At 42.6% G+C, this 288,358-nt stretch overlaps 2 protein-coding genes and 1 long non-coding RNA gene across 5 annotated transcripts; 1 reads left to right on the forward strand and 2 right to left on the reverse strand.

Annotated features, from left to right (window-relative positions):
• Positions 1-5,099: 5,099 nt before the first annotated feature.
• On the forward strand, positions 5,100-173,110 carry LOC101968734 (uncharacterized). Of its 3 annotated transcripts, none has more exons than XM_040284555.2 (4): positions 5,100-5,355; positions 31,485-31,538; positions 86,549-86,790; positions 172,666-173,110. In XM_040284555.2, exons 3-4 carry the CDS (start codon positions 86,573-86,575, stop codon positions 173,048-173,050), a joined length of 603 nt encoding a protein of 200 aa, XP_040140489.1. In that variant the 5' UTR covers positions 5,100-5,355; positions 31,485-31,538; positions 86,549-86,572; the 3' UTR covers positions 173,051-173,110. The 3 variants fall into 3 exon arrangements, with proteins under 3 accessions (XP_040140489.1, XP_040140488.1, XP_005327501.1); XM_040284554.2 differs by lacking the exon at positions 31,485-31,538 and adding an exon at positions 39,799-39,857; XM_005327444.5 differs by lacking the exon at positions 31,485-31,538 and having other exon boundaries at positions 5,101-5,355.
• A 5,956-nt stretch (positions 173,111-179,066) lies between these two features.
• Positions 179,067-192,998, reverse strand: Rcn1 (reticulocalbin 1). The gene is made up of 6 exons (XM_078046286.1): positions 192,450-192,998; positions 187,134-187,327; positions 186,019-186,197; positions 184,248-184,308; positions 181,096-181,295; positions 179,067-180,214 (listed from the first exon to the last, which is right to left on the reverse strand). The coding sequence occupies exons 1-6, from the start codon at positions 192,701-192,703 to the stop codon at positions 180,107-180,109; spliced, it is 996 nt and encodes a 331-aa protein (XP_077902412.1). The 5' UTR covers positions 192,704-192,998; the 3' UTR covers positions 179,067-180,106.
• Positions 192,999-272,972: 79,974 nt separating this feature from the next.
• LOC120889600 (uncharacterized) lies at positions 272,973-274,226 on the reverse strand. The gene is made up of 3 exons (XR_005733583.2): positions 273,932-274,226; positions 273,582-273,655; positions 272,973-273,042 (listed from the first exon to the last, which is right to left on the reverse strand). It is a non-coding gene; the product is annotated as an uncharacterized LOC120889600 (long non-coding RNA).
• Positions 274,227-288,358: the final 14,132 nt, after the last annotated feature.

Here is a 288,358-nt window from a genome sequence, read left to right on the forward strand (position 1 = left end):
GTTTTCTTTCTCTAAAAATTAGTTTTGATTTTTTTACCAAATGTATACATCCCCATAGGGTTTCAAGAGTCAAATAGTTCTACAGGGTTTATCACAGCAAATAGCTGTTTGAGAGCCGCCTACTCAATTTCCTGCTTCTTGGAGGCAACTGCTTTTTAAGTCTGGTTAGTTTTGGTATTTAACATATACGTCTAAGCCACTTCTTGGTTTTCCTCTTAGGTTTTATGTACTAATTTCCCTTAAGGGACATAACATTTCAGTGTTGTCTTCACCTGTTCCCCCCAGTACTTACTGCTCATACCTTATTTTTTTAAAATTATAAATTTGGATCAATATTTAGTGCCCACATTAATATGACTAGATATATATAATTCACTGTCAAGCCATGTGGGATCAAACATTACTGTTACTATCACAACTCTAATACTTCTCAGGAATGATAATCTCATATTTTCTTTATTTGCTTAGGTTTCTGTGTAATTATTAACTCAACCTCAGGTTCTCTTCCAGTTGGTTACATATCCTCTCAATGCCCAATGGTAGAAATGAAGGAATTTATTACTCTCACTTAACATGAAATGTGAAGGCAGACTATTTCAGTTGGTTTAATGGCTCAGTGATATTGTGTTTTCTATCAATTTCCTGTTTTTGAAGACATAGCTCCCTGACACTCCTGATCTGCTTCTGTCTAGAGAGGATTGTTCTCTGATGGTGCTACATGGCTTCTGTCCTGGGCTCCTTTCACTACTATCCTGAAGGTTATTTTGCTTTGTTCTTGAGTTGAGTTTCTTGCTTGCTGAATCCCAAGGTTACTCTTTCTTGATTCCCTTTATCATTTTGGTGGAGTTCCTTCTCCTGTGGTAGCTTCTTTTCCCCTTTGGTTAAATATACATGGCACAAATTTTACCATTTTACTCACTGATAAGTGTGCATTTCAGTGACATTGTACATTCAACATTATTCTGCAAAAGTCACCAATATTCTTTTTGAAAACCTTTTCATCATCCCCAATGGAAACTCCCTGCCCATTACAGCACGATTCTCCATTCTACGTGTCTTGGTAACCATTATTCTTCTGTCTCTATATATTTAACTATTCTGGGTACATCATATAAGTGGAAACAAAGAATTTGTCCATTCTCTAGTGCCTTTTTAAGAAAGGGTGTATGAGAAGTACACTTGGAACAGGGGACCGACCGAGACCCTCCGCAGATGCCTGAAACCATGGGTGGTACTGAACCCTATATATGCAATACAATATTTTTTCTTATATGTCCTGCAATGTTGCCACATAGTACCAGAGTTAATCTGTCCTTCATGTTTTTTGACCTACTCATCCTTTGTATCACTGCTCTTGCAATTTGGGCCATTATAAGTAAAATACATGTTACTTGAACACAAGCACTGTGATATTGCAGCAGTTGACCCAATAACCAAGATGGCTACTAGGTGACTAACTGGAGGATTGCAGATGGACACGCTGGAGAAAGGGATGATTCGCTTTCCAGGTAGGACAGAGCAGTATGTGATGAGATCTCATCAAGCTATTTGGGGTGGTAGACAATTTAAAACTTATGAATAGTTTGTTTCTGGAATTTTCCACAAAATAATTTCAAACCCTGGTTGATCATGGGCAGCTGAAACCATGGAAAGCAAAACCACCGATAGGGGGCTACTGTATAGTTTTTGAAACATGCATATCTAAAAATACTCTATTTACCTTCTCACTTATGAATAACTTGCCTACGTACATAATTCTGAGTTGGGTGTATTTTAGTTTTGAAGGTGCTCGTTCAGTATGATGTCCCAGTAGGGATCCTGGATCTGCAGCTTCATTGCCTGGTTCAAAGCTCAGCTCTGCCATTTGCTATGTGTGTTGTATTGGGCAAGATGCTTTGCCCCTTTGGAACTCAAGATTTGTCTTCTGTGAAATGCAGATTAATAGTAGTACCTATTTCACTGGTTGTTGTGTAAACGAGTTATAAGGCACTTAAAACAGTGCATGGCACATAGTTCAAGGCTTCCCTAAGTCTTAGCTCTATCACTTTCCAACTTCTAGTGCTGCTGTGTCCCTTCCTGTCCCTTCCCTTTTTTTCTTTTGGAGTAGCTGAGATTTACAGGTATATACTACCATGCCCCACTGTGTCCTTTATTTTCGTATATTTTTGTCTACATGTTTTATCCTTAGGATTTTGCCATATACTTAATGCCCAAGAGCTCTGCCTTGTTCTCATTTACTTAAAAACAAACAAACAAACAAACAAACAAAAAACAATAGCCTGTTCTTGGGTGTCTATCTTCTATCTTTGAGAATTCCAATGGGGGAAAAACAAGTCAAAAATTTGTTTTTCTTTTCCTTCATATCCTTGTTCCCTCCATATTGCTTTTTTTTCTGTTTACTTTTACATCCATCTTTAATAATAGAATCTTTCTTCTAACATCTGGCCATTCTTGGCTAGATGGGGCAGAAAAAGAAAAAAAGCTGATTGGAAGCACCGTGTACATGGATAGGGCTTGTCAATTATAGGTTTTGGCACAGGGTGACAGGAGCCCCTCACGTCTATACCTTTGTCTTTTCTCTTTGGCAGTCAGATTCACCAGAGAAGAATCTTGCAATCTCTTCTCTGGAGATGTGTGTCAGGATGTCAGCCTGCTGGAGAAGAGGGCTTGGGCAGCATGTAAATTGTCATTTAACCCTCCTGGTTTTAATGCACTTACTTCTCCTGAGACTAAACCTGGAGTGTTTTTCTGGGGTGAGGAAGTCACTCAGCTATAATGATTAATGCGGCCTTAATAGTCATCCTGCTGTAGCTATTTCTAGTTCTGCTGTGCAAATTGAGGTTCTTTCCAGTGGAACTATCAACAGTGGAGGAGAATAATAATAATAATAATAATAATAATAATAATAATAATAATTCTCCTCCTCCTCCTCCTCCTTCTTCTTTCTCTTCTATTTTTAACAAAAAAGGAGCTTTTGTCCATATTCCACATTACATTTTCCCCTTTATTCGTTGAATACATTTTTCCATGTTAATAAAAAATAGTCTCTGGCCAGAAGTGGTGGCCTATGCCTGTAATTCCAGTGACTTCAGAGGCTGAGGCAGGAGGATGGCAAGTTCAAAGCCGGTCTCAGGAATTTAGCAAGGCCCTAAGCAACTTCCAGACACTGGCTCAAAAGTTTTAAAAAGGACTGGGCATGTAGCTCAGTGGTTAAGTATCCCTGGGTTCAATCTCCCCTATCAAAAAGAAAGTAAGAAAAAAGTCTCTGAAATATAGTATCCCTATTTCAATATAAATGTTATAATTTATTGGACCAACTTTTTACAACTGGATAAATTTGGGTTATTTCCAAATTCTTTATAAGCAACAGTGCATTGAACATCTTTGTTGCAAAATTTCTGTTTACATCTTTATTTCCTCAACTACAATTCACAGTTACTTTGTGTGTGTGTGTGTGTGTGTGTGTGTGTGTGTGTGTGTGTGTGTGTGATGCTGGAGATTGAACCCAGGGCCTTAGTACATGCAAGACAAGCACTCTGCCAACTGAGCTATATCCCAAGCCCCCAATTCAGTGCTGTTACTAATGATACTTGTGACAGCTCACTAATCCTGTGAGATGCTCTATGAAATAAAATTTCTGCAAACATACTTTTGGGAGTCCTGTGATTCTGTGTGGTTTTGGAAATCATTTTAAAAACTCCACATATTCTTCTGTGGTGCAGTTCAGTTTGGAAGCCACCATGTACAGACTCAGCTTGCATTTTACCCAAGGAAAGCTGTGCTGATCAAGGCCTGAGGGAAGTAGTGGAAGAAAAATCCACAGGGCAGGGGATGTCTGGCTCAGTGACAAATAGCCCAAGATTAATAGAAAGCACACAGCATAATCCACTGAATTTACAATCATGATGTGCTTAGAGTATTATACAGTAGGAAGAAATGTTTTGGCATAATGTCTTTTAAAAAATTCACAATACTTTGAAATAAGGCACATTTGTTTGGAAACCAAACTTCTTAGCGCACTTTTTTTTTTTTTAAAAGACTGTCCTTACAGTACTGAGTTTTGAGGGAAGGCTCCAGATGGAAAAACAAGCACCATTTCAGCAAAGTCAAATAAAGGGCCAAGTCTAATAATTCTGAAACTTATTATAGTGACATCTCACAAGGCAAGCTTGTTAAAACGCGAATTTCTGGGTCTCAATCTGCTTAGTCTAACTTCTCTGCTATAGTCCAGGCCTTAAATTCTAAATCTATACCAAGGACTCCCCAGAAATCTGATGTCAGAGGCCCTGGACCACAACTTGGGAAATTAGTTCAGAGGGTGTTTTGCTAAAAATTACTACCAAGATTCCTTGAATTCACTGGTAATTTCTCTAGAATTCCCTGGTTACCTGTCCGTGGGTAGCAGGGTTAAGGCTGAAAGGTCTTTTTGTTGGTGGTTTGTTTTGTTTTGTGAGACAAGGTCTCCCTAAGTTTCCAGGCTGTCTTCAAACTTGCAATTCTCCTGCCTCAGCCTCCCCAGTGGCTGGGATTCCAAGCAGGAGCCACAACCTCTGGCCTGAGAACAGCTTTTAATTATCAAGCAGGGCACCAAGCCCAGAAGATGGGCTCTGTGACCCACAAACTTCTGGGACATCCTTTCTGGTCTCTTTCCTTGGGGTAAATTTCATGTAACCCTTTTAGAAAGCAGGGGCTGTCAGGCTGAAGGCTATGAAAAGCCTGGGGATGGGCTTTTAAAATCTGTAATTAGGGAAAATGGGAAAACAGGCTGGCTCTGCTCTTTGGCTCAAGGAACAGGAACCGGACACTTAGCATTTAGAAGCATATTTTTGTGGGATCCCGGTTCCTCTGTGAGCCCTGATGCCCTAACTTTCTGCCCCCTAACACTCCTCCTTCTGATGCCCTTTTCCCTACTTTGACTAATTCTGGAGTCCAATTAAAGACACAAATACTCAAATCTTTGACCCAAACACATAGGCAGAGCCCTCAACCTAGAGAGTTCGGGTTCAGCCCATGGGGGTGTGGGGTGGGGGGAGTGCTCTTTCAGCTGTCATGAATTCAGGGGGCGCCATCCTTGCTGCAAAATAGTCCAACTACCTCCCACTTCTGCCCCCTTCAGGCCACCGGTTGCAGAGAGGAGTGCTGCTCTCCGGGATCAAAGGTCGCGGATAACGAAGCTCCCAGGGCTCTGAGCCAGGCGCCCCCGCCCAGCTCCCGAGATCCGAGTTGGGGGCGCGCGACGGACGGGGAGCCTCGGCAGCGCGGAGCGCGGGGCTGCCAGGAACGCCATGTCACTCGCGACCTGACCCTACCGGCCCGCCCTGTCCCCGGAGGCGCGAGCGACTTGGGCCGCTGAGGGTAAGCGCTGCCGGGCCCCCAGGCTTTCTGGAACCCGGCACCAGCCCGCGGGGCGATGGCCAGAAATCGGGGCTCCTACCGGGACCCCACGTGCCTGGGGCGCAGGCTGCAGTGTCAGAGCCGCCAGGTTTCAAGTTCAGATGGCGGCGACCTTGCGGCTTCCCCAGCCCTCCCCACTTTCGGATCTGGAAAGAGTGGTCTTGGGGCGGAGGTGGTGGTGGTGGGAGGTCGCGCAGTGTGCGTGGACACCGCTCCTGCATGACAGAGGGCGGAAGTGTCCCTTGTCCCCATTCTCGCTTGGTGCCCTTTTAGGCCTTACACAGCCTGGGCCTGGGCAGCTGCCCACTTTCTCCTTTGCCTCTAGAAAACACACCGGAAGGGGGAGCTTTGGGTCAACAGGAGGTTTTTCTGTCCCGAGAAAGGCCCGCCTTCCGTGCACCTGGTTTTAATAAGAGCCTGGGGAGAAATATGGCCAGGGGCCTGAAGGATCCCCAAGAACTTGTGTCCATAGAGAGAAAGAAGGTGCACGTGGGCCGTACGTGCGCAGACGCATTCCCTGTACAAAGGCTTGTAAAGCCTCGTGCACTTTTCAAGTTTAATTGTAGCCTGGAGAGGATGTAGGTTGTAGTGATGTTAGAAATGGGATATAAATAGCAGTTAAAAACACATTTATTAAAATCGGGGACAAGGAGACTGCACAGTTGTGCACAATGTATTCTTTTCTTCCCAGTTTTAATCACACACACACAAAAAGGAATATAGAAAAACAACTGCGGCTCCTTCCTATACTCCCACCTCCTTAATCCATGGGCACACATATTTTTACATAGTTGCAATTAGAAGTACACCACATTCTCATTCTGGAACAAGGGAGGTAAATTACACCCCACAGGGGAAGTGTTCATTAGTTCTAAGGAAAAGATCTCAATACATGAACTGGAAGTTTAAGATTGTATCAGGCTTTCAACCTATATTATAAAAGTTTAAAGGATAAAAGACATGAAAGGCTTTCTAAAAAGACCCTTATGAGACATGTAAATATATATTCACGCACACTCTTATTGCATCTTTGTTTAAAGCCAAGGGGAAATTTCTTTCCAATGTAGCCCTTTGATCTTTACAATCTTAAAAAAAAAAAATTACTCTTACTCTACCTTGTACTAGAATTTTGAGGACATGAAGTTTTCATGAAAACTTTTTTAAACCCTTAATCAGCGTTTAAGCTGAGATCTCAGGGTCTTGTGCTTCTGTTCCCTTTTGTCTAGAATGCTTTTCCCTTGCCTTTGAATTGCTTCCTCCTCCATATTCAGATCTCAGCTCAAATGTCAACTTCCCTGACATCTATGCAATTACATTGTTTTATTTTCTTCAAAGCACCAGCTGTGATTGGAGATAACCTTGGTTTAATTATTGCCATTGTCCCATCCCCTCGAAAACATAAGCTCCAGGAGAATAGGGGTCTTGCTGTTTTTCTTGCTATTGTTTTCTAGAACCATACCAGCTCTTCCACACTGCCAGTGTCTACCAGGACTAGCATTTCAGTAAACACTAAAATAATAATAATAAAGTTCACAAAATCAAATGTGACCCTTGAGGAACCATCTTTAGTTCCCCCATGCCCCACCTCCTGCCTTTTCCCAGAGTGCCTTGGGCATGAGATTGCTCTCTGATCTGGTGGCCCATCTTAGAGTCCTACCCACAGCGTCCAGGCCAGTTCCAGGAATTAGGCCGTAGAGACAGTTGGAGCGCAGGCAATATCTGTTGGATGGGGATTGTGAACTAGAAAGCAACTGGGACTGTCCCTTGGGGACTGGACTGCTGGCCACACAAACCCTCTGACCCTTTAGCACCCTCTAGGGCTTGGCTGCCTGTGTGAAGTTCTAAGGTTTGTGCATTGTGGGAGCTGCTTGAGAAAGATGCTCTGTTTATGTTGGCCTCCAAGGACAGGGAATAATTATGGGAGTGACAGGCTGCTCAAGTCGAGGGCTTTCCACCAGACTGCTCTCTGGACTGCTTGCAGGCAAGGCCATGGATTCCCGTGGACTCCTGTGTGGTTCCTTAGAGCCATGTCTCAGAGGAAGCCTCGGTGAGGAAGAGCCTGGGGTGGAGACAGAAAAGTTTTGAATTTTCCTGTGGTTCCTTGGGAGTTGATGGTTGTTGAGGACCTCAGAACAATACTGGAGTGAAGTGTCCTGTTTGTCTTTCTTCAAGGCCACACAGGGCTAGTTCTCAAAGGCTCCATGGTCAGAGTCTGCATGGATGGTAGTGAATGAATGTTCTCTCCTATGCATTATAGACAGCATTTTGGTAGAATGGAGATCACTGAGTCAATCACTTATGCCACCAATCTTGTTCTTCTACCTTATCAGGGAAGCACTATTATCACTTCCAATTCACAGATGAAGAAACTGAGGCTGGATAACTTGCTGAAGATCTGTGCTGTCAAATAGTGGAGCCAGGATTCAAATCAGAACCTGTGTTTTTAATTTCTACTAATGGCATTTCTTAGGTATCACTGGTATAACTTGTTGTATTTGAGCTTAAAATAAATGAGCCATGCATGTTGGCACATGTCTGTAATTCCAGCAGCTTGGGAGGCTGAGCAGGAAGATCATGAGTTCAAAGCCAGCCTCAGCAAAAGCAAGGCACTAAGCAACTCAGTGAGACCCTGTCTCCAAATAAAATACAAAATAGGGCTGGAGATATGATTCAGTGGTCAAGTACCCCTGAGTTCCATCCCTGGTACCTGCTCTGAAATTCATTGCCTTGCCAATGTACAACATAAAATGCATACTTCTGATGTTTCTCTGTGAATTAGGATTTTTCTCTGTTGTATGAAACCATGTCAGAAATAATAAATTTACAATATAAGAGTGGCTGCAAATTCCACTCCCAACCCTCTACTTTATATTTTATATTTATCAAAACAGCCTACTATTCTCAGTAGTTCACTTAATAATAAGAAATACTATACAGTTTAATTTAAAATAAATGTATATAAAATGAGGTGCCACCTATGTGTACATGTTAAAATCTGTGTATAAGACAAAAATCATTAGTAAAAAGGATCTGGGGTGCAAGAAAGAGAAAATTGACTATCACTGTCATGAGAATATCATTGAAGTTTGGGCATTTGATGGTGTATACACAAGGCTAAATGTTATTTCTTAATTCAACAGATATGTATGGAATGATTCTTATTTATAAAGCATTGTGTTAAATCCTCACATAAACTACAGAGACAAGGCAGGTTGATATTCAAGGCTATAATACTTTCGTGACATTAATAAACAACCAACTGTATTGAAACCCTTGACACTAATCAAAGCTGATTTTATGAAGAATCATGTGATTCCTGAGGAATTAAAAAAAAAAAAGCTCAATCATTTTATGAATTAGCATTTGAGTTTGGTGCGTGGTGCATACCTGTAATACCAGTGGCTCAGGAGGCTGAGGCAGGAGAATCATGAGTTCAAATCCAGCCTCAGCAACTTAGTAAGGCCCTAAGCAACCCAATGTGAGCCTGTTTCTAAATAAGATTTTAAAAAGGGCTGAATTCACAGTCTTGCTAACTGGCAAAATGCGTTGAGAGAGGGAGAAACAACAACAACAACAAAACAACAACAAAACTCTTAAGATTTCAAGATTGGGTGGTACTGAAAAGAATTGACAGCAAGGGCTTGGATTGTGGCTCAGTGGTAGAGCATTGCCTAGCATGAGTGAGGCAACGGGTTCAATCCTCAGCACCACATAAAAATAAAATAAAATGAAAATAAAGATATTCTGTCTATCTACAACTAAAAAAATATTAAAAAAAAATAGACAAACAAGGGGCTGGGGTTGTGGCTCAGTGGTAGAGCATTTGCCTAGCATGTGTGAGTCACTGGGTTCAATCCTTAGCACCACATAAAAATGGGTAAAATGAACGATATTGTGTCTATCTACAACTGAAAAATAGAAAAACAGTCTTTTTTAAAAAAACATAGACATCAAGAAGCAGAGGAGCTAGGCACATGCCAACAGAAAAATAGATACATACCAACAAAAAAAGTTGGCACATACCAACTTCACACCACTGGATGTGAAGCTGAGAAAGTTGGGATTCCGGTTTCTGTGCTGCAGGACTTTTCTGAGCCTTTGGAGAGAATGCACTTCCCAGGTGACTGTAGAAGCCCTAGTTCATTCCTCCGCAGGCATTTCTCAGTTCTGACTTTGGAAATGTATCCACAGACCAAGTCTACAAGTAAAGAGAAAGCGGAGTCCTTTGCATCTGCAGGTTGTCATCTTAAGCAACATCAGTTCTACACTGTAGTCCAGAAAGACGTGCTAGGAAGACCTAAGCCAAGGACACTTAGTTTGGGACCAGATTAGTTTGCCTCTGTCCATGTCTTCCAGCAGCTGCTCTAGGCCCCATTTCATGGTGCCTTGGATTGATGGGGCTTATCAAGGTTGAAAGGAATATGAGTGAGAATTGCGTACTTGGGTCTGCAGGGTGGAGTGTGACCGAGACTTGTTTCTACCTGAGGATACTGTGCGCCTCTTTCCAAGGCCCGGAAGAGGTGGAGGTCCTGTTTCTGTTGCTGGAGCTCCATTGCTGCTCTTGTTTGGATGCTGTTTCCTTTAGATCCTGGTCCTTCTGTTAGGAAACACCATGTATATTACTTAACTCTAGATCATCCAAATGGACTCATCTCTGGGACTATGCAAGCTCTCCACGTGACACTTAATGACATGATTTCACTTACATTAATGCCTGCTCTTATCAGAAAGGCATCCTTGTGATCTTTGATAAACACCTGGCAAAAATACATAAAACTTGCCATTTAAGCCATTTTTAGGTGTGTGCACAGTGACATTGAGTATGATTATGTTGATGTGTCCCCATCACCAGATCCAACTCCAGGACTCCTTTCGTTTTGCAAAACTGACATTCCAGACCAGTTAAACAGTAAGTCCCCTTCACCTTCTCCCTCTGGTTCCTGTCAACCACCATTCTTTCTCTGTATGAATCTGACTAGCCTAGATATCTCATATAAGTAGAATCATACAATATGTTTCCTGTTGTGCCTGGCTTATTTCACTTAGCACAGTGTCTTCAAGATTCGCCATATTGTAACGTGTCAGAATTTTCTTCCTTTCAAAGGCTGAATCATATTCCATTGTATGGATATACCACAGGTTGTTTACCCATTCTTCTCTCCATGGACACTTGGGTTGCTTCTACCTCCCTGAGATCTCAAGTTCATTAAGTAGCCTTTCTTGGAGCTTCCTTTACACAAGTTGGAGAGTCCTTTTGGATTTGTTTCAATGACATTTGAATTGATAGTAGAAAATCACCATTTTGCTAAATCAGTGTGTAATTGGGCCCGTCAGACTTCAGAGGAAAAAAAAAAAAAAACAAATTACAAAACCCAACAAACCCCAACCTTTCTAATTCCAGTTTTAAGTGGACTGAGTAGCAGTAGTTGTGTACTTGATTGGGAGTCTTGTGGGAGGAGAAATCCCTTTCAATTATAGAAGGGGAAAGGGCTGTCTTAAGGGTTTGCAGTTCAGTGTTGGGGCCCTCCATGCTTCCTAGGTCTTGGCAGGGTCTCTCAGGTTTGGGTCCAGAGGTGGAAAATCAGCAGGTTGGTTGGGATACCAATCCTGGATTCCACAAAGAAGGAATTTGGCTATTTCTCAGGAACATGCTAGGTTGGGGGCTGCTACTGGTTCTTTGTTTGGAGTTGGAAAGAACAGATTAAAGGGGGTTTTAGGGGAACAGAAGGAGGTGTGAAAACCATCAAGAGTCCTTATCTCAGCCCACTTCCCATCCATCCTTCTTTTCTTTGAAAGAATAATTTGGTTCATGGAGAGCAACATAGTTTTGACTGAGCTAGTAGATGTGAAATAATTTCAAGGCTAGCTGAAAAGTAGCCAGTTGATAAATTTTATTTCCCTTTTTCCAGCCTTACAGGGCACAAGCTTTATCATTTGAATCCACATGTTCCCAAACTGTGCATGGAGGCACCTCGGGGCATTGCAGTAGTCACAGGAGTGCTATGAGATATTTAAAAATTTTGGGAAAAGACAGCTATATTTGACGTCTTCATATGGGTTACCCCATGAGTTACTAGCTTGAGTTAGTTCATAGTGTCCCCGTTGGGATGATGTGCTACATTCATTTTCATGGTGTTGTATCTTTGTGAAGCTGGTTTTTCAGGGGTTGCCATGATAAAAGTTGAGTACCTCATGAAAATCAACATGGAACAGGAAATGAGGGGAGCAGGTTACAAACTGATTCCACCGTGCCCAATAAGTGCATATATTCCGTTAAATAATTGCGATTTGTGATTAGTTAGGAGTGGAATAAAATATATGTTAAAAACTTATATTTAATTTTTCAAGTGGTTACTGGATTTTGAGGACACAAAGACTTTTTGTTTTTCAAATTCAGTACTTAACAAATGGAACTGTTAGATGTTTCTTTTACTCACTCCATGGGTACCAAAAAATTATTGAGACACTGAAAACATTGTGTACCAAGAGAGTTTGGGAACCTCTACTTTAATCTGTCAGAAAATACCCAAAATATTGTATTTACTTTTAAATACATCAGACATGGGATTGGGGATGAGATGCAAAAAAGAATCAAGTAGATACTCAGGGATTTTTAAAAAAGTAAGTAGCTTTATTTTTCTGATTATACAGTTAATATTTTTTGGTTATATAAAATACAGAAAGATACAAAATTGAAGGAAAATAATCCATATTCCACACCCAAGAGATAACATATGCCATTCCCAAGAGATAACAATGGATAACATTTTTGTGCACTTTTTTCTATGATAATTTAAGAATAGATATTTTAGCAAAATTGAACCATGTATCTTATTTTACTACTTCAAAAGTCACTATTTTAGAGCCATATTTTCATGTTAATGTGAATACATTTGTGATCATATATAATGCGTACATATTTACTTTAAACAAGTTTACAGATACACTTTCCAGGGCCAGAAGCCTCTCAGATCTGAATCCTTTATTGCTAATTGCAGGCTGATTACAGTAAGAGTAGCTCAACTGTGCCCTCTTGTGGTTTGATGCAGAACTTAATGTTTTCCTTTAATTATTTGTGTAGGCCTTGTACCCTTGACATGGAGAATATAAAGGTGAATGATATAAGAGGTTTTCTAGGAGATCATTATATATAAGGGAAGATGAAACATATAATCAAATAACTTTGAAATAAAATAGGAAGTAATCAGTGTCACAAGACAGCTACAGTTAAAATCCCATAGGCACAGAGCTTATCCCTGAAGATTAAAGACTTAAATGACACATGGCAGTGGCAGCCATGAGGATAGCAGACAACGTTTGTTGCTGATGATCAGCAACTGCTCTTTGCATTTTTCATGGATTTTCTCTCAGCTAGGCCTTTAAGTATAAGTAGGTTTGGACCTAGAGGGCTGATGAAGAGATAGAATGGAGGGGGTGGTTCTCCAGGTAGAAAACTGTCTACAAGGGCAAAAGTATGGGAATCTGTACAGAAAAGAGTGGACCTTGCTTAGGTGAAATGCAAAGTGACACCAAAAGTTAGGCTTGGCCTTAAATCTCAGGCTAAACAGTGTGAACTTAAGGACCAATGATTCTAGCTTTTTGATGGGAAGTAATTTGATTGGAGCTGGATGTTTAGAAGACTAACTGTTTAGCAGCATGAAAGAAGAGAGCCTCAGGGTAGAGAGACCAGACTATTGCAATGGTCCCAGCAGGATATAATGCAGTTATGAGTAGGGGCATAAGATATGGGCAGGTTATGGACTTGGTTAGGAAGCCAGCCAGCAATGACAGGATCTCTTTCTTGATTTTCTTAGTTTTATTGTTCTTGTCAAGTCACAGTGACATTTGGTGTACTTTGAATGGAGGTCTGTATACCTAACAGGCTTGTTTTATGTGAGCTGAAGAGAGGATTTCTTCAATGTTCATATGCTGCTTCCCCCACTTCCAAGAAAATAATTATTTTAAGAACACTGGCTAGACCTCACTGTTCAGCCAATGATCTTGTCATTTTGCAAAAGACCAGGTCCTATGGTAGGGCACACTAATCCCATCTGTTCTCTTAAATTTGCAGTGGTGACATGCTATTTGGAGAGTGGTGTCACAATATGTTTTCTTTACGTTTTTCTAATGAATATACAACCAAAAGGACTTTGCTGAACAGGAGCAAACAGAATTTGGACTAGGCCTGAAGAACTGATTCCAAGGGTGGGAGATAACTGGCACTTGCCTGATTAAGGAAGTTGCAGCATGCTGTTTTGTGGTTATTTAAAAAGATGACACAGCTCATTGAGATGAGTGGAATGTAGTGTGCCTTCCAAAATAATGAATTTTAAAACCTGATTTATAAATGCTTCTAAAAGAAATCCTGCCTTTAATGTAGTAAGTACGGAGAGCAATGATTGTCAAAGCAAGGTCTGCTGTTCATCAACATCTTCTTGATGGGCACAAGCCTATTCCGAGAATGGTTAGGTGCTATTTTATAATAAAAAGCTAAGTACATAAACTTGCATTTGTCTCTAATCAAGCTAGTAATAATGGCATTTTCTTCCCAGTTCTTTGTGATCTCTGGCTTTACCTTGCCCATGTGGGTGTGTCCACATTTGAGGGCCACTGATGTAAAGAGAAGTGATTTAATGAGATTTCTTTGTATATTTCTTGGTAACTAGTAAACTTCTCTCTATTTTATGGGTCCTCTTAAATATTGTTCTTGGAGAAACTGCGTTGAATTATAATGCATTTTAAAGATAATTAAGCTGAATGGATAAAGCTATGTCAGGTATTTCTAGGGCATGTAGGACCTGGAATTCAAGAGAATTTGTATGGCTTTTTTTTTTTTTCCTTTCTCTGAATGTTAGAGAATATGGCTTCTGCTCATGGGTGAAGAGGTGTGACTGAATATAACACATCATGTAAGTTCCTGAGTTTGTGGATCACTAATTAACATGCTTGAGTTATTTCAGGCTTTACTGGAATCATAATTCAAAACTGATTTGTCATTAGTATATAGCAGTATCATATTTCAAACTCTATCAGATCAGAGTTATGTACTTTATCACTTTTTAACCGTTTAAATTGCATTCCTGTTAATAGGATCTATGTTTTAACATCAACAGGCGGATGGTTGGATTGCATGGTTCACGTCTAGTTGAGTTTTCATGGCTAATTAAGCACATATGTACTAAACTAACCCCTCTACTTAGAAGAGAAGGATTTTACTAAATACGAGCAGATTTTTATAACAGGCAGCTTATTTTCATCTGCTTAAGTAGTTTTTAAAAACATGAGCCATTTTTCAGTACAACTGTATCTTAATGTGTTAACTTTTTTTTTTTAATACAGATTTCTTTCACTGGCTTAATGGGAATTCACAGAAATCATAGCCTTTTAATTAAAGCCAATATGTTTCAGTGCCAAATATTCTGAAGAATTCCAATGAACCAAAAAAGAACACATTTCTGAGTTGGAAGTGTGCATATGGGACCCTTCAGGAAGCCTGACAGAAATGCCTGATGGAAGGATTTGAAGCAGGAAAAAGATTAATAAAAAGAACTTCAATGTGGTTTTCAGAATAGCTTAAATGATGTGGGTAGTGAAATAATTTTCTACACCAAAGGATGGTTTGACTGAAAAATTGAGGCTGCTGCAGACTTTTGATGTAAAAGTCTAAATCTGACTTCAGTTCACTTTGAAATAATACAGAGAGTCCATGATAGCCATCTTTTTTGAACATAAAACTAGCACAAGCGACTATTTTCAAAACCATTACAAGTGATCTGATAAGCAAACTTTGGAAAACAAGGGAACAGAATATTGAAATCGAAAGGATCCTCGAAAAATCTAAGAAAGTCACAGATTCATTTGGTAACAGTTTGGTTAAAGAGAAAGAACCTGGCATGAGGAATTGGCCCACACTCAACTCATCTCAGCACTAGGCAAGTCAGTCAACCTTGACACATTTCTTTTTCTCAGTCTTAAATAGTGGTTATATGTACCTTCACCCACTTAGGAGGTGGTTGTGAAAATCCAAATGAGCCATTGTGTACAGAAGTTTCTTGAAAAGTAACGTAAAAACATTGTGAATTTCTGTGGTTTTTTAAATAATGACCAGGGACCATTCACAATTGTCCCCCTCAAGTATTTAGCCCCTAAAGAAAGGTTACATGGACAGCAATGAATGTCTGATTGAATGAATGAATAGTTCCTTTTGCTCTAGATTATTTTTCTCCTTCAGAGACTTGGACCAAAAATAAAAATAAACATGTGGTTTGGGATTCTTTAGAGTTTTACACAGGTGTACTGTTCTGGTACCCATCCAAGCTTTGACCATGTGTATAAATACAATATATTTTAATAGACATCCTAGTTTTTATATAATACAGGATGTTTGGTGGGATTTTTTCCTCTCTTGATATTGGATTTGACCACTACAGTCTTGGTTGTAAATGCAACATTTGAAGAAAGCCAATAACGGTTAAAGCTCCTCTCTGTCCTTACCACTGATCCACCCCTCTCGTTTTGGGCTCAGACTCTTCTCATCCTACAGGTTATTTACAAAAGCATAGGACAACTTGAACAGGAAAGAGGGGAGCGTCCTCTTGGCTGTTGCCTTTTAGGGGAACAGTGTTCATGTTTTTCTCCTTTCTCAGATGGAATGAGTTTGGGTGTGTATGCGGGGTGATTCTCCCGATAAATTGAATGAAGGGAGGACTACTCCTTGCTTGCAAGGAAGGAAAACTGGGTTTTTGGTTTCTCTGCTCTACATCGGCTTGGTCAATGGGCATGCAAATCTGTCCCTTGGCCTACTAGAACAGAGAAGAGAACTGGAGAGGGATGGCAGGGTACAGAGAGGGGCCCAGCACCTCTACCTTTCTGGTCCCCACATGTGCAGGCTGATGTGGAAAGGGTGCTGGAGTGTACCATGTCAGGACTGTGCAGTTCTGCTGGCTTTGAGTTCTAACTAGTTTTCCCACCCAGGAGGGTGGCCCACCGAGTAAGGATGTGTCCCAAAGAGTTGCACTTCCAGCTCCAGCCTGCTCTGCAGGGGAGGAAGGTGATGAGACTTAAACATTTGAGTTGAGATTGGTACGTGTTGAACTAATTTGCAATGAGTGATGGAAGTCACCTGAGATACACTCGTGAGTCTGGAAGGGATATTTGACAACTTATAGTTGAGAGTAGTGATTAGAGGATTCAGACACAGAAAATAAAACAAAGCCCTAACTGTTTCAAGTTTGTATGGCACTGAGCAGAGACTCTTCCATTATTATGCAGATTAAAATCGGTGCACATGTGGTTTGATCCCAGGTTACTTTACATAGAATCCAGATTCTGAGCAGAATCTGGGCTAGTAGATTTCAAATGCTCTTCTAGGAAGTCAAGGGTGGGGTGGCTGCCCATAGAGTTTGCTCAGGACCCCAAGGGAGGGAGAAGAATGGGGTTTAGGTGGTGGGCTTATGGAGGAAGGTAGAGGTGCTGAGAAGGTGGGACTTCTCTCTCTTGCTTTAGCCAGAAAAAAGTTAGCTTTTATTTTCTTTTACACATCAGTCGTCACTGTAAGACGTGTGGCAGGGACATCCTCCAAAGACATTTCCCTTATTTCTGAGACCAGTAAACTGAAGTTCAGACTTGGGAAGTGACAAGCCACAGGACCCTGAGTGGCAGGTTCAGGATCGAGATCATTCAAGCAGCCTATTAAAATGGAAGGGTTGAGTTATCCTCATGAATCCAAGAGGCCTTTATTGAGCATCTTCTACATAGAGTCATGCAGGGTTCCCCCCCCCCTTCTCTTCTTCCTGAAAAGATTGATGAAGTTATTGCATCCATTTGGTGCCTCGACTGCCGGAAAAATAACAGCCAGCAGGGGCCTTCTTGGGTTACCTCGGTAAGAGATCTCTGCAAGTCAAACACTATTAACTTTAATGTGGCAGCTTTGATGGTGGGGAAGAGACAGCTGACACCATATTTCCTTAACAATAAACCACTCTGACAGATGAAAACAAACAGGCTCAAGATAACATATAGCATTTCGGAGAAGAGGGCCAATAATGAGCACAGACGGATGTGAGAGGCTTTCCTTGAAAGCCGTGTGCCTCCATCTGCTGTGGAGACTTCTGAAAGGCAAGGCTCTTGCAGAGACCACTGCCTGGCTTATTATGTGGACAGCCTGGGAGGAGCTCTCAAATGAACCCAGGACTCCTGTGGGCCTTTCTGAAGGCCCTCTTGAACTCCACTTTAGTCATCAGACTTGAGTGTTGGTGGTTGTCTATCCAGTTCTAGAAACCTGGGCAATAGGCCCCTCCGTCTTTACTGCCACAGGGTGACCTGGCCTGCTGAGGTCATCTGCATGGGCTGAGCTCCTCAGATTCCAGAAATGATCCTGTGAGCAGTGGCTGCTGCACAGGGGGCTGCCAGGACTCATTCCATCTTGGCAGATACTAATCCAGTACTTGGCCTAAAACAAAGAAAACAATGCCACCAATCAGGGTTAGACCAGGTTTGGTGCTAATACCTGTTGGAGGTGACAAAGAGGGAGATGGTGTATAATTTGGAGCTCTGAAGGGATATGATCATCAGTCCTTAAACTCAGATTTCCGTTAGACTACGATGAGTGACAGATCGTTCTAAGAATTGTTTATCTCGGTGCCCTCCCAAGCCATGTCACTTAGGGAACACCTGTGTTATATCCTTTCACTGGGGCTTTGAAAGGATCACTATAATTGTACTTTTTAACTTTTACATTGTTTTCTACACATATTTTCTCTTTTGAATGTCACGACCTCCCTGTTGAGGTGGTTTTTCTTAGTCTGACTGGGTTGCCTGGGGCCATGTAAGTAGAAAACATCAGAACGAGGGATGGAGGGATTTCAAGGTTCATTCTACTCTGAGGAGAAGCTCTGAGGGGTGTGTGTATGTGTGTGTGTGTGTGTGAGCGCACATGCTTGTGCACACATGTGTATGGGCTGGTGGTGGGGTAGACAGTGTCTATAAAGCAGAAGAGCCCACCCTGAATTACTCATAGAAACCTACTGGTAATCCCAGAGCCCTAGTTTAGCCTTCAGTGAGATAATACATTGCCCACGCACCTCTTTCATAAGGGTAATGTTTTTTATTTATATTATTCTAGGCATTTATGCAAATTCTTAATTTTATACTTACTCTTGATACTAATGTTAGAGGTACTCGTATTACCCCTAGGCTATAAAGGAGGAAATTGAAGCTGAGAGACAGTAATGTTCCCAAGGTCACACAGCTGGTAACTGCCTGTCCCTGAGTCTGTGCAAGTCCCTCTGTGCCACTCCATGCTTTTATGTTTGTTTGTTTGTTTGTTTTTTAGGTATCACCGTCATACAACAATTGGTATATTTTAAAGTATTCAATATTATGTTCTGACAACCTGCAAATCACATATGCCCATGAAATCATTACTATAATCAAGAAAATGAACACACTCATCCACCCACAAAAGATTCTTCATGACACTTTGAAATTCCAATCTCCTGCCCTTCTCCATCTTCTTTTCAATTCCTCACATGCTGGGGTTTTGTTCTGAGCTTGTGGTCAGAGGTGAACAATGGGAAGGAGAGAGGCCCTGATTAGACTAATCTGGACTTTAATAAAAATAGTAACTGACCATACATGCCAGCTTCTATGCTAATGTTTGTCCACATGATCTCATTCACCTTGACAGTGACACCGCCAGGTGAGGGAGGGGTTCTGACCCCGGCCCCATAACTGACCTATTGTATGGATTAGGAAGAGCAATTTAACTTCTCGAGGCTTCAGTTTCCTTGTCTGCAACAGATGAAAATAGTGAATCCTTTACGAAGATGTCTCGAAGATGAACGAGGTCATGCTACCAGGCTGTTGGCATAGTGCCTGGTGTGTAGGGAGGACTCCTGGAAAATGGCTGTATTTATTATGATGAGGTGGGCATTATTATTACCTTCATTTCCCAGGAGAGGCAGCTGAGACCAAGAGAGGTTATAGGTCCCATGGCCAAGACCACGTTGTAAATGGAAAAACTGGACTCCCGTCTCCTGCCCTTCACTGCGCTCTATCCCTTGATCCTTGGTTCTTAGCTTTGATGGAGAAATCCTCCCTATTTTCGTGAGTTGGCCATGAAAAGAAATTGAATGTTAAAAGCTCAGGACACCTCTCTTTCCCCTGCAGTGTAGAGATAACTTAAACTGGGAGAGAAGCAGTTTCCATTGATGACAGAATGCAGATTCAGGATGCTCAGAACCAGCAGGAACCTTCAGGAAGAAAAGTATGAAGCTCTCTCTGAAGGGCAAGCATTCTGATAGGGGTGTGGAAGGCTTGCTTTAGAAGCAGCTCTTGTGAAACAGATCTGGGGGTTTAAGATTAGGATGAACCAGCTATGCTACGTGGCATAGCTGCTTAAGAGGCAGATGTGATCCGAGACATACTTTTGAATCATGATGGCTCTGGGATCCCCAAGGGAATTTAGGGATTTTGTAGTCTGCTTTGTTATTTGACAGTTGAAGAAGCTAAGCATCTTTTTATGAGGTCACAAGATGAGTTTGGAGTCATTGCGAGGTGACAGGCAGAATGGACTTGCTTGCTGGAGACCACAAGCCTTTTTTGATCCCGGCCTTTGGAGGGAAATCAGGCTATCTCAGGAGACAGTGGGCTCTTCTCCCTGGAGGTTTGCAGATAAGAGACTGACTGAAAAACACAGATAGTCCCAGACTTTACAACTTTATGATGGTGAGACGTTGACGTGCACATTCAGTTTTAGAAACTGTCTTTCAGGTTTTGAGTTTGTATTTTTCGAGGGCTACTGATTGGTGGTAAGATCTCTATCATGATGCTGGGTGGTGGCAGTGAGCTGAAGCTCCTAAGGAGCTGCACAATCACGAGGGTGAAGGAGTGACACTCTACAGCGTGCTGTATGGTAATAAATCACACGAGATCTTCAACACTTTATCATAAAATACACTTTGTGTTAGATGTTTTGTCCAGCTGTAGGCTCATGTAGGTGTTCTGAGCACATTCACGGTAGGCCTGGCTAAACTGGGACATTCCGTAGATCAATCCTATTCTTACCTTTCAGCAGGTTCAGGAAACCAAGACTTAGAGAAGTTCAGCAGAGGCCTCCCCCAGGAAAGTTTTAATGATACCTGGCCTAGAATTCTAAGTTTCAAGTTTGAAAGAAACGAGGAAATTCCTACTGTCCCTTCCCACACCCTTGGCTGAGGTCAGATTTCTCTGCCACAGACACCCTGGAAGACTTGGGTGCATGAGGACCCTTACAGCCACAGATGATGATGACTCGTAATTAGCTGTAGCCCTTGTACTCGGGTGCCCAGGCTGGGGGCAGGGACAGTGAAAGGGCTCAGGGCCTCAAGAACATATTCCCTTATCTTCCAGCATGAGAACGCCTCTGAGAGACCAGGTGATTGTTCTTTGGGAGCCATAGACTATGGCAGCCCAGGACTGAGTCTGCGTGGCCCACGCTGGTTTCTCCTGGCCCCTTTTCTTCCCAGCATCACAGCAGCCCTAAAGATGCTGCTTCCAACTCTGACTCTGGCTGCCCATCCCCATTCTCAGGGCTCCAGCCCAACAGCTCAGTGAGAGTTGTAAATGAAGCCTGAAAAAGAGGCTACTTAGGCAGAGCTGATGCTCCTGATTTCCTCTTTTTTCACCCAACATTTGTGCAGCCAGATGAAACCCTATTAGGTGAGTACCTCGGGCATGCAGGTGGGAGGCACTGGGGGAACGCAGCCTCTGTCCTGAGTGGAGAGTATCATGCTTACGCCCGGGGGAAGCCCTGCCCTGGTCTATTCTCCAGGCAGGGAGGTGCTGGGGCAGGTTAGGTGTCTCAGAGCCTCACTCTGTATTGTCCCCTTCATGGAGCACTGCTTCTGGGCTGCCCTTTATCAGGTGGCAATTGTCCCTGGATGCCATAGCCTGGCTTCTTTCTTTGAAAAGGAGTACAGAGCTCTTCAGAGCCTGGACTGTTTTGCTTTATGTGGACTCAGGCACAAGGGACACAGACAGTCACAGGCTGCCTAGAATTTCCATGGCAGCCTTTATTGTGATTGCTCCCGGTAATGACCAGGAAGCTGGGCTGATTTAGCTGTTATTAATTTCAAAATGTCAAAACTCTCTGCCCTCTAGTGGTTTTTTGAGAAATATTCACAACATTATCTGGAGAGGGAATAAGAAGAAAAAAAAATAGAAAGAAAGAAGCCAACTTTTAATTACAAACTGGATTCAGGTTTAAACAGAATGATCAAAGGGCAGGGTGACTGGAGAGAGCAGAGTCCCTTCTGCTTCTGTGGCCTCTTCCTGGCCATGGATAAGCTTGGGCACAGTCCAAACCAATTTTGACTATTTAAAAAAAAAAAAAAGCACATCCCTTAAAACAAAACTCATTTTGGATTCCTTGTTCTTGCTCAAGACAGTGCCTCTAAAGTCCTTTGACTTGTCACCGAAGTGTGTTCACATGACTGAGTGATAACACGGTGGCTTACATCAAACTTCCTATTTTCCTTAGAAAGCATCCCTTTGGCATTGACATTTTTCACCCCATAACAAGAATTCTATTTTTGAGAAGAAAATGCCCTCAGAATGTTGAGTTGAAAACGCCTCTCGTAGCCTACCCACCTTAATATTTGACTTTTCCTATTACTTCAAAGTGAAGACAGATCTTAATTTAATATGGTGGGTTGAACTGCGTGTTCCCTTCCTCAAGTTTTTAACTTTACCCTTAAGTTGACTCTTGCCTACTCGGTGACCTTGCACCCTAATTTTTCCGTTTACTTCCTGTACTGCATTTGAAGTGCCTATAAATCACATCTCAGGTCAACCCTCTCTTGAACATGAATAATATTTGTATTCTCGCTGTGCAACACGATTTTACAACAATGCCAATTTATTTTCTTTTTTTGGCAGTCTAGGCTTTCATTCTTTTTTCTTTTCTCCTTCAAAGCCCTATATATTTCAAGTCTTTCTTTTAGCTTTGGTGGTGAGTGCTGTTTAAAGCACTGACTTTTCGCTTCCAGAGGTGCATCTGGAAAACGTCACACGTGAGGTTCTAGGTGGGCTGACCTGATTTGATGTGGGTTCAAGGCAGAATTGGGCCCAGTCAGTGGCTGTGGTGTGGAGGCAGAAGTAGAAGAAGCTATTGCAGGGACCGAGACCCTGGTGAACGGATTCTCACCTGGTACTTGGGTTGGGCACTTGGTGCAGGCTTCACTGCCCCTCCCGCTCCACGTAGGACCCTCCTTTAATTAAAATCACATACTTTGATGATCTTGTAATCATTGATTTGTTTCCAGAAGCTATCAGGTTGCATGAGTCAGCGAAGCAGAAACAAGATCTACTGACCTTGTGAGGGAGGGAAATTCAGCATTGGGCCCGGGGAGGGTAAAAGCAGATAGAATTTTTATTTCAATATTGTCTTCTAAGAGCTTAGCTGATAAACCCTGGGCTAGTTCCCATGGTACCATTCCTTTCCCTTGTGAAAAATCATTCAACTATTGCTTGTGCCCATTATTCATTTTTGTCCTTATGAGTTCTAAGTATGTTGGGTGTTCTTTGTTGAAGCACTTAGAATTCTAAATTTATTTGTGCCCTTCCATGGGGAAAAATTCATCCTGCACCTGCCCAGGCAGTCAGCAGAACTGACAAATTTATGGGGCCCAAGAACTTCAGAGTATCATACCTCTGGTGAAATGGTGAGGGTGCGGCTCAGTTTGTCTATGGCTAGACGGAACAGAATGACTGAGAGTCTGACTTGCAGTCAGATGGCTTCCTTACCTGACTGCAGGCAAGTTGCTTACCCTTTCTAAGCCTCGTTTTTTTTTGTTCTTTCTTTTTTCAACTTGAAAATGGAAATAGCAGTGATATAAAATGAAGATTCATAGAGGTGATGCATGGAAGGTTCTTAGCACATTGTGTTCGGTGAATGCTAGTGATAAATATGAGGATGGAGGATCCTTTGTAGAGCATTGGTCATATAAACTTGGACTGTAGGGTCAGAATGGTCTGAGTTGGGACCCTTATGTCTTCTTAGTTCAATGGTTGTGGAAACCTCACACACCCACCCGAGCTCCACCTCAGGGTTGCTATAGGCTTGTGTAAAGTACAGGTTGCTCCTGGCATGACATGTGAGGCTCCTCAACAAAAACTAGCTCCTTGCCCCTTCCCCAGCTCCCCAGACTGATGGGTCTTGGCTGCACTTGACCTTTCAGCCCTAAATTTACTTGATATAAGTTAGATGAAAAGAAAGGGAGACCCCTTAGTTGGATACCCTCCCTTTAAGTTAAAAGCAACCATTCAACCCTTCCTTTCAAACACCAAAACCCCAGAAGCCTTTGGCTCCATAATATAAAATAACAAGTTAATTGAAACAAATATTGCTGTTTTATTAAATCAATACGTGTGTTGTTACAAAATAATGAATAGAAAGTTCTCCTAATCTTTCCTCTATAGAACAAAGTGCCCTGATAGGGAAGCTGTGCCCAGCGCCATGAAGAACTTTCGGGACGCCCAGTGCTTTGGATGTCAGTGAGATGGTTGGAAAGATGTCATTGCTGCCTACTATCCCTGTGTCCTAGTATCATGCTCGGCACCTGGTGTACCTCTGGGCAGAATTTTTTTTTTGCTTAAATGCCCAGGAGGACTTTTCTCTTTTGTTAATAAAGAATTAAACTGTCAATAGTGTTTTCTGGAGGTTGGAGAGGAGAGAGCAGGGGCTTCATGGAAAGGGAATGACACAGAACAGCTCTCTGCTCAGCTCCGAGGCGAGGGCTTGGCTACTCCACAGGCAGGTCCGTGAGAAACAGCGACACCCGCTCTTGGTGTGAGCAGTCTGATTTCTGCTTACATACACAGACTTGATTTATAATGGAAGTCCGGACAGCATCTGAGTCTAATTACCTGGGTATATGAAAGTTCAGGAGATCTCAACTAAGTTAGCAATTCAGGGATGCGCTTTACCAGAAGCAGATGGAAAAAATAAAACACTTTAGTTTATGACTATTTTTCTATTCGGGGGAAGGAGAAAGAACAAAAAGAGTTGCCAAATTGATCCTTGTCAAGCACTAATTAAATATTATTCATGATTAATTTTGATGTTGATGTATTCAGTGTTTTAACAGTGTCATAAATATCTGAAAGAATGAAATAACTCATTTTGTGTAGCTATAATAAATCATGCATACCGCAGTCCCCACGTGTCTGTCTGAGCCAGCCCCTTGTTATTTTTTTTTTTTAATATGTATGCTTGTTAGTGACTCTTCTGGAATGTTATTAAGGGATGTGAAGGAACAATATCCTAATCCTGCTTTGCAGTTGCCATTGCATCTGATTAAAAACAAATACATTAAAAATTATGAGATAATTTAAGAATTAGAGATGGATACTGAAGTATTAACAGATGAAGTGACATAGCATCTGGGACCTGCCTTTAAAAGCATCTGGGTTGGCTTGAAGAAAGGTTGAAAATCTTGAAATAAGACTAGCCATGAATAGGTAATTCTTTTTTTGGGGGGTGTGGGTACTGGGGATTGAATTCAGGGGCACTTGTCAACTGAGCCACATCCCCAGACCTATTTCGTATTTGATTTAGAGACAGGGTCCTGCTGAGTTGCTTAGTGCCTTGCTAAGTTGCTGAGGCTGGCTTTGAACCTGCTATCCTCTTGACTTGGCCTTCAAAGCTGTTGGGATTACAGACATTTCTTTGAGAAATAAAGAGTTCAAGTTTATTCCTTAAGAAAAATTGTGGTAATTAATTTTCATTGTAAGCATATATGCAAGATATGAATCTTGAGTCAGAAAATGTAGTTGATGCAGTTTGTGATTGACTAATGTCAGTGCTGAAAATGACAATAGTGGCTTTTACTTAATTGAATATCAACAGTATGTCAATTACTATACTAGATGCTTTACATACTTATTTAATACTTAAGGGCTGGGATGTAGCTCAGTGGTAGAGTGCTTGCCTAGTGTAAGCAAGGCCCTGGTTTGATCCCTAGCAACACACACAGAAACACAAACAAGATTGCTCTGCAGGTTAAATATTTTCATCCTTATTTTATAGATAAGGGAACTGAAGCTGAAGAAGGTTAAATTACTTGTTAAAGGCCACATACCCAATGGCAAAAACAAGGTGTCTGAAGTTACAAAGCTCATCCTCATTGTTTCCCTCTAATTTAAAAAGAGATTGCATTTAGTGGGACAGTGGATTAGAACCGTTCATTCAAATAATTTGAGCAGGAAGAAGACTAAGAGATGCTGTAGTCTGAAGATGGCAAATAGGTGACATGTCCGCTTCTGCTCCTACCCCCATTGTGGCAGACATTGCTAGTCCATTGTGGCATTTGTCAGTGCTGGCTCAGAATCCTGTTCAACACAGTACCTGAGACACTGGTAGCTCAGAGTTGACTTTCATATAGAAACCAAATTCATCCTTTCTCATCTGCCTTACCCCCTTCACAAATAAGAAAACACTCCCAGAAGAGTCAGAACTTACTCAGGGTCTCACAGCTAGTAGGGGACAAAGTACTTATTGTAGGTCCAGGGTTTTTCCACTACAAGTAGATAACACTCCTTCCAAGTTAAACCTTCTCTGATTTTTTCTTATATGTGTTAATACATACAAACTGCTTAGAACAGGGCCAGGTGCATAACAGATACTGGATTAATATTGGCTATTAAAATACTGAAAATACCAACAGAGTCCTAGGTGACAAACAGCTGCAGTCTCATGCCCTAAGGCCTTCTGTAACATAGGCTGCTCAGCCTTGGGTCCCCCGTCACTGCTCCTCAGGAATGTGCATGGAAGGCACCGCTCTGTCCAGCCTAGATGGATGATGTCAAGCAGCCGACCCTAGCATCTCCTTTTGTGTGGCGCCAGCAGTACCCCGCCAACCTCACCTTGCCCGGGGTTGGCAGACCCATAAACCACTCAACCAACTCACTGTGTTCCTGCAACAGCACAGTATCCAGATTGGGGCTTCTCTTGTGATCTCAGGTCTCCCTCTCCTTTTCTGAAGCGTTTTGAATTCTTGGACAATTTTGACCAACGTTACTTCACCATTCACAGAAGAATTTTCATACCCACAGAGAATGTGCCATCCCCAAAGCCTTTATTCTTTGGTGGTTTTGTGGGTTGGTTCTGCCTTTCCTGGGGGATCCAGGAATGAAGCGGTTATTACGAGTGGATTTTTTTTTTCTTAACCTGTGAATTAAGCAGCTAATAGAAGCCCATGTAATTTGTGTGACAAGTGACAGCTTGTGTGAAAATAACTTACCCGTATCCTGTTACACATTTGCATCCATTATGCTGGGTAAAGCTGTATGTCACTGGCAGACCATTAAGATGTAGTCACCAGTGTTTTCCTAGGTGAAAGGGTAATTATTTTTGCTGTTTGCTTGTAATTTATTAATAGTCAGTGAAGAACATTAGGGTAAAGGATTATTTCAAACAAAGTCACAGATCAAATGTGTGGAAGGCATAGTGATCTAGCAGCTGATAAGAAAGACTGTTAGTGTAAGGATAAGTTTTAGTTTGAGATCTGCATGTGCTACGCCTGATGGGCTTTTCAGATAAAAATCAGTGCATTATGCATGTACTGAATAGAAAAGGGGGAGAATACCAGTCAATTGTTTCACTCTAGAGAGAATCAAATATGCTCTGGAATAAAATCCCACTTTCCTATCATGTTGTATGCCCACTAGTAGCACACACGGTGATTTTTAAGTGTCAAGTGCATGTTCTAAAAAGTATGTATTCATTTTAGGGAAAGAATATAAAAACATACCAAGCCCATGATTTCTTGGACTATTACTTATTTTGATTAGGTTGACAAAGTAGACATTTTTGTTTTAAAAAAGCAAGTTAAGGAAAAGTGAGTTAAAGGAAAAAGTAAATAATGGTAAAGGTAATATTCAGATATGTCCAAAAAGGACAAAGTGTTATGCACACGGAGGATGTTTAGAGAACATTGATCTAGAAACTAGTTCCCTTGGAACCTTAAGATTATCCTTGCTAAAACCCAAGCATGGCAATACACGCCTGTAATCCCAGCAACTCGGGAGGCGGATTTCAAATCTGAGGCCAGTCTCAGCAATTTAGTGAAGTCCTAACTGAAAAAAAAAAAAAAAGAAAGATTATCCTCGATAACTAGAGGTGACCCCATGTCTGGACATAATGTATCTTATGACAAAACCATCTGGAGCTCTTAGGACATTCCACCTTTTCTTTATACTTTCAGCACAATATTATTCTTCAATTTGTGAAGCCCCAAACAAAACAAAACATTGAATGCAAGTCAAAGCAGGCATTGGGAGGAATTTACTGGATTTTTTTTCTGGGTGTGAGATGAAAGATTACAGTCTTGAGTGAGTTTGCAGATGAGCCAAGATCTCGGCTGAACTCTGTCCCAGCTTCATCTGGTCTCTGGTATAAACTCATTTTCCCCTGGACCTCAGTTTCCACATATGTAAAGTTAGATTGAGATGATCCCCACCATTTGCCTTGCAGCCCTGAATTTTGGACTCGTCCGAATTCTGGAAGAATTGTACACATTTCTGGAAGATTGTACACATTTCTGAGTCTCCTAAGAAGGTTACTAACACCATAAACTGAGCTGATCTCTTATAACGGGCTAAATGGCTTCTTTAAAGGAGACAAAGCTTATTTAGGATATAAATTTGGATGTGTTTATTAAAGCAAAACCAAGCGCTGCTTCTTTTCTTTCATATCAGGATCTTTTTTTGAAAAAGTACTGTCCTTAATCCAGCTCAGGAAGAGGGTCAAAGATGATTCCACAAGGAAGGAGAACCCCAAAGCTGATTCTTAGAAAAAGGGAGGCAGTTATCCAGAGAAATGGGAAGGGCGATTCAATCAGCAAGAGTAGTTTGAAGTAAGACCTGGATACACAAAAGAACGTGCTTCATTTAGGGCAATGCAAGCACTTGCTGACTCAGCAAATAGTCATTGTCTTGCCTACCTGTCCCAGACCCTGTGACCATCAGGCTGCAGTGCAAGGTGGGGGTAAGAGGAGGGGGCTGGGTGAGTGGCACTGGGTCCTGAAAGGCTTCCGAGGCCCTGCTGAAGTTTGGACTTCCAACAAGCTACTGTCAACTGTAAAGAGGCAAGAAAGCTTTGAGGTCAGGAGAATTGTGGGAAAAACAGAGGCTTTGGGGTGTGCTTGCCCTTGTTCAAAGGCATCAGCTTCTTGATCTCTAATAGCTCAGTAGACTTCAGGGGTTTTTCCCTTGAGAGTGTCTTTCTGAATCTGGTGACTGGAAGGGCATCTAAGGTCTGTAATTATAAACACTCTTGTCCCCTAGGCCCTGGAAATGGGGAGTGGTGGGTGTCTGACTGTACCTATTTCTGTTGCGACCTCTCATGCTGATTTGCAGTTGGACTGGGTGAAAGCCGACTCCTCCCTTTGAGCTTTTCTCCTTGGAGGAGGAAGCAGCTATCTCAGAAGATATTTCCATACACTGGAAAGCATAGGCATGTTTCCTCTTGCAATTTTTTTTTCCCCCGCAGACTGTGTAAGGTATCATTCTAGAGACAAGCTGCTTGTTCTTTCTGATTATTTCAGACACAACCAGCCTGTTCCTTTCCATCGAGCAGATCTGGATAAGCCATTGCCAACTCCATGAAAGTGCAACATTGGAGCGAGTGACATAGTGATGAGCCAGGAAGCCAGAGGTGGGCACAGGCTTTCTCGAAAGAGTTAGATAACATTATGGAGAGAAGATAAGGAGAATCTGAGAACATAGTATCTTGCAATGGTTCATGCAGCTATTTAAAACTGCAGTTAAAAAAAAAAAAAAGAGCTCCTGCCACTACCTACTAAATACTCTGAAACATGAAGGGTCTGTCTGCATTTAAAGAGTCTTTGCATTTAAAGAGTTAAAAATAAAGGAAGACTTTCTGGTGGACTTGTTTGCCAAGTTCAACTCTAGCCCTGTTGCTGACTAGCTGTTGCCCTTTGCAAGTGGCTGAATGTTTGTCCCTGCCTTTCCTCCTATGTAAATGGAGTAATAATATACCTTCTTGAAAGGATTTCAGGGAAGAGCAAATTTGATGAACTTGGCAAAGCTCTTAGTAAGTGGGCAATGAGCACTAGTAGTTGATATTATCCAAAGGACGGGTTTGAGGGCATTTCCATCCAGTCAGCCCTAAACACTGTAGTAAGGATAACAATTTACATGCATAGAATTCAGCAGAGTTTACATTTTATATAAGTGTGTTCTCGGCTAGGAGAATTAGAGCCCTTAGCTGATTTGGCCAAATTCTTGGAGTGAATAAGGGCTAGAACTGGCACACAGGTGCCAATCTTTTGATTGAAACCTGGTTCTTTGTACTGAATCATGGAGTCTTACACCAAGAATGTCTTTGAGAGACATTTTCATATAAACTCTACTCTTTTTCTCCAAGTGAACCATTCTTATTTCTATGAATCCAAAAGTTACCATCCACCTGTGTCCTAACATGAGCCTGCTGGGACACATCTGACTTCCTAGATCTGGGGTTTAGACAGGCTGGGAATTGTTGGTAGGCCCTTTAGTAGGGTTCATTACTGACAATATCTGGGACAGTCCGGAAAATGTAAAATTTAATGTATCATTTCAGTTGAGCTCAGAGGACAGCTCCTTGCTGTGTTGCAAAGGTGGTTAACATTAGCCTGGAAAGTGAGTGTGAGTAAATCTTTGCTGGAGCAGCAAAAGCTATAGCAGTGTCTCTGCATAATTAACAGTAGGGGTAGGGGCTTGTGACTGTTATAACCGTCACCTCTCGCCAGGCATGGTGGTGCCCGCCTGTAATCCCAGAAGCAAGCTCGGGAGGCTGAGGCAGAAAGATCACAAATACAAAGCCAGCCTCAGCAATTTAGCGAGGCCCTAAGCAAGACCCTGTCTCAAAATAAAAAGTAAAAAGGGGCTGGTGATGTGGCTCAGTGGTTAAGCATCCCTGAGTTTAAGCCCTCATATCTCTCCCTTACAAAAAATAAATAATCATCTCTCTCAGAAGGCTTCTATTCAAGTCCATATCCTTTAGCATAGTCATTTGTTAGATCACCTATGGGATATGGTTACCTATACATGGCAAATTCTAGTCTTATGGCCTGCAGTTTCCTTCTTGTGAGAATGGGCCTTCAATTCCATGTTTGAGTCATGGCTTAAATGCCACTCCTTATTACCTGCAAAGATTGATTTTACTGCACCCAAAGATCTCAGGTGGAAGCTGTTCTTGCACAATGTCATGTGATGTAGTGGTAAGGGGACTTTCTTGAGTTCTAATCTTGAGCAAGTGACTTTATCTCTGTGGTGACATTTCCTCTTATCTGTGATGAGGGAGTTGAAGTCAGTAATATTTTAAGGGTTCTTAAGCATTTAAATTCTACGCTACATAAGCAGTAATTTAGGAATAAATTAGAAGACTCAAGAGGAACACCAGACTAAAATTGAGACATGGAGACATGAATGTATTTATCCTTTTAAAAATTAGTTTCAGGGCAATAGTGAGATTCATAAAAACACAATTTAAAGCAGTTGCTGTGTATACTCTGTGCATGAAAGCAATAAGGTTTTTTATCATTGGAAAGTGTGTTTTATTCTTATTTTCTTCAAAAATTATTTTCAGGTGGGTAGTCATCCAGGCCAGAAGTTCCTACTCTTGGTTTGTGGTCAAAATCTGAGGGAGACATTTGAAAAGTACAGGATTTCTGGGCACCTCCCAGACCTTTTGGATCAGAATAGCAGGGTTGTAGGCCCAACAATCTCCATTAAAGACCAAGAAGATAGTCAGACTCCCTGGGCGAGTCCCAGGCTGGAAAATCCCTGCTTAGTCAGCCCGAGTTGTGTGATTTCGATGGATTCAGTTTCTGATGGCTGGCTGTGTCTTTCTCATTCCAGAATTTTCCTAGTGCCTGAGGTGAGCCATGGGGGGATAATCTGCATTATCATTCATTGACTGTTAACTGTTGGGTGTGTGTGACCTGCAGCCCAGGGCTCTTGTAAGGCCTGGCATTTCCAGTTTGTGAAGGGTGAGTGTTTGGCTGCATGGTGGCCTCTAGTCTGACTTTGTCATCCTGTACCCCTAGGGATTCTGCCCTCTCACATGTGCTTCCTGACAAAGCCACATCTTCCTCCTACAGGTAAGAACTCCCTTTTTAGTCAGAGTGCTTTCTTTCTTTCATTTTAGCTATATTTGAGATATGACTCACAAACCATGTAATTCATCCTCTTAAAGTGCACAATCATTGTTTTTTTGGTGTGGGGGGGCTTGGATACCAAAGATTGAACTCAGGGGCACTCAACCACTGAGCCACATCCCCAGCTCTATTTTTATTTTATTTAGAGACAGGGTCTCACTGAATTGCTTAGCTCTTCACTGTTGCTGAGGCTGGCTTTGAACTTGAGATCCTCCTACCTCAGCCTCTTGAGCCGCTAGGATTATAGGTGTGTGCCACTGTGCCCAGCAACAATCAATGGTTTTTAGTATATCCACAAACATGTGCATATTTCATGACCCCCAAAGAAATCGTATACCCTTTAGCTAACATTTGCTCCATCTCCTCATTCTCCTAGCAGTAGGCAACCACAGATCTTCTTTCTATCATTATAAATTTGCCTCTTCTAGGCGTTTCCTGTAATTGGAATTATATAACGATTATATAACGTGTCATCATTTGGACTGCTTCTGTCCCTCAGCATAATGTCGCCAAGGTTCCTCCATGTTGTAGCACCTTTCTATGCTTCACTCCCTTTTTCTTTCTTTTCCCTTTTTTATCACTTTTCTAAAACAACTGTTTTTATGGAAGATTATATTCATATTTTTTGTTTTATTGATTTTATTTTTTAAATACATGACAGCAGAATGCATTACAATTCTTATTACAGATATAGAGTACAGTTTTTCATATCTTTGTATATAGAGTATGTTCATGCCAATTCATGCCTTTTACATGTACTTTGTTTTTTTGTGCATTGCCAATTCTTTTTTTTAATATTTATTTTTAAGTTTTAGGTGGACACAATATCTTTATTTTACATTTATGTGGTGCTGAGGATCGAACCCAGCGCCTTGTTCATACTGGGCAAGCACTCCACCACTGAGTCACAACCCCAGCCCCTGTATTGCAATTCTTATTACACATATATACCACAGTTTTTCATATCTCTGTTTATATATCAAGTATGTTGACACCCAATTCGAGTCTTTATACATGTACTTTGGATAATGATGTCCATCACATTCCACCACTCTTACTGATCCCCTGCCCCCTCCTTTTCCCTCCCACCCCTCTGCTCTATCTAGAATTCATCTAATCCTATTCTCTTTTAATGATGAGTAAAATTCTATGGTGTATATATGTCACATTTTTTTTCTTACATTCATCCACTGAAGAGCATCTAGGTTGGCTCCACAGTTTAGCTATTGTGAATTGTGGCTGCTGTAAACATTGATGTGGCTGTGTCCCTGTAGTATGCTGTTTTTAAGTCCTCTCGGTATAGTCTGAGGAGAGGGATAGCTGGGTCAAATGGTGGTTCCATTCCCAGATTTCTAAGGAATCTCCATATTGCTTTCCATATTGGCTGTACCAATTTGCAGTCCCACCAGAAATGTATGAGTGTACCTTTTCCCCACATCCTCTCCAACACTTATTGTTGTTTGTCTTCATAATAGCTGCCATTTTGACTGGAGTGCTTCACTCCTTTTTAAGGTCAAATATTATTCCACTGTATGGATAGCCCACATTTTATTTATCTGCTAATGGGCATTTGGGTTGTTTTCAATTTTTGACTATTCTGAGTAATGCTGCCATGAACAGTTATGTATGGATTTTTGTGTAGCTATGTTTTAATGTTTTCTTGGTACACACCTAGGAGTGGAATTGGGGTCGACCATATGGTAATATTTTGTCTTACCTCTGAAAAACTCCTAGACAGTTTTCCAAAATGGCTGCACCATTTTAAATTCCCACCAATAGTATCAGAGGGTGCTATTTTTCCCATGTTGTTGTGAACACTTGTTAATTACTTCTTTTTTTAAAAAAAAAATTATTCCCACACTATTGGGTATGGAATCATAGGTATGGCATCTCATTTCATTCTTATGGAATGCTTTCTGCCATTTGAAAATTTGTTATTCCGCAATATATAATTTAATTTATTTAATCCCCAAGGAATATCTTTTCAAAATGAAGTTAAAATCTTTAATTTTTAATTGTAGAAAGACTAGAAAATGCAGATAATCAAAAATTTAGACACTCCAAACCATCTGTACTATCTCTACCCAGGAAAAATCAGTGTTACTCTGTGGAGTATCTCTTTTTAGTATCCTTTCCATAGAAACTCACTTCTTAATGGAGAATTTTTTTAGACCCAGTGATGGAACCAACTATGGAATTATGAAGAAGTTACTCCCTTCTTTCCATCTGAGATAAGACCAGGGATGAACCTCTTGATCATCCTTGCTAAGATTCTGATCTGGGTGGTGGACGAAAGAAATGCTCATCTCTCTGACTCCAGCAGTCCAATGAAAACGTCTTTTAGCCAAGTAGTTCTTAGTTGTCACTGAAAGAAGATCCTTGATGCCACTTAAACATCGAGAGTGTCCTTAGGGAAGTCCTTGGGGTAGCCTGGTTCCCTCACATCCTGAACCTAAGAAACTTTTGACATGGTGCTGTGAGGAGCATTTTTATTTGAAAACATTGGCCACCTTAGATTTATGGATGAAGAAAAGGATAATGCGTGTTGCAACACCATCTTTAATAGTTGACCCAACATTTTTGCATTTATTTTTAAAAAGCAATCTTTTCCTAACATCTAGTGGCTTAAAGGTTGAACGGCAACTTATTTTCATAATAATGTGGATCATCTCTTAAATTCGTGGTGTAAGTCACTGATTTGCCTCTTAGAGTAGATGGTCTCCTTATAACAGTGGGATTCTGAACTGGTAGCCCTGTTCTGCAGGGCTATTTTTTTTCTCCAATAGTTAAAACAAAATATTATAGAACACTTATTATATGCTGGTCCTTTTACATAGATTATTTCATTTAATCCTCACAGCAATCTTTCAAGGTATGATTTATCTTTGTGCCTGCTTTACAGATTGAATAATAGGGAAGTTGACAACCGGTCTGTGCTTTGGATGCACCAGTCTGGCCGTAGAGTCTTTCCTGCTAGCATTCTAGAAAATAGTACTTTTTAAAAACTGTTAATTCAACAAATCGGGAAACAAATACAATTATAAAGACAAATATTTGCTTATGGGGACTGCCTGTATTTGGGGACATGTGTCAGTTTGAACACTTCTGCTCGCTGTTAGATGTCCCACACTGGCCCTCTTCTGTCCTTCTGCCCCTACCATTTGTGAAAGAGGTTTAAATAAGCCTTCCCTGTGGTGAGCCGTGTCAGCGGACTGTGGTTGCCATTACAAGATGGCGCTGATAAGCGCCGTGGCCTGTGATAAACAACTCCTTATTTTGGGAGAGATGGCACGTAGCTATAAAACACCCTATGAGAAAGGTCCACGTGGCAGTTGTGCATTGGGGCTTGATGTGCTTTATCAAGGCTGGGGCGCTCGGGTGAAAGAGTAGGAGTAGTAGCAGTAGAAGTAGAAGTAGTAGAAGAAGTAGTAGTAGTAGTAGTAGTAGAAAGAAGCTTCCAGAGACACATAAGTAAAGGCCTGAATAAACTGCTGAAAGAAGAATCCTGTGTCGTGTCCTCCTTGCTGGCGAGGGGTCGCGGCACTTCCCTGCAGAGGGGGCTATTTTTTCTCCTTTTTAAAAATTAGCCAAAATTGGCCTTTTGGTTTATTAAGCATTTCCCTGTGAATATGCTTGGAAAGTGAGAGGGAAGCTAAGGTGTATCCATTCTCTTTTCTCAATCTCCTTCCCCCTCCTCCCTTCCACTCCCACCTCAAGTCCAAGGTCACAAAAGCTGTGGGGAGAGAGAAAGCATGGCAGTGCTTAGGAGAATGGACAGTGTCTTAAGGGCTGAATGGCAACTCATTTTCATAATGACGCAGACGGTCTCTGAAGTCCATGGCATAAGCCAGTGATTTGCCTCTTAGAGTAGAAGCTCTCCTAGTAACAGTGGGGTTCCGACTGGCAGCCCTGTTCCACAGGGGCACTGTGGAAAGGGTAGTGGGAAGACTGGGGAGGTGAAAAAGGATCTGTGAGTGGCCCCGGACTCTGGAGGGAGACGTGCTGACTGTCAGCCCACAGTGAGCCACTCTGTATGGAGAGTCTCTCATATTGAGTGCTGTTGTCGCGAGTAGCTAATACAATTTATTCTGTTCTGAGTGCCACTCAGTGAAATGGGCATTATTAGTTGTTTTAACTTCTTTTTGGAACGAGGCTGTCATCCCTATTCAATGGATGAGTTCATAGGCTCAGAGAAGTAAGATACATTGTCTGATAGCACACAGCACCCCAGCAGCAGGATCAAACTGCAGTTCTGCCTTGAATCCAAAGGCTTTGTGGAGTATATATTTAATTTATGTTCTGGAGTTTAGGGTTCTAGGTCCAGAGCTCCCTGGTGGGGCCAAGGGGTGGAGTCTCTGCTGACCTGGTAGGAAGGAGGTCACCACTGCAGCTGGGATAAACTGGAGCCTTAGAAAGAAGGTCTGATGTGGAGAATGGTGTCTGCTGGAGCCCCCCCACAGCTGACTTTATACCCTACCTTTTACCAATAATAACAGCAGAAATAATAAAGAGTGAAGATTTTTAAGCAGTATTTCTACAGCTTTTATAAAAACTTCAGAAAAACTTAGAATTCAGGTTTAGGGTCAGACCTGGGGTGGGATTCAGACTCTTCTACAGGTTTGTGACCTCTGGCTGCTCATAAACTCTTTTTGCCTTAACTTATGAAAGGGGGATAATGCTGCCCAGGAGGTAGGGTTGTTGGAGGATAATGCCTGGTACCTGATAAGTGCTCTGGAAGAGTTAACTGCTGCTCTTACCCCACCCACACCAGTGCCTTCTGTCCCCCCTTATCCACCCTGGATGGCCCTCCTTGCTACCTTTACCATCTACTCCAATGGAGACCCACTGGGTCCAACTGCTTTATGGAAACTCTTCTGGAACTTCATAGATTCTGCCTTGTTTGGAGTTGGTTGGTTGGTTGGGGGCCTTCAGGCTCCAAGAGACTCCTTTGCTGAAAGGGGTCTCCCCAGACTGTGTGTACCTTCCCCATTGATGCCTCTCTGGGGCCAGAGCTGCTCTATCAATTCTTTATTAAGACCAGCTATTTTTTATTTATGATGCTTGTGGGTTCATTAAAAATGGCACTCCCTGTTGGGGATACCAGCAAGGCTTTTAGCCAGTTTTTATCAGGTTGTTAGAGTAGATATGAATATTTTAATAGAGAGAAAGAGCAAAGCCTTCCACAAACTTAATTTGTTCTAGAATTTAAGTGACAGGCTTAACAGGGGTGCCAAGTAATTCAGTATAATCAGCCCAGATAGTGGAATAAGGAACACAATTAAATGGACCAGGGAGCTTTTCCAGAGGGGCCACAGGGGGATTCCCTCCCCTGCCCGTAGCAGCTGCAAATCACTGTATCCTAGGATCCTTTTAGTCCATGTAAGATCTAGCATAGCCACAGGCAGCTTCTAGGCCCAGTTAAGTTCCCAGGAAGTCAGGAGAGTGTTTTTGCAGATTCCATTTTAACATTTATAGAAATCTTTTCCCAAGATGTTGATCTTATTAAATTATACACAGAATGGTGAATAAGCAAGGTCACTGGTACCCCTCAAAAGCATATTTGAAAAGATAACAGAATGAAACAGACATTATTACTGTATGTATATATGTGACTACATGACCAATATGATTCTGCAACATTGTACACCCAGAAAAATGTGAAATTATATCCCATCTATGTCAAAGTGCATAAGTGCATATATACTGTCATGTATAATTAATTAAAACAAATAAAAAAATTTTAAAAAGCACATTTGAGGCTTCACTTTTGATCACAGTCAGAGAGATGGTGGCTGGTTTCTTGATGTAGTTTAAATCATATCCACTTGGGGGAGCTTTATGATTGAATTTTAAGATCCACGTCAGGTTTCTTTCTTTTCTTTCTTCTTCTTCTTCTTTTTTTTTTTTAAATGTGCCACATGAGATCCAGATGACTCCCCCTCCCCACTGCAGTGACAAGCTACTGAAGCAAGCAATGGTTGCAGAAATACAATGATAAATCAGTGTGAGTGGTTTTACTTTATTGGCAATTCCTCCCTCTGGATTTGGAAGTTATTCTTGATTTTTAAAAGCTTCTTCCCCTTCAAACTAAAATAGTTTAAAGATAAAATAAAGAATAGCAGTACTTTCTGCTCTTTCTTGCATGAGTGTTCTGCATATGTATGCAGACATCAACGCATATTTAAATAACTGCATGTCCCAGTTGATTTCAAATAACCAAACCACCAGAAAAAAAAAAAAATCTTTGAACTTTTAAGAATATGGTCAATTGCAAGGAAGATAAAATCATGAAACCAAAAGTCTGAACAGAGAATGATGTTTTCCTGGGTATCCAGCATGGAACTCTCTGTCAGCCTTCCTCTGTCTCACATAGGTGGGGCACAGAGAGGTCTAATGAAGGACAATCCATTGCTGCCCGGGCATAAGTCCAGGTTCCAGATGGTCTTTGGGGTCTACCCAGATTTGGACGGTTTTGAAATCATAGAAAGCTAGTTAGGGTTCCTAATTAGGACATTTGCTAGAGAGTGTTGTCACAATATGGATGCATTATTAACCCATTTTACTATGGAATAAAACGAAACCAATTATGAACCCCCATAAACAAGTGTGCCTCTTCGTGTCCACCTGCCCGCACAGAGGGAGCTGGAAAGGGTTTCTCAAAGAAAGATGGCCTCGTTATTGTCTAAATCCCAGCCTTATTCTTTCCCCTTTTCTCCTTTGTCCTCTTCCTTTGATTTGGGATGATAGATTCTCTTCTTTACTTAGTGCCCAGTTCTTCTATTACATATGGCTTTGCTATCTTGGTAAAGCCTTTCTTATTTTTCCTTCTGTCTTTCCAGAGGAGGAAAAGAAGCATCTGGAGGGGGGGGTCTCTTTTCAGTCTCTTGTCCATTGGTGAAGGGTTTCCCTACGTCTGCACAGTGGCACGGTTTCTCTCCTTATGGATCATGCTCAGCCAGCCCAGTGGGCTCAGCATCTCTGTTTCTGTCTCTGACTCTCTCATTGGACAGACCCACCTGTCTAGACTCAAGTGTCACACTCTGCCCGTTGGGGATATTTCTCAGGAACCTGCTCCTGTGAAGACCAGCAGCCCCTGCCCCATCCCCTCTTCTCCATTGTCATTGGTCACATCCATAGACTTTTCCTTGTCTGCTCAGTGGAGGGGAAAAATGTCACTTTGCTTCCTTGGAACCCTGTTATTCCTACCAGGATGACTTTTCTCTGAAACGTGAGGAAACTTCCCACTCCTATTTTTACAGTATTTTCTGGCCTTTTAATTTTAATGTAATAGTTTCCAACCTTTTTCTTTTAAACTATGATACTCTTTTTTTTTTTTTAGAACTAAATTTACACAGAAGCGCCACCCCGTGTGCACCTGGCTTCAAGGAGCCCTGCGCAGATCATTTTCTAAGACAGCTTCCAGACCCTGTGCAGTGGGCCTTTGCTGCTCTTCCATCAAGAGATGGAGTTTGCTTCCTTCCCCAAAATCTGGTGGCCTTGTGTCTTGCCTTGACGAACAGAATGTGCAGGAAGGGATGCTGAACAAGCCTCAGCCTGGGCCTCAAGGGATCCTGCAGTTTCTATTTTAGTCCTTTTTTTTCCTTGCCCTAAGACCACCAGGTGAAGAAGTTGCTCTAGCTCAGCAGGGATGGGAGGAGACCTGCATTTAAGGGCACAGAAAGGCTGATCTGCTGTGATGGCAGCAGAAGATCCCCCAGGGTACCTTAGTGAACCCCAAGCCTGTAGATCAGAGGACCAGTGCTTTAACACACTTAAGTGCTTCTGGATGCTTTCAGTCATCAGTATCAGTCAAACTGATGCGGTATATGATGCCGCTTTCCTCCTGCAAGTGGGTGGTTTTTAAAAGTCCTAGTTAAACAACAGGAAGGAGGGCTGGGGCTGGGGGCTCAGTGGTAGAGCACTTTCCTCACATGTGTGAGGCACTGGATTTGATTCTCAGCACCTTATATGAATAAATGGATAAAATAAAGGTCCATCAATAACTTTAAAAAAAAACACAGAAAGGAGACAAGATCTAGTGCTACTATTGACACATTAATGTTAGACTTAGTGCCTGTTTTCTATTACCACATTCTCACTCCTTACCACGTGTTGAGTTCTGTGCTGAGCACTTCACATACAATGTCCTATTAAGTCTTCTGGAAGACTTGGCAAAGCTGGTAGGATTGTTTTCATTTTACAGGTAAAATGGGAACTCAAAGAAGTTAAGACATCAGCGCTGTGGCATTGCACAACTCCAGGGTATGCTATTCATACTGTTGTCTGTCTCAATGGTGCCCCTTACTGTTGTGCAATTTACATGGTAGTCCTACCCCAAGTAACACCCTAACAAGTGGAAGAACTGGGATTTTAGACTGCAAAGCCTTCATTTTAACACTTCATTATATATTACTTTAATAATCTTTGACTTCTCTAAGCTGCCTTATTTCTTCTTTTTCTATACATTTGTTCATCTATCCAATCGCCTATTTATTTGTCCATCTGTCCACCCACCTATCCACCCAAACATCCTTCCTTCCTTCTCTTTACCTCTCTATACACCCTCTTGCCTACACATTCAATTTAGAGGAACCATTAAATTTTCTATAAAAGGTCTGAATATTCAGTTTCTTAAAATATACCTAGAAACGTTAATTTTCTACTGCTTTTTAAAAATTCATTTGAAATATCAAATCTAATTGTAGACTATTTCAAACATTTAGAAAAGAAAACAAATTTCTGGAAAACCATGTGCCCATAATCCAGATTTCACATTGTACCTGATTTGCTTCCAATTTCCTTTTTAAATAAAGAAGATAGAAAAGAGCCGAAGCCCTGCCTCTCGCTCTCACTTCTTTCCCCATGGTGTGTCACATCTGTGTCATATTCACATGTGTGATCTTATACTTTTACTGGATCTGTAGGTATCCATGAGTGATATTGAATGTTATGATAATATTATTTTGAGTTTGCATTTTCTTAAAATTTTTTTTAGTTGTAGTTGGACACAATACCTTTATTTTATTTATTTTTATGTGGTGCTGAGGATCATCGAACCCAGCATCTTGCAGGTGCTAGGCGAGCGCTCTACCTCTGAGCCACAACTCTAGCCCCTGTAGTTGGTATTTACATCAGTATGCTTTTCAAACTTGCTTTTATCTTTCAACACTATAATTTTTGAGATTTATACCCTTTGACCTGTGTATACAGATCCCACCAGGCAGTGATATGGGTAAGGGCAACACATATTACCATGGAGGCTGGGAAGGGTTTCATGGAACAAAAGGCTTTGGAGCCAAAGAAATGAGAATAAGATGTTTACGCTAAAACCTGGGCAAGCAAATGGAATGGTGTGTGGATGTGTGCACACGAGCACAGGTCTGCTCTCTGCAGAGGGCGAGAAAGGATGTTCCAGGCAGACAGAACAGCATGTGCAGAGATCTGGAGGCTAAAACAGAGCGTTGCTTATTCTGGGTGCTGTCAAGAGCCCAGTTTATTTGGAGGGAGGAATTTGGGAGGTGGGGTGATTAGAAACGAAGCCAGAAACAGTGCCTGGCACTTGGCTGTCATTATTTGTTGAATAAATGAATGATTAAAAGCTTTTAGTGTTACAAATGCAATCATGAGGCCAGCCTTTAATTAACTGGAAGTTTTAAGGCATTGTTCCTTATTGTAAGCAGGGCTCCCCAAATCTCTTTGATCCCAAACTTTGTTCCTGAACCTATGAAGATAATATAAATGAGTCTTATTTCCCTATATCCATAAGCACAATTTTGTAAGCACAATTCAGTCTTCTGCAATGGAGGCTCTTTTTAGTCTTGTAACCCCAAGTTAGAAAGTTATAGGGCATTCTTTAAGATTAGACTGTTGAGACAGCTGATTTAGAAAATCGAGTCAAATGAACTTATTCCTTCTAAACACAGGTCATGTAATACAGGTCATTTGTGCTTAGGATGGATTTGGGTAAGACACAACAATTATGAATTTAATTTTTTTTCATTGATTCAAGTCATTTGTTAGCACTACTTGAAAATAATTTTATTCTTAAAAATTATTTTTACTAAATGGATCTATGTTTCTTTCAAGGCTTTAATTCATGCAGTGGTGGTTTCTGACCATATCTGATTGGGATTTTATAGTCATGAGACTGAGGACAAGGTCAACATGTGGGGATCCCTTTCCTCTGCGTTAATCAGCAAAGGCTGGAGGTAACCAGGCTAGCTGTCTCCCCGTTTGTTATTATTATTAATGCTCTCCAGGCTTATCTACGATGATCTGTAGCTAACTTCTCAAAGCAATTCAAAGCATGTAACAGACTCTAATAATAATAGCTGCTCTTCACATGTAGAATATTTATTTGGGCACTTGCTGGCATAGCCAGGGCTCTGGTGGAATGAATTTCCTAAGCTTTAGAAAGTCAGTGCTCCTGGGTGCCTTTGTGGTCTCTTTCCACTGACTGATCTCCAGTCATTGTGGTGCTGCTGGGGTGTTTCAGAGAAAGCAGAACTAGGGATCCCTTTGTGGCTGCAGGAAGAGATTTCTTTATTCCAAGCTAGGAGCTGTGTTTGTCATGGGGATGGAGTAGAAGGTATTCAGGTAGGTCATAACAAATCCCGTCTTGCTGTTCAACTACTGGGAAGTTGCTGGAGGGGAGGGAGATGTATTTTTGTCATCTTGAATTAAGATTTGTGTTTTTCGATAGGATTTATGTTGCAAATAATAATTAGGTTTTCAGGGTAGCCCACAAAATTCTATTTGCTTAAAATGTAGCTGAAGAAAAAATATGATGTAAACACAATCTGCATGACAGACTAAAGCAGAGCTTCTCTGGTTGAAACTAGTTTGGCCTCAAAGTCTTGAGTCTTGGTCCTTGAAATTCACTTTCCTCTTAGGCTTGCTTCACTCATCTCTGGGCTACCTCCCCTTCTGTCCTGAGGAGTGATGAGTGCTTTTACTGCTCCAGAGAGGATACATAACTATATGGTCAGTTTTCCAAGATCAAAGAAACATTGAGAATGGATTCAATAGCAGCAGCAGCAGCAGCAGCAGCAGCAGCAGCAGCAATAACAACAACAAAAAGAAAGAATAGTAGTTTTTGTAAACTGGTCTGCCCATCAATGTGAATTTGTTGTACAAGAACCACCCAGGAAATATAAAACTGATTTTAAAAACAATCTAGGGCCATTCCTTAAAATTCCAATTCAGTGCCGGGTATGGTGGTGCATGCCTGTAATCCCAGCGGCTCAGGAGGCTGAGATAGGAGGATCACGTGTTCAAAGCCAGCCTCAGCAAAGTGAGATTCTAAGCAACTCAGTGAGATCTTGTATCTAAATCAAATACTAAAGGGGGCTAGAGATGTGGCTCAGTGGTGAAGTGCTGTTGGGTTCAATTCCTGGTACCAATAGAAACAAACAAACAAGCATCCAATTCAGTGAACCTAGACTGGTTCATGCGGAATCTGTATATTAAAAAGCTGCTCCAAAGGATTAAGGTCTGCAGCCATATTTGGAAATCTCTGAAATTGGGTCATCTGGCTTCCTGGGTCCCACTAGGCCTTCAACTGGTAGCTACCTCCTGGGCTTCCACCCCAGGGCAGGAGACAGATTCAGACACATGGAGTTTCCTAGACTTTCCAAGGCTTGCTGCCCCCTAAAGATTGGTTTCTTACCTGAAAATTTCTCATTCCCCTTACTGTCAGCAGAGATTTCCACAATCTCCTCCTCCCAGGCCTTTGCCTCACCTCTGGCCTTAACAAAACAAACATAGCAGAAGAATACGATGCGTTTAGTCTCCCCTGGAATAAAACCACAGATGAGACTGGAAGAGGCTGTTTTCTTATTACTCACCTGGGACCTGGTTCCTTAACATTTATATTCTTTTGGAAAAAAAAAATGTACTCTAAGTCTGAATCAGCCACTGAAAGGAACAATCACAGCCACTCAACCTTTTGGGATAGAACCCTTAGACCTACACGTGATTCTGTGTTTTGTTGGTGTCATCAAGATAGGCCTCTTGGTTCATGACCTGGTGCGTCCTTTTAGCATTGAAAACACTAGGTTCTAGATCCTAATGGAAACAGGGGCTAGAGATGGAGGAAATGGAAAGGAACTAAGAATTGGATAGAAAGAAAAAAGAGATTTAGAGGGATGATTTTGGTGAATGGGATTTTGGGTCCTGGGTGAGTGGAATAGGGTGGTTAATAATCATAGCTACAATGTTGTGCCGAGTACTGTACAGAATTCCTATCATTTAACCCTCTCGACAGCCCAAGAAAATAGCTGTGATCATTACCCCCAGAAAACAGGGAATCTGACATGTGGCTAAGTTAAGTAACTTGCCTTAGGTCATATAACAAGTGCAAGGGTTGGACCCAGATTGAAATCACTCAGGTAGATAGCTGCAGAAACGGAACTCTGGTGTGCCTTTGGGTTGTTGTTACAGATGTTATTGTGAATGAGGTATTTGAAGCAAATCCCAGTCCTATATCATTTCACTCCTACATACTTCATTTTGCATTTCTAGAAACTATGGATACTTTTCTTATGTTACCATAATGCCATTATGATACCCAACAAAAGTAACAGTAATTCCTTGATATTTCATAGAATCCAATTATCTTCAAATTTCTCAGATTGCCTGAAGATGTCTTTGTTAAAAATCTCAATTCATACTCATCAGGATTCATTTAATATTCTACACATGACAAGTGTTATTTTACTCAACCTTATTTTCTCAAGAAAAGACCCATGTCTTTAAAAACTATGCCATTAATGTGGGTGGGCATGGTGGCTCACACCTGTAATTCCAGCTATTCTGGAGGCAGAGGTCGGAGGATCACAAGTTCAAGGACTGCTTGGGCCATTTAGCAACACCATGTCTCAAAATGAAATTTAAAAAGGGCTTAGGATGTAGCTCAGTGGTATATTTGTTTAGCATGTATAAGGCCCTGAATTCAAGCCCCAGAACACACACACACACACACACACACACACACACACACACACACACAGCCATTAACCCAACAAATAAACCCGATCAGTTAACCTACAGAAGTCCCCAATGTAGATGAGTCTGTTTGCTTCTCCAGTGTTATTTAACTTGCAGAACCTGTTCATTTAATTCTTAGCACTGTATGTTGTCTATCTTGGACATGTTATTCTAGGCAGTGCAATGCAAACCTACTTTGTCATCTCTTTGAAAGACATCAGGGAAAAGTTCAATTATTTCTTAGTGCTTTTTCTTTGGATATTTTAAACATTTATTTTTAACTATCAGCCTTGTATTTCCCCTAGGAATGGACCATCACTTATCTAACTATTTTTTCTCTGCTATTTTATAATTTGTTTATAACTTTTTTTGGTTTATGCTTCAGTAGACATGTTTGCAAACCCAAAGCTTTCTATTGTTTCACCAGAGTAGCATCCAGAGGTGGAGTTAAAGTGTTGAAAGTTCTTAGTATTTCAATGGATATTGAAATAATAGAAAATTACTTTCAATAGGAATACATTTTCTTACATTAACAAATTAAAACTCAAAGTTTCTCAGATTCAATGGGAAGATCTCATGGATTCTTTGGATAAACAGACACAGGAGTGAGTGCATAATTGCAGATTTGTCCCTGTAGTCTTTCCGGATATCTTTCACAGAGGTGAAAAAAGAGATTAGCCTTCATGGCCCAGAACAACACATCCAGGAGAGGCAACATACAGTGCAGGGATTAACTGAAGATAATTGAAGCGATATCCTGACCTACTGATTTAGTATTTTGCAATATTATGATCTGGGTTAATTCAGTAATCCTGTTTTAAAGGAGATTTTGGTTTGGGATGTTCTAATGAATTCTAATTTGGTTGTTCTAGTGAAGTCTACCACAGCCAATTTAGACACTCCATTTTGAATAGATACTTAGTAAGTTTAAATATGATAAAGCAAAGTAAAAACAAAAAACAAAAGTCTTGCCTCTTTTCCCAGTACCTCTTATCTGTCATATCCCAGCTAGTTTTTGTTTTGTTTAGTAAATGATGTTTTGCAAGTGACTTTTCTACAGAACACTTTATTATCATCTTTAGGAATGAAGAATGTATTTCAATGATGATTTCACAGAAAGGGTATATAATTAGACTATTCGTGTGACTGATTTCCTATGCCTTCCTACCTGTTGACTCCCTCCTTTCTAAGTCTCTAGTCTCTTTTCCTTACTCTTGAGACAGTACTTGTTGACTGGTTGTTTTAGTTAGAAATCATCCAAGCTTCTTTAACAAAGCTACCCTAAAAGTACAATGGCTTAAGTAAAGAAGGAATTTATTTTTCTCTCACTTAACAGTTCCAGTGTGTGTGTTCTGGATATAGGAAGCAGCATTGCTCCATGAGGCCTTTGGGAACTCTGGATCATCTGCTTTGTTAACTCTGCCAGCCCTTAGGCTGTAGTCAGTGTCCGTGTGGTTGAGGCTGGGTCTTTGCCACTCAAGTTCCAGTTCATGGGAGAGAACAAGAAAGGGACTCTGGGCAAGGAATTCCCTTTGGGCTCAGGAGTTGCATGTATTTCCACTCACATTTCTTTGGTGAGAACTTAATCAGATGACCATAGCTAACTGCAAAGGAGGCTGAGAGGTATAGTTTTTGGCCAGGTAGTCTGCTTCCAGGTAGGGGTGGAGAATAGAGTTTGGCTGGGTGAGAAGCAGCAGCCTGTGCTATGTTATCAGTGACAGTGGGTTCTGGAGTTAGGCAGACATGAGTTCCAACCTTTGCTCTACAAAGACAGCCAAGAACAAATGATTCACCATCTTCATTTTCTTGTTAGAAAAATAGAGATGATTTCTACTTTATAGAATAAATTAAAGGTGCAAGTACATAGAAAGTGCTGAAGAAAAAAAAAGTGGGAGTTGAGAACCCATAATTGGGAATCAGACTGGCTGAGTTAAAATCCTGGCTCTGTTTTTGTTAGTTGTTTGGCTTTGGATATGTTTCACAGAATTCTCTGAGATCTATTTTCCTACCGTATGCAATGGGACTATTATTTGTGCCTACCTCATAATAGAGAGAATTTGAGGAAGTCTTCGTGCTGGATATATTACATTACTTGTCCATGCTTGATTGATCATGACAATCTTCTTATATTTATTATTATGTGTGTTCATTTGTCAACTCATTGATAAAATGTAGGTGCTCTACAAAATGTAGTAAAACCCAATCATGTAAGCCTGCACCTGTCTATCACAAGTTTCTTTATTCTTTTGTATCTCTTGTTGCTGTTTGTTCCTGCATCCTACTAGCAGGTTTAGATGTTCAGTTGATATCTTATGTTTGTGTATTAATTCCAATCCAACTTCTCATGTAAGCAACCTACTGATGATTTTATATTCAAAGTCACATAGATGAAGTTATTTAGTGGGAACTTTATAGCTTGTCCCAGAAGTTGAGTAAATATATATTTTTCATAATGACCTCAGTCTCATGTAACTGTTTGAATGGAGTAAGCTAAGCAGTATGTTCAAAATGGGAGATGCAGAGAATGATACACGGCTGCTTTAAGGTCAGGGTATCTCTCTCTTGAGTCAATGAAATGACACTGGATTGCATGTCTCAGGTCTGATTTGGCATTTATTTGGCTGGATTTTAAGTATCTGATTTTATTCAGGTAACCTAAAGCCCCACCTCCAGGGACTCCTCTGTGATTCCCACACGACTGCAGGTATGCTTTCTCTTCTCTGCCTTGCCACCCACTACTTGCAGAGCTGACATGCTGCTCTGCTGTCCCGTTGTGCCGCGGAGCACTGTGGCATTCATTCTGGCTCCAGCGATGTCAAATGAGGGGGTATGGATGCCTCTTTTCAAACTTGAGACTAGCAAAAGATAAAGCCCCCTTTTGTTTGAAACCATTGGAAGTGTAGTCTTGAGTTTTCGCTCCTTTAGAGGAAACTGTGGGGTGGGTCTCTTTCTCTCCCACATCCCCACCCGCTGGCGGCTGTAGTTTTGCATGGAGTAATTGAGCAAACGAAATACCAAACGTATAAAAGGTAACATTATCAAAGTGAATGAACAAGCGCTTACCTAGCCGAACGGTAAGACATGGAAAAATAGGAAGACAAGTTAATGATCTAGAAATTGTATAGCTTTGCTGTCTTAGAATCATGGCAAATGGAACACATGGCATTGGGTCATTTTTTGCATTGATATGAAAAGAAAATGAGTTTATTTTACAAATAAATGGAGTTTGTGTTTCTGTTTGTTATTCATGACTGTAATGTTTACTTCTCCTGAAATAGAAATATGTCACCTAAATATTAAATATAGAGAAAGATTTTTTTCAGCTATTAATGAAGAATTTTTCTTTACAGGCTGGGCCTTCATTCACTTCACTAAACATTTTCTGCTTTTTCTTTCATTTGCTATTTGTCTGATGAGACTGTCTGTGAACAGAGACATCGCAAGGTGGGGGTGGCGGAGGAACTGGGGAACAGACTGACATGTTGGAATTGTTATTTGCCTTAGTATTAGAATTTTAGATTAAGGCCTAGAATCAAATTTACTTCATTTTCTCATGGATTTTATGATAATGGTGTTTCCATTTCCTATGTCAAGATTTAAAGTAGGCTCCACATTCCATTAAAGTTGCCATTAAGAAATCTACCATATTCGTTGCTGGTGTCATAATGAATATTTATTATTTTTGTCTTACTGTGGCCCCTAACTTATTTCTGCCACAGAAGCCCCTGTTTCCATGTAGAATTTACCCCACACCTCATTCTCGGCTCGTATCACCCAAGCCTAGTCATTCAAGATCCCCAGTAATTGGATAAACAGTAGGCTGTGTCTCAGGTGGTTGGTTCAAGCCAATTACAAGACTTTTTGAAAAAAAAAGGAGTTATCCATCCATTGAAAGTAAGAGAATGTAGCAGGAAACTGACAAAGGTGATCTTGGCTTCCACATAGTGAGAGTCACCTAAGGCTGAAGACAGCTCAGAGAAACTGAACCAAGGGATGCAGAAAGATTTCTGACCCTATCATTTGAGCATCCACGCCTGAGTAAAATCTCCTTTACCACTGTTTTCTTCAAACTAGTCTGAGTTTTTTCCACTTGCAGTTGCAGGAGTTCTGGCCATTCCAAGCATCACTATTTTTCTCAGAAAGCATTTGTTCAGCAATTGGGTCATTGCATACCAACCATTTAAAAATGGCTTCCTGCATTCCAGGAGAACACAGTATGAATGGAAGGTTGGAATCAAAAAGACCGCCTGGCTCAGTCTCCTACCCAAGGCAGAACTACCTTAGCCTCCTTGGCTGATGGTCACTTTAGAATCAAAATCACGGCAATTTTCAATGATTTCAAGATACAACAGTGTTTTCATTTCCTATTCCGAGTTTCAAAATAGTCCTTGAATTCCATTATAGTCACTCTTTCAAAAAGATTCACCAGTGTCAGGTAACTTGTTACCTTATGAACCAGGGCATTTCAAATTTGGAAATTCATAATTTTTAGAAGCTTTTGCCTTTTATTGAGTTGAAATGCATTTTATGTTTACTTTGGTTATTGGTCTTAATTCTGTTTGGAGCCATACATACTAAAGAAAAATCCCTCGGGCTGAGGATGTGGTTCAAGTGGTAGCGCGCTCGCCTGGCATGCGTGTGGCCCGGGTTCAATCCTCAGCACCACATACAAACAAAGATGTTGTGTCCGCCAAAAACTAAAAATAAATATTAAAATTCTCTCTCTCTCTCTCTCTTTAAAAATAATAAAAAAAGAAAATCCCTCAAATATTTGAAATACCAGTTATGTCACTCTGTGTCTTCTTTGCTCTTAGCTGCCTAACCCCAGTTCCTTCCTTCATCACAGAATGGGGCTATCTAGACCATTGTATTGATCTCCCCTCAATTTCTTTCCTCTGGTTAAATGTCCCTTTTAGTCTGGATCCAGCACTTCCTTTGTTTTCCTTTAGACACTTACATGAGTACAGCCTTACGCTGAATTACGTTTCGGGGCTTCCATCTTCCACAATTTCTGATTTATAGTGAGATTAGTAGCTCACTGTATAACAGGCTTATGGGGAGCTGGTGCTCTTCTGTTTCTCTCACATTTTATTTTTCCTCCCAAAGGTCTGTGTTTGAATTTTAATCATTTTGGTCTGTATTAAGACTTTGCAAAAGCCATAAGCTTTGTTCCCCTAAATTTCCAACACAATGTGGAAGGTATTGGTTTTTCCCACGTGTTTCTGCCCTTGATAAAGAAATATGGAGGAAGTTGGCCCAGATGTCTCCATAAAGCCACAAAGGCCAAATTCTTCCCTTTATAGATCAGGAAACGGAGTCACAGGTGATTTGGCAAAGGGCAAATTGAGGTCATGGTAAAACCAGGGATAGAATCTGGGTTTTTAGCTGGATTTGGGAAGGAAAAAAAAATGGATGTGGTATGTAGGAAATGTGCTTATCTCTTTCTTTTTGGGGTATTCGGACAGTGAAGACTCTTGGAGGGCCTCCCCACCTGTGTATGGTCCCCTCCTTATTTTCTCTCCAACCTGCTAAACATCTCTTTTTCACTGCCAAATACATCCAAGGATACATTTCAGTCCAATATTGCTCTGGGAAAGTCTCTCCCTGAAAGATCAGAGATGGATGTCCCAATTCCAAGCCAGCTAGCTTGGGAAGCAGAGCAGCACCGTCCTGTCAAGACTCAAACACTCTTAAAACTTCAGCTTGGTAGCAGCTACATTGTGTTTTCTATTTGTTTTTGAAGGATATTTGCATAAAAATAGCATCTTCTCATTCTTGTCAGTGCTGAGGAGGACTGCCCCCCTGGAGTCTTAATCCTGTTAGCAAGACTTGTGGGATTATGGCATCTGAGAAGACACAGCCAGTCAGAGAAGCTGGAACTCTGTATGAATAGAGAGAAATATGGAGCAAACACCTTGACTATTGTTAATGAAAAACTGTTACAAGAAATGAAAACATGGGAGTAATGGGAAAGAATATAAGAAGGAAAATTATTACAAAATAGAGTTTAAAATTGGTGATCTGGAAGAAGTCATAAGAAACCACAGATGTTCCTGACTTAGGTTGGGGTTATTATTTCCTGATAAAATCATCACCGGTTGAAAAGGCACTTAGTCCATCGAGCCTACTGACTGCACAACCTGGCCACTTTAAACATGTTCTCAACATTTAAATGAGCTTATAGTTGGACAAAATCCTCTAACAAAAAGCCTACTTTATCATAAAGCATTGACTATCTCGTGTCCACACACGTGTGAGCATTTTGTTAACAAGACAGGATGTGGAAACACAAAACAATATTCAAAAATGCTAGCAACGCAGTTCTCTAGAGAGTGTTGGTGACTGACCTTCCCAGTGGCTGGACTGACTGGGAGCCGTGGCTTGCTGCTGCTTCCCGGTGTCATACCGCATGCTGCCATCCTGGGAGAAGATCCACATTCAAAGTCCAGTTTCTACTGAATGCGTATTTCTTTCACACTGTCATAAAGTCAGAGGGTTCTAAGTGGAGCCATCGTATGGTGAGCCGTTGTAAAGGGAGGAACACATGCAGTAATGGTGATTGCCTCTGGGAGGGGAATGAGTGGCTGGAGATCTGGGTGGAAGGGCAGCTTTTTGGTTGTTAACTATGCCTTTGAATGTATGAATCACCAAAAAATAAACTACCTCAAAACAACAAAGTAAGCAGGAAGTGCTGCAGACAGTTCCTTCGCCAGAAACAAGTATTTTGATTCAAGAACTTCTAATTTTTTTTTTTAATGTTTCAAGTAAGTTTTGTAAACAGCTTTAGGGAAAGAGTTATAAAGCCAACTCATTTAGCTTTGTTTTTCTTTGATGTGTGGGGTTTTTTTTTGTTTTTGTTTTTGTTTTTTGCTTAAAATATTGGTTGTTGCTACCTTTAAAGGTTTTTTTTTTCCCCATCATCATGTCTTATTTCAGTATTTTCTGCCTTGGTATTCATTAATTTTTATCACCCTAAAGACTTTTTGACAAATTTATAATATTCCATTTCTATCTTTCTAGTCTTCTTTTTTTTGAGGGGGGGCAGGGGATACCAGGGATTGACCTCAGGGGCACTCGACCACTGAGCCACACCCCTAGCCCTATTTTGTATTTTATTTAGAGTCAGGGTCTCACTGAGTTGTTTAGTCTCACTTTGGCTAAGGCTGACTTTGAACTCACAATCCTCCTGCCTCAGCCTCCCAAGCTGCTGAGATTACAGGTGTGCATGTGCCACCCTGCTGGGCTTCATCTTTCTCGCCTTCTTGCACGCTGCTTGATATTTTGAAAATAGCTTCTGACCCATTTTATTTCCATCACATCTTCTTTCTCTTAAAACATGATCTTTCTATGTAATGGATCAACTTTGCTCATCCTAAAGTTCTTTTGCCATGTGTTGGCTATTTCAGTGTGTAATGAATAAAACCGGCATTTGTGACTCTTAACATTTCCACACTGGTAAATATAGAGAGAGCGTTTCTCAACAGATGCAGCTTCATGGAGATTTTTCTATTTTTAAAGGCATGATTTTTGACATGATTTTTTTTTCCTGCCATGGTTTTGCCTCCCCTAGAAATAATAACCATGGCTGCCATTATTTGTGATAGGAGAGAGTCTATAGAAAGAAAGGATGTTGGCTTCAAGGTAAGGGTTTTGGCACATCCAATGCCATCTCATTGGTTACAAAGCCTTCCTGGAAAGCGTGCAATTATTCAGCCTGGACAGCACAATTAAGTAAACAATTCATTTCGTCTGTCTATTGATACTCCATTGCAGAGGGATGGGGTGGCTCGGGAGATTGGAAATGGGAGCTGTAGGCTTTTCCCTCGACGTTGGTGGTTTGGATCTTTTTGTTTCGGTTCTGACCATATAGTGCCTCCATCTGATCACTGTGCAGCGACCCATGTGCAACAGACTGGTGCTTTCAGGCCCACGGAGAGGCGGTCACATCTCAACATCCAGGATCCCAGCTGGCAGAAATATGTGAGGTTTATACCGATATGATTCTATTCAGTTTGTGCTTCAGTGAAATTCATATCTTGAAAGTCCTACTTGCAGTCAAGTGAGCTGCAGAATACCTTCCTATAGCTCTGAGCAAAGGTCTCGCCCTTCTGCATTTGCCTGGTGATTGGCTCACATGGTCTGTTTACTTTGACCTCGTGGCTTTAGGAATCTTTAGAAATCTTTTCCCAGTTTGTGAATGTCCAGATAATATATCTACTCACAATTAGTACAAGCTACTTGGAGAAACACAGTGGTTGGGGATAGAATTCTGTTTTCAATTCGTAATAAATCATGGCACAACTTGGTAGTTATAGGCTGCAGGAAGCTTCTTGGAAATGAAACCGATGTGCTTATCAATGGAAAGCTGCCATTCAGGCTAAGAAATCTACCCTGGGCTTGGCAGGCCGCATTGATTGACTCACTGGGCTTCCTTAGCACTTTTGTTTTCCAATCTAGTACAGTATTTAGCAATCATTTCCTACACCCATTTACTATTGCTTTTATTAGTTGGAATGAGGAATACAGACTGGGGCCTCATAGATTTTTCAAAACTGAATGCGATACTTATTAAAGGGAAAAAAACACGTGTATGCAAAATCCTAGGTTGTGTAGTTACCAATGACATCTGCACAACCCTGAGATATTTAAGAAAGTTACCATTTGCTAAGGATCCTTTGAAGACTCAGCGGGTGTTGCAGTATGTAAATCTTAATTAAAAAGGAATAATAAAATCTTTAGAGCTTGGGAGGCTGCAGCAGGCTCAGGCACTAGAAACTTTAGGCCTGCCTTTCCTTCCTTCCTTCCTTTCTTTCTTTCTTTTTAAAATCAATCCATCTGTTCCTAATATATATTTTTTGTTCTAAGGGTTTTCCTGGGAATTGTGTGCTGCAATAGTTTGCATCTGGCATGTCCCCTAAAGGCCCATGCCTTAAAGAGTTGGACCCCAGCTTGGCACTATTGGGAGGTGATGGGAACTTTAAGAGGGGAGGCCTAGTGGGAAGTTTTGGGTTGTTGGAGTTGTACCCTCCAAGGGGATTTGGGGACCCTGGCCTCTACTCTTTCTCTCTCTTTTTTTTTTTTTTTTTGCTTCTGGGCCATGATCCTCTCACCCTCCATCAATTTTGCTCAACCCGTGTGCTCCCTGTCATGTGCTGCCTCCCTCCAGGCCCCAAAGCAATGGGGTTCATAGATCCTGGAGTGGCATTTCTAAAACTGTCACCCCAAACAAATCTTTTTTCTGATTATCACAGGTATTTGTTACAGTAACAGAAAGCTAACTCACAGATGCCTCTTGGTATGGGCACCAACTGGGTCTGAGGTTTCTGGATTCTGATTTGCCAATTGTAGACATGATCTTTCAGATGAAACAGCCTTTTCCCCAGCACCCCTTAGAGCCCCAACAGCCTCTGCTCTTCCTTTTCTGACCTGCGTGGCCCAGTGGCCGGGTGATGAGTGGAACTGTGAGCTAATCAGCATGATGGAATCTGGAAATGTGAATCCTGGTCACATCAGCCTGTGGCTTTGGGGAGCCAAAGGGACAGTGCTTCTCAAGGGCAGTCTGGGGTTGGCAAGTCCCTATTTTTTCAGAGTGACGTCTCTTAATTCATCCTACCAGTGTGCAGTTCCGGTCGGGGGCTGATGGGGCCGTGGTGGTGCATTGGAAGGGAGTGTGGGTGGCTGGGCTAGTGCAGTGTCTGTTGGTCTTTGAGTCATTAATGGAGACAAAAAATGTGTACTTATGTGTAGGGGGACACTCATCTAGTTGTAGCCAGTGACTGCAATGATTTCTTTATTTTAAAAATGATCATGGACTCTTACTTTCTTATGGGTCATTGTGAGTAGCAGACCACTATGAATGAAAATATCTTAAAAATCCTTTTGCTTTATTTGCAGAAAAACTGAACATACTGGAGAAATATGTAAATGAAATAGCAGACTTACCCGTTCCCTCTCCCTTGTCTTCCCAGCCTGATGGGATTGGAGGTCTACCAGTTCCTTGGCTGTGGACTGAGTCACCCCTTTATGTCCTGAGCTAGTTTGGGGAGATAGTGAGGTTGGCTTTGTGACAGTCTCCCTTGTTTATGACATAAACAAATGCCAGGGGCCTCCAAACCTTAATTGGATTAAGGTTTATTATTCAAGTCGCAAATTTCTCTTAAATACAAAACTGAATGGGAGCAGAGTCAAGTTGGATCTTTCTGTTGACAAGAAATTAGCAACTCTCATAAATTCATCATGAATTACAGAAACACAGTTGGATGATTTTCAACTCTTTTGGTGAAGGCAGTGCTAGTTTTCTTTGCAAATTATTTGAGAAGAATCTTGTGGGAGGTTATGGAACCGATTCACTGCCTCACGGGAAAACTGATTCGACTTTTATCTCCTGAGGTTGGCAGTAAATGCTTTTATTTCGTTTAGAGAAGCCTCTATAACTTCTTTTCCATGACTCATAACTTTCTGAGCGGTCATATTGTGTTGTACAATGAGGGTTATAATGAGCGTTTGCAGGAAAGTGTTATCTAAATTGAGCTAGCCATTTTGAGAATGAGAGTGTGAAATCAAGAGAAGCAATTGCTCTTTCTAGACTTCACATTTGCAAGGTACCCAGGCCCTAGGAACTAACTTTCCTGTTAAGAGGAAAGAAATTTGGTGCATATCTTAAAACAAACAAAATTAATTCTGGCTTTAAAGCTTTCAGGCAGACACTTTCAACTTGCATAGGCTACCCATAATTTTAGGGAAAGTGGTAGCTTTAAGGCTAGATTGTTTTCTCTGTTGGTGGGTGTAAATGTGTATGAAAGCTATTTGTATCTCATGTAAAATTGGGTCTGTTGACATAAGCATATTTTTTTAAAAGCTTGGAGATAGAATTCTGCATGAAGACTTCCAAGTTGCCTCTTCCTGAGAACTGGAATGTAGTCAAACACGTTACAGTGAGATGAGTCACAATTTGAAGGAAATATTTTACATAGATTTTTCTCTGAATTTGTATCAGAATGGGTTTTGTAAAGAGAAGTTAAAAGTAAATGTTAGTACATAGGGGAGCAGGAAGCCTCTGGTATTGAAATGTCATTCAGGATGGGAATACTAGAGCTAAAATAATGATATTTTATATTTCCCTTCTTCTCTGTTCATTTGTTACCTCTTTCTGAGTTCACAATCTGTTGCCTTTCTCCATATTGAAAAAGAACTAGAATTGGACTAGTAGAAAAGCTTATACAATGAGGTCCTTCGACTTAGAAAATTGAAATATTTAAGCTTTCACACATATTTCATTGTCATTTATAGCCCAGAAAAGCAAACCAGGCATCACTGTGAACCAAAATAATGGTTTTATTTGAATTATGAATTAAAGTTCATATAGAGTCTAAATTTGTTTATTTTTCAACAACATAATTTGAGGTTAAAAATTCCTTCCCTTTCTTTTTCTTTCCTTTCTTTCCCTGTACAACTTAACATCCTATAGCCTATGTTTAGCAGGCTCTTTTCAAAAATCGATGCCAAGTCTTATTCTTCAATGTGCATTGAAAGGCCACACCTCTTTCACCAGTGATTGGAGGAAGGAGGTAAGGAAAGTAGGAACACAGGGCTATTAAGTACAGGTAATCACTACCCTCCTTTGTGGTGGGGCTTCATTTATATTTTGTTTAATCAAAAGAGCTGGATTGTAGCTTTGGTTCTGCCCTTAACTAGCTGTTTGACTTTGGTCACAACTCCCTAACTTCTGAGTCACCCTTTATCTGTCAAAGTGGTTGGAGAGGATGAACAGTAAAAACCCTTTCCTTGATTCTACACATACTCTTATTTCTCGCATCTCTTTTCTGGGGACATTTTTCTGTAGTTTGTTTCCCATATGATTTCCCAATTAGTTGCGGATTCTGTTGGTGACTGACAGAATGAAAAGGAGTAGAAATTAGGTCCTGCAGAAATCTTCTCAAGGCAGCAGGGAAGCTGCTTTCTCAGAGTCAAAAGAGACAGGTCAAGTTGAAGTTCACTAATCACCAGGTTGTTAACCCGGATGCATAGAAGTCATCTCCATGGAAGTCATGTCTGTCTGTCTGTCTCTCTCCACTTTACTCCCTCCTTCCTTCCTCCCTTTCTACCTCTTTCTTTACCACCACCATGGAATCTCACCTGTCACTTCTACTTGCTAAATATTCTTACCTCTAACTTCTGTCTCCATTAACAATAATCAAAAGCATTATCTAATTTCATACCTAATCATAATCTTTTACCTAAATGACCACAGTAACCTCATAACCCATTTCCTCATCTCTAGTCCTACCCTCTCCATTTTCCATGCAGTAGCCAGTATGATCTCATTTTATTCCTCTCTCCACCCCACCCGTAGGCTTATGTGGGAGCCTCCTTTAGATTCGAAGATGCCAAAATCTTTCTCTTATCGGAAAAGTGTTCCCTCTCTTAGAACACTCTTCTCCTACTTTCTACAGGTCTGGAACTTTCTCTTCCAGCACATCCTAGTTTACTTGTCACCTCTCTAGAGACATGGTCCTTGACTAAGCAATTCTCTATCATTTTCCTTCTCCCTCTATTACTCTTTCCTTCTTGGCACTTGAGGAGGTAAAGTATTTGCTTGAGTAATGAGTATAAACCGTTATAAAACCTGATTTTTAAAAAATGAAATGTTAGTTATTTCTTTGTAACTGAGAGGTCAGGAGCCTTCATTTTCATTGATTGATGGCCACAGGTGGAGGAAAAGTCTTATCAATTCAAGATAAATTCAGAGAATTCTGGATTTTCCCAGTTTCTTCTTGGTAAGGAGTCCATCAAGTAAGAATGCTTTCCTTTCACCCTTGTCCTTTTCTTTTTCCTTAAGGCAATTAAAATATAGAGGGGCTGATGTATTTTCTGAGCATCGGGAGAGAGGTATCCAGTTTGTGCCATTTTCTGTCATTGATGGCCCCTAGTTGAGGAGTACTGGGCTTGAATATCCTTCTTCCTCTCCAAATTCTGATCAATCAAAATATAAGAGAAATGAGGAAGGCAAATGAAAACAAAGAGCTCATTATCATTGAACCTACTATGAGATAATGTGTCTTATATCTGTGGGCAAGTGGTTTCTCATCACTAGTCTGAGAAAATGCTCCTAAAATAGTCTCTAACAATAAGTGCTGAGGTTGTTTTAATTACAAAGAACAATGGTTTTCTTAATCTTTATTTTCCATGTGTCTCTGCTTAGGGGAGAGGAGCTTGGTCATAGTCTTGGTGAATTTTTCCTACACAATTTTAATTGTTTCTCTTTAAAAAAAATGTTTCAGAACAGTGTTGGGTAGTTTTATTATGCACTCTGTAAATAGTTGTTGAATGAATGAAGATATTTGCTATGCATGAGCATTTTTCTGAAGTGTTCATTTAACTTCAAGACAGAAATACTGGGAAATAAGAGTTAATATGTAAAAATTCATTTGTGTGTGTGAGTGTGTGCATGTGCATGCACACGTATCTAAAGAATCACAAAATTCCACCCTGTTTATTTCCTATGGTAGGCCTCTTTTAAGAGGGTCCCCATTGATTGTGCCTTCTGGTATTCACAGCTTGTGTGATTCCTTCCCCTTGAGTGTAAGGCTGAGCTCTAGGACTCACTTCTAAAAAATACAGTATGGCCAATGTGATAGATTTTATTCCTGAGATTTGATCTCAGGATTGACTTTCCTTTATCTCTGAGGAAAGCCAGCTGTACACTGTCAGCTGCCCTGTGCAGATGCTTATGTGTCAAGGGATTGAGGGAGAACTCTGGCTAATGTCCAGCAAGAAAATCTCAGTGGAAGATTCCATAAAGCCCTAACTCCTACATACCTGCAGAACCAGTATCATGTGGTTGCTTCCAAGATCTGCTGCCATCTTGAGCAGTAGCCAAGCCTCCAGGGACCACAGATGCAATAGCCTCTGGGTGCCAGAGTGTCTGAGCATGTTGAAAAATTCCTAGGACCCCTTGAACAAGCAGGTTGCTCCACTGGTTTCTTCTCAAAGGAATATTTACTTTCACACTCTTGAGTCTGAGATGGGTCTGATCTTGCCAATTCTTACAGCCAACTGTAACCTTAATTAAGCATCTTTTGAAGAACTAGATCTTTCCAACAACCAGGTGAGTGAACTTGGAAGTGCATCTCCACCCACCCAGTTGAGTATTCAGATAAGGCTGCAGCCCCAATTGAGTTTGACTGCAACTTTATGAGAACCTTAAGCCAGAGATGCCCAACAAAGCTGTGCCCAGATTCTTTATCCACAGAAACAGTGAAAAGAAAGTTTGGTGTTTAAACTGCAGAGTTTTGAGGATCATTTTTTATACTACAAAGAATAACTAATTATCATATGAAGCAGTGATAACAGAACATTTCCTATCCAGCATAGAGTAGGAGAGAAAGAGGCTCCCAGTACATCCTTTTAAATAATTGTAGGTGATAAACAATCAAAACTTTTGTTGAATTGTTCTGGGAATTAAGTTTTTCATGTTGTCTTAAAAGAAAATGAGGTCTTTGGGTGAGAAGGCAGACAACGGCAGAGAGGTATGTGTTCGTCTTTCAATTGGGTTTATTGTTAAATACAGTTGCCTGTATTAATTATTAATTAGGAGATGAGGAGGAGGTGACCTGGGAAATAAACAATTTACAGCACCTCACATTAGAAAGAATATGGAAAGTGATACCTGTAAAAGAAAATCACATTGAAATGAGGGACAGAAAAATCCGGTAGACAGCTAAGCCAATTTGGGTAGTGTTTTAGTCAGCTTTTTTTGCTGCTCTGACCAAACAACCTGACAAGAACAATTTTAGAGTTGGAAGAGTTTATTTTGGGACTCACAGTTTCAGAGGACTCAGTCCATAGATAGTCAACCCCATTCCTTGGGCCCACCATGAGGCAATACATCATGGCGGATGTGTGTGGTAGAGGAAAGCAACTGGGAACATGGTACCAAGAAAGAGGGAGAGAGAGAGAACTCTACTCAGCAAAGATAAAATATATACATCACATGACATTTCCATCAACCCAGCTCCTTCAGCCACACCCTGTCTGCCTACAGTTGCCACCCAGTTAATTCCTACCAAGGGATTAATGCACAGATTAGGTTAAGGTTCTCATATCCCAATCATTTCACCTCTAAACTTTCTTGCATTGCCTCACACATGAGCTTTCAGGGGATACCTAACATCTAAACATCTGACCCTGGCCCCCAAATGCACATACCCATCTCAAAATGCAAAATACATTTAGTCCATTTTCAAAAGTCCCCATAGTCTTTAACATTTCTAGCTTTGCCAAAAAGTCCAAGTCTAAAGTCTCCTTTGAATCTTGAGGCAAGCCTTCAGTGTGAGCTCCTGTAAACACCAAAAGCAAGTACATACATCCAATATATAAAGGCACACAGTAAACATTTCCAGATGAATAAATAGGACCATAGAAAGAAGGGATGGAACCAAAGCAACACTGAAATCCAGCTGGGCAGAAGAGTCCTTAGCTTCAAGTCCAGCATCTGGAGCACATGGCTTCCTGTTGTTCTTTCCAAAGGGCTTGCATAGGTCCGCCCCTTACGACTTTGCTGCTTGCAGCCCACATGGCCCTTCTCTTGGCTTATTTGCGCTCGATTCCTGCAGCTTTCATTGGCAGATGTCCCATGTTTCTGGCATTTCCTAATCTCAGAGCTCTCCACTGCTCCTTTGGCTGACCTTGTTGCACTTTGCCTGGCCTCTCAAGCCTTCCTTTCAAATTTTGGTGGAAGCCTCCATGAAGCCCTAACCCTACATTCCTGCAGAACCAGTATCATGTGGTTGCTGCCAAGGTCTGCTGCCATCTTGAGCAGTAGCCAAGCCTCCAGGGACCACAGCTGCAAACAGCCTCCAGGTGCCTGGGTGAAAAAATTCCTATGACCCCTTGTGCAGGCCGGTTGCCCCCCTGGTTTCTTCTCAAGGGAATATTTACTTTCACACCCTTGAGCCTGAAATGAGTGTGATCTTGCCGATTCCTGAGTTGCTCTCAGGCCATCTAGCCTATTGTCTCTGGGCAAAGTCTTTAGTGGCTGAATGTCTTTAACAACCATATATTCCTTAGCCCCAATTTTACTTACAATTTACTGGCCAAACTGCAAGTTTTCCCAAATCTTTCTGCTTTGTTTTCTTCTCTTGATTATCACAGTAAACTTGGTTAAAAGCCGCTAGCAATATCCATGCCACTATCTGAATACTATGCTGCCTAGAAATTTCTTACATCAGATTAAGAAGTCTGTCATCTTTTCAATTCAGCATCACAGAAAGTCTCAGGATATGGGCAAAATGCCAACAACTTCTTAGGCAGAATATAACATGAATGGCCGTTAGTTCAATTTCCACTAGAGTCCTCTTTTCCCCCTAAAACCATATGAACCAAGTCTTTACTATCTGTGGTCCTATCACCATTCTGATCTTCTGAACTCCCACCAGAATTGCTCATTAAGGTCCACTCCCAACATTCTAAGGCTTTTCCAGCTTGCATTGCCAAACTTTCTAAAAATTCCTCCTGTGAATTCCAAAAGGCTCCAAAAGCTTCTGAACCCCATGGTCAGGTTAGTCATAGCAACGACCCCACTTCTCAGTACCAATTTCTGTTTTACCAAGCTTTTTAACTGCTGTGACCAAAAGAGCTGACAAGAACACTTTTAGAGGAAAAAAACTTTATTTGGGTGCTCACAATATTGTGGGATTTGCAGAGAGAGAGAGAGAGAGAGAGAGAGGGGTGGGGGGTGGGGGGCACCTGGGCATTCAATAGTAAGAAGTGTTTATTTTGTGTCAGCACAGACTCAGGGGATCCTCATCCAAAGGCTGAGCCCTGAAAGCAGTGGTGCTTTGCCCTGTAGAGCCCCTGCTAGTCCCCCAATCTTCCCACCTTCTCTTACACATTGGCCCCTTTGTCTTCCCCATGGAAAAATACACTTCACATACATGTTCTATACTATAAAATCATAAGGCAGTCACATGGGTGCACTGGGGTGGGAGGTCTGACAGGGTCACACATGTGTACTGAGTGTGCCATGTTGCTTTTCTTTTGTTTGGGAAACACATGCATGCATGTTTACTACAGTGTCTCCTAGTCTGACAGAGTCATGCATGTGCATAAATACTGGCCGCACCATGTTGTTTGACAGAGTCGCACATGTGTGCATAGGAACTAGCCATCACACCATCTTGACTTTGAAGAGGACTCCTATCACAGAAGTCTCAGTCCACAGACAGCCAGCTCCATTCCTCAGGCCTAAAGTGAAGCAGAACATCACGGCAGATGTGTGTGGTGGGGGAAAGCAATGGGAACATGGCACCAGGAAGCAGATAGAGCTCTATCAACAAGGATAAAATATATAGCCAAAGCCATGCCCCCATTAACCTGGCTCCTCAACCCACACCTTACCTGCAGTTACCACCCAGTTAATCCTTATCAGGGGCTCCGTGATTCTACTCCCTGGCCTTGTGACCCTTGGTACATTGCTTAACTCAGTTGACCTTCTTCTCTAACCTTCTCCTGAAGGTTTTCACATTAGTCTTTGGAGATCTTGTCATTGGAACACTTCAATCTATAGTTTGAACTCACCAGGTAGAAGTATCTTTTTTATTTTTTTCCTTAAGTTTTGAAAGTATTAGTAGCCAAATGAACTAGAGGGGAGATTTATAGTTAGGTAGTTTTCCTGACTATGTAAGACTGAGTGCTGTTTTGTGTATTCTCCAAGTACAGAACATACAGGAAGGGTTGCAGTTGTCTGAAATTACATGAGAAAGACAAGTGAACTTGCTATCCAGTAGGATGGAGTATGGTGGGAAAAATCACACAAGGACAGCAAGCAGTGGAGGTTCATTCAAGACAAAATACATACCCGGGGCCAACTGACCTCATTGAAATAATTTTTTCCCACTAGTTTAAATAAAACTTTAATTTCAGTTTAACAAGTTTAACACTGAGATTATCGGGAAACTCCCCAAATAGTCCTGTCTTTATAAGCTTTTGCAGTTAAAAAGAAATCAACGGAAAGGAGTAATTAAAAAAAAAATCTCACCTGCTCAGTGCTTGTGATGGAATCAAATTCATTACTCAGTTTCTAGGAAGGGATTAAACACAAAAGACAAATAAATTAGGATATTGCCAAGAATCTGAAAGGGTAAAAATTCTACAAAAATCAGGGTTTCATGATGCAAAGAGAAATGGAGAGGGTGGAGATTGTGTATGTCATTTAGCTGCAGCGAAGAGTTTAAATACAGAATCAACCTATAATAGGGAAATAAAACCTTGAAAGTGAAGAGCTCTAAATTTGGTATTTGACTCAATTACCTTCAGTTCTTCCTTAATGCAGAAGTGATTTTACTCCTTTGGGTTTTTTCTAAAAAAAAAAAAAAAAAAAAGTAAATCTCATCAGTGGTCAGGTTCAAGTGCCCAACGATTATCCCTAAGCAAAAAGGCTCTGAGGGTTCACTTCTCTGCTCATGCATTCATTCACTGGTTCATTCATTCCACAAGTATTAATGGGTACGTACGATCTGCCAGACCTATATTAAGTCCTGAGGTATAACAGTAAACCAAACAGGCCTGAGCTTGAGGAAATGCTGCCTTTCTATTGAATGCCATTCCCCCTCTACAGAATATCCACAGGACCTGATAGCATATTAAAGGCACTGAGAAACGCTTCAGTAAAGAAACCTATTTCATCTTGTTTGATGAACTATTTCCCACACAAAACCCTTTTTCCATAGAACACCTTTCACATCCTCAAGGGACCAGTTTTCTTGGGGTATGCGATGGGAAATCTAGTTTAAGATGAAATCTGCTTTGAAGGACAGGGTGACATTGGATAGCAAGGCTAGTGAAACACTGCTTTAATTTTTATTGTTACTACGTATCAATTGTAGAGACTCCACTTAACAGGAATGTGTTGTTGCCTTGAGTTGCCCCAAGATTCTTTACATTCTTTGACTTGGCAACAGCCACAGTTTTTTCAGCTTGGAAAATAATATGAATTCGGTAGGACCAGGAAGGTCTTCCATTTTGTTAAAGATGGCCACAGTATTAGCTGTTCACCAAAAGGAGCTTTCTTACCTTTCTTGGCCCTTCATTTTTTGGGGAAAATAGGTAAAAGTATTGGATATGTGGTTCCACTAGGTTCTTTTAAAAAACATTCCAACAGAGCTAACTGATCCGAAAGAAGAAAAATTCTGCCATTTGGGGGATTGCATAATTTCATAAAGTTAGAATACTCATCAAAAGTATATTAGTAGAGCACAAAAATATTAATCCATACAAAGTACTGTAAGCACATGGTACTTTAAATTTTTTGCAGTGGCCCTGGGGCACCGTTATCTGCTCTTTTCTGGGAAATCACTCATCATGTAGCTAGTGGGGAAAGGGAGCACTTTGGCCCCCTTTCTGGGAGCAATCCAATGCAGTATGGATATTAATTAAATTTATTAAACAAATAACACAGCGACTCGGGGAGGTAGGGGTCCATCTGCCAGCTCTGCAGACAGATCTCTGCTGAGACGCGAGCTGAATGGTAGTTACAGCGAAGTTGCCGAGCTCAGCAGATGGGCTCTTGTCTCCAGTGGGGGAGATTTGGTGGCGGTCCAACAACTCTTTTCCCCCTCCAGGTTTTTGTTCCTTGCAACTGTGATGGAAGAAGCCCTTCTCTGTCTTTTTCCCAGCCTTGTGCCTCTCTCCCCCGCCCCACCCCCCTTTGTTTATGTGAGCAATGTTTAAATCTGAGTGATTTGTTAGAGAGGCAAGTCCCGGCTGATCTCATTTTGTGTATGTGCTGTAAAGCTCAAGCAGAAAATAATTAGGAAAATGTAATCCCATTGACTTTACACCCCACTTGTGTACATTGCAGCAGCTCAGCCTGCTGCCCTGGAATAACGTCTCTAGACAGATTTGAATGTTTCAGCATCCCCGTTCTCCGCACTTGGAAGTTCATATTCCTCTTGAGGTTCCGGCGCTTATTATTCTTAAAATTGGCCCTTAGGTGGCTTTTAGACCTCTGTGACTTTTAAACCATGTGATTCAAGGGTTCTTGTTTGTTTGTTTGTTTTCCCACTGCCCCCAAATGTCTTCATATTCTGCTGGCAAGTGTCTAGGTGCCTTAAATCCCAGTGTCTCTTTCCCTTGCCATCTGGGACGACATGTCATTGACGGTGTTAGATCAGCACATATGTGATCTGCTCTGTTTTGTAGAAACCCACACTATCTTCCCTTCCCACCCACATCTTTGCTCACTAGGAAAGAGGGCAAATTTGAAACCTTTCTGCATTGAAAGACCACTAGTAGGTTATTGCTTCTTAGCATTTGGTATCGTTTTTGACCAAAGCCCACTTGTGTAGAATTCAATGACAGGATGGTAGGTGAACTGACATCTCCACTCATCCCTTCTCCCCACCTGAACCTTTACAGAAATGATTTTGTAGAAGGAGCTCTCATCACTGGCTACATCTCCTCACCTGGGACCAACAGCTCCCACAGGGGAGCCACCGAAACCCTGCTAGGCAGATGGTGTGTTCTATTGATGGCAAAGTTTTGGACTACATAGATCCCACCTTGGGCTGAGTCCTGAAGTGCCCTTGCCTTGGAGAGAGAGGTCTGGTTCCAGCCAACCTGCGAGTGGACATATTTGCAGAGATAAAAGCACCTCTATGGAATAGAAACTCTTCCAATTGGAATGGCTTCCTTCCCTCCCCATAAAACCTACCATCCTCTGCCAGCAGAAGTGTCAGCTGGTTGTGGGACCTGAAGAGAGGAATGGACACATCTGGGGTTATGATTCTACCAAGGGCACTGAGTCCTACTGAAATAGGAAGTCAAACCTTTAATCCAGCTTGTAAGAAGGCACTACCCGGGGCTGGAGTAGTGGCTCAGTGGTAGAGCACTTGCTTGGCATGTGTGAGGCACTGGGTTCGATTCTCAGCACCACATATAAATAAATAAAATAAAGGTCCATTGACCATTAAAAAACATTAAAAAAAAAAGAAGACCCAACCCATGAATCCATTTACTGAAGCACAAAGAAATCTTAGCTGTAAGCCTCTGCGCATCGAGAATGTTCAGTTCATTTCTGCTGAACACAAAGGTGTTTAGCTAAGTTCCTCCCTGATGTTGGTTCTTGTTTGTGCTTTTGGGATCCCACTTGAACCCCAAATCTCTTGGGTTTACCAGGAGACAAAATATTTTAGCTCCTGTTGTCATTTGCTGCTCCTCCCTGAGGTTCTACCCTACCTCTCCCAGGCCATGATAATAATAATATAAGAAAAAAAAAAAGGCTTCTATTACTATGGAAAATGGTTGGATTTGTTTTTTTATTAGAGCCCTGCCAAAGATCATTGTGAACTCTAGGAGTTATCATTACTCCCCAATCCTTTATGGAATTTAAAATGCTCAGCTCAAAAGATGGTCATGTAGTGGCAGGTGAAAAATGTTTGTTTACCAGTAGATCGTAGGTGGACGGCCAATTTATTTCTCTAATTTGTTGGAAGTCAAAATCTGCCGGGGGCGGAGGGAAGACTGCATTTTGAATTCATAGGCTATTTACCACAGCGTCGGCTTTGCCTCTCCTTCCACCCTGGTGTACCTGGGCTAATTTTTTCCTCTGATTTAAATAGCAATCTAGTTTCTCTGGCATCTCAATTTGAGGGAAGATTGGACGTTGTTTTTCAAAGGGAATTGCAAGTGTTTCACTCTTGTCTGAAAACAGATTGTGGCTTCTTTCCCAAGGATAAGCTTAGAAATTACATATAAATCTCAGGGTTTTATTTGTAGCAAAATGTTTTCAACTCTCTTGTCCACACATTAGTATAAATGAATAAAACAGAGAAGAGGCCAGGAAGCACCCTGACAGACAGTGTGTGCTTGTTTCTGATCAGCTTGCGGAATCTGCCATTCTGCTGAACACATTTTGTTTACTCTAGGGCTTCAGATTGTTTTATTGCAGATTTTGTAAGCAGCGTGACCATTTAGGACTAAATGCATCGAAAAGCTTTTGATTGGGAACAAAACACTCATCTGTGAGGAATAGAAAAGTCGCTTTCAAAATAACAGTTCATTTTGAAATTACCTGATAATGACAGATGTTTTTTAGATGTTGTTTTTACTCATTGGCTTTGATACACTTCTCTTTCAAGAGCTCAAGTGCACATTTTTAAACTATTCAGTGCAAAGCTCCTCCGTTACTTCTTCCTCTCACTCTTCTGATGAGCGTTTTGCAAAGGAACCACATTAGGGAATACCATCACCAGCCTGATGCAGCAATTGTCTCCAGAATTAAACACTGTAGCTCCTCGAGGCAGGAAGGGGTACTGTCTAGAAGGGGTACTGAACAAGACCCAGGCCGATCAGCTTGTGACAGAAAATACTGCCATTTCATAGCTCAGCTCCTGAGATGAAAAGGAGGTTTGTAACCGTTGCCCACCTAAATGATCTGACAGTGTGTTTCAGATGTTTCATTCTTATTTCTGGGACCAAGTCTGGTACCTGTTTTTGGATATGCCTTAGAGCTTTTCACAGTCCTGGATACAATAAACATTGATTGATGGTTGATCAATGGTTGATTAGATTTGCATTCCTGGAGCCAAGCAAAATGATCCAGCCCTCTGGGTTTGGCCAATGTCCATTTGAGTTTTCTCTGGTCTTGGAATCCCTTGTCTTTGCATCATTTCAGAAGGTGACCTTCAATTCTTCTCATCTAGTCTTCTGGGGTCCGGTGACTGAGGCCTCCCAGGGGCTGGCTTGGTTCTTCTGTTGTTACTCTATTAGATTTTAGTGCAAATTCAAATCTTATAGTTGGGAAGGAGTTTGTAAGCCAGTTGGCTGAAGCATGATGGGAGGGTCATGCTGCTTGTCCACCTATAACAATTTTTTTTGCAATTTTTGATCTTGTGAGTTTTTAAATGTTTTAGATATCAGAAATGTAAACCTTTTGTTAATGAGTAAAAGTTTTAATCAAAAGAGTTCTTTCTAGAAGTGATGATAATGGAATTACACATTAGCTCACTACTGCCTTTATTCCCTTTTCTACACACTGTCTCTTCAAAGATGCATATATTTAGGGGTAACAAGTCACCGTTGCTCGAGCACATACCATGTGCTGGCTCCCGGGCTGAGGATTGCCTGTGTCATGACATTCAATCTTCACAATATTTAATATTCTCATTTTAAAGATGAAGAAATTGATTTCAAGAGATGTCAAGTAGCTTGCCCAAAGTCTAATCAAATCAATCCAAACAAATCAAACCTAAAGTCATATCTAATAGCCAGATGTGAATTTGAAACCAGACAGGATGGCTCTAAAACCCTTCCATCAAGCCACTCTGCTCGATTACATATACTCATTTGTGATCCAAATTTACTTAGATCTGAAAGGAGCTGTGGCCTCTTCAAATAAAAGTGCACCTAAAATAGTATCATTAAAAACCACAATAAGAAGATGAATCATGTGGAGGCCTTCAAGCTTTTAGAGACAGTAATTCCCTCTTGTCTACATTTATACCAAGTCAACGTTGCCAGTTTCTTTAACTTTTCATTCACTATTAGAAGAACGCAGGGCCATAGTTGGCCAGCTCTTTGGAGGAAGTGGCCCTGTCTTGTGTCTGCCAGGTTTCTTATTCCTAAGAGTTGATGTTGAGTCCGTGTTAAAAGAGTGGATCAGAGCAGACGCAGAAGAATGCACCGGTTTTGTTCAGGCTGCCCGTGCTGAAGCGGGCTCATTCGGAGCAGGTGTTGGGTCAACCAGATGGCAACTGTGACTTGGGACCCCAAAGCAAAAACAGAGTGTGGGGGAAGAAAAGCAGTAGGATAAGAGGATATTTATCTTTCTTATCTATTCTTCACTGGGTGCTATTTTGCATTGTCGGTAGACATCACTGTAAGCTACTTGAATTCCTTTTAGAATAAGGAAGGATAAAAAGAAACGATTGCTTATATAATCACACACACACACACACACACACACACACACACACACACAATATTAGTTTGACTTGCCCTGGGAATGAGATGCATTAGGAAAGAGTGTTTTCATCATCAGAGAGGCTGCTGATTATCAGATTCACAGCCAAGGTGGTGAGGCACTGAGCTGAGATGGTCAGAAGGGTTGGACTCTCTTCATGCCAGAGTTGACCCTGGTGGTCTTGGGATGAGCCTCGATTGTTCCAGAGACTCTGGTTTCTTTTATTTTCTTTTTTTAATATTTATTTTTTAGTTAGAGTTGGACACAATACCTTTATTTTATTTATTGATTTTTACATGGTGCTGAGGATCGAACCCAGGACCTCACATGTGCTAGGCGAGCACTCTACTGCTGAGCCATGAGCCTTTGCCATGCTGGTAGTTTTCCTCTGGAATGTAAGACAGTCCCCCTTAAGAAGGTAGTGCTGTTGCTACAGACATGCCGAAAGAACAGAAGTGTTGTTGCCTTGTTTGTTGAAAACAGTTTTACTTCTGTTCATGCATTTGAAGACTATTAAAAAAAAAAAAAACAGTCACAAACAGTCACACCTATCACACTGTGTGTTATATTGACCTTGTCGTCAGCTCACACTCCTGATTCTCATAGGAAACTTCCCAGCCTCCATTTGTGCAGCTGGCATTTTGCACCTGAATTTAAGACTTAACGTGACTCACTCCCATTTTCATAGAGGAGAATCAGACACAGGGAAGCTGTGCTCCTTCTTGTCACCTCCTACCTTTTCTCTATCTTTACCAGGACCTCTTCATTTTTTGTTGTTTACACCAATCTTCAGAGTTTTTTCTCTTCCTATGCTGGTTGACTCCATTGTATCCTTGACCAAATAGTACTGGGTGATTTATAAAGTACAGAATTTATTTCTCCACCAGGCACGGTGGCACATGCCTGTAATCCCAGGGGCTCAGGAGGCTGAGGCAGGAGGATCGTGAGTTCAAAGCCAGCCTCATCAATGGTGAGGCACTAAGCAACTCAGTGAGACCCTGACTCTCTCTAAATAAAATACAAAATAGGGCTGGGGATGTGGCTCAGTGGTTGAGTGTCCCTGAGTTCAATCCCGGTATCCCTCCCCCCCACACCCCCAAAAAAAAACCCAAACCAAAAAAACAAGAAATTTATTTCTCACAGTTCTGGAGGCTGGGAAGTTCAAGATGAAGACCCTGTCAGGTTTCATGTCTATTAAGGATGCAGTCTCTGCTTCCAAGATGGTGCCTTAAACGTTGTATCCACTAGAAGGGAGGCACACCGTTCTTCACATGATATGAGAGCACAAGAGCACAGAGAGAGAACATGGTGCTGAGGATCGAACCCAGGACCTCACATGTGCTAGGTGAGCACTCTACCGCTGAGCCATGAGCCTTTGCACTTAAAAATCTATTTTTAAAAGGCACTAAACCACCTGTCAGGGCAAAGCCCTCATGGCCTAATCACCTCTTCAGGGTCCTACTTCTTGAATGTAAATTGTGCAAGCATCATTGGAAACAAAAAACTAGAAGTAGAACTATCACAAGATGCAGCAGTCCTACACTGGGTATAGACCCAAAGGAATTTGCATCAGTATCCTGAAGAGACATCTCCATTGCATATTTATTGTAGCACTATTCACAATGGCAAAGATATGGAATAAACTTAGGTATCCATCAGCGAATGAATAGATTATTCCCAATAGAAAGAGGTGATAAAAGTCTGAAGTGATACCTGCGCCAGTTACCCTGATCTGATCCTTACAAATTGTATATGTGTGTCAAAATGCCACACGGTACCCCATAAATACATACAATCACTGCGTGCCAATTAAAAATTAAAATAGATTTTAAGAACCACCACATCCCCCACTTCTTATTACTATTTCATGGGAAATTAAATTTCAATGAGTTGTGGAGTAGACAAACATTCAGACCGCAGCAGAGGAGATTTTTCACAGTGGTCTCAGTGTGGAAGTGTCTGCAAAAATAAAATAAACAATTTTGTGGGTGACTCTTATTCAATCTTTAAACTGAATGGCTGCCTTTTCCTGCATCTTCATGTATTCTGTCGTCAACCTCAGGAGGAGAAGAGGAAGATCCCTATAAGGCTGGATCAGAATCCAGCAGCCCAGCTATCACTGTGACCCGGGAAACCCTTGTTTTGTTGGCTTGGGGGTAGCACTGGCTGCCCACCTCTTATGACTAACTCTCCCTGGCCATGTGCAGGGTGTCAGTCAAGAGGTGGGTCTGTAGTGTTACAGAGAAAAGTTTCCTTTGCGGGAGGCAAATTACTTGTTTTTGCATTAGGAGAGGGGGATTGGCTTATGGATGGCCCTTTCCCCCCTGAGCCAGGCTTCTTAACACCAGAAATCCCTCAGAATCTTGTTTATAAATAAGGAAACTTTGAGAGATAAGGGGGAGCCTGATGAAAAACTTCTTCCTGTGAACAGCATGTAACACAAGGTAGAAATCTTTTCTTTCTTTCTTTCTCTTTCTTTCTTTCTTTCTTTCTTTCTTTCTTTCTTTCTTTCTTTCTTTCTTTCTTTCTTTCTTTCTTCTCTCTCTCTCTCTCTCTCTCTCTCTCTCTCTCTCTCTCTCTCTCTTTTTCTTTTTCTTTTTTTTTTGGTAGTCGATAAGTCCCTGTCAATCAGGGCTGGTGACTCAGGGAACAAGAAAGTCTTGACTTGAATAATGGGTGTGACCCTTTTTGTCTCTGACATCTACATCCCTCCCAGTTCTTGACAGAGGTCACTGAGTGACAAAGAGCAGTTTGGGTTCAGTTCTCCAGAACTTCATGACTCCAATTTATTTTATTTTATTTGACAAAGAAAAATTGTCTATATTTATTGTGTGCATGCTGTTGTCTTGAAATCAGAACTTCATTATTTCTCATCCTCATCAGTATTCACTCATTCATCCATTCAGCAGATGTTTATTTGGTGAGTGCTTGATAGGATCAGGGTCTATAATAAAACCCTAACAATGGATTTCTGCCCTCAAAGAGCCCCTGTCTGGAGAAGGAGATGGATGTGAATTAAACAGTCACACTGACAAATATAAAATTGCAAAAAAGTGGTGAATGATTTGAGAGAGGATGGATAGAGAGACCTCAACACGTCTAATGGTTTCTTGACCATTCAAGTAGCCCAACCCTGCATTTGGTAACTATTTGTATAAATAGCTTTAGAGGATTTGAAATTTTCATTGAATGCTCATCTGTGGTGCTCCAATATTTTATCAAGTGCATGTGGCATATTTATCAGAAAGGGATTTTAAAATAAAAATAAAAGAAGATAATGGGTTGCACTCTTATACTCCCGTCAGAGAGTTCATTAATTTGTTGACTCTTTTGAGATGTCTATTTTTGTCTTTAGCTCATTATAAAGTTTAAGGGACAAACTAGTTCGTGTAGTCTTTCCATTAAAAATATAGATGTAAATGTGGAAAAAAAAACATACTAATGTTTACGGAATGCTGTATGAACAGCCAGCCTATTTTCTAGCAGTATTTATAGATCAGGAAACACGTTAATTATTGCCATGTTGTTTCTGTGTGTAATCTCAGCCACTTGGAAAACAGCAGGAAGAACTTGTGTTTCCATTGACGTGTGGCCTTTTGACTTTTGATGTTAAATTCTAAATCTCAAAAGAGGATTGTGTTTGGCTGCATGTAACAGACAGTGGGCTTCAGTGGTTTGCCTGAATCCGAGTCTATTTTTACTCATAGCCCAGGGATGGTTCCAGACCCCTTATCTTTCCTCTCTGCTGTCTTTGTCTTTGTGCTTGTTTCTTCATGGCCACAATGTGGCTGCTCTTGGTCTCACATCAGAATTCTAGACAGAAGGGAAGAGGGAGGAGTCATGTCTCCTACGTCAGAACTGCAAAGGAGTGAGGGGGAGGGAGGCTTGTGTTCATGAATCAAAAATGTTTCCCTGCTCTCTCCAGCAGACTTTGCTTCTCATTGCCAAATATGGGGTGACATGGCTGCCTGTGCCCGTAAGGGAATCTGGAGAATCAAGTCATGCCTTCCAAAAATCAGGATTCTTTCAGCAAGGAAGACTGTGAGAATGGATGTTGGGTAGGCAACGTGTGTCATGAGAGACTTCTAAGTACTTCTTATCAAGTTCACCAAAACTCTGTAATTGAATAAGACACAGCAAAGGTTTTAGGAAATGCTCATCATTACGGATGTGGCTTCTTTTGTCCATTTTTTTGACCAACTTGATTACTTCCTCATTTTTACCCATATGATGGCAGACAAAGAAAGTGTAATAGGAAGTACAGAAAAATAAGCTCTGCCGTTCTCTTGCATGTGGCGTTATTTATGCCTCTACTTGTGTTTTTGTATGATCTTCAATCCTTACCCCCACCCCAACCTTTTGGAAGGCATCATTTTAAAGCCATTTGTACTTAATATACAACGTATAAAGCTACTTATCCAGAACCCTGCCCAAGGGGGATGCCACTGCCTAGCATGGAATCCCCTTCCCTTAGGACATTCCAGGTTTCTCTGTAAGTGTGTCGGCATCAAGCTGTATATTCTATTCTATTAATACTTAACTTCTCTCTTTTTCTTGATGTGAATAAAATAAACTTGAATAGAAGTTCTAGAATTTCCTTCCTTCCTTCCATGCTTCTCATGGATTGAATCATTCTGGATCGCCCTTTGATACGCAGCCCACACTTTGGAGATCACTGGTTTAGAGGGCAGGAAGATTATTTGCACATGGAAGAGGGGATCAACTATTAAGGGCTGATGAGGACCCCAGTCTCTCCTTTCAAGATGGCACCTTGAACTCTCTTTTCCTCACATGGTGGAAGAGAGAGAAAAGTAAAAAGGATCTGAGCTAGTTTCTTCTAGCCCTTTTAAAAGGCACCAATGACTTACTCATTCCCAAAAGGTCTTAACTCTTAATACCACCACAATGGGATTAAGTCTCCATGTGGATTTTGGATGGGACACTATCTTTCAAACCATAGCACCCTATCCACTGCTTAACCTCTCTGGTTCTCGCTTTGTAATGTAAGGATGTCAGTACTCATTGTCTAGGGTTGTTTGAGGATTAAAAGAAATAGTCTATGAAAGAGTGTCATCCAGTTCTTGGAACTTAGTGAGCATTCAATAATGAGTGACAATTAGTTTTTTTTTTTTATATATTAATGGGTAGGAATAAGGTGTTTGAGTTAGCTTCAATAAGTATGCATAAGATTGGGGAACACTGATGGTTTCCATTGTGATGGTCAAAACCAGAGTAAAACAAACATGGCCCCTTCCCATCAACTAATATGTCAGCAGGTGTTTCCTTTGTTCCAAGAGTATTAAAACCCCAGCACAGTGAATCCCAACATCGAGTATATCCACAAGACACTAATTAAAAAAAAACTATAAATAAATTACAGAAATATTAGTAGAGTAGAAGGAGGGGAACAGGGTGAGGGAAAGGGCAGGAAGTGCTAGGGACTGAATTAGAGCAAATTATATTTCCATGCTTTTGTGATTACATCAAAATATATCCTAATGTTATATGATATATATATATATATCAACAACAACAAACCCCATCAGTTCCAAGTGTATTTTAAGGAAAATGACATGTGTGTTAAAGTGGGTTAGAAGTCACAGTCTAGAGCTTACATGTCCTTTATTCTCATTAAGAATGAAAATGGATTGTTCTATAAATAGAACACTGGGATATATATATAAGCTGTCCTGTAAGTAGGACATTGGGCAACTATGTTATCTTGGATGCTGGGACAAAATGGATTAAGGACAACATAAGCCCAGCAGTAGAATTTCAGAAAAGATGCAGTTTTCTAGTGACCTGTGATGACTGAGTGTACCATCATGCCCCGATTCCTTGTACATACGGATACTTTGGGGTGATATTTAATAAAGAGCACTGATTAGATCAAAACGATGAAAACATCAACATTGAGGATCTGATGCCTGAAACTGATCAATTAATATGGTACAGAGAAAAGTTCACCTTTTAACTCCAGAAGTTCCCTGGAATGTTGACAATGACACACAGCATGACATGGAAGACAACAGAAAGGTCTTCGAGGCTCATGTCCTGTGGGTGATTCTTTCTTGCAAGCCACATTTTTGAATCCTGATAATGTGATGGCCTTGTACTAAGTGCTTTTCATGTCTCACCTTGTAGAATGTTCATGGCAACAAAGCCGGTGTTATTTCGCCCCATGACTTACTCACTTATGAAGCCTGGAGAAGTGCAGAATCTTGTCCTCGTTCCTTTGAAGGGGAGGTGGCAGGGTGGGGACGTGAACCTCTGCCTCCTCCAGCTGGAGTTCTTAACTTGCATGGTTGCTTCAGGGTTCAGCTGTCCTGTGCTTACAGCTCTGTTAATAAAGAAGAAACATTTGCCTAAACAACACACCCTAGTGTAATCTGATTCCCTGCAAGACTTGAGATGCATAATTTTTTCTTAGTATCTGATGTCTATCGACTGTTAAATGCTAGCAAAGTCATTTATGAAGGAGAGTCAGTCAATCCAGGCTACATCAACCCAGGAGTAGACTATTCTCTTGTTATTTTGTTCTTCATTCAACAGAATCTTAAAAAAAAAAAAAAAATCCTACAGGTGCTCATTTAAACACCGACTTCTTAAAGTAGGAAAAAGTGATATATTTAATTCATTTTGCTTATTCCTCTTTCTGATAGGAGTTTGGGTAGAATAAGCATAATTTATGAGTCATAGATCTAAAATAATTTTCAGAATTTCTAGTTTCAAGTGAATGTATTTTATAATAAAAATGAATTTTTTTAAAAAATTCACAAAATGATCCTTTGAGTCGTAACCACATTTAAGATACCTCCAAAGTCTGATTATGCGAGTTAAGATTTTTTCTTGGAGTTGAAATCAAATAGTTTTGGGAAATGGCATTAATTCTTTTAGACTCCTTGAGCATAGTGTTATAGCCCAAATCCCAAATCATCTGATATTCCTAAAAATCATGAGCAGGAATCTGAGCTATAGGTGAAATCGAGTCTTATGTGGAAAATTTAGCTTCACCCATCCTAGTCTGGCTCCAACCCTGACCAGATATTATCTACATGTTGACTTTTGCTCTTACAAAAAAGGGGCTGGGTGAAATACGATGAATTTTTTGTACAAATTCATCACTGCTGCCAAAAAAGAGGGCACCCCTCCCTGCCAAGAAGTGAGCAGTTACCTCTGTTGGCAAATTCAGCAACTGCTCTTAGGGAGCAATTGACCAGAAAATTCAAAAACTTCTATCATGTGCTAGACTTCGGCCTTTGTTTACTTAAACATTATTTCACCTAAGTGTAAAACACACTGCTAGGGCCCTTTTAATTTTTTTTTTTTAAGATTTTTAATTCAACTATAAAGGCAATTCAAGTGAGAAACTTCAGTACGCTGATTTTGTTCTTTGAGTCATTGCACTGTAATTAGCTGAGTTGGGTTTTAAATGCAGCACAAGAACATCTTCTTGTCTGTTTATGTCAGAAAAAAATGGCTAATGAGCACTTATCAAAAAGATGAACATTTTTTTCATTAGATTAAGTAAAATCAAAACAGATTTTATAATGTACTATTATGTTTCAGCGTGGAATAAATTGAGTAAAATAGCTAATATCTTCACAGTTCCCTGAGAATGTCTATGCATGGCAGGATCCACCTCCCCGCCCCTCCCCCACACACCTAGACTTCAGGAAAGGGCCCATGTACAGCAACTCTCTTTGGGACATTCAGGCACATTCCCCAAAGGGTTCGGAATGGTCTTAATATTATTTGTAAAATCTGAACGGCAGTGAAGCCTGTGTCACCGCTGGTTGTCTTTGCATCATGCCACCTTCTTTAAAATTGTTCCTAAGAATGACTCTTCTCCACTGTCCTCACTGCAGTCAGTCAAAATGCCACCGGGGAACTCAGCATCCTGCAGAGCTTTTTTTTTTTGTTCTGAGATTTTTGTAGTGCTCTTGTGGACCAGGGTCAGCTTGTGTGTTTTCAAAAGTCACAGATGGTAAAGGCCGATCCCTTAGGAAGGTTTATGGTAAAAATGTAAATGTGTAAGACCATGATAAATGTCACTTGGATGGCTGGTTATTGGAAGGTCACCAAGGACTCTTAAGTCATGGCTTTTTCTTCTGTTAGGTGAGAGTTATAAAGTCCACGCGCATGCCAATGCCTACTTGGACCTGTCCACATGTATATGCATATCCACAAGGCAGCTAACCTAACAAGCCATTATGTGAATACAAAGGATGCCCTGATTTGGATCTGGAGGGCCCTCCTGTATCCTCGTATTAAAGGTTTGGTCCTCAGTGTGGTGCTAGTGGGAGGGTGTAGACCCTTTCAGAGGTAGGGTCTAGTGAGAGGTCTCCAATTGTGGGGTTATCCCCTTGAAAAGAGGATAGTTGCATTTTTTTTTCTGGGTCAATGGATCATGGTCTGAAACTTCTACAACTGAGCCCAAATAAACCTTTTTATAAGTTGATTGTCTCAAGTATTTGTTACAGTAGCAGAAAGCTAACCCACACAGAAGAATCTTGCTTTCCTCAAGTCTTCTGAGTTTTCATCAGGATGAATGGACAAGAGAAATATTCTTTGTCTATTAAAAAAAAACGAAAACCTGCTCTAAACACTAACTTAGTGTAGTTGTATAACTTTTGTCCACATAGCACATTTTATGGGAGGAAATTTATTGAAGTATAACACATTCATAAATGTAAGACGCTTGATGAAGTTTTATAAATTCTGCAAAGTAACATACCGATGTCATCACCCCTGGCCAAAGGCTTAGAATATTAATAACACTATAGAAGGCTTCTTTATGTCCTTAGTCATTATCCACCACTCAAAAGTAAATACCATTCTGATTTCCATCACTGTAAATTACTTCTGATGTTTATGACTTTATATAAAGGAAATTGTGCAGTGTTTGTCTTCTTTCCCTCAAAATTACGTCTGTGAGATTTATTAATGTGATTCTGTGTAGCAGACAGTCATTATTTTTCATTGCTGTATCATATTCTGTTGTATGACTCTGCTGTCATTTGTTGATTGGTTTGAGTGTTGATGAAAGTGTTGTTTCTTGTTTGATGCAAACAGGAATAGTGCCTCTATGTATCTTGTGTGTGTCTTTTGGTATACATATGTATGCATTTCTATTGGTTTTATACCCAGGAGTAGAATTGCTGGATCATAGCACATATGCATTTGTAATTTTAGTCGACACTAAAAATAGATTTCTAAATTATATGTAGCAATTTATCGCCCACGTCCCATGTGGGTGACAGAGTCAGGGTCACTCCGCGTGAATCTGGGCTGACAATGAAAAGACCACACAAACAAAGAAATACCTTTTTCTGGGTTCAAGGGTGGCTCTGAGGCTTCAGCTCCCATGTTGGAGGGCAAGGGGAATGAGGGAGGCAAGAGGCAAGAGGCCAGAGAGATAGCACATCCTGAACCCCTGTTTTTATTTAGAGGGTGGACATTCCTTAGAAAATTCCATCCAAACAAGGCAAGGGGGTTCTGTTACAGCAAACACAGGGGTCAGGGAGCCCAGTACCATTGGGTAACGCCCACTCCCAGAGCCACACTCCCTTGGGGAGCAAAGGTGAGGCCCACCTGCCTTGCCCTTTGTGCGATGGTAGCTCCACACCCCCATTACTCAAGGCTAAGGGGCCAGTGCTCAGCTCCTGTTCAGGGCAGCCCCCAACAGCAATTTATATCGCCACCACCAAAATAATAAAGTTCTAGTTATTCCACATCCTCACATACGCAAGAGAATCATAGGCATTCTGAAGAGTTTAAAAGGAAAACCCTTGTGTTTTTAATTTTAATTTCCTTGATGATCAATGATGTTTAGTTGCTCTTACTGTGTTTATTGGCCATGGGTATCCCCTTTTATTAAGCCTATCAAGTCTTTTGTTTATTTATTTTTAAGTTGGGCTGTGTCTTTTTTTCTCATTGATTTGTAGATAATCTCAACACATTTTACATATGTATTATATACTTATGTCTTTTGGTAAACGTGAGTTCTTAAATTTAAAGAAATTAGATTTATTCATCTTTTATGGTAAATGATATTTGAGTAATTTTTTAAATTGACAGACATTGTTTATATTTATCATGTAGGACATGAGGTTTTGGAATATAGGTGCATTGTGGGATGGCTAATTAACATATGCATCTGTTCACATACTTATTATTTTTTTGTGTGGGATGAGAACGCTTAAAATCTACACTTAGCTATTTTCAAGAACACCGTACATTGTTGTTAATCATAATCTCCATGTTGTAAGATAGAGCTATTGAATTTATTCCTTCTAACTGAAACTTTGTATTTTTTGATGAATCCCTCCCACACTTACTCTCCTGCATTAAAACATTATTTTGTTCACCCCAATGTTACAAATATATCCTGTATTACTTTCTAGAAGCTTAATTGTTTTTTCTTTTATATTTAGTCCTGTTATTCATGTGGAATTTCTTGGCATACTTTGAGATAGGATAAGATTTAATTCAAAATATCAACTATATTAAAAATATCTTTTCCTTCATTGGTACTTGTTTTATAAATTATGTGGTCTTATGAGTGAGTGCATCTGTTTTTTAGACTCTCTGTTCTGTTCCATTGATATATTTATCTATCATGTGCCACTTTTTTATACCACTGTGGTATACAGTGATACCACTATTTTAACTATACTTTATAATAAATCTTGATTTATTATAAAGTTCTTCAACTTCTTTTTTAATATCTGTTTTGGCTGTTCTAAGTCTTTTGTCTTTCCACATAAAATTTTAGGATCAGTTTATTAATTTTCATAGGCAGGTTAGCTGGGATTTTAATTGGAATTACTTTGAACATGTAGAGCAATTGGGAGAATTGACTCTGACAATACTTGGTCTTCTAATCCATGGACATGGTATATCCTTCCATTTATGTAGATTTTCCTAAATTTCTCTCAGTAGTGTTTTGCAGTTTTCAATGTACAGCTCTTACACATTTGTTATTAGGCATATTCCCATGGGATGCTTTTGATGCTAGCTATTCTTAGGTAGTTTACATTATATTAATTAAAATGGTATTGTTTTAAAAATTTCACTTTCTAATTGTTTAGTGTAGTATTGGGAAGTACAGTTGATTTTTAACTATATCTATATCCAATGACTTTGATAATTCTTATTTGACTTTTTAATTCTTGTTCATTAATTTATTTTGAATATTATGTTAAAATCATATTCCTTGTGAACCATGACAGTTTTTTCTTTCAAAAGATTTTAACTTTAATTTTCTTTGCACTACCAGTATAATATCCACGAGAAGTAGTGATTGCAGACATCCTTGTCTTTCAATCTCAGGGAGAAACATATCAATATTTTAGCATTAATATATTTTCTGTCAGTCTGAAAAAGACCATTGTTTCATTAGTTTAAAGATATTCCCTTTTATTCCTAGTTTGTTGAGATGTTTAAAAATCATGAGTGAGCACTGAATTTCATCACTCCCCCCCTTAACATATATTTAGTTACTACTATATAGCTTTTCTCATTTACTTAGTCAATGGGGGTGAATTTTATTGATTTTCAAATATTAAACCAGTTTTATATTATTGTGATATATTAGCTTAGGATTTATTCTTTTTACATATCACAAGATTTGATCTCATAATATTTGTATTTGACTTTCCCAAATTTTTTCATTTATTTTATGAGAGAGAGATTGACCTGTACTTCTTTCTTGTAACACTTTTCCATTATTGTTAAGTTGTGTATCAAGGCCTCAAAATATGAGTTCAGAAGTGATTTTATTTTATCTGCTTTTGAATAATTAATACAACATTGATTTTAATTCCTGAAATGTTTTAAGAATTTACTGATGAGTTCCATTAGGGCTGGAAGTTTTCTTTGTGGGTAGGCTTTTAATTACTGACACATATATTTAAAGGACAAATAAAGGTTTGGATTTTCTATTTCTTCTTGTGTCAGTTTTGATAAGTTAGTATTTCTCAGAATGAATTTGTCCATCTCATCTGAATTATTACATTTATTGTTCTCAAGTTATTTATACTATCTCTTTTTAATGCCTTGAAGATCTATAGTGGTGTCCCCCTTTTTTTTTTATTCTGTATGTTGACAGTTTTTGCCTTCTGTTTTTCCTTTACAACCTTACCAGGATTTTAATCATTTTAACCTCCCCCCCACCAACAACCCACTTAAAAAAATACTTTATGTGTTCCTCTTTTACAGATATTGGCAAAATGTGACTAATGGGTCAGATGTAAACCATCACCTGTTTTTATAAATACAGTTTTATTGGAACTTAGCCATATCCATTTGCTTCTATACTGTCTATCTCTGCTTTTGTGTTACAATGGCAGAGAACTCCATATAGATATTATAACCCACAATGTCTAATATGTTCACCATCTATCCCCTCACAGAAAGATTGACTACCTCTGCTCTATTATGATTTTTCCATTTCATTGACTTTTCCCCTCATCTTTACTATTGTTCTCTTATGCTTTTCTTTGATTTTAATTTGCTGTTTTCTTCAAAGCTTCTTGAGATTACTGATTTCCATCCTTGGGATTTTAATTAATTTATATTTTTTATCTACACACAGAATGTCTGTGACTCACAGTTCATATTAATATTTTCTTTATCATTCTGTTGAGAATATTCTTATTTCCAATATGAGTTCTAATTTGATGCATAAGCTATTTACAACTTGATTGATTGACTTTCAGGCATTTGGGGATTTTTAAAAAGTTCTTTGTTGTTATTTTTATTGACTTTAAAATGAATTCCAGTGTGGTCAGGGAGCATGCTTGTTTGGTTTTATTCTTTGGAATTTGTTGAGACTTGCTTTATTGTCCAGAACATGTTTTATTTTGGTAACTGCTCCATATAAAAATACAATAGTTGTGTACTGTGTTAAGTTAATCATGTTGTTCTAATTTCCTTTATTTTAACTAATTTATTTTCTGCTTGTTCTTTTATCAAAGAGAGGAGTATTAATGCTACACAGTGTGATTGGGAGTTTGTCTAATGTGCTTTTGGCTTTCTTAATTTTTGTTTCTTGTGTTTGAGGATATGTTATGAGATCTTCATTTTGAAATTACCTTTTATCTTTATCAAAAGCCCTTCTTTTAAATGTAACAATATTTCTTAAGATCTATTTTTTTCTGCCACTAGCATATCTATACCAGCCTTCTTTTCTTATTAACATATGCCTTCCATCCTTTTATTCCCAACTTTTCTGCATCTTTCTATTTAAGATGTATTTCTTATAAGTAATGGATTTTTAAAAAAATTCATCTTGACAGTCTTTGCCTTTTATCTGGAGTATTTAATCATTACTAATGTAATTATTACCATTTTCACTCAATTCCTTTATCTTGCTGTTTTGTTTTTTGTTGGTCTCATTATTTTTTTCTTTTACCTCAAATATTTCTTTTTTAGGGTTGAGATTGTTAAGCACTTTTTTTCTATTTAGGGTACTATCTTGGAGGTTATGCCATGAATCCTTAATTTATTGTAATCATTGTTGAATTAGGATTGTTATCACTTGCCCCAAAATGCAGGTACCTTATAGCACTGGAACCAAATGTACTCTCCTATCTCTTCTGCTACTGATATGGGAAATTTTAATTCTATATCTCTAAAGCACAGAAGAATTTTTGTTACCATTTTAAATAGTCAATATTAATTCAAATTTATTCACTTCTCTACCCTTTCCATTGCTTTTATTTTCTGCATTATTATTCTTTCATTGGGAATATTTTTTCTCTTGCCTAAGGAGCTCCTTTTAGCATTTCTCCTGTTATAGGTCGACTCAGGATGAATTTTCTGTTTTGCTCATCTCAAAACTATGGCTTTCTTTTCATTTTTGAGGAATAGTTTCCTTGGGCATAAAATTCTAGCTCTGTAATGATTTGAGTACTTGAAAAATGTCATTCTTTTGTGCTGTCCTCTGTTGTTTCCATTGGATAATTCCATTGGCTCCTGTTGCTTTGAAAGTCTTTTTCTTTGAATTTGATGTTCAACTGTTCCAGATGGAGCCAATGGGAGCCCATGACATGGGCTCCTTGAACTTTTGGCATACCTCATGGTCTTAGAGCATTTCTGACAGGATGCTACTTTCTCTGCCTCAATGTCTGAAACAGTCATTTCTTCAAAGAGCTATGTTTCCCTTTTGTGGAGAATGGCATTTAGAAATTAAAATCTGGACATTAAGGGCTACTGGAGTGCCTTTGGGTCTAGGCTCAACAGAACTAGGGGATCTTATCTCCAAAATCTCTGTCTTGATTCTGTGAGTTCATATCAATACTCCCAAATTCTCTCTAACACCAGAAGATTCATTTTAGTCTTGCTTTTTTCTGTACAGTATTTGCAAGTTCTTTCTGCAGGTGAGAAACCTGGTTCATTCAAACCTCATTGTATTTACTCACTTGTCTGGGCTTCAAGTCACAAGAAGCAGACTAAGAATTGCTAACCCTATTACATTGAAAACAAAACAAAACAGAACATAAAAAAAAACACAAAAAGCTTCTAGCTATTGTTCAATTTGTTAACAGATCTTTGTGTCTTTAGACTGAAGGTGTATAGTCAAAAATATTTTTCCCTGTCAATGAGATTCATTTGAAATCCAGTAAAGTTCATTTGTTTCTGTTTATATTCCATTTTAGGTTTTCTCCACTCTTCATCAGAAATTTGACATCATCATCATCTTCTTCCAAAACATTAACATGGTTCCAAAACTCAAAATGACATAAAAAGGCGTATTCAGAACAGTGTTTCTCTCCTCTCCTCCTCTATCCACCTTGTTAATACTGGTTCATTGGTTTCTGCTTCAACCTTCCTGAGTTATTATTTTGTAAATAGAAGTACAGAAAATTTATTTATGTTATCTTAATTCCCCTTCTTTTTACACAAAATAACATACTATATATTTTTTTGCACTTTGATTTTTCCTTTTCACATCTTCTTTAGTCTCTTTTCTGCTATGTGATATTCATTGTGGGAGTGTTCTATACCTTATTCAACCAAATCTCTTATAGATGTTTTCCCCCAATATTTTCCCATTACTAACAGTGGTGCATCTTGTCATAGGTATTTTTGTGTGGTTCATCTTCAAGGTGTATTCTTATTGTGAGTTGAGGGCTAAAACTCACGATGGCTTTAGTAGACATTGTCACATTACCCTCCTTAAAGATTGGGACCTTCCTACCCACAATGTATCCATAGGGCCTTCCAAGGCCCTTTCAAAGGCCCTATCAATAGAGGCTGCTATCAAGCTGTGTAATGTGTACCAAATCTGATAATTTTGAGAAATGGAATCTCCATGTACTTAGAATTTATATTTCTCTTATTATGAAAGATGTTGTTCAGTTTTTCATGTTCAAAGAACTTGTTAAATATCTTTCTCTGTGCCTTGTCTGCTTGTGGCTTTTGCTTACTTTTCTGTGAGGGTTTTGACATCCACCCCACCCCCACCCCCATTTTAGAATTCTTCATGTGGTAGGAAGGATATTACTCTTAATCTCTGATGCATTTTAATCATAGTTACCTTAAAATCTGAGTCTGTGGGGCTGTTTTCATTGGATTTTTTTAAATTCCTTTGGATTTTTTTTGTCATGTATATTTCTTTCCTGGTAGGCCTTGTAGGTTTTTGTTGAATGCCAGATCCTGTATATAAAAAGTTGCAGAGATTCTGGAGCTATCTATTATGTTCTGCTAGAGAGAATTTGGTTTTCTGCTGAATGACAAGTGGCATGGTTCAGATACCTTTAACCTTGATCAAAGCTGATATAAGTGCCAGGCATGGTGGCGCACGCCTGTAATCCCAGCAGCTCAGGAGGCTGAGGCAGGAGGTTCATGAGTTTAAAGCCAGCCTCAGCAAAAGCAAGGTACTAAACAATTCAGTGAGACCCTGTTTCTAAATAAAATACAAAATAAGGTTGGGCATGTGGCTCAGTGGTCAAGTGCCCCTGAGTTCAAACCTCCCCCTAAAAAAATAAAATAAAAAGAGCTAACGTAGGTCAATTTGAGATTTGTACTTACTCTGAAGAAGTAGCCCTTTTCAGGTAGCAGGGGAAAAGGAACACAATAGTTCTTTACCCAAATATTTTTTTTTTATTTTTTAAGTTAAATAGTTTTATTTTTTAATTTGTTTTAATTAGTTACACATGACAGTACAATGACCTTGACATATCATACATTTGAATCAGATGGGATATAATATCTCATTTTTCTGAGTATACAGGTTGCAGAATCACATTGGTCATGCATTCACATATATACACACAGTAATAATAATGTCTGTTTCATTTATCCAATTTTTAATGGGATTATTTGTCCTTTTATTGTTGAGTTGTAAAAGTTCTTTATATGTTCTGAATACTAGGTTTCTATCACGTATGTGATTTGTAAATGTTTTTCCTGTTTGGAGGGATGTCTTTTCACTTTATTGCTAGTTTTGCTGAGGATTTTGTCCTTCTCAGAAGCTCTGCAAGCTGATTTCTGTGTCCTCAGCACTATGAAACTCCTATTTTCTCCATAGACTTTCAGTTTCGTGACGGTTGCTTGCTGCTTTCTCTGTCTTGTTCAGAGCTGCTGAGGAGCTTCAGGTGCCTGAGAGGGAGCTGCATGCAGTATCAGGCTCGCTTCTCTAACGCGCTTTTCTCTAGGATGGTATAGGCCTTTCAGAATTGTCTCCTCTTCCAGTGCAGCAAGACCACACAAGAGCCGAATTGCTGCTCTCTCTTCAGCCTTTATTCCCCATGTGGCAACTGGCAAATACCCCAATGAGGAGCAGCAGTGGCAAATGCCACGTGTGTCACCCTGCCCCCAGGAATGCAGCCTCTAAAGTCCTGCTGCCTTCATTATTTCTCAGTACCTTCCGACAGCTCTTCTTTTATGCTTAATCTGGCTTTCGTAGTTGTTCTCAAACAGAGGGGTTATTCTGATACTAGTTATTCCATCATTGCTAGTAGCAGCAGTCATCTTTCCACTTAGCACATTTCATTAAATTTGTATGGAAATGAGAGAACACAGTCAAATTGACAAAGCATTTTACAATTGACAGGGAAATTGGCTTGCTCATTCGCTGCTGGGGTGGGGATAAATTGGTACCACCTCTCTGGAAGGCATTAATTTATACCAAAAGCCTTAACACTTCATTTGCCCTTTGACCCAGCAATTTTGCATCTCGGAATTTATCCTAAGAAAATAATCATGAATACACGTGAAGATTTATTGGTAAAGATCTTTCCCGTGACCAAAATGGGAATAAAAGTCCTAAATATGAAACAATAGGGGATTTGAGAAATTCTGGTGCATCAATGCAATGAATATAATGGAATTTAATGCTACAGAAGATGGAGAATATCTAAGTACATTGGTGATTTACTATTTAGAACAGGAGATTATAAAACAACACAGACAGTCTGATCCCATCAGGATCCTATTAAAAATGTACACTTATGTATATAAAACTAGAATAATATACATGGAATTGTTAATACCGAGTATTTGGGGGTTGTTGGATTTTCTTCCCTTTGTAGATGCATATTTAAATGTCTCTCTATAGAGCATGATTTGTTAAAAAATTAATTTACTTTTGGAAAAAACTTAGCTGTTGACAGGCCCTCTTGATAGTGTCTTCTGGTAAACACCTTACACTGATGCTCTGAGCTATGTTTTTCTACTCTTAGGGACTTGTAGATTTCAGCTCACTGAAAATACTTCATGGAATAAAACACCTCCATATCAACATACTATAAATTCCTCCTGGTAAAATTCAGACAGAGGCTTCACCTGCTTCTGGCAGTGTGTGCCAGAAATCTTTTTAGTAAGGAGTTCTTTAAAAAGGTTCATAAAGTTTGTGACAAGGACCTGGATTATAAGGCAGATTTATTTCCTAATGTTCTTTTGGAACCTGTGGCCAACATTCAATGTAGTTGCTTTTGCAAAACTAAAATCCAGTTCTCTAAAAAAAACCTTCTTATCCACTGTTGCTTTCTCACTGAAGGTCCTCTCCGAAGCAGCGGGCACTATGGCTTCTTGGGTCTCCAGGATGCTTCCTAGAAATGCCTGTTCCTTGGCTACTTCATCCAAGATCCAGAGACATGAGGATTGTCATCGGCAGCACAAGGCCTACGGGTACTTCTTGCCCATCCAGACAAGATGGCAGGACAATGACCAGTATGGGCACGTGAACAATGTCGTGTACTACAGCTACTTCGACACCATTATCAACCATTACCTGATCAGGTAAGCATGGGTTCTGCAGCTCCAGAGCCTCACTTTGACCCTCTAAGGCATCCTTGGCTGGGAATTCAAGTAGAGCATCCTGGGACGATATCCCTCCATTTTTCTCTGCATGCCCAACTTTTTTTGTAGAGAGTCCTGTAGCTCAGGTTATTCCTTGGGAGAACAGAAGGACCTACATGTGAGTGAGGACTGTGTTGCAGTGCGTCTCCTGAAGTCTCAGGTGTTCGTGTATCTTGGTTCTTTGCACTAAATCGTCAGCAAATGCACAGGCTTTGAGTCTCAAAGAACTGACACGATAAACCACATCACGTTCACATGCTGGGCAACTTGAGCAGATATTAACATCAACCCTCAAGGCCTTTTTGTGAGAAAAACAGCTGCTTCCTCCACTGAGGACATCTAACAGGGAGAGGGAGGCAAGATGTGAAGATGCACATTGTGTCTTCTGAATGCTGATAACAATTGCCTTCTGATTGGTGTGTTTGCAAGACTGGTGCGTATGTATTTGGTTAATTTAATTCTGTATATGGAAGACTGTGTCCTATAGAGAGACTTATGTAAATAACCAACCTTGCATTAGCTGTGTGGTTTGATCAAGTTGTTGAGCCCGTGTTGAGTCGCCCCTAAAAATAACTCACATTTATCAAGAATTAAGTCCAGCTCTGTGAAGCGTTTTATACTCATCTTAAAGCAAGTCTGTGAGAGGGTAACAGAGACTGTCAGTGCTCTTGGATCTGGCTGGCAATTGCCAGTATCGACATTTTCTTGCCTAAGGACTTTCTCTGCCACCGGAATCCCTTTTGCAGCCAGACCAGAAATGCCGAGGAATGGGTGCCTTTCCAGAATCAGCCTTCAACTACTGGCTGGTGGGAGTCAGTGTATAAATTCCCAGCTTCCTCCCCTCTGAGTGAGATCACCCTGTGGTGTATACTTTACACAGGTTCCTGGGATTCCCTGGTGGGATTAAACTTATTACCTAGATTGGTAGCTTTTAAAAAAAAAACATTTTTTGAGATAAAATTTAATTTAATATTTTAATCATTTTAAACTATGCAATTCAATGGCTTTTAGTAAATGTTATGCAATCACTACCACCATCAAGTTCCAGAATATTTTCATCACCCCCAACAGGTAGTCCCATATCTGTTAGCCCTCACTCTCAATTCCCCTCTCTTCCCACCCATGGACAACCACTAATCTACTTTCTAATTCTATGGATTCGCCTATTACAGACATTCCCTAGAAGTGAAATCACACAGTCTGTAGTCTTCGGTGCCTAATTTCTTTTACTTAGCATGATGTTTTCAAGGTTCATCTATGTTAGGGCATCTCCTAGTACTCTGTGCCTTTATATGGCTAAATACTATTCCATTGTGTGGATATGCCACCATTTGTTTATTAATCGGTTGATAAGACAGTTGAATTGTTAGCTCTTTAGTTGAATTGTTAGCTCTTTTGGCTGTTATAAATAATACCACTGTGAACATTTTGTGTGCAAGTTTTGTGGTGGACATCTTTTGGAGTCTTTTCATTCTGGTCCCTCCCTCACTTCCAAAGGAGTGCTTAATCTATCGAAAATACCTTAGAGTTCTCACTCAGATTGCAGATTTGCTTCAATTTCTTCTTCTTATTTTCCAGTGCTGGGGATGGAACCCAGGGCCTCACACTTGCTAGGCAAGCTCTCTATCCCTGAGCTACATCTTCAGCCAACCCTGCTTCTTTTTTTCAAAAGGGCATGTGTGGTACAACCTCCACTTGGAGAGTGCCTGTTTCTTGTGAGCGGCTTGGTCCTGAGTCTGCACACTTATTTCCCTTTCTGTGCATCTGTCAGTAATTCCTCTAGAAAGCAGGTTACGCTTGCTTACCTGTGAATCATAAACTGTCATTTGCAGCACTCATTTTGGCTTTGAGGAGAATGTGTGCTTTGTACTTTAAAAATCCACAGCAAAAGGTAAAATCAGTATTTGAAGTTTAATTACCCATCATTTGTCAAGTGGGGAAATTTGATGGTGAATTTTCTAATGCATACGGGGCTATGCCATCTTGCTTAGGATCAGTCAGCCTTGGACCTTCTTTGGGTGAACTCTTAAGTCACCTCAATACAGCTGGTGTCGGTTTTTTTGTGGCTTTGGAACGTCTCTCATTTAAGAAGGGATGTCTGCAAACACCATGTTGAGAATGGTTGAGTCCTTTATCCAGTGGAGATGATTTCTGTGGGATCCGAATTTGTTATCAACTGCTTTTTACCAAGGTCTACTTCTGCCAGTTTGGGAGGTAGAGATGGAGGTTTTGGCAGTTTGTAAGGGAGAATTCCTGCCTGAATAGTGTCTTTTCCCAGGTAGAAGTCTAGATGTTAGGACATACTGACCTTCAAATGGTGAAAATACCCTGAATATTGTGCCCAGGGACTCATTGTTCATGATTTTGTAAAGAAGATGGACTACCTTTAAATGTTTTCTGAGAGATCTGAGAATTGTTTAGTAGGCCACTCATGGACTGTCAGAAGCAAAGCCATGGAGGAGAAAGAATGCGGGGACCATCAGGCCAGGAGGATGAACTTGCCTTCTTGGCCCAGGAGGACAGCAGGGCTGAGGCCGCAGTGGTGCATCCCAGCCTGAGCTGCACGTTGCTCTCCTTTTCTCCTGGTTTCCCAGGGTGGTCGGGGCTGTGCCTGAGCCAAACACCCATGGGCTCCCCAGAAACCTCCTGGCCTAGAACCTTCCTTCCTTGAGGGGGTTTCTCCAGGAGAGTGGGCCAGGGAGTGGTGGAGGGCCGGCTAGGGAGGGGGAGCAAGACAGCGGAACAGGCCACAGGCTGCCCAAGAGTTCCCATCACTTTGACACACGGAAGGGGTTAAGTCATTCTTGAAGAGTTTATCGCTCATCAATTGTAATTAAATATGTTTATATTAAATTATGTTCTGTAATTAATGTAAAATCCTTTAGCCTATGCTGTTATTAGAACCAGATGCTGAAGTACCAACAATATTTCAACATGACTGTGCTGCCTCGCCAGCTGTCTAACTGTAATTACTTTAATCTCAGCTTGTTATCTAATTATCACCTTTGTAAAGGGAAAAGTACTCTCTAATGCTTACTGATTGTTTCAGATGATGATGAAGAGCGGGGAACAGCTGTCAGAGATCGTGGGCCCTGCTTATCACAATGAAGGAAGTTATCCTGAAGTGTATTCAGGGCCAAACTGCTGAGGAGAGATGTGCCAGGCGGGAACTGGGGACTGGCCAGTAAGGGGAGACAGGTGGCATGCTGGTTAAGGGTACAGCCCCGTGGATAAGCTGGCAGGTGACACCTGCCTCCTCCAGCAAAGCCTGGGGACAGGGTTCTTAATCTGTTTGAGACTCAGTTGCCTCGTCTGTAACATGGAGGCCATAACTGTACTGGAAACCACCACTGGGGATTGTTACGAGGATTAAATGAGATAAGGCATTTGGGGCCTTGAGCACGGGGCTTGACAAATTGCACAGACTTAGTAAATGTACCTGTTCTTCCTTAAAAAAAAAAAAAAAAAAAATCTCAGTGTTGGTTTTCTCCATTTCTACCTTTGCCTTGATAGCCAAATCTAAAAGAAAGAAAATGGGTATCTGGATGCCAACAATTTGACATTATCAGTTTGTTTTTCAAATTGTGTTTAAGTGCTGACCTTTTGGGACTGAAATTTATCTTTGCACAGATTGTTCAAAACAGTTCATCACGGCTGGAGCCATAGCTCAGTGGTAGAGCTCTTGCCTAGTGTGTATGAGGCCCTGGGTTCCAAGCTCAGAACAACAACAACCAAAAAGGTCCCCAAACTAGCCGAGAGTGTAAATGAGTACTGTCAGACAAACCTTGAGGGTGCAGAGGAGAAGCAGCTCTGTCTTGGAATATCCAATGTCTGTATTAGCACTTCAGCCATTGATATGGTAACTAGTTCATTCCTAAATAATCTTTAAAGCAGATGTCCTCAGGATGTCTGTTAAGCTTCTAATATCCTCTCTCATTTTACCTCGCAGGAGCTGCACCCCCATCAGAGGGGAGTTGGTCAGCACTCTTTGTTATGCAAGTAGTAGAAGATTCTCCAAGTGGGAAGAGGCCCAGCTAAGGGGAGACAACCAAGCCAAGGTGAAAGTCAGACCCGTAGGAGAGGGTTGAGTTACTGGGCTTGCTAGACCTCGCAAGATCTGAGACAGTAGAAAAGAACTCCCATCTTTAGTAACCAAGTGGTCAGAACTCAGTCCCTTTGAAGGCAGGAAGTAGGAGGCCTCTTTTTAAAGGTAGACATCTTAGGAGGAAGGAAAGAAGGAAGGAAGGAAGGAAGGAAGGGAGGGAGGGAGGGAGGGAGGGAGGGGAGGCAAGGAGACAAGAAAGGAGGTCTGAAAGCACAGCTCAAGGAGCCCCAAAGGCCTTTGCACAGAGAGATAAGAGGAAAGAGAATGCAGGAGAGTAGAGGGAAGAGGTTGGTGAGGGGCCAGAGAGGCCTTGGTTCCAATCCAGACTTTCCTCCTTGGAATCACTATGTGCCTTAGTATTGTCAATTAATATTTTAAAATATTGTATAGCCCCTCTGTTAGGTGCGATAATTATGGGTAATGTTTGCAAAGCACATAAAATGATCAGTAAACTTCAGAAGTTATTATCAGGTAGGATCCAAGCCGGGGAAGTGTGCCCGAGATAGCACAACCAGGATGCTGAGGAGGAATCCGTGAAAGTCCTGGGAGTATCTCGTCTACCCATTATGGATGTAGACATGTGGGGCATGTCAACTGGGGTTCAGTCAGGAAGATGGAAACCGCTTCAGGTCTTTCAAACAGAGAGAATTTAACACAGGGCTTTGGTGCTGCAGAGGTTGAAAGAACTCACAGAGCCAAAAGGGGACAATAATGTCATGCAAAGATTAGCACTTCAGCAAATGTTCTTATATTTAAGGCTGAGAAATTACAGAGGAAGTAAGGTTTCCAGAGCCCAGGACTGCAGAGAATGGGGGCCTGACTGGGTGCTGGAACCCTGGAGGCAGACTGTGTCAAGACAGTGCTGGGAATGACCGGTTGATGCTCAGTGCTGGGGCAGGATGAGGAAATAATGGGAGCCAAAGCTGAGTGGTGCCAGAACTGGAAGAGAAAGGGTTCTTTCTTCCCCTCCTAATGCCTCCCAAGGCTAGAACCAAATCAGAAGCCTGTGCAAAGGAGTTTGTGTGCTCCTAGTGTCAAAGCAGAGCATGGAAGGGTGGGCCTGGGTCTGAGAGCCTGTGTCCTGCAGTTTATGGCTGTCTTTGCAGTGCCTCCTCCCACCTTCCAATCTGGTATTTTGGAAGGAGGTAAGTAGGCAGCCTGTTACTAATTTAATTAAGATCTGCTTGTTTTGTATTTTTTTTTCAAGTGAAAAGCAAGGATTACATCTATATTTCATTTTCACTTGGTGATAAAGAGCAAATAAATATAAGCATGTCTGTTTTATTTTACCTGTAAGAAGCAGCACTGCTTAACAAAGAGTGTGGTCCGGAATCAGACGCATCTTCTCTTCCCCGCTCCATCCCTTTCTTCCTCTGTACAACTGTGTGACCCAAGGCACTTAATATTTCTCTGCCTCAGATTCGTCACTTGTTTAAAAGAGTGAATTAAAAAATAAAAAAGAGTGAGTAAGAGTCTTCTTGTAAGGTCTAACTGGGGTGATATCTGTAAATCCCTCTCTAGTGCCTGGCACAGAGGAGGCAAGCAAAGAATGCTATCATATAATGGTTGTAGCTTGGAATGTGATTTTTCCCCGGGAAGTTCATGTGTTGGTCCTTGGTGTGGTGATGTAGAAGTGAGGGGACCTTTAAATGGTGGTGCACAGTGGGAGGGTGGGGCCCTTAAAACAGATTAAAGGTAGTTCTTATGAGACCCTGAGTTAGAATGAATTATTATAAAGAGGAGCCTAAATTGTTCTCTATCTTGAGTCTCAGGATGTGATTTCTTCCTCTTGCACATGCTCCAGCTATTACCGTGCCATTTACCATGAGCTCCTCACCAGAACCAAGATGATATCTTGGTGCCCTTGAACCTCCAGAACTATGAACTAAATGGAACTGTTTTCCTTATAAAGTTATACAGTCTTCATTATTTCATTATAGGAATGAAAAATGAACTATTACACAATCATCATATTCCTGTGTCAGCTCCTGGATTGTATTCCCCACTTCCTACTGTGATTAGCAAGTCTCAAGAGAACAAGAGGGGGGAGCAATGCCTGATGCTGAATTCTACAGCTTTAGCATCATGCTCTAAAGCCATAGGCAGTATCACATAAGAAACAAGAAAACTGCATTGGAGAAGCCAGCATGCCTTCCACAGACACCCAGTTTGCTCCACTTGAAGCCAAATCGGGCAGAGAACAGGGGCTTGCCTGCTTATTCAGGCATGGTAGCCTGGCCTTGTACAGGTGTTTAGTTCCATTTTATTGGTTCCATCTTCATATGAGCAATGGAAAAATGGCTTCGTCTAACATCAGTCCATCAGAAAGCTCTCTAGATACCTCTTCACCGTACCACCCCTGATGTGGTATTTTGGAAGAGGGTAAGTAACCGGTTCTTGGTTTAATTATTGTTGACCCACCTGCAGTGCAGTAATAACCAATGTTCGTGGCAGTGAGCCTGGAGGCCCATGAGATCCTAAGATGTGTTTCAGCTCAAGGCATTTGAGGGCCCTACAGTTCTTTGAAAACTAGACAGATGTGTTTAGAAGTCTAGGGATGGTCAGGTGAGCCAACCATTGTTGAGCGGTTCTTCAGGTGAGACACACGTCCTTGTGTGCCTGGTGTGGGGAAGCTATTCAAGGGACTTCTTCCCTGGAAGCCCTCCCTGACCTTCTCACGGGCAGGGCTGCTTCCTTTCCTCCCCCATCATGTGGTCCAGTGAGCCTAGGATTGCACTCCCCCCATTGGAGTGTGGGGTTAATTTGTATGCCCATGTCCCCCATTAGACTATGGGGCCTTCCAGGACAGGACAATGGCTTATTCCTTTGTATATCCTGAGGATATTACCTTGCCTAGCACATATTTTATCTGTGATGAACGTTCCTTGAAAGAGCTAAACAAATAACTCCTTCTTGGACCATGCTGGATCCCCTGGGGTTTTTCTTGTCCAGTGGCCTGAAGAAGCACTATCTCCTGGGACCCTGGGACAGGTCTCTCTCCCGTGACTGGTCTTGCTACGTGTGACTGGATACTCATACCAGGAGTCTGCAAAGCAAGCTTTCAGATAAGACATCCACTGAGCATCCCCTGGACCCATCTCTAATGGTGCTGGCTTAGTTCAGCCGTGGATGGTTTAGAAGTGAAAGGAGAAGACAGGAGTTGGCCTGTTCTAAGACACGTCACCTGAGGAGAGCAAAGGGATAGGGCTTTCATATCAGGAATGCCTAGGTGCAAAGAAGGCCCAGGTCCCTGCTTACACTGCTCATCAGAAGAACACAAATGTGATGAACTTGTGGTGAACTCCCTTCATTGGGAGGTGCACGCCGTACTCTGGGGTTCTCTTTGTTAAGTCCTCTTTGGCTTCTGAAGGATATATGCTAAAATGGGAGAAATACCCCAGCCACAGAGACCTGAGAGAAATTTCGGTCGTAGCCTCATGTCCCGTCTATCCATCCTTCACAGTCCCTTCCTCCCTGCAGTACCCATGGGTCCTTGCAAGCCCCTCAGCTCTGCTTGTCTCCTCTGTATCTGTAGCTCAACCGTTGCTTCCTCCTGGAGTATTCTGGAAGTTCTTCACTAGTCTGATTTTTCCTGATCTTCCAAATACCACCCTGCAATAGGTTCAAGTTCCCATTTCTGCATTTTCACAGGACCCTGGATTTTCTAAATCAGGGCTCCAGAGACTTCTTTTTCAGTCAACAGTTAGATTGTAATTATTTTAGGCTCAGTGTTTATAGGTCTGTCTCTGTTGTGTCTAGTCAGCTGTTATCATAGGAGGTAGCTCAGATAACAAGTAGATGAGGAAATGTGGCCATGTTCTAATCCCCCACCCCCCGTTTTTTTTTCCCCCCTTTGGTACCAGGGATTGAACTCAGGAGCACTCAACCACTGGGCCACATCCCAGCCCTTTTTTGTACTTTATTTAGAGACAGGGTCTCACTGGGTTGCTTATCTGATCTACTTTTAAATGCAGCTTCGTGTTTATTCCATTTATCTGTGCTCTTATATTTGTATAGTTTGAATCAGTCTTCTGGCTTCTTTTTTTCTTTTCTCATTTTTATTTTTGTTGGTGCTGGGGACTGAACCCAGGGCCTTGTGCATGCGAGGCAATCCCTCTACCAACTGAGCTATATACCTAGCCCCTGGCTTCTTAATCATAAATTTATATGTATACTTCTTATACAGCTTATGAATTTTCCCTCTTGTAATGACAAGATCCGAACATCACAAGCTAGGAACTACAGTGCTTATCCCTGCAGGTGTTAGCACCCTGTCTCTTCCAAGTGGGTGGATGTGAAAGACTCAAGGAGCAAATTCCTGCAAGTCCCATGAGGTTGTGGGGAGAGATACCCAGGACAGAAGGCAAAGGTTTCTCCATGTGGCCGAGACAAGGTGCTGTGGGCTCAGCCTGAGCAGGCTGGTTGCCATACCAGTACTGGAGTGTAACCGTGGGGCTCAGAGGATGTGAAGCAGGCCTGAAGACATGTCCGAAATACATCACGTATGTATTTTATTGTCTGGCCTAATATGTTACCTATGCTTAGAAGCAGTAAAGAGGGCAGCCTTTGGTGCCAGATTACTCAGGTTTTATTCTGATTCTACTCCTTCCTGCATTCTACTCCGTGGGCAAACTAGTTAGTATCTCTTTGGCCTTATACCCTTATTTTTAAAGTGGAGGGGCTATTGTGAGGTACCCAGAACATAGAAAAGAGTCTCAGCAGATGTTAGTTGTTAATAAGCACTTAATAAATTACTAAAAGATTTTTAATTGTGGACTTTTGTAAGTCAATATTTCTATCTTTGTTTATTTTAAAAAAAAAATCTATATTCTCTTTCCAAACTGAACTGGAAATGAGTTACCAAATGGTAATGGCACTTAAATAATCTTTTACATTAGAAGTAGAAAAAATAAGAAGATAGAAAATAAGGGGAAAAGACGTAAAACACTAAATGCTTCTACCGCCAATTGAGCATGACATTAATCTCTGAGCTTCCTGACACCCAAGAAAATAAGGGAAGCAAGATGAATCATATAATCCTAATTAGCTGATAAAAGGAAGCATATTGTTTCTTCAAGAGAAATAGACTTTTTTTTTTCTTACTTTAAATTCTAAAAGAAATTTAGAGGAAATTCACCAAGGAGTCTTAAGTAGTGAAACCAGAGACTGGAAGGAGCTAAGGAGCCTGGAAATAGGCTTTGTTTGGGGCCTGACCAATAGCTGGCACATGCGGACTCTCAATGAATCAATGAATAATGGGGTGAGTTTTCAGTAGATTTTCATAAGAACCAGCATCCTGTCTCCAATGACCAGAACAGACGAGTGATTCTAATGGGGAGATTTGGGGGTAGCATGGGGGACAGAGGTAAGCTGTGGGGCTTGCTGGGGATTAGAGGAGCAGGTGCAGGTCTTATGCACCCCTGCTTGCTCAGAATGCTGTGCTGACCCCTGCCACCCTCCACTGGTTCTTTCTTTCCGCAGTCTCTTTCCTGTGCCCCCCATCCCAGACACAGTGAGCAGATTCTTTCTGTAGCCTTCCCTAGGCAGTCGCCCTATAGCTCTCGGCCAGTGCCAGGTTCCCTGCTGGGGTGGCCTTGATCTGTCCCCAGTCAGGCATCTCCCAGGGCTCCATCTGCATTTCTCCCACTGAGCCACATCTCCAGACCCCAGACAGCCACACTTGCTCACTGGTGCATTTGTGTCTCAGGGCTTGTGTTGACATCTGGGTACTCTGCCCGTCTGAAGGCCTCAGTTAAAATATTATGATCTCTCTGCTCGGGCCCAAGGAAATCTCATTATAAATAAAGTAATCCCATTTGCGGGTGTGTTCTGTAACCTACAGGCTCAAAAATATACGGGTACAGTATGCCTGGGAAGTCGGGCTGTCAGATTAATACATTGTGTGAAAATTGGGGCCAGAGGTCACCAGTCTCCTGATACACAAATCTCCCTCGGAGAATCTCATTTCATTCAGACTATCAGTTAGATTAGAGATACCCTAATTATCCCACTGAAATTAAATTACTTTATGTTAGGGTGATATAATGAACAACCATAAAGAGGATATACACAACCAATCATCTTATTAGTCACAGCAAGACCAGACCATACACTAAAAGGACCTTGCTGATTATTGTCAGCCAGTCCCTGCCACACAAAAAGGACAAGGGAAAGAGGAAAATGAGGTTAGCCCTGGTTCGCGGGCTGTTTAGTTTTTCCTGGACAGGTGTCAGGTGCCTGCTGTGTCCTGGGACTGAGTTGCTTAGAGGTTCTTCCTAAACATGCCTCTGCTGGTCAGGAAGAAGGCAAGAGCTAGGCAGCACCCACTGCATTCTTGACCCTATTCACCCCCATTTCCCGTGAGACCTCATGATTTATGTGTAGAACCAGGCATCCATTGCCTTTCGATTCTTTGTTCTAGAAAGCTCCACAGTATCTGTCAAGTGATATTACTGTGTCGCTAGTCCTCTTCACATCAGTTGATCTTTTAAAAAGTGAATACCACAAGCTGCAATAACAAATTTCAGTGACTTAATACATTAAAGGTTTATTTCTTGTTGAAATCATTGGCTCATGCAGGCATGAATTGTGGGTAAAACTCTGCTCCATACAGTCATTTAAGAACCCACCTCTTAGCTCTGCTGTGTCAAGATCACATTTCTCACTGGCAGCCCATTTGGGGCTGGATAATTCTTTGGTGGGGGGCTGTTCTGTGCTTTGTAGAATGTTATATCTCTGTCAGCTAATGGGTAAATGCTAATGGTGTACTCTCCCAGTTGGTACAACCCAAAATGTCTCCAGACATTGCCAGAAGGGACAAAATTGTGTTGGTTGAGAACCACTACTCTAAGTCAATGAAACCTTAATTCATCAGGGAGATGGGGAGAGACAGCAAGGAGGATTCTGTGGGAGGTTTCATGGGGGCAGACCTAGAACTGGTACGCCAAGGCTCTACTGGGCAGAAGTCACATGGCCTCCTCTAACTGCCTTCAATAACTGAAAAGATAAATGAAAAAGGGGTCCAAATGCATCCCCAGGAGGAAAGGGAAACAGAGTTTGTAGAACTCATAGCTGATCTCATCCAAGGATGAATCAAGGTACACCAGAACTAGGGGTTTGGTTCCTCCCCTATCAATTCTTGATACCTTCCCTTCTACACACTGCCAACCCTGGTCCCCACCTGGTCCTGACATTTTGTCTCTTTACCTTCCTTTGTCTCCATTCAAAGCTCAACTGCCCTGCCTTCAGTTTGGACAGAGCCCTGACATCCAGCTACTTAAATAACCTAATTGTGCTGATGTGGTGAAATGCTGTTGAGCTTATGTGCGCCCCCTTCTGGTGGCATAACTATGAATTTTTAACAGAATCAAAGGGATGGTGGGCATGGGGGCCGCCCTGGCTGACTGGGCAGAGGGGAAAGGGCAGAGTCTGTCTGGGCTCTACCTGTGCAGCATGGCTACAACGGGATTTGTTTTACATAGGAGCAAATATTGACAATAGTTTAAAGTTAATACCATGGTCTTCGGTAAATATGTTTATTGAATAATTAGCAAATGGCAAATAACTTAACAAAAAGAGTACAATGTTCTTTAAGTAAATAAATTGCCATAAAAGGGGAACCCTCATCCCTGGAATATGTTCAGATAGTTGGGCAGACCTAGAACTGGGTCCTCATCAGCAATATAAAGCATATAGGTAATGACAGGAGGTTAACAGTTTAAGTCATTATTGTTTTTAGGAGCACATGGTCATAGGCAGAGTGTATGTAGATAAAGTGGGAAAAGAGGCCACCAGGTGGGTGCTGATGACCCCCACACTGGAGCTGGTACCTCAATGCTGATTGTGGTCAGTGCTGTTGTCTATGGCACTGGGTGATTTCCCAGAGAGGCAAAGGGATGTGCTGTCTGGTTTACCAACTTACTGCCCGGTGACAACATCACAACTTAAGAATTGTGCTACTACTAGGTAATACCATCGGAGAAAAGTTTGGGGGTAGGGGATGGAGCCCTGGGTTCCTGATGTGTGTGGGCCAATCGCTCTGTGATTCTGTGTGAGTCAGGTTACTGCCAGGGCAGTCAAGGTTTTAAGCACCTGCTTTCCTTAGTTGTTTTTTGGCAAACAGATCATCCTCCCTGCCCCAACAATATGACCTCCGTGTTGCAGCCAGAGATATTTTCCAGCCAGGTTATCCCACCTTTCCACCTTCATCCCCAGCACAACTTGTCCGTAGCATGCAATTGCATTTCAGATGAACACAAAACTCCTTTGCACATCCTGCAAAACCCTGCAGGAACTGGCCCTTCTTCAGGGTCCCTGGCTCACTAAGCCTAGTGTATCCAAGCCTTGTTTCTGGTCCTCACCCTGTCACTGTCCCTATAGGGCTTTGCCCGTGCTGTGCCCTCTGTTTCTGGTGTGTTCCTTCTCTCTCCAGTTGGCGTGTTTTTCCTTGTCTGTTACTTCTTAGTTCAAGAGTCACTCCCAGATCCAATTCACTTCTCTTGGGCTCTTGTAGGATCTCCCACAAGTAGAGCATTGTCAGAAGTGCAATTCTACATTCCCTGCATTATCTGAATACATCCTGTCTCTGTGATTGGATTCTAAGCACGAGGAGAATGCGAGAGAGTCTTGCTTGCTACTGTATCCTGGGATCTGGCATAGTGCCAGCACATAGTAGGTGTGAATACATTTTTCTGGCATGAAACGAATGAGTCATTTGGATTTTCAATCAAGCTTGACACTGATATTCAACCTGATTGTTCTATCATAAAGCCGCCAACAAATTGGGAATGTGATCCCCCCAGTCTCTAAGAATGACTCAACAAAGGTCAGCAAAAATGGTGTGGAAAGCAGTGCATCTCTGTCCGCTCAGCTTCGTCATTTCTGTTGGAAATCTTGCTACAGCCTAAAACCCTTTTCCAGCCTTTCAAAGTCTTTTATTGGAAATGCATGTACCTGGGCAGTCCATTTGCAGCCGGCAACTCCTGGGAGCGACTGTGGTACACAGCACAGTTTGCAGGTAAATAGCCTGGGTTGGAAGAAAGGAAGACACCAATTGTGTGGCAGGGACTCCAGCGCTCTGTGGGAAAGCCCTGGGGGTGAGGAGTCTATGACTGTCTCTCTGTGGAAGTCGGAGGATGGTTCCGCAGCCCTGTGAGAGTCCCAGCCTCTTATGATTCATGGCATGTGGCCACCTCTCAGCTCAGAACAGAGTGAGGTATGAAATCATTTCCAAAGCAGCATCTATGAAATTCCATTACACGGGGCTTTTCAATTTAAGGGGAAAGACCTTTGCTGAAACTAATTTGCAGTTGCTTTAATCATGGAGCTCAGAGTCACGGGCTTTCCCCTTGGTGGTGGCTAAAAATTTGGCTCCCGCCGACTGTGTGGAGTGGGCTCCCCACCTGAGCTCCAGAATTCCTTCTGTGGCTGTTGGACATCCCCTAATTTTTGCAATTTTTGAGACAAAAAGGAAATAATTACATTCGGTCCTCCTGGTGAATGTAAATGTTTTGGAATCAGAATGCATTTGAAAACAAGAGTTAAATCAAAGCAAATAGGACGAGTCCCAGGAGGAGGATCATCCCAGGGTTGTTTTTGCTCTCCTGCCAGCTTCTCCTGTACCCCGCTCCAGGGTTTTTCTCTTGGGTTCCTTTGTTCCCTTACCCAGTGACACTATTGGGATTTTTCTCTGTCTGAAGAAGGGCGGCTAGGAATCACAGAAAGCAAAGAACACTTTGAAGTCGGGAAAGTAGGTCTGATCTTACTTCTCCTGTTTACCAAACTTAGTCTTTTAGAAAGTTTGCTAAGCTTTCCAGAGCATCTCATTTATCAAATGCAGATGATAACATCAACCCTGAAGATCAGGTGGGCTGTGGTGGGAAGTCTGAGCCAGATAAAGTGTGAGAAAGCCTGTGAGCTCTGCTCACCCCCCATCCCAGTTGTTTGGGAGTTGGTGATATTGGTTCATCCAGGGGTATTTATCGAAAAGTGGTTGTCTCAGCCTAAAGACCTTCTTACTGACCAAATCCCCAGCCACCACCACGGTAGATTACACCACTGCTTAAAATCCCTTTGGGTAGAAGTTCTGTGACTCCTGAAATCACCTGTGAAAAAAAGATTCAGGGAAGAATCAGACACTATCACATCTTGAGTCATCCACATTTAGTGCAGGTTTATCAGACAGCTATTGGTTTCCTTGGAAAAGGAGAGACTGGGACTGGAGATAAGCAGGCTTTATGGGTGGGAAGTTGGGTGGAGGTTGCAGATTTGAGGAGAAGTAAGAATTGCTGTGAATGTTTTTACAGAGAAGTGTTCTCACACTGTGCTCAACACAGACTTGGTAAGCTAAGGCACAAGGATGGAGGAATATACAGTCAGGTCCTGGATTAAGGATTTCATTTATTTAGTGAATGTAAGCCATTCTTTTTGGCTGTCAGTAGCCAAATACACCTCCTTTGACTGCAGGATACCCGTTCCTGCTAACATACACATATAGAAACTGAATACACCACATAATGTGTTCTTCCAGCTTCCTTTTCAGCTAGGATGCTGGCATGAGACCCAGGTTTTGCCAGTGCACCTGTCCCAGGCTGAGGACTGTCTGCTGCTGACATACTGAGATAGGGACTGTGCGTGCGGCATTCATTCTGCGGAGGGTGGTGGACCAATGGCAGTTACAGCTTGCTTGTGATGGCAGCCATGACCAGGACCATTGTGACATGTATCTGGGAATACTGGCCATAACTTGGCAGAAGTTTCTTCAGGGTACTAGCTCTGTGATGTGACTCTTGGTCACGCTCCCTCCCCATGGGTCTATGGCTAGGTTCCCAAATTGCTTAGAAACATAAAGTCAGGTGGATAGTTACAAGACTGGAATAGAATTGTTTGGGGAGCCATTTTGAAAAGGAGCAATTCCTGTGGTAAAAGAAAGTAGGAGACTAATGAAAAGACCTAACTCACTCTATGGGTGGGTAAAACACTCCTGCTTTCACTCTGTGTGAGGAAATGATGGAGAAATGACACTGTAGTGTCAGGGGATCTGGTTCCAATCCAAGCTCTGCTGGGGAGCTGGGTCACTCTGGCAGGTCTATGCAGCACCTTGAGGCTTCCAATTCTTTATCTGTAGGATGGGGATAGGAACCATCCCAACTTGCAGGACTGTTCTAAGAATTCAGCCAGATAGGGATTGGAAGTGAGTGGAGCAGACAGGAGGGAGTGGTATCCTGGAAGATGGGTTCAAGGAAGGAACAGAACCAGAGAGAACCTGGCGAAGAGGCCACAGAGTCTGAGGATTGGGTCTCTTCACACGGAGGTGATTGGAGACACACTAACTAGTCCTCCTAGTGTCCTGTTGGGGCAGAGCTGCTACAGAAAGGTCAAAGAGCAGATGTAAATGGAAGAAGGAGTGACAGAGGGTTCTGAGGATTACTTTAAGAAATATCGGGAAGTTATTTGAAGACACTTTGGGAGTAAGGAGTGGTGTGTGATCAAGGGAGGGCTTAGTAATTAAAAAAAAACTTGTTAGATGGGGACATGTTAAAATTCATCAAAAATTTATTAGAGGCACATGTTAAAATACTGCATGGTTAGTTCAGAGGGAGAGGTGGAGCTACAAAAAAGAAAGGACGTTTGCTACTGAAGATTCCTTGGAAGGGCAGGAGGACCTATGGAAATCCTGGCCTTGAGAGGAAGAGGGACAGTGGCATGGAGTCACAGCAGGGGAGGGAGGTGCAGGCAGGGTGCAGATGTCACCTAAGAAGTTTAGGCAGTGGAAGCTGAGAGTGTTCCTATTTGCTGGTTCCCCTTTTCTCTCTGAAGTAGAAGATCAAGTCTTCTGCTGAATGTAGAACAAGTCAGAGATTCAAGGAGAGCAGAAATGTTAAATAATGATCACAGAAGTAAGAGTACTAGTTAGGACATTGACCAAGCTGCTGTGACAGCAGAGTCCCAAGTGCAGTGGTTTCAGCAAGAAAGAATTGTATTTCCCTCTTGTATAGCAGTACAGATCTGTGGCCGGTAGAGGAGCTAGCAAGCAGTTATGGGGGCCCAGGCTCTTTCCTCCCTGTAGCTCTGCCATCCTTGGAGTGTTGCCTTTATCCATGTGGTTGCAGATAACTTGCCATCACATCTGTGTTCCCCCTGCAGGAAAGAAACCAGAAAAAAAAAGTGAACCACATGAATACCTAGGAAGGGCAATCCAGGTGGTGGGCACAGAGAGGACAGATACTCTCAAAGTGCTCAGGCAGGTCAGTGTGGGAGTGGCCATTTGGAATAGAAGAGGTGAGAGGAGAGCCCAAGCCAGGTCAAGAGCACTTTGGATTTGAAGGGGATGGGGAGAAGCCGTGGGTGCACATCAGGTAGCAGTTTTGACGCAGTATCAGGGAACCCATGTCCTACTAATGTCTAGAGAGCTAAGAAAGTCTGGTGAAGGGAAAAGGGCCAGCCTCTGACCTTTGCCCTTTGAGCACAGGGGAGCTGTGGGCGCTCACCTGCACACCCCCAACCATGTGGGCCCATGAGTGGAATAAGAGAGGAGAGTTTGATTTCTGTTTGGATCCTTCATGCCTCTTGGAGAGTTAATTGCTCAGAGAGTCTTACTCTTTATGCTAGTTCATCTGTGAGCATGCACACACACACACACACACACACACATGCAAGTGTATCAGGTAGGCTCAGGTTTAAGCCCCAGAAACCATACTTTCTGGCAAGGCATCCTTTTGGGAAGTGAATCAGCCTTTTGGAGCCTCCATTTCCTCCTCTGCAGAATAGTGATGTGAGCAGAATACCAGTCATAGTTCTGTTGGGAAGATAAAGTTAGAGAAAGCATATAAATAAAGCATTTCCTTTATTTTTGGAATCAAAATGCCCATACAACTCAAAAGGTGCATTAGCATTTCAAAAATAAAAATGTCTCTATTTTAAGCCAACATATCTTTTCCTCTCTAGGCCTAACCAGGCAGCGTGGAGTCTAGAGGGGAAGTTGTAGGTGACGCTTTTCGATGGGAAACCACCTGTCCACCCTTTTGTATTCTCCTCCAAGAAATCTGTTATCCGGGGAAGGCTGTTCTTTGCATAGCGATTTGGCTAGAACAAAGCAGGGCTCCTTTGTGTCTGATCCAGGGCTAGTTCCAGGGCTCAGCACAGGGAATGGAACAGCTTGTCTCTAACAGGTGATGGTGGAGAGTCCTGCTGGTGGCCCCTTCTCCTCGCAGAGCGACGAGAACCCATGCCGTCTGTTCACGAGCTTTCCCACGGATATGTGCAAGTATCTGCCCACCTGTGTGTGTGCGCATGTGTGCTGTTCTTGACAGACTCTCCCAGGGACCCGATCTTCATCTCGTCCCCCACTTGGAGATGTGGTGCAGCTCTGTGTCACAGATAGACAGATGTACTTCCTGCCTGGGCTGCCTTCCAAGAGGTCAGGGCATTTCGGTTCTCCTTGAGGATGCAGCGAGTAGCAACAGGTGAGGAATCCCACAGGTGGTATCTCGCACCTGCAGGCTGTGGGGGCTCTGGCCTTTGAGGCTGTCTGGTGTAGAGAATAGTGGTGGAGCTTCTGTATCAGAGACATTATGGGGTTTGAATCTCAGGTCTGACTCTCTGGGTACCTGTGTCACTGTGGACAACTCACCACTTGGCGCCCCAGTTTTCTTATCTGTAGAAGAAATCCTGGCACACAGTGAGTGCCGTTGGTGGGAATGCCAAGTTGTCAAGAAGACCTGGGTTCTTGGTTGTGCTGTGAACTAGGAAGGAGCCTTTCCTGTGTCATTTCACCTTGATGATCTGCTGGGCAGCTCTGAGGTCCTCTGGGTCGACCAGGGGCTGTTCCAGAGGTCTTGGTGCCTTTGGCCCCTGCCTGGCCCTCCTGAATTACCCCTCTTCCCTCTGGTGAATCATTCCTGCCAGGTCTGCATGGACCCCTCTCCATCTCTCATCTTTAAACCATTTTTCCATCCTCCTTCACTGTGTGTCTAGTCTCTTTCCCAGCAAATATCCTAAAGCCTTCATCCATGTATTTCTTCAGTTTCACAGGAGCAGGAAGCCTGGTGGAAGGGGAACCTGATAAATGATGTGAAGGGCAGATGCTGTTCAAATGTCTCACTTCCTCTGGGAGCCTGGCCCAGGTGATGCACTGAGATGACACCAGCTTTGTTGTTGTTCTTTACCTCTGGGGATTCCTTTTATGTATCATCTTGGCTGGGCCAAGCTTTCTTCTAGATATTTCCATGAGGGTGTTATGGATGAGATTCACATTTAAACCAGTGAACTTTGAGTAAAGCACATTACCCTCCATAATGTGGGTGGGCCTTGTCAGTTGAAGGCCAGAGTAGATGGAAGATTGACAACCCCTGAGCAAGAGGAATCCTGAAGCAGACGACTTTACTTGGACTACAACATCAACTCTTTGATGGCTTTTGGACTTGAACTCCAACTTTTCCCTGAGTCTCTATTCATGCCCACTCCCCACACCCCTGTCGATTTTGGACTTGCCAAACCTCTCTCTATTTATGAATACCATCCGCCCTCCATATTTACCTATAGATTCAACAAACCACAGATAGAAAATATTTGGGAAGCCAGATGTGGTGGCCCAAGCCTGTAATCCCAATAGCTCAGGGGGCTGAGATAGGAGGATCACAAGTTCAAAGTCAGCCTAGCCACTTAGCAAGATCCTAGGAAATGAGCAAGACCCTGTCTCAAAATTAAAAATAAAATTTAAAAAAAGGATGGGGATATAGCTTAATGGTCAATCCCAGGGATCAATCCCTGCTATGAAAAAGAAAAACAGAAAGAAAAGAAAATATTTGGGAAATTAATTGTACTCAACATGTAAAGACTTTTTTCTTGTCATTATTCCCTAAACTATACAACATGACAACTATTTACATAGCGTTTACATTGTATTAGGTGTTGATAGTCTTTTAGAGATGATTTGAAATATGTGGGAGGATGTGAGTAGGTTATATGCAAACACTATGCCGTTCTATATAAGGGACTTGAGCCTCTGTGGATTTTGGTTTTTGGATCTGCTGGAACAATCCTCCTAGGACTCAGAGGCATTGCTGCTCATCCTTGCAAAGTGACCTGGGAGCTCTTCCTCTTTCCTGCTCCTCTTGCATTTGTTTAGAGCATGAATAGGAACATTTCATCTCTCCCCCTGGGTGCGACATCCCTCCTGGGCCTCCAGGGAGACTCTTTTCTCTCTTGTTATGCCACAGATCACTCAGTCCTCCAGTCATCCCTGCATTGATCAGATCCTAGGAAATGAGGGGCTGGATCCAAGGTGCCTCCCTTCTGTATTGAGGAGTCAAGAGACTCAGGAACAAAGAATAAAGGTCCCACACTGAAGACCTTTCAGCATGTATCTGTTGTCCTGATGGCTTTTTGAGAAATTTTTGAACTAAGATATGTACACAGAATTACTTGGGTAATTCTGAGAGCTGAGAAGTCCCAAGATATGCATCTTCAGGCAGGAGAACCAGGGAAGTCAGTGGCATAATTCCATCTAAATCTAAACTTCTGGAGCCGGTGGAGGCCAGGGGCGGGGGGGGGGGAGGGGGGGGCGGGGCAGTGGTATAAGTCCCAGTATCTGAAGGCCCAAGAACCTAAAGTTCTGGTATCTAGGGTCAGGGGGATATGGATGTCCCACTTCTGAGAGAGAGAAAAGTCTCCTTTCCTGTCTTTCTGTTCCTATGGGCCTGGGCCTTCAATGGATTGCATGGTGCCCACCCACACTGAGAGAGGCAGATTTTATTTACACAGCCCACTGATTTGAATGCTGGTTTCTTCTGGAAATGCTCTTACAGATATACATGGAAATAATGCTTTGCCAGCTATCTGGGTATCCCTTAATCCAGGCAAGTTGACATAATAAATTATTCATTGTAGAGCTGGTCTCTCCCTCTCCTTCTCTCTCTCTTACCTACTTATGTTGGTTTAAACCTATCAAAAATGGTATTTTTCTATAATTTTTGAAAGACAAGTGGAGGTGAGGTGGAGTCGCAAGCCATCATCACACATGGACAGACTTCATTCCATACCTGCGAGAACATGAAGCATTCTGGGCGAGTCAGCCAGCAGCAGCAGAGGTGGAGTAAAGAGCTCCCCAGCCCCAATGGGCCTAGAGCAAGGATGATTATAGACTATCGAGAAGCTGGGCACGTGGCACAAGTCTTTGCTCCCAGGAGGCTGAGGCAGGAGAATTCAGAGTTCGAGGCCAGCCTCAGCAACTTAGCAAGACCTTGTCACAAAAGGAAAAACAAAAAGGTCTGGGGATGTAGGTCAGTGATAGAGTGCTTGCCTGTATGTGTGAGGCCCTGGGTTCAAAAAGCAAAAATAGCAGCGAGCTTCTGTTGAGATAAATGAGCAAAGAGAATTTTCCTACCTGTAAATTCTAGAAGAATCAGCCAGCAAGATCCTACTCTGATGACAACCAGCTGAAACTCTCCGAGAAGTTCAGTGATGCCCTAAACTCAAGACGAGTTTACCAAGCGGCTGAGCATTTCTCCTCCCGCTTTTTGGATAACAGTTTTCATAAGTGACATTTTGTTGCAAAGTCTTGTCCATCCATCAATCCTTGCCCATCCTTCTGTTGCCTTCCCAAGTCGGCAGTGCCCCTTCCCAGCCCACCTGGCACCAGATGTTCTGTCAGCCACCACTGTGTGCCCACATCCTCCGAGTGGCAGCATGAGAAATCTCAGGCGACATTCACCTGGAAGCGCTTAGCCCTCAACAGCTGCAGCCCCTTGATTACCTTGCCCGCCTCGGCAGCTCCGTGCCGCCACCGTATCAATTGCTTGTCAATTCGGTTTAGCAATGACTTTGACTGACTGGGATGAGGGGAGTGGAAGCGGGGTGTAGGCGAATGGTTAAAATTAATTGCTACATAAGAAAAAATTGAAAGATAATTATTCCTGCTTTCCTGTCAGCGCTCGAGGGTAGATGACCTCATTAACTTGCAGCTTGTACACAATTCAATTACTAGGAGATGGAAAATACATTTTTAATTACCTCAGTGGCCTGCGTACCATTCATCTCCATTTGCGCGGCTTTTTAATTTTTTTTTTTTTAAACTGTTGTGCGCTGAAGAAGTAGCACCATCTTAGGAAGGTTGTCATAAAAGCCGGTGGCTTGCTCTTATTGTTCCTGTTTAAGGTGGGATATTAAATGAGGGAGATTAACCCCTCGATACCAGGTGAGTTGCAAGGCGACCTTAACCACAGTAATGTGTTTTTAATTAGCTTGTTCTATCAGAAAATTCCCGGCTCCTAGTGAGAGAGAGAATTCAGGGGGATAAAATTGTGTATTTGATTTCCAAGCACTGAAAGAAGAAATTGGAAGCGATGGAAAACATGGAAATCAGCAAGGTGGGCCTCGATCAATTTCCATATAGACCCAAAGGAGAATTCCAGTCCCATTTTGATGTTTGTTATTTCACTAATTGAATTAATGATGACTTAATTATCTTAAGTGCATCCTTTGACATTTAGAAAACTGTCTACACTGTAGATGGTTTTGCGGCAATTCCTGGGTGTATGTTGGCTGCTATTGCTCTCAGAATCAATTGTGTTTAGGACAGTAACGGTCCCTTCTCTGTGTCTCAGCCTCCCATTCCCAAAGTGCCCTGGGTACAGACTCCCAAACCCTCTGAAGGAAAGTGGACTTGACACCCGCTGGATGAAGCTATCCCTGTAGGACCTGTTCCCACCACACAACCAACAAGAGGAGCTCTTCCCTTTATGTATAGTCAGGCTTCTAGATTATATTTGCAAGATTATATTTGATCTATATGTTTGGGGATTTGTGGGTTCTGTTTGCAAAGGAAGCTCATTTGTAGGTGGAAACTCCACAAATATAGTTCATTAATCACGATAGTCAAGTGCCTGATAACAGTAGGATTAACAAGTATTTTTAGTCTATTTCTCAAAGTCCCGATTTGCTATTGCATCTATTTGGATATAGCACCACAATCAAAGCATTTCTCTTGGACCATACAGGAAATACCTAAGTGACACTGTGGAACATATTTAAGTCTGCCAGGGCCACATTTGTAAAGGGAAGCCTTCCTCCCTCCCTCTCAACCTCCCTCTCTCAGACATTCATACATGAGCTCAAGGACAGTGACTGAACTCTGGCTGGCAAGGGATGAATAAGAGGGAGCCCTCCTGTGCTCATGGTCCACGGTGGAGATGGGCTTATAACTTACAATGTTGCCTGCTAAGTATAGCCATGAAGTCTTGGTGAATACAAACCACTGGTTAATATTCTTCAAGAAGTTCAGGAATGCCTCTGTTCTAGAAAGCTTCTTTTGTTCTAGCTCTTGTTCTAGGGGAGAATTTCTCATTCTATTGAGTGATCTGGATTTAGCTTCCAAACAAGCAGGCCCAGAGCTCAAATGACTTTAAGAAGGTGGGAATTAAGACATGGGTTTTTAAGGAGGGACCAAGTCTAAAATGTCATTCCCCTTGGGGTTCCTTGGGATCACTGAGGACCTTGTCCATACAGTTTTGAGAGTTTATCTATTAAGTAGATTGTCCATGGTTCTTTCCAGCAGCGAGCTCTCAATGTTTAGCAATGAACTCTACCAGGAAAAAATTTATATACATTTTGCTGATGTAAAAAATGTGTAGCACGGGGCTGGGGTTGTGGCTCAGTGGTAGAGTGCTTGCCTAGCATGTATGAGGCTCTGAGTTCAATTCTCAACACCACATACGGATAAAAAAAAAATGTCCATTGACAACTAAAAAGAATTTTTTTAAAAAATGCGTAGCTCACAACTTACAAATAATATAAAAATATGCAACATATTTTAATATAAATCTTATATAATCAATTGATAATCAGAGAATGCTTTAAGTGATTTTATCTAATTTGTGAACCTGTAGCCAACCTATGGTTGAAATATTTTGTTTTATTTATTTATTTATTTATTTAAAGAGAGTGAGAGAGGAGAGAGAGAGAGAGAGAGAGAGAGAGAGAGAGAGAGAGAGAGAGAGAGAGAATTTTTAATATTTATTTTTAAGTTCTTAGCGGACACAACATCTTTGTTGGTATGTGGTGCTGAGGATCGAACCCGGGCCGCACGCATGCCAGGCGAGTGCGCTACCGCTTGAGCCACGTCCCCAGCCCCCTGTTTTATTTTTTCTTCCACATTACTTATTGGTGCATTATAATTGCACATAATGATGGGATTTGTTGTTATATATTCATATAAACAATATAATTTAGCCAATATGACTCCCCAGCACTTTTCCGCTCCCTTCCAATCTCCCACCTCTTATTCCTTTTCCTCTCCTGACCTCCCTTTGATTCCCATGAGATCCACTCTCACCTTTCTCTTTTTCCTCTCTAGCTTCTGCCTATGAGAGAAAACACATGTCCTTTGACTTTCTGAGTTTGACTTTTTTCACTTAACATAATGATTGCTGGTCATCCATTTTCCTGTAAATGACATAATCTCTTTTTTCTTTATGGCTGAATAAAATTCCATTGTATATATGTACTACATTTTCTTTATACATTCATTCATTAATGGACACCTAGCTGTGGCTCTTATGAATTGTGCTGCTATAAACATGGGTGTGCATGTATCACTGTAGGATGATGACTTTAATGGTATATGTGGGTCATATGGTGGTCCCATGCCCAGTCTTTTGAGGAACCTCTACACTTATTTCTATAGTGGTTGTACTAATTTACAATCCCATCAACAGTGTAAAAGTAATCTTTTTTCTCCACATCCTCTCCAGCATTTATTATTATTTGTTTTCTTGATGACTGTCATTCTGACTGGTGTGAGATGAAATCTCAGCAAAATTTTGACTTTGCATTTCCTTAATTACTAATGATGTTAAGCATTTTTTCATATATTTGTTGGCCAACATCCAACATATGGTCAACATCCCTTGCCCATTTTTCTTCATATATTTGTTGAGAAGTGTCAGTTTAATTCATTTGTCCATTTATTAATTGGGTTATTTGACTGTTTTGGTGTAAATTTTTTTGAGTTTTTTATATATTCTAGATATTAATCCTCTGTCAGTGGAGTAGCTAGTAAAGATTTTTTTTCCCATTTTGTAAGGAGAATCTTCACATTCCTAATCGTTTCCTTTGCTGTGGAGAAGCTTTTGATTTGATACCCTCCCATTTAGTAACTCTCAACATGAATTCTTGAGCTTTATGAGTCCGACTGAGAAAGTTGTTTCCTGTGCCTATATTTTAACCCTATATTTTCTTCTAGAATCTGCATAGTTTTGTTCTAATTACCAGGTCTTTTATCCATTTTGAGTTGATTTTTTTTTTTGTGCATGGTGAGATATAAAGATCTAGTTTCATTTTTTTCACATATAGATAACCAGTTTTCCCAGCATTGTGGTTGCAATTTAACCATTATCTTGCCAAGATCAGACTACAAATAAATGCTTGATTACACTATGATTCAACAAAGAAGTTGCTCACACCACTGATGAGTGAATACACTTTAATATGAATGATACAGCAAAGATATCAGAAGTTTACTTATTCGCCCATGATATGAAATACTTTCTTAGTGGGGCAGGTAGTAGTATTCCAATACTGGAAGGATAATTCCTCAATTTTTTGTGCTATTCACTATTTAACAGCTACAAAGTTGCACAGTTTAGGTTTAATATCTATTTACATTTTCCCTATCACTTTAGGTCTAGACAGTCAACAAAACCATACATGGAGACCTGATTTGTAGTGTTTGCCAATTTCCATGGTGTAAATACTCCTAACATGGCCAGTTTCAAGCTACCAACAAGAGGTCATGGAATGCAGAGGTGGGAAGAGATGTGTAGCACCATCACTGTGTATTTCCTTCACACAATCATAAGAGCATAGTAAATGATGAAAATTAGTTAGGAAGTGATTAGTTCTGAGTTCTATATTTATTATATTTTTATTAATTTATTTATTCTAATTATGCATATATGACAGCAGAATGCATTTTGATTCATTGTACACAAATGGAGCACAACTTTTCATTTCTCTGGTTGTACACGATGTAGTATCATACCATATGTGCAGTCATACATGTACCTAAGGTAATAATATCCATCTCATTTCACCATATTTCCCACCCCCATTCCCCCTTCCCACCTCACCCTCCGCTTTACCCAATCAAAGTTCCTCCATTTTTCCCATGCCCTACTCCCTGCTGTTATGGATCAGCATACACTTATCAAAAAGAACATTTGGCATTTGGTTTTTTGGGATTGGCTTACATCACTTAGCATGATATTCTCCAACTTCATCCATTTACCTGCAAATGCCATAGTTTTATTCTCTTTAAATCCTGAGTAATATTCCACTGTGTGTGTATGTATACCACAGTTTTTTTATCCATTCATCTATTGAAGGGCATCTAGGTTGGTTCCACAGTTGAGCTACTGTGAATTGAGCTGCCATGAACATTGATATGGCTATGTTACTATAGTATGCTGATTTTAAGTCCTTTGGGTATAGACTGAGAAGTGGAATAGCTGGATCAAATTGTGGTTCCATTCCAAGTTTTCTAAGGAATTTCCATACTACTTTCCAGATTGATTGCCCCAATTTGCAGTCCCACCAGAATACAAGCATCAATAAGTACTGGCAAGGATGTGGGGGGAAAAGGTACACTCATACATTGCTGGTGGGATTGCAATCATGAAATTCATTTGGAAAAATAAGAGATCCAGAATAGCCAAAAACCTTGGTTTTAAATTTGATTGAATTTCCCTACTTCAACCAGGTATAATTGACAAGTAAAAATTATATGTATTTACAGAGTACAACATGATGTTTTGATATATGTATCCACTGTAAAATAGTTGTCTTACCTTTTTAAAAATCTAGGTGGTTTGATTTTCACAGTTGTAACCTTTTAACTCATCTCTAGCAACTTCCTAGATAGAGGTTTTCATCCTAGACCCAGGCCATTTGGAAGCCTGCTTCCACACATATGAATTCTCTGTAAATATTAATAAATCCATCCCTTAGAAGGACTGAATTGTATAGACACAAAGATTGAAGACTTTGAGAAGAGTCAGACTGGAGCTTGAAACCTGGCCGTTTCGTTTCCTAATCATGAGGAATTAGGCAAGCGCCTTCTACCTCCGAGCCTGTTTTCTTGTCTATAAAATGAAAATCATGGTACCAAGCTTTCACAGGTATTGAGGGCCTATGTGAGATAAATGAAGGTACTTAGTGTAGAGTCCTAGGTGCAGACAGTATATAACAAATTGTAGCTCTTAATATTAAATAATTGCCTATGACACTAGGTATGAATTGAATACAAATACTTTTTCTCCCTATTAAATGTAATTATGGTGATAGAATGGAGAGGTTGAGAGTCATACATTCCAGTGGGCAGAAGCTGTGTCAGGCTCATACTTACTTCTGATACCCGGTCTTTAATTCTGTGCCTAGGAATGAACTGACCATAGAAGCAAATGTGAGGGACCACAGACAGCCATGTCCCTGTTCCCTATCCTTGATACTGGGTGGGAGGAACATTTAAATTGACTTCTTAGTTTTTTTTTTTAAATTTTTTAGTTAGTTGGACACAATACCTTTATTTTATTTATTTATATGTGGTGCTGAGGATAGAACCCAGGGCCTCGCATGTGCTAGGCAAGTGTTCTACTGCTAAGCCACAATCCCAGCCGCTTCTTAGTTTTTTTTTTAAATGTCAAAAGTAATAAATATTAACTTTAGAAAATATAGATAAGCCAAAATCACCAGTAATTCCATACTCATCAGTGATCACCACCTCTATGAACACTTGGGTATTTTTCTCCATGTGTCATTTTTTTATTTTGCAAGAATTGAATAATGCTACAACACTGCCTCATAATTTTACTTAACAATACCCCATGATCCCTCATAACTAACATTTTTCAATGGTAGTAAATATTTTTAGTTTTTTAGGTGGACACAATATCTTTATTTTATTTTTATGTGGTGCTGGTGCTGAGAATCGAACCCAGGGCCTCATGCATGCTAGGTGAGCGCGCTACCACTTGAGCCACATCCCCAGCCCTGCAACAATAATTTTAATCTCTCTGTCATGTGTGATTGTAGGAAGGTATCTTAGTATATTTTTACCAAGGACCTTATTGTTGAACATTTATGTTACTGTAAGGTTTTCTGGAATCAAATGTCTCTTCTTCAGAAATAAAATTTTCTGAGACAAAAAAAAAAATGCATGGTTTTTCTTTTACCCGTGCCATATCACCCCATCTCCTTTGGGGGGCTCTTTTGATCCCTCCTGCAGAGCAGCTGGGGTTCACACTGGCTTACAAGAAGGCCTTAAAGACTCAGCAAGGCTGGAGGTGCACATCTTTCCCTGGATTCCATCATCTCCCTCACTTGCCCTCTAGCTGGCCCAGCAGGAGTGGCACAGGGAGCAAAGGGCTTTTAGGGCTTGAGCTGCCAGTTGGTGTGTGTGTGTGAAGGGCCAGGGTTCCTCTCTCCTGAATTCCACTTCCTACTGCAGCATTTCTCACTGGGCTTGTGACTTAGAGGACTTCTGCATCTTCCTTACACACCACCCTTTATAATTTTTCTGCCTTTGCTGATGACATTTATTCATTTTCCCTCTTTTCTCATGGTTAAAAATAAGTTCCAGTACTTTCTCATATGCCTCATCAGCAAAACCTTCCCCTATGTCATGCAATTGGTTACACTTGTTTGGTTCTACACTAGGAATTTACCAAACTCTCCTTATACGATTGCAGGTCGGCGCTGTACTTCTGTCCTACGGGAATGCAGAAAGTGCGACACCAGAGCCATATCTTAATGTTTGTTTTGTTTTCATGATGCCACTGCTAGCACAGAAAACCTGTACATAGTAAGTGATTCATACATGCTTATTTAGTGAATTGTAGGTTGTTTGGAAGTAGGCATGGACCAGATATGGTATTGTACTAATGTTTTCAATTAAAAAAAAAAAGCATGGAAACCCTTTTGTTCTAATGAACCCTCACCTGGAACTGCAGTTCATAAAAGAGATTAGAATGGAGCTCTGGTTGACATGAGGTCAAAAGCTCAGAAGTTTGCTCCATACTCTCTGCTAGTCGTCACCCTACCCATAGAACCCCAGAAATTCTTCCTGGACTTTTATGGGAAGATTTGGCTTTCATAACATATGAAACCTCCAGCAAGTTTCATATGTTAATTCCTACCTCCCAGCACAGTTGTGAGGAGTATCTGCCAAGAGTAAAATCAACCTAATTGAGAAAAAAAGAAAATTTCATGTATTGGGGGCTAATTAGGATTGCAATCCAGGAAAACACAGATCCAAACAGTATTGAAAATGTGCTCTGAATTTTTCAAAATGGCAGCTGGACTTAATGGCAATGGGGTTTGGAAATTATATCACTTGTTAGTTGGGAGCTACGATTGGTGCTGGCAAAAATTCCTCTGTCTTGTAAGAAATAGTTTCTATGCAACCCTCAGTTTCTGGGTGGTCTGGGGAAGAGGGTTGGTTGTACAGAAAATGAGCAGAGGTGGGCTGAGTGTACCCAGAAGGCTGAGAGGAGGTGGGACCATGTCAAGGTGTGCTCAGAGTGGGAAATACATAATCACTGTTGGCTATGATTATTCTGAAAACATTTGTTAGGAACTTAATGAGTTACTTATTAGAATTGAATGCAATAAACAATTATAAAATACATTCAATAATCATATTCAATATTATTCAAGTAAATTCAATATAATAGAAATCATTGTATATTACTGCATTATACCATAAATGGCTGCATCACTGTATTTACCAGAAAGATGCCCAACTCAATAGTAATAAAAAATGGGGATTAAAACAAGAGAATGTTACTTTTTTGTCCTTGCATTTTGGTGAAGATAAAGAGATCAATAGTATGGATGCTGGTGAGAACCCAGGGAAATATACACTCTTTAGCACCATTACTGGGAGTAACTAAAACTGACATTAAGTATACCCTTTTGAACTAGCATGATACTTTTCAGAATTTGTCTTGAGGAAATGATTATTTTCCTAAGCTGTAATTTCAAGGCTTTTCATTGCTTGTGATTATTTTAAAAACATGAAACAGCTTAAAGGTCCAAGTGTAGGAGAATGATTAAATAGATTTTGATATCCTAATACTACACAGCTATTAAAACTGTAATATAAATTTATATTTCTTTACAAGGCAGGTTGCATGATTTATTAAGTGAAAATGCAGGTGGTAAAACAACATGTTATAATGTGCTTCTTATCTGTTTAAAAATCTGGGTGTTCTACAGATGTGTATGTATGCCTTTTAGCATGCTTGTGTGCATGGGAAAGATTCTGGAAGTTTTACACCAAAAATTTAGTAGTAGGAGAGTTTTAGAAAATGTGCTGATTCTGAAAACATTTCTGTCAATTTTTTTTATAATAAATATGTACAATTTTTTATAATCAGAGGAAAAGTATCAAGTTGGTTTTTATTGTTCATTAAAGAAATAAAGAGCTTGAGTGAACAAAGTGCTCTGTGTGGATAATGAACCCAAGGGCCCAGAGGGAAGCCATGAGGCACACACAGGTGTGTGGTGGCGAGGTAAAAGATGAGGCATTTATTCTAACTACCTGTGTGAGGTGGCAGGCTTCCTGGAGGAAGTGACCTCTGAACTTGGCCTTGAAGGTTGAGAATCAATGGGATACAGGGGAAAGCAGGTGTAGTGATAAGACCAATGGTGCATTAGCTGCTTGTAGTCTGAGCTGTAGCAATGGGTTTTTCTTGCAAAATTACTCCTCAGAAAAGGAGCTGTCTTATATTCAAGTCCCCTTCTAGGGAATCACTTTCAACTCTTTTGTTTGGAAAACCACATTAGCCTTAAAGAACCTAAATCAGCTTTAGTTTTCAAGGCATATAAAGGTACCCAGTACTGGTTTAAGAATTGCAGTATTTCTTGGAGCATGACTCACAAAGGCAAGTGTTAGATTTTTGTCTCTTATAAATCATTTTACAAAGCAGTACAGTTAGTTATTATAGAGTAAAGATGAGGAATATATACATAAATTATAATGAATGAAAGAGATACACTCTAATGGTATGTGAAAATAATACTTGTGGCTTGGAATAAAATTTTGCGTTAACTTTGTACACAGATTCACAAGTGCTGCATCTCAAATTGATGGAAATGAAAGTGCAGTTCTCAGGAAAACTGTATAAAAAAAGACTCTAGTAGTGACAAAAACAATACAATTAATTTTTATGAAGTATGAGAAAGGAAAAGCATTATTTCTAAATCAGTGTATGATTTTGTACATCAAGTAACATATGTCTATGTAACTTGGTTAATTAAAGTAGACATTTGTCTATTTGGTTAGATCCCTAACATTTCCCCCCCTAATTTTCTCATTAGAAGAATGGGAGATTGGCACTTAATGGGCTGCCTTATAATCAGAGAGTATGACAGTATGGTATTTCCTGTGTTAAGCATACATGTTTGTCTGATACCTATGTTATGTTCAAGTAATGCTCTGATAAGAAATAATAACAGCCAAAAATTTTATATACCTAGTGTGAACTGTGCAATGTTCATTTTATGTCTTTTAAACTTTGTCTTTATTCCTCATGGTAACCCAGCAGAGCAGATGTATTAGTTTGCTAGTGCTGCTGTAACAAAATACTACAAACAGAGCAGAAATACTACAAACAGAAATACTACAAACAGAAATTCTACAAACAGCAGCAGCAATTTCTTTTCTCAGTTCTGGAAGCTAGAAGTCTGAGATCAAAGTGTCAGCAAGGTTGCGCTTCCTTCTGAGGGCTGGGAGGGAGAATCTGTTCCTTGCCTCTCCCCTAGCTTCTGGGGGTTTGCTAGCAATCCTCAATGTTCACTCTGATCTCTGCCTTCATCTTTGCATGGGCTTCTCCCTGTGTGCATGTCTGTCCCCAAATTTCCCCTTTTTCTAAGGAGATTGCTCATTTTAGAGTAGGACCCACCTAGTAACCTCATTTAAATTTGATTACCTCTGTAAAGATCCTATCCCCAAATAAGATTACATTCTGAGATACTAGGGGATTCGGATGTGAACATATGAATTGTAGCTTGGAATAAAATTTTGTGTTAACTTTGTACATCACCAGTGCTGCATCTCAAATTGATGGAAATGAAGGTGCAGTTCTCATGAAAACTTTGGGGGGACACAATCCAAGCCATAATAGCAAGTATACCATTGCCATTCTATAGATTAGCAAATTGAGACTTGAAGTTGTACAACTGAGAAGTGGTGGAGGCGGTTTGGTCTGCAGCCAGCCCCTTTACTTCTTCTGCTCCTCTTTGCCATCTTCCCATATTTGGTGTGTACTATTGGATGTTGCCTTATGGAAATTCGCACAGCAGCCATTGGGATCTGCAAGGTTTTAGCTGAAGAGCTGACACTACAATTAAACTCTTTCATCCAGATAGCTTTATGTGCAATTGTGAACCAGAGTACAAGTAGAAAAACTTTCATGCTTATATCACCAGTCTTCATCATTAGGAAACCCAGTAGCTGCAATCTGCACTTCTTTCCTTTGTTCATCGACGGCTTATCAGGCACCTGCAAATAAGTAGGTGATGCTGAGAAAATATATAAAGACAGGAGCCTGGCCCTCATCCATTCCTGTTGCTAGTAGGAGATGTGAATAATCAAATTAAAATTTAAAATGGGAAGCCCACATGTGAGCATAAATTTGGCTTGGAAATCTTTTTGATTTCCAAGAACTTTTGATTTTTAATTAGTTTCAGAAAAATGAACCCACCTCATTCCCAGTGCTTAGAACTTCCTCTGCCTTGACTACGCTTCTTTGAAGAAGAGAGGATTTGGGAAGGAAATTGTGATACCTTTCAGTATTTTGAAAGAACCAGCAGACTTGTCTAGTTGTAAAAGCAGAGGGAGAGCAGCCACGGATAGCTGGGAGCTTGGTCTACATGGTCTCATTTCATTAACCCTCATGACCACCTGATGTCCCGTGTACTCTTTGCCCTACCCTATAAATGAAGTTTATAAACAAAGTTTAATGAGGCGAAACAGCGAGTGCATTTCTCCATGCCACGGATATTTCCTGAGCACCTTTCCTTTGAGTCCCTGAAGGAACAATGTTTGAGGGAAGACCCTGCTAGAACCCAGGGTGCACTCTGGCTCTGCCCACCACCAGATCCTCTGCCTTTAACCGACACAAAGGGAGAAGCACTGCTCAGGGGAAACAGAAGGTAAACAGGACCGAAGGAAGCCAAGTGGGCTGGACGAAAGACTGTCAGACGGGCCAGAAAGGCATCAGCCTGCTCACGGTTCTGCCACCACTGTGAAACTACAAACTCTGGCATAATGCTACCAGGAGGAAACACAGACTCCACCCTGTAAAATGCAGGGTCCCCTTATTGCTAGTGACAGGTGAACGGAAGTCTGGAGTCTGTTTGCTGCCCAGTGTTGATTGCCTTATACCTATGTTAGCACAGAAGTCCACTGTGGTGTGTCTAAAATCATGAGCGGTGCTCAAGAAATCCAGTCTAGCCATTCTGTTCCTAAGAAGGTGCTATTGTTGTTGTAATTGTCTTCCCCAAATCTTTTTTATTTTTTCCAAATTTTCTTATGGCCCTGGCCCACAGTCTCTTAATATCAGTACCATTGACAATTTCGGGGCTTCATGATTCTTTGTTGTAGATGTCCTCTGCCTTGGAAGACGTTTAGCACATCCCTGGCCTCTGCTCACCAGATGCTAGTAACACACCCCTTCCAGCTGTGACAAGCAGAGATACCTCCAGGCATTGCCCGTGGTCTGGGGCTGGAGAGTAGGAACTACAGCTCTGGTTCAGTGGCCTTTGCATTATCAGAAGGCAAACTGGCCAGCCAGTGTTTATCAGGCATGGAGTAGAAGCCACAATGCAATTGGAGTTGTGTGTTATGGAGCTTTGAAGCGTTTGAGGGTGGAGAAGAGAAGGGTGTGATTGGGAATGCTCATGGCCCATTTAGGGCTCAGGAGTGTTATACATGGTATTACATAAGTGCTTGTCAACTGTGCAGTCTGTCTTCCCCTACTGAAAGGTTAGTATAGATAGCAAGTAATAATGACATAGTTTATGTTCTAAGCACTTTATATGTATTAATTGAATTAATATTTCTAAAGATCCAACAAGACAGACATTTATTATTTTCTCCATTTATAGTCAAAAAAAAAAAAGAAAAAAAGACTCATAGATTGTTAGTCACCTTTCTGTTGCTATAATAAAATACCTGAAAAAGTTGACTTACAGGAAAAAAAAGTTGGTTGTGGTTATTGATCACAGCTTCAGAGGTTTCAGTCCATGGTTGGCTGACTCTGTTGTTTCTGGTCCTGGGGTGAGGCAGAATGTCATGATGAAAGGGTGTGACAGAGCAAAGCAGTACACCCATAGTGGCAGGATTCAGAGAGAGAGAGAGAACATTGCTGCACTGAGACCAAAGCCTTTAACATGTGAGCCTTTAGGACACATTTAGGATCCAAACTGTAACAGAGGTTAAGTAACTGCTCAGAGCCACACATCTAGGAAGAGGCAAGAGCAGGATTTGAATCCAGGTGGTCTGGCTCATAACCATTAGGCTATGCAGCCTCAGGAGAGTCTGCTCCACTGAATGACCAGAGGATACACTCCAACAGTCACATGCAGCAATCTTAAGACTTTTCAGAGTCTTAAGAAAGACTTAAGGAAAACGTGTTTTAAATCTCCAATGTGATTCAAAATCACAGCATGAAAATACCTCTAAGCGTGGCATAAGTTGTGTGCGATCTCTGCTTTATTCAACGTGCATGCTTGAAAGTGTTGTTTTTTTCTTTGTGGGTTTTTAGTGTCTGGAAATCCGTGTATATTATCTCACGTGCACTGTGAATTCCTTAAGAGCCATTTTCTCATCCAGGTCTGCGTCATACCATGATCTGACCATGGTGGCTTTCAAACCTATATGCCAATTGAAATAGAATTCATAACTTCTTTGATTCATTTGTTTCATTTTTTCAGTTAATGGAAACACTCTGAAGATCTATTGTGCTCAAGGCAACATGAAGAATCACAAAGGTGGATTCCTGCCCCTGAGAGCTTGCCAGCTAGCAGGCCTACCGAATGTAATCACAGGCAGAATAAAGAATTGCTCAGTTAGGACGTAAACTGGGGTGGAAATGCAGTGGATGAAATAAATGGTCACGTTTGTCCGTTGGCTACGGGGAGGGAGGCCGTGAAGTGAATGATGGATTTAAGATGGTTTTATGGTGATGAGGAGCAGTGCAGTGGGCCAGATCAGGGAGGCCCAAGAGGAACAGGGGTTACGCAACTCAAGGGAGGGAGGGATTGACTCAACCTGGAGCAGGCTGAGGGTGCAGCCTGGTGGTTGCCCTCCCAGAAGCAATGATAACAAACTGGCATTTAAAGAGCAAACCAAGCAAGATGGTGGGGAATGGACTTCAGACCAAGGCAATGACACAAACACAAAAAGGGTCTATGGGTGTGGTTCTCAAAGGGGTGGGGAGAAAGGTCAGGGTGAGGAAGCCATTGTCAAGATGAGGATGGAAAAGTGAACTGGGGCCATATTGGGGTGCTGAGGAGTCAGGCAGTGGGCGGGACATGGTCACACTGTGCGTTAGGGCTGAGGCATGGAAGGTAGATGAGAGGCGGGGGAAATGGGAGGTTATGACAGCCCTGGCCGGCATTCTGCTGCCGGGCATACAGAAGAGGCTGTAAGCGGCCTCCTTATCAAGGAGACAGTGGGTCTCTGGCTCGGCATGCATCTTTGGTCTCCTGTGTTCACAGCTGGCCTGGTTCTTCTTTAGGGTCTCACTTGCTTGACTGACGACAATCCTGCTGTCTGTCCATTGTGGAGCCAGAGCGGTGCCCGCATATACCCAGACTTAACCCAAAGCAGCCTTATTAGAAAGGAGATTTCATCCCCACCACCCGATTCACACTTGCAGTTGAACGAAGGTCCGTGCTTGACTGAGACTCGGGGAGAACTTTTGGGGCTAAATGAGGGCAGCCGTTCAGGACTGGCCCCATCCAGTGCCTCGCAGGGACACAAGCAGAGGCTTTAAGAGGATGCTATTTAGGGGAAAGAAAGTGGAGAGTGAGGTGAGGGAGAAGTCAGAAAGCAGGAACAAAAAAGCACAGGCTCAACTCCAAGCCCGGCGGCGGAGCTGCCAGGAGGCCAGGTGCTGCTGCTGGAAGCCACGCTCCGCCTGGCGTCGTCTGTCATGGCGACCGCCGCCTGTGCCTGGGCTGGGAGGGCCATCTCCCTACTTGGGGGGTATTACAGCCACGAGCACAGAGGGGTTCGCTGTGGGGGGGGGGACATGCACAGAAGGCCCCACGAGGAGTCCTCTCCCAGGGATGGGGGGCGCTGACTCGCCTGGCTTCTGCTGACCACTTCCCCCGGCTCAGCCATTCTTCCCAGGGTAGGACACCACAGTGCAAGGCTGAAGAAATCCCTCACTGGGGGGCCCCAGCCCCCGCTGACCCTCCACTCTGAGTCTCCAGAACCCCTTCCAGGACACTCTCGACATCCCGTCCTAAGTTTGGACCACTGTCCTCTAAACCCAAAGCCCAAGGTTGGGCTGCCTCCAGATCTCCATTCCCACGCACTCTCCAGCCACTGTTGGTTCTGTTCCTTTTCTGTGGAGAACCATGAGGAAGAAATGAGACTCTCATTCCGCCGTGTGTCTGGTGGCACTCAGAATGCATTTTGAAGGGGACTGCCTTCCTCAGCGGTGGGTGGCACTCCCGGGAGACAGACTCCAGTTTAACCATGTCTCTCTGGAGCTGCTGCTTCTGGGTGTGGAGACCAATTCTCAACTTTCATCTGGTGATTTTTTTTTTTTAACCCAACTCAGTGTATTGAATAGGAATGAATTGATGGTTATTCAGCTGACATTTATTATGCACCTACTGAATGCTGAGTGCAGCAGAGGGTGGGAAGAACACGATATGAGAGACTGATCTAGTTCATAAAGCATTGTACTTGCCCTTGAGGCTCACTTGACCTGGCTGTGCACAATTACTTCCTCTTTCACTAATTTCAAGGTGCTAGTTTCCCTATGTCCCGGCATCCTCATTGGTGAAATGAAGTGTGTGTATCTATCTGTCTTGCAGGACTGTTATGAGGGTTATGTGAGATAGTCCACATGAAGTGCTGATTAGCACAGTGCCCGGTACCTAATATGGACTCAACAGGCAGCAGCTATTCTTATGTAAGTTAATTCTAGGTAATATGGAAAGGCCAGAGACAGGCCCTAATTACACTTTGCAAGGAGGAGGAGACAACCAACGTGCATCTTAGAAGATAAGTAGGACAGAATCAAGAGGGAAGCGGCTGGAAACTTCAGTTTGGGGCAGGTCATGGTTAAAAATCTGCCTTCGAAGCCTTGTCTGACGTTAGCTAACTCGCTGAGCAGTTCTGAGATGGGCATGATTGAAGGTCCTCCCAAGGGTCTTGGGAGTTAAGCTTTGCCTCTGGTGGGGGGGGGCCTGCAGCACTTATAAAATAATGAAAGGACTGAACTGCCACAAAAGCAATACACTTTGGGGGTGGTATTCAGGCTTGTAATTTGCATTAGACATAATTACATTTCCTAAACATAAAAGGAAATATTTGTGATCTGCAGAGAGGAGGCCCTAACACACAAAAGCAGGTCTCTCTTGGTTCCCTGACCCATTAAGTGACAATTATGGTTACCTGTGTTAAAACATCTTCTGAGTGAAATAACTTGCTTTAGCTCTGTGCCGCTAATGCTTGAAATAATGGCATTTCCTCCTTCAATCCCACAGATGTCAGCATTTATGATTTTTAAATAATAGCACATAAAAGCCCAGAAGGAATCTCTGAAGTACTTGCTGGCTTTCTTTTCCACACCGATTTAGAATTTCATGTCCTTTTCCTTCTGTATTTTTCTCTCTTCCATAACTGATGACCCGCCATAGCATTCAGGATGGCCACCTAGAGCAGAAAACCCAAAATAACAGGGATTTAAACAAGACTGCAATGGTGTTCATAAAAGAAAAAAAGTCCAGAGACAGGCAGATGTGGCTTCTACAAGAGGGACCCAGACAAAGTTGCCCATGACTTTGAAAAGGTGCTGGGGCTGTAACCACCGTGGCAGCAGAATCAAGGAAGTGGGGACAGACAGGTGGACAAAAAGCTCCAGGACAGGCCATCTCCTAGAAGAGTTTTTCTGGAAGCCAGGTGACACTTTTTCATATAACTCATTGGACAGCACTTAGTCACACTCTGTGCAAGGAAGGCTAGAAAAACAGAGTCTTTTAGTTGAGTTCATTGTCACCAGGGGTAACTTGGGGTTCTGTTACCAAGAAGGCAAGAGTGGATACCGAACACACAACCAGAGTCTTGCCCACACTGCCCTCTTTGAAGCATTTTATCTATTCACTTGTCTGTCATCTTACACGTGCTGTGCTCAGGAGGTCCGTGGTCTCTGCAGTGAAATGACTCTTTTTTTCCCACAGCTGACCTGGCCCCCTTAGGCATCTCAAAGATGGCCTGCACGCTGGAGGAAAATGCCAAGGCTTGCTTAAAAGGAATGCAGGATGGACACCCAGCATTGCCCATCCTGAGTCCCAGTTCTTTGAGGTTCATCCGTGGCTTCCTGGTCTGAGTTGTCTCCATTTGAGCCTATTACTGGTGGTTGAAGCACCTACCTTGACTCTCTGGCTTGTGAACCCCGGTGGCTGTTTCCTTAACTGCCCTGAATCTGAAGCCGAGTCGTTCCACAGGGAATCCTTCAGGTACTGTCTCCAGGGAGCTCTTACTTGTGCACTGGTTTCAAGGAGGGTTCCCTGGGGAATATCTCACTCTGCAGGGGCACCCAGACATTCAGAAGCATGGAGTGGGGTCAGTTACTAGAAGAGCTGAGTGTAACTGGTATATAGGATGGGGGGAGGGCAAATATGTGGGGCAAAGCATCTTAGCTCAGAGAAGAAATCGAATAAGAGAATAGTTCCCTCAAATCTGGGGATTGTATTCATTAATAAAGAGTGGGCAGCTTCATGGTCAGGCATTAAAAATAATTAAAACTAACTCCTATTGCCTTTTTTCTTTTATAAAAGCCACACAATTCTATTGTCAGAAATTTTCAAATTGCATATTAGCAGAAAGGTTAAGAAGCACCACGATTCCATTACATAGTGGAATATTTTGCCGACTATCCTTCCAGAATTTTCTCTGTACATTCACATAGGTACATACGTTTTTGAAGAAAATGAAATTGTTCTAGAGATACTGTGGTGTTCTGTAATCATTTGATCCTAATCATATGGGAGGAATATCTTTCCCTGTCCATAAATGTTAGTCTGCTTTAGACGGCTGATATACCATGGAATAGGTGCCGTAATTTCATTAACTAATCCATCTATCGTTGAGCACATTCCAGCTTTTCACAAAATAATCCCATGATGAACGTCTTTGTAGCTGAATGTCCGACCACATCTAAGATTATTTATTTATTTGAAGTAAGTTGGAAGTCCTACGAATGCTCATGTTTTTAAGACTTTTGGCTAATACACCAAACTGCCCCCAGAAAGTTTCTTCCCAGCAGTGCTGAGGGGCGTTTCTGGGTGGTCAGTTCAGATCTCCGGGGCCGCCATCTTTCCTTTGCGTCTCAGATGAAGAGCAGACACTTTGGCAGCTTTCTAACCGCTTTCGTCCCAAACCTCTTGTTCCACTAACCCAATGGCAGTGGAGCCCGCACACATTCTTTCTTTGGTAAAAATCAAACAGTAAAGAGGGTGAGGGAAGGAAGGAGGGGTTAGAGTTATGAACCCCCCCAAACAGGACAGGACAGGATGGGCCCCTCGGTCGGATGGTTTGGGGAAGCCACGTGCCCAACAAAGTCAGTCCAGTGGAGAGGCTGGGGCCAGGAGGACGGAGCTTGTGCCATGAGTGACTTGGTTCACAGTCCCCTCAGCCAGCAGTGGGAGACTTCCCTGTGAACTCGGCTTGGAAGGGTTTGGACGTGGGTTCCACACTGCTCAACAGTGGCAGGTGGGGACAGAACAGAAGGCCACCCCATGCCCACAAGCCGGGGAAGTATCTGGGATAGGCTGCCCGCCCACCGTGCAGATGGATTTCTTCAGGTGTTTTGAGAGCTCGCACTCAGACTTTGCAACCAAGGCCCCTCTGCTTTGATCCCACCTACAGACTGGAGACCAGGGAAGTGGCCAGTGTCCCCTCCCTTCATCGCCTCATCCCTTCATTATCCACTTGGAATCCTTCTTCATCTCACCACCAGGAACCAGAAGTCTTCCTAGACACGGATTAGCGTTCCAACATGGAGCCAGACCGCTCTGGGTCTCCTCTCTCTGACCCCGACCTGCCGAGGTGACCTGGTTGGTTTTCTTTGCTGAAGAACTAGGTGTTAGCACCTTTTGACCTTGAGTCTTCCCTGGCTCCAGGTGACTGGAGGCTGACAGGATCAAAGTATGTTCTCTTCTGTTCTTTGAGTGATCCCAGTCTCCTTTTCCTTATTCCCATGAACCTGGTTTCCGGTAGCTCTTCACCAGGCTTCTTTGGTAAGGGAGAGGGAAAGGCAGACAGGAAGACAGATGGACGGGAAATGTGAAGTCCAACAAGCAAGCAGCTGAGGAACTGCACAAATGGACCCAGAGGAGCAGAGCCCTGAAACCTGTCACCCAGGAGCTGGGAGCCTGCAGTTGGAGGTATCGCAGGAGGTTGAGGATAGATACCCAGCGACTTAGTTCTCCTGGCATTATCTGGATCCTAGGAGGTGCCAGGCACTGCTAGCTACAGATTGAAGAAAAAGAAAAGCTACTAAATCTCCCAACCTGTTCTCAGGGAGCTCCCAGGGTGACAGGGGAGATGGACGTTGACCTGAATAGCCACAGTGAACTGTGCCTGGTTAGGGGAGAAGTGAGCAGTGGAAGGTGCCCAACTGCCATCCAGGGTCAGAGCCGGCATCTCAGGAGAGATTCTGACAAGTTGGTCTTGGGCAGGTGTGAGCCAGGTTGAAAGCAGAAACTGGCCTGCAAGGCAGAAGGACAGTATGGCCCGTGTGTTGAGCTGAATGCGCTGGAGAGTCTGGGAAAAGAAGGGCCAGGCACTGTGGTGCACTCCTTATAATCCCAGTGGCTCGGGAGGCTGAGGCAAGAGCATCACGAGTTCAAAGCCAGCCTCAGCCACAGCAAGGCGCTAAGCAACTCCATGAGACCCTGTCTCTAAATCAAATACAAAATGGGGCTGGGGATGTGGCTCAGGTCGAGTGCTCCTGAGTTCAATCCCTGGTACCAAAAAAAAAAAAAGAAAAGGGATTCTATACTTCAAAGATGACACACAGAAGCCAGGGAAGTACTTTGGTTATCATGTTATAGAGGAGGAAGTTCATCCTGCAGGAAGTTTGAAAACCATTTCTCAGGATCAACAAAAACGATGCAGAGATAGGAAAATTGGTCCTTAAAGAGAGGTGGGGGAAGGCTTGGGGGAGGAAGAAGGAGTTAAGAAAGTAAAAAGGCAGAAGAAGAGCAACAGCTTAGGATGGGGAGTAGCATGAATGGGGATGGAAACAAAGGGTAACCGGGGTTGATGGACCAGTCTTGGGGGCAGGAGGATCTGTGGGTGGCATTTAGAAATGATGATGCAATTGATGCTTTCGGGGGCACAGGAGGCATTGGAGGATTTGAGCAAGAACTGGCCCATTAAAGTCAATGTTTAGGAGGATTCCTTTTTTGACCGTGGTTAGAAGGTTTGGAGAGAGGCAGAGATGGAAGGTAATCGAGTCCTCTATGAGGACCTTGTAGAAATTGTGTAAGTTCTACCTAAGAAAATTCTTACTTGCTTCCTACTTGTCTGCGTTAAATCTACTGTTACCAAAGGGGTTCAAGAAATGTCATCAGAAACGTGTAGGCCGTGTTAGCTGAACTTCCTGCAGAGATGGCTCTGCCAGTTCGACTTAAAGCTTTATGCTTGCCTTTCGTGGAGCACTAACGGAAGAAGTGCTTTCTGAAGAACATTTCCGTACCTTTTGCTAAGCTGCAATTAAACACATTGACAATCTTCTTACTCAGTTACCTTTTGTCAAAGTAACCACACAATCAGTTGTTCTCAATAGCACGAGGAGGGAAACATGTCGATGCAGCCAAACGTATGTTACCTTAAGGACTTCAGATACGAGAATTCAACATCCCAGTGCCCTTAGCCTTTTTTCCCCTTGCCTGCCAGGAGACTCGGTACTAAATTTGCTTTGCAAATGCGGTAACTATGTTACTCTTTTGCTCTCAAGTCTCTTTTTTTTTTATGGACTCCTTCCCTTTTTAAAACAAGTAAATTGTGTCTTTTAAAATTTATTCTTTTTATATGTTTGAATAATGTAATCTGCCTCAGATACTTCTGGGAAATAGGCTGGATGAATGCTATGATTAAATCTTAAATGGAATAATTTCCTCCTCCCTGGATAGGCAGCTCAGAACTGTGCTTTTCCGAGCAGCCAGAAAGTCTCTCGCTGCTCCTGTTGGCCCCAGCTCCTGTCTGGTTGTGGTGCCCAACCTTCCTCTCTATCAGTCCATCCTGGCCAGGTTTCTTAGTCAAATAACTTAGCCGCCGGAGCTCATCCGCCTCTGTACGCTGGCCCTTTTGGCTTGAGATGTTTTCTATCGTTTCTATATTTCAAAGCTTTGTGGTAAATAATCAATTCAAACCAGCACCGAGTCTCTCTTTCTGTAATTCTAAAAACCCATTAAATTATATTGTTGGGAGAAAACAATAGCTGTGCTAATCATGCCCTGTGCATGCGCATCTTAATTTCCCCAGAGGCCTGAATATGAATTTTTACTAACATGTTAATTTTGTGTGTTAATCAGTAGCTGTAGGCCGAATGAATGGATTGACTATGTAAAACTGTTTGATATTGAAACAACTCCTTTTGACCCCCTCAAATTGGCTTCATTCCCCTAAAGACGGTTAAAGTTAATTAAGCACTCAATAGGTTTATGGTGTTTAAATTAAAATATATTACTCCTCATTGTGTAGTCATCAAGTGAGAAAGACATCCTCCTCCTGGCTGCCTGGCTGGCTAATGGGCTTATCAAAATTCATGATGTAATAAGAAGGCCGACAAGTACAGAAGAGACTGGCTGTCACTCAAGGAAAAACACTGACCACCTTTGCCCACTAGAGGGCACAAGAGAGCCATGAATGCCCCGTGGCTGGGCGAGGTGGCTTTGGGGATGGAAGTAGAAAAGGCCCCTTGTAGGGCCTGTTTCTGCCATGTGGAAAGAAAACAATTTATTATTCCTTTTCCCTAAAAATGTGGAGTGCTCTCTTGATTTCTCTAATTCCCCTTCTTCTTTTGTTCCCTGTTCACATTCATACTCTTCTTCTGTCTCCTTGGATTTGTTCGTGAATGTATTTCTAGCTAGAGGTGGTGGCAGAAATCATCCCTCATGGCTCTCAGGGAAAAGAAGAACAAACGTTGCCTTCCTTAATCTGGGTAACCTTCCCATGCAGTGTTCATGGAGAGGGTGGTGGGAGCTGGAGGCCTGTGCTTCCAGGGAAAAATCATTGGCGTAGTGGAGAGAAAGCATATAAGATCGTACTTTTCTCCCAAAAGGCACATGAGAGCTGTAATTGTCCCTGCTGACTTTCCCCCTGGGCCTCTCAGGGACTGGGGGCAGGGAATGTAGATTCACAAACCCACACAGTTAGCATTTAGATCTGGGAGAAGAATTGCTTAAAGAAATTTGACAGTGCAAAACACGGGAGGTGACAGTGAATCCTACAGGAACACCGACTTTGAATTAAAACACAACTTAGGCCCTGTGGGCTGATGGCCCCGAACCTGCCAGCCCCTTGCGTCCAGCAAACTCCATTCTTGACCACAGGACATTAATCAGATTATCTGTGGTTACTTCTGGAAATGTGTCTGATGGTAGGGATCACTGGGAGTGGTTCTTGTTAATGAATCTGGAGTTCATGTTTTATGGTTTTAAGAAACTTGTGCTTTTATCTAGTTCTTAAGATTCTGTTGCAGGGGTATCACAAAATGGACAAAGGTGCAGCCTTTAAGGATCAATAGCCATGAACATCAGACAAGGGGGGAGCAGGTGACAGGTTGAATGGAATGGGAGTCACCTCAAGGCAAAGGCTGAAGGATGCTAGGTTGTTGTGATAAATAGATATCTGGAGAGGTGAGACAGGCATCTGAAGGGCATTGTTTGGACATCTTCCATTCAGGTTATGGGCAATGGCATAGGATTTTATTCTCAAAATACTTTTGATTAGTAATGAGTAATAATGAATATTGCTCAAGGGCCGTGGTTTTCCAACTGGGAGGTAGCAAACCTTGAACCTGGAGAGTGTGGCCAAGGGCATGAGCCTCTGCCCTGTTTTTTTTTTTTTTTTGTGGTTGTGCCTAAGGTTGTGTTTGGAAAAGAAGTTTCCACTGATAAAAGAGAGATAGAGCGATGAGGGAGGATTTAACACCAGGGGGTCTTCAGCCTTTTAGATTACAAAGTTTTCCTGAGATCTCATTGGAACCTCGTGTAGGTTCCCCCCCCCCCTCTGTTTGCAGAAGAGGTGGAGCACAGTATTCATTGTCACACAGGGAGTGTCAGAGGGAGGCCTGGAGCCTGGGTCTTCAGATTTTAAATTCAGGACTCCTACCCCCGAACAGGGTAGGTAAGACCTTGAGAGGAGAACTGAAGAGGGCTCTCAGGGGTGCTGGCACATTGGGTGACCCAAGGAGAAGCCACCTTGAAGGGGAGACTGCTGGAGGCTAACCAGGGGAAGGGAGAAACCCAAGATTTAATAGGCAGGGCAGTGGGATGCAGCAGTGCCCCAGAAAGGAAAGAAGTCACCCCAGCCTCCAAGGCCACTGCCCCCAGCCCACCCCACCGCCTCTCTGCATTGGGGGGACCCAGGGACCTGGATCTCTCCTTTCATTTTGGGATTGGCATCATTCCAGTCCTTGGGGAAACTGAGTCACACAGTGCCTGACCGAGCCAGGAGTTAGTTCTGCAAACCTTGGAGCCCAGCCCACAGAGGTTCCCAGGTCTCTCTGGGAAATTATTGACTTGGGGGGGAGCATAAAATGGGAACAATTGTTGCCCATCAGCTTGGTGTGTTCAGGGACCGCTCCTCCTGACAGCCTTCTCTCCTGAATCACTCCCATGGGCTCCTTTGACCCCAGACCCGTGGAAAGGACCGTCTCATTCACTGTGTTAATGTGACGCCCTCCCCCAGCGCATCCAGCCCTTTCTTGAGTTAACCAGTAACTGGTCTTTTTTGTTATCCCTTTTCTGACCAAGGAACCCTCCCAACCATTTCCCACCCAGGGAGCACGGCTGAGTTTTGTTTCCTTTCTCTTTTGGGGTCTGCAGAAAACCTTTCATGTCCCTTTCATGTCCCTTTGTGTCCCAGAGAACTTCCCACTGCCACCAGGAATGTGCCAACCTGCTTCACTTCTCTCCGTGCTCCTGATGGGGTTCTCGGCCTCAACGGGCCAGGGAGGAGCAGGGCTCCTGGAACAAGCTGCACTTTCTGGGGACTCTCTTGGGAGGGAGTGGCAGGCAGACAGTGGGAGTAAAGTCACATCTCAAGTCTGTTATTCGTCTGTGCAGTTTTCTTCCTTTGTGTGGCGTTCCGCCCCACCAAAGCCCAAAGAGGGACGTGAGAAACAGCAGAAAGCCTATCGAACCAATTGGCTGGAAAAGAAATGACAGTCGCACAGAATCAAAGTCTTCTGTCAGCACCCATTTCAGTTAAACAGGTTTACAAGTTGCAGCAGAAAATTAACTGTTTGATTTGATGGAGGATTGCTAGCACTTAGAATAAGAAAAAATTTTTTTAGTTGATTTCTTACACTCCATGCAATCCCACCTCCTCTCCCCCCCCCCCCCAAAAAAATCAGGAGCGAATTGCAACATTTTTTCTCCATAGAAATCAAAGTTCTCATTGGCAAGTCCAGATTCAAGGCTGTAGAGATCTCAGGGCCTGCAGTTTGCAGCCTAGGAGTGCTCTCTGTTAGAGAACCGGCTCCATGTCATCTCTCCTAATTTGTGCACTTAATTGACAGCTTGTTAACAGTTCATTAGGAACACTGAAAACCATGTGGCAAAAACAGATCTGTCTAGCAGAGAGGATGTGGTCCTTCTCCTGAGCTACTGTTTATTACAAATTTTGCCAGAAACAAAATAGCATGACAGAAAACAACCCACCGCCTCCATTTAAAATGAGGACCTTCAGTCCCTGTCGAACTTCTCATTTCCTGGGACACTGTGTTGATCTCCTGACTGGGACTTTGATCTATAATCCACGAGCCTGTGATGGGGACATATACGGATTCCCCGGAGCAGCAAAGGGAAGACTCATCCATCCATGAAGACACACGGGTAACCCTTGAATGCTCTGGGGATTGGTACTTAGAGTGTGCCTCTCGTCTTCCTGTCCTCCTAACTCATGCTCCTCTGGGTCTCTGGACGCCTTTGTGGAAATTTTTAGGGTAGAATCAGGTGCAATGCAAAATTATTTCCTGTAACCCTCTCTGACTTTTCTAAGGAAAATTAATTGTCCCTTCATCTTTTTGCTCATAATGTTTGCTCTTCCTCTGTAAGATCACATCACATGGTGTCGAGTTAGGTGTTTCTTTGCCATGAACATTATGAGCTCTTGTGCTTTTTCTTTCTCTGGATCCCCAGCACTGGGCCACCGGGGGGAGGGGGTTGAATTCTTGGAGTTATTGCTTTCAGGACATCTTTAAGCATCCCATTCTCAACTTCTTCCTTACCACCACCAACTCCTGCCGCAGTCCCAACTATTCAGAAGACACACACAGCAGCACATGTGGAAGTCTTCCGATGAGCCCATGTGTTGTGATAGGTTGGCTTCTACAAAATGAATTTAATGTAATTTTATTGTAGCTGACATCTACTGAGTAACCTACCGCATTGCAGGACTTGGGCACATAGTGGTGAGCAGAACAGACACGGTCTCTTCCTGGTGGCTGTCACTTATTATTAATGACCGTAATTGCCACAGATTATAGACGTGGGAGGAACATTTCATTTTTCAAATGAATCTGATATGCTAAAGCCCTCTGAAAGCAGCAAGTTACCAGGGAGCACCCTAGTGTAGAGAATTGTTCTTTTACAAAGTGTATCTCATGTTTCCTTAGCCTTGGATTCCCTTATGGACATGGTGCGGTCTTGTCACCAGAAGGAGTGAAATAAAAAAAAAAATTATTTAAAGAACTCTTCTCAGAAATTGGACATCATGCTCTTCCTGAAATCATTTCCCTAGATGTTGAAAGACGGGGGGCCAAGCTCAGGCTTGACCAGGCGTTCCTTGTTTCATCTTTGGGTACTAGCTGATAACACCAGAGCTTTGTTTCTGGAAATCTTTCTGTATTTTTTTTTTAATTTTATGAGGCATCTATGTCTCAGTATCCCTGGGTTCTAGTCAGGCTTTCAACAGAGCAGTCTGGGGACATCCTAGCCAAGATGGGAGGCATGTTTTCTTAAAAGCATGGTGCTCAGGAGATTTTTCTCCAGCCAAGAGTCCCATGGTTGTGACAGTTCTCTGGAGGGATTGAAATTAATTCTGAGTGACATAGTTGGAGCTACCAGAGAATTCAGCAATTCCCCAGTTGAATGCCCACACATCAGCCAAGATAAAGAAACGAGCTTAGACACATCATGTTGATTGTGGTGGACATTTGTTGGGGGCCTCTCTCATAGCTACCTCCAGCTTTTTTTAAAGACCCTGATTTTTCCTTTGGGAATGTATCCTTCTCCCTTTACAGCCATAACGATTGGGTGGGCTTAATCCCTCCTCCAGCTCGTGAGATGGGTGCTGATTGGCCTAAGCCTGTTAGAGGAGCTGGTAAAATCACTAGCAGTTGGACATGTGGCCCAGTTCTAGCCAACAGCAAAGAGTGAATCCTAGGATTTGAGGGGCCCTAGCAGAACAGACGCTTTCTCCTCTTCTGGATGAGAGATCTCAGCTGCCAAAGTCATCCCAAGGCCCTACGGTGATTTCCTGGAGCTCCTGGAGATCACATTGACTTAGAGGAAGGCAGAGTAGAAAAGGCATGAAATTGGGTGCTTGGTGAAATTTCAAAATTTCTGCTGAGCTTACTCTCTGAACCGTCTGGGAAGCTGAGATAGCATTTACATGCTTCACCTGTGAAGTTCGTTGGATTTGGTTTTTCTGTCACTTGTAACTAGAGCTCCTGATTACTAACATCCAAAATATCTTACACATTAGAATCATTTGGTCAGGGATCAATAACAGGATGGAATTTAGCCCAAGAGGACAACTGTGAAAAAGCTTTGGCGTAGGATAGTTCAGGATTGGGGATACCAACATTACTCCATGCTGATGTCCTCAGGGGAAGCCTCATCTGCATGTTGCTGCCTGGCCTTCTGGTCCAGACCTGATGGGGCCTAGGTGTTCGTGGCAGCAGCGCCTAGTGAGACGGCCGCCCTCTGTGTGGACATGCTCGCTGCAAGAACAGCCTCAGGAGAGCAGGCTCTGACGCTTCTGGGGATTATTTTCCAAGCCATCTGTCTCTGATGTACCTCTGGCAAGACCACACCAAACTAGTGAAACCAAAGAAATGATGGGATGGTGAGGAAAGATGTTCTCCAGCCTGACTGAGCTCACGTTGCTTTGCTGAATGACCCTCAGGACTCTCCTAAACCCAGAATTCCACTGGCCCAGTGCCAGGAATCTTCTGGAGTGTCCCCCTTCCCTGTTCCATGGACAGAGGGGTGTCTTCCATACCCCACGTCTACTTCAGTTTTTGTACCTGTTCTTTGCTCATGTGCTTGTGAGTGGCCCTGTCTCCTCTGCCAGACATGCACTTAAGGGCACGGCTCCTTGTTCAAGTGCCTGGCTCCGGAGCTCAGAGCAGGGATTGAAGTACAATTTTTTTAAAAGAAGATAAGAATGTGGCGAAGGACATAGGCTTTTATGGACAGACATTAGACACAAAGATATTTGAATTCAGCTTCATTCTCTGTTAGCTATAGAAATGTATTTTTGTGTATGTGTGTGTGAGACTTGGGATTGAACCCAGGGATGCTTTACCACTGAGCTACATCCCCATTGAAAAAAAAATTCTTTTTAGTTGTATATGAACACAATGACTTTTATTTTGTTTTATTTTTATGTGGTGCCGGGGATTGGACCCAGTGCCTCATGCATGCTAGGCAAGCGCTCTACCATGAAGCACAACCCTAGCACCCCCAGCCCTTTTTATTTATTTATTTTTATTTTGAATCAAGAGTCTCTCTCAGTTAATGAGATTGACCTCAAACTGTGGTCCTTCTGTCTGAGCCTCCTGCTTGGCTGAGATTACAGGTATGTACCACCTCGCCTGGCTGGGGAGATTGTCTTTTAAACTTTCTTGGCCTCACTATTACATGGATTAATGATGCCCTAGACCCTTTGTTCATTTATTCAACAAATCTACACTGGGCACCTTCTATGTGCCAGGCTCTATGCTAGGTGCTGGGAGGAAAGAATATTTAAGTGTCTGGTACATGGTGAATACATACACACGATATACACCTCTGCATATACTTATATATATTGATGATCCCATTGTCCTTAACTTGCTTGGTCCTCTGTTCAGTTCTAATTGAAGTAATGTTGCCCTACTGCCTCGTTGGGATGGAGTCAGGAGACCCTATATATAAATGTATTTTCCTTCCCTAGACCTGAAATAGGGTGACGAAGGGCTGAACTCAGGGTTCTGTGCTTGGTTCTGTTGGAACTGTGGTTGAGCACAGGTGGGTTATCTGACTCCATCTACATTTTGAAGCTTGTCAATAAATAAGAGACCCAGGTGCTTGCATGGTCCTGGGAGTTGTGAAGCCAAGGAATTTTCCCATATCCTGCCCCTGAAAGAGGCAACAGATTTGAATCCTTTTCCTGGCTTCTCCCAAAGAAGCTAAAATGGATAGATGACCCAGGAATTATCTTTGGAGAAGAAAATATTTAAAACAAAGTTATTGATTTTTATCAGAGTCTTGATAGTTTCCAGCTTGCCAAGATGGTAATACCACAATTTTCTGGGGAGAAAAATGTAAGGCTGGGGTTGGGGATAATAGGGTTTAGTTGTTTGGAACTTCTAAGGAAATCAGTACCAAGTATTTACTAAAAAAATAAAACAATAAAAGTTTTCAAGATTACACATTTTCTACAAATTTCTCACTGAGTAAACAATTCAGTATCTTTTTTTTTTTTTTTTTTCGAAAATCTGTGATGTTGGTGCCTTAATCAGCTTCATGGTAGTGCTAATGTCACCAGGAACTCTGAGTGAGGGCTAGGTGTTTACTTTTGGAAGAGGGCTGTTCAAACTTGTAGCTTTCTGGTTCACTGGTACATTCGCCAAATCAAGATCTTTAGGGATGACACTAAGAAAGATTGACAGTTTAATAAGGAATTGGCATTGATTCTCAAGATCAAATCGAGTGCTGCTGTCATTTTTTTTTTCTGTGCCCAAAGACCCAAAATCAACCCTATGCCCCAAATTCACTTTAGAGGTCCATTCTTCTCTTGCCAAAGACTGTCTGTCTTCCTTGATTTGGCATTTTAGCCTTTGCCCATTTCTCATTCAGTCTGTCAGTTTTTAGCTTCGCAACTGGGTGGGCAGTATTCCATCTCTGCAGAATCCTGTTGAGAAATTTCAGTGACATCACTTTCGGGAACAAATGATCTTGTCTTCTTCTGAGCTCCGATTTATGGGCTCAAAATCCTTCCCTACTTCCAAGTTGATGTTGTCTTGATCTCACCCTGATGCTTTCTTCTCTTCTCCTTGTGGTAATACCACAAGCTATGGCCTTTGGTAATTGTGGAACAGAACTCTAATGTGATAAACCCAGTCCCTTTCCTTGAGATTTTCCCTGGATTTGTGGTCTCATTAGTGTCTTGTTCCTGTCTTAGACTTGGAGCATCAAGCTCCCTTCCTAGGGTACAACTCTGGATAACCTTGATCAGATTTCAGCTGTAACCCAAGAATTTCAACACTCTCTCTCCCTCCTTCTCTCTATGAATTTTCACAATTTCTGCTTCTATAAGAATTGGAAAATGTTGACTGTGGGTTTTTTTCCCCCATCTTTCATTATTCTTGATATACTTCCATTATCTTTGTTTTGGAGTCATCAATCTTCACGTGTTAATTCTTGAGAATTTCAGATTGCTGATGAATTCCACATTTTTCTTAGTGATTCTGTTGATGTATACTGCAAGTGAGAATGGTTATGTGTGTATGCAAATATTCAGTGGTCTCTGGAATGGAATTCAGTGGATTCCATGTTTGTTCAGTTACTAAAAGGTTACTTAACTTGACTTGGGCTAGTTTTGTTGCCTCTCTGAGTCTCAGTTTCCATAATCATAAAAAAATGGTATTTATCTTGTAGAATCATTCTAAGAGTTGCATTAGTTTCAAATTAGCAAATTACTGAAAAGCTCTAGTCTTTAGAGAAATATTACTTTGCAAAATCTGCAGACTTGATTTCTGAGTGGAATGAACACATATTTTAAATAAAATAAATAAAATATGGAGTTTGAAAACCATCTTGGATTGAGATGTGCTAAATTAATATTTTTAAATCAAAGTAAAATTAGAAATGGAATTTCTCTGATTTTCAAATAGACAAAAATGAACACTAAGTCACTTTGCAAGTTTTAATTTCTTTCTTTTTTTTTTTTAAGACTTCTTATTTACTCAGAGTTGGTAGGAATCATCATTTTGAAATGCTAAGGTTCACTTCAGAGGTATCTGTGAATTTTCATTGCACACAGAAAACAAGGGCTGGCAAATTGTTGATAACATGCTTCTTTTTTAAAAAAAGAAAACTTACAGCAAACCTTCTTTTACTATGGAAGTTGCCCACACTGTCCAAGGAGAATCGTCTTCAACAGTCACTCCTGATGTCAGCTGCTTACCACCCAGTGTGACCATGCCTGTATATTAGCTTTCTGTCACTGTAACCAAAACCTGACATAATGCACTTATAAATAGAAAAACTTTATTTTGGCTGTTGGTTTTGGAGGTTCTGGTCCATGATCACCTGACTCCATTGCTTCTGGGCTTGTGATGGAGTAGCACATGGTGTTGGCAATGTGTGGCCAAACTGCTCAGTTCATGGCTTGGAAGCAAAGAGAGAAAGAGGAAGGGGCCTGGGTCCCACAATCCCCTTCAAGGACACACCCTCCATGACCTAAGACCCTCCTCCAGGCCCTGCCTCTTCAAAGATCTCAGCATCTTCCAATGGTGCCAAGCTGGTGAGCAACCTTTAGCACATGGACCTCTGGGGGACCCTTAAGATCCAAACTGTAGCAGCCAAGCGTCTGTGCTTTGAGGGCATTGTGGTGAAGAGATTGAGGAAGGGCTGGCATTTTGTTATCCACATCTTGACTCAGATGCTAACCAAGGCTGTCCGTTCTACCCTAGGGCAGTTTTGGTGGGGCTTGCTATTTATGCATCAGGAAGGACCTATTTACAAAAAAGAAACACAGAATTATAAACATGAAATTAGATCCAGGACCTTGAAAGGGCCCCCAGCCAGGGAAGCACCCTGGAGCTTAGGCTGCAGTAGCCTCATATCATCCTGCCCCATCTCCCCACCAGACAAGCTCTGGGAAACTGCGTGCGGAATCCTAAAGACTGATGGGCAAGTTAAATTTAAGGCTGGTCCTAGTTGATTTTCCTTCATTGCGGTGACTGAGCAGTTGTCAGCAAGCCGGGAATTGCAAAAGATGAATTTGAGAACTAACACCAAGATGTTTTCTAATTATGATTTGTGTTTCATTACACTGTGCAAAATGTCAATGCTAAAATCATTTTTAAGCTAATAAAAATGCCAAGAACTACTTCATAATTTGTTTTCTATGTGCAATCTATCATACTTCCATAGATGCGTTTTAGTGCCATATGTGATCTTTTAGAATAACTTGCAAACTATGTGTAATGCGATTGAGTGATTCACTGTAGATAATGGTTTCGAGGTCATTGTGATTTCTGAGCTTCCCAAAATATTTTTTTTTTTTGTAGAGAGTGGGATATAACTGTTCCTGTGAATTCTTACATTAGCATAATAAATAGCAGAAGCCTGATTTTTAAAGTTTCTGTTTAAATTTGGGTTGGGGAATTTCTTAGAGGTCTATTTTAATCTTCAGACTTACTTTGGAGTATCAACTATCACCAGAGTCTTTGAACTGTTTTTATAATTTAAATTGTATATTTCTCTTTTGGTAGCATTCCTTGAAGGTAGTCATATGTGGATTCTAGAGTCAGAAGACTTGGATTTATTTGGGTTACCCTCCCAGGGTTATAGGAATAACACTTATTTTCATGACGAAACATTTTTGCAAAGTGCCCCCAAACAGTTCATGTGACCCTTGGAGCAGGACAAGGTACTATTTTCAGAAATCTGCAAGGTAAGGTTGCCCTCTTTTCTCTTTTTCCTTTTGGCATTGCTCCCTGGCTCTTCCCTTGCCTGGAGCCTATGGAACAGTAGCTCGTTCCAAACCCCCCACCCCTTCTCCTGTTTTGCTCACAGACTGCCTGCTTACAACCATTGTAATGTACAATTAGCCCTGAAGCACACGCAGATAATAAGAGAATCATCATAAAAGCACTAAACAGAGCAAATAACATTTCAGGCTGGATTTAATCCCAAATACCTGGCGCTCTGAAGCAGGGAGGTACAGAAACCCAGAAGCCAAGATAGCCCTGTGGTTAGCGTGGAAGATTAGAATTATGTACAAAAATATATGTACCTACAACCACAGTGGTCAGATTCAGACATTAGCATCAGGACTGCATGCGGAGGGAGTAAATATGGTGAATTCAAAGATAGAAAGGGCTGGGATAAAAAGGGGAAGCCTTTTAGGTTTAATGTAGCATAGAAACAGTTCTTTTGCCAAAGGATGGTAAGAGAGAGACACTCAGATAAGGTGGGAAGAGTGAACCTTCGTGAGGACGGGCTCCTGGGATCTTGCTCAAGACTCTGAACCTTGGAGTGGGGCTGCCATCTTGGCCTTGGCGTGGCGTTTACATCTCTTTGTACCACGTTCCTCATTAAAAAGGAAAAATCAAAGGAGGGTTGGATAAAAATACCTGCAGATGTTTCCTGGAGGTGACACCCGGATGCTTCTATTCCAGCTAATAAGTTCATTTAAATTATAGTCATAGCTTATAGTCAAATGCTTATTCTGATGTGCAACTGTGGGTGAGAGGTAAAGTCACTTCCCCGAAACTCACAGGGCCACCATGAGCCTCAGAATGAGCTCCATTCAATCTGATTCCAACTTAAGGGTGCCTTGCTCACCCCAGAACCTGAACCTGGAATGGGCTCCCTGCCAGGTCTCCTCCCTAAGCTTTCTTGAGGTGGTCATCACAGGAGGGTGCCTTTGGTCAGGATCTCCTTGAGGCATTTCTGTTCGTCAGCCTCTCCCTCTGTTAGTCAGCTTTCCATTACTATAACAAATACCATGGATAAATCAATTGAAAAGGAGTAAAGGTTTATTTGATCTCCTGGTTTCAACAGATGGTTGCTTAGCCCTGTGGTTTGGGGGCCTGTGGTGGGATGGTGAATCATGGCAGGAGCATGAGGTGGAGGAAGCTGCTTGCTTCATGGCAGCCAGGAAGCCAACAGAAAGTAAGAGGCTGGAGCCCCAATATCCTCCTCAAGGATATGCCTCCCATGACCTGCTAGGTCCAACTTCCTGAAGGTTCTACCACCTCTCCATAGCACCACTGTAGCACCAAGCCATCACCACCTAGGCCTTTGGGGCATATTCAAGATCCAAACTATAGCAACCTCCCAGGCTCCTGAGGTTGAGATGTGTGGCGAATCCAGGCATGGAGATGGAACAGCTAGGAAGAGCCGGAGGAGAAGGCCAAGTTTTCCCAACAAGCACCTTATTCTCCTAGAGATCCAGGGGCGCTGAGGAAAGCGTGCGAGACACAGCTAAGGGCTGATACATAATAAATAGATCTCGGTATTGCCTTCTCTGTCCTGGACACTATCTCAGGCAATGTGCAGAGCTGAAAGCTGATGATTTATTAATTATATTTTCCAGATGGAATGGCAGCCTAAGGGGTGGTTTTCTACCTAAAATAGACATTGAGGATGCAGAGACGCTCAAGGTCTAGTAACTGACCTTAGTGTTTTCTCTTTGCAGCTCAGCTCTAAAGGGCTTCTCTGTTGGAGGGAACTGATAAAAAAAATCCTTCTTTGCCAATAATCTCCAGGCTCAAAATTTCAGTTTTTACAGAATTCCATCAGAAGGCGAAACTGCATTGACATTTTACGATTGTATTTAAATCATAAGAGTGTTTCGAGATCATTTTTTTTTTAACACAGCTCAGTGAAAGTGGATCTTTTGTTTTGGTAGAAAAGTGATTTGAAATTCTGCATGCTCTACTATACCTTAAATACCTAGAGGGGTCTTTTTCTTGGATAACTTCTTCCACCCTGTAAGTTGGATCTGACTTTAGCATAAAACCGTGTTTTTAAACCCAAAGTAAATGGGTATTTTGCAAAGCTTAAGTGTGTGGGAGGTGGTTTTTTTTTTTTTTTAAATCTTCTCATAAATCTTCTGAACTTTAGAAAACAAATCATGGGCCTCCAAAGGTTGCTGGAAGTTATTATTTTTGTTTGCTCCACGTGAAGATGGCTAATCTCCAACACATCACTTTGCGTGTGCTTTTCTTTTCACAGTGTCAGGGTATTAGTGCTCGGCACAGTATATACGTATTAGCTCCTCTTCCAGTTTTCATGGTGTGTATTTTAATAGCAGAAGGGGATTTGCTGATGATTAAGAAGGAAAATAGAGGGAGAAAAGTTCTGATTACTTAAAATGATTCTTTGCTTGCAGAAAGAGGATTCTCTGGGGCTTAATTGGGGAAAAAAACAAACAGGAGATCAGTGTCCTAGATGTTTACAGGTTAAACATTCCGTAAGTGGCTCTGAAATCAGCCCTTCCTGGCAGGCTCAGGGTGGCTAATTGCTGGAGCATCAAAACCGTTTGAGCAACTTCATTTTCCCCGGGGATCGACACTCACAACAGGATAATGCTTACCCTGATAGAAGTGTCACAGTGGGGACTCGGCATAATTTGCTGATATGATATCAAAAATAGCATTAAGGTAATTACATTTTGCACTTGTAATATTTCACAGGCAATAATACAGTAGAAAATTGCACTTGGGGGCTGGGTACCCTGGTCATTTAAAACTTCTTCTTTTTTTTTTTTTTTTTTAATGGAGCTGCAGTGAAGCTGGCACATTTGATGGGTTGTTGTTTCTTAAATGTGTGCTCAATTTATAAATGCATAAATGTAGCCATTAGTCTAAGCATGTGACCAGGGTTAAAAGACTGAGGGTAGTAAATAGGAAATTGTTTCAATGGACATAGTAAACAGTGTCTTAAAATTGTAGTAGCAGATAAACGAGAAAAGATAGGGTCCTCCTTCTCCAGGGGAAGCTTGTTATAGTAGAAGCACTGTCTTACGAAGCCAAAGATACGGGATCCAGATTCCCTTCCTCCACTTTTGCTGTGTGTGACCTCCTGCAAGTTATTGAACCTCTTTGGATTACTGCTTCAAACAGTGCGGGATGAACTGGTCTCTTGCAAGCCATCTCAGGTACAATACCTATGATTCCAGCAAGAATTCAAAATTTTCCTTTTAACTTTGTAAAACATTTTCAAGATCCTATTTTTAAAATCCTCTTTCACTAAAGCAGTGTTTAAAAGAATTTTTTTAACCAAGGGAGTAGCATAGCTTGAGGTTTACACTATATTTTCTTTGTACTGTTATAATTCTGGCAGAATTAAGGTATAAAATAGAATTTCACCAAAGAAATCCTCATCTTTCTATTATTCCAGATGGACTTGGTGAGGGGGTCTCAAATGCTGCCACATCCTTAAACTACTTACATTGCAATACTCTCATCCATGAAGTCATTTGACTAATTTTTATTGAGCAACTACTATGGGCAGGCATAGTGTGCTAGACTCTGAGCATGTAATAGTAGACAAGTAGTGCTTAATCACAACAGGATGTTTTATGGCAAGACACCTAAACCTGCTCATTGAAGCTCATTTAAGCAGTGAGGAATTTAATTTAAGGACAGCAGGTCATCTTCCACAAGCCAAGGGTAGGCAGTAGAGCTGGGTGTGGAGGATGTAACACAGGGTTCCACAGCCTTCAGGACCACATACAACTTCTCTCTCTTGCTCCTTCTTTTGAGGACTATATATCTCCTCATAGCTGCACATTTTCTTTTTTCTTTTTTGTACTGAGAATTGATCCCAGGGGCACTTAAACACTAAGCTACATCCCCAGCCCTTTTTTATGTTTTATTTAGAAACAGGGTTATTGCTATGTTGCTGAGGGCCTCCTTAAGTTGCTGACGCTGGCTTTAAACTTGGGATCCTCCTACCTCAACCTCCTGAGCCACTGGGATTACAGGAGGGCACCACCAGGCCTGGCTTTGTCTCCTTCATTTTCCTTCATGTGTGTTTCTATGAAAACACACACACACACACACGCACGCACACACACACACACACTCCAACTTGCACACAGAACCCTGCCAGCCCATATGACAATTTCATCCACATTAGGAGAAGGTTTCCCTCCACAGCACATAGATTGGCAAGCTGAGTTCTGGGGTTCATTGGACTCTGAGCTGGGTGCCCTTGAACATGGTGGCCCTGTTTGTACATGGCCTTCTCCTGGCATCCCTCAAATAGAATCCTCAATTTTAAACTCCATATGATTTTCAAGCTAAGCTCCCCACCAGCACATGACCATATCTCCTTGACCCAAATTTGGTTTCCTGGGAGAAGTTAGTTTGGCCAAGTGTCATTCTTTATGCAATCCGGTGTATCTGGAATGCACAGGGAGTAGACCCCATAATAAGCAGGGACCTAGGAGGAGACACTAGGAGCCATACCTCCACTTGGGCTGGGCATCCCTCAAGGGGGACACTGAAGGTGTGTGGATCTGAGTCAGGTGGACCTGTGTGGGATGCTGTGGATAACCACACCCTGGCCTTGCATCTGCGGCCCCCAGACCCAGTGGGTTTGGAAGAGCAAAACACTGTCTGTTGTTGATAGCTGTGTTCCATCCAGGGAGAGAGAACCATAGGAGCTGCTGTGATTTCATGTCCCCCATCCTTATAGGACAGACTATAGATTAAATGAAGTTGAAGAAAGAATTAGTGAGTTGGAAGATAGCACTGAGTTAAATCAGAATGGTCCTCTAACAAAGAGGATATTTTAACAAAACAACAATGTTTTAAAAAGTGAAGACACGGAGGAGAGATCAAAGTCTCTAACAAACGGCATGGCAAAGAAATAGTATCTGACAAAAAACTGAAGAAAGACAGGAGCCCCTTATGTTCAAAGTGCATGCCAAATCCCAAGCAGTAAATATGAAGAAACATTCGCATCCAGACACAGCATAGCAAACCTGCAATACCCAAAGAATAGAACCTTAAATAACATTAGCAACAGCCAGCAGACATGGAAGTAATGTGTTCAAAGTGTTGAGTGACAATAAATGTCAAATTTTCTTCCCCACAAAATTATTATTTTAGAGCATATTTATATATGGCCCTATAAGAAAATTATTATTTTCTTATAGGGCCATATATAAATATTTTGAATTATGGGGTCATATGGTCATTTTCACACCTAGGTCACATTAAAGAGGAAAATAGAACTACTGGATAATTGAGACTTTGTTGTACAAATTCAGTAGTATTTTAATCACCTTTTTCATTACTGTGACCAAAACACCCAACAGGAACAACTCAGAGAAAGAAGTTTTATTTGGGGCTCAAGGTTTCAGAGGTCTCGGGCCCTAGGCAGCCAACTCCAATTCCCATTGCTCGGGGCCCAGAGTGAGGCAGCACATCATGGGGGAAGGGCCAGTGGAGGAAAGTCACTCGGTGCATGGCTGGGTGAGGAAGGAGGGACAGGGGACACAGGAAGATGAACCCTCCTACAACATACCCCCAGTGACTCACCTCCTTCAGGCAAGGCTCACCTGCTTACAGTCACCAGTCAGTCCATTCGAGCTAGGATGGACCTAATCCTTTACTCTATCATAGGTAAGGGATTGGGTTACGGCTCTCATAATCTAATCATTTTACTTCTGAGTATTTCTGCATTAGTAGGAGCTTTGGGGGAGGGACTCATATCCAAACCATAACAAATAAGCGCATGCCAAATCTCAAGGCTAAAATTGGGATTCATTATTAAGGGAGACCCCTAGAAGAAAAGAAATATAGCTTCCAAAATCAACACAATAAACAATAAAAATTATAGAAAATTTTGTCCATCTAAAAAAGTCAGAAAAAGAAGGAAATAAGCCATAAAGTGAAGAGCCAACAGAAACACACAAAATAAGCAGGCAGAAATAATTTAGAACCCAAAGAAATAGAACTAATCCTTTAAATGACAGACTATCAGACTGCATTGAAATGAAATAAAAAATAAAAGACCACAAAACCCAGTTAGATTTTTGGCTCCTGAGTCTTCTAAAGGGCTGTTTATCATCACTGCTTCAGGAGTGAAAGATACTCAGATTATTCCTCCATTCAGGATATGTTCAGTTCCCACAGAAGATTTAGCACGCTGTGGTTAAATCCATCTACAAACAGCCATTGACTTGGGTTCGTTTGACATGAATGTTTGGCAGTAAGATGGTGTGAAAGCTAGACATATTCAGCAGAAATCATTCTTTGTTGCATTTTGATCTTTACCTGGTCTAGTGATATGCAGTACAGTCACCCCCCACCACCACCTCCCGCCATGCAGGCTGCGTGGCTAAGGCAGGCTGTTCAGTAGGTTGGGTGATTTCCACGCGTTTTCAGCTTCACGATGTTTGCAATTTACGATGGATTTCCTGGTATGGAACTCTATCATAAGTAAAGGAACATTTCTGATCCTTTCCACGAACTGAGAGCTCAGAAAGGAGTTGAATGGGAAGGTACACAGGGTCTTTTCAGCTCTAAAATTTCCAAGATGTAATGCTTCCCTCCGCCCCTATGTGGCATCTTTCTGGACAGAGCTTGGTGCCAGCATTTAGGAGCATTGGAGGGCACCGTGGTTACCATTGACCACTTGATGATGGAGGGTGGCCTTGCCACTTGCACATTCAACATTGTGAATGTAATCTGGGTTTTTAGGGGGTCCCTGGCTGGTGCTGAGGAGCCTTTTGCAGATGGACAGATGCTTGTTGTTACCCTTTGCTTGGAGGTGGGGCCAGATGCGGCAGGAGAGGGGCTTTTATTCCTAATACGTTATGAATGTTTGATCAGAGTGGGAATTTTCTGTCATGAGTGATTAGTATCAGCTCAGATTAATATTCACTTTCCCTAATTCAGTATGAAAAGTGCCAACATAAGAACACGCTGCGATGAGATTCAGAGAGGAGGCAGAATGAGGCGGCACAGAAGTTCCCGTGTTTCCCTTTGGAAAGATGGGGGTCCTCCCACCCCTTCTATTCTTTTCCATGAAAGTTTAGCCTCTTCTTTTCCACCCTTACACATATCCCTGAATTCACTGCACTATGCCTCATAGCACTGGTATATAACAGCCATGCACTGAGTGACTACTGTGTGCCAGGCCCTGTGTGCCGGGGAATTCCCTCCAGCACCCTCAAATCCCATTTTACACGTGCAGAAACTGAAGCGTGGAGGGATTGTGGCTCACCTAGAGTCCACACAGCCAGCAAGCAGCCCACAGGACCCCAACTTAGCAAGGGGGACTGGGAATCAGCTGCATGGAGCAGGGTCACTCCTGCTATGGGGAAGAGGTTCTTTCTGTTTTGTTCTTTCTGGTTTTTAGGGTGTGTGTGTGTGTGTGTGTGTGTGTGTGTGTGTGTGTGTGTTTGTGTGTGTGTGTGTTTAAAGATTCTTTTAGGCTCTAGGCCAAGATTTCTCAACCTCAGCTCTATTACATTTTGGCTGGAGAGTTCTTTGCTGTAGGGGCTTGTCCTGTGCATCGTGGGAGAGTTGTCATCCATAAGCAGCACCTCCTCCACCCCGTCATGAAAATCCAAACCCACCCCCAAATTGTCAAGTGTCCCCTAGGCCCCAAATTGCCCACAGTTAAGAACCACCGCTGTTGAAGAAGCTCTTCCATCCTCTCCTGGAGTGTCTCACAGGAAGGAGATCCCTCACCCTCCTGCCCCAAGGTGTTTGACAAGAGCTGTTGTTGTTCACAGAGATGGGGGCGACTCTGAGTGTCATTCCAGCTGAGCATGGCTTTCCTGAGTCCTGAGTTTTTTTCTGTGACAAAGGTACCTAGGCCTCTACTGGCTCAGAATAATGGAAGTCTCCCTTGAGTCTGTTGGCAGTCACGCAAGGTTGTTCCCCAGATCCTCTTCCCTGCGAACCGCTGGACATACCAAGGGGCAGCATGTGTCTGGCCAGAGCAGAGGGCTCAGGGTGGAGTCTTTTTTTTTTTTTTTTTTGGTTTATAAAGAAGAGAAATTTAATTCTTATGATCCTGGAAGCTGGAAGTCAGGGACCAAGGTCCTTTTCTGGTAAGGGCCCCCTTCAGGTTGCTGACAGTCTACTTCTTGTACCTTCACACGGCAGAGACACAATGGTTTCCCAAGGGCCTCACCTCCTAATACCATCCCATTAGGTATTAGGTAGGAGTTCAACATACGACTTTGGGAGCAGAAGAATTCATATTCTCAGGGTGGTCTTATTTTACATGGGCCAACAAATTCTGTCTCCCAGGATACCGGAAGTAGGACCTGATGAGTGTCTCCTGGTGGCTAGAGATATGACCAGCAAACACGGCAGCTCAGTGGCTATCTTTCTGCTCACTTTCTGCTCAGTACACTAACAGGCATACAGCAGGGGTTTCCAAAGTTGGTGCCCAAATCAGTAGCAGCAGGAACTCTCTAGAGTCTGGCAAGTCTCACCTCTTGCTAGACATCTTGACTCTCTTGCTAGACTCTCTGGGAACTGGTTAGAAACCTAACCTACTCAGTTTCCTCCACCGACCTACTGATGGAGAAGCTCTGCGGAGGATCCCAGCAGCGTGCATTTGATCGGGTCTTCCAGGCAATTCAGACGCTTGCTGAAGTCAATATAGAGGTGAGGGAGTTCAGGGCATACGATGCCAGGCTGAGCTGGAGCTTCCCAGGTCCACTTCTTCCTGACGTCAGCATGTTCCTGCCCTTGGATCCGGTGTGCTCAGAACAAAATCCTGCCTGACTTTCTTGTTCCTTAGGTTGACTGAAGTCGGGTTTTCTCCCTCACTCATTCACCTCACAATATGACTACATACAATTCATGTAGAGAGGAAATTATATGGAATAATCTCACCCTCGCTGCTCAGGAGTAGACTGTAATTTTATCAAGGGCTCTTGGAAATATTTAAAAAGCTCCAGAGGAAATACCCCATGATTTTTTTCTCATGACAAAAATCAAGAATTGTGTTGTGTGTGTGTGTGTGTGTGTGTGTGTGCTTAAAAAAGATTATCTGCTGACAAACACCCCCCCACACACCCCATCTCTCTTTGTATTCTTCAGTGTTACAGACTTGGGATTCTCTTGCTTCTTCCCATACTTGTTTCTCCCAGGTTAACCTGGAATTAAGAGAGATCTCAATCGCCAACCAATATTTACAGAATGCCTACCAGGTTCCAGGTGTTTAGAGGTCACGGTTCCCACTTGGTGTCCCCTCAAAGCACTTATTGTTTTTAAGAGAGAAAATGCAGTTATCTTAGGACTGCATCTGACGGCCTGGTGTGGAAAGTTTAGGACCAGGTTTGGTACCTGCTCAGAAGAAACCTGAAAGAGAGTGATGAGCTGTCAGGGTGTGGAGCTCATGGGAAGCAGTGGGGGGTTCTGGGAAAAGGGCGAGGAGCCATGGTAAGTAGGGGTGGCTTCCTGGGAGAGACTGCCCCTGAGTCATACTTGGAAATAGGATGAGTGTCCATCAAGCAGAGAAGGCGAAGGAAGGGGGCGTCATTTTGTGGTTTGCAAACACCACAAGGGGTGTTGAATGTGAGTTTTGCTTTCTTGTCCCTGCCATGATTGTGACCGGGAAGGCTACAGGATCGTAGAAACATTGGAAAGCAGGTGGAGACTTTTTGAAAATTCTGGGAGCTTCCAGAAACTGTCCCCGGCCCTGTCAGCTCCTCTCTCTGGACATAATTTATGAAGCGGACTTTGAAGATGATATGGCTGAACATAACTGGCCTTTAAAGTCATCTTTGTAAGGAAAATAGATTGTATGTTGGTTTAGGAGAAAAATAAAGAGTATGAAGGGGAAAAATTTCCTATTAAGTTTTATAATTATAATATGAAAATTCAGTTAATTTCCTTTATCATAGTGAGTCATTAAAGACCGAAGTAGGTTCCCAGCCTTTTGTTTCCAGAACAATCCCCTAGAGGCTTAGCGCTCTGTCATCCAAATGGGCCTGATTAAAGCAGGGAACCTCTATCTTCAGATTACTGCTCTCCGTCATTAGCATTATGTTATCTTGCTCTTCAGACTGATTTTTAATTTTTATGCTTGCAATTATAAATGATTTACAGGGACATTCATCGCCCGACCTGTCCTGAGTCATTAAATTCACCTAGGTTGAATAGCCCGATGTGCACCTGAAATTAACCAAATCAGTGACATTATCTTGCTGGATTTTTCAGAGGCCTTAAAAATAGGGAAGAGACTCCGTTCTCCCTTTTAACTCCTTAGCTTAATGGGAAAATATTTTTAATTGATAAAAGAGGTAATTAGCCAAGGCTAAGAGGTGCACACTAATTGTGCAGTATATCTTGCAGAATTAAGTTTGACCATGGTTTTTGGAACAGAAAGGAAGAAAGAAGATGACCTAAATGGGGCTAGTTGACATGTATTTTACCTCCCTCTGTCAAGTCCTACAAATGAACTGTGCAAATGTTTACTGAGCACCTACTGAGTGCCAGAAACAAGAACTCCTACAAGGATCTTTTCTCTCTTCCCTGAGGTTTGCATTGTATTGTTCTGATGCCGGGAATGGAAATTCCTTGGGCCAGGGCAGATGAAATAGAGACTGAGCTCTTGCTCAAGCTAAGCAGGAAGGGGCCAAAGGCAGGTGGTTTCTTGCTCTGTCTCTGTCACTCAGGAGCCAGGTAGATGCTCTCATTCTGCTTTTCCTTATCTCATTTTCCCCTTTTACCTCCCAGCTCTCCTTTCTCTTGGCTGGCTTCCCCTGTGTGTTTTGTGGGTGGGTCTGAATAGCCACCCAAACCCCATTTGCCCAGGGCCTTTTGTCTCAAGCCCCCCCCCCACCTGACGTGGCAACAGTCTACTCCTTTTAGTTAAAATTCCCCCTACAACACCAGAATTTCTAATCAACTTGTAGAGCACCTGCCTTTGAGTCAGGAGCATGTCCCTTGTCTGCTGTGGAGGAGGAACAGTAGTAAAGGGCAGAACAAATAATATGAGGATAATGATATCCGTTTGGTGCATTTTTAAAACAGATGCTATCCTTCCCATTTTATAGATGAGGAAACTGAGGCTAATGGAGGTTAAGTAATTGATCAGAGGTCAGCTGGCAAGGCTCAGAGGCAGGAAACACTGACTTGATACTCTTGCTTTCCACTTGATGTGCTGATTCTGCAACATCCATGCATTTGTTACATGAGATACGTGAAAGAGGAAGCTCAACACCCAGGCTGATGGCTGGTTGATTTGGCTGAGAACCCAGTGACTAGGCAGTGCAGATAATGCCTGCCCCAGTCTCTCACCTTTTTCTGTTCTTATTTAGGGATACTGAACTAATACACTCCACCCTCAAATATCAGAGATGAAAGAGAAGACTCTTGCTTCATTTTGAGTTTTGGAAAGAGCCCAAAGGATATATGACTGAAGGGTCCTTAGAAATAAAAGACTTGGACAGTGAGGCTGGATAAGAGAGAGAATCAGAAATGAGTCCTTTCTTCACTGACAGAGGCTGGAGACCTGTGCCTCCCATTACCAGCTCTGACGCCTGCTGGTCTGGGTGGCTTTGGGAAGGTTGCTTGCCTGTCTCAATGCTTTGTTTCTTCATCTGTAAAATAAGGATGATATAGTTTGAAAATTTTAAAGCAGTCAGCATGGGCACCCAGTATAGATGCTTACATGCAAAGGTGATCACACAACTGTCAATTCTCTCTCTCTCTCCTGACGTGCCAAGACACTCAGGGTTGGCTCCTTACTAATTATGGCCTTGCTGTTAGCAGTTGTTTGGGATATGGGGATCCCCTGGAAAATTCCACTGATCAAGGGGCTCCAGCTTTTCTTTTTCCAGCATTCCCCTCAATTAGGTAAAAACTGCACCCCATGATTGGGTGAGCAGTGCCCCTTCCCTCCATATGGTTCCGACAGACCTGCCAATTCAGCACCATCCTCGGCAGTCATGGTACCCGTCTGCCCGGCTTCCCTGATTGGACCAGGGATGGCACATGACTAAAGGCAGACTGATGTGAATCTATATTCAGATATTTGTGGACTGGAGCTCTTGCTCTTTGGGGGAAATGTGAAGCCACAAAGGCTTGGGTGGCCTCCATCACATCTTCTACTGCTGCAGGTGGAAGTGTCTGTAGGAACAAAACGAGGCAGCAGGAGAGAGCCAATGTCTGAGAACATTTCTGCAATTCCTAGAGTTCCCGAGGCCATTCTTGAACTTCACAATCACATGAACCAATAAATTCTCCTTTGCTGCTTAAGTTTCTTGAGCTGACTTTTGATCACTTTCAACTGGAAGAACCTGGAGGGAAAAAACCAGAGACTCTGTTTCCCCTATTCAGGAATGGGGCATGGCCCTGGTCCCACTGATGCCCATGCCCAGCCAGAGCCATTTGGCCATTGAAGGCCACAATATGTTCCTGGAAGAAGCAGTTCTACAAAAGTGACTTTTTTTAGAAAGTAGGCATGAGTCCTTGGGCCCACTGTTTTTCTTCCTACCTCCCAAGCCGTGACATTGGCACAAATGCAGAGAACCTCAGGCTCCACTAGTACCATTCCTGGCCGTGGCCAGCACCTCCTGTTAAACTCTGGGTACTGTTTGAAAAGCATGCCCCATTTCCTATCACAAAGCCACTTAATTGGATTAGAGATGCTTGCACTCACAATTTCCTTGTCAGTACAAACTGTCACTGATGATTGGGAATGTGCTTACTGTCGCAGTTTGGACCCGGGAAGTTCCCCGTCTCTCTCCACATGTCCAAATGTTTGATTTCAGCCACATCCGTAATCTGTACCTGTGTGAGCGCCCTTAACACAGCCTCCCCGTCCTGCTTAGCCTCCACCTGGGTGTTGATTCGTCTGGAATTTCTCCAAGCCTCCTCTACCCCATTTCCAAAGTGAGCCTTAATGAACAGCACCCCACATTCTTCTGCACCCAATATACGGTCTCACTAAGCAGCCTCAAAGGATGGACTTTGGAATCAGATAGATTCATGTCTGAATTTCAGTGCTATCAATAACTACTTAGGAGACTCTAGACCAGCCTCTATTTTCTCCTCTATAAAATGGAGATGTCCTAGGTTCCCAGACAGGCCTGAAAGGAGATTCAGATACATGTGGCTCACGTTCCTTCCTTTACTAGTTCCCTCCTCTTGGGTTCCTCTGCATCTGCTATTTTGCATCAGGACCAAGTGCCTTCTGGGGCGTTCTGTAAGGTGTTTTTAACAACTAGCATGTATGTATGTGCACACGGTCATTGTAAATTTTATTAAGAACAAAAGACACTTGGTGCTGGGTTTACTAATTATAAATAAAAACTACAATGCTCTTCATTGTGAATTCTATATAGCCAATTGGTTCTCACAGAATGCTTTTGATTCGGGGCTGAATTCTTCTATCCCTAGCCGACCTTTAGCTGCAATTGACACACAGTGTACTTCCAGCATTGAACATGGGTTGATGTTAATGAGTAAGAATTATGTGGTGAGCTAAAAAGAACAATAGTTTTTGAATACTAGAAGACCATTTCCCCTATTTTGTGCTACTCATGCTATAGACATAACGTGCTTTGAAAATCTAATCTCTATTGTTAACGTGCTCTTAAGGCTTTAGCCCAGGAATCAACCAATTCTGTCTCTTCGGCCAAATCTGGCCTGCTGCTTATTTTTGTAAATGAAGTTTTTTGGGACACAGCTATGCCTATTCATTTAAATATTATAAATGATTACTTTTGTGCTGCAGAGCCGAGTTGAATGGTTGTGACAGAGACCAGATGGCTTACAAAGAGTAAAATATGTATTACGTGGCCCTTTAAAAGGGACGTTTGCTGGTCCTCTTTTCCTGTCTCCATAATCAGTAAAATAGTAAATTAATCAATAAATCAAAACGATAAATTTGTTGTGTTTGTTAATTTCCATGGTATAAATACTGCCACCATGGCATAAATTCTGCCACCATGGCTAGTTTTGAGTACAAAGTACTTGACATCCCAGAATGCAGCGGCAGAAGGACATTCACAGTACATAGTATTCTCACTGCTCAGAAACAATACATGTAAATAGCCACAAGAGCATGGGGAACAGTAAAAGGTAGTTAAAATAATTAGGAACAATGAGTTTTGAGTATTTATTGCTTTGTTTTAATGTAATTCATTAATTTAAATCCATATAATCTAATTTAAAATAATGACCATCCTTAATAACCCCTGGTAAGAAGTCCTGAAAAATGTGACAATTGGCTCTTAGTGTTCACTGGAACAAACTGGTTCACTGTTCCTAAGGAAACCTGGGACTGTTTCCATGCTGGGGTTTGGGCATATAAAAGCCTGACTGGTGATTTAGTTGGAGCTGGGGTGAGCAAAGGGCTGTGGGAGAGACCAACAGCAGGCAAATAGCAAAAGAGCAGAGCAGTCCTCTCGAAATTTCTGTTGGTCTGAGAATCAACGTAGAGAAGAGGATGTGGTCTGTGAGTCTGATCTAGTTCTCTGGCAGAAGATGCCTGCCTGCCTGAGGAAGAGGTCTACAGAAGATAAACCTAAAAGAGCAAAGGCCTACGGATACACCAGCTTTGCTAGGCAACCTCTTATGCCAGTGGGACTCAGTCAAGCTCAGAGTATTTCCTTAGCCAGGTGCAGCCACAAAGGAGCACTGTCGTCTAAGATGGAATGGTGGTGGTGGCCATCCAGCATGGGTTCAGTGGAGCATTGCATGGTGCCCAGAGCCATTCTGGGTACAAAACCAATAACACTTCCTTTTAGGATACTTTTGAAGATAAAGAGACACCTACACGCCAGGCACCTAGCTCAGGGTAGGGACTTATAGGCATCTATCCATTCTGCTCTTGTTTTCCCTTTCTCTGCTCCTCCAAGGCAGCTCCCTCAACATTTTATCTTGGTGCCTGTGTAACTTGCTTTTCCTTTAGGAGTCCAAAAGGAGAAGCTTCCAGCTTTGGTAACTCACTGAACATCAGTGGAGCAGGAAACTTATATAAACTCGATGGCTGATGGCTCACCCTAAAATGCAATTAAAACAACAAGGTTCACTTTTTGCTCCTGAATCAATTATCTTTATTGGATAGCTCTTTTAGTCACAGCTGGGTTTGCTCCTGCACCTGTGGTCCGTTTGTTGTCTTGATTGATCCTGGCTGGGTTCTCTCACGTGTCTGGGGCTTTGGCTGAGATGCTGGGGTGATGTGGCTCTGTTCCGTGGGTTCTCAGGCTCCAGCAGGTTAGCCTGAGCTTGTGCTCATGGCAGAGGGAGGATCTAAGAGCAAGAAGCATTGCAAGGCCTGTTGAGGCCTAGGCTTGCAATTTGCACACGGTACTTCTACTGTATGTTTGGCCATAGCATATCACAAGGCCTGTCCAGAATCATAGAGTGGGGGACTCTGAAATTACCAACAAGGGGCATGAACATAGGAGGCCATTAACCATTAACGTTAATTCTCCACAAAGTTAAAGTGTCGGGCCTGCCTATATTAAGGATTCTCAAGACTTAAAACTTTTCTCAAAGACTCCACTTTTGCTCTAAGTCCTGCTGCGTCTCCAGGCATCGCAGGCCATGTGCGTCTTGGTCTTTGGGTTTTCCTTTCTGGGAGATTATAGATGTGACTTATTTTCTTACAAATAGTCTTCCTGAATATGAAGTATCTGGGGCAGATCCTCACTAGGATAACATAAACTCTGGGAATTGGGTAAGTATGGACTTGGAATGTTATTATTTTCAAGGGCATTCATGCCCCCATTCCCAGTAGAGTCTCTCCTCCTCTCTAATTCTCTCTAATTCTCTTCCTGGCTCCCTGCACCTCCCTGTCCTCTTGGTCTCATTCACTCTGGAGAGTCCTTTTTTGTGTACCTGCATTAGATTGGGTTCTCACAGAAGCAGACCTTGAAACAAGAGTTGAGTGTTAAATGTTCTATTTGGGAGGTGATCCTAGGGCACATCAGTAAAGGATCAGAGAGGTGAGACAGGAAGGTGGAGGAGGCCGGTACAGAGTACATGAAGGAGTCACTGCTGTTGGCAGCTGAGGCTTAATCCCACCGGGATCTCTATGAGATGGTGTAGAACACACTTGGGTTGTCTCACTTGAGGGCAAGAAAGCTAGAATCCTTACCCTGTCACTTCTGTCCATTGTGGCTGAGGACCTTAGCAATTCTGGCCTTAGGGGTGGGGCTTCCTGGCTGCATCACAATGGTAGAACAATTGTAAGGAAAATAGCTGCCATCTGTTGGCAGAAAAGACCACGTGATGAGACTGAAAGCGAGATTGAGGAGGTCCCAGACTGGCTCTTTTTTTATAACAACCCACCCTTGTGGTACTAATCTAGACCCACGAGAGCTAGAACTTCCTTGGGACTGCATTAATCCATGCATGATGTTAGTGCCCCCCTGACCTACTTGCCTTCTAATAGACCAAGAGTCTCACTGCCTCCCAACACCCCCATAGTGGACACCAAGCTCCCAGAGTGTGAATCCTTAGGGAACAAGTCCCATTCAAAGCATTAGAAGAGAGAAACATGCAGAGTTTCAGTATGACCTTCTGGCACATTGGGAAGTGGGAAGTGCTGAGCAGATATGGACAGGGCACTGAGGACATGGCACAGCCCCTTCAGGCATGCTTTGTCTTTGCCTCTGCCCGTCATCAGTGCTCTCCGTGTGCTGTCTCTTATGCTTCATGGCCTCAACACCCATCTGTGCAACAGTGACCATCAGATCCATCTCCAGCCACACCCTCTACCTCAGGCTCCAGGTATCCTCTACAACTTGGGTGTCCAAAGCCGTCCTGAAGGAAACACTTTCAAAGCTAACTTATCACTCTTTCTTTCCTACTTCAGCCCCAACCAGACTTTCCTTTTATAATCTCATTCTTGGTGGATGACATCATTGTCTTCTCATTCTTCCAGGCTGGAAATTTCCGAAGCATCTCTTTGCAACAGCCGTGTGATTAGTCTTTCTGCTACCAAATTCTCCTGCTCCAAACCATTCAGTGTTTAACTGCTAGAACTGTTTTTGTACCATGTGTTCACACCCATCCCCTATAAATGTGTCTATTATCTGCTGTAAAAGACGCCATCTGAGATAGCAGTCTTGCTGCTAATGAACTGGAAGTTACTCTTATATTCACAAAGATGAACCTGTTGCAGCCATATTAGCTCTAAGACTACTCCCACCACCACAGTTAGTGCTATAAATTGCACTCTTTTGTCTCCCAGGGATTTCAAATTAGGCTCATAGTTCTTGAATAGAGAGAAAGTGTAACTCGAGCTGGATATAGCAATATTTCCCCTATCATACTGACTGAAAAGACAGAAACCTGATCTGTAGAGAAAGAAGAAAGAAGCTATAATGGACATGTTTTGACTGCCCAGTATCTCTGTGGGAAATCACGCTTCTCTCATTCGCAGTCCGTAGTTCTGGTAGGGATCCTCTACCATGTACGTTCTTGAGAGAGAACATGCTTGAGAGAGTTCTCCTCCCTTGGCTACACTGATTGGTTCAGGGTCAGACATGTGACCCAGGCTTGGCCAGTCCTGGTACTACTTCCAAGTTGCAGTGATAGGCTCAGGGATCAGGAGGAGGTCACGATCCAGCACCAGGCCACTCAGTCATCATCCCCAGAACATCCGCAGGAACTATCAGCGGCTCTCTTTTGGCTACGACCAGTAAGTAGTTCTCTAGATGATATGAGATGTGAGCAACCATGTTTGCCACCATATAAAAAAAAAAGTCGTGTGGAAAATGAAACCAAGAGAAAGGAAAGAAGAGCAAAACAGAAAATGACAGAATCCTCCCTGAACCCCTGCATCTAACAATGACTGAAGTTGTTTTTATTCCTGGACTACTCACCTTTTAAAAAAAAAATTATTATTATGGCAACATATCCATAACATAAAGTTTGCAGTTTTCAATTTGTAAGTGTGCAGCCCACCAGCCCACGGTGTCAAACACATTCACATGGTGTCTCTAGCACCACCATCCACTGCCTGTACCTTTTCATCACCCCAAACTCTCCCTGCCTCCCTCACCCCAGCCACTGGGAACCACCATTCTACTTCTTTCTCTACAAATCTAGCCACTGTAGGTTCCTCACCATAAGTGGAATCACAGAATTTTCCCTTTCGTGACTAACTTATGGGTCAGTCACATGGGTCCTCGAGAATCCTCCCATATTGGCTTCTGTTGGACGTCCCACTTTTGAGAGCCAGTAAGTTCCCTTTTTAGCCGGAACTATTTTGTTTTATTTCTTTCTCTTATGACCCAAAGGATCAGGCCCATGTAAAGCAGACATGGAGACATAAATCAAAACCAGGATAAAAGGTAGAAGAGGTTTCCTTAGATCCCCAGTTCCCAATTCCAGTCCCTTTCCCAGGTCTGTCTGCATGGAGTCCTTGAGCTCTGGGAAGACTGAAGATCATCTTTTTCTTTTAAGCTAACTCATTTGGTTAAAGCCAAGGAGTTGTAACTAGCCCATCTCTGATTCCTCCTAACATAAGCTTCTCCAATCTGAGACAAAGGGTCTCCATGATCTTTGGGGCCTGTCCCCTCCAGATGCATCCTGTTCTCGATGCTCACTGAGCACTTGTCTTTTACCAAGTAATCTCCTCCCTTCCCCTGCCTCAATGCCTGGGGTTGTCCTCTCTACCTAGAATGTCCCTCTTTTCCTAGCCAGAGAACTCCTACATGGCCTTCAAGACCCCACTCAAGTGTTCCTTCTTCTTTGTAGGCTTCTCTGACCTCCTTTTCATACTCCCAAGCCAAGGATGCCAAGGATGTCAGCTGTTTGCAGGTTGCTCAGCCATGGGACCAGGAGGCCCATGAGGGATCCTAGGGCATTAGGCCATCTTCATGTGCCAGGACCTAGCAGCAGTTGTTGACACTTAGTGACTTTTTGTTGAACATAAAACATTATTTGATCAGCCTGAATACTTGATATGCACATAGTTAGTGCACTGAGGCTGTTTAAAAATATTTTGTCAATCTGTATGGGTTAAATATGTCCCGTGAAAGCTTTTCAAAAATTATTACTTTTTGTATTAATAAAAATCTGGAGCAAACCCTCAGCTCTGGGCAGACCCATTAGCAAACGTCTCTAAGAGTGTAATCCAGATTCATGAGCCATGACCATATTTGGTCAGATGTAGGATAGCATTTTCTGTGACCTAACTTGTTCTTTGCAGCTTGTATTCTTTTTAAGGACATACAATGCAGTCACTTGCTAATTACATTGGATTATTCCTTAATCCTTATAGTCCTGGGTGAACTCTAGAAATAGTAGGTTTCAATATAATAGAAAAATTCACCTCTCTTTGCCACCTGGACTTGTCTCTTTTTGCTCCATCTGTCTCACTGTATATTTGAAAGACATTGGAGCAAGAATGTCCAGCTAAATGATTCATTCTACTATGATGGTAACTTCTCCATAGATTTCTTTAGCCTTAGATGTTTTTACTTGTGGAATTCATCAAACCCTCTTATAGTACCCTCTGGCCTTCCCTGGGTTTTGAAAGAATAGGGGGATATTTTGTCATCTGAAAAGCGTCATGTCTTTGATTTTTTTTCACCCACTGGTCTTACAGTTCACACATACAGACTATTTTCTTCAATTGTCTCTGTTCACCAATTCTTTCTTTTTCCCAAAAAGTAGTTTCATGATTTGGTTAGCATAACATGTTCATTTTGAAAACTTGGGGAAATTCAGAAAAGGATCATCCCACAGAGACAAATTTTGATAAGAGATTGATATGTTCACTATTTGCTAAGAAACCAGTATATTTTGCTCCCTGTGTTCTTCCTTTAAAATATTTTATTGAAATGTAACTTGCAAGCCACACATATTCCAAGTGTACAGTTTGATGAGTTTAGAGATATTTGCATGCTCATGAAACCCCCAATACAATTAAGCTAATAGGCATTACCACAATCACCCCAAAATTTTCCTGGTATCCTTGGTAATCCCTCCCTCCTGCCCTTCCCCAATCCCCCACCTCCAGGAAACAATTGATCTGCTTTCTTTCATTAAAAATTAGTTGTCCACTCCTAGAAATTTATTTAAATGAAGTCATATAGTATGCACTTTTGGGGGAAGAAGTATAGTTCTGACTTTTTCTATTGGTATAGTTGTTTTTAGATTGTCTATACTATTGGTTCCTTTTTATTGCTGAGTACTTTTCTATTGTATGATATACAACAGTTCATTTATGAGCCTGGACCCACATTTGTGTTGTTTCCAAATATTACAAACAAAACTGCTATGAATGTTCAGGAACAAGCCTTTGTGTAGACATATGCCTTTGCCTATTTTTAGATTGTGTTGTATGTCTTCATATTATTGAGTTGTAAGTATACTTTATATATTGCAGATCCTAGTGCTTTGTCAGATATAATTGGCCATTGTTTCCTCCTAGCTTGTGGCTTGACTTTTCATTTTTATAATCTGGGTTTTGACAAGTGTCTTAGTCTATTTGGACTGCTATAATAATATGCCTTATACTGGGTAATTTATAGCAGCAGAAATATATTTTTCACATCTCTGAAGGCTAGAAAGAAAACTCGGTATCTTTCTGCCCATTGACTTGTATGATCCTCAACAAGTCACTTTCTTCCTGAGTCTCAGTTTAAAAATCTTTAAAATGGGGATAATGGTTATTGACCCTATTTATTTGACAGGGTTGATATAAAGACCAGCTTAAGATAAGTAAAATCATTTGTGGTTTCTTTTCTCTGAAAACTTAGAAACTTGAGAGTCACAGTTCTTCCTTACCATCATCCCACACTCAAACACCTCTTAGATTAAAAAAAAATTGTAGTTGTAATGTTTATTTATTTATTTATTTTTATGTAGTGCTGAGGATGGAACCCAGTGCCTCACACCTGCTAGACAAGTGCTCTGCCACTGAGCTTCAGCGCCAACCCCTCTTAGACTTTTCTTTAATCTATTGTTCCCTGACTGTCCCCACCCCCACTGTACTGATTCAGACTGGATCCTTCTCTGACTAGACTATTATAGTCTATGTATAAAATTTTATTTTTGTTAATTTTTAAAATTGTCTTTGGATTGATTAATTGACTATTACACTCACAAAGGGACATAATTTGGCAATCAGAACAAGAAATGTATTTATTATGTTTATCAGCATAGAAACAAGTTCATGATCTATAATTGATTGAGGAAAGCAGTATAATCTCAGCTTATTAGAACAAAAAAAGTCTGCTTTCTGAAAACTGTAAAGATGTCCATCAAACTGTTCATTTTGGCTGTTTCTGAGTTATGGAATAAAGGGGAATTTTAATTTTCTTCTTTTTAATCTGTATTTTTTTACACTTGTCTGTGTAAATGTGTGGCCTGATACCAGGACCCTCTGAGCTGGGGAACCTGCCTTGGGTGGTCACCTCTTGCTGGGACTGAGACTTCCAGTTCTTTCAGTTTCCAACATCACACTATATGATAAGGAAGGAAGGAAGGAAGGAAGGAAGGAAGGAAGGAAGGAAGGAAGGAAGGAAGGAAGGAAGGAAGGAAGGAAGGAAGGAAGGAAGGAAGGAAGGAAGGAAGGAAGGAAGGAAGGAAGGAAGGAAGGAAGGAAGGAAGGAAGGAAGGAAGGAAGGAAGGAAGGAAGGAAGGAAGGAAGGGTTTCAAAAAGAAAAACTGTTTACGCTCTATCTTCCATCTCCACTTTTACCTCCTCTAAATGTGAAATCTTTGGAGTAAAGTTATTTCTGGCACAAGTAATATTCCAAATCCTTCTTCAATGTGCTGTAAGTATTTTCTGCAACGTGGTGGTTTAAAAGAGGGTTTTAAACTGTGGCTCCTCACCCTGTGCTGTATTTGCACAGGACTGATTGCCAGGTGCATTGGTCCAACTCAGCTTCTAGCCTCACTTTTTCTCAACAGTCCCAGGAAAGATGACCAGATCCCAGATCTGCTTAATTTTAAGGACTTGAACTACCTAATAACCTTTGTACAGAGATAGATACTTTCTTTGAAATCTGTCACTTGGAGAGCAGCTCCAGGAATGGCAAAAAGCACACAGCTGTTATATCCTTAATGTAGATTCGAAGTTTCTGTCTAACGGAGACTCTCAGAGCTTTCTTTAAGGGTTGATTCTGCTTCTTGATGTCTGAAAAATCAGCATCTACTGCCTTTACCCTTTAAGATGTATTTTCCTGTTAATTGAGCATAATGTCACGGTCTTCTTATTTTTATCCAAAATGTTTTAATGAATTTGTGTCATATCCTTCATTCTTTTTTGCCTTGAATTTTTCATCAGATTCTTTTATGTTCACTTTCTGAACACAGATTTGGAATTTTTTTTTTTGCTTGTTATATAGTGTGCCTCTTGAGACATGTTGGATTTTCTTGTCATTTTGACACTGATTTACCAGAATGAATTTCCTATGAGAACACTGTTGCAAAGAAATTGTTCTGCTCTGACAGCAGATGATTTTCATTATTTTTATTTTCTGCATTTAGGACCCAGATGCATGCATGTTGAAAATCACAGTAGTGATCATTGGCAGCCAACTGGACCTGGGCATTTTCCTAATGTAAACTACTGCTCATTATATTAACTTCTTGTATTTGGTGATCAGCAACTTGGTTTAGAAAAATCATTTTTCTTTTTTTTAAATATTGCTATGTTGTCCTGCATGTATATATGTGTATATATGTGTATATATGTGTATATATGTGTATATATATATGTATCTATGTATGCACACATACATACATACACAGAGCATGATGTAAAGAATTATTTAAGTATTTACTCAATCTCACCTCTTGCTGGACTTTGGTTCTGAGAAATTTTTCTTGTTATCTATAATAAAATTTGTCCTGTGAAGAGAGTCAAAATGTGCTCAAAAGCAACATAAAACTAATCAAAGAAAAAAAACTCCGTATTCTTCAGGTTGTGGTTGTTCCAAATGTGGGGATGATCAGAAAACACTCCTTCCCATTTCCATCTTAACTGCCCCCCCCCATGTCTTTTGAAAGAAAAACAGCTTATGCATTTCAAATAAATTTACTTCTATGCTCGGCCATTTCCCTGAGCTTTGGGATAATATTCTTCTTGAAGTATTTGGGAAGTATTGGCTAGATCTAAAATTATACTCTGAAAATGGGACAAGAGCCCAGGTCCATGCAGCATGGTGGGTGCCTGAGGCAGAACCTAGAGAGGGTGGTGTGATTTATGGTGGAGGCTCCAAGGTTTCATCAACAGCCTCAAAGATGGGAGGGAGCTGATGGAGGCACCTGCTCTTTGGTGCTGTTACCATCCAACACTATCCTTTGTCAGAGGTGGAAGCCAGTCAGCCAGGAAAGGACCAGGTATCTGTCCTTTGAGCTCCTCTGTGAATAGCTCTGGAAGCCACAGCTGTGGTGTCCGCTGTTCCCGCCCAGCCTGGGTCTCATCATCTTAGCAGTCTCCTGAGGTCTCTGCATCCACCCTTGGCTTCCCCGGTCCATTTCCTAGAGTGCTGTTCTTGAAATGCAGCATGATCAAACCACCACCTTTCTCTAGTAGCATGGCTTCTCATCTTTTATGGTAAAATACAATTCATACATGATAAGGCCCATCCAGCACCATGTTCATGGTCCAGCAAGTGACCTCACCTGCCTCCTCCTTTCCATTCCTCAGAAGCTTTGTGCTTCCCTGGTCTCTTGCTAGATCAGGCTTCTTCATTACAGCATCTCACATAACCACATCTATCAATTTCCTGCAGAGCGCTCACTCTCTGTGTGTAATGAAGTATTCAACATTGGCTTTCTTTGATTAATGTAGGATCCACCAGAGAGGAGAACCTATTTGCACTGTGGTATCACCAGCACCAAACCCAAGGATATGGCTCAATTGGTAAAGCTTAAAAAGTCTAGAATGAGTTACCAGGTCCTATGGAACAGATCTTAGCTGCACAAATTGGTTACACTTGAATCATTGCCACAAAGGGGCCAAGCCAGACTTCTGTTGTACCTGTTATGACAACGCGCAGTAAACACTAGTTAAATCACATTGACTTCAACTTCTCCTGGCTCAATAGCTGGGCCCATTCTCTGTTCCTTGTGAAGCATACCACAGCTATTCCTGGAAGTTTCTAAAGTGTAGCAGTGGCCAAACATCATCCATCTGGTTCTTTCCCTCCTGCTCTGTTACCCTGGTTCTCGTGTCCGTGGCTTTTTGACATCATCTGAAACAACAATGTGGTGGCCTTTAGTGAGAGTCCCCGCTGTCTGCACCCCAGCTGGTTACTGCAGAACTGGTACAGGGATCTTCTCAAAAAAAATAAATAAATAAAAAGTAGCCCATAAATATAAGTCTCCACCCACAGAGACTAAAGCTGTTTGAAAAGCTGGAAAAATAAACAGACAACAATGACTACAGAAATCTTTAGGGTCCAGAAATAAGTCAGGACACATACCATGTGCATTGCCTTATTTAATTCTTGTTGACATAGGAACCAGTTTATTTCAATTGGTCTCCCTGGGCTCTGGAGACCCAAGTCGTTCTGTAATGACAAGATCCAAATAGGCTTCACTGAAGATCAATGACTTCGACAAAGACACAAAGACGACGTTCTGAAGTGTTCGTTTCATCCTCATCTGTTGGCTTTATTTATGTTCCCGTTTAAGGTATTTTCTCCCTGGTCTCCATTTCTAACGTTTGCACTTCTCCTTGTGACCACATATCCTATGAACAACACTCAGAGGCCTCCTGGTGTGGCTCCCAAGGCCTCATGTGCCCTTCAGCTGCCCTTGTGATGCTCCTGGAGGACCCAGCAGGAATTGTGGGTTCCCCCCGCCAGCCTGTGTTTATTCTTAGTTGAAGGAGTGTGGGGATGGACTTCCTGCCGGACTCCTGCCCTGGCATTCCAGGTAGCTATGGCCCATTCTGTGCTATTTATAACAAGTGACGAAAATAGCTGCAGCCCTCTGAAAGGTGTGGTAGTGCCATCTGCCCGCCGGCCTTACCCCCCTTGACAGATGGTTTCTCTTCCAGCCTCCGGAGGAGGCAGAGTTGTGTCCTTACTCAGACCAGAGGCCTGGGGTGGCACTGAGGCCGGGCTTCTGCACAGGGGTCCAGGCAGAGCCTGGTTATGGATCCCCTGAAGGGGGTAGGCCTTTGGAGGAGAGAGGAGAAGGTAAGACAGCCCAGTCGTTGGAGTTGGCTGCTAAGTCAGGTGAGTGAGGATCACGGGCAGTGCCCATCTGACCCTGAGCTGTGGTTGGGTTTGAGACTCATGACTCTTCAAGCCTGAGCTGGGGCTGAGTCTGGGGACAGGAGGTGAATGGACTCATCTGAAGGGTCCGTAATGAAGGGCAGAAGACAGGTAGACCCCTGGCCCTTCCTAGTTGTGTGACTGTGAGCAGCTTCTCTCTGGGTGGCTTCCTTTTCTAAGGAGGTAGCCTGAGAAAACACTGTCACGCTCAGGTGTATCAGAATCACCTGCAACTTGTTCAATAAAGATGCCTGCATTTATTTAGTTAGTTTATTTCTTATGCAGTGCTGGGGAGTGAAGGCAGGGGAGGGGAGTTGGGGGTGGGAAGGATAGCAGAGTGAATCAGACATTATTACCCTACGTACACATGTTACTATGACCGGCATGATTCTACATCATGTACAAGCAAAAGAATGAGAAATCATATTCCATTATATGTGATATATCAACGTGCATTCTATTTTCATATATAAATAATTAAAACAAATTTAAATTTTTTTAAATAAAAAAAAGGGGGCTGGGGATGTGGCTCAAGCGGTAGCGCGCTCGCCTGGCATGTGTGCGGCCCGGGTTCGATCCTCAGCACCACATACCAACAAAGATGTTGTGTCTGCCGAGAACTAAAAAATAAATATTAAAAATTCTAAAAAAAAAAAATTAAAATAAAATAAAAAAATAAAAAAAAGATGCAGGTGCCATCTCAACAGACTTACTCTATAGGTCTGAGGGGAAGTTGGGGATCCAATCTCCCAGGTGCCTTGGGAGATTCTGATCTTCCAATGCTACATTCCTTTATTCTAAACTTTTCTAAATTGGGGGCAAGAATGCATGGGAGAGAGGCATTTACCCATGTGATGATGGGGCAGTGCCAGAATCAGACACTATCAGTCACTTGCTATGTACACCCCAGGAAGCCTTCAATGGGGGGTTTATTCAAAGGTGATTTTTGAGGTGGAAGACGGAATCTCTGGGCTCAAGTTCATTCCCCTCTACATTCTGTCCTATGTAGCATTTCCTTTTTCCCTGGTGTGATTACCATCTCGCTCAAAGATCACAAACTGGGATCCCGAAAGACAAACCCAGGGAGGCCATGCGTGAGTTTGTCTGTCTGGTACTTTTCAGAAGTTTGAATCTGTCTGGCGTCAGACTGGGCACTTGCTCTCTGGCTCCGCGCAGGCTCACCACATCCCACCACATTAACACCCAGCCAGCCCCGAATCTTTACATTACCTGTTGGACCCTGATCTAATTCTAGATCTAATTGTGCCTCTCACCCCGTATCTCTAGCCCAAAGCAGTCTTCTTGGCTCTAGACCCATGTACCCAAATGCCTCTTGGGAGACAATCCAGGTGATGTGCCTAATGGAAGGCCTGGTGGGATGGGGCTGCACATATGCTAATCATATTCATGATTCTGTGTTCACGTTTCGCAGGATCTCACGGGCACATAAGCTCACCCTCTGCAACCCTGAACTCTTCACTCGCCTGCCTCACCTGCACCTCGTGCCTCCGCCCCACATCTCCTTTGCCACCAGTGGACCTGTCAGGACGTGTCCTAAGTCTGGGAGCCATCCTGGCCTCTTTTCTGTCCACTCCAATTCATCATCAAACCTTCTGCTAAAAGGTTCTCTTGAATCCATCCGGTTTTTTACCCATCTCGGTGGTTGCTACCAAGTCCGAGGCACTTTTGCCAGAACGGTAGGCGTTGCCTGTGCTGTTCTCTCTGTGGACGTTATTGTTTCTGTTGGAACCCATTGTCCCATCTAAAACCACGGATTACACTAAACACACCCATCTCTCGCCTCCCCCTTGCAATACATTTGTTGGCTTCCCATTGTCCCAGGATGAAATCCAAGTTCTTTAACAAGGCTGCTCCCAGTCTGGCTGCTCCTCTCCTCCCTGCCTCCTCTGCAGTCTGTGCTCCAGACCCTGGGGAATTCCATCATCTCTGGGATGTGCCCTTCTCTGTCTGGCCTCTGGGCCTTCATACACACTGTTTCTCCTCCTGGAAGACTTTTTCTCCTTCTGTTGACTTGAAGAACTCCTACATTTTCTTCCTGTCTCATTTTAGCTGTCACTTCTCGGAAGGTCGTCCCAGATTCCCAAGACCAAGTAGGTCTCCTGCTCTGACCTGGCAGTGCCCCTCTGCTTTCCTGAGCATCACATCCATCACATTGCATGGGGATTGCTTCTGATGATTGCTTCCTCTCTAGACTAAAGCTACATATGGGCAGGGCCCATCGCATCCAGCCTCTCTGATGTCTAGCATGTACTTGGAATGTAGTAGGTACACAATAAGTATTTGTTGAGAAAAGGAGAGAAGAAGGACAGAGTGCAATGGGACAACCTGACTTTCCCTTATTCTGCAGTCATAAAGGAACAAGCATTCTGTGGCCATGGGGAAGACAAGAGCTAATACACACTCCTCCTCTCATTGAGAACTTCTGAGGGCAGGAATTCTCTCTTGCTCAAAGATGTATCTTCAATGCATCAATCAGCTTCACATTACTATAACAAAATACTTGAGATAACTAAATTATAAAAAGAAAAAGTTATTTTGGCTTATGTTTTCAAGGTTCCAGTCCATGGTTTGGAAGCTCGTTGCGTTGGGCCTCTGAAAGGGTAGTACATCATGATAGTGTGTGATGGGGTGAAACCGTCATGAAACAGGATGTGGAAAGGAAGAGGAAGAGACCTGGGTCCCATAATTCATTTTTGGCGTGGGGGTGGGGTGGGCAGAACCAGATATAGAACTTAGGGGAAGTTGAACACAGAGCCACTTCCCAGCCCAATTTTTTAAATGATTTTTTAAAAAGCAAATGACAGCAGAATGCATTACAATCCATATTACACATATAGAGCACAATTTTTCATACCTCTGATTGGATATAAAGAATGTTCACACCAATTCGTGTCTTCATACATGTTCTTTGGATGATGATATCTATCACATTCCACCATAATTGCTAACCCCCTGCTCCCTCCCTTCCCCTCTCACCTCTCTGCCCTATCTAGAGTTCATCTATTCCTCCCATGCTCCTCCTCCCTACCCCACTATGAATCAGTCACCTTATCAAAGAAAACAGTCAACATTTGTTTTTGGGGGATTGGCTAACTTCACTTAGCATTATCTTCTCTAACTCCATCTATTTACCTGCAAATGCCATGATTTTATTCTCTTTCATTGCTGAGTAATATCCCATTGTGTATATATGCCACATTTTTTTTATCCATTCATCTACTGAAGGGCATCTAGGTTGATTCCACAGTCCAGCTTTTGTGAATTGTGCTGCTATAAACATTGATGTGGCTGTATCCCTGTAGTATGCTGTTTTTAAGTCCTTTGGGTATAGACGGAGGAGAGGGATAGCTGGGTCAAATGGTGGTTCCATTGCCAGTTTTCCAAGGAATCTCCATATTGCTTTCCATATTGGCTACACCAATTTACACTCCCACCAGCAGTGTATGAGTGTACCTCTTTCCCCACATCCTCTCCAACACTTATTGTTGTTTGTCTTCATAATAGCTGCCATTCTGACTGAAGTGAGATAAAATCTTAGAGTAGTTTTGATTTGCATTTCTCTAATTACTAGAGATGATGCACATTTTTCATATATTTGTTGATGATTGTATATCCTCTTCTGAGAAATGTCTGTTCAGGTCCTTGGCCCATTTATTGATTGGGTTACTTTGTGTGTGTGTGTGTGTGTGTGTGTGTGTGTGTGTGTGTGTGTGTTTAGCTTTTTTGAGTTCTTTATGTACCTAGAGTTAGTGCTCTATCTGATATGGAAGGGGTAAAAATTTGCTCTCAAGATATAGGCTCTCTGTTCACCTCACAGTTTGTTTATTTTGCTGAAAAGAAACTTTTTAGCCTGAATGTATCCCATTTATTGATTCCTGCTTTTAATTTTTGTGCTATAGGAGTCTTATTAAGGAAGTTGGGGTCTAATCCGGCATGATGAAGATTAGGGCCTACTTTTTCTTCTGTTAGATGCAGAGTCTCTGTTTTAATTCCTAGGTCCTTGATCCACTTTGAGTTGAGTTTTGTGCATGATGAGAGATAGGGGTTTAATTTCATTTTGTTACATATGGATTTCCAGTTTTCCCAGCACCATTTGTTGAAGAGGCTATCTTTTCTCCAATGTATGTTTTTGGCACCTTTGTGTAACATAAGATAATTATAATTTTGTGAGTTAGTCTCTGTGTCCTCTGTTCTGTACTATTGGTCTACCAGTCTGTTTTGGTGCCAATACCATGTTGTTTTTGTTACTACTGTTCTGGACTATAGTTTAAGTTCTGGTAGAGCAATACCACCTGCTTCACTCTTCTTGCCTTTAGCTATTCTGAGTCTCTTATTTTTCCAGATGAATTTCATGATTGCTTTTTCTATTTCTATGAGGAATGCCATTGGATTTTGATCAGAATTGCATTAAGTCTGTATAGTGCTTTTGCTAGTATGGTAATTTTGATAATATTAATTCTGTCTATCCAAGAGCAAGGTAGATCTTTCCATTTTCTAAGGTCCTCTTTGATTTCTTTCCTTAGAGTTCTGTAGTTTTTATTGTATAGATCTTTTACATCTTTCGTTAAGTTGTAATTCTTTTTTTCTTTTTAGGCTATTGTAAATGGGGTAGTTTTCCTCATTTTCCTTTCAGAGGATTTGTCACTGATCTACAGAAATGCCTTTGATTTATGGGTGTTGATTTTATATCCTGCTACTTTGCTGAATTCATTTACTAGTTCTAGAAGTTTTCTGGAGGAGCTTTTTGAGTCTTCTAGGTATAGAATCATATCGTCAGCAAATAGTGCTAATTTAAGTTCTTCTTTTCCTATACATATCCCTTTAATTTCTTTCGTCCAATTGCTCTGGCCAGTGTTTCAAGAACTATGTTAAATACAAGTGGTGAAAGAGGGCATCCCTGTCTTGTTCCAGTTTTTAGAGGGAATGCCTTTAATTTTTCTCCATTTAGAATACTGTTGGCCTGGGGCTTAGTGTAGATAGCCTTTATGATGTTGAGATATGTTCCTGTTATCCCTCCCAGCCCTATTTTGTATTTTATTTAGAGACAGGGTCTCACTGAGTTGCTTAGTGCCTTGCTTTTTCTGAAGCTGGCTTTGAACTCATGATCCTCCTGTCTCAATCTCCCAAGCTTCTGGGATTACAGGCGTGCATCACCGAGTCCAGCCCACAATTCTTTTTGTTAGTGTGCCTTCAATGACAGACCCCTCCTACTAAGAGTTACACCACCTCCCAATAGAGATACCCCAGGGACCAATGCTTTAACACAGTGCCTTTGGGGAACACTTATCCAAACCACAGCACTCAGCATCTAACAAAGAGCAGTGGAGGTTGCATAATAAATGAATTCATCTTGAACATCTACAACTAATTCTAAGAACATCTATAACTAATGAATATATAATCGGCCAGAAATATGCTGTGGTTTTTTTGTTTATTTTGTGATAAGACTTGAGCAACTAGTTGTCTTTTTGAAAGTATGTACACCTGTACACACTTTGATAAAAAATAAAATAAAATAAAATCTAAAAGAAAAGCCATAATTCAAAAAACTCTCACTAGGGACCCTCTGTTACCACTAACCCAAACACACTGCAAACGTGGGGCATGTTGTCTAATGTAATGAAGCTTCTCCACAGTCACAGAATCACCTAAAGAAAATGCAGTTCATCCACTGAACTAAAATATAGATTTTTTGTTTCACCATTTGGAAATCTGGGGTGGAGCAAAAAGTGGGAACCTTGGATCTAGAGAGCCTGAAGTTTGGGTTCAAGTCCAACATTTACTCCATGCAACCTTGGGAAACTTGTTCGACCCCTCTGCTTTATTTTCTTCCCTGTAAACTAGGGGAAATTAAACACCTTGCAGGGGTTATTTTGAGAAATGACTATAAAGTGTAAAGCACCGAGCACAGGCCTGACATATAACAGGTGCTCAGTTGATGGCTTGGCTTAAATGCACTCCTGCATTTCAATTATTTAAAAGCCTCGTGTCTGAGCTCACACAGAAAACAAGGAGCTCATGAAATATTACTCTCCTGGTGGGAAGAGGCACCATTTATTTACTGTCTGCTCTCTTAAAAGAAAGAGGAAAATTGTGGCAGAGCATAGAAAAGCAATAGCAACAGAGAGGCTAGGGGAAAGAAAATGGGAGAATTTGATTCTCACTGGATCTTGGGGTCAAGCTGCAAAGCAAGGCTCTTCTCTTTCCCCCCACTCCTTCTGCTATGCACTGAGTGCACACGTCCCACTATTCATGTGTTGAAAGCTAATCTTTAATGCGAGGGTATTTGGATGGGGCATTCGGGAATTGATTAGTTTCAAGGGCAGGACCCTCATGAATGGGATCAGTGCCCATATAAAAGAGACCCCAGAGAGCTCTCTCACCCCTTCGGTCATGTGACGACACGGTCATGCTGTCTGTGAACCAGGAAGTGAACCTCAACAGACACCACTCTGCTGGCACCTTGATCTTGGACATCCTCGCTTCTAGAACTGTGAGAAATGAGTTTCTATTGTTGATAAGCCACCCAGTCTATGATATTTTTTGTTACAACATTCCAAAAGCACTAAGGCAGCCTTTTAGTACTTATGAGGAAGCCTTCAGATGGGTGGCAGGAGGTGTCAGGGACAAAAGGAGTCTTGTTAATCCAAATGGCTCATCTCTTGAAGCTTTTATTTTATAAAAAAAAATGAACTTCACTGTCATTTAAAAACGTCTTTCTTCATTTGAAGGCAAATCATGTTCAGAACATTCATACAAGTTTTAAAAAAAGCAAAAAACAACCCCCCACCAAAACCCTACATTTCCCCCAAATTCTCCTATGAGATAAGTACGGAGAACATTTTGCAGTTTATCCGTCTAAGGTTTTGTTTTAGTCAATATGGCCATAAGCTAATATGTTCAAGTACAGCAAATGAGATGGCGTGGGACAGGACCTACTGTTCTGTAATGGGATATTTTTCATTCTACAGCTTGTTCCAAGGGAGGAAGGGAACATATCTAATGTCACCATGGGTGACAGCGATGGGTTCCCAGGGTGGCTGCCCACAGCCACTCAGTGCCCTCTCGGAGTGGAGCCTGGGGTCTGTGTCTGTTTCTCCTCCATGAAAAACTTGGTAGTCAGACCTACACACAGCACGTAGCTGTTCCCTCACAGTTAATCCTCACATTCAATCTTAATATATTTTCAGGAAAAGGAGACAATAAGATGAGGTGACGAAAATGTTTAAATCACAAATGGGTGGGAAGGTGGAGAGGGGCTGGAAAGCAGCACGACGCTTTCCATTTCCCATTCTCGCTGCCCGCCAGATCTTGTCGCAAGTGCCAATTCATTTCTATTCGACAGACTTTAAAAATGAATGAGACACAGCTCCTATCCTTAAAGAGATGGGAATCTAGTAGCAGACGTGAGACACAATAACTCACTGAACCTGATAAATGAGTTTTCTCTCTTATTTAGCACCAAAGTTCCTGCCTCTTTCATCATGAAGCAAGGACAAGATGGACATAATTATATTAGAAAAGTCAATGTTTTGCTATAGTAAATGGTGTACATTCACCTCTTAATTCTCACATTTATGAGGTATATGTATATATATTGTAGGAACCGAAGCCCAGAGAAGTTAGTATCTTGCCCAAGGTAATTCAGCTAGTAAGTGGCAGAACTGAGATTTATTTTGATTGATTGATTGATTGATTTAGATACTGGGGATTGAATCCAGGGGTGCTCTACCACTGAGTCGCATTCCCAGCCCTTTTTATTTATTTATTTTTTTTATTCTAAGAAGGGTCTTGCTAAGTTGCTTAGGGCCTCACTAAGTTGTTGAGGCTGGCAATCTTTTTGCAATCCTCCTGCCTCTGGAGTCACTGGGATTAGAGCTGTGTGCCACCAGGTCTGGCTCAGAACTGGGATTTAAATAAGGCCCTTTGGGGCTAGGGCCCTTGATCATTGAAGCACACTGCCTTTGGGCTGGGGGACAGTGCCTTGGCAACCTGGAGCATGCATTGTGATTTTCCCTTCTAGGTACTGTGGCCTGAAAACCAGCCTACTGTCGTCCCCGATGGTGGGGTTCATGGTGACCAATCAGTGCACCTACTATTCACCCATCGGCTTCCCTCAGATCCCTGTGGCTGCCTTGGCGGTGGAGAAAGTGGGTCACTCCAGCGTGCATTACCGACTGGCCCTGTTTCCACCTAAGCACACCGAGGAGCCACCTTCAGTAGATCACTGTGACCTCTCTGATGGCTTTTTCTTTGGCCATCCTAAATTGGCTCACTTTGATGCTTTGGCCTGTACCACGGGGTCTTCAGTCCACGTCTTTGTGAATCCAGCCACCAGCAAGCCAGCAGGGCTCCCCGAAGACTTCAGGAAGGGCCTGGTGAAGCTGATGATCCCAGCTTCTGTGTGAATTGCGAACACTCTCTATGGAATTGCTCGTAAAATAAAGTTTAGATTATTCTCTCTGAAATTTCTTCTGATTTATTAGACATTTTGCCTTTTAAATGGCTGTTAACGTCTTCAAAGTTTTTTAAGAGTCATCTAGCTCTGTCAATGAATCACCTCCTTGCATAAGATCCTGGGCCAAGTATTTTTGCACAGTGTATCCCTTGGACCATGACAGCCAACCTCGCGAGACAGGTATTGTTCTCGCTGCCCTTTTACAAAAGAGGAAAGTAAAGTTTGCAGAGTGGAAGCAGCAGCCAAAGAAAGGCCAACTGGACTCGGAAGCCCATGCTCTTAGCCACCACATAATGTTGCCTCTCCAGCTTGCACCAACCCTGAGGCCCAGGCCAGCCCAGGCCCTGGAGGATCCATTTCTGCAAAGGAGCCCCATTCACTTCCTGTAAGTCAACTGCTCTTCTCTGCATTGCACATTTCCTTATCAATATCTCACCAGCTGGGCCTGGTTGAAGATCATTGATCTGAAGTGACTCATTAAATGTCTTCAGCTTCTTTCTGCTCATAATCATGTGGCCTATGGGGGATGGGGTGGGGAGTAGGGATGTGAACTCTGGTGCTGGAAAAATCACCTTCATTTCACATGTTTAAAAACAACCAAAAAACAATCCTTTGATGCTTATCTGTTAGATCCATACTTGAAGCCAAGAGTAGCTATGAATAAAATGAATCTTTGATGCTGAAATATGTGAAGACCATCCTTTGGGATAAAAACAAAAATGGTTGCCACTTACTGAGTGCCACCTACACAAAATGCTTTGTGGTCATGACCTTACTTGATCCTTATCCTTGTTCTGTATGGCCAGTGTTATCATTAACATCTTTCAGATGAGAATGTTAAAGCTTCGAAGAAGATCCTTAGAGGCAGAAAAGGGGCTTGAGTTCAAAATTGGTCTCGGCCTCAACCTGACCCCCAGAAAACTGTGGGTTTTATCTCTCTGGACCTCAGTTGCCTCATCTGGAAAACATGATCCCTAAAGACCTTTTTCCAGTTGGACTCCTGAATGCTTTTAAATAAATGGAGACTCTTGGTCTGCTATGGAACTGAGTTCCAAATCCCTACCATATATAAATAGCTTTGGAATATCCTCACTGTGATATAAACAAATCCAAGAGCTATCCCTTTGCCATTAAGACCAATCAAATTTCAACTAGATCAATTTTTAGATTTTAGAAACACTTCACACAGTGATTCTAAAGCTTGGAAGACTATTAACCAGCAGCCTGATGTTTGCAGGCATTATCTACATGACCTCTGACACTTGACCTTCTCAAGCAGGTCAGTGAGGAGAAATTCTAGTACTCATGCATCACCTCCAACTTCAAGGCCACATGCATTATCTCACCTTAGTTACATAACTACTCTGAGTGTTGAGTTTTGTAATCATCATTATTATTATGCCCACTGTGGAATCAGGACAGGCTCCTCAGGAGGAAGTGATCTGTCCACCCAGACTGTGAAACTTCTGCCCGGCAGAGCTAGAACTCTAATCCAGCTGGGTCTTTGAATCCATCTTTCTGTATTGCCAGCTGTGCAACTCATCACAGTAAACCTGAATTTTTATGTTACACTATTCTATACCACCAGTCTTTGAATTATGGGGATAGTAGTGGTAGTTTGACCAAAAAATTCTTAATCAGAGGCAATTCAGTGGAATGATGAAGACAACAGGTCCACCATGAGTGAGACCTGGATTTGTATCTGGATCTGCCTTCTCTGCAGGGAAACCACAGGTCTAAGTTCTCCCGGAATAGTTCTGATTATCCCAGCATCATGGGCTCATACTTGTGGGTTCCAGAGAGGGGTAAAACTGCCAAATAGTCCATGGGTCACTCCACCCTTTTTCTCTCTCTCAATGGGCTTCCTGTAGGTGTATACTTTAGTCCATTCCTGCTGCTGTAACAAAATGCCTTAACCTGGGTAATTTATAAGAAGGAAGTTCTTGCCGTTTGGGAGGCTGGAACTTCCAAGATCAAGGCATCAGCAGCTTTGGTGTCTGGCAAGTATTCCTCTCTGCTTCCAAGATGTTGTCTTGTGGCTGTGTCCTCACATGATGGAAGAGTAGAGAGGCAAAAGAAGGACCTCACTAGCTCTTTCTAGCCCTTTATAAGGGCACTAATCCTCATGACTTAATCCCCTCTCCAGGGTCCCACCTTTTAATACCATTACACTGGGACTTTGATTTTAGCATATGCATTTGGGGGGAACATATTCAAACGATTGCAGTGTATATGATCAAATTGAGTCCACTCTATAACAGCTGACATTTGGCTAGTCTAACTAGCTAGGCATGTGCCTACTACTTTGCCTGCCTTTTGGAAGAACACCTGGGGAAGAGGCCAACCAGGGCTTGAAGATGTTTGGCGTCTTTGGGGCATGCACTTCTGGGGTCTTATGAGGACTTGGAGGCATATCTAGAAAAGGTGGCCCTGGCTCTGAGTCAGCAAAACCCTTTGGCCCGGGACGTTCTCAACCACGGGGAGAGGCACAGCCAGAAGAATGGAGTGGGTCTTTCTAAAATTCCAAAATGGGCAGGGAAGGTGGGCCAGGATTTGGAGAGATATCAATTAAAACTGGCCCCTTTCATTGTCAATGGTGTCTTGGTCTGAACAATCAATGACATAGTCACCTTGTTTATGAGTTGTGTGACTTTGAATATTACTTTCCTCTACATTCCCCGATTTGTGACATAGGGAAAATAATGCTGTAGTGACCACAGGCACTGTCCCCCAATGTTTTCAACAGAAGGATTGCACTTCCCTGCTCTCTTCAAATTAGATATGGCCATGTGACTTGCTTTGAACAATGTCAGTGGGCAAGAATGACATGGATCACTTTCAGGAGGTAGTATTCAATTACCTGTGTTTGGCTTTCTTTTTTTTTTCTCTAATATTTATTTTAATTGTAGTTGGACACAATAACTTCATTTTATTTATTTTTATGTGGTGCTGAATCAAACCCAGGGCCTCACACGTGCTAGGTGAGTGATCTGCTGTTTGTGGTAGATGTGCACTACTGCTGCCATGAACAACGGCCCAGCCCCCAACCAGCTTTGCAAAAACAATTAAGCTTCTGTTGCTTCAAAACCTTGGGATGGTAGGGCTGTTGGTTACCTAGCATAACCCATTCATTCTCTTTCTTTCAAATACCAACCTCATAGGGTAGTTGAAAGAGTTGCATGAGAAATGTCTGTAAGTACTGGCATTGTGCCTGGTATACACCTACTAGAATTTATCCTAGAAGAAATGCATTATGCACCCGCTTACACAGACATCTTCAAGGTTGGAAAATATCTTTTGTTACATTCATTTTCTTTGATGCAATTCTATGGGAAATCAGACAATGTTTTCTATTTTATGTGAGAAAAATGACAGAGGTAAGAAAACAGCCTGGGATGGGGGAGGGATGCTTTACACCTGGGGTGTGTGTCCCCCCCAGGACTTATGTTTGGGTAAATCTTATAAGTTTAAGAACTGATGACATCATCTTTCTAGTGCTTAAATTTTAATACTTCACCGTGAGTCAAAGCAGTGAATATTATGGCACTCCCTGGATTTTACTGGGAAATTCTAGCACTATAAATTTGTTTTAAAACTACAGAAAGAGACAGCCAGATCTCATATGCATGTTCTTGGAGAAAGCCGAGATTTTATTATAAAGTGGCAAAAATAAATCTAGAGAGACTTAAAAGAAAAATTGTCAGCCGTTACTACTTCACTCTTCACAAGCTATTTTAGCTGAGCTGCTAATAAGCAGCCATGTTGCTCCCGCCATTTGCTGGGTATTTCTGAGCAGATGTGACTCGTGCGTTTGCTAACAAGGGGACAAGTGCAATAATCAAGCAGGTGAAGAAAATCTTCAGGTACCGCAGATTTTCTAACTACATTTTTGTTACACTCGAATTCCTTCAGAAACCTATAGGAAGAGATGAGAGGTACAAAATGTGTGTTCATGTTTTGCTTAGACAGAATATGGCTCCTAGCAATTAATGCTTTCAGTCACATTAAGCATTAAATAATGCCTTGTGACATTACAGTATTTCCCATTACAGATCAATTTTGTAGCATTTGTTCATAATCAGAGTTGAAATGTTACCTAGAAACAAAATATGTTTTCCTTGAAACAGTCAGACCTTATTAGAAATCTAAGGTTTTACAAATCACCATGTTAACAGCTATATCCCCTGGCTAAGGTTTTCTTTCTTTAAATAGTGTTAAATTCAGCCCCAGAAGCTTAAGTCTCTTTGAAGATTACTCTTCTTATGTGCACTGACTTGAAAAGAAAAACCTAATGTTCCAAATATATCTAGCATCCTACTATGTACAACTTAATAAATCAACCAGTACTCCCTTTTTCAGGAAAAGTAATATTAGCACCTTATAAAAATGTTATGCTTATGCTTAGGTTACATAAGGTTAGCAAGTTTCTCATTTTTCCTAAAAACAGGTTTTCATTGCTAGAAAAAAAAAATCAGCTTGTTTCTAGCTAAGCGGAGTTATTTTCATTTCCTGACCACATAACCATACGCTGTGGGTAAGCAAAGAAATAAAGAGAAAACATGAGAATCAGAGATTTGCAGCAGTACAACTTAATGCTAAATTGCAGAGATTTGTGGAGCTAGAAACATCTGGATTTGTGTGCTGGCCCTGCCATTATTAAATGAATATAGAATCTTGGGCAAATTGCTCAACTCATCATCCATTAAGTATTAGCTACTTTTATATTTTTGCAATTTTTTTTTTTTGCTGGTGAATATTCCTTTTGATTAAAACTACCAGCCTCTAATTTGTTAAGCAAATGAATACTGAGCATTTATTGTATGCCAGACTCTACCCTTCTAGGTCCCTGTCAAACAGCAGTAAAGGAGACAGATCAGAGTGTTATTCTCATGGAGTTTACATTCCTGCTTAGGAGGGGCGATGTACAAACAAGGCCAAACGAAGCCGAAGGTGGAATGGTAGCCCTTCAAAAGATAGATCTACCCCCCAACCCCCAGAACCTGTGAATGTGACTTTATTTGGAAGAAGTGTCTTTGCGGCTGTCATTAAGAATCTCAAGAAGAGATCATCCTGGATTGTGAAGAGCTCTAAATCTGATTCAAGTGTCTTTATAAGAGACATGCCAAGGGGAGACCCAGGGAAAAGAGGCAGAGTCCACATTGAAGTTGGAGGCAGAGATAGGAGTGAGCCACAAGCTAAGGCACTCCTAGTGTCACCAGAAACCGGAAGCATGTAAGTATTCTCCTTCAGGGACCTTGGAGGGAACACAGCCCTGCGGACACTTTGATTTCAGACTCTGGCCTCCGGAACCATGAGTTAAGTTTGCCATTGCAAACCACCCAGGTGGCTGAAATTTGGGCAACGGCCCTGGGAAACAAAATACAAATGTTAATGCCTAACAAGAATAAAACAGGGAGTGAGCTAGGGACTCGAGTGAGGACTACTTTAAGTAGTGGAGACACTGAGAAGGCCTCACTGAGATGATATTATACTCATTTCCTGAGCATGAGAGATGGGTGATCTGAATCCAAGGAGGCAGCAGGTGTAAAGGTCCTGTCCTGGGAATGCCACCGGTGTGTTCGATAACCATAGTCAGTGGGGCTGCAATATGAATATGGGATGGGATGTAAAAGGAAAAGGGTAAGGAGATAATGCAGAGGAGGGAGGTGGGGACCCGATCCTCCAGGGCCTCTTAGGCCTTGGATTTTCCAATTGAAACCTGTCTCAGAAATTATCTTTAAATGACCTGCACATGCCCAAACTGCATAGAGAAAGGATATTGTTAAGTACAGATTTATTAAATTAGCAAATATGGATATGTTCTGGACATTCTAGTAACTGGGTTTTAAAAACCCAGAAGCTTTATAATCTTATCCATGGACTCCCATTGCACTGTTTAATAATGTATGAATAACGATGCCACGAACAGTCTATGTGAAGTCAAACACACAGGACACAGTAGAAAATCCTCTCGGGATCCTTTATTTCACTTCCTACTCACAAGGTGGAATTTCAACTTGTAGTCATCATTTCTGCCAGTTCAGTCAATGGCTCGGAACATCACAGTCCCAATCCCACGGTGTCAACAATCCTGGAGGCAGATCCGAGGTGAGGGATTCATGTTCACTAATGAATTCCACTACATTTTGCTTTCTTGTGATCCCACGGCCTCATTCCAATTGAGGATCATTGAAGAAACGGACTGTATTTCTATTCACTATTTCAAAGATCATACCTACCTCATTTACTTGTCAAGAAAATTTTCTCAAGTATATTTAAAGTGTTTATCATTTTCCTATAGTTCTTCAAATGCTTGACATTCGTCTTTTCCCTACCTCTTAAAACTCCTTTCTTGTTCACATTATCTTTCTTGATTGCTTCTCAGTTTATATAAAAACAAAAAGAAAATGTGGATTTATTGTGCACATTAGCAGGTCTGTACAGAGGTTTTATATACCACTTACAGTAACAGCTCAGAGTAAAAAGGAAGAAAGAATCTGAAATGTTAGACTTGCTCGGAAATAAGGCTACCTGGGACAATGCCACTATCTAGCTTCATCAGAATTTTTACTTCTCCAACTTTTTAGCAGTGGCAAATAATAAAAAAACAAACAACAACAAAAAACCCTGATAATTAAAATATGTAGCAGTCACTCCATATACTGCCCCTCCCACCCAACCTTAAGAATAATAGGGTTTTTTTTCAAGTTTTATTCCCCTTTCATTTAAATTTAGTGGAAAAAAACTTAAAAAGTCATGTTGTAGCAATGTGTCCCCATGCAGAATTGCAATTTGCCAAGATTGTGTTTTGAGAGAAATCTTACTGAAAAAAATAGTGATGACCATTTTCCAGTAAATCTTGAGTGAAAAATCATTTGTACCCCAATCTGAGGTATAAACTTGCATTTGGGGGGACACAACTACTGTAAATTAGACAATTGTAGCAACCACCCAAGACAATGAATGAAAGCGTATGACAATCTGCCACATTATAGTGAGTGTCTCTTCAAAGTTCATCATGATTTTTAGTGAGATCTTCCCCATAATTGGTAGCTTGGCTTCCAACAAACATGTTCCAGTTGTCTAGTATCTCCTCTTTAGTTAGCTTCTCATCCTGCAGGAGAGAGGGAAGAGCTGTCAGGGAAGCTGTGGTAACTGTGAGTCTACCGTTCATCATGAAAACCATGCTAGTTCATTGATTTGCAATGTCTTAAAGGCTACATTGAATAATTCAGAAGCTTCCGGGTTCCTCTTTCATCTACCATTACTGCACTTCAAAATTCCAAACTGTGACATCCTCTTGCTATAAAAGCTGTGCAAAAGTACATCAGGCAGGTCCCTGAGTAATTCAGAAGCTGGAATCCATTTATGTCTACAAGTAGTGCAAGCACGTTCAAACAGGCCCTGAAGAATTCCACTTCCCTTTTATAGCCTAGCTGCACGACCTGACTGTTTGAATAACCTGGGAATTTGGGGCAACTAGCAAAGTTGGATGGAGCAGGCCTTTTTATTAACTGTATTTATTTATTTTGATATTAGTAGATCAGAAAGTACTGGCATTAGAACCAGAAGTGGGAGCCTGCCCAAGGGTATCTGGGCTGTGGGGGGGACAAGCTTCCCTGTGCCTGGCATATCCCAGAAGACTGATGAACATTTGGTAACTGAACGAATGGATGAATAAGCTTGTCTTAGGGCAGGCATGTTTTGCTTTAATTCCCTGCCCTGCCCACATCAGAGTTGCTGGTTCTTCAATCCTGAAAGGCGTGACTCAATGAGAGTTTGTGGCTCGCAGCTGGCTGTCCAGAGGAGTCTGGGCCCAGAGAGCTCACCATGGGCTACCATGGTCTGGTTCAAGTTTACAGGTCTCTACTGCAGGGCAAGAACAGGAAGTCAGCATGACAGGGCCACAGGGGCCAGTGCTATCACCAGAGGCAAACAAAGCAATCTTATGTAAACTGTCACCCTTCAATCAATGATCCCAAACATTTGAATTACCTTGTTCTTATCCGACTCATATACCAGGTGCCTGGCCTCGGCCTGGGCATGGTCATAATCTTGAGGGAGGATCCAGTGGCGAATCTCGTCTTTGTCCAGCTTCCCATCCTTGTTCAGATCCCGGAAGTCACTGAACTGCTCCCGTTCAGACAAAACCCAGTCCGGCTCGGGGCCATTATCCTCGTGAGAAAACATATCGGCTAGAAGGGAAAGCGTTCAAGAGGGAAGGGAGAAGTCAAAACACTTGACCCCTTGAAGTTTTGGAAGGGTGATGACCTATCAAGAGGCCTACCTCTTAGTGTCATTATGTTTGGGGGTGCTGGGGATGGAACCGGGGCCTCAGGCACACTAGGCAAGCACTCCACCTCTGAGCCACATCCCCAGCCCCATCAACAGACCTAACTCAAGCAGATGGTAGGAGGATTCTTGGTGATAATAATGCAATGATTTATCCACTCTGAAGGCCACCTGGTGGACTAGGAAGACCTAGACCTAATCCTGAGATTAGGATCCAGGAAGTGAACTTGACTCTTGACTTAGTTCTATAACTGGAATTAGATTACTTCGGTGAATGAACCTTAAATTTGTCTGTAAGAACTGTCAGCAAAGACACATCCACATGGGCTGTGTCTGTAAAATGGAGATAATAATAGGCAAATCACATGGTTATTAGGAAGATCAAATGGGCTGTTTATGTGAAGGCTTCTGTAACCCAAATTGGTACATAAAGGTGAAAACTTGTAATAATGACCACCTCAGAGCATTTTCTACACTAGTCAGGATAACTGAAAGTGTTCTATATGCTTTTTCTTTCATTTGATTTCCTAACAACCATATGAACACTAGGTGTAGTTGGTGATTCCAATTTACAGATGAAAACAGGCACAGCCTCCCTGCAAACCACAGCTAGTCTGAGCTTGAGGCTGCACAGGAACATGGCGCTCTGCTTCCAACCCATGGCCTTAACCACTGTGCTTATGACTATTGTCATTATGTCATTTCCAAAGGGCTTTCTTTTTTTTCCATCCTTAAAACAATTCCATAAGACAGACCATTACCCACATTTCCAAAATAGCAAGAAAAAGAAACATTTATACATTGCTTGTTTTTAGAAAAGAGTCTGAACTATGGGCAGTTTGTCTTTGATAGGAGCACAGTTTAGAAACATCATTTTTTAAAAAGTTGCAATACAGAAAAGAAACACTGTAATGCAGTTTCAGTGTAGAGAAAAGTTCATTGTAATAAGCTGAGTTCCATTCTCAGCACTGATTAAAAATAGATGAATAAAATAAAGGCCCATCAACATCTAATACATATATAAATAAATAAAATAAATAAAAAGTCTCAATATAAGGAAAACTCTTTATAATCAAGTTTCAATATAGAAAAACTTTGTAATAAAGTTTCAAGGTAGAGAAAAACTCTTGTAATATGAAATTTCAATATAGGAAAAACTGTCAGGTGGTAAACAAAGCAGGTAAGGAATGAAAGCTTTTGGTGTGAATTTTGGCTATAAAGTAGTAACAAGGCAAGCCCACATCTAATATTTACTCATTGTTTTTGAGAAAGGGCTGCCCCACATATTAGCTAATTTGTACTTCAATCAATCCTACAAAGATGGAAGCAATGTTTTCCCATTTTGCAGACTAGGAAACTGAGTCTTAGAGTTACATGACTCTCTCAGGGTTGTGAAGCTATTAAGTGGAAAAGCCAGTGCTCTTGATTCCAGTGCCCTTTCCATTATACCACACCATCACCTGTTTCCCACTCAGCCCTGCCTGAAGAGGAGGCTGCCCCAGAAATGAAAAGAAGTCAATACAGCAGGTCTTTCTGATGCAAGTCACTCGAAATTTGATTTTCATATACAATGCCCCTACCTCCCTCTCTGCCTGGTTTAAAGAATAGAACATTTCTTTTAGGCAGAGCCACTCACAGAGTTCTGCCCCTGACTTGCACCATTTCAATGCAGAGTTCAGGAGGACTCAAAACAGCACAGGCTGCTAATCAAAAGTGCTACATTGTTTGCTTTTTTATCAGTCTGCCTTTTCTGTCAGTCTAATTCTATCACCACTGTCACAGTGAGACCTCCAAGGCGCTGAACACTTCCCTCTCATGTGTACCCAGCAACTGAAAGGCACATCTGATTGCATGATGAGGTAGCTATCAGCATTTTTTTCTAAAGGGTAGTTCCACCAAGATCACTTTAATTACTGTGGCGAGAGCTACCTGTCTTTTACCAAAGACAGACAGGCAACTGTTCAGTTCTCAGAACCAAATATAATTTCTAATGATGAGCAGAAACTCTGTTCATCATTTCCAAAGGTTCGTGTCTTTGTATGTGGGGTGGCAAAATAATACAACCACAAAACAAGAGAGTAAAGGCAACTCTAGGTTTACATACAAAGATAATTAACTGTCTCTATTAAATATGTATATGAAAATTATATTACTGCATTTCTCTCTCATAGGTCAGCACTTAAATCAATTGATTTTCCACCTTTGACTTAAAAAGTTGGGATGGGAATACAAGAGCCATCATGAGAAGGCAGTATGCAGTTGGAGCCACGTGCCTCAGCAGTTTCTGGAGCAAAATGCACATTTCCTTGTTGCCTGCTCCTTTATGCTTGGGGGGACGGGGGACACTGGACTACCAGGGAGGGCTCTACCTAGCAATGGTGGCATGTGACCCCAGTGAGAACTCAAGCTTCAGCCAGCCAGTGCTCACAGAGACCTGAAAATGCACTTCTCAACACTGCTTAAGTGAACGTCTTTAGATCACAGTGCTAGGTATGGACAACCCTAGATGGAAAACGAGAGGCACAAAATGCCTGTGTCATTGGGCAACTGGGTACTTGGTAGAAGATTCATTCTCTGAAAAGGATACCTTTCTGCAGAGAGCTCAGGTGCACAAACAGTTCTATTGACCATTGCTGCATCTGCTCAGGGATTCTAGGCTGGGCTGTGGAAGGCTAAATAATGATCCCCTGACATAGCACCACTAGGGCTGATATAACAAATGGGGTGGAAGGCCCTCCCCACTGGGAAGTCCCAGTAGGACACTACTAGACTTGCAGCTGCTGCTTTAAGAGATGTCTGTGGGTGGAAGAAAGTTGCCCCACGAGGAAGCTGAGCAACTCCAGGCCAGCACTCACCAATGTACTCATCCTGGTCCACAAACCCATCCCCGTTCTTGTCGATGTCCTCCAGAGTTTCCTAGGAAGCAAAGGGCAAAATACAATGTAAGATGGTCATGTGCTCTGAGCTGAGAATTCTAATGTCTAGCTTTCATGGCCTCATGCTTGGTGATTCCAGGCTCATTCCCTTACCTGCCCAGGCACTAGTTCACCTGTTAAAAGAGGCAATGGATTCTGTCCCTACTCCTCCTCCCCATAATTTTAAAAGCAAAAATCCTACCCTAAAGAAAAATGTACCTAGAAGCCCAGAGGTGTTGGGAATCCATCAGGAAGCCCTGCCAACCCAACCAATCTTCACCATCTAGTCAAGCACTGGGGGATCTGTGAGACCACTGGATTGAATGATCACAAAAACAGATTCTAGAGCTACCAGGATCAGGAACACTGAATAATCAGAGAAATATGAAATCACAAATAATTAAATTAAGAAAAGTATATCTGAAACTTTTGAATGTATTTTACTTTGGAACTAGTATATTTGACTTCCTAATTAGTTCTTTTGCCAGGGTCAGTAATTAAATGAGTTTACTGTCTATAGGCACAGCAACTCAAAAGACATCCCAAGTCAAAGAAAGCAGCCAACCAGAGAACACAGCACTAATCTGGAAGGCATGTAATCAGTCCACTTGTGGATAATTCCATCATCACTGTCCTCTGGAAAATTAGTTATCACTAAGCAGATATTGGGCTGCAGAGAGAAATGGTTCTTGAAGCCCTGACCCAGTCCTGAGGGTCTTGGGTGTCCTGAGCATGAGCTGGAGCATGAGGCAGGAGTGGACCCCTCCCCCACCTGGATGACTAAAACAATCCAGAGCTGCTTCTGAACAAAGGCTTCTCTTTGGAAGAAGGCACCTATTTCTTAGCATCGAAGCAATTGAAACTGGCTCAGGACATCTGCCCAGGAAGCAGGTGATGGCATTTATTTAATTGTTGTGGGAAATGGGCACCTGGGACCCCAAACAACACTGCAAAGTGATAACTAAGAGGCCTTACAAGACACTCATCACTCAAGCCCTAGCGTCTGATCCCTTTATCCTCCAAAGACCCATCTTTAAGAGTAGCATCATTATAAACCACCATTCCACCTTAAGTCCATAAGTTTTTAACAATCCAGTGCATTTCATCTCAAAATCTTTTTCTAAGTCCCTCAACGCTAAAAAGCTAAAAAACAGGTGGAGACGAGCCAGTTGCTCCCTAAACCCATCTGCTCTTCCTAGGCACAGGTCTACACTCTCTCTTCCAGTCTCCTCATATCTAGAAGGGGTCACTGCAACATAAATGGAAGGGATGTGTCTTTTTTCGTGGCCAGAAAAGTAAAGACCATCTATACGTTCTCTTTATTCCTTTTCTTTCCTTCGTCTCCCACCTGGTTGTTACTAGGATGACCTTGAAGCCACAAGGTGGCAGAGCTCAAGATGGAAATAGTCTGGGTACCTGATGGTGTTTAGAGGGGAACTGCCCAGGAGATGAATCTGGCTGGGACCATCTGTACAGGACTTTGTAAGAAACAAGCTTTGATCATGTTAAATGATTTTGATTGGGGGCTATTTGTTACAGCGGCTAGATTGCACTAACTCCCTGGGTACATAGGCATTCAACACATTCAACTTCAGATTCCTTTTCCAGTTCTTTAGGCTAAAAAAAAATGTCTCTCTGTGGATGAAGGGACAAGATGAAGGGCAGCATTTTCCTGGGTCTTTTCTTAGCCCAGGCTCCTCATTGATCTCACCAACACCACAATTTCCTTCATATGCTCAAACTCCTCAGGATGTAGAAAGGCAGTGAACTCCTCTCGAGTAGCTGTCAGGTCCCCATCGAGGTCTGCAGCCTTGAACCTTCTCTCATCACGTGGCAGCATCTTTTTGAAGGTGTGATGATCGGAACTATCTTGGAACTCTGTGGGGTTTCCTACAGGATGTTTGCAGAAAAGCCAAACATTACACATTGGACAAAAGGTCCTGACCTACTGAGTTCTTTAAAACATTTTATTTCAGAATGCCTCTAGTATCTGTCCCTTCAAGTCATCCCTTCATAGAGGCCCTAATGGCTTATTAGGGGCAACAGAGCAAGTCGTTAAGGGCATAAGCTTTAGACGGTTACAATACTGTACTTCTTTTTGCAGAACTCTGCTTTCATCAATACATTCTTTGATCTAAAATGTACATAGGCTCCCTGGTTCCCTGTCTTGTCTAAATGCCTCTGCCTGGCTTTCAGTATCTCCTGAGTCTGAGCACCTGTGTGTCCCTGGTTCTCTTGTCTCCTTGCTGTCTCTACCAGGTAATAAGAGGGTTTGCACCCTGGCACTATGCATCACACTCTTGCCTCATTACTCCTTTGATCTAATTTGTCTTAAATCCAAATTTTACTGAATGCACTATTCTCTGCCGCCCCCCACCTTACCCGCAGGTCTCTCTCTCTCCAAATATAAAACCATTCTTCAAGACCTGGATCCCAAACCACCCTCCCGAAAACCATCTCCCCGTCTCCAACTGCTCCACAACACTCCATTCTTGTTACCCAAAATTTACCAACAGTTTGAAACTGTACCACAGATATATTTCCTTTCTGCTTTCTTATCTGTGTGTATCTCTGAGATGCAGGTGCAAGTAGGGCAGCAACCTAGTGGATTTAGTGGTCCTGTACACCTTCCCCTTCAAATCCACAAAGGACTTCAAAGTAAGCAACTCAGTCCATTCTTAGTAGCAGACTGTTCTCAACAGATTCTATTTAGGAGGGTTTGCCACCTCCCAAAATGGGTAGGCATGATGAGAGAGAAGAAAATCCCCCTCAAGAAGCTTGTTCCCTGGACCCCAGCTGGGTGATGTCTCCTACAGCACCTCTTACCCAGGTAGTATCCATAGGTGGCTTGTTTGTATTCTTCCCAGGAAATTTTATCGTCTTTGTCTCTATCATAATCCTTCCAGACTTTAGCAACATTATCATAGATGTATCTTTTCTGCACCCGTTTGATCCAACTTTTCAGCTCCTCGGTGGTGACAAAGCCATCCCCATCACTGTCAATTCGATCAACAATCTTCCTGTAATAAAAGGAAAAAAAAAAAAAAACCACAAGATTATTATAAAGGTGTGGTGATCTTGGTCCAGTGAAAGATCAAACACTTGCACAATTTAAAAACACATAAATTACTGAAATAGAATCCGTGATCTAGTAGTGTTGGAAAAAGTGCTAACATGTATTCTTTCAAGAATGATATGCCGGGCTGGGGATGTGGCTCAAGCGGTAGCGAGCTCGCCTGGCATGCGTGCGGCCTGGGTTCCATCCTCAGCACCACATACCAACAAAGATGTTGTGTCCGCCGAGAACTAAAAAATAAATATTAAAAATTCTCTCTCTCTCTCTCTCTCTCCTCTCTCACTCTCTCCTCTCTCACTCTCTCTTTAAAAAAAAAAAAAAAAAAAAAGAATGCCTTTCTCCCATACCTGGACTGCTGCCCGTTACAGACATGACTAATGGACCATGCCCCTCTGTCCTGACAATCCTAGATATGACTTCAGAATTATTCTCACCACAATGCTCTGGGGATGGCCACTACCAACTGGTTGGAGTTGACCTGGAAGATCAAATTTATCTGTCCTTCCTGGAGTATTCCAACTCCCTAATTTTAGAGTAACAAAACTGAGGCCCAGAGAAATGCAATGATTTTTCAAGATCACACAGATAGTATCTGGTACAACCAGGATAAGGACTCATTTTGGGGGGGCTCCAGGTCCAAGGCCAAAAAAATTTTTTTTTGAAAATTCAACGTAAATCATAAAAGTAAGCAACTTGTTTTTTTGTGTTTTTTTTTAAAGAGAGACAGAGAGAATTTTAATATTTATTTTTTAGTTTTCGGCGGACACAACATCTTCGTTTGTATGTAGTGCTGAGGATCGAACCCGGGCCGCACGCATGCCAGGCGAGAACGTTACCGCTTGAGCCACACCCAACCCCTGGTTTTTGTGTTTTATCTTACCACCTTGGACTCAAATACTTGGAACTTAAAGCAGTTGATCAGATCTTATTGGACACAGCATAAAATATCAGAGATGAAAGAACCTCCATGGCATGGAACCTATTCCAGAAACTTGAGCAGCTGCAGAAGCTTAAGCCCCTCCTCTCTCGGTGAAGGTCCCGAGACCACTGGGGTCTCCATAGCTCTACAACCGGCCCAGGTTCCAGTGATTTCCCACTGGACTCCATTGAGGTATCCTAATCACAAGCCCAAAGCAAACTTCAGGTTGGAAACTTGCTATGTGTCCATCTCTAAGCCAGATGGTCCCAAGCTAGGAACACCATTTCTGTAGGGAACTTCAAAGACATTCCTAAGCTATGTTTAATGTCTACAAAAGTTTACCCCTAATTTCATTTACCTGGGATGAGGTCATACTGGCCAACTATGACTTTTTGAGGCTAGAATTAACTTCAGTGGTAAAATTTTCTTGTCAACAAAAGTTCTGATTGGAGTTAATCTTTGATTAATTCAAAATGAGATATGAGTGATAGGCATGGTGATGCAGCCTGGGATCCCAGTGGCTTGGGAGGCTGAGGCAGGAGGATTGTGAGTTCAAAGCCAGCCTCAGCAAAAGCAAGGCACTAAGCAACCTAGTGAGAGTCTCTAAATAAAATACAAAGTAGGTGCCCCTGAGTTCAATCCCCAGCACCATCCCCACAAAAGAAGGGAAATGAATGCCTTAGCTCTTTATTAGTGCAGCTTGATGGTTTGATCTCCTATAACTAATAACTATAGGAGAAAGGGTATGAGTGTGGGGAGGGGGGGTAGAGTAAATATTCAAAGTCACCATCTCCTCCCTGAACCCAGGGAGCTTGGTCAAGCTCTTCTTCCTCAGGAAGGTAACGAAAGGTTCGAATGCTACTAGCACCCCTATGGTATCCCTTCTTTCCCAATGTTAACAGCTCTCAAGCCTTAAGCATCTTCAGGCTTCCCCCCAGACACAGCAGAAGATTTTCAGCACTGTGCAGTGTTAATCCCAGCTACTGTGTGCCAGGCACTGCTCCAAACCTGGAAACACAGTGGTGACCTGCCCATTGGCTACCCACTAAGGAGCTGAATCTCAGGCCAACAAAAACCTAAGGACATCAGATCATACAGCCTTCCTTTGAGAAAAGGGTACATCCAATTTACACCAAATGAACCTCCAGGACATAGCTTAGCCTGAACCTAGGAGGAGCTCAATAACTATCTGTTAGAAAAATAAATAAGAGCTTGACCTCGCTCTTAAAAAAAAAAATCTCAAATAGTGAGATACTGGGAAAGGCAGATTTGATGTAGAGAAAGCTGAATGCTTTAATCAGAACACCTGGATCCATATTCTGGCTTTGGCCCCCATTACTTGAGATCTTGAGCAAATGACTTGATGCTCTGAGCCTCAGTTTTCCCATCTATAAGCTGGAACACTTACTTCACAAGGAATGTTATGAGGAACAAAGGAGAGGAGGTGTGCCTTTCCTCTCCAAAGACACTAATCTAGGTCCAGGTCGATGGAAAACCCCATAGACACTCAGCAAGTAACAAAAATGAGCAAAGCCAGTAGGAGGCCCTATGGCAACTGGGAGATTCCCTGACAGTTGTCAAGAAAGGTTGCCCAATTGAGTGTTTAAAAAAATTGGGGGTCTGGGCTGGGGTTGTGGCTCAGTGGTAGAGAGCTTGCCTAGCATGTGTGAGGCACTGGGTTCGATTCTCAGCACCACATACAAATAAATAAAATAAAGGTTCACAAACAACTAAAAAATATTTTTAAAAATTGGGGTCTGTATGTGAAATCAGTCAAATTTTAAAAGCAGCAAGTAATTTACAACTTTTCCCCCTACGATTACATAAGGCACTTTTAAAACTGCATCCAGGCTATATGAGTCCCCACTTTGCAGCCCTCTGACCTAAGTGTCTCTAGAGGCTTTAGAATGGTTTCTGTTTTAGAACTGATGGTCCGAAAGGGGGAAAAAAGCTGCCTAGATCCAGCCAGTCCTCCCTCAGCAGCCCCGACTTGCAGGGAACTGCTCCCTAATTTCCAAAAGCTCCACCCACATACTACCCAGCTGGTGGCTCAGGCCAGAGATCCAAAGTCCTCCTGGGTCTCTCCTCCCACCTCTCCCCCACACTGAGTCAAAAGCAAGAGAAGCCACACGTGTCAGGATCCACCCTCTCCCAGATTCAGGCATTCCTTCCCTCTCCCTGCCTGAGGCATCCCCATCGTGCCTCACTTGCTCTCTCCAGGCTGACAGTCTTTTCCTAACAGTTTTAGTTATTCCCGGGCATTTCAAGGACATTTAATCTCCACCACACTGAAGTCTCTCCCACTCTGCCCTAGGTTTCCCTCCTCTACTCCCACCTTCTCTGTCCCTTTAGGGGCCTAACATCCCTTGTGGCTAGAAGAGAGGTCAAACCCTCTAAAACTGGGCTGTTCTCTCTTCAAGAATGCCTGACAACTTCTGAGTCATCCCACAGGCTCTGATCAGGAGACAGCTCCAAGTCACCAAGTCCCTCTCTCCAACCTGAAATCTTAGGGCTCCTTCTCCTTGAAGGGCTTGCTATGGTTTTTACATGCCACCATCACAATGATTAGGTACAGCATCTGCCTGTCCTAATTATAAGCACGCTGATGCCTACAACACAAGGTGGCAGGCCAGATATCAAATGTGGTGCCTGGTACACAATAGCCATTCCAATGTTTGTGGTATGAATAAATGAATGAAGTCAAGGTTTTCACACAAAGATCAAACCCAGCCAACTCCACCAGTACTTGCTCTAGCCATTAGGCTGACCACATAATGAAGGTAATAAACGCAGCTGTAGGACAAAAAGTTACTCCCATTCCTCCCCCTCCTTCCTCTCCAGCAACAATGCAGAATAGTTGCCACTCAGGGGCCCAGAATAAATCAGTCTCCAAGTGCCTCAAAGCAATACAATAGACTGAATTTAATCAATGGCCCCTATTGTTAAGTCCTAAACAAGAAGAGAAAGTACTTCTCTGCCAAATAAAAGGTACTTGTTTGGAGGTGACTTTGAAGTTCAAAGATCTTTTTTATCACAACAGGCAGATGGTGCACCTCACAATAGGTATCATTTATCCTCATAGTCTAACTACACACATTGGCCTTTGGTGGCCCCAAGAGCACAGGGATGGCTGTGTTCTTTTTATTACAGCAGAACATGAAGATCCTCCACCCCAGGAGCCAGGTTCTGGAAGCCTGCTGCCCAGTAGGCAGTTTACGTCCTTCCCCAACCCTGCCTCCATCTGGACCCATGTTGGCTGTTGGTCCCTCTGTGGAAGGATTTCCAGATAATTCTGCACAATGCCCTAGTGTCTTCTCCGGGGGACCAGGGAAGGGTGCCCTGAGATCTATCAAAGTTTTGTTTCTCAGCTTTGGTTTCTGATTCCACGAATAAGTTCACAATCTACCACCACGGGCCACTCTCCAGCGTTTTGCCCCCTAACAAACAGTTGCCAAAGCATGAGGTGTCTTCGGGATATCTGCTGGAAATAGAAATCAGGGGGCCAGTTTCTAGTTGTGCGTGCCCCTCACCCCTGCATCTCTTATCCCCAATTCCCTTCTCTTGACAACGGTATTTTTATACCCCTACACCAGATTTATGGGACAATTGGGCATCAGGCAATAACACCCAGCCAGAGTCACAGGCCAAGAATCAAGCCCCACAAATAGCCTGCCCCTTCATCTTTAACCATTTGGTTCATCCTTGAGACCTACTTAGCAAGTGTCTCAGACCCCCCCCCCTCACTCCCGGTTTGGGGGCTGGGATGTAAGAAAGAGCCTGAGCCTGTGGGGTAGAACTCATTACAAGGCCACTGTAGATAAACTTCTTTTGTACACACTCTCCCCTCCCTTCTGATGCAACAGAAGGGGGGGCGGGTTCTCTGGATCCTGGCTCCGCGGCCACTGCCACGTTCTCGCCTCCCCGCGGGAAGCCACCCGGCCGGGGCGTGGCAGCGATCTCCACGGCGAGGTCCCAGCGCCAGCAGGCAACTTTGCGGGCGCCGCGCCTCGGAGGGGGCTGGCCCGGACGCTCGGAACCACGCGCGCTATTTCGCTTTCGCTTTGCCGCTGAGGTCCCGCGTGGCTCCCGCCCAGTGGTCCCGCGAGCACCTGTGTCACCCCCAGCGCGGCCCGGGCCGCGGCCTCACCCCAGCCTCTCCTTGCTCTCGTCTGGGGTGAGCTGATCGAAGGTCTTGGAGTCCTCTTTGCCCAGGAAGGCCTCGTGGTCGTACTGGAAACTCTGGTTGTCCTCCGGCGGCCGCTCGCCCAGCTCCGAGTCGGGCCTCACCACGCGCTCCTTGCGCACCGTGGGCTTGGCCCGCAGCGCCCGCGGCGCCAGCGCTAGCGCCAGCAGCAGCCCCAGGGCGAGCCCCAGGAGGCGGCAGCGGCCACGGCGCGCCATGGTCCGGAGGAGAGGGCGGCCGCGAGGGAGGCAGGAGCGGGCGGCGCGAGCGGCGGATCGGCTGTAGGGGCTCGCAGCGCGGCGGCGGGGCTGGGACCGCCGGGGGGAGGGACGGCGGGCGCCGCAGCCAGAGCCCGCCCCGGGCCCCGCCGAGGGGCGCGCCCCGACCTCGCGCGGGCGGCTTCGGGCGTCCGGGCTCACGCGCCCATTGGCCGCTGAGCAGCCGGGGGAGGCCGGGGCCGCCGAGCCACGTCGCCAGCCGGGGTGGTGGGCACCCGGCTCGGGTTTCGCCTCGGCCCCTCCCCGCCTCTCGTCGCGAGGGGCGGGCCCAGGCGAACCGGGCTCGGGACTGGAGGGCTCGCGGGAAGACCGGGAAGTTCTTTGTCAAGCAACAGATGTTCAGGATAAGATTCCTCCTGGTCCTGCAGTTCCGGAGAAGTGTAGGGAAGCACCCGCTGCCCGCGCCCCGCCACCAACATCCAAATGGGAGCCCGAACCCCAGCCGCAGCCCAACGCCCACAGCCGATCCTGTGCTCTTTAAGCCCAACACAACTCCATTTAGCAAAATTTGGAGTTTAGTTAGACGAGAGACTATAGGGAAGCCAAGTGGGTGTGGTCCCCCTGGGAGAGGGGGGGTCGCAAACTGGAGGAGGGCCACCGGATAACTTCAGCGTGACCCAACTGAATGCAGCCCGGGGCATTCCAGCGGCCTGGGGGAATGGAGTCCGGTGCTGGCAGATAGTCCCACTTTCCAAAAGCAATAGGAATTTCAAGTTTTTATATTTTTATTTCTAAATGTAGGCAATTCATTTCACAAAGGGTTACACGAATCAACTCGTATCTGTACTATCTGTAATGATAACAATCTGAGAAACTCCCATAGAATTTTCTGCAATGATGAATGTTCTCCGTCTGGGCTCTTCTATATGTGGTGGCTCTTGAGAACTTGACATGGAGCTAATGTAACTGACGCACTGTAATTTTCATTTTAATATAAATTATTATATGTGTCACATAGCCATCACTATCATATTGGCTATTATATTGGACAGTGTAGGTCTAGAGCGATCATTCTTTTAAAATCAGCCTTTTAAAACTCATTGAAATCCATGGGCATTTTTCAGAATACACACACACACACACACACACACACACACACACCAGTATTGGCATGGGGTGTGATTAAAAGTCAGAGGATTAATGGATCTCCTGAAGCCCACCCACAAGCCTCAGGTTAAAGATCTCTAGAAAACTAAAACATGGTTGAAGCAATAAGCCCTGGAGAGCGGTACTCCCAGAAATGTCCTCCATCTTGTTTTATATACCTCCCAACCTTCCTCATGTTCTAAGAAAGGTCACCGGGCTGTGCTTTTAGTCTTGCAACAAGGATGTGAGGGCTTATCAATAAAAGCATAGATGCAAGTACCTTTCTTATGAAGATCTCTTTCAATCAATTAACAGTAATTACTGTGGACCCACTACAGCCTGGACTGGATGCAGCGGGTATTCTGCAGAGCTATAGCTGTACTGTGTGTGATCAGATAGATGTTCATTTATTCTTTCAATAAGTTGAGTGCCTGCTTAAATGTCAAGGTTGTTCCAGGTATTGGTTTCCCGACCATTCGTGGATTGCAAATCTGCATGACAAATGCTCAGGGACATTCTGTTCCAGGGGGTTACTTCAGAGGGACAGGACCCAGACTTGGGGATCTATCAGGGAAAGGCTCTTGAGGAAAGGACATCTCTATTGAGACTGAAATGTGTAGGATAAGCAAAGAGGATGGTAAGATCCTATGTGAGCTGGCAGAGAACAGTGAGTTTGAGGTAATGTTTTTGTGACCTTGTACATCCCTCCGGTTGGCAGTGAGACTTGGGGATCCAGTCCTTGGTGCCTTACCCCACCTCAGCTGACTTTTCATGGGATCAAATGTACTGTCTGAGACCAGACACGTGCCCCACTGCCAGTTGTTTAGAGACTTGGATTTCTAGCAAAGGAGAAGTATGTTGGGTGGGCAAGAGCTCCTTACTAAAATGCAAACATTCTGAGGTAAGTGGCTTAATACCCTCTGTGCTCATCTGGCATTCAGGATCTGGATTGTTGAGGGAGTGAGGAAGATTCAGAGGAGCCACAGGAAGGGACAGAATTTGAAAAAGCATAGGATTAGGAAGGGAATGGGAAGTGAGTGGAGACTGGTAACAGACTTTGCTTATGTACAGCTCTTGCCACGGGCTGGCCTGTGTTGATGGGATTGATCCAGACTCTCAGGAATGAGAACGGCACATCCTTTGCCCTTTTTACAGTTGGCTTCCTGCCAAACACTAGTGGATTCCAACAGAGTGTTCCAGAGGTAGTCTTGGCTCCTGTCGGAATTAGCAGAGAATTCCAGCACTGCTGTGAATCCAGAAGCATTTACATAATTTCCTCTGGGCTTATTTTCATTCTTTCTTCTTATTTTCAACTCTCCCCTCTCTCATGAGAGTTTAAAAAGTCCTCTCAACCAAGGGATCAGAAAATGTGAGGACACAAAGTAGTCAAGGCATTGCACTATGCAATTGCTTTCTTTCATTTTAAAAATTGCTTTCATTTCTCCCTTGTGCCTGTATGGGGAGACTAATTAAGTACATAATAATTCCTTAGGTTAACCTCCATTCTTGATCAAGCAAAGGAACCCAAAGCAGGAGGAATGACATGTAGCACAGAATTGAATGAAAGGAAAGGAAAAGCAAGTTCTAAATAGGTGAATTAATGGACTTATCTGCTGCATTGGGCTGCAAGTAACTCCATCAAAACTCTAGGGTTGGAGATGTGGCTCCAGCAATAGCTCGCTCACCTGGCATGCGTGCGGCCCGGGTTTCATTCTCAGCACCACATACAAACAAAGATGTTGTGTCTGCCAAAAACTAAAAAATAAATATTAAAAAAAATTCTATCTCTCTCTCTCCTCACACTCTCTCTTAAAAAAAAAAAAAAAAAAAAAAAACTCTAACCAGAAGTTAACAAAGAAGAAGAAGAAAAGAAAGAAAAGAAAATGTAATTATCTCATGTAACAAAATGTCTAGAGTTAGATCAAATTCACATTGGTTAATTCAAGTGGATCAAGGGCATCATTAAGGAACCAGAGTTTTGGGTCTCACCTGTGCTAGGCAGTATTCTACCACTGAGCTGGGGTTTTGTGGTTTTGTTTTTGTTTTGCCCTAATCACCTGGGGGTTTGAGGAGGGAAGAGAAAGAGTACTTCCTTCCTGTTCTAGGAAGAAAACTTTCCCAGCAGACTTCCCTTCACATCTCATTGGTTAGAATGGTGTCTTGGACCTGTGCCTGTTCCAAAGATAGACGATGGGAAATGGAAATTCCATGGCTGATTTAGATGAATAAAGGTTCTGCACCTGGGCTAGAAGATGTACAGCGTCTTCTGAAGCACATGGTGAGGGTTCTGTTGGCAAAGAAGGGCAAGATGGAGGGCTGTGTCTGCCAGAGGGAATCATGATTAACTGCTTTCGTATTTAAAAGCACTTTCAGCATCTCTCTGCCTCCTACTTCTCCAACATTCAAAATCATATGAACTCTTTAAGGACAAATCCAAATGTCACTCTTTCCATGACATTTTCCCTTATGCCTTCAAATCAGCATCAATTACTTCCTCCTCAAACTGCCCAAAGCCTTTGTAGCTCACACATAACACTTCAGAGTCTGATTTGTACTAACAAATTTGCTTCAGTCCCTCCTGATTCTGAATTCCTGGAAAGGATTGATCCCATCTGACTCATGTCCTTGTGCACAAATCCAGGGACTAGCACATTTATCGCCTTCTCACAGAAGTTGATCATCATGAAACAGAGGCCAGGGACCATGTCCTATTCCTTCACCACTGTTTATGCAATACCTGACACAGTGCCTAGCTTCTGGTAGGTGCTCACTCCTGTTGGGAGCAGTGATTGGATCATTGTTTTAAACTGCCCAAAGACAGGTTTCCTTGGGAATTAATTACTTCCTTGGGAATTTCTCAGTGCAAAGGTGCACATTGAAATGGCGACACCCTGCTCAAGGAGGATATTCTGTGCCAGCCACAGAATTTATTAGTTCAGGGCCTTGGGTTCAAACATCTGCTACCCGAAGGTAGAAAGTTATGGGTGCAAGCTGATAAGCTCTAATGGAGCTGTATTACCCTCAACTTTGATTTTGTTCATCTTGAAGAAGCTTTCTCACAATAAATGCTTTTGATGTTTAAACCTATATAATAAATGTGCTGAGCCTGCTCATGGCCAGTCTTCTTCCATCAGAAGTTTGGCTGATCCACAGGGTCTAGATTTTTTTCTCTCTTTGTGCCTGTTTGTCTTTTTCCCAATCCCCTCACCTCCTGGTTCGGGAAATTGAGTAGACAATCATGTAGGTCATGACATGCTCCCCACTCAAAAATCATAAATGAATAATAAAATAATAATAGTTATAAAGTTCTGCTTCTGTAAGATGGGAACAGGGAAGAATTAAATTTGCCCTCTCATTTGAAGTAAACAAAATATATGAAAAAAGAAAAAAAATGTGTTGAATACACTGGACACCAGACAATGAAGGGCATTGGAAATAAACAAGCCACATCCAATAATTACCCCAGTTTATTGTCTTGACAGTTTCCAGGCCACTGTGCAGGGAGGGAGACCTAAGATAAAGCCTGACAATTTGCCTTTAAGAGTCAGAAGGCAATGTCCAAAGAGACCAAGTCAGTCATAGTTATTAGGCAAGCATACTAGAGCGGAGACAGCTGCAGAGAACCCATAAGATGTGCAGAGGGTCCTCCTTGAGTATTTAGTAGAGCACTGATCAGTGCCTGCATACGAGACTGAAGAGTGAGACATCTGAAGGGGTAGAAGGAATGGTTAAAACCAGGACCACCACTTGTTCCCACCAGCCACACTGGGAAAATAATGTAATTAACTGGGCACCAACTAGAGAATTCAGTGAGGTATTGCCTCAGTAGTGGGGAAAAATTCACCCTAGACTCATTACTGCTCCTGAAATGCCTATCAAAACATAAAAGACCTGAAAAGGTCCAGCTCTTGTCAAGTAACATCGTTATTCCAACAAAAAAACCTCAAGAAAACCTACAGGCATACAAAAAATATCCAGCACTCTATGAAATAGAATTAACAATTTCTAGCATCCAAAGACATAATAAGGCAAGAAAACACAATGAAGAGAATGATCATCAATAAACCTGACCCAGCACTGACACAGATGTTAGACTGGACTGACAAAAACATTTAAAAAGTTATTATAATGGCAGTCAATGTTTTTTGAAAGTTCAGAAGAAACAAGGAAGTTACCAAAAAAAAAAAAAAAAAAAGAGAGAGAGAGAGAGAGATACAAATTGAAAGTCTAAGAGTTCAAAACTGATCGCTGAGGTGAAAAATAACACAAAGTTTAGTAGAAAATTGGATATTGCAGAAGAAATTATTAATGAACTTGAAGGCATAGCAATAGAAATCATCCTAAATGAAACAGACAAAAATGAATTTAGAAAATGAACTGGTGATCTCTGGGGCAATCACAAATATATACATAATTTGAGTTCACAAAGGGGAGAGAGAAAAAATATATAAACGATATTCAGACATTTTCCAAACTTGGTGAAGACAATAATCCACAGATCCAAGAAGCTCATCAAACTCTAAGCACAAGAAGCATGAAGAAAACTCCACTAAGGCATATTATAATCAAATTGCTTATAATCAGTTATAAAAATAAGATCTTAAAACAGCCAGAGGGGGAAAAAAGACAATTTAGGAGGTTATTGCCAATGTAATGAAGATATAAACTTTGATATTTTATATCAAGTAATTTTTATCCCTGATGATTGGGACAGAATTGCACCTCCTCTGCAACTCATATATAAAAGTTCCAACCCCTGATGTGATCATATTCAAAGATAGGATTGTTAGGATATTTCATTTAACCTTGAGGGTTATCCTTTAGGGTAAAATGAGGTTATGTGGGGATTTAATCTGATAGGACTAGTGTCCTTTAGAGAGGAAGAGAGAGTTCCCCCTCTAGCAAGCACTGTGGAAAGGCCAAGTGAGCACTTGAAGATATACCAAGATATACCAAGTCAATACATCTGTAAGCTGTGAATAGGGCCTTCACCAGAAAACAACCCTGATCTCAAACTTCCAGCATCCAGAATGGGGAGAAAAAAATTTCTGTTGCTTAAGCCATCCAGCCTGTGGCGTTTCGTTACAGCAGCCTGAACAGACTAGTATACCTGGCAGTTATATTTCATGGTCGTCCTCAGCACCGGTACAATCAGGTTATGAGTAAATGGGGAAGAGGGGATGATGGGAAATGTGTAAATAGAAAAGGGGGAAGCCTTAAAATGACAGAAAGAGAGGGTAAATGATAAAGCAAAGCCCTAGAGCAGCAGAGCCCTTGGAAACTAGATGAAAGCTGGGGACTCTCACCTAAAAATTGTCATAAAGATAAAATTCTGCATTCATTTCAGAAGATTCATGGAACATATGGAGGCCTTCATAATCCCCTGGGCCCTAGCCTGGAGAACTTCTGTCCCTAGAAAAAATCAACTGTGTTGGGACCAAGAGCTTTGGAGGGAGATTCACCAGGTGATGAACAGGAAACCAGGACAGCAGGGAGCCATTCTGGTCAGAGTCAGCGCCTCTGCCTCCACGGAGTGCCCAGAGGGTAAGGCAGGAGTGCTGGGGCTTGAAAAGGATTGAAAACATCAAGATGTACTTGAATGAGGGAAAAGGATGAGGATGTGAGTAGCCATGAGTAAAAGAATCCAGTGTCTCATGCTGTGACATGCTACTAAATCAGTCAGGGTCAGTCACTCCAGGTGAACTGGGCTGGCACGACAAATCACACAGATACAGAAAGGACCTTTATTTTGGGGTACAGTGATGGCTCCTCTGCCCCATTTCCCACAAGGGAGGCAAGCAAAAGAGACAGAGCATACCTGAAACCCTATTTACTGGGGGGAAGACATTCAAGAAAGTTCAACTCAAATGAGACAAGGGATTGGGTTTTGGGGAGTGTTGCAGCAGTCCCATTGGGTGATGCCCACTCCCGGAGCTGTAATTCCTTGCCCAGCAAAGGGGAGGTCCACCTCTTTTTGAGCTTCGAGCAGAAGCCAGTTCCACACTTTCACTGCTCAAGGCTAAGGGTATGTGCTCAGCTCCTTCATGCTCAGCTCTTCTTCATGACGGGGCCCCTGACAGTCTTAGCGACACCAGCTGTGGTCTGTCATAGGACTGCTGTAAAACCCAGCAGCAGAGGAATAGTCTCACCAGCTTGTGAAGAAGGTTTTAGCAACAGCAACAATCATGAGAGAAGAAAAAATGAATGTGGGGTTTACTGCAAGTTGGGAATTGACAAGGAGAGTGCGGTCTATTTGCTTCAAACTAGGATGTATGCCAAATGAAGGCATAGCTGCAAATGTCAGGTAAGGAAGGAAGGAGGAAGTCAGGTGGAGATGAGGAGAGGGAGGGAAAGAGACAGGAGGGGTGGGGGGGAGAGAAAGAGAAGTAGAGGGAAGAGATAGGGAGGGCTGGAGGGAGGGAGGAAGGAGGAGAGTAGGGAAAGAAGGGAGGAAGGAGGGGAGGGAGGGAAAGGGTTCTTTTAGTCTTTGGAAGGATTAAAGTTTTAGATATCCTTGGCCTGCCCCGGGGCATTGAGTTTCTTAGTATGAATGTAAAAAATTTAACACCCTGTTAGTAAGCAATTAGAAAAGTTTTCTTTGATTCACCAAAAGGTCCTAACAGCCCTATGGGCAGGAAGACAAAGGAGTGCCCTGGTCTTCCTCCAGGACTGGATGCCTCAGTTTCCCCAACTCTTGTCTCCCTGTGGATGAGGCTCTAGGCTCAAGAGCTTCCACAGTCCTAAGGGTGGACTGGGAAGATGGTGTTCTTCTAAACTCTAGAGATGGTATAAGACCACCTCAGCCCCAGACTTTCAATTCTCAGGCTTGCAGGTGGGATTAGACAGATGTGTTCCACTACAAGCAACCCTTAATAAATCTTGGAAGATGTGATGCTACCATGTTTCCCTCACAGGATGCTGCAAGAATACCTGATAATGATAACTGTCAGCAGAAAGTACTTGAAACAAGGTCAAGACTGTTACTGATAAACCAAAGGATAATTAAACAAAATGTACTCTATGGGAAAGATCCCCCCTCTCTTGAAAAAATTATACATGTTCTTATAGATTAACTGTAAAACACAGATAAATAAAAAATGAAAATCACCCCAAATCCTACCACCCTAAAAATAACCACTCTCAGCATCTTGTTGTATGTCAGACCCAATGCATTCATATGCAAATATATAAATGTATGTTTCATGAACATGGTATCACATTACATACATTGTGTTGCAACAAGCTTCCCATCACCCTGCAATTTATCACTCTATTGTGAACATTTCAAGTAAGTATACAGCTACATCAGCTTAATGGCTGCATAGTATTGCCCTGTTCTTCGATTGTAGAAATTTAGATTGCAATTGTATCAAATATCCATGGGCATACTAATGCTTTGCAATGAGCAAACTCAATTTCTGTGACATATATGAATAAACATTTGTTTAGTTCCCGAAGTTTTTTAGGTTCAGCTGATCTGGACTGGGCTGGCTTATGCCTCAGCTGCCAATTGGCCAGGCAAGACTCCTCATTTTGACTGTGTTTCTCAAGTGGCTGGGGCTGGCTGCCTATTGGCCCCTCTGAGTTGCCTCCAACTGGAACAACTAGGACAAAAGGTTCAAGTGAGCTGTCCTCCAAGAACCTCCCCGTCTGGGCCTGTTCTCAGGCTGTTCAGATTAGCAAGGGCTAATCTGTTTAGAAATGCACAAGCACTTTTGCAAGCCTCCTCTGCTTTGTGTCACATTTACTCACTTCCTGTTGACTAAAGCAAGCCATGTGCCAACTGAGCAGAGTGGAATTATGGGGCAAATGGTGTGAGTGTGGGGTAAGAACTGGGAACTCTTATCAGTAAATTCTTGTATAACTATCTTTGGTTGTCATTTGACTGCTCTATGGTATAATTTCTCAACATAAAATTGCTAGGTCAAAGGTATATTCTTTTGTGAAGACCCTGAACTGCCAAATTGCTGTCTAGAAAGGTATACCCATTAATATTCTCATTAACAATAAATAAGAAAGCTCATGCTGTCTAGCGATCTATAGGCTGGGGGGTTTGCACTTAAAGTTGACTGATATGTCCCAAAGCTGTATAGGTATAAATTAGGGAAAAATTTGTTTATCATTTAAGTCCCAGGAGAGTCCTAAAAAGAATTGGAGAGACTCTAGGGCAATATCAAGAGACAGAGGGAGTGATTACATACATATGCTGGATGTGCTGCTTTGCATGGAAACATTTTAGTTTACCTTGTTGTCCTGACTTAACTATTATAAGTAATATAGGTGTCACTCTCAAATTTCCCACTTTGGGCCATAGGTTATATGACCCTGAAGTGAAGGTCACCCTAAGTTTAGGTCACCTAGTTTTAATCCCAGGCTCCTTCACTCATGCAATTCATGGCTTTTGTGGTTTTATTTTGCATATTTATTATGTGTCAGATATGGCGCCAAACACTGAGGACATTGTAGTAAGTAGTCCCTGCCTTCATGGTGCTTTCAGTCTATTGGGGAAAGATGTTCATGAAATAACCACACAAATCCACGCAAAACCTCAGCAGTGGTGAATCCTCCCAGGAGAGGTCCTGGTGCAAAGATAATTTTAGAGTAGGGAGATTTGATCTTGTCATGGAGGTCACGGAAGGATCCAGAAAAAAGTGATGTTGCAGCTGGAATTAGAAGCATGCATTGGATTTATCTAAAGGAAAGTATCTCTGAGCAGGTAAGAGCAAAACACTGCGATGGAAGGAAGCAGAGGTTTCAGGGTGTAAAAGAAGACTCATGTAGCTGCATGGAGAGAGCCAGGGTCACGTGGACTGAGATCAGACTGAGATCAGACTCTAGATAAGGGATACTGGACACGTCTACCTAGCATCCCTCACAGCCTTCTTCCTTCCTAACAGAATCCCTGTTTTGTTCAGGAATCCATATGCACCCTAACATGGCCTTCTGCCTCAAGGGATACTAATTTTACTCCCAGTTCAAGGAAGTAATCCTGCTCCCAGGGATTTGGTCAGTTATAAGCACGTGCCCCAATTCTGGCAAATGGAAAGTGAAAGTTAGTTTCCCCAGGGAGCTGCCTAGGAAAGTAACCTCATTCCTAAGAATGAGTCACAAGAAAAGATGGCCCCTATGTGTTCCTCTGGGTGAGGAAAGACCGGCTACAGCTATCTTCTCCTCTCAGAATGAGGCCAGCGCAGAGGATGGCAGGGCAGAGACACGGGAAGAAGCTTTTTCCTTGATAAAGATTGAGATGCTGAATCAACCTGCCCTGAAGACTGTGTATTTTAGTCAAGTGTTTCACTACTGGGACCCAAAGCCCTGCAAAGAACAATTTTAGAGAAAGAAAACTTTATCTGAGGCTCACGATTTCAGAGGTTTCAGCCCATAGATGGCCAATTCCCTTGCTCTGGGCCCAGGTGAGGCAGAACATCATGGTAGAAAGGTTTGGCAGAGAAAAGAGAGCTCTCCTGATCAGAGACAAAATATATACCCCAAAGGCATGTCCCCAATGACTTACCTCCTCCAACCACACCCTACCTACCTATGACCACACCCAATTAATCCATTCAACTTGTTTAACACCACTGATTAGATTAATGCTCTCGAGATCCGATCATTTCACCTCTTTCTTACATTGTCTCAAATGTCACTATGATACCTTAGGATGTCCTGTTATATAAGATATGAAAATTCACTTTTGTTCAAACAAGATCAAGTTCCTGTTTCTATTACAATTAAAATGCTGTAACAATAAAGAAAAGGATCCATATTTATGTGGTGGTCTATGTTAAAAGTTTAAGAAGGAAAACCTTAATCCTAAAATCAATGGGGAGTCATTAGAGAGCTTTAAGCTGAAAACAAGATCCACAGTTGCGTTTTACAAAAGCTCTCATTCTTGCTGCTGACCGGAAAGCAGATGCTAGAAGGGCAAGAGTGGATGTAGGGAGACCAATTAGCAGGTGTTTCCCTTAGGTAGGGAATGTGAGATACCTTGGCCCCATGCTTAAAATAGGAGGCTCTGGAGGAAACACCATTTTAATGAACATCATTCAAAGTCATTGCAGAAGTTTCTGTCTTTAATAATATTTCAAGGTATCAATGAAAGATTCCAGTGTGGAGTGGCCTCCTTTCAAGGGGCATCATTTTGGATGAATTCTGCACTGACTTCAGTTGACCTGATCCCACCTTCTTCTAGGGATATTCCTGAAGAGTGAAAGGTGATAGGTGAGAGCCTACAGAGAAGGTGATGGTAGAGAAGGTGGGGTGGAGTGGATAGAAATATTTTGAAAGTAATATTTTGGCAAAAGAATGAACCAATCTAAATAGAGAGGGAGAGAAGTTAAGAATGACACTTGTTTCTGCAACTGGAAGAAGTGAAGGTTCTATCAGGTGATATGGACAATTCTGGAAGAGGCCCCGGGTTTGGGCAGAAGTTGAGTCTGAGTTTAGTGAGACAAATTGACGTTCGCTTGGGATTTTTTTCAAGGGGAAGTTTTGAGAAAGTGGGGTGTGGTGCTCAGAAGACAGCTTGAGCCAGAGTTATTAATATTTTATATGCATTCATTTTAGGAAGTAATTGAAATTATGGGCCTGAAAGAAAAATCTTTGGGAGAGAAGAAACCTAGCGGAGAAAAGACCCAGGACCAGGCCTCTAGAAAAGATACTGAGAAGCTTTTGACAAAGAGGTAGAAAGGAAACAGGAAAGTGTGGTATTGTGACAGCAAGGAACAGTGTTCAAGAAGTAGATAGTTCACAGGGGAGCTGGTAACTGTTGGGAAGTCAAAGAAGAAATGTGATAGCTAATCACATGGCTCCCACGGACTCTGCCTCCTGAAATTCGCACCTTTGTGTCGTGCCCTCCGTTGAGTTGGAACTGGCCCTGTTCAACCAATAGACTAAAGAAAGGACACTGTGGGACTCTCCAGGTCTTATGAATCCATCAGCATCCACCTGGGTCTCTTAAATACTTGCTCTGAGGAATGCCAGTTACCATGTAGGAATGCTCTGGAAACTAGCCATGGAATACGCCCTTGGGATCGAAGAAAGATGGCCTATTCCCAGTTGGTCATGGTGATTCCTGCCTGGGTTCTAGCCAGGAGATGAAAGAAGCCATCCCGGAAATCAAACTTTCAGGTGGCTCCAGCTCCACCAGGGACCTCAACTGAGACCTCCCAGCAAGTCCCAATCAATTCATAGAACCAGGAAAGAGTTTTTAAAATCCTGTTTTAAGCTACTAAGTTTTAAAACTGGCACGAGATGGGACTTGAAAAAAATAAATGCCTTTTTGATTTAGAGGTATGGAGGTCACTGCTATTTCTGTGAGTGACAGGGACAGAAGTCGGATGTGAGTTGGCTGAAGAACTAGTAGAGGCTAAAATAATTAAGAAAGTAAAGAACCACTTCATAGAGAAGTTGGGTTTTGAATGGAGAAGAGAAAGGTTAGTAACTGGAAGAGGATATGAGAACACAGGAGAGTTTTTCTGAAAGTAGTCTCTACCATTTAAGCATGCCTGAAACTGCTGCCAGTGACCTACTCATTATAAAAGACTGAATTTGAATCAAATCGAGCTTCTCGTGTTATCACCCTTTTTTTTTTTTAAGGTTAAGGTCAGGGTGCTGCTAAAACATCAGCATTCCTGGTTCGAACTTTTTGTTGTTATTATTGTTCTTTTTAGAAATATATGATGGTAGAGAGTGTTTTGACACATTATACATGCATAGAGTATACCTTATTCTAATTAGGATCCCATTCTTGTGGTTATACACGATGTGGAATTACACTGTTCATGTCCTCATATACGAACATAGGAAAGTTATGTCTGATTCACTCTACTATCTTTCTTTTTCTTATCTCCTCTCCCTTCCCTTTACTCTCCTTTGTCTAATTTAATGAACTTCTCATCTTCCCCTCCCCACCCTCCTTTGTTCTGAGTTAACATCCACATATTAAGGAAGCTGACACAGGAGAATTGCAAGTTCAAAGCCAGCTTCAGCCAAAGCAAGGTGCTAAGCAACTCAGTGAGGCCCTGTTTCTAAATAAAATATAAAATAGGGCTGGGGATGTGGCTCAGTGGTCAAGTATTCCTAAATTCAATCCCTGGAACCAAAAAAAAAAAAAAAAAAAAATAGGGAGAGAGAACATTTGGCCTTTTCTTTTTGGGGACTGGCTTATTTCACTTAGCATGATATTCTCCACTTCCATCCATTTTCCCACAAATGCCAAATCTTTATTTGTCTTTATGGCTGAATACTATTCCATTGTGTGTATGTATGTATGTGTGTTTGTGTGTGTGTGTATAACATTTTCTTTATCCATCCATCTGTTGTAGGGCACCTAGGTTGGTTTCATAGCTTGGCTGTTGTAAATTGAGCTGCTATAAACATTGATATGGCTATGTCACCACAGTATGCTGATTTTATGTCCTTAAAGTAAACTATTGTGTATAAACCAAGGAGTGGGATAACTTGGATAAATGGTGGTTCTATTCCAAGATTTTCAAGGAATATCCATGCTGCTTTTCATAGTGGTTGTACCAATTTGCTGTCCTACCAGCAATGTGTGAGTGTACCTTTTTCCCCACATCCTTACCAACATTTATTGTTATCTGCACTCTTGATAATTAACATTCTGACTAGTGTGAGATGGAATCTCAGTGTAGTTTTAATTTACATTTCTCTAATTGCTAGAGATTGAACATTTTGTCTTTTATTTTTTGATCATTCGTATTTCTTCTTCTGTGAAGTGCCTCACCAGTTCTTTTGCCCATTTATTGATTGAGTTATTGATTGATTGATTGATTGATTGATTGGTGTTGAGTTTTTTAGATCCTGGAGATTAGTGCTCTATCTGAGATGCAGGTGGTAAAGATTTTCTCCCATTTTGTAGGCTCTTTGTTCATGTTCTTATTGGCATCAGATCAATATTGGCATCATATTCACCATTTTAGGGCATGAGCCATTGTATCAAGAGGCTCCAAAGTTTCCACTCTGAGGCAATGCTGCTTAACTTCCTGTAAGAACTTGTGCCTGCTGAAGGATCAACCCCACCCCAGCTCATGCAGCAACTCCTAAGCAGCTTATGAAATTCCTCTTGTGGGCTATGAAGCTGCTCTGTGAGTGCCCACACACTGCTGCTCTCCTCAGAGGGACAGCCTGGTTGATTTGCCTCGTGCTACTGACAATAAATCTTTTGAGTGAGATTCTGGTGTGTGGCGTGGTCTTTGGACTTCGTGTGGACTCTGAGAATGTCCTTTCAGTTCTTGATTGTTTCCTTGGCTCTGAAGAAGATTTTTAGTTTGATTAGTTTGACACTAGCCCATTTATTGATTGTTATCAATTTACCAGAAATTCCGGGGGGGGGGATAGATTTATAAGTTATCAACCTTTACTGCTAAGAGCCACAACCAAGTAATATGATGCATGGCATTTTTGGTTGAAAGGTGACAGCCAGCTAGCCATGGAGATGATATGATTATGTTAAGATTTGCATTCATATGGATATTGGACTCCTGCTGTCCACCTTGGCCTGCTACGGGACTCCTGGAGAGTTCCCATTGGTTGGGGAAGTGCAGTAGGAGGGAATTCCGGGGGAGGAACCTCCTCTGGGGTTCTGGGAGAACGCAGCATGAGTGGATCAGCAATCTTCCCGGGCGCATTGGTGGCAGTTTCAAAAAATAAAGTTTGTTCCTGCTTGAGTGGCTTGTGATTTTGTGCCCAGCCAGACTGCGGCTCTTTACAAAATGTGATTGGCCAAATCAAGAATTTGGGAGGCTTTATATAACAAATGGCCAAGAAATTAATGACATTTAGAAAAAAAAAATACAGGCAAGGAGACTGTTGTAGTATAAAAATGACGTAGACAAAACAATCAGATCCCACATGAAGATCTTGTTTGAATCATAATTTGAATAACCCAACAATAAAAAGACATCCTAGAGGCCACTGGGAAAACAATGTCAATGGTATATTAGATGATGTTGAGGGATCGCTGTTAATTATTTAGTTGTAATATTGGCATGGAATTCATGTTTTTAAAAATATGCCATTATCAGGTAGAGACCAATGATGGCCTGATATAGGAAATTTTCTTTAAAATATATACAGTGATAAAAATATAATAATTATTGAATTTAGGTGGTAACAGGGAGTTCATGAAATCAATTAATCCATGTTCTTTTCTTTTTTCTTTTTGGTACGGGGGATTGAACCCAAGGCCTCACCCATGCTAGGCAAGTATTCTACCTGTGAACTACACCCCCAGCTCTTTTTAAAATGTTTTATTTTGAGTTAGGGTCTCACCAAGTTGTGCAGACTGGCCTTGGACTTGAGATTTTCCTTCCCTAGCTTCCCAAGTAACTGGGATTACAGGTGTGTGCATACCATGCTCCACTTTCTATTTTCAAATAAATTTGAAAATTTCTATCATACAAATTTTGAAAATTATATTAAAACTTATTCTTCATTTTATTAACAATTTATAGGCAAAATTAGTTTGATATTCAACTGCAGAAACCAAGAAGAGAGAGTATCCTCATTAATGTAGAAAGTCTTTTGGTGAGGTATTGGAGAAAATCTCCATATGAATTTGTTATTCTATTGATTTTTTTTTTTTCTACAGGGAAAAAAAGAGCCACAGGGAAGGATTCAGTTGAGAGGAAATGCCTGGAGGGAAAGAGGTCTATTTGATAGTGTAAAGTTCTGGAGGAGGATGGGTGGGCTCCAGGGTCAAGGTGAAGGATGGGGCTACTGTAGGGGGAGGGGGAGTTGGTACCTGGAGGTGGAGGTAATTCTCATTTGGCAGATCCTGAGAGAATTAGGAGCTAGGCCAAGTGTTAGAAGGTTGGAGGCCCAGGAAGCAGGAAGTTATGATTTGAAGACATGAGGTGAGTGGGGAGTGAGTTTATTGGAGGAACTCAGGAGAATTGCAAGGAAGGTTAGACTATTCATTAGATAGAGAGTTATTGAAGCAATGGACCAGAGCCCTAATCTGGAGACCTTGAGAACAATGAAAGGAAAATGCCAAGAAACTGGGAGGGAAAAGAGGAGTTGGTGTGTGCACGCTGACGGTGTTGAAGAAGGACCCACCTCCAGTGCCTTGGACTCAGGAAGTAAGGGATGGGTTCTGGGCATCTGCGTGTTGAACAGAGGCCTGGGTGGTTCTAATACAGGTGCAGGGGTTCCTGGACTCTGTGTAGAGAGAAATACTGCCTTAGTGCTTGAGGGGGAGTGTAGCCCTGGAGGACTGTCATGTTCCCAGAGGAAGAACGTGGGACAGACATCAGGACACGGATCTGTGTGCTGTCTCAGGTGGCTCTGTGACCTTCTTGGTCTGATGAATTGCAGTTCAGGGGCCTAATTCATCCAGTGGGGGGTGTCCTTCTGAGGGTTCTGGGTGGTGCTCGAACACAAAGGTGCTGGCCTCCAAGTGATCCTGCTTGTGTTTACCTAATGGTTTCATCTCCAAGGAGTTTCTAGCTCCTGGGAGTCTTGTTGTTCTTTGTTTGTTTTTGCAATTTTAGATTTTAGAAATAAAAATGGGTTTTCAAAATCAACCAACCAACCAACCAATCAACACTGTTGAGGTTGGCACATTTGGACTAATTGTTTTCTTCTCATTTAGATTTATTTCCCACTGAGTGTGAGGTAGCGCTTTCAAGCAAATCTTTGGTAATTCCCAGGAATAAAGCAATTGCTTTCATTTCCCAGCAGGATACACTAAAGTGGGCTTGTTTGCAGAGAGAATGGGAATAGCAGTTTTTATAGCTTAGGGCCTGGAAGAAAACTGCTTCCTCCCACCCCCTTACAATCACCATCTACCCATGCTTTAAAAAACTGTTTCAAAACCAAAAGTACTCTAAGAGTGTGGGATAAGGGAGAACGGGTCTGTGGAGACATCACTTGTTTGCCAAATTATCTCTGATCTAGATAAACTTAACTCTTCTTTGTCCTTTTGTGCAACTTCCTCAGCCACCATGCCTGTGAGTTGCCCCAATGTCAAAAAATTAAGCCTGTCTTGAATGAGCAAAAGCAACAGGAACCCAGAGAGAATTGTTTTCTCTTTTCCTGCTCTCCATGGTGATTCTCTGATTTAAATGTGCAGTGGCAGAAAGAAGGAAAGATGGGTGCCTGGGGAGGGGAACACAGCCTGAGTAAAGGCCTGCAGGCCAGCAGGTCACGTGGCCACTGTCTGGTCAGCCAGGCTGCAGCAGAGCCAGCCTGGCTTGCTCTGGGGTGCTGGATTAGGGAGGCTGAGCAGAGGGGCTTTGAGTGGTGCCTGGGGAAATCCTGAGCCATTTAAATGCGCCATTTAAATCTGACAGACAAATTGGTGTTTTAAGAAGATTTACCAGGTAGTGATGTGCAGCATGAGGTGGGGGCAGGGATGGCAGGGGTGTTAACAGAGGTGTGGGGGCAGGGAGGGAGTGAAGCTTGGGAATAAAGATTCTGCTCTGGGCCAAGAGAACACTTACCAAGCATCTGCCCAGGTGCCTTGCTTGTGTCCCTAGGCACCAGCCTCAAGCATGCTCCCCCTCCAATCAGCAGCTGTCCTCTGTCCTATTAGTGCCAGGCCTCTGACGTCAACCCCACTCCTCTCTCCAATGCAGCCACTGCCATCCCCACTATAGGCCTCCCTGCCTCCAGCCTCCCCACTAAATCCTTCTCTACCTGGCAGCTGTTGGGGTGGGAATGGGGGTGGTCTTTCTAAAACACCTGGAGGGCATGTTTATAATCCCAATGACCTGGGAAGCTGAGGCAGGAGGATTGCATGTTCAAGGTCAGCCTCCGAAACTTAGTGAGGCCCTAAGCAACTCAGCGAGACCCTGTTTCAAAATAAAAAATATAAAAGGGCTGGAATGTGGCTCAGTGGTAAGTGCCCTTGGGTTCAATCCTTGGTACCAAAAAACCAACCAAACAAACAAAAAAACAAAAACCAAAAACCAAAATAAAACGTGGAATCGGACCACTCTCCCAAGAGAAACCCTCATGGACTCCCCACTCTCCTCCCAGTGACTGAGTCTGAGTCTTTGGTGAAGGCAGGAGGCCCCGTACCTGGGTAGTGTTCAGCTCTCCTTCCTTCCCAGGGCTCTTGCCTCCCTCCCCTCCTTCAGTCTTGTGACTCGGCCGTTTGAAAATGCTTTCAGTGCCTCTAAAAGGTCAGGTTCTTTCTTCTCCTCCTGTTTGAGACTGTCCTCCGTCCCATTTCTCCCCTCTGACTCATTCTTGGTTTAGAAACCCCCTTCCTCCAAGAAGCTCTCCCTGGCCCATGGGTCACTTCTGTGTCACTGGCCCTTTTCTTCTTTTTAGGGCATGTGAGTTTCTTCCTCCCCACCCAGCACTCCTACTGACCTGTGCAAGGTGCCCTGTAGATAGTCATCAGATGTGAAGAATGAACCTGGGGTGGAGGGGAGTAGCGTTGACCCCATTTTACAGATGAAGAAACCGAGGCTCAGACAGTGGTTTCATAATTTGTCTGAGGTCTCTTTGCAACCCAGAATTTGCTTCAGGGTTGCTGATTTCCTGGACAAGGATTTTTCCTCTTTCTTGCAGCCAACAGAATGGAGGTCATCCTGGGGGAAGAGTCCTGTACAGTGCCTTCATTTCTGGCTGGTCACTCAGAGAGCTTCCAGCAGGGCTACTGTGGGAATGAGCGTGACAATAGAGGAAGAGGCTTTGATATATTAGTAAGGGATTTCATAAACTGGAGTATTATTGGCTTTGGAGATTGCAAAAGGTTTAGAGTCCAAATGAACCATTTTTTTTTTCCTAACACAATTTGAACATTTATTTCACCAAAGTTATTGTTCCAAACAAACTGTCTCTGTTTCTGAAACCTGGGGGATCTGGTTGCACTTGTTCATTGCTATTTTTTTCTTCCTTTCAATAAATGTTCTTTGCTTACCTTTTCTTTTTTTTTTGATTGACTGAAAGAGCCACATTTCAGAATGATAGATATTGTTCATTTAACTCCAGCATTTACTTTTCCCCTAAACTAGCACTCCGTTCATGATTGATCAGACTTCTCCCCCATTTAGCACCCATGTAAAACATTGCAAAAGATTGGGTCTGCAGCTTGGAAAGCATTTTTGCAGCAATGTGTTCAAGCTGCAAGCAGGCTCGCCGAGTGGCAGGGAAGCTCTTAATGAAACGTCGGTGGATATTAGGATTTTATGGACTGGAAAACAGTACAAATCAAAACGCTTTGCTTACTGTTTATCTGTTTAAAATATTTTTATTTTCTAAACCTAGCAATGTTCATTTTTTTTTTAATCCAGCATTTCAGCTTGGTTCTTTACATATTGATTTTTCCCGTTCACTGGCATGCCCAGATGAAGTCGGAGCACTCAGGTGTGCTGTGTACATGAGCAGCAGACAGGAGCGGCATAACTGGGGCCCTTTTTCTTCCCCGAGGCACCTCAACTTGAAGGGTAGGAGACAGCAGAGCTCACCTCTTTGCCCTGTGTGGTTTTTGGTCTTTCCCCAAACTTTATATACAAATTCTATAGGCATTCTCCCCTTAGATGTTTTAAGGGAATATAACAGTCAGGGTCCCAGCAGGACCATCAGATGGTTTGCCCAGAAGTCAACAAGTTGTATCTATGAAGGGCCAGGTACAAAATATCTCTGGCTTTGCAAGTCACTTACTAGTGGCCATGGATGATATCTAAGCCCTGTGTGTGTCTGTTTCAGTAAAACTTTCTTTGCAAAAAAGACTTGGAGATGGTACAGTTCTTTCCGTATCTGTGGATTTCACATCCATGGATTCAATTAACCATGGATTGAAAATATTCAGGCAAAGAAATTGTGGTTATACTGAACATGTATGGATTTTTTTTTCCTTGTCATTATTCCCTAAAGAATACAACGTAACAACCATTTATATATCATTGACCTCATAGTAGGTATTATAAGTAATTTAGATTTGTTTTAAAGTACCCTGGAGGATAGGCATGGGTTACATGCAAATACTGCACCTTTCCGTAAGGAGGGCTTGTGCATCCGCAGATGTTGGTATCCAAGACAGGCGGATCCCAGAACCAATTCCTTATGGACAGCAAGGGGCACCTCTGTTGGTTTGTGAGTTACATATGCTGACCACTATTTTAAAAGAAAATAAAGGAAAAAATATACAGGTACACTAGGGTCAAGAGATTAGATGAGGGAGGCGAGTCTGCCCAGGGACAGGCAGCTGCAGGAATCTGTTACTCCTTTAGAGGCTGGGGGGACAAGAGGAGGACATGGTGTCACAGGAGCTCAGTGAGAGTCTGTTCATGAGGAGATGCTAGAGCCAGTATGAGAGGGTGTTTCTGTCACCTTCCAACAGCGCCATCAGCTGGGAACTAATTCTTTAGCACATGTCCTTTGGGGGATATTTAAAATCCAAACCATAACACTGACTAAGAGAGAAAGTCCAGATTCTCCTTTGGAGACAATGCCTGCCTGCTCCACAGCTGCATGAAATTCAGATGATGCACACTGAATCACCAAACATGCAAGAAGTAAGTTCTCCCATGTATGAATTATCATACACAGTAGTGAACTGCAGCCCAGCTATGGGAATCATGTTTTCTGTAAATTTCTCACCTCATACAGCTCAATCAAGTCATGCAATTTATAGCTAGCATGTAGATTTCTAGGACACACCAAAAAATCTTCCTTTTCTGAAATCTCTGTGACATGGACCTCATGTGTTACAAAGACAGCAACTTCCTAGGTAATTATATAGGTATGGGAGAGACCATAGCAACTGGACAGGTTCCAAGCTGTAGTGTCTTGCAGATTGCTGTACCCTGGGGACATTGATGTTCGCTTGCCTAATTCTGTGTTGTGTTGGGGTGACTTTTCATTTGCTTGAACTGTTCTTATCACGCAGTTACTTCCTGTCAATCAATGATTCCCAAGTTTTGAATTTTATGGATCCATGAAATGTCCAAAACAAACTGGGCAGCATGGTGGCACATGGCTGTAATCCCAGCGATTCGGGAGGTTGAGACAGGTGGATCACGAGTTTGAAGCCAGCCTCAGCAACTTAGCGAGGTCCTAAGCAACTTAGCAAGATCTTATCTCAAAATAAAACATAAAGAAGGCTGGGGGTGCCACTCAGAGGTAAAGCACTCCTAGATTAAATCCTTAGTACCAACCAACCAAACAAACAAAAAGAACCCAAAACAAATATGTCCCAAATAGAAAAAAGTTTTTAACTTTTTATTTTGCTAAGAACATCTAACAGAAGGGACAGAACAAACAACTCCCACCTACTATTCCCATTATTTTATGGTAAAAGGCCACTTTCACATGCCTGAGCATAGAGAAAATAAGCAAAGCCCTAGAACACTGCACATTTATGTTAAGAAAATGTGCGATTTCAGGAATGCTGTGTCTGGCTGGATAATTGTGCATCACCAGGACACCCAGATGAAGGGCACATGGGGCCTGGGGCTGCTTTCCAAGTCATGCTCCCTGTATAGGCTCTGTCTCCTTGGGTGATGAAGCCCAGAAAGGGTGACTTTCTGATATGCACCAATAAACAAACAAACAAACAAACAAACAAACAAACAAACAAACAACTCTTTTGGAGCTAACTTCAGTCTTGTACTTTAAAATTTTTTTACCAGGGCTGTGCTTGGACCAATGCTTGTCACTTAATTGGTGCTCCATATGGCTGTATCCACGGATGTTGGATCCCTGGTAGGAATTCCATCAGGGCCTTTCCAGGTCTGTAAGTTGATATCAGGACAACTCCACAGTAGTGAACTGCAGCCCAGCTATGGGAATCATGTTTCCTGTAATTTTCTCACCTCGTTGGTGTCCAAGTGGAAGGGAGTAGAAACCCAGATAAGAGAAACTTCTCCTGCTGCCCAGTGAGCACCACTGGGAAACCAGCCCTGTGTAAGTGCCTGCTGTATGCTAGTGAAGGCACTAAGAGCTTTCTACTGCTCTTGAAAGGGTAAAGTTTCTAAGCTGGAAAGCTTGAATTAAAATGTAAAAGATTAGGTATTATTAAGTTCCTCTGTTACACCCAGATTGCTGAGATAGTTAAGACCAAGCCCTACTGGCCATTTAGCCTAGGGCCCTGTGCAGTTTGTCACAGGGCCCGAACCAATCAGTTTGAATGTGTATCCCGCTTAGGAGTGACCAATCACCCCCGCCAGACCTGTTCCCGCCAATGAATGTGTCTCAGAGTTGTTGTTCAATTTCCCCGCGCCTCATGATGATTTGTTCTGATGTATGCAAAGCCCACCGCCCTCTCCAGAAAGAATACTTAAGCTCTGCTTGATCTCAGCTCTGGGCTCTGGGCTGCTCTCCCTTCTTGAGTGAGCACGGAGCCCCAGCGTGCTGGAATGGATCCCCAATAAATCCCCTTTTGCCAATTGCATGGAGCCAGTCTCTTGTGTGGTCTCTTTCTCCGACACTCCGCTGGACCCTAACACTCTCTCACTTAACTCATTTTATGGCCTCTGTAGGTGAGCTTTTGAACAATTAAATAACCTGCTCATGGACACCCTGTGGTCAAGTTACCTTGACTGCCAAGTCTGGATTGCTGTGATTTGTGTGGAGAGTCACCTTGGGGTCCTGCACTCAAACAACCATAAGTGGATAGGTGGGCATCTCCCTAGTGCTCCCAGGAAATGATCCATGCGTGGTGTTTGTGGTCAGCATTACTTGTCTCATTTTTCAGAACCCCCGAAGCTGTCCCCCTTAGCTCCTCATCCCCATCCCATTCTGTGTCTGGTGGCTGTGGGCGCCATGACTTGGGGAGGTTAAATTAGTTTTCTAGAACTGCTGTAAGAAATTAACACCGTGTGGTGGCTTCAGCCAACAGAAATGGATTCTCTCGTGGTTGTGGAGGCCACAAGTCCAAGATCAGTTTCACTGGGCAGGAATCAAGACATCAATCAGCAGGGCTGTAGCCCGTCAGCAGCTCTAGGAGAAAACTGTTCCTTCCCTCTTCCAAATCCTGGAGGCACTGGCTGGACTCATGGATCGTTCCTCCGTCTTCAAAGCCGGTAGTGTTACATCTCCACCTCTCTCTCTGCTTCTGTCCTCCCTGCTCCTTCTGCCTTCTGTGGGTGTCTAATCCTCCTCCACCTGTCTGTCATAAAGATCTTTGTGGAAGCATTGTGGAGCCAGGACCGTCTTCTCATCTAAAATCCTTAAATGAATCACATCTGCAGAGTTTTACTACTTAAGGCAACATTCCCAAATTTCAAGGAGGAGGGCCTGATGGCTTTGGGTGACCATCCATTAGCCTACTACAGAGAGTAAGTAACTTGCCCAAGGTCACACCACATGTGTGAGGTTCAAGGCCAGATCTTGACAGTCAGACCACACCTGACCAACCAACCAAACATCCTGCTGGAGGACTAGCAGCCCTTATTAATCTCAAAACCCCACTTGACTTGAAATCCAGAAGTGACTGTGTGCATGAAGCTATTAAATTTCTCTGACTTGTCTAAGATAAAAACTTTAGAAGACAGTAAAGTATGACTTGAACTCAAGTCTGCCTAGCCCCAAAGGCCATGCCCTGCGTGATTGGTTTCAGAAGTTCTCCAATTCTTGACTCATGTGCTCTTTAGTGAAGTGGTTAAGGATCTTTGGAGCAAAATTTCAGGGCTTCAAACCCTGATCCCACCACCTTCCGTAACTTTTGCAAGTTACCCAAACACTATATGATTCATTTCCTGATATCTAAGACTTTGACATTCATAGCACCTAGTTCAATATAGTTCTTGTAAAATTCTAATAGTTTCATACAAGTAAAGTTCTTGATAGAGCAACTGGCTTATAATAAATGTAGCTATTATTACTATTGGTACATCCAATAACGTAGGGAAAGGGATCAGTTTGCCATCAGGATGCCAGAATTGAGCACAACTGCTAGGAAATAAACAGAGAAAATTCTATCTCCTTGCCTGTTGAAAAGTGTCCAGTTAATACAAAAAGCAAAAATGCTGGAAGCCCAATACTAAACAACAGTGATTGTAGTAAAGCGTGTTTGCTCTCCTTTACCTCCTCACTGATTTCAGCTAAGGAGCGCTCTATCTTAGCATCTGTGACATATTTTCCAGAACTCAGGGTCTCACCTTATCCTATAGAACATTACCTGCATGGAAACCGTTTTCTGGATTCTCAGCATGGTCCAGTGTCCATGCTGCAAGGGCTGTTTCTTGGTCACTCCACCACCCACTGAGATGGGAGTAGACCTTGCCAATGACGCTGCACAGCCTGTGCCTTCCAGTTGTTTCGGGAACTATTTGGCAAGAGTCTGCTCTGTGCTCGGCATTGGCCTGGGTACTTCCAGGAAGGCAGAAAGCATGTGAAGCATTGTCCCCATCCTCTTAAAACTTACAGGTGATTTACAAAGTTGAATCATTATACTGGGAGCTCAGATAACAATGTGAGCTCCATGTGTTAGAACAGGGATATAGACAGGCCATGGCTGTGGGTCACCATTGGCTCTAGAGGTGTGAATGTGTTCTAGAGGAGATGAGATCTGAGCTTGGCACTTGAAGAATAGTTTAGATTTGGATAAGGAAAAAGAAAAGGAAAGGACATGCCATTGCTTCATCCACCTCCTCTGTGTTTCCACTGTGGTGCTCAGTTACAGGAAAACCTTTCTCAGACTGATCTAAATGGAAAGATTTGCTAACTGGAGTGGAGCCGTTGGATGGTCAGCTCCTGTGTCCAGGAGTGGTGTGGGATTCAGGTTTGTTGGAGGAGGAAGATGAAGAAGGTGGAGAACATGTTGGAAAAGGACTGAGCATGAAATAGAGAACTTTAAAAAAGAAGATGAAGATTAAACGGAATGACCTACTTTGCAGAAGTCTTACTGTCATGTGACTTTTTCCCATGGATATTAGTTCATGTTCCCATTGCTATCACAAAATGCCCAAGGCTGGAAAATTTGTAAAGAAAAAGAGGTTTATTTAGCCCAAAGTTTTGAAGGCTTAAAGTTCCAACAGCCTGGTACTGGCTCTGGTTAGGGCCTCCCTAGCCCCATCATATGGTGGGTGGCATCATGATGAGAGAGTGTGAGAGAGGAAAAGATCACATGGTGAGACAAGATGTCAGAGAGACTGGGTAGGAGGGGCCAGGCTTGTTCTTTGGTAACAGGAGAACTAACCAGGGTCCCCGGATGATTGCCTTAATCCTTTCTGAGGGTGGTGTTCCCATGACCTAATTGTTAGCTTAATTGCAGCCATCTTCCTTCTCCCCACCCCAATTTTATGAATATTGTTCTTATTCCCAAGAAATTAAAACTAGCCCAAGATAAAAACCTACTGGCCCGGAGATATGTGGGTCTCTCCCTGTTCTCTCATGGAGAGACAGAAGATAATGTACTGGCCTGAGATGGGAGCATACTGGTTTCCCTGTTCTCTCCTTGAGAAGATTAAGGGACATGCAGGTTTTCCTGTTCCCCTTCTGAGAGATAGGAAAACTGCCTGTCTCTGTTCCCAAGAGACAAACTTGGCTTCCACAAGATCAGGGCATGCTTACTATGTCTGTCAAGACTAAACCCACCCCTAGTGCACGGCCATGATTGTAGCCTTTAAAAGGTAACATTCAAAGGAAATTGCTGCTGCTCTCCCTCTCTCTGTGCAGAGCAGCCTCCTCAGGCCTCTGACAGTAAACTCACTTCTTATCCCAGGTGTGTGTTTGATCAGTCTTGCAACACTTTTCTTTCACTAATGACCTCCCATTTGGGTCTTTCTCTTAAATGTCCCACCACCTCCTGACCACACTGGGGACAAAGATTTCAAACTGTGAACCCTTGGGAGGCAAGCCACATCTGAATCATAGCACGTAAGAGAAGGTGCTGAAGATGAGACACTCACATGGAATGAACACCTGCGGGTCCTGGACCCTGGACATCATCCCTTCATTCATCCACCTCCTCCGTGTTTCCGCTGTGGTGCTCAGTCACAGGAAAACCTTTCTCGGACTGATCTAAATGGAAAGATTTGCTAACTGGAGTGGAGCCGTTGGATGGTCAGCTCCTGTGTCCAGGAGTGGTGTGGGATTCAGGTTTGTTGGAGGAGGAAGATGAAGAAGGTGGAGAACATGTTGGAGAAGAAATGGGCTGGGAGTGAAATAGAGAACTTAAAAAAAAAAAAGATAAAGATTAAGTGGGATGACCTACTTTGCAGAAGTCTTACTGTCATGTGACTTTTTCCCTGGCTGCTCCCTTCTATCTCACCTGGGCAGGAAATTTAGTTTCACCCCATCATCCATCTCTTTGGGGTCTGCCTGTCTGCAGAGAGCATGCCCTTGGCTCTGTTGTTTGCCACAGGGTCACCATGGCAGTAAAAAGGCTCTGCCTACCTGGGTTGAAGCTTGTGGCTTTACCAAGGGTGCCTATTTTAGGGGAACAGGTCTGTTTAGCTCTAGGATTCAGTGTTAGGAGGCCTGTGGTAACAGAGCACACACATGGCCAATGGCATGTGAGCAAAGGTGACATGGTCACTTCTGGGTAGATCTGAGAGCCAGCAGGGGGTCTCCATACTTGCACTTCTCCTTCTGCCATGAATATTGACGAGTGTTCCAGAGAGTGACCCTTGCAACTTCTGGGTCTCTAGGCCAAGATGGTATGGAGCAGACTCTCAACATGGATATGTAATGTGAACAAGAAATAAACTCTTGTTGTTATCAACCACCAAGATTCCTGGGTTGTTTGTTACTACCACATAAGCTCCCTGTCCTGACCAATACCGGCCCTGTTATGGCTGCACATCTGAGTTACTTTCTGCAGTAGCCCTGTCCATGATAGACTGGTGTTTGCATCTCCACCTGCCCTCCTCTTTTTTCCCTTTCTCAGACTCTGATGTGTTAGAGGTATTTATTATTTGGATTCCACCACACTCGGATACAGGCTCCATCTACAGAACTCCAGATAATAATTAATCTTGCATTTTGATCTGCGAAAAGCAAGGCTGGGAGCATCAATAGAAAATGTATTGGTGAGTTCTGATGCTGTGAAGTGAGCAGAAGATTATTTAGATAAACGGATTAATCTGATTGAAATGGTTCCTAGAAGTAAATGTCAATGAACCAGACGTGGTAATTTCTTGCTCATGAAGTAGTGTTAGTATGCATGTGATTTGAAGTTTATGTTAAAACACAAGCATGAGATTACCTCTTGGGCTGTGGATGGTATAAGCAGGGCACAGGGCCACCATGAGTGGGAGCTGTTTGTGTCAAATATGGTTAGCTCAAGCAGGATGATGGGCCAGACCCAAGGTTCCTAGATTTTCATCAACAATAAGACAAGCCCAGAAATATATCTTTTTTTTTGTAGAAATTAACATCAAGCCACTTTGGAAAATCTGCTAAGCAAATCCCAGTGGGCTGTGTGTGCCAGAGGCTTTGCTTCGGTGCTTTAGAAGAGCAAGAGTTGCCTTCAGAGGGAAGAAATTGCCCTCTTAAAATGCATGTGGGATATGAGGAGATAGCTACCCAGTCACATGCACATTTCCAAAAATGGGTTTCTAGTAAGATGTGTGATTAAGAAAAGCATTAAACAAACAAACAAATTTTAAAAAAGCGCTTTTGCTTTCTTTTGTCTCATAGTTTCTCAGGGGCTCTGACATGGTCATGTTCCCCATGATTCTCCAGAATGGGCTCCAGTATGTAGCAACAACTCAGGCTTTTTTGGCTACAGAACTCCAGGTGGATAGATGGATACAGAGATGGATGGCTAGACAGATGGATGCAAAGGACATATGGGGAAAGAAATTGTGGATGTAGACAGAGATAAATTCATGCACTTAACATTTCATTGTACTATTTATAAATAATGAGGTGAAGAAATGAACCTGTAAATTCACCTTTGAATGGATAAACAGACCTCCCTTTGATAAGCTCTTATGGGGAATAGTAAACCAGCTGATGAAGTAGGACGCACTGGGACACACACAACAGACTTCCATTATAAAAGGAGACTTAAACAATAAAGGTACCTTTCATCTCACGTAAGAAGTCTGGAAGCAACATGATTTCAGGATTGGTTAAAGCAGCCGCTCTACAATATTATCATGAAATCAGATGATTTCTTTCTATTCTGCTTTTCTCTGCACAAAAGCAACCTCACCCCTCCTTGCGAGGTGTGGCTGCAGTTTCTAACACCAGTCAGACACATAACTTTGTGAGGGGAGCGTTTCCTTCTGGGTGGCTGATTTAGGAAAGAAACACTTTCCCAGGAGCCCCCGGCAAATCCTCCTTAGGTCCACATGGCAAGGCTTGGGTTGAACCCTGTGCCCTGAATATAATGAAAGCTGGGAAGGAAAGTTTCAGCATTTTAAGTCTCCATAGTGTGGAATCTCAGGACGGTCAGCAGATAGGCAACCAGGAGTATCTATCATGTGATTGAGTGGATCTAGTTTATTAGTCTGGGAAACAGGAGCAAGGGAATATCTATCTATCTATCTATCTATGATCAGCTCATGAGGTTACGCAAGCCCAGATGTCCCAAGATCTTTAGTCAGCAAGCTGGAGACCCAAGAAAGCAGACAGTATAGATTCAAGTTGAGTCCAAAGAGTGAAGATAAATGTCCCAGTTCCAAGACAGTTAGGCTCAGGGAGCACATTCTCTCTACTTCTGCCTCTTTATTCTGTTTAGGATTTCAACAGGTTGGATGAGGCCCAACCACTAAGGAATCTCCTTTACTTAGTCCACCAACTCCAATGTGGACCTCATCCAGAAACACCCTCACAGAGACACACAGAATAACATTTAACCAAATGTCTGGGCATGTGGTAGCCTAAGCTTTCAACCTGTGAACTTTTGTGGGGACATTTCAGGTTCAAACCATAATAAGCATCTCATTTGTAAGATGAAATGTCTACTTGAGTTGTTCCAAGAATTAAATAAAACAGCATATTTAAAGTACTTAGTACAACATCTAGCACTTCATTTGCTTTCAATACAAGATTTTTTTAAAGTACAGAATCACACTCATTGTGATGATAATCACAGTTGATATTCTCTCTCTCTCTCTCTCTCTCTCTCTCTCTCCTCTGTCCCAGAGTTTCAGCTGATGCAAATGCTGAGTTGGTCATGTCAAGGAGTCCCACACAGACTCAGAAATGAAGGGATTCTCTGCAATCCCCATGAGTCATGGTATTTCTCTCCTACCCTGGCCCCCTGCAGATGTCAGCTGCCCTGAAAGCCTCTTAAAGTGAGGGTGTCAAGAGTGAATCTACACTGGTCCTCTACTGACCCTGGAAAATTCCAGAGCCAGGTTCTGAGCAACAGTATGTGGGAAATCCCTTCAAGTTGCACAGAAACCTCCATGAAAACCACTCCCTCAGGTTCTTCTGCAGCCCTTCTCTCCATCACTCATTTATTCCTTCCCTAAACATTTATTGAGGATCTTCTATGGGCCAGTCCTGTGCTAGAGAGGGGCTCAGAGATGTGTGACATCAAGCTGAACCAAAGGCATCTGTTGAATCAGCAATGGAAGGCTGAGACTTGGGAACCAATTCTTCATCTTTCCCAGATCCAGGCTGCCCAGAGGCCACAGTGCTTATGTCATCTTATAGTCTTGGCAACTATAGAGATGGGGGTCGGGAGAGGCATAAGGATTTTCTAACTATCACTTTTGAGCATAAGAACTATTGCTTTTCAGCGTACTTGGTCTTTACATCAGGTTTTCTGTGCCAATCTCTGGCCAGTGTGCCATTTTGGAACAGAGGTAGAAAAAAACAGAGTTTCTGTGCAACTATAAACATTGATGTGGCTGTGTCCCTGTAGTATGTTCTTTTTAGGTCTTTTGGGTATGATATATCAAGATCATTGTATTGTCATGAGCAACTAATAAAACAAAACAAAACAAAACAAAAAACAGAATTTCTTTCCCCTTTTGTCTGCCCTCTATGGGGATGGATTTTTCTAAACATGCCTGTGATTGAAAACACAAGATGCTAGAGAACTGAGATTTTTTTTCCTTGCTTCCAGTCTAAAAAAAGCATATATTTTGAAGGAAAATCAAGATCAATGTTGGTCAACATCACCAGTGGAGTCACAGCTTGAGTAGGTTGGATTCTGAAGTCAGTGAGCACAGTCAAGATTGCCTTATGCTAAAATAACCCTTGAGAATTCCAAGTCCCATAGTTATGGTCTTGTGACTCCCAAGCGTAGCTTAGTATGTTCAACACAGCAGTTTTTCTTTCAACATGGGAACAGATTGCTATTTTTGAGTTGGAGCACCAGATGAGGTGTTTGGCTTGTGCTTAGGAATCATGATGAATGCAAAATAGTTTTGTTTTATGTTAGCTGAGTGTGAACAGTTTGCATATATTTAAATAAGGGTATGAAGGATATGAAATCACTCTGGAGGCCATTGCTGATAAATAGTACACTGATCATTTCCACTTAATTGAACATTAAAAAAAGAATTTAAAACCATTTTCATTTATTTCTCAACTTTTTTTTTGAAAATTTCAAACCTAGAAAAGAGTTAAAAGAATGATATGATGAGCAGTGAATACCTGCTTCATCATTATATATCTGGTTTCATCAGTTGCTAACATTTTGCTGCATGAATATTTTCTCTAGTACACACACACACACACACACACACACACACACACACACACACACTCACACACACACAGTGCACTAGCCATAATAAGGTTTCACAAATCAAGTATACTCTTTAAAAAAATAATAATTTTAGTTGTAGATGAGCATAGTTTGTTTGTTTGTTTATTTTACGTGGTACTGAGGATCGAACACAGTGCTGCACACCACTGAGCTACAACCCCAACCCTCAAGTACATTCTTATAACTAGCACTCAGGTCAAATTTGAAACAGAATATCATCAACATCTTGGGTACCATTCCTGACATCATTCCCCAGAGGTGACAACTCTTCTGACTTCTAATATCCAAAATGCACTTTGTGTAAATAGAATCAACTTTCATGTACTCTTAGGTCTTGTATCTGCCTTCTTTGGATGAGCACTGTGTTTAGGATTTGTCCAAGTTGATCTGTGCAGTATTTTCTTTTCTGTGTAGCCCTATGGTTTTGGTTACACTGACTTTTTTGAAGTGTCCAGGGCAGCTGTCTTGTAGAATGCTCTATGATCTGGACTCCTTTGATTGTTTTTTTCCCCTTGATTAAATTGAGCTTAGTTAGACACTGTGGCCAGACTATGACAGAATATGAGGGACACATAGTATCCGTTTTATGCCATTTGGGGGATGATACACTTGATTGCTTGGTGAAGCAAGTGTGTGGCAAATACCTTTCCTTTTGTAATTAACAAGTAAGTTTTAGAAGGATACTTTGATGTCTAGTAAATTTTCTCTTGGCCTAAACTGACTTCTTTTTTCAGGGGAGGGGAGGGGTATCAGGGATTGAATTAAGCCACATCACCAGCCCTATTTTGTATTTTATTTAGAGACAGGGTCTCATGGAGTTGCTTAGCGCCTTGTTTTTTTTGTTTGTTTTTTTTTTTTAAGAGAGAGAGAGAGAGAGAGAGAGAGTGAGAGAGAGAGAGAGAGAGAGAGAGAGAGAATTTTTTTAATATTTATTTTTTAGTTTTCGGCAGACACAACATCTTTGTTTGTATGTGGTGCGGAGGATCGAACCCTGGCCTCACGAATGCCAGGCCAGCACGCTACCGCTTGAGCCACATCCCCAGCCCCAAGTGCCTTGTTTTTTGCTGAGGTTGGCTTTGAACTCGGGGTCCTCCAGCCTCAGCCTCCTGAGCCACAGGGATTACAGGTATGTGCCAGCACACCCAACCCAACTGACTTTTCACTCAGTGATTTTAGCATCTATTGATGATCTTTGTGTGTCAATCATGTCACTGGAGTTGGGATTCCTTAGAAGTTCTCTCTTAAAACTAAGATACTTAAGTACATTCACATGTCCTAACTCCTTGCCTCAAGGAAGATACAAGGTGAATGTGCAGACTCTTTCTTCTTTGTAAACCAAGTTCCGTTTTCTGCCTTATCTACCCTGTTTGATACTCCAGGGGGCTGACCCAACCCTGCACTATTTGCATTTCTTTGCAATCAGGTTTCTGGTTGGGTGTGGACCAGAGGAGGATGCCACTATCAATGCTTCCAAGGTAGGAGGAGGGGTCAGCTCCTGCTCTGTGTCAGCCTTTATTTCTTGAAGTAGCGATGTCCCTCCCCATCTCAGGTCCCACCCAGTGACTCTCAGTGGCATGGCACTCCCTGCTCCTGCAGCAGGATTTCCTGCTCTTGTCCCTTGGCTCTAGGAATGTAATGCCTTCCTATTCTTCCACTCCACCCTCTGGGCACCTCTGTTTTTCTTGTTTGTTCTTTTAACCCTATCCACACCTCGACAAATAGTCCTTTTATTAAAACAGACAACAAAAACTCTTTTTCGAAACCATCTCCAAAACCCTGCTTCCTGAAAGAATCTTGATTTAGTGAATTTCACTCCAAATCCCTAGTTCTGATCTGAACGGAGGGTTTTCATTTTCCTCTGGTCAAAAGAGACTGGCCACAAAGGAGAACAGACTGAGGGAAATGACAAGGCATGTTCACACCCCAGGGCTGATAACAGTGGGCACCATGCCCAGCCTGGGTCTGTTAGGAGAAGAGTTATTTAACCTGGAGACTGAGGAGGCAGTGCAGCCACTTCACAGGAGCCATGAGCCCGCCCTGCAGTGGGGAAACCAGAAGAATAAACACACTCTGGCCACCTGCCTGTCGCCTTCTGTCTCTTGCTGTTGCTCCCACCGGCCAGACTCAACAGGTGTGGCCAGTTCCTCCTTCCAGGCTCAGGGCAGGGGAGAAGGGGGTGTGGATCCTCAGACATCCAGCACACTTCCCTTAGTCCCTGATCCATAATGTGCCATTGCAACCCAACACACCAAATCCCAAATGGATACGACCAAGAAGCCGGGCATCTAAGGACCATCTTCAAGAGGTATTAAACGTCATGGTGAAAAACGAGGCTTCCGACCCCAACTGCACCCTGGATAAGTAATCTAACCCACTGGAACCCACCTGCAAAAGGGGATTTAAGGGCACCTGCCTCGTAGCTGTGTTTGAGTCTGAACTGAACTAATAACTGCTAAGTGCTTGGTACAGGGTTGGATAGGTACTGAGAGTTGAGTCAAGGTTTGCTTTTATTCATATCACCATTATCTTGATAATGTCTGTGGAGAATCTCAAGGTGGAGCAATTTGTCCCAGAAAACATCTTGATGTAAAAAGAATACTCATTTGGAAGCCAGGAAATGTGGGCTCATATCCTGCCACAATAGGCTCTTCCTTGACATGACCTTAATTTCTCTGACCCCCAGTTTCCTTGCTGTCAAACGGAGGGCAAGTCCCCCACTGTCCAGGTATGGATGAAGACCGAGGTCAAGGAGGAAAATGTACAAGGAAATGTTTTCCAAAGTGAAACAGCATTCCGCTAATGGAAGGAATTCTAATTATGAACCCAGCAAAGAGGGCCAGCATTTTTCTGATGATCTTTATTGCTGCCCTCTTATTGACTTGGTACTTGTCACCAGACAACTCCAGTTCAATCTCAATGTCCCTTGCCCAAGCTAATTGCTAATTTAGACTTAAACTGTGCCCAGCTCACAATTAGAATTCAAACCTTGGAGCTCCATTAGGAATGCATAATGCTACATTTTCCTTCACTGAAATTAATCAGCTGCAAATGATTAAATTACTATATATAGTGTGAAACACAACAAAGCTGTAATTTTTATATAAATTCCAGAATGTTACATTATTTCCCTTCGGCGCTGACATCGGAATAATTCCTAAGCAATGGGTTGCTTTGTCTTCTGTAAAATAAAAATTTAAAAACCCATTGCTCTTCAAGCGTACCAAAGTCTGCGTTCAATATTTAATATGATTAATGTTTACTGTATTTGTTGTGGGGTTGTCTGCTAATTGTGGCGTTAAACGGCACCCCCCCCTTCATCATCTTTGGGGGCTGAGGGTGTTGGTTCAGAACCACTGTTTGAGAAAGTATCAATTAAAATTCAGCTCCACTGAACACATGAATCTTTTCTGTTGTTTGTTTGTGGTGCCCGGCATATCTGGTGGCAACACTTGCCTTCACTCCCCCTCTCCTAACTGCTAGAACAGATTGAGATTCTAGCAGCTTCTCAGGAAGGATGTAGCCCATGGCGAGGCCCCAGGCTGGTTCCACTGGCAAGCAGGGCCAGAGATTCACAGTGTGCAAAGCAATGTACTTCTCAGGGGAGAGCAAGGCTTGCATGTGGGGAAGGGACTTGCACTAGAGTCACTGTCTCCTTCTGTTTTGTACCCCTCCCACCTCGCCTGCCTCCATTCTGATTAACAGCACTGAGCAGAGAATTGGAAAAGCTGGAATGGTTTTCCTTGTGTGTCCAGACACCACCACCATGATTGACCGTGGATAGGTCCCTCAACCTCTCTGGCTCTGAATTTTCTTATCAACAAAATAAGAATGATAATCTTTGCTGGGATGATTAAGTGCTTTGTGAACTGCAGGTTACTCTCCTGAGAAGGGTGTCACTGTCACCAAGTGGTCTGTGTTCCTCTGTTTGGCTTCTCCACCTCCAACAGGCCCTCTAGTTTTCTCCAACGCACCCACAGCCTTTTTTAGAACATCCTGGGGAAAGTCTTGGAAACTGAACAAGGACTCTTAGCCTACTGTGCGTCCCCCATGGCTGATGCTGCTCATACATACCACCTTCAGCTGTTGGGGCTGCATCCTGCTGCTGGCTTTGAGGCCACCTGGCCAGGTCCCTTGGCAGTGGAAGAATGATTTTTCCACATCTCTGTCCCCATTCTCAGCAGTTCCAAAGGACATCTGCCCTCTTCTTTTAGGGTCACTGAAGAATAGGTAAACAAACCATTGTTGGTGGCTCCTCTCTTTCTATAAGCCCATGCTTAAGACCATGAAGAGTGGCTTCAAAAATCTCCGTGTCCTCATTCCTTCCCCTCATCACCCTCTCCCCTGGCAACCTGGTCCACAGATTCATGGTCACTCCCTTCCACTGAAAGCCAGAGTTCCATGGTCACACTTGGTTACCCTGGAAATTGATTTGGCACCCTCTGTTCTGGGGTGTGCACCAGGAGCCTGACATGCTCCCCACACCAAGAGCTCTCACAAGCCCCTCTGCCTCACCAAGCTCACCCCAAAACACTCCTGTGGGCTGCTGTGCTCGCCTTTCTTTCTCTCTGGGAATAAACTTTCTCCCCGACTGTCAGCAGCCAGCAGGTGGAGAGGCTCCTGAATATGGGTCTCCACCAGCTACATGAACAGGAACAACCAAGTGCCTTTGTGAGTTGTTCTTGTGAGCCACATTGAGTTGTTCTTCCAGAAATAGAAGGAATTTCTACTGAACCCAGTCCCACATTATCCACTGATCTCTTTGCCAAGGAAGGCATATTTAGAAATGGCTATCCAGTCTGCCTGGTAGACCGAGGGATGCTCTGAGGGGGGTAGGATTGAACCCCAAGACTTGACCTAAAGATGATATGTAACCAAGGTCCACCAGCTGGGGTGCACCATGTTATTAAATACTTCAGTAGCAGTTGGTCAATAGCCACTGATGAATGGCCCTCTGTGTCCCTGCTACCAGGCCTCTTCCTTGGGTCCTCTGGATTTTCCGACACCATGATAGAAGAAGCCTGGTACCCCCAGGAGTCACAGGGAGCCTGTCCACACTAGGAAAGAAAGTCTTCTTTCTGATTGGCTGGTACTCCCACCATGCTGGTTAACTAGTTTGAAGATCACCCAACCCTTCCAGCTAACTAATCACCCAGAGAACCTCTTCAAAAAACATACTAAGAGCCAGGTGTGATGGTGCCCACCTGGGATCCCAGCTTCTTGGGAAGCTGAAGCAAAAGGGTCACAAGTTTGAAGATAGCTGGGCAAGTTGAGACCATGTTGCAAAATAAAATAGGGTTGGGGGTGTAGCTTGGTGGTAGAATGCCTGCCCAGCGTGCTCGAGGCCCAGGGTTCTATCGCCAGTAGCAGGTTAAAAAAAAAAAAAAAGCGGGAAGAGTGCAGGGGAGAGAGATGCCTGCTCTTGATAAAATTGCCCTTCAATCATCTAAGTCTGGCCTGCCTCGCCCACACTGCACTTCCCCGCTTACGTGTTCAGAAAACTGGAACAGCCACCCTCACTGAGGACCACACGCCAGGCTAAGAGTTCTCCGTGCAGCATCCTGTGGAATCTGCCTTGTAACACTGTGGCTTGTGGGTCTTGTCACTGTCCTGTGACAGATGTGGAGGCTAAGATTCAGAGAGGTTGGGCAATTCAGTCAAGCCATCACACCCAGGGGCGGCAGGGCAGGGGTTCAAATCCAGGCCCCGTGACTCCAAAGATCTTTGCCTTTAAGCTAAGCTGTTTGATGTATAGTGTTACCTGTGAGAGCCCTTGTGTTGTCACTGTCATCACTGCTGTTGTTGTTGTTGTGTTCCCCACTATTATAGTGCCCCCAGAGTGTGTGTGTGTGTGTGTGTAGTTGGGGGTGGGAAGGGACATCTGCTGGGTGAAGGGAGAGACACTCATGGTTACTGCCAGGTTCCTGCTCCTTGTCATTTTAAGTGGTTCCTTTTAGTCACCTGGATTGTGTGGGATTGACAGCTACTGTATGTCAGGGTTTTGCTTCACTTTAGCCAGAACCCACCTGAGAGCCACATGCAAGTCCATCCTGTTCAAGTGCCTGGTTCATCATGGGATGAAGTGGGACAAGAATCAGGAAGAAGAAATTGTTGTCACGAGACAGGGATGTCCTCCTAGTTTTTCTCCTCCAGGATGAACTTGGATGGGCCTTTCCTTCCTGCCTGTCTTCCTCACCTTCCTTCCTTCTTTCCTCCTTTGCCTCCCCCTCCCTCCCTCTCATCCTTTCTCCCTCCTTCCTCCCTTCCTTCCCCTTGTCCCCTCCATCAATATGGAGAAGGGCATTGGAGACACTGAAGAACTATGAGAAATGGCACCCAGGGCCCGGAACATTCTCTATTCCCCAGTGTTTATGGGTCTGGACAGAATGTGGACCATTTTGATGGACTCTGATGCCTTTTCTCCCTTCCCTTAATTCCCTTTGGAGTAGTTTCCTTAGGGGCAGAACAATTGAAGACTTCAAACAAAAGTTGAAATGATAAAGTGGGCCAGTTCCCCAGCTATGCCCGGCTGTCCAGGGAGTGCAGCCAGGGAGCTCTGTTCTTTCCCTCCCTCCCTCAGAGACTGGGAGCCTGGCTGTCAGGCTCCCTGCCTGCTACTGTCAGTTGACCAAAACGTCCATTGTCTTTGTGCCCAAGGTCTGTTCTTCATTAATATCCCCTGACCAGTGAGTACTGTGGATAAGGTTGTTTTTTCTTCATGTGTGAGTTAAAAAACTCATTTACCCTTACAGAGTGGCTTAACTGCAAATCCAATCCAATCCAATCCAGTCCAGATATTCCCACTAACGAGGGTAATTTGAACTTAGCCTCAGGCCAAATTATGGGGGTCTGGGTGGGAAAGAGATGGGAGTGAGGGAGGCAGAGAAAAGGCCCCTCTTCTGCCTGTATTTTTGCATTTTCCTAACATTGCTGTTTCTCCTGCTGGGGGAGAGCTGAGTCATAGGGCCCATGAAGAGTGGGACAGCCTCTGAGTTTGGATGGTTCCTTCCATCTGCCCCCTCCCCAGCAGGGAACGGGAGCTCTGGGCAGGAAAGCATCCGGAGATTCTGTTAATTGCCAGCGAGGTACTGCCAGGGAGGCCAGCATCGTCTTAGCGCCACCTGCTGGAAGACTGAAAAAGGCATCTGAAACTCTTCTGGACCGTGACTCCTGTTACAGCTTCAAGATCATAATGACTCTTTTTAATAATTCTCATTTTGTTTTGCAAGGAAAGTCATGCAGGTTTATTGAAGACAATTTAAGAATTTCATGTAAGCAAAACAAACCATAAAAACCATCCACAATCCTGTCACCCAGAGATAACCATTGTTTGTATTGCTTTCCTTCCAGTCTTTTTTCTAGTTCGCTGTACGTATTATTGTAAAGATTGTTTTTTAAAACCTACTAATGTGTCTTAAAATTCTGTATAAGTCATTAATTATTATAGGCAGCATGACTTTTGCTTAGCAGTTTTTAGATCCCTTTGCCGCAATTCTAGGATCTCTGGTTATATAGTAAATGACCACAATGTTGCTGGGCTTTGAATTTTCATTCTCATTTCCCCTCCCTTTCCTTTCCCTTCTTCCATTCTGTATCTCTCCTTTCTTTCTTATTTTCTTCCCTCCTGTTTTATTCTCTTCTTTTTCTTTTATTTCTTTATTTCTCTCTTGTAGAAAAGGGTCTGCCGCAGAAGTTGTTTGGGGGCAATTTTTGCAGAGCCTCTGTCCTCATGGTCCCTTATAGAAGAAGCTCTAGAGACTCCCCACTGAGCCCTGATGCTGTCTTCCAGGTAGGTCTGATGTCCCTGCTGTAGAAGACAGAACATTCTGCTCTCAGAATGGGGAAAAACGAGGAAGATGTGACCCTCCGCTAGCATCTCCTCCAATGTCTAAGAAAGAACAAGTCTGTCAATGACTGATCAGTTGCTTTGTATCACCTGCCACCTCACAAGAAGAACCTTACCTGAATGATCTTGTGGAAGCATCACCAAACTCTCATGAGGTCTAGTGTTTCCCCTTCCTTCCTTTCACTCAACAGCTGAGTATATCAAACTTGGAAAAAGCAAATAAACTTTCCCAAGGTCACCAACTGTACTGTGATTGTCTATAAAGCAAAGCAGTACTTCCAGCCTCTCGTAACAAACTGGAGGATCTAGAAACATGGATTTGCATTTCCCCTCAGTAACCATAGACTAGAGCTGAGTAGCCGTGTCCACTTGACCAGCCCAGGTTCCCCAGCCGCATCTCCCCACCTTGCCTATATTTTCCTCTCAAAAGAGGAGGGGTGTGGTATACACTAGTTCTGACAGAGTTTGCCAGCTCCTACAGAAAAGGGTATAAACTCTAGGAATCGGAGCCTTGCAGGGGGTTGGGGGTCTATCTTCTGAAAGCCATACACTGTTTAAACTACCTGGATTCCATTTTCCAGAGTAGATTGTTTTCTTCAACTGACTTCTCACCCAAGTACCATTTCCCTCTTTCTGTAACATTTGAAAATGATTAAAAAAAAAAAAAAGACTTCTTCCTGGAAGTGACTTGGGAATGGAGATAAAAATGCAAAATTGGATTCTCTGCCTAGGGTTCTAAGGTATGTCAGTACTTAGATTCCCAGAAGTTTAGAATGCTCATGGAGGCTCCTATTTGAACTCAGAAGTTATTAGGCAGATGATATTCCCAGAGGAAGAGTTACCCCCAAAAGGGATTGGTCCTGTTGGGAGACCATAAAAGATCCTATTTTGCAACACTGCTTCATTGGGGACCAATGCATGAAAAATGGGGTACACATTCAAGCCATAGCACAAGTCTTCATTTTATTTAGTATTTTAAACTTGATTTCACCTGAATATCAATGTGTGTGTGTATATGTGTGTGTGTGTGTGTGTGTGCACAAGCGCGTGCATGCATATGTGTGCAAGCATATGTACTGGTAGTTCTCAAGCTTGAGAGTGCATCAGAATGACCTGCAAGGCTTCGTAGACACAGCTTTCTGGACCTTATCCCCAGATTTTCTAATACAGCAGGTCTTGGTTGGCCCTAAGAATTTGCATTTCTAACAAGTTTGCAGTGCTGCTGATGCTGCTGTCCAGGGACTGTGTGAATGGTTGGCATATGGGGTGGAGGTAGAGAATAACATCTGCCATTTCTAGAATGTTTTACAATTTGGAAAGACCTTTAATGCACTTTATTTTAATTGAGCCTCATGGTCATCATGTAAGATAGATAAGGCAATTATTATTGACATATCTATTATTTGGAAAAGAGAAGTGAAGCTCAGAAAGAGAAAATGATTTATCAAGGTTGCACAGCTGCAACCTGCCGAAGCTGAAACCAAAGCTCAAATCTTCTGACTGCAGTATTTTTTTTTTTTTTTTGCATTACGGTATGCTATCTTACATGAAAGTGGAATTCAACAGTAAGGAAGGGAGAGAAAGAGATGAGGAATTAAGGGTAACTGGAGTGGGGGAGAAGAAAAAGAGAGAGAACCCCAAACTGAAACCCTGGGAAGCACATACCTTGGGCTTGGTGTGAGTGAGTCCTGGTTTTGGTCCATTTCTGACACTTTTCTATTTCTTGAACTTTAAGAATACTTAAAAATAACTTTGATGTCCAATTATAAGAGAAAATAATGAAGATTGTTGGGCTTATTTAATGAAATGGTGTATACAAGTGTTTAGCAAGGACCTGAATATTTGAATAGGTCCAGGTCTGTTAAATTCCTTCTACTAAAATGAGAAGACCCATCACAGGAACCTGTTGTTACAGCTATACAATTGCATGTACAGAGGCCCGTGGTGTGGTAAGCTTTGCATAAATGTTAGCCATCGGGATTTCATCTAACCCTCTTGGCCTTGGGAGTTAGACACTCCATCAGTAAAGGGTAGACAAGGTCACGGTAATAAACGAACCCTGTAGCTTGCCTGCACAATAAAAAGCTTCTTCCCCTCTCATGTGACAATGTGAAATGACTGTTCTCAGTTAATGGGCAGCTTTTTCTGCACAGTCATTCTGGGACTCAGACTGATGGCAGCTTCTTCAGTATTTGGCTTCCCAAATTCCTAGAATTCCTATTCTTATTTCTATTCCAACCATCCAACTAGCCAGAGGAGAAAGAGGGACTTGATAAAGCAGGGCCTGGTCTTACGGTGTCACTCCAGAAGGCATGTCCACCTCCACCCCTTTGTTTCTATCACAAAAGTCTAAGTCACAAGGTCACATCTACTCTCAAAAGAGCTATTGGGATAGAGTACTCTGTGGGCCTCACGCATCCTGATATGTCTTGCTGGGTAGGCTGAGATTTCAAGGCCCTCCCCACTCTTTGACCCAGGCCGTTTCCTAGGGTGTTTCTGCAGACAGTTACCTCAGGCAACTCCTCTCCCCCACCACATGCACATACACCATCACAGACAACAAAAACATTTGTTGTTGCTTGCTATAAAAGTGATGGCTTCCCCAAGGTTGGTATTCCTCAGTTGCAAAGCAAACTCACCTCTTGTACATAATTTGTCTGGCCTTCACATCCTTCCCCATGAAACCTGAGGCCAAGAGGAACTGGGGCAAATATGCCTACCCTCATGCTGTTCTTGTGTCATGAGTGCTAACATTCGTTGTCTCTGAACCAGGAGACTTTTGTCTTCTCTCAGCATCAATGAAATTGTAACAATCTAACATATTAATTTATAAGTAGGGTAAACTCAAATCCCAGACTAGACAGGAAGTTGAGAACTGAGGTCCCTAAGTGGGCAGTGCTGTTCCAGTTGTAATTCAAGAACTATAGCAGAAGGACAAAAGGGATTTTGGTGATTAGATAAGCTACTCTCTTTCATATATGATCTTATCTCCAATAGGATATAGGAACTCGAAAAGGTGAAGCAACTAAGCTACTTACCCAAGGTTTGCAGAGAAGCAGAGCTGGGATGTGAATAGGTCCAAGTCTGTTAAATTCCTTCTACTAAAATGAGAAGATCCATCACAGGAACCTGTTGTTACAGCTATACAATTGCATGTACAGAGGCCCATTAGCTGTGAAGCTGTAGTAACCTTAATCTCACCTTAATCCTTGTCCCAACCCTTTTAAGGTTCTGGGAGGGACACTAGCATTGTGTTCACATGGCATTAAAAAGACCTTGAACATCATCATTTAGGCAACAGGAAGCCTTTTAAAGCTCTTGAGAAGGGATATAATTTGTGACTATAATGTGGGAGATGAATTGGTTGGAGGGAGACACTAGAAGCAAGGACACTGGTTAGGATATTCTTGTCTTGGTGCCTGGCCCCAAGTAGGTGCTCAATGTATGCTGAATGAGTGGTTCTGGTGAAAAACAACAATGGCCTGAAACTATAGGAGGCCAGGACGCATTGGGGAGAGATGGGTGATAAATGCATGCAACCTCCCAAGTTTGGGGAATGATACACATTATATTCAAGATGGCAATAGCTTCTGGGGTGCAGAAGGGAAGGGAAGGGGTGATGATTTGGAAGAAGTTCTAAGCAGCCTCGGCTTTTAAATTTTGTATCATGGAAATTCTTTATACCATTTTAAATCTGAAGTATTTCATAATAGAATTTGTAAAACCCACTTTAGAGGCAGAATAGAAGGGGTTGTCTTTTGGAAGATCTGCCTATACAACCCTTCCCAGAGAGCTTTGCATTTCAATAGAAGATGATTCATTAATACAAAAGAAAGATGATCTGATAAAGGAAGATCTTATACCAGAAACCTGTAGAAGGGGAAGATGTTTACTGGGGAAAGAGGAGCCTTTGGGACCTCCTTGCAGTCACCTATGCATGATTGGCCCCCAGGTGTCCTGCTCAACTGCAAAAAAGCTGAAACTGGGGCAAACCATATCCACCTTCTAGGGGTGGGTATCTATCTCCCTGGCAAGCCTTTTGGGCTCACTCTGAGGTCCCCCACCCTTATGAGCATATTAGTTGCAGACGTTTTAATAGTCACATATCTTGCCCCAAAAATGCCTGTGTTCCATCTGTGAATTTTTCTTAATTTTTTTTCAAAGCCAAGATGAACATACTAATCTTTCTTTCTCTGCTTCACATCAAACTCTGGTGCACAGCCTTGCATTATTCATGAAGGTTTACATTAATCAAATGCTTCAAAGTTTCATAAAGTTTCTATTTTGGAGCTCACAGTCTTTGTAGGGTAGGCACTTAGTGGACAATGGGAGTGGATTTTGGAGCTTCTCCAGCATTCTTAATTCCCATCTGCTTTATTTGCTGCAGCTGTGTTGGTTTTTTTTTTTTTTTTTCCTGAGAGACCATATCTTACAATTCTGTAGATTGTTTTCAAATAAATGCAAGCGCCAGGCAATGCTTTCTGGATGGGATGGATACAAAAAATGTTGACATAGTTACAGTTGGTTTGTCAACTCCGCCTTGTGTCTCCCTGTGATATCCACTGGGATGAACTTTGTGGCAGAGACTATTGTTTGCACTCCAGTGTCCTTTAGTCCTTTTTCCTTAAGAGTCCACCTGCTGACTTTTAGCTGAGCCATGAAATGACTACATTTCCCAGGGTGCCATAACATTCTCCTGCAGTGGTCATGTGACCTTGTTCTGGCTAATGGGCTACGGCAGAAGTGTTGCCCAGGATCTTGGGGTTTGGTCCCATTTTCTTTCCAACTTCCTGCTGGCTGGAATGTCTGTGGTGGTTGGAACTTGGACTATGAGGAGTAGTTGATGTGCTGAGGGCAGAAGAACAACAAGGCTGTTTGCTGGAATCCCTAGCTCTTATCAAGCCTGGACTTCCTAACAGGAGGAAAACTACCATTTTATTTAAGACCCTCCTTTCTGGGGAGGGTGGAGATTAGGGAGGGAGAGGAGGGTTGTGACATACAAATTAAACTAATCCTTGCTAATTCATATATATATTCTGATATATTGTCCAATCCCCTAGGTTTGGGTACTTTTTTCATTGTCTTTTTTTTCCCATTATAAATAGTGTGTGTGTATATATATATCTGGGGCTGGAGTTGTGGCTCAGTGGTAGAGTGCTTGCCTAGCATGTATAAGGCCCTGGGTTTGATCCTCAGAACCACATAAAGATAAATAAAGGTATTGTGTCCATCTACAAAAAAAAAAAAAACTATCTTCTGAGGATTTTATAATTTTTTTTTAAAATTTGATGAAAACATTTTACTGGTATTAACATCAAAGGTCATAGGTGGGAAGATGTCCAATCCAGGAAGAGGAAAAAAAAAAAAACATCCAAAACTTTCCTGTGTATATTAGACCAACTTGCTTGGCATCTCCTCTTGCCAGCACTCATGATACAAACATTACGCACTGAATATCCCAGGGATATTCTCTATCTCACTAAAAGAAGAGAGGAACTGACCTGGCCAATAAAAATGTCATGCCTTCAGCAACGCTGTTGGTGATCGTTGAATAATATTGAATAATACTGAATTATTCTCATTATAAAAGCATGAGAATGAAATCACCAATCATCCCACGACCGAGTTACCAGTTTGATCTATTTCCTTTCATCTTTTTCAAAGCAAATGTAGATGTTTATCTTTTCATAATGATACCATAGTGTATAGACTCAATAGTTGCCTTCATCACTTTTTATAGAAAGAACGTTGTCACATGGCATTAAAAGTTCATTCACACTGTGGTGTTTTAATCATGTTTTGCTTCAGACCATCATATGGCTACTTTCTGATATATTGTCCAATCCCCTAGGTTTGGGTACATACTTTTTTCATTGTCTTTTTTTTCCCCATTATAAATAGCATAAAGATGAACATCCCTGTAGGTAAACATTTTCACAGATTCTGATTTTTTTAAATTGGAGTCAATTCCTAGAACTGAAATTCAAGAGAATTTAACCACAGTTGCGTCTATTCTTTTTTCTTAGATCCATGTTGATATGATATCATTGGCGTTTTACTCTCCCCTCTGGTTAGGCATCTCTCCATCAGGGCCTCAGTACAATAGCACATTGTCTGATTTATGTTAGACAATAAGAGTATTTGAACATCCTGTTCTGAAATATTCATAGGTTTTTGTTTTCATCTCCTACCAGGGCAAACAGTTAAAAACACAGCCTGGAGAAGTGGCATTTTTCTTTCAGTAAACGAATTGGTAATTTATTCTAATGAGGCTGGGTAGTTGTTTTCAATTATTACCTATGCAAACCACTAATGAAATGAAGTCGGTTTACATGGCAAAATAACCTGCAATATTTGTGCGAGTAGATAGCTCCTTTTGATGATAATAAAATCCTCAAAAATTTTCTTCTTCTCACAGCTCAGCTCACTGGCAATGCCTGTCAAACAGCCAAGTGCATTCACACTGAGCACCGCTAACTGCTTCAGCAGAAGACAGTGTTTCTTTGGAAGGTAAGGGAAAGGAGGTGCAGACACTAATGAAGTTTTATTATCAGAACACAGAATCAAGATTGTGACAAGAGACAACGGTGGTGATGACATGCAGTAATGATGTTAAAGTTTGTGAAGTCTCCAGCTAAATCTCAAGGACAGAAATGTTGAGAAGGCTGAGCTGGTGAATACCCCTGAATGGAAACAGTTTCGAAAGCAAAAATAAAAAGCAAAAAAAAAAAAAATAAAATGAACCCCCACGGGAAAAATAAATAAATAAAATTAGTCCCAAGCCAAGCCAGTCGAAGCAAAATACAAGGTCATATAAGAGTTTCCTCCTATCTGAATGATAAAGTCAGTGAGCAGGGATGTTTGCTCTGAAAAACAAGGCAGATAAGTTGGATCCAATGAATCACAATTAAAGAAGCATTGCAGTTTTGAAATATTGTTTTAGTGATTTGTAATTATTTTTGAGTGAAAGGGATAAAAAGGGGAAAAGAGGGAGGTAGGGAAACAGATGAGGCTAAGAGGATTCATCTTTATCCAAAATGAAGCTCACACATGTCAGTCTTGAGGAGGTCGCCAATTCAGAGTGGCCTGCCTGGAACTCAGCTCACAAAGGGTCTTCGTTCTCCTTCCTCCTTTTCTTATCTATCCTTTTCCTCTCTCCTGTTCTTCCCAGTGTAAGTCTTGCTGCCTCACTGACTTCTCCATTTCCTACTCTTCTCTTCCTTTCCTTCTCTAAGATCAGGGGTGGGAGCTCCCGAGTGGAGGGTATGTTGTATGGGGTGAGGGTGCTGCTGTTGGGCAGGGGCTGCTGGGGGACAGAAGGAGGAAAGAGGACTGCAGATGCTATGGTCAGCCTGCTTCAGGTCATTACGAACATTGTGATACATCTAAACCCCCACCCCACTCTGAACCAATGTCATGAAGAAGTGGTATACATTGTACTTAAGGTTCTTGAAGGGCCACCAAAGGGGGAGAACTACAGATCATGACTTCCAGCTGGCATCCTAATGGTATCTTCCCTTCCCTTCCCCAGAAGAGCCAACTTGGCATGATAGCTGTTCCCTGTCTCTCATCTCTGCCTCCCCACAAATCTGCGGATCTTATATACAAATGTTTTGAATCTCATTATATATATATATATATATAAAATGGTGCTGGACTAAACTATCTCTTCCATCTGAAAAACCAACAAACGATTCTGTGAAATCCCCTCCTGGGTTTATATTCAAAACAATTGGAAACACATGTTCATATAAAATCTTGTGTATGAATGTTCATAGCAATCTTATCTGTAATAGTCCAAAAGTGGAATTGAGCCAATGTCTCTTAGCTGGTGAATGTCATGTGACCATACGGTATAATATTATTCAGTCTTAAAAAGTTCTGATTCATGCCTCAACATGGGTGATTCTTGAGAACATTATGCTATGTGAAAGAAAACAGTTATAAAAGACCATGGATGATTTCATTTATATGAAATATCCAGAATGGGCAAAAACTTAGAGACCAAAAGTGAATCTGACTATTGTTTGTGTAAGGTTAGAGGAGCTGGGTGAATACACCTAAGGACTATAGGGTTTCTTTTTGGTTCATGAAAATGTACTAAAATTGTGGTGACGGTTGCATAATTCTGAATATACTAAAAGCTACAGAATTGTATACCTTAAATGCATGAATTCTGTGGCATACAAATAATAATAATAATAAATATATTGAAAAACAGACTGCATTTTGCTCGGGGTAGGGGGTGGGATTGGTCCAGAATGAGTTTGAGCATTTGTTCAACTGCACAAGTTTGCAGGTATAGTTTCTTCATTGCAGGATTAGAAAGAGAAATGACCTGTGTGTGCAAGACTGGGTTTGTGGCTTGTTGTGGTGGTGGTTCCTGCTATCAGGTCATGATATGGTGGACCACACTGAGGTATCTACTGAAAAAAAAAATAATCAAGCAGCACACAAGTCCAGGTGTTGCTTCCCTTGCCTCTTGGCAAATTGCACATTTCAACCTGAACGATGTTGTGACAACCAGCCATTTTATAAAATATAGGACAATGTTTCTTCAAGACCACCTAATTTCTAGTGGTGGTGGGGATAGTGTGGAGGGGATTTGAATCATTTCCTCCACCCAGATTCAAAACCAATCATCTATCCCATCCCATCCCATGGATCCTGTTCCTGACAGAGCCAGACTCTTAGACCAAACATGAGGCTACCACATAAAGTTATACCAGCAGGAATGAAATTAATTATTGTACACTTGGTATGTAAAAAAAATGTAGCATTCTGCTTCTGAATTAAAATCTCAAATGTGTATGAGTCATTGTTACTCTCTTCCACCCTCTTTCTGATTAAGTGATATTAATAGTCAGTAGATGAGCTAATAGGGCACAAATGATAGCTTTAGTTGTATTCACTATCAAAGAGAAATAATTTATGCTCTCATTTTAAACCAATGGATTTTCTCCTTTGAATAGGTTTGTATTCTTGTCCATTCTTAGGGGAGGACAATGTTAATGTTAATGGCTAAAATGAAACATAACCAATATAAAAATATATAATTGTATGAATTGTATGTATATGTATAATAATAATCTCTTGCTTAAGAGAATTCAGAATTTCTAGCACCTGGGAGAGGCGCTCACTGGGGGAGAATGTAAACGTGATTTGGCTCATAAATGCCTGGTGAGCCTCAGCAGGTGGCTTAACCTGGTGAGGTTTAGTTTCCTTGCTTCTCACATAAAGATCATAACTTCTGATCTGCTGTCCTAGATGTGCCTACTATTGCTTGCCCTGTCCAGTGGCCTATCTACACAGTGACCCAGGGTTTGCTGATTCCCAAACAGGGAAACACTAAGACAACCAGATTAGTTCCTCTGGATATGTGAGTTGAGACATGGATATTGGTAGTTGGTGGTGCAGGATCTGAATATTGTGCTGGCTGCCATGTTGGACCATGTCTGAAAGAAGGAAAAAGGCAAAATGGCCAAGAAAGAGAAAAGCAAGAAACCCATAGAGAAGAAGAGACAGGGAGACTATGCAGTCTGCTGAGACAAAGCAGTGCTGGATCTCAGCTTCAGTGGTATCTCTTGTTCATTTAAAGACTGGATGTAGTTTGGTCTCTGATCTTGGATTCCCTGAGGGCTCTACACGTTTATGCTAAGCTTTGCTTTTACTCACTTTGATCAAACTTGAATGTGTTTTTGCTTTTTGCAAATAAAGAAAAAGAAGAAAATGAAAGGAGGATAAAGTGGAAGGAGATACAGGGCAGCCTTATTTAAAAGGCTTCCCTGCTACCTTGTAGAGTTGGATAAAAGAGTATGACTGTCCCTGATTGAATGTGAGCACAGAGCCCTACCTTTCTAATATTTGTATTGCTAAAATATTTGCTTAATTGAACTGAAATTGGTAAAGTGTGTGAAGATACTTTAAAAACTGCAAAGTGCATCACTGATGGAGAGCATGGGGTTTATTAATAATTTGATTAAGATTTTATGAAGTCCCCATTAGTCATTTTTATGTATCTGCCACAATGAATAAAATCAAAAGAAATGGCTAAAATATACCCAAGTTGGGTGAATTTTCGCTTCTTCATCTGGGCAATTTTAAGTTGAACCCTATCCTAAAGCAAAAGTGAAACTTACAGTGTGTGCACTTCAGCCAGCAAGCAAGAGCATTCCTGTCTGGAGCCAACACTCCTGTCCCTGGAGACCTGAAAAGTACATTTGTTCATTTTTAGCATAAAGAGGTCGAGATCCAGGAAAAAGACCAGATTTTTCTCTCAGCAAAATTCCTGACCCTGGCTGGAGATAAAGCCACATCAAGAAGTGAAGGGTTGAGTCCATCAGTGTCACCCATCCCCTTTGGGTACCCAGGGGGATTAAGATACTAACTAAATCTCCTGTCATTGCAGAAGAGCATTGGTGGATGTTAAATTTTCTAGGTGACTTATATTGGCCAATTTCACTGGTCACTTGAATTTACCTGTGTGTCTTCCAGGCTACATATTCAAACAATGGAGAGAAAGAGACGATGCAACCCATCAAGGATTAAAGAAAGATGTGAGGTTAGAGAAAATGAGGATTATTCTCCTCATCGTGTGGCTCTCTTCCATATTCAAACTTGCAGGAGTTCTATGTTATGGGAGAAGAAATTCTAGGTGAGGAATATCGCAAAGAGATGTATACATTCAAATTCATTCCTAGTAGGTGCAGACAGGAAGTGTGGTCTTTGGTCCCTTTCAGCTCACGCTGCTAGGTGCTGGCCTGAGTAGAGCCCAAGGAGTACCTACTTACCACCCCCCTCACCCCCATATTTTATAAGGCAAACACACCTGTCAGCCAGAATGGAAGGAAGGGATCACCTTTAAAATGTCTGCAAACAACTGCACCCCATCTCTGATCCAACCTCCTGGGTTTTAATTACTCCCTGAAAGTGAGAGTCATCCCGGGATCCTCCCGTGACATTTTCCAGTTTCCCGTCGGCTCCACTTATGAGAAACAAATGGGCTGGCTGGCCTCCCTCTAGATTGAGTTTTTCATGAAGTCATTACTTCTGTCACGGGGAGTATTTTCAAATTGAAAAATCTGAAACAATAAATGATGGTGAAGCAGTTAATAACTGTTAAGAAATCACATTTGGAAAATTGCATTTAAGCAATAACCTTTCTCCCTGTAATTAAATGACAGAAAGGTCCTGGTTTTAATTAAGTCAGCAATTTATAGTTATGAAGCTATACTTCACTATGCAGATTAGCAAATGATAGGTCACAGAACACCCTGAGTGCATTTTGAGTGGGCCTGATATGGTAATTACTCCACTGTTCAGTGGTGACCACATTGAACCGTATCTCTAGATGAAACAATTTTCTTTTCCTTGCTCCATGATGTATAACTAGGATGAGTAAATGTACCACGAGCCCTGCCTTGCGCATCTTTAAATTAAAATGGATTTTAAATGAGGGGGCATGGGCAGAGGAAGCATGTTTAAAAAACAGAACCAGGAGTGAATGGGCTACTAGTCAATGCCCTCGAGCAGAGAATATATCATTGTTTTACAGGGCTTTCTATCTTGTGCCTGAATGTTTGCTGGAGATTTATGAGGAAGTAAAATGCTAATGTTAGTGTATTTATAAACATATGATGGGAGTTTCATCTATAATTTATTCTCTGGCCCTACTCTCTGCCTCCCTGGAAAGGAAAATGAAATGCTATGTTGGACAGCCAAAAGGGTCATTAATACGGCTTTCACATTTTATTTAACTAACCCCCCGCTCATATTACACATTGATGATCGCATTGTGAAATGGTTTTTGAAAAGCTGATTGTGTCTTGTGTCCTGCCTGCCTCAGCCTGGCTAGTTCAGAATTCTAGCAGCCACCAAAGGTCTGCTAGTAGGGGACGTGTGTGTGTGTGTGTGTGTGTGTGTGTGTGTCTGGAGGGAAAAGAAAAACCCAGCTCCTGAAATCATGTCTCTTTTCATTTTGCTCTTCAAGTTTCATGAGCATCTGAACTCTAAGACTTGTTTTCAGGTGTTTGATTTCATCTTAAAACTCCTTATTTCCCTGCCTCTCTTCATTAAAGCGTATCTCTACCCAAACCTGAGGAGAGAGGAGGCTGTGGAGGAAGCAATGAAACCATCCAAACCAAGCATCCAAAGCCAGGCACCTTCCCCTGCGCCAGAGGGGGCTGAGGACGCAGAGACACCCTCCCACCCAGAGCCGTGACAAATGGCCATGCTTCTCTGGGGCAGGAACACTAGCTGTTCCGATTCTCATTTCTGGTGTTATATCTCTGTCTCCCCCGACATGCACACAAATGAAGAGGTAGAAGGAATCAGGCTTGATTTAAGCTGACCGGGCAATCACTGAATGTGTTGCAACTGCTCGTCCATCCCCGGTCCAAATAACCAGAAGCAAACCAAGATTCTCCTAAGGTGAGCATTTCTCCTTTTAAAGACATTGGATCTTGTTTTAGGGAGAAGAAAGACTCAAATGCACTTCCATTCTCTCTCCCTTGGACTTTTTGGAATCCTAGAAAAGAAGTCAAAATTATTGTGTTTCCAGAAAAATGATCTCTGTTATATTTAAAAATAAAACAATACCTCCAGAGCATTTTAAAGATTGAAATCATGAATCTTTAATTTGAATGTTAACTACATGGATATTCCCAAGTTAAACACCCGGCTGGGACTGGCCTCTGGGACTTCCTTGTCCAGAACCTTTACCAACATCTGGAAAGAAACAGTATTCTTCCTAATCCTAGGGATGATTCTCAGGGTAGCTCAGATTTTCCACAGTCTTCTCCCACTTGAATTCCTATCTTGGCTGAATTCTACCTCTTTGCTCTGTTCTACTTTCTGTGGCCACCCCTTCTTTACTGCTCTGGGTCACCCCATTGAGCTCTACCCCTATTTCTTTCTTCCAAAGAGATCGTCTAGATCTAAGCTCTGGAGGCAGCAAGAGCCCCCCTGAAGGTTTGAGGTAATGGAGGGAAAAACTTCACAGCTCAGCAAACAAACAAACAAAAAACAACAAATAACCTTAACAGCGTAACATCAGATATTGCTCTTAAAAACCTTGTTCATGTTTCTATGACCAGGAAGTTCTTGGAGGAGACCTACTTCTATTTCCCAGTGGGTCACGGCCTCCTTCCTTTATCCCATTTGTATCTATCTCCCAACTCCCAACTTCCTGTTTATGGCTTCAACTTGTGCCTTGGGCCTCTCTTTGTCATTCTTCCTAAAGTCCTGTACCCAGTGGACTTCATCCTCGGGCCCTAACTACCACTTTCTTCCTGAGAGGAATTCTGCTCTCATCTTTGAAATGGCCCTGATCTATTTCCACAAAGGAACCACAAATCAATACACTAAGAAGATGTCCTTTCTGAATGGAAATCCCCTTGGCATCCTGGGGACATTCAGTAGACGCAGAGACACTGCCAGCTCCCTTGGTGTTGACTAAAATTCTGAGACTCTCAGAGTCATTAGTTACCACGGTCTTCTTTGGAAGGTGGGTTATTCTTCACTTGTTCTGCTTCAAGTATCTCAGATCCAAGAAGTCAGTTGCCCTCTGAGCCCAGAGGTCTCCAGAGCCTCAGCCTAACACACACATGAGAATTCTGCCTAGTCCCTGTCACTAGATTAGGGTGCAGCTTGAAAAGAATGTTCAGGGTAAACAGGAAGGCAGTACTGGCCAGAATTTCCTGGGGATCCCCAGGTGTGAACAAAGTTTCCACCACAGCCCAGATCCAGGTCTAGGCCCCCTGCTGGGTGGGACAGAGAGCAGTGCAGGACACAGGGGAAAAGGAAAGAGTCATCTCTCATGAGCAAAGATTGGGTCGTGTGGCTTCAGAAATGGGTCCCTTTTGTTTAAAAAAATAAAACTGCATGCCTCAAAGCAGGCTGGAGGTATGTTTATTTGAGGGAATGCTCAAGGAAAAATATTTTGAGAATTGTTTTTCCGCTCTTTGAAAGATTTTCTTGAAATTTCTCCCGTCATGCATCTGACCTGTAGGAAAGATGTCTGTGGTTGAACCTCCAGTTAAGTGAGATTTGGACTAGGGACTCCCTTTCCTCCTCCCTGAAGATGTGGTAAGTCTTCAACCAGATGAAAAGGTAGAGTTAATACAAATCAATGAATCCTAGGAGGAAGTTACTCCTTGACTTTCTCATGGGTTCATCCACGTGTAGCTAGCTACCTTTGGCTATTGAACATCTGCCATTTGCTATGTGCTGTGTGGGCAACAGGGATATGAGAACAGATAAAACCAACACATAGCGGGAATCTCTGCATTCCCTGATGGGGTCAGACCAGAAGTAGAAAGGTCGCAGACACAGAGATGTCATTGTAGCATTTCAGCCAAGAACTTAAGAGCAAGGCTTGGAGTCAGAGCAGGAGAGATCAAACTACTTCTGATACTTATTGACTGTGTGACTTTGAGAAAGTCACTTAACCCATGGTTGGCTTCACCTTCCTGCTCCTTAAAAGGAACATAATAATATTGTCTATCTCACAGGGTCATCAGGAAGACTGATGAAACAGTTTATATTAAATTCATGGTGTTAATTAAGTACCCAAATTGTTAGATATAACAGTGAGTGGGTCGTATGATAATTGGGAAATGCTCAAAATATCATATGAGAACACAGAGGAGGGCCAGGCATCTGACTCAGCCTAGAGGAGTCAGAGACCTCTAACTTACTTTATTTATTTATTTACTTACTTATTTAGTGACACTGGGACTTGAACCTAGAACTGAGTTACATGCCCAGCCCTTGTTTTGGTTTTTGAGACAGGGTCTTGCTAAGCTGCCCATGCTGGTCTTGCTCCTCCTATCTCAACCTCCCAAGTAGCTGAGAAAACAGTCACGCTCCACCATGTCTGGCGATATCTCTAACTTCAGATTAGATGGTTATTCCAGGGGTGCATTTGGTTAAAGAGTGGTGGGGAGTATTTCTGGGAAAAGAGGGCAAACTTGAGGTTTACTGTAGGGCTCTGATCCTGAATGCCAGCAAATTCCAACTCGCTGTTCCTTGTTGGCAGTGATTGGTGTGGAGGTTACTGTCTTGGACAAGGGGAAGCAAAATTCTTGGTGCTTCTTGTCTTCACTGTATCCCAAGGGCTGTTTCCTAAGGTCTCCTCCAATGCTGAATTCTATGATGCCACCCAGTGAAGAAATCCTGACCCTTCACACACAGCATTTCTCAGGCTCAGGGAGATGCAGCGCAGTGTGAGGCAACTTCCTGTCCTGGGCATCGCTGTGACTCTCCCAAAAGATTTGCCAATTCAAAAAAGTTTAACTTCCCAATCTTCTTGAATACTCCAGTGACTTATTATCAAGTGGAAATGCATGTAATTAAGGTGGGTGGAAGGCGGGAATTGAATTATGATAAAACTCATGCCTGCTGATGTGTTTGATGACAGAGGAGGAAATCATAAAGGGAAAGATGATGAATTTCTGTCTTTTCTCTGGGAATAACTGACTTAGAATCAATGTAATGAAAAATCATCAAGTGAACACAGAATGGCACAGGAGAAGGGAAAGTTTCTGATGGAAATGGATTAGCTCACAGCAGAACCACACTTCCAGTTTTTATTGCGGGGGCGGGGGAAACACCACCCAAAATGTATTATTTGGTGAACAACTATGATCATATCACTTTTTTATTGCATAGCACACAGTGACTTTTCCTCATTTCCTATGGAATAGAGTTCAAAGTCCTGAGCATGGCATTCAAGAACTGTTGTGACTGACCCCAGTCTGCCTCGCTAACCTCATGCCCACTAACTAATGCAAAATGGACATGCTCTCACACAGGCAAATGCACGCCTATACCACACCTTAGTACAAGTCAGGCCAACGACATTATTCACACCTTCTTCAACATGCTGTATTCCTGCTGAATCCATCCCAGTTACCAAATTTCACTCCCACCTAAAGTCTAGTTCAAATACCCATTCTTTCATTGAACCTTTTCAAAGTTAGGACTAATCTCTCTCTCCTCCCCAATCCCACAGATTTTTCCAAGATAACAACTAGTAACACTTTTATTGAACCTGATATGCCTGTGTTATAATTTATTACTATTAGATTTTTTTCTTATTATCTTATGAAGGTCAGGAGGCATGTCTCATTTATTTTCAAAAATTTCACAGTACCTAGCATGATGATACTGGTTTTAAAAATATGTTCTCATTTTTATTTGGCTGACAGGAAACTAAGAGCTAATTTTTTTTCCATTCCATCACGGTATATTTTCATTTGGGTTTTCTAGTGTCAGAATTCCCTACCTTCCTTACTTGACTGTTGTTTTATTGTTCTATGGTATTGGGTCTTTTAAAAAATTATTTTATTTTATTTTTTAAATTTTGAGACAGAGTCTTGCTAAGTTGCGGAGACTGGCTTTGAACTTGCAATCCTCTGGCCTCTGCCATGTCACTGGGATTACGGGTATGTGCCACCATGCCCGGCTGTGGATAATATTTGATCTTTTATTATAAGCTACCCTAAATCCATTTTGGAGGCAGACAGGTGGAAATAATAGCTGTAAAGTTTGAATTGGAGTCATTACTGTCTGATGAAGTTAAATGTATGCTTAAGTTATTAGCACTATCTGCTGGGCAAAATAGGGAAACAGGAGGGGATGAAAATCAGATCACATAAAGATAATAACAACATCTCTGTTGATGTTATATGAATTTGTTCTATTTGTAGCCCTTTGGGTTTAATTTTCATTTTATCTTCCCAGTGATTCTATGACAAATAAAAGAGATAGGTGTATTTTTTAAGCTTTCTTTTAGCAAATTGAGGCTCCAAGAGGCTGTCTTGTTCAAGGTCACACAGTCAGTCAGGAGCAGGAGGAGATGTAGTTCTTTGAAGATCTTCATTTTTAAAAGTTGGTACTATGAGTATCGATATAGGAAGAGTGAAGTTTGGCCAATAAAAGTCCATCACAGGGCCTGGCAGGTGCAGAGGGTGGGCTCAGGGTGGGAGTAGCTGGTCCCTGTTAATAGAGTTGTGATTTTTTATTTCCTCCCCATCCAATTTTCAGCAGGTGTTGAAGGACAGATAGTTCCTTGGCTGTGGAACAAAAAGCCATGATCACGGAGGGTCATTCAGTTAGGATTCTTTCAGCTCAGGTAGCAGAAAAATCCAACTCTAACTGCTCAGAAAAATCAGGTTGATGATTGAGTTCCTTATCTAGAATTCAGGAGTCAACTGGCTTATTGGGGAATCCCACACAGGGGTATCCTGTAATTCTGTTAAGTCCACTCTCCCCACTGGGTTGGCCTCATCCTCAGGCCAGTCACAGGATGGAAGCAATGCTTCTTGACCTCAGAAGAAGAGAGTCACCTCTGGGGGGCTTCTCCCAGAACAAGAGTCCTCCCTTCCCCATTCTGTCGGCCTAGTTGGATCATACGCTCATTCCTGAACGAATCTGTGGCAAGATAATGGAATTAACCCCAGCCAATCAGGCCCACCTGGGAGTGGGGTCAATTTCTCCTGAATCACAAGGGTGGCACGGGAAGTGGGGAGGAGGTGGGAAGGGACAGGAAGAAGTGTCCTCTGATCCAACAGGAGTGCTGAGGTTCCATTAGTGCCCTCTTCTAAATAAACACACCCTCCCTCACCTTCCTGCCCTCTCACAGGGCTATGCCTCAGACACTTTCTCTAGCTTCACCTCGTCTTAGTCAATGAGTTTTCTTTCCTATGTTCATGATATCCTTCTCTCTTTCCTTCCTACACTATCTTCTCTTTTCATTCATTTAGTCATCAAATATCTCTTTTACCAGACCCTGGTCTAGACCCTAGAGGTACCAAGATGGTCGTGATGTCGCTGTCTTTCACATGGACAGCATCCTTTTGACTTGGGTGGGCCAGTGTCTTGCAAATTCAGTGAGAAGCCCCCTTAGGTGTCCTGTAGAGATTATCAGCAAACAGGAGGACACGGGGCAACCCCGAGAGTTATGGCACTAATCAGGAAGTTTGTTTCATTTCAGAGAGAGAGAGAGAGAGACAGAGAGAGAGAGAGCGCAGTGAGGCAAGGAAGACTGATTTTTGTCCACCCAGAACCGAAATACCACATTAAAATGCCTCCTAGCACGGAGAGGTTTGTCCATTAAATTTAATTAAGCTTTCTTTAGAATCGAATGTCTGGGGAGATCTATTGCACCCAGGGGACAAAGCATTTGCTTTTGCCAGCCTTCGCTTTGCTTTTTTGCATCATTCTTTCTGATCAGGAAACCCTGGTGCCTCTATTGTTTAGCAGAGTGTTCATATTTTGTGGCCAGATTTCAGGCACGTGAGTTGGGAAGATTCTTCCTGCTGGACCATCCTGCAGATTCTGGCTTCGACAGCCTCTTCCACGAGAGCTTGGAGGTTCGGGAATTTCATTTTCTCTCTTAAAGAAGGACTGTCTTTGACAGGGATTGGCATTGTTTCCAGGACAGCATCTGAGATTCTTGCATCTCTCAGTAGCTAGTTCTGGAAGCTGTGATCCCTCCAAAGGGCCCAGCTGGGAGAGACACGTGCCCAAGTCAGCCTCAGAGTGGGTGTGAATTCCTCAGCTCCAAAAAGGAGCAGTTCTGTCAGCTGGGCTGTCTGTGCCAAAGCTTATCCTGGCAACTTTCTTAGCAGCAAAACCCTGGCATGCTGTGGGGGAAATATTTCAGCATGTTTCCCAGCCCTGGGGACCCACATGTTCCCATCCTCTTCTGCTTAGAGGAATATTGCCATTCAGAACTGCCACATGAATGCTACCACTGACACTAGTCACTGACACCCGAGTGACAGCTGGACATTCCTGCACACATCCCCCTTTCAGCCCCAAAATCATGATGCAGAAGGTTGAAGGAGGTGAGCATTCTGGCCACAACTGCCATTTCCCCAAAGGTGTTTTGAGTGTGGATTTTATAGCAGAGTTTGTTGGGTATTCCTGGTAAACCAGTGGGGTGAGCTCTTCTGGAGAGATCTTTACAAGAGAAACAAAAAAACAAATGGCTTCCCATGGCTTCCTGGGAGAGAAGCAACCTGGGGACGAAGGAATGAGACAGATAAACTTGAGCCCGTGGTAAGGTCCTGGTCATCAGAGGCAATATGCAAGGAAAGCGCCTGGAGGGGTCTCTGAACTGCTTTTGTCCCCCTTGCCCCATTGAATGCATGCCTTGGAACCAAGTTGAAGAGCAGAGCTGGAAGCAGATGTTCTGTTTTGCATGAGGGTATCAGCAGTCCCTGTGAAGAGGGACCCCTAATAGAATAGAATCTAACACATAAAAGAGGGCTTTCTCTCCTAAAATGCAGCAGAACCTGTGATTTTGCTCTATCCTCAACTAACAGCCTATGTGGAGGGAGCAGTTCCCAGTGGAAGGAGTTGGGAACGGGGGCTGTTTGGTTTTGGTATGAGGCTCCTGATAATGCAGGAATACTCAGAGGTGAAATGAGTAGATTATGAGAACTGTAACCTAGTCATTCTGTCCTAGTTTGAAAGGACAGATAACTGGGTGGTAACTGTAGGCTGGAGGAAGTGGGTCATCAGGATTTGTCCTGGAAGGGTACATCTTCCTATGGCCCTTTCCCCTGGCCCTTGTCCTCTATTTCCTGACCTCACCATGAAGTGAGCAGTTTTCCCCTGTGGACCCTTCCCCCATAACGATAGTCATAAAATAGGTGCTGCCTCAAGGTGCTGCCTCACCTTGGGCCCAGAGCAATGGAGTCCCCTGTCTATGGACTGAGGCCTTGGAAACTGTGAGCTCCAAATAAACTTTTTCTCCTCCAAGTTGATCTTGTTGAGTATTTTGGTCACAATAATGCAAATGACGGAGGCAGGAATACAGGGAGAAATGACAGAGAGATACCAGGTGCTTACAGAAGAGCTGTCCCATCTTGCACCATGCTTCTGGCGGATCTTGGTGCTGTTGTTTTCCGTGATTCTATGGTATCAAGCAAAGGCAAGAGTCATTTGGAGATCATTCATATCTAGATTCTTTCGTTAGTTCTAGACTTGTGAGGCTTGAAGAAATTTGGTGATTGGTTAGGATGTATTTGTCTTCCAGCTTTAAGATAACAGTGTCTTTAAAAAACAAACAAACAAAAAAATTGTGTCTCTCCCTCAGAATTCCAAGCCAATTGGTGGCCCATGGAGGGGACTCTGACATCAAGGTATTCCAAGGACCCGGGTGCCTTCTTCTTTCTGGGTACTTTACCATCTTCTACAATCTTCCTTAGCTGCAGGATCAAAAGGAGCTCATCACCGTAACTCCATTCCAACTGGTGGGAAGGGGAAAGAAGTGGAAGACAAGCAATTTTCTTTTGAAAAAATAATTTTGAAAAATTTATGGGATCCTAATTGGAATGGGTTACACCCCATGTATGTATCGCATATCAAAATAGGCCCTACTGTCATGTGTCTCTAAAAAGAACAAAATTTTTATAAAGGTAGAAAAGAAAACCCTCCACAAATTTGTTATCTAGATTTGACAATTATTAAAATTTTAGCAGCTTCCATCTCAAGACCTGATTGGAAAGTTGCCTGTTACCACTTAGCCACATGGGCACACTGGACTGCACAAGACCTGGGGACATGGATTCCACCTGGCTATGTGGAAATTGCCAAGTGAAAGAAAGGGGAAGGCCTACTCTATCAACATCTGCAAAAACAAAACTGCCTTTTGTTTGCCCCAGAACAAAGCCACACTAACAGTATATTTGTTTCCTTCAATAGGCCCAGGATGGTAGCTTATGTGATTTAGCTTCGGCTCTTTCAACCAAGATCAACTCTTCTGAGGTGCCACTAACACTTCTGGTGTCCCATGTGCTGTCTGTTAGTTATACATTCACCTGGGGGAAGCAAGAGAGATGGAGACCCAAGTAGCATCGTGTTGCTTGGTAGGTTCAAATCCTCCACCCTTTTGATTTGGGAATTAGTTATCCTGGAATTGAATGGTTGATGATATCTTCTCTGTAAAGAAAAAGTACCTGTGGAAGCCTTTTGTGATGGCAGTGTGCTAAAGAGGGGAATTTTTGTCAAGGGAATGGTTATAACCAGTATTGGCTACAGTGACAGAAACTCCAAATACTTCTACAATAAGAAAATATGTTGGTGCATATACGAACATCCAACAGTTGAGTAAGCACTAAAGGGGTTCAGATCGGTAGTCCCAGCTCCTCCTTTCTGAAATCCTCGTGTCTTGTGGAGGGGCCATAGTCATTCCAGGGCTTGCATACCAGGTGGGCTATGTCCAGAGACAGAGAAATGGGCTCTCTGACATTTCTCCCTTAAGAGCAAGGACACTTTCCCAGGAAGCCCCCATCAGCTTCCCTATGTATCTCATTGGTTTAAATGAGACGGCATGTGTAACCTAGAACCTGTTGCTGTGCCAGGGTCATGCCATGTGCTGATGAGATTGAACCCAGGTTCCCAATTCCCCTAAACCAGAGCAGTTGACTCCTCTGAGCCCACACCTTGAGCTCAGGCCAGCTCCCCACTCACCAGACCAGAGAGCACCAAAGTGCTTACGGCATGATACTTTGATTTTACTTTATTAAAAAGATTTAAGAATGTAGCTTAGAAAAAAAATTTGCATGAGTCAACATCGTATAAGCACCATCATTAAAAACTCATCCCCAGGATCTGCAAATTATTCCTTATTGCTAAGAGAATATTATATCATAATAATATCACTAGTGAATCACCAAAATGAATATTGCAAAAATCTTTGTGCTCATCTGTTGGTTGGCAAGGGAAAACATGAATTTAGCAAAAAAAAAAATGCCTTTGACAAGTTGTAGTTTATTCTTTGCCAATAGATTTTTTTTTTTTTCCTCCTGAAGTGAACTCATTTGTGAAAGGATTTTGCTGCCTTGGTTAAAAACTATCCAAAGCTTGTAATATCTAAATGTCAGAGAACAATGGGATGCATGCTTCTTGATGCTCTAGCAAATTGTACAAACCAAGGGGGAAAAATTACTGATGGGCCAGATACTGCAGGTGAATAAGAAAGTCCTTCGGTGCATTGAAGATTTTCAGGGGGGCGTTAGCTTTCCACAGTCATTAGGTAGATCAGACTTAAAGCCCTCCATGAAATAGCCTAGGAATTAGAAAATGGAGATAGGCATTTGTGAGCCAGTAATGTGAGGCAAGTTACCTAAGCACCCTGGACCTCAGTTTCTTCATCTGTGAAATGGGAATAATCATCTCTACCTTCAAAGTTTTGTGATGATCAAAAATGATATACAAATACATGTATTTGGGACATGGTGTATAATAAATGGCAGTGTTATTCAAATGTCCAGAGCCTTCCAGAGGATCCAGGATGCTCCAAGAAGCAGGCTTTTAAGTGAACATAGACTTACTTGAGTCAATCAGTTCTTGGTAAACTCCATCAAGCCAGAGATTGAGTTGGTGGTCTCTTTGCTGCACCCATTGTTGAACACTTTTCAGCGTTACTACATGAAGACCTACCTTTCGAACAGCAGCAGAATATGAAATCAATCTCTCAGGTTTAGGTTTTTTGCAGCCTTTCACTATGAAGAAAAAACACAGGAATGAATATCTTATGCAGACAACTTTGTGCACTCATCTACTGTCCTTGTTTTGAAATAAGTTGTCAGGCTTCTAAAAAACACAAACCAAGTCTTTGAATTCAACATAGCAACTGCAGCTGACAGGTTGTGGACAAGTTATCAAATCCTATGTGAGAAAAGCAAACTAAGCCACTTGGCTTCAGTTACAATTTCACCAGCCTTTGGACCTTGTTCAAGAAGCCATAGATAAGAATAAGAAAGACCTGTCCAAGGTAGTAGGGTTCCCACGTGTTCTGGAAATGACTATTACCTGGGCCATTTCCAGAACTACCCAGGAAATTCTTCACTGGGTTTAGTAGCTGCCTCAAAGTGCTCTTAAACAGGCAAAAGTATTTCCGGTCTCCCCAAGGTCTCATGTAACCACATAAATAGACGCCTGCTGTGGAGAGAGGGGAGAGAAATTGTTGCTTTACTTTTTATGAAATTGAGTTTCAGAGCAATTACTCTTATTGATGGCAACAGAATCATTAACTTTTGTTATGGATATCTATCTTTTATCTATCATTTATCTGCATACACACACACAGAGTATTTTCCCGACTTTTCTACCAGTTTAGAAGTACCATAAGCCGGGCGTGGTGGTGCAGACCTATAATCCCAATGACTCAGGAGACTAAGGCAGGAGGATCACAAGTTCCAAACCAGCCTCAGCAACTTAGTGAGACCCTGTCTCAAAATAAAAAAATACAAAGGACCTGTGATGTGGCTCAGTGGTTAAGTCCCCCAATACCGTCTCTCCCCCAAAATGGATGTATCATTGGCCAAAGAAAGGCATATTAACCCAAGACAAAAAATACACCATTTCTCCTTATTGATAAAGGAATTTCCATGATATTCCCTCTAAAAGCAACACTGGCTTTTACAATGTACTATACAAAACATATTATTTCCTTCTGGTACATTAATTTTTGGATTACTTTGGGGGACAAAACACCACCAAAGTAGTGGTTTGGCTATAAACTCCCTTGACATCTGGCCAAGCTGCCAAATAACAAGTATATAATTGCTTTCAAGTTCACGTCACTGCAATTTTCTGGCCACCCCTTTCATAAGTGAAAAAGTTAGTATTTGTACGTCCGTGGTAATAAAAACAACAGCTTATCATAATATTTATCAAGTTGTGATAAGATAAAAGCTCACTTTGTAGGGAGCATTAGGAACAATATTCATCATAGTTCAATTAAGGAGTGGTGATCAGAGCCCGCAGCCACTGTTTACGGAGCGCCCATGGGATTTCAGATCTCTCATCTCATGGAGGACACAGAGACAGCCTTCTAGGTTCTTCCATCTGTGGCTTTCACAGGTCAAAGATCGTGCTTCACATGCATGGCAAGTTCGGGGTGAGTTTGTGGGGATCCCTTTGGACTTCTCTTTGTTCTTTCTCAGGCTTTCCTGTCTCCAGAGATGTGGCCATGCTCCTATGGAGAGCCCTTCTCTGGGGCTGCTTTCCAGAATGTGGGACACCTCCTTCTAGGGGCACAAGAGAACATTTTAAGGGCACCCAGCAGTTAGGCTTTGAGGAACCTTGAGTAATATGGTGAAAAACTGATTCCCTTCCTAAATCTCCTGTAAGACATTGATGATCTGAAAGCAAATCACCATTTGTCTTTAATACCCTTCTAACCTCTTTTTTGAACAAAGAGAACACAGGCTTCTGGCTCTGCCCACTCTAATCTAGGTCGAATGCAATAGCTTGGACTTTTATTTATCTTTATGATTAGCTTCTGTTCATGGTAGGCAAGTGTTATTTGTTTTTTCTTTACAGTTACAATGCTAAATGTTCTTTGATAGCTTGTAAAAAGTGAGCCATTTTTTGGGGGGGTGATGAGGAATACCGTGGATTGAACTCAAGGCCACTCGACCACTGAGCCACCTCCCCAGCCCTATTTTGTATTTTATTTAGAGACAGGGTCTCACTGAGTTGCTTAGTGCCTCACTTTTGTGGAAGCTGGCTTTGAACTCGTGATCCTCCTGTCTCAGCCTCCCGAGTGGCTGGGATTCCAGGCATGTGCCACCGTGCCTGGCCAAGTGAGCCATCTTTTGGTGGCTCCCAGAGTTTCCCCACTGAGATACTTCTTACACTATATTATCACTGCAAGTTGACATGCTTCCCTGCTCTGAGCTCCTCAGGAGCCAAGATTGGGTCTTTTTTAACCTCTCTTCCCACCTGGCTCTACAGTGCTTAGCGACGTCTGGAACCCTGGCACAGAGTTTCTACCTTGTGTCTGGCACATACATTAATGCTTATTGAGTGAAGGAGCAAACAGTGAATAAATAAAGGAGAAACTTCTACTTCCTTGGAGCTTCTCCGCTGTTCTATGAAGGAGTCACTGAAGATCCCACTTCCAGCTACCCAGGGAGTCACCCATGCTGTGTGTATTGGGGGAGCACCTAGGCTGGGGACAGAACCAACTGGTGGCAGCAGCTTCCTCGCTGCAGTGAAGAGATCCTCAACCTAGTGGTTGTGCGACCCTGTGCCCAAGGGTGGCTGTCCCCACCCACACTGACTGGGCATTGTCACTTCTTGGGCTACTGTAAGGGCCTGGAGGAAACCACAGGGTGGTGTGTCTCTCAAAGTCCCTTGAGGTGCATGGCACTGTGCATGGTGGCTACACAGACTGTCCCACCTCGGGGCACTCTGATCTGGTCTGGGGAGGGTGCTTGGTCAGGATTGGTGGGGTGAAGGGGGCCGAGGGAACCACTGAGCATCAGGAGCCTCAGGATTGAAATATGCAGAATCAAGAATCAGAAGGACAGAACCCAAGTCAACCAAGGCACCTTCTTTGTATTATAAAATGAATTCCTTCTTATTACAAAATCAATTAGAGAACAAAACAGAAAGAAGGAAGGGTAGGAAAAGCTAGTGGAGGCACTGGCCTGAATGCTGTGCTTATTTTGTACCCTGATTTTGTCCTTCATACCTTATCATTATCGTTTCCATAAAGAATAATTTGCATTACCTTTATTAGAAAGAATAAGTTCAGCCGGGTGCAGTGGCACATGCCTGTAATCCCAGAGGCTTGGGAGGCTGAGGTAGGAGGACCACAGGTTCAAAGCCAGCCTCAGCAATTTAGCAAGGCCCTAAGCAACTTAGCAAGACCCTCCATGACTCTAAAACAAAAATATGAAAAGGGCTGGGAATGTGGCTGAGTGGTTAAGCACCCCTGGATTCAATCCCCAGTACCAAGAAAAAAAAAGTAATTGCCAAGTATATAATAAATGGAGAAATTTGAAAAAAGAAGAAAATCATCTGCAATTCCTTCTCGTCATTGTTGATATACTGATGTGCAACGTTTCAGTCTTTTTTTCTTTCTGTGTGTGTTGAAACATAAACATGATGGTTACTGTGTGCTGAATGCCTACTCTGTGCCAGGCACTATACACTTTATCAGCATTATTATTATTATTATTATTAATGCATATTAATTGTGCAAATTAATGAGTTTTAATGTGATGTTTCCATACATGCACATCTTGTGCTTTGATCCTATCAACCCTCTTTACTCCCTTATCCTCCTTCACCCTTCCCTATCTCCCCCATTTCCCTCCCCTTCCCTAACAGTCCCTCTTTCACTTTCAGGGTGTCTTTTTTTCTTTTTCCTAGCTTCCACATATGAGATAGAACATGAGATACTGTTCTTTTTGTGTACAGCTAATTTCACTTGACATGATGACTTCTGGTTCCATCCATTTTCCTGCAAATGACATGATTTTGCTCTTCTTTATGGTTGAATAATATTCCATAGTGTATATATACATATATTTTCTTGGTCCCTTTATGTTGACTGGCATTTGGGCTGATTCCGTAACTTAGCTGTTGTGGAATAGTGCTGCAATAAACATGAGTGCCGACTTTTGTTCGGGGGTGGGGGGGTATTAGGGTGGAACATGAGGGCACTCTAGAAATGAGCCACATCTCCCGTCCTTTTAATTTTGAGACAGGGTCTTAGTAAGTTGCAGAGGCTGACCTTGAATTTACAATCTTCCTCAGTTGCTGGGATTATAAGGTTGCCATTGCATTCAGCCCAACATTTTTTTCATTTTTTCATTGATTGTTGTAGCCCAGTTGGTGCCCATTACCCCCATTGACAGATGAGGAAACAATCTCCTTAGATTAAATGCTTTGCACATAATTATGCATTGATAAGTAAGAGTTTACTTGGCACTGTTTGAGGTACCTTTGTACCCTGTACCTTTGTACCTCTCCCTATCTTAACTTGCCACCTTGATTTTTTATTACTTTATGACCTAGGAATAGAGATTCTCAACACTCTCTGGGGATTAGAATCTTCAACTGTGTGACTTTGAAAAATAGGCAGATGCTGGTGCCCCACATCCAGATGTTCCAATAAGCACTGAGTTACTGGTATTTTCAGAGCTCCCCAGGGGGCCCTCTGTAGCCAGGGCTGAGCTGTGATGCACCTTAGTTTACTCAATCAGTGGCTTCTCTGTTATTGGAAAAGGAGTGCTTGCAAACTGGATTCCAGTTCCCAACCATCTTCTAATACATAAAAGCCACTCTGCAAATCACGACTTCCACATTCATCAGCCTTCCACAAGTCACTAGATGAAGGCAAACATCAATCCCTTTACACAAGCCCCCCGCTGAGGACAAGGTGGCCAGTAGAAGGGTGGAAGCTGGTATTTAGAGACTCTAAAGGTGAGCACCCCAAACCCTGGACATACACAGTGCGTTTCAGGTCATTGGGCCGTGTACGCCTGAGTGAATACTTAATTTCCTTTTTCAGACCTCAGTAATTTCTAGCAGAGTACAGAGAGTTCATGACACAAACACATCTGGATTTGGGGGTGTGGATCTGAAATATTCACAGGCCAATATGTCAGGAGCAGATGTTGCACTGGCAGCCAGGGATGAGGGGGGTGGTCTCATTGGAGGTTCCATCTGGGGCTTTGCTTGAAGCAGCACAGCCTTCCCTGCTGATTTCAGCTGGGTCTCATACCTGGGTGCTTCCTCACCTGCCCAAAGGCATTTCATGGCCTTCTTCCTCTCAAGGGGCATCAGGAATCTTGGCATTGCTGCATCTCATGCAGAAAACGTCAAGAGGCTGGAAAAATGGTAGCTTCTTAAGGGAGAAGAGTGTGGCCCATCAAGGCTGGGCTGTGCCAAATTCAGCATCAGTCCCCAAAGGAACCTGGGGAGGCTCAAGGGGGAGGCTGGCCCTTCTTCCTTAGCACGGCCTGGAAGGTGGACTGGGGGCTGAGGAGCCAGACCCCGTCAGGTCTGAATACAGATCCTTACCACTTTCTCATTTTTGGCCTTTCTTAGGGACCACTGGAAGGTGATTCACTGGGTTGTTGTGAAAATTAGAAAAAGTAGCTGGCAACCCCAGAGGGCAGGGCTTCTGGCCCTCCCTTACCCTTTGTGCAGCTGCTTCCAAATTGCATGTGCTCTTATGAGATCCATTCACTGTGGCCAAGCTAGCAATTCAGCAGAATCCCATTCAAAAAAGCATTTCCAGAGCCCACTCTACACCAAGCATGCTGGTCTCTACCAGTCTGGCCTTTTCCATCTCTGTGCCTTCTCTCAAGCTATTCCCTCTCTCTCTTTTGTCCTCCTCCAATCCATCCTGCAGGACCCAGTTCAGTTCTGATTCTTCTGGCTGGATATCATCTCTCTTTTTCTAGATCTTTACAGTGCTTAGGCTAGAGGTTCTCAAATATTGAAGTTTGAGATCCCGGTGAGAAGTACCCAGGATCCCCAATGCCGGGAGCTTATGGTTCACATCCATGAGCCACGCTAGCCTTCTCTGAGTTGTGAGTGAGGATTAGATGAAATGTCATGTATAAAATACTAGGCACAGGGTTGGGCATGTAGTAGGTCCACAATAAACCTTACCTAATATCAATACTGTTCCAATATAGTACAACAAATAATCTTGGTAGTAGATAAAGCAACACATTTCAACCATAAGAAGAAAAGAAGGAAACATGCTGGGGCTGACAGACAGTTGAGAAGAGCAGCATTTGCAGAATCTAAATGGATTCCTGGACATGAGGTTCCCCTAGAAATGTGACAGAACTGCTCAGAATTAATGAGTTTCTAGAATAAAGTTCTACGTGGAGGGAGGAGGTTTCAAGTGCCAAGTTCTATCCACTCCAGTTCTCATGCATTGTGACCCTTGGCAAGTCTTCTTCACCCAAGAGTTCTGATTCTGGCTCAGCTTTCTAGCATGGCACCAGTTCATTACGGTAATAGGATGAGGCATGCTTGGGCAGCAGGGAGATGCTGGACAATAGTCTAGGACAGCAGGTTTTGGGGGGAAGAAATTTATTATAAGCCAAATAATGGCATCAGAGAATGCAGGAGGATATCCGTGTTCATTGGAGGGAAGCAAAGAGGCAGGATGGTGGGAGGGCAGCCCGTGAGGAAGCTGGGGTAGGACAGTGGTGTCATTGTTTCATGGGGATCGAGGACCACCCCTATTTGTGGACAAAATGGAATGTGTTGGGAGGAAGCCCCCAAGTGAAGACAGAACCAGTGCAGACAAGGGGAGACCATGTGAGTTCATATCAGGGCCACGAGTAGCCCCTGGGTCCTTCTGGAACAGTCTTCCAGGTACATCAGTGGTCAACACAGGCACCTCTCCTGGGCTGGGTGTTGGGGAAGTGGATCTGAACTGGAAGCCAGGGATGATGGGGTGATCTCACTGGAGACTCCATCTGGGACTTTGCTTGAGCAGTTGCCCTGGGAAGGGAACTCCCAACCTACTCTCCACCCAAACAACCCAGTCTTTCCTGAATACTCTCTGCACAAGATCTCTCTCTGGTGACTCTGGACCATGCATATGGGTCCTGGGATTCAGAGGTCCACAAGTCTGAGATGTCAAACACCAGCAGTTCTCTGTCTTTGGCATCAGCCCCACTGACCTGCAATCCTATGGTCAGCACAAGATTTGGTTTAGATGGACTTGAGGTGGAATCCTAGCTTTGTTCCTCTCTTGCTCTGCTACTTTGGACAAATGACTTTTACCTTTGTGAGTTTCAAGACCCTCGACAGCAAAATGGAAATCATCACAATGGATTGAATGATAGATGCAGACATTATGTAACAGAATGGGGTTGAGAAGGCTGTGGTTGGAGAAATAAGATCTCATCGGCAATGAACCATCTGAGAGCGACTTAGTTCATTTCACTTAACCCTCCCAACCAGACTGCATGTTATCCCAATTTTAGAGATGAGGAAACGATGGCCCAGAGAGGGTCGGTCATTTGTCCCAGGTCATAAGACTAGAAAAAAAGAGCTGAGTTGGGATCTGAATCCAGGTCTCCCAGACTCTGCAACGCTAGGCTGCTTCCTTCATTGTGTGCATAATGCCCGCGGGGATTGTCTTGGATTGTCTTGTTTCTGCGCACAACCACATTTGGCCACTCCACTGGGCACAAAGGAAAAGAGAACTTGACTTGCTGAAACTCACTCCTGGAGTCCTGCTTGCTGCCTTTTCTCTTCTAGTTTATCCACAGACCCCCAGATGGCCGTGGAGGTAGCAAGGTGGCCAAGAATTTCAGTTCAAGAAAACTCCATTTGCTTTCCATCCAAGATACCATGCATCTTCCAGGTAGTCAGGAGCCCCTAATGCACCAAAGCAGTTGAGTGTGGCCAGGGCGGCCCCTTCATCTCTGAGTCAGTCCCAGCAGAGAGCTTGCCTGTGTTGTTCTGTGTCCTTTTTCGTTAAGGATTCTCTGTATTGAGATGCAACCTAATTAGGGTTGAGCTCAAAGCCTGTTCGTTTGGGGGCTTAGCTCATAAAAGATTAATGTTCATTTTCCTTGGGTTTTGTTGCAGAATTCAGCTGGAAAAAATCCAGGGTGCACTTCTTCCAAGAGAAGTAGCACTTTGGTGGTTTGTGAAAATCCCTTTTCCCTCATGTTAAAACCTTGATTTGCATGTCTCTCTCTCCTCCCACCCCACCGCTCCAGCATTTTAGTTTTTGATGATACATAAGAAACACACTGAATTCTGTAATCAGGGAGTTCTATTGGAGTTATTACTCCAGAGGAACATATTTCCTTATAGATAATTTTTTTAAACAGGTGGCAAATAAAACAGGGCACAGTAGAAAACAATTCTGCACTCATTCATTTATGTTCCCATCATTCAGCAAACATTTATTGAACACCTGTTACGTACCAGACACTGAGCATTTGCATTATGTATTTCATCTGATTTTTTCTTTTTGTGATTTGCTTGAGCGATTTAATTCTATCAGTGGAGCGATAATAGGAAGTGTTTCCTACATACGAATGGGCAACTTCTGACAGTACTTCCATCTAGAGGAAAACATCCCATCCAGTTATAGATATCTACTGTATTTTCTGATAACAAAAGTAGTAGATGCTAATAGTAAAAGTACCAGGCAATATGGATTACATTTAAGAAGTAACAGCCTTTCGTAATTTCAATTGCAGAGATTTCCAGGGTTCATAATTTATTTATTTATTTTTGGGTAATAGGGCTTGAACCCAGTACCACACCCCAGCCCTTTAAAAATATATATTAAATATTAAATATTTATTTTTTAGTTGTAGTTGGAAACAGTACCTTCATTTTTATATGGTGCTGAGGATTGACACCAGGGCCTTACATGTGCTGGGCGAGCGCTGTACCTCTGAGCCACAACCCAACCCCTCAGCCCTTTTTTATATTTTATTTAGAGACAGGGTCTTGCTGACTTGCAATATGCCTCGCTAAGTTGCTGAGGCTGGCTTTGAACTCACAATCCTCCTGCCTCAGCCTCCCAAGCTGCTGGGATTACACCACCACACTGGGCAATTTTTTAAAAAATTAGTAAACCATCATCACATACGATTTTACTTACAGAAATGGACGACAGCATTTCTCTTTGCAGCTTGTGCTGGTACTTAATAACTTACCTGATTAATAATTTATCTGGTGTCCACTTTCCACAGTAGGCCTTAGAGAACTTCCTGGCTGTTCTAAATGTGTTCCATGGTGTAGCATCATTCATCCCCGCAGTTCTCTATCAGGGTGTTCTGGTCATTTCTAACATGCTACCCTTCAGGCCATGCTTCAGAGGACCTCCTCACACCTAACTCTGGTTGTTTCTAAGAGGGTTTCTGTGAATAGATGCCCAGCCCTGGGGTTCCTGCGTTGAGTAATGAGGGCCCTCTTTTTACTCATTTGCTGTATGAAATGTCAAGACCCTTCACACACCCTGAATTTTTCTTTTCTGCAATCCTCCACCCATACTCCCCTTTTCTCTGTTTCCATGCCTCTCAAAATATTTTTAAAGCAAGCCCCAAATGGTAACAGGTGTTGGGGGGGAAGCAATGCTCCAGCTTTGAAAGGAAGCAAAAGTAGATCATAGCTGGATTTCTTTTTTCCTCAGAGCAAGTCTGGCTGCCTGTGAGCGAACAAAAATAGCTTCCTCTCTCCCTGGAGTCAGCGGCCTGTGACTTCCGGCTGATGTGACGGTGCTCCTGGGAGAGCCAAAGCCTGGGCTTGCTTTGCTTTGCTCCTTAGGTGGCCTGGCCTGACGAACACAATAGTCCACACAATGGAGACTCTGCTGGGTTGGGTGTCATGGATAACTGGTGGTGGCAGAGCATCCTGTAAGCCTCTCATGTGACCCTCTTGGCAATTAAATGGATTCTCTAAAACTCTTGAAAACAAATATTTATCATCACAGGATACAGCATCTTAGTGAGGCCAGATGAATCATCCTATGTTGGGAAAACTTAAGAATCAACTAGTTCTATTCCAACTTCTCCAATTTAGATTATTTATTAACATATATATCTCCCCAAACCCTGCATTTTGTAATTTTTGACATTTTTCTCTTGGTTAAAACTGAGAACACACATTCAGAAATGCAGATCTCACCTAGATGGGTGTCTCTGACATTTTTGCTTTTGTTTTTCTTGGGCCACAGCTAAATGAGAGATCTGTGTCACCACAGCTGAAAGATCAGGACAGGGACCTTCCCAGAAGGCCAAAGTCAGAGAGCACTGTCCGGCTCCTGGCCGATTTTGCTAGCTCTGCCCAACAGAGGGCAGTACGTTTCTCTCCTTGGCCTGCTCAAGTTTGGAAAATATTCAGTGAAAACAGATGATTCTCAGAATCTCAGAATTCAAATGCCTTTCTCTTTATCAAAATCATTCTTGGTGCACTCCTGAGAAGAATAGATGGGTGAACATTCCAAACACAGGATGGGTACAGGAGATTTAAGTACCCCTTATGGTAGATGTGGCCACATCACTGAGACTCAAAACTGTGAACAGAGCAAAACAGTTCCTTAAGTGTCTCAAAGTCAGTTCTTTTTAACTGCTTTGGATTTTTAAATTTTCATTTGTTTTGTTTAGTTTTAAGACTCAGGCTGGTCAGAAGAATTGGTTTTGAAAGCTTAATACCTATAAATAGTTTAATCTCTTCCCAACATTTATTTTTCAAGTATTTACTTATGGGGGGAAAAAGGAGAGGTTAGAGGCCTGAGGGGCTTGGGGGCTGGGAAGGGGTGCAGGAGCAAGCTCATCTTGTTTTGTTGATGGAAGGGCCAGACGCTCTTGGCAAAAAGATGTATCATCAATTCCAAAGAATCCATCGCCGCTGTCTCCCTTAGATTGGCACATTGATTCCCAGCGTAATGAAGAGTTGGGTCCAATGCCAATCACTGTCTGACTGCCAGTTAGAGTTTCCATCCTTCAAACTCTACCACAAGGGAAATAGGGCTGAGAAAGAAGTAGCTGGAGAAGTCTGGGAAGGAAGGAAGGAGGAAGAAGGGGAGAGGAGGGCACACGAGGCCACTCTGGATTCCTGTGCAGACAGGGAGGCAACCTCCTGGAAGGCCCCAGCCTGGGTGGCCAGCTTACTGAGACAGCATCTGAGACCTGACCCTGGTTTCCACTGTTTGCACCCCAGTGGTGGCCTGTCTCCCAAGATAGCTCTAGGAGCCACCCCTGGTGTTGGTGCAGGAGGGAGATGCCCTCCCAGGGCCCTGGCACCCACTTCTCTCTTCAACCAATAGAACGTGGCAGAAATCACACTGTGCTCCCTCTGGACTTTAAGAAGGCCTGGCGGATTCCACTTGTGTGCTCCTGGAAGATGCCTACCGCATTCGCAGGGCTGCTCTACTGGGGAGCGTGAGGCTCCTCGTGGAGGGAGAAACCACGTGGAGGAGAATCAAGGTGCCAGATGGAAGAGAAGCATCCAACCCAGCAGAGCCTCCAGATGGCTCCTGCACCACAATGCATGGGACACCCCGAGCCAGACCAGCAGAAGAACCACCCGGCTGAGTCCAGTCAACCTGAGGAATCCTGAGCCACAATAATAAACACTTTCAAGCGGGTAAGATGGGGAGTGGTTTGGTACCCAGGGTTAGGTAGCAGAAGCACGTGCCCTGTTGCTTCAGTGCTTTCTGGTTGAACAGTCTTGACAGCCTTCAAGGCTTGGAGGCTGGTTGTCATGGGAACCAGGCCTCCACTCTGCAGGCACAAAGGAGGACCCTCTGAAGTATGCTCGTGGAGCAGAGAACGGGTTTCCTCTGGAGACTTGGCTTCTAAGCCTGGCTCTGCTACAGCTGCATGACCATGTTCAAATACATTTCTTCGTTTGAAAAAGATACTGGCTGAACACTTAGGAAGGCTCCCACTTTCCCGTTGTTTTTCTATGGCGGACATTATGAACCAATTGTGGTTTTACTAAGCCTAGATTGGCCTCAGAATCCTTCTGAACACAGCAATAACCTTCTGGTCAGAGTTGGCTCATCAGATGATTCCTATTTGCTACCCCTGGACTAGACGATTTCTAAATCCTCTTCTAGTGCTTTCAAAAAAAAAATTAAATAAAATTACCAACTAGGGAAATACAATGGCTGTGGAGTAGGGCAGATCATTTCCTATTAAAATCCTTTGCTTCCTTGTTCCTTAGAAGTATCAAAAGACCTTGTGACCTTGTCTCTCTCTTCAGTCTTTTCTCCCCTCGTGTGCAGCCTGCGCCCTGGGCCCAGATGGGGAACTCTCATGCAGTGACTTCTTAATAGCTTGTCTCCTGCTCAACTGCAAACCTTTGAGGCAGAAGCAATGTTGTGTCCATCAGTAACCATCTAACGCCCTGCACCAGCCCAGAATCCACCACAGTTAGATAAACGGGAGATGAGTGACTTATAGAAAAATTAACGAAATTACAAGTGACACCCTCTTCACTGCCCAGGGTTTGGGGTGTTCTTTTGAGCTCCAGCCTCTTCCAGGCATCCTCAGCACAGGATAAGTGCAGGCTTGTGTGGGTGTGTGAGCTTTGCAACTAGAGAGCCTCCAGATATCAGGTGAACGTGGAGTAACCTAACACAGTCCAAAGAGTCTCAGAATATTCTAGATTAATATCACCAGCTCATGAACTTAAATGCCTGCAGGAGAGCACAGTGGATCTTCCCCATCTGAAGGTGTCAACCCTGTAGCACTCCTGTCCATGGCTGCTCTGCTGGGATAATGAGTCTCTGCATAGCCTGTGTGGCTTCTGTCCCCAGCATCCAGGATGGTGCTGAGCTATTTGTGGAACATATAAATGAACCTCTTAGAGGGGCCTTTTAGAACCACTGGAAGAACCAGCAAAGAAAAATGAAAGGTAGGGAGAGACAGGCAAAGGCAGAAGAGATTAAAACCAGCTATACTTCATTAAGGGTCTGCTAAGTGCTTGGTGTGATATTCAAATTTTTACCTGCTTTATTTTGCTGAGCCCCAATAGCAAGCACATGACCACATTTTACAATCCTTATATGAGAAATGAGAGCTCAGAGAGCTTACGTATATTGCCTAAGGTCACACAGCTAGGAAGTGGCTGAGCCAAGATTTAAGTTCAGCTCTGTCTGCCTTTATGCTTTTCTCCATTTGTACAGCTCCAAACAACTCTGCCTTCCCAGGACTAGCTATGTGACTGTGTTATGAACTTTCTTCTTCTAAAAATTGGACATGATAATGGTGTCTACTTCATAGGGTCATTGTAAGAATGAAATGAGTTAAAACATGTAAAATGCTCATTAACTAATGGCACTTAGTAAATGCTTCATTTTAAAACTAGCATTTTGTTCATTTTAGTCGTTTTTCTTATTTTTGTTGTATTTCCTTCTTTTGTTTTTTTTTCTTTCTTTTCTTTTTTTTTCTTTAACAATTTTGTGTCAGTTTTATTGACATTAACATACAGTAAGACTTGCCAATCTTGGATGTGTGCATGTGGTACTGGGGATTGAACCCGGAACCTTGTGCCTGGGAGGCAAGCACTCTACCAACTGAGCTATGCCCCCAGCCCTTATTTCTGTTGTATTACTCAACCACTCCACTTTGTCCCACCTTGACCACACTAGAAGCAGGGTGCCACCCTGGTAAGTTGCCTAAAATTCAAAACCAGCACTCAGTTTTTACATTTAATTTTTATTTTTTTGTAGTCTGTGTTGTTGCTGTTACTTTTTGTTTGACGTTTGTTTTTAAGCATCTTTGTGAAGCAGAATCTCATCTTCTACAGACGGACCGGAGTAGGGCAGTTTGGTACATGAGATGCTGTCAGTGATGAGAAGCCATGGTCTGAGAGAGGGGACACCGGGGTACAGCTCTCCCCGATGGGCACATAATCCTGGCAAGCAACTGTCAGCCTCAGTTTCCCCATTTATAAAATGAAAACAGCAGCTCACTGTGTCTGACCCTCTCGGAGCTGTATGAAGATGCATACGGTGGACACACAGGAGGCCCATCCAGGGGGCTTCAGGTTCCCTGGAAGCAGGGACAACCCCTTGGGCAGGCGAACAGCAGGGAAGCAGACTGTGAGCGCATCTGAATAATGAAGCGTTATTTAAATAGATCTGTGGCCCTGTGAGTTGGAGAACTCATTTCCCACCGCACACCATTCTCCTAGTCAATGGGGCTTGACTTGATTATCCTTCCTCCCGGCTTCAGGAGATGCGGGCAACATTTGAGATTTGTTAAAAATTATCTAAATAAGATTGTCCCGTCCTCCTCGGCGATGGTTCCTGTGAGTGATGGGGCTTTCCTAGGGCAATTTCGTAGGTGGATGTAAATCTGAAAACAAAAAAAATACACTTGCTGTGTCTCTCTAAGCAGGACTGGAAATGTCGGAGATAGAATGCTTCTTATTTTAGAGGAAAAAATAAATAAATAAAACAAAGAGCCTAGCTGGGAGCCATGGCGGCACACCTGTAATTGCAGCAGCTTGGAAGGCTGAGGCAGGAGGATCGCGAATTCAAAGCCAGCCTCAGCAACTTAGTGAGGCCCTAAACAACACAGCAAGACCCTTGTCTTAAATAAAATATTAAAAAGGGCTGGAGATCTGGCTTAGTAGTTAAGAGCCCCTGGGTTCAATACCTAGTACCAAACAAAACAAAACAAACAAACAAAACAAACCCAAGACTAAAGAAGCAGCCTCCCTCAAGAGTCAAGAGTCAGCATCACCGGTGCAGAGGGAGGCTGCCCAACACACCTGCCCCCAGCAGGCTGGTGATTTTATTGTTCTATGTGTAGGAGCAACTTGAAGTGTTTTAAACAAAGAAATCGCCATTAAAAATAAATTAATGAAAATATCGTTTAAATATAAAATTTTAAAATAAAGAATGAACCTATATTACAGATCCCAAATGTACATTAGGGAAAATTTGAAGAACAAAACGCGGAAAATAAAACCACCCACTCCCATCCCACTCAGAAATCACATCTCAACCATTTTCTTGACACCTCTTTTAATGCGCATACATAAATCTACATAGAAATGCACCGTAAATCGGATTGGGCTGGATATATGGTTCTGTGCATTTTTTTTTTAACCTAACATTATCATGTGGGCTTGTTTCTGCAGTATTGTTGAATAGCTTTCAAAATCATGATTCTTAATGGTTGCATAATTTCATCAGATGAATGGAGGATGATTTTATTTAAATACTTCCTGCTTGTTGAGGATTTAGATTAAATTGAAATAACTTTTCAATGAGAGAAAGAAAAAAAAAAAAAACCCTGACGCTATTTATGAGACAACAATGATTTCTCATCTTGCATGAGCGGCCAGCAATAAAAGTCAGCGACAGGGTCTGCATGTGATGAAAGTTCCAGAAATGGCCAGAAAATGGATGGGGGGAATGGTGAGGGAGGGAGGGAGTTATTAGAGTTGATTATTTATATGGTACAGTAAATGTATACAGCACGGGACTGTGCATTTGCTTGTCAGCAATTTACAACAGCCCATGGCACCTCGGAGCCAGGCAATGCTGAACGGTGCTCATCCTGGAGCATCCTTAGAGGACATGGAGAGGCAGCCAGCTGATCCTGATGGAGAAGCTCCCCAGACCCTCTCAGCGTGAGCAAGTATGTTCCTTTTGTCGTGGGATGACTTCTGCTTCCAAAGACAACACTCTAGACCCTGACAACTCAGGGGTGTGTGTGTGTGTGTGTGTGTGTGTGTGTGTGTGTGTGTGTGTGTACATATGTGTGTATGCTCACAGGCATGCAGGGGAGACAGGACAGAGTAGAGTGAGATGAGCACTTCCTTTATATCTTCTATGGTTCCACCTCCCAGGACAGCAGCCTCCCATGGCTGCACCTTGATGATCCTTGGTAACCTGAGAATCCCACAAACCCAGGAAGCCTCTCTGGTTCATGCACACCAGGCAGGGACTCTTATCTCCAATCTACAGTTAAAGAAATAGAGTCAAGGGCTGAGGATGTGGCTCCAGCGGTGGCGCGCTCGCCTGGCATGTGTGCGCCTGGGTTGGAGCCTCAGCACTACATACAAAGATGTTGTGTCCGCCAAAAATTAAAAGATAAATATTAAAATTCTCTTTCTCTCTCTCTCTTGAAAAAAAAAGAAAGAAATAGAGTCAAAGAGAGATGCAACCACGTAACAAGGTTTCTCGATTTCACGTAACAACCTGTCTCGATTCCCCTTTCCTGTATACATTCACTTGAGAAGCAAAGTCTCTTTGGCGAAGTAGGGAGAGGTGGTGAGGAAGACATTCTTGCTCTTAGGTCCATAAATGGGACTCCCCTTAAGCTCCGCAGAACCTTTGGTTTTTCTCTTATGCTTTATTTTTCCCTAAAGCACCTATCCCTTCTAACACAGCATAGATTTTACTTAAAATCCAAAATGTCTCCCCGTTAGAACTAGAAGTACATTCTTCCAAAATGGGGGGTTGAGATAGTAGGATTTCACAGTAAGAGCCATCGTTTATTGAGTATCAAAAATTTTCCAAATTTTAATTCTGATTTTTTGGAGGTAAGTATTCTTACTGTGCTTTTTTTGTCATTGTGTTTGCAGTGCTGGGGATGGTGCCCAGGGCCTCACACATGCCAGGCAAGCACTCTACCACTTAGATACCTTCCCAGTCCTTTTTAAAAATTTTCTTTTGAAGCAGAGTCTCAATAAGCTGCCCAGACTGCTCTTGAACTTGTGATCTTCTTGCTTCAGCCTCCCAAGTAGCTGAGATGGCAGGCATGTACCACCCTGCCTGGATTTTACTGCATCTTTACTGGTGAAGAAAACTAAAGTTCAGAGAAGGGTGATCCAAACACCTCAGGGTCACCAAACTCAGATGGTGGCAGAGAGGGGATATGGTCCAAATCAGCCTGAGTCCAAAGCTACTTCCCCTTATATTGTACTACCTTGAGAGGCTGATGAGTGACAAGTGGGTCACTTGGCACCTAGTTATGTCCTTCCTGCCTGGAATCTAAGTGATAGTTGGGAACAGGAAGCAGGTCTCAGATCCCAGAACTTCTAGGAAGAGGTACATACTTACCAGGCTCCTGAACCACCATTTCCCCTCTATTAGCAAATCCCTTGGCTCACTTCTTTCTCTGACCACCCCGCCCCCCTGCTTTTTTGAAGGATATATTTGGACTTTCGTACAGATGCTTATGAATGGGCTTATCAGATGCTGCTCTGGGTGCCAAGAGCCAAAGAACGCCTGGCAGCCCGGTAAGGGTGACATTCAGAACATCTCTGTCAAGTTTTACCCACTTCTGCGTCCCATTGAGGTAGAACCAAGGCCCGGATATAGCCATATTCCCAATTAGAAAAAATGGAAGTTTTGGCAAAATGTGCTAGACCAACTAGAGTCGCATCACCCTGTAAGGCCACAGCCTGTTTCCCTGCGCGCACTAACTTAGAGGTAGATGGTCCCTTGGGGAATTGGTGGGAACCACAACCCCACTCTTTGCCAGATCCTTTAGCTTTGTGGATTAATGATATTTAAATAACACCTGAAGATGTTCATCAAACAAAATTTCCTCCTGCAACCATGTGTGGAATCCCAACAAGACAGGGATGCAGTGGAGGAGGTGGAGGGCTCTGTCCAATGGGCCAGCTAGCCCTTCTTCCTCCCTCAACCCCAGTCCTGTTTTGTTCTCTTCAAAGCCCAGGAAATCCTGGAAAACCACTGATTTAGGTCATCTGAGGCTGGGGAAGGAAGATACCTTCCTACAGCCCAGAAGTGGCAGAGTCACCCCAGAAGTCTCTATCTTCATTTCAGATGAGAGATAGAACCTCTAAAAAATAGCAAATAGGTAAAACCAGGAAATCAGCAGTTAAAACCAGGAAATCAGCAGTTGTGACTCTGCAAAGGCTATACTTAAGCCAACACAGTCCCTGTGTCCCAGCCCACTGACAGCAGAAGCAACTTTACTGGATCACCCACATGGGCAGGAGAGGAGGATTATGATGTGGAATTGGTGGTTTCTCCGTACAGTGGCTCTTCTTCTTCTACTCTATCTTGCTAGAAACTTCCTGATATTTATACTAGCTTGAAACAAATACTGGATTAAATTTTCTAATTCAGGGCTGGGATTGTAGCTCAGTGGTAGAGTACTTGCCTAGCATGTGTGAGGCACTGGGTTCAATTCTCAGCACCACATTAGAAAATATATATATATTTTAAAACTATTTTAGCCAGGCAAGGGGATGCATGCCTGTAATCTCAGCAGCTTGGAAGGCTGAGGCAAGAGGATTGCGAGTTCAAAGTCAGCCTCAGCAACTTAGGCAGGCCCTAAGCAACTTAGTGAGACACTGTCTCTAAATGAAATATAAAAAGAGCTGAGAATGTGGCTTAGTGATTGATTGTCCAGTGGTTTAATCTCCAGTACCCCCTCCAAAAAAAAATTAAAATTCATATGGCTGATTTTATTCATTCATTTATTCTGAAAATATTATTGAGTGCCTTCAAGGGGCCAAACTCTGTCCTAGACACTGGAGAAATGGTAGTGGACAACACAGATGCAAATCACTTGTGTTTCCCCTTCAATCCAAATTTGAACAATTAGAAACATTATTATTCCTCTGGGAAGTGAGTGGTATATTCACCCAGAACCTTCTCCTGTGCAAATGCCCCAAAGTTGATGTCTTTCCTCTGGGGAAGAGACTTTTTTCTCTGAACTTCTTCATACCAGCAGAATGGTTATTTTAAAACTGTGCTTTAAAAAAAAAATCCAGATTTGCTGCACTACTTACAACATGAATTTCAAACAGTTTATGATCAAATGGCATTTTTTTTTAATTTGTCTTGATTCATGTGAAAGTAATTTAAATTCACATTAGTATTCTGGAAACTGATCATTAACACTTTTTAACTGATTTTGTAAACACATTTTCCTTCCAAAATAAACATAAACAGGAAAGGAGAACGCTCAGTGTTGCTGAGGCATGAAGACACACACCCATTAAAGGGGAAGGACAGAATCCCCCCGCGTAAAACCGTGAAGGCATCTGAGAGTCGTTTCATCAGCAACTCGCTTCATGAAAAATCTGCAAGAAAAATGTGAATAACTTCAGATTTGCCTGACGGGGGGAATTTCAAGCTGTGGAGTTGTTTATGTGTCTATCACGGATCATTGCAAATAATTAAGATGGGGTGGGAGGCGGGGGGGGGGGCTGATTAACGTTTGACAAGGCAGGAGGGGGACAACATGTGGCAGGGAGGAGCCCAGTGTCTGGGCTGCCTCCACCTTAGGCCGAGTGGGAGATCTGGAGATATGCAAAATCGCAAAGGTATGGGGGTCCATCTCTCTTCCCGTCCATGCTGGGATCCCCTCACCCACATTGCTAGTGGGTGGCTGCCCTATCCTTACCTGGACACCTTCAGGGCTGCTCAGTTTGACCTATGATACCCCATTGTCTCACATGTTGGAGTCTCTAGCAGATTGATGTTCAAATTTGTACCTTCCAAATAAGCAAAAAATAATGCACATGCCTACTGATGTTATGGGAATCGAATGTGCAACACGCCCACCCCAGCATCTTCCCTCTCCTGTTTGTCTCATACCCCACATTCTCTTAGACATCCTTCTCTCACTGTCCCGAATGCCACCAACCTGCTCTCTCTCTAGGACTTGTGCTACTTCTCCTCCTATCTGCAAAGGGACAAAGAACCCTGGTGCCCACCTGGAGGGCAGGAGAGGGAAAGGATGCCTTCAGAAAGATCAGACATTCTACTGAGCTTATGATGTTAACTGCAACGCCACCAGGCGTCCCTTCCAGCTGGACCCAGCACATGCGGTTCAGGAACAGGGGTGTGGGACTCAGGCAGACGTGGGCTTCTGCCCCAGCCCACCACTGAATAAGACCCTTCATCTTCCTGAATTTCATTTTCCTTATCTCCAAAACAGAGGGAACAACACTTACTCCACACTATTGCTAAACAGATGCTTAGCAGTTGGCACACTATAAGTTCAATAAATGGATAGTACATCTATTCTTACCTTTCCAATCTTCTTCTAGATTTCCTTCCGCTCCTGATGCTGGAAATTTTCTGAGTTCTTCTTTCTCAGTATTCCTGTGATTCAAAAACATGGACTAGCACAAATACCTCCAGAAACCAGGGAGGAATTGGAGCTTAGGTGGCAAGGACAAGGTCCCTCTCCCTGAGAAGCACCAACAATCACTCATCATTCCTTACAGAAATAATGAAATGGAAACAATGAAATAAGGTTGATGCTAACAGAAAAAAAAGGGAAGTAATGTATCTGCTCTAAAACAGGCCCAGTTTTTCTGTATCTTTGCTCATTTGAGTCTGGTGTAGTGAAAGGCAAGGTGCTCTGTCACCACTTACCTCTGAGGAGTTACTGGTCTCTGGAAATCACCGTTTCCTCGTCTGTGAAATGGGGATTCTATGACTTGCCTTGTTTGCATCTTTAATCTCTTATTCAGGAAAGAAAGAAGTGGGTGGACATGACTCAGAACCATAAAGTGCCATGGGAATGTAAGGCTGTTGCTATTGTTAGTCCTGATTCACACGAGCCACCGCAGAGCCCCAAGGATGCTTTCCTTGACAAGTCAGAGAAGTGGAGTCCCAGAGATGTTTCAAGCCTGGGAAACTCGACAGGCCCAGCCCCTATGTTGTGCCTATCCTGATGCACCCTGCCAGAGCCACAGGGTCCTCAGCCATCAGCCTGAAAAGGGTTAGGATTCTGGTTTCAAGTAACAAGGATGTCACTCAAACACTCTCAAAGAAAAAAAATGGGAACACACTGGCCCAGGACATCCAAAAAAAAAGGGCTATTCTGGGTGTTCCTGAGTCACAGCTCCACTTGGAATATGATGCCCTCTTTGGGAAGTGCTCCTTCAAATGACACAATTTTGGGACCAAGAACTGCCAATCATCCCGTCTTCTCTCTGGCCACAGTTATGGTCCAAGATGGATATTGTGGACGACGTTGATGGTGCCCCTCTGCCCTGCACAGGGGACAGGCTGAAAGTGCCATGGAGTGAATTACTGCTCCCTGAGCCCCATCAGCCAAAGAGGACAGGAGTTGAAGCCCAAATACCCCCAGCTTCCTCACTCCTCAGCGAGTGTGTATTGGGGCTGGGACTTGGTATAAAATTTAAGGGAATGTAAAACAATTTCAGTAATTGAGATAAATCAGTTTTGATGCAATGTATTTCAAAAACCTAAATTAACGCCCAAATTCCACAGTCGATCAAATATCAAAATTTTAAATAAAGGCAGCACGGATATCCATGTATCGTTCATTTTGCATTTTGCCTCATGCACTAATACAGCCCAGCTGGACATTGGTGTATGTCTTTTGGTTATTTGCAAGGTCAGTAGAAAATGGAAGTGAGACCAGCCTCGAACAGAGACTGGTGAAGCTTCCTCCCCAGGTTTCTGAGGAGACCAGCCTGTGGTCTGCCCTCGCCAAGTACTCCTCAGAGCTCTCCACCAGGGGCAAGACAGGGATGTGTGAGAACAGTGGTCTGAGGACATGTGGGCAGTTTGTTCTTTGATGCTTTGGGAAGAGTGGACACAATTTGCTTGGTAGAAGCCAGGACAGATAAGCTTCAGGAAAGTGAAGGTCATTTCAATTAATAAATCACTTGTTCCCCAGTGGAGAAAGCAATCAGCAGATCAGCAGAGGGATACATAACACACAACCGTGGGAGGTTCCTGTGAAAAGACTTAAGACACTTTTCTCTCTCTCTCTCTCTCTCTCTCTCTCTCTCTCTCTCATCTTTCCTTTACATCTGGGGTACCCTTGCAGATAACTAAATGACACAAAGCAGCACATAGGAGAACAGCTTCTTTCTTAAGCACGCCCCCGCCCCATGACAGAACTACCTAGAGATTAGTACTTCTTTTTCGAGGAGAATTTGATCTTTACACCATTATACATACACCAGGCACAGGGGAAGCCAAGCCCACAATCAGAATGTAATTGAAGTATGTTACCCATAATAGGTTCAGATGTTTGTGATCTTCAGCACTTTATGAATTCTGCAGCAGATGGGCGAGGGCCAGGTAGCAGGCAAGAACAGACTGGGTAAGGCAGGCTGGCACTCGACAAGGGCAACCACAGCTGTGGTTCTGGTGTTATTCAGCACGCCCACCCACGGCACCAGCAGCCTGCCTCCCCCGTCTCCCGGCCACGGCTGCCTTAATGAAGAGTGGAGGTAAGCATGAATCCTGGCTTTCCAGGGATCATAACATTTGAGAAACCCAGAAGAATCGACATGACGGAAATGATGCCAAGTTCTTTTTGCCTCTTGCTTTTCAACAAAAAGAGAGAGAAAGGAGAGAGAAGAGAGAGGGAACCTGCTCATAAAATGCACATCTAATCACTTTCCATTTTTCCTGGGCTTTTAATTTGCTTTCTCGAAAATTCTGTGCTGGGGTAGGGGGAAGCTGAGAATAATAGCTGACAAAAGGCATCTTGAAAGGATACAGCAAGGATATCGGTGAGATACAACAAGGATATCGGTGAGCTGGTGTCATGGACAGGACACTAGAGTGGGATTTCTAGTTCTTGTCCCTTCTGGGCCCATTGTGTGACTTTGGGCTGGTTCTTAACCTGCCCAGCTTTCTGTTTACTCACCTGTCAAATGACTAAAATAATTCCTGTCTCACAAGCTGTTCATTTGCATCACAAAATTAGGAAACAGGTTAATAGTTCATATTTACTGATCACTTCCTATGGGTTATATGTTATGTACTAACTCTTTGAAAATCCTCATAACGACCTTGTGTGTTAGGTCTCATCATTATTTTCACTTAGAGATGAGAAGATAGAAGACAAAGAATAGAAATAATTTGCCCAAGATTATAGCAGTAAGTGGCAGACCAGGATGAAGTAAGGTCATCTCTGAAGCCCACACTGAAGTCCCTGGGGGTTAGGTAGGCCTGCAGGTCCTTCACTGCAATATCAGACTCCAAAAAGCTTTGGAAACCAAAAGTCCTAACTTGCTTGACAGCAGAATTAGTCTTGCTCTGAATTATTTAGCATAAAAAGTCATCTGATTTGTCTTGAGGTCATTTATAGTTATTTAGCTTCCACAGTGTACTCATTCATACATTTTCACAGCTAAATATGTCACTTTGCTTTTTTAGATCATGGGATGCTGCCTCAATTTTGAGGGATTAGATAAGATATTTTTTATGAAATTTAGGAATTGTGAATTCTGAAACACCTCTTGTTCCAGTATTTCCCCAAGGCAATGGTGATCTGTGCTGCCTATCCATGGGGGGCATGTGACAGGAGTTTGACATCAGCCAGGTTGCTTTAGAATACACAAATGCAGCTGAGTGTGGTGGTGCATGCCTGAAATCCCGACAGTTTGGAAGGCTGAGGCAGGAGGATCACAAGTTCAAAGCCAGCTCTAGCAACTTAGTGAAGCCCTAAGCAACTTAGTGAGGCCCTAAGCAACTTAGCAAGACCCTGTCTCAAAATAAAAAATGAAAAGGGCTGGGGATGTGGCTCATGGTCAAGTACAAAACACAACCAAAAACCAAAACAAAACAAATGCAACTAGTCTATCTGCTTCTAAATATTGGCTCAGTTACTCATTCCAAATATATTTATTACATGTCCACCAGGCACTCAGTATCATTATAGGCACTGTGGGTAGAATAAAGCAAATATAAATCAAGCATCCTTAATCCAAATATCCAAAATCCAAAATGCTCCAAAATCTGAAACTTTTTGAGCACTGACAGATACCCCAAGTGGAAAACTAAACACCATGAAACTTCGTTTCATGCACAAAATTACAAAAATGGTTATGTGGGTTACCTTCAGGTGTAGACAAGGTGTCTATGAAACATAAATGATTTTATATTTAGACTTGGGTCCTATCCCCAAGAGATCTCATTATGAATATGCAAGTATTAAAAAAAAAAATCCCAAATCCAAAACTCTCTGATCCCAAGCATTTTTGATAAGGAGTCCAAAATCAAAACATGTTTTCCTGTTCCACATAAGATTTATAGTTTAAGGGAAATAGTAATAGGAGAGAATAAAAAAACAACACATTTTAACAATATGATGCTGTGGATCAGAGTATCTAAGGATGTCCTGCATTCTTCTGCCTCTAGGCAGATACAACAGAAATGAACACAACCTGTAATAATGGAGAAATAAAAGAATTTGGAAGGAAAAACAACAACCCATAATTATTCTAAGAGAGTAAAATTGTGTGCCTTGAAATATTGAAGTAATTATCAGGTTAAATTTCTATGATCCCTGCAATTTCTATGAAACCTGGAAATGTTGGGAGCGTAGGCCTGGCATATCTCTTAAAGCAAAATTATACTTCTTTTTCACTTAGACTAGAAGGTCATAATTAAAGATATAATGAAGCTAAGTGAGTAATGGGATCTGCGATTCACAGGAGAAACTCAGGTTGCCTGAAGGCCTTTTCTTGGCCCTGGGAATTGGGGTCACCAAATCAGGTGGCCTTGGGAGGGCCCCCTAAGCCCAGGACCCTCAAGAGGAGAATGCAGAATTGTCACCAGGGACAACAGGAAGTGGCTTCTGAAAATATTTAGACAGAAGACAAGCTTCCTAATTTATTTTCTCCCAGAATTTTTAGTATTATTTTCCCTGAATATTAATAAAATGCATATTCATAATAAACGATTTGAAAGCCTTGATTAAGAAGTCTCCAGAAATATGAAAAACTCACCTATTAGTATTTTAATATATTTTCTTCTAATTTTTCTATGTGCCTTTCATCAGAATGAAGGTTTGCCTCTATCTAGTACTTGGTATCCTACTTCAAAATTATCATTTCTAGTGATAACAATACAATCCATTGGCCATTTCCAATGCTCTTTACTTTAAATTCTTCGACAATCTCATAATTGGCAATTTCTGGCTATCTCTGTCCTTTAGTTTCCTGACTGTAAAACTGGGTATTAAAAATGCCTTTTGCAAAAGGTAGTTGTGGGGTTCTTGAGTTAATACATCTACAACACTTGACCAGTCCATGGCATATGGTAAGTTAACTATTATCATTACCCTGCTTTACAAATGCTGAGGCATGAAAGGTTAAGCATCTTGTCCAAGGTCAGTGATGAGTGAGGAGCGGGGTCAGGACTTGAACCCTGGCAGTCCAAATCTAGAGTCACAGCATTAAGCCAAGTACACAGACAGCTAAGTTTCTTTTGAGAAAAAGTGCTGGAACTTAACCCACAGTGGAGAGTAGGACCTACATTGATTACAGCTAATGAATTTATAGGGGACCTAATGGAAGCCATATTGCCTGAAAGGACATTGGTGTCCCGAGGGCAAATCCTACATAAGAAAAGCTAGCATCTCCTTCTTGAGTGAGAAACTGCCTGTGTTCTCTACTGCTGTATCCCTCGTTCCTAGAATACCTCCTGGCACATAGTAGGCACTCAACAATAGTTGTTGACTAGCTGAATCTTGCACACAAGGGTCCTACTTAGCAACTGGCTTAAAGACTAGAGTGATTGATGGTTTCCAGGGAAGATGGTGACATCAGAATTCATCCTGACTTAGCCGCCTTGGAAGAATTCTGTTCTCTAGGAGAATGAGGCGTGGCCAGGATGCTATGAAAAGGGTGTCCCTAAATTCTGTAATGCTTAGGACCCCCTCTCTGGAATTCCCATCCTACCTTCGCCATGCCATCTCCAATGCATCTCCTGAGAACACCACAGGGCAGGACAAACTGCCATGGGGTTCATCTACGTCGATACTCATCAGGCTGAGGCAGAAAACATGGTTCCAGCCTGGCCTTCACAGATGTCTGGTCTGTGTAGGGTGCACAGTGGGACCGGCAAAGCCCACGTCAGGAAAATAGAGCTGTGTTACTAAGCTACACAACGCTTTGGGGTTCTATCTACTGTGGTGCCTCTACTTTCCTAAGTGAACATAACTTGTAAAAGATAATCGTGCTCATTTTGCAGGGAAAGTAACTAGAGAGGCACCAGCAGGATCTTGGAGACATTGCCAAGGATCTGCCCCAGCCAGAGGGTGGCTGAGGAGCAGGCAGTCCTGCTGGGGTTCCAGAGCATCAGCTTGCAAGTCCTGATATCTAGCATCTGTCTACACAATTCCATTTTAGTTCTTGAAACATCAGGGGAGGAGAATCCCTCAGGAGCCTGGGCTTCCAACGTGAAACGGGGAAGGTTTAGGATTATAAGGATTGGGGCAGAAAATGCTAGTGGGATATTTGTATTCCAATGGTTACTCAAATCACATGGAGCTGGGTAGACAGAACAGAGTGGCACTAAGTCACAGACCTGGAATACTAGTCTTAGGCAGATTACCTAGACTCTGTAGCCTTGCTCTCCAGATCTGTGAAATGGGAATGATAATATCTATCCCACTGAGTTCTCATGAGGATTAAACTGCAAAAGATCTGGCACATAACAGCTGTAATAAATAAGGCAGCCTCTTGCTCTGGCCTAAGCATGTTCATGTTCATTGTCTCATTACTTCTTTGCAATATTCATTTTTTAAATTTGTTTTTTTTTAATATTCATGACAGTAGATTGTATTTTGACATATTATACATACAAGATGTATAATTTCCCAATCTTGTAATTGTACATGATGTGGAGTTTCACTGGTTGTGTAATTGTACATGGGAAAGTTATGTCTGATTCATTCCACTATCTTTCCTATTCCAATCCCCCCTCCCTTTCTTTCATTCCCCTTTGTCTAATCCAAAAAGAACTTCTTCCCTCCACCCTCCCCTTATTGTGTGTTACCATCCACCATTAGAGAGACTATTTATCCTTTGGTTTTTTGGATAATGGCTTATTTCACTTAGCATGATATTCTCCAAGTCCATAATTTACCAGTAAATGCCATAATTTCATTCTTCTTTATGGCTGAGTAGTATTCCATTGTGTATAGGTACCACATTTTCTTTATGCATTTATCTGTTAAAAGGCACCTAGGTTGATTTCACAGCTCTACTATTTGAATTGAGCTGCTATAAACACTGATATGGCTGTGTCACTATAGTATGCTGATTTTAAGTCCTTTATGTATAGACAAAGGAGTGGATAGCTGGGTCAAATGGTGGTTCCATTCCAAGTTTTCTATGGTTGCACCAATTTACAGTGCCATCAGCAACATATAAATGTACCTTTTCCCTCACATCCTTGCCAACCCTTACTGTTTCTTGCATTCTTGATAACTGCCATTCTGACTGGAGCAAGGTGGAATCTCAGTGTAGTTTTAATTTGCATTTCTCTAATTTCTAGAGATGTTGAATTTTCTTTCATGTATTTTTTTGACCTTTCATATTTCTTCTTCTGTGAAGTGCCAGTTCAGTTTCTTTGCCCACTTATTGATTGGGTTATTTGGGTTTTGGGGGGTTTTTTTGGTGTTAAGTTTTTTAGATTCTTTGTATATCCTGGAGACTATTGCTCTATCTGAGGTGTAGGTGACAAAAATTTTCTCCCATTCTGTAGGCTCTCTTTTCATGTTCTTCCTCTTTGCAATATCCCTTGGAGGCAGGAATTATTATATCTCAGTTCTTGAACCAGGAGACCAAACGTTAGAGATCTTGAATAATTACTCCAGATCATCAAACCATAAATGGTGGACACAAATTCCTGCCGGGCACTTCTAAGTAATGTAATTGAAACAATGAGCTAATTATCAACAGAAAAAGAGTTAACATTTCCTAGTTACTATATTCTGAATGTTATTGTCCTCCCAAACTTCATATGTTAAGAGCCTAAACCCCAAGGTAATGGGGGCTCCTTTGGGAGGAAGGGAGATCATGAGAGTGGAGCCCTCATGAATAGAATTAGTGCTTTCATAAAAAAATTTCAGAGAACTAGCTAGTCCCTTCCACCATGTAGGGGAAAAACTAGAAAGCACTGTCTACCAACCAGGAAATGGGCCCTTTTCAGACACAGTCTACTGAGTCTTGACTTTCCCAGCCTCCAGAACTATGAGAAATAAATATCATAAATACCAACTCTATATTTATGATAGGTGATAGTTGTTCTCTAGTGTTCTTATTATAGCTGGCTAAGTACAATAAGACCCAGGGCAAAATAAACCCGGGTGCTGGACTTAAGCTACAAGCAGCCATCAAATATGAGGCATCAGGTTACTTTTCTTTGCAAGGTAGTGGCCCCTCAAATATGACACCCTCTCCCTGAGAAAACACCATCTTATTTCTTTACTTCTCTGTTGCTTCAGAGAGTTCCAAAATCCCCAGGAAAATGACCATTACACTCTTAACATGAAACTAACCAAGGATGTGGGCAAATATTTCAAAGTTTATGGTGGTGGTGTTATTTAAACTAATGCTCAACAATAGGGGATCAGTTGATTAAATTTTGATACACAGATAAATGGAGTGTTACAGAGTTATTTAATGATATTGCATAAACATGTCATCAGTAAGGAAGGTTTTTCATGAAATAGTATGACATAGTATGCTAATTCCCTCAATATATATATATAGTACATGCATAAAAGAAAAGACTGGAAGGATCTATATTAACATGTTGCATTGGTTGAGTGTGAACAGGATGAAGAGTGGGTTTTGTTTGGTTGGTTGGTTTTTGGTACGGGGGATTGAACTCAGGGGCACTCTGCCACTGAGTCACATCCCCAGCCCTACTTTGTATATTATTTAGAGACACGGTCTCCCTGAGTTGCTTAACACCTCACTTTTGCTGAGGCTGGCTTTGAACTCATGATCCTCCTCAGGCCTCAGCCTTCTGAGCCAATGGGATTATAGGCATGTGCCACCGTGCCCAGCGAAGAGTGTTTTTAAGGGTTCATTTTGCCTGTATGATCTCGTATAGGATTGTTTGAGAAAAGTTGGGTAATTGAACATATTACCTAAAATTAGATATTAATAATTTTCTTTCCTTCAAAAAGATGATTAGGTTCAGACTTCAAATTCTCTGAATATTAGGATTTACATGCTCAGATGCCACATAAATTAGCAGTCACCATCACTCCTAAGCCTTTTCTTGTATCTTCTTCAAAGCACTCACCACCAATCACTTTATCTGTTTTGGTTACTTGAATGCACTCTGAACTCTCACTAAGAAGGTGTTAGCAGGGACTTTGGTCTGTCTGCTGTCTGGTCCAGGATGCCTTCTCAATACATATCTGTTGGAACACATTGTTCAAAACAGTGAGTGGAACCCGGCTCTTCCACACAGGGCAAATCTTCCCCTTCCAGGATTGCCCCTCCCCCTCCCCCTGCAACACCTTCCCTTGGTACCCAAAGCACCATGCAGCAGAGCAGGTAACCCTTGGTGTCGGCATTTGCAATATGTACATGTTTCTTAAATTGTACATGATTTTTTTTGCACAATGTGTTTTCTCATGCTTGCCTCCTATTGATCTTCAGGGATTGTAGCAGATGCTTTAATGCAGAGGGAGGGCAGAGCGCTGGGCTTCTAGGGTCAGAAACATTAAGTTAAGGTCCAGGAATAATAAAAATCAACTATTACTATCATGAAGCTTGCAGGTGGGTATTGCTAGTGGACATTGTTAGATGGGGAAAATGAGGCACAGGGCAGTTCAGTGACTTGTTCTAAACCCCTGAAATGTTGATAGGCCCCTCTTCGGGATTCTGAAGCACTTTCCACCATGCCACCTATCCTTATCTGATCCCCATTAGACTGTAAATTGCTGAGATCTGGATCTAGGTTTGGTTCACTTTTACAGTCTCTGAGGTTGGCACAGTGCCTGGCATTTAGTAGCCACTCAATGAACACTTCTGTTAACTAAACTGCCTAAAGTAACATAGCTAGTAAGTGGCAGAAAGTGGACTGAATTTTAGCCATATTCTCTGACTCCTTTTTTGTTGTTGTTGTTGTTCTAATTAGTTATACACGACAGCAGAATGCACTTTGTTTCATTGTACACACATGGAGCACAACTTTTCATTTCTCTGCCTGATTAACATTTCACCAGATAAAATCCTGGAACAATCCATTCTTCATTTCAGGGCCCTCTCTACTTTGGATTTCTTATTTTCTGGTTCCTCATTCTCATCTACATTTTGTCCTCATCTTGCCTTCCTCCTGGCCACTCTTGGCTGGTTGTTGGGTGAACTTGTCTCATTTTGAAAATGCACCTTGTTATAACACGTTCTCTCATCAAAAAAAAACATTTTGTAAAAAAGACATTTGCAAACTGTGTCTCATTCATGTCTGGGAGGAGTGGAAGTGAGATCCAGTAACACTCAAATGATCTGGCCACTCACTGATGGGCAATTTCCAAAAAGCAATGGTGTCTTTGGGACGCTTCATGTTTGAAGAAGAGAAGAGAGAACTGGATGGATAAGGGCACCAAGATGAAATGTTAAGACACTAAAGAAATCTAGCACAGAGCCCCAGGAAGAGAGGGGCTTCTTGTATTTCCCATCCTTTAAGTGAAATCAATAGCTAGCCATTGCTTCACTGTGCATGCGCCAGCATTGTTCTGAACACTGCATAGAACTTCCTATTTAATCTTCTTATCAACCCTACAGGTTGTGCCCATTTTACAGAAGACAGAGCAGAGGCTTGAAAAAGTCAATGACTTGCCCAGTAGCACACAGCGGGTTAGATTTAGAGCCCCGGTTTATCTATCTCCGGGGCCAGTTATTAATGCTTTTCTGGGGATGCCCACGCAGGGTGTGTTCAAATGACCTCCAACTCGCCTGGAGATCTGAAACTTTGAGCACAGGCTGAATGACTGAACTTGGACCAGCCGCACAGGGGTCCGCAAGGGCCTTACTGCAGGTCCCTGTTCCGGTCGCCCCCAGCTCGACGGCTGCCGCCCGAGTCACGCAGGAGCTGTCCCGGGTGCTGCCGAGCGCGGATCCGGCTCCGGGCGCAGCCAAACGGGTGAGCGCGAGCAGCTGCCGCGGGGTTTGGCGCTGCCGAGCAGATGGCGCCGGCGGGGGGCGGCCGTTGGACGTTCGTAGCATTTTCCTTCGCGCATATGTTGCGGGCGAGGACGACCTCGAGCCTGCCGCGGCGGCCGATTGCCAGCCCCGGACGCTCGGACGCCAGGCATCAGGCCTGGCGAACCCCAACTCAGCCCCGCCACCGTGGAGAGGTGGGCTGACAACGCTGCGTCAGCCATCCCATACAGTAAAAGTGACTTCTTGTATTTCCCATCCTTACCATAGCCTACGAGAGTCTGGATCCCATTTTACAAAAACTGAGCTTTGAAAAGGAACTGACCCGGCCAGAAGGAGGACCTAGCCAGGTGACTCTCACCTGCGCACTTGGCGTTCTTTGGGTTCCATCGTGTCTCCAGTCTCAGGGTCACACCAAAAGCAAGCAAACTTTCTTGATCTTGCTTGTCTGAATTCCAACGGATTCTTCCTTTTAGAGGGGCCTTTGTAGAGGATGTTCTTTTGAGCCCTCCCCTCAGTCCCCTCCCCCGCATGGCTTTCAAGGGCTCTTTGGGGATCTTGGGTTCGGCGTGGATTCCTATGGGAAGCCTTCTCTGAGCAGGAACCACAGCATCACAGCCTTGAGCGCGCTAGGATCTTTTCATGAAGGGGTGCGATGCTCCCAGTCTGTAAAGCCCTATGAGGACAGGGAGTGGGTGCTTTCTGTGTAGCATTCTCTTCTTCTGGGTGACAGGCAATGGAGAAAAAGTCATGAATGAATGGGCAGTGAAATGGTAGATGGATGGATGGACGCATGGGTGGATGAATAAATAACTGGCTGGATGAACCCAGGAACAGGCTTTCATTAAGAAGTACCTGCTTCCTCACCATCCAATGATCAGCTGGTTGAAGGTGAAAGGAGGGCAGCTCATCTAAGAATGAAGGGCTGTTTGGAAATCCTGGGCCTTCTCAACTGCATCTTTTATTAACTGGGTGTGTGGTGAGGCTCATTCCCTTCCTCTCCCTCTCTCCCTGTGTTGCCCTGTGACTGGAGGCCCAGCCTCCTATCCTGTTCACAGAATGGAGTTTTCCTTATGCTAATGGATGAAGTTGCTATTATTAAGATGAAATGCAACTAGAAAGAGCCAAATGAGGAAGCTGGCAGCTCTGTGTGTGTGTGTCCCCCCCTCCCCAGTGGAAAACCAAGAAAATAGACACTATAATGAATCCTTTAAGTTGCTCATCTGACCTACTTGGTGAGAGAGCTGGGGATTCCAGGGCATTGGAGAAGTTCCCAGATGGAAAGAATTCAGATGCAACAAATATTTACCAACACTTACTAGATGCCACGGGCTCTGTGACAATAGCTTGAAGGATACTTGGCATGCTCAAGGCCTCCTTTGAGTTTCCATAAAACTCTGGGAACTGAGGTTCATTGCCTCCATTCTTTGGAAAAGAGAACAGAGATTCATGGGGTCAAATGGTCTGCCCAAGATCACCCCATCAGAGTTGCTTCCAGAAAAAAAAAATCATTATATCCAAATGTGATTTTATGTGATCAAAAACAAATCCCTTTCAGCTGTTGGTGCTTGGGTTGCAGATGATAGTTTGGCTGCTGTTAGCATCTCTTTGCGTGGACAAATCATCTTCTCCTGAAGAGGTCTCAGATGGATGGAGCTTGATCTCCCTGGTTTACTGAATCCAGTAACTCTTTCAGTCCATTGAAAAGACTAATAGCCTTAAGTCCTTAATAGGACTAATAGCTATGCTTATTAGTCCTCATCACTTATTGACTAAGTGGCACTATTAAATTAATGTGTTGAGTACTTTATATGGATTAGCTCATTTAAACCTTACAACCCTCCAACAAACTAGGCACGTTTTGTCCCTGTTTTACAGATCTGAAAATGAGGGTCCCAGAAGTTGAGTAACTTGCTCACAATCAAGAGTCGGGATTCAAATGCAGACAGTTCAATGCTAGGTGCTGCCATTTGAATGGTTTTCAGACAGTTCACCAAAGAACCCCAGGGTTCAAACCAGAGGAGGAAGAGGTTGAGGCAAAGGATGTTTGGCATCCTGTACACCTGGCCTGCTCCGGTTCTTCTCTTACTCTCTAAGCTAAATGTGCAAGAATTCGTTGAACAAAGAGTAACAAGAGCTTTTAAAAAAGTAAAAGTTGGGTGCTAACAGACAATACTGTTGATCTGACAATTGTATGGCTGTACTGCGAGAGGGACAGTGTCACCTGGAGGCCAATCTCTGTGTCCTCTCTGCATTACCTAACAGTACCTGGCCCTGGGTTTTAGTAAATGTAAGCTGCATTAAGTGAAGTATAGCAGAGCATAGGGGTAACTGTTCCACCACACTTTACCCTTTGATTCTTCCAGAACTTCCAAGGGCCCCTGCAGTCATACAGAGGAGAACCTCCAGGGTTTGCTTGCAAGATGATGTTGTCAGAAGAAAAGATTCGGTGCAGGTCCAAGGAGACACTTAATGAGGTGGCCTGAGAGCAGCACCTTGATGCCACAGCCTCATTCTGTTCCCAGGGATTTCCTGGAGTTATGGGGACAAGAAGGGCCACAGCCTCAGGCTAGAAGAAACAAGAGCCTCAGGGTTTGAGGGAATGGGAAGAGGGCTCTCCTGTCTTTGGGTGATGCTGAAGACCTGGTTTGGATAAGTAACCCCCCAAACTCCTGTCATATAGACCTGATTCCCTAGCTTGGCACCACTGGGAGGTGGTGGGACCTTTAAGAGGCATGGCCTAGTGGAAGGAAGTCCAGCGTAGAGATGTGCCCTTGAAGAGAATATTGGGATTCCCACCCCTTCCTGTCTCTGCTTTTGTTTCCCAGACACCATGAGGTAAACAGGCCTCCTCTATCACATATGTAGCCATGATATACTGTGCTGTCACAGGCCTAAAGCAACATGGCTAAGTTACTATGGGCTGTAAACACTAAAAGTGTAAGCCAACATAAACCTATCCTCTTTTTAAGTTGATTATCTTGGGTATTCTGTCACAGTGACAGAAAGCTGACTCACAAACTCCCTATTAGTACCTCTCTTCATCCATTCCCACACATTTTTATGGTTATGTCTTTGAGGTTTCCCTCCCCCACCTCTCTCTCTCTCTCCTAGAGTAATTAGTTAATTCTTAATTAGTTCCTTTTAGTTATATATAATATTGGGGTTCATTTTGACATAATTAAACAAGCATGGTGCTGAGAGCCACAGCTGAGTCGGAATGGCCCCTGGCATTTTGCCAATAGTATTGATTGACAGGCGAGGCATTTCTATTGCCTAGGCCACTGCTTTGGAGTTCTAGTGGGGATTCCCGGGGATCCCGGAGAGTTCCCATTGGTTGGGGAAGTGCAGGAGGAGGGATTTCCGGAGGATTTTTTCTGGCTGCTGGTTCCTGGAGCTGCCTGGCGTTTGGGAGGAGTTCCTGGGAGTGTGTGTGGAGGGTGCTGGTGGAGTTCAGAAATAAAGTTTGTTCCTGCTTCAGTGGCTCGTGATTTGTGCCCAGCCAGACTGCGGCTCATGGAATATAATATGCTCAAATTCAGTTCCCAGTACTTCCCTTTCCTTCCCTCCTCCCTCCCCTGTTTCCTTCCCTCTACTTATCTTTCTGATATTTATCTGTAGTTTTTTAAAATTAGTGTTTGTGGATATGCATGAAATATGTGAACATTAGACCAAAATAAGGAGACAAAAGAAAAAAAAGGGGGGGTGGGATTAGGAGTAGAGGAAGGGGATAGAGGGGGAGGGAGGAGGGAAAGTAAAAGGGAAGAATGGTAGAACAAATCTAACCTAACTGTCCTATGTACATACATGAATATACCACAGGGAATCCTGCCTTCCGTGCTACATTCTGTTAAACATGCAATAAATTGTCTCTTAGCAAAAACTAAAACAAAAATTAAAA

Source organism: Ictidomys tridecemlineatus, chromosome 4, assembly GCF_052094955.1.
Source record: "Ictidomys tridecemlineatus isolate mIctTri1 chromosome 4, mIctTri1.hap1, whole genome shotgun sequence".
In the NCBI taxonomy this organism is placed as follows: Eukaryota; Metazoa; Chordata; class Mammalia; order Rodentia; family Sciuridae; genus Ictidomys; species Ictidomys tridecemlineatus.

Excerpts from the sequence above, each read along its gene's own strand:
- LOC101968734 (XM_040284555.2), top strand. The coding sequence starts at position 86,573 with ATGGCTTCTTGGGTCTCCAGGATGCTTCCTAGAAATGCCTGTTCCTTG. Across the intron at positions 86,791-172,665 it reads ATCAACCATTACCTGATCAG|GTACTGTGGCCTGAAAACCA; the intron begins GTAAGCATGGGT and ends TTTCCCTTCTAG.
- Rcn1 (XM_078046286.1), bottom strand. The coding sequence starts at position 192,703 with ATGGCGCGCCGTGGCCGCTGCCGCCTCCTGGGGCTCGCCCTGGGGCTG. Across the intron at positions 187,328-192,449 it reads GAGAGCAAGGAGAGGCTGGG|GAAGATTGTTGATCGAATTG; the intron begins GTGAGGCCGCGG and ends CTTTTATTACAG. Across the intron at positions 186,198-187,133 it reads CACCTATGGATACTACCTGG|GAAACCCCACAGAGTTCCAA; the intron begins GTAAGAGGTGCT and ends AACATCCTGTAG.